Source organism: Choloepus didactylus, chromosome 25 (assembly GCF_015220235.1).
Source record: "Choloepus didactylus isolate mChoDid1 chromosome 25, mChoDid1.pri, whole genome shotgun sequence".
NCBI lineage: Eukaryota > Metazoa > Chordata > Mammalia > Pilosa > Megalonychidae > Choloepus > Choloepus didactylus.
Window position 1 is genome coordinate 3,423,301 of NC_051331.1, and position 276,424 is coordinate 3,699,724.

The 276,424-nt window shown below is 55.5% G+C and overlaps 12 protein-coding genes across 16 annotated transcripts; 10 read left to right on the forward strand and 2 right to left on the reverse strand.

Annotated features, from left to right (window-relative positions):
- The first annotated feature begins 5,855 nt into the window (after window positions 1-5,855).
- PGLYRP2 (peptidoglycan recognition protein 2) lies at window positions 5,856-10,860 on the forward strand. 2 transcript variants are annotated; one of them, XM_037818381.1, is made up of 5 exons: window positions 5,856-6,010; window positions 7,533-8,459; window positions 9,249-9,459; window positions 9,914-10,211; window positions 10,691-10,860. In XM_037818381.1, the coding sequence occupies exons 1-5, from the start codon at window positions 5,947-5,949 to the stop codon at window positions 10,775-10,777; spliced, it is 1,587 nt and encodes a 528-aa protein (XP_037674309.1). In that variant the 5' UTR covers window positions 5,856-5,946; the 3' UTR covers window positions 10,778-10,860. The 2 variants fall into 2 exon arrangements, with proteins under 2 accessions (XP_037674309.1, XP_037674310.1); XM_037818382.1 differs by lacking the exon at window positions 10,691-10,860 and having other exon boundaries at window positions 9,914-10,599.
- A 1,919-nt stretch (window positions 10,861-12,779) lies between these two features.
- On the forward strand, window positions 12,780-22,697 carry RASAL3 (RAS protein activator like 3). Of its 2 annotated transcripts, XM_037818537.1 has the most exons (18): window positions 12,780-12,931; window positions 13,071-13,414; window positions 15,071-15,201; window positions 15,355-15,433; window positions 15,531-15,592; window positions 15,899-15,969; window positions 16,578-16,704; window positions 16,800-16,898; window positions 17,368-17,910; window positions 18,354-18,498; window positions 18,740-18,884; window positions 19,642-19,878; window positions 19,957-20,158; window positions 20,265-20,383; window positions 20,986-21,370; window positions 21,657-21,826; window positions 22,256-22,319; window positions 22,423-22,697. In XM_037818537.1, exons 1-18 carry the CDS (start codon window positions 12,813-12,815, stop codon window positions 22,564-22,566), a joined length of 3,186 nt encoding a protein of 1,061 aa, XP_037674465.1. In that variant the 5' UTR covers window positions 12,780-12,812; the 3' UTR covers window positions 22,567-22,697. The 2 variants fall into 2 exon arrangements, with proteins under 2 accessions (XP_037674465.1, XP_037674466.1); XM_037818538.1 differs by lacking the exons at window positions 12,780-12,931; window positions 13,071-13,414 and having other exon boundaries at window positions 15,187-15,201; window positions 15,330-15,433.
- A 2,061-nt stretch (window positions 22,698-24,758) lies between these two features.
- On the forward strand, window positions 24,759-48,553 carry WIZ (WIZ zinc finger). Its single transcript, XM_037818356.1, is given in 14 exon segments — window positions 24,759-25,209; window positions 25,964-26,227; window positions 30,885-30,957; window positions 32,498-33,065; window positions 33,067-34,663; window positions 35,729-36,052; window positions 40,038-40,208; window positions 41,070-41,573; window positions 42,520-42,900; window positions 43,455-44,006; window positions 45,082-45,609; window positions 45,791-46,210; window positions 46,448-46,643; window positions 47,409-48,553. Coding segments are annotated over 13 exon segments (5,679 nt in total). The 5' UTR covers window positions 24,759-25,209; window positions 25,964-26,022; the 3' UTR covers window positions 47,569-48,553.
- Window positions 48,554-51,179: 2,626 nt separating this feature from the next.
- On the forward strand, window positions 51,180-80,558 carry AKAP8L (A-kinase anchoring protein 8 like). Its single transcript, XM_037818676.1, is given in 17 exon segments — window positions 51,180-51,304; window positions 55,795-55,869; window positions 59,857-59,889; window positions 60,161-60,401; window positions 62,177-62,630; window positions 62,712-62,808; window positions 62,887-62,948; window positions 63,036-63,096; window positions 63,876-63,984; window positions 65,288-65,429; window positions 65,547-65,652; window positions 65,769-65,899; window positions 80,055-80,150; window positions 80,222-80,242; window positions 80,244-80,343; window positions 80,346-80,396; window positions 80,399-80,558. Coding segments are annotated over 17 exon segments (1,893 nt in total). The 5' UTR covers window positions 51,180-51,291; the 3' UTR covers window positions 80,500-80,558.
- A 281-nt stretch (window positions 80,559-80,839) lies between these two features.
- On the forward strand, window positions 80,840-94,738 carry AKAP8 (A-kinase anchoring protein 8). Its single transcript, XM_037818675.1, has 14 exons — window positions 80,840-80,947; window positions 82,647-82,685; window positions 83,798-83,830; window positions 84,245-84,521; window positions 84,688-85,156; window positions 85,320-85,449; window positions 85,661-85,707; window positions 86,743-86,776; window positions 88,443-88,530; window positions 89,839-89,980; window positions 90,210-90,303; window positions 90,699-90,829; window positions 91,786-91,881; window positions 93,051-94,738. Exons 1-14 carry the CDS (start codon window positions 80,929-80,931, stop codon window positions 93,684-93,686), a joined length of 2,235 nt encoding a protein of 744 aa, XP_037674603.1. The 5' UTR covers window positions 80,840-80,928; the 3' UTR covers window positions 93,687-94,738.
- Window positions 94,739-104,713: 9,975 nt separating this feature from the next.
- On the forward strand, window positions 104,714-163,347 carry BRD4 (bromodomain containing 4). The gene is given in 24 exon segments (XM_037818634.1): window positions 104,714-104,897; window positions 131,173-131,263; window positions 139,262-139,578; window positions 142,108-142,245; window positions 143,356-143,491; window positions 144,252-144,541; window positions 144,783-145,145; window positions 145,380-145,508; window positions 149,243-149,452; window positions 149,764-149,957; window positions 150,057-150,352; window positions 150,733-150,843; window positions 157,146-157,171; window positions 157,173-157,199; window positions 157,305-157,638; window positions 157,971-158,191; window positions 158,193-158,240; window positions 158,242-158,524; window positions 160,533-160,645; window positions 160,734-160,896; window positions 160,974-161,104; window positions 161,314-161,519; window positions 161,592-161,829; window positions 161,936-163,347. Coding segments are annotated over 22 exon segments (4,011 nt in total). The 5' UTR covers window positions 104,714-104,897; window positions 131,173-131,263; window positions 139,262-139,293; the 3' UTR covers window positions 162,005-163,347.
- A 3,214-nt stretch (window positions 163,348-166,561) lies between these two features.
- EPHX3 (epoxide hydrolase 3) lies at window positions 166,562-170,033 on the forward strand. The gene is made up of 7 exons (XM_037818635.1): window positions 166,562-167,215; window positions 167,389-167,474; window positions 167,754-167,911; window positions 168,012-168,140; window positions 168,938-169,041; window positions 169,161-169,297; window positions 169,398-170,033. The coding sequence occupies exons 1-7, from the start codon at window positions 166,973-166,975 to the stop codon at window positions 169,621-169,623; spliced, it is 1,083 nt and encodes a 360-aa protein (XP_037674563.1). The 5' UTR covers window positions 166,562-166,972; the 3' UTR covers window positions 169,624-170,033.
- An 8,157-nt stretch (window positions 170,034-178,190) lies between these two features.
- On the forward strand, window positions 178,191-212,023 carry NOTCH3 (notch receptor 3). Its single transcript, XM_037818178.1, has 33 exons — window positions 178,191-178,305; window positions 181,149-181,227; window positions 185,423-185,565; window positions 185,652-185,999; window positions 186,098-186,220; window positions 186,318-186,551; window positions 187,043-187,198; window positions 187,298-187,483; window positions 187,738-187,851; window positions 188,085-188,198; window positions 188,659-188,892; window positions 189,012-189,122; window positions 191,002-191,194; window positions 191,278-191,429; window positions 191,606-191,719; window positions 192,046-192,201; window positions 193,761-193,986; window positions 194,277-194,478; window positions 194,775-194,928; window positions 195,041-195,225; window positions 196,447-196,579; window positions 196,664-196,921; window positions 197,005-197,123; window positions 197,387-197,952; window positions 199,860-200,186; window positions 201,835-201,989; window positions 202,083-202,305; window positions 202,684-202,768; window positions 205,574-205,736; window positions 207,123-207,427; window positions 207,593-207,740; window positions 208,909-209,006; window positions 209,932-212,023. Exons 1-33 carry the CDS (start codon window positions 178,191-178,193, stop codon window positions 210,979-210,981), a joined length of 6,969 nt encoding a protein of 2,322 aa, XP_037674106.1. The 3' UTR covers window positions 210,982-212,023.
- A 19,519-nt stretch (window positions 212,024-231,542) lies between these two features.
- Window positions 231,543-232,971, forward strand: LOC119520215 (olfactory receptor 10T2-like). Its single transcript, XM_037817915.1, has 2 exons — window positions 231,543-231,554; window positions 232,004-232,971. Exons 1-2 carry the CDS (start codon window positions 231,543-231,545, stop codon window positions 232,961-232,963), a joined length of 972 nt encoding a protein of 323 aa, XP_037673843.1. The 3' UTR covers window positions 232,964-232,971.
- Window positions 232,972-238,370: 5,399 nt separating this feature from the next.
- ILVBL (ilvB acetolactate synthase like) lies at window positions 238,371-245,961 on the forward strand. Of its 3 annotated transcripts, none has more exons than XM_037818216.1 (15): window positions 238,371-238,485; window positions 239,060-239,211; window positions 240,236-240,437; window positions 240,524-240,651; window positions 240,748-241,088; window positions 242,564-242,663; window positions 242,797-242,894; window positions 243,013-243,149; window positions 243,879-244,013; window positions 244,627-244,741; window positions 244,827-244,996; window positions 245,073-245,143; window positions 245,222-245,293; window positions 245,443-245,548; window positions 245,635-245,961. In XM_037818216.1, the coding sequence occupies exons 2-15, from the start codon at window positions 239,071-239,073 to the stop codon at window positions 245,811-245,813; spliced, it is 1,995 nt and encodes a 664-aa protein (XP_037674144.1). In that variant the 5' UTR covers window positions 238,371-238,485; window positions 239,060-239,070; the 3' UTR covers window positions 245,814-245,961. The 3 variants fall into 3 exon arrangements, with proteins under 3 accessions (XP_037674144.1, XP_037674143.1, XP_037674145.1); XM_037818217.1 differs by lacking the exon at window positions 238,371-238,485 and having other exon boundaries at window positions 238,517-239,211; window positions 240,748-240,886; window positions 240,977-241,088; XM_037818215.1 differs by lacking the exon at window positions 238,371-238,485 and having other exon boundaries at window positions 238,514-239,211.
- A 470-nt stretch (window positions 245,962-246,431) lies between these two features.
- On the reverse strand, window positions 246,432-253,366 carry SYDE1 (synapse defective Rho GTPase homolog 1). Its single transcript, XM_037818214.1, has 8 exons — window positions 253,231-253,366; window positions 251,395-251,730; window positions 250,666-251,316; window positions 250,342-250,556; window positions 249,538-249,664; window positions 249,170-249,330; window positions 247,783-248,008; window positions 246,432-247,467 (listed from the first exon to the last, which is right to left on the reverse strand). Exons 1-8 carry the CDS (start codon window positions 253,316-253,318, stop codon window positions 247,061-247,063), a joined length of 2,211 nt encoding a protein of 736 aa, XP_037674142.1. The 5' UTR covers window positions 253,319-253,366; the 3' UTR covers window positions 246,432-247,060.
- A 10,279-nt stretch (window positions 253,367-263,645) lies between these two features.
- LOC119520640 (olfactory receptor 1I1) lies at window positions 263,646-264,587 on the reverse strand. The gene has a single exon (XM_037818636.1). The coding sequence runs from the start codon at window positions 264,585-264,587 to the stop codon at window positions 263,646-263,648; it is 942 nt and encodes a 313-aa protein (XP_037674564.1).
- Window positions 264,588-276,424: the final 11,837 nt, after the last annotated feature.

A 276,424-nucleotide genomic window follows, 5' to 3' on the forward strand; every position in this document is an offset into this window, starting at 1 on the left:
GATGGGTGGATGGACAGACAGATGGATAGGTAGGTAGGTATATAGGTAGGTAGGTAGATAGATAGAAAGATAGGTAGATAGATAGATAGATAGATAGAATGATGGTAAATGTGGCAAAATGTTAAAATTGGTGGATGTGGGTATCTGGATGGAGGTATGTTGGAGTTCTCTATATGGGTTTTGTATTAATTTTGCAACAGTCTTGTAAGTTTGAAATTATTTCACAGTATAACATTGAAAACATCATGAGGATTTCGTGGCTCTGTTTTCCGAAAAGATCTAGAGACAATAATCAAGCAAACAGCAGTGAGCACTCTTAACCCCAGCTTGTGGTCTCTAAGTACCAATTTCCAATCAAAGGAAGAAGAGCTCCCCGTGGAAATCACTGGTCGCAGACCTGGGGCAGGCACTGCTCAAGGTGAGCCTGGAGCATCTCCTGACACCACAAAGTTAAAAAGCTACCAAATTCCTTGGTGTGATGTCAACAGGACTTAGGCGTTGACTTGACAAGGTTCCCACTGGCCGAAGAAGAGAGAAAATTTGAATATCAGTAGCTATTGAAATACTATACTATATTGATACATTTTGATAGTTTAAATACTTGGGTTCACAGATATATAGGGGGAAATGCAAATTTGTTACCTTTGGAGGATGCTAATGAACTAACAATTATTTTGCAAACTGCGAAAGGGAAAAAAAAATCAAGTATTTGTCTTTACTCTCCTATTCCTTCCGTGTGACTAGTATTACTGGGTGCCCAAAGAGCAGATAAGAGGACGTTTCTCCTTATAAATGTATATTCCAGCTAATAAAGGAAGAAGGGATAACATCATTCAGATATTGCTATTTTGTATCTGCTAATGAATTCATGGGTCTAGGCAATGAGCGTCAGTAGCAGAAAAAAAATCAATAGACCATGAGTGCATCCGTATCATTAGCTGAGTGATAGGTACACAGGGGCTTGTTCTACAATTCTCTCTGCTTTTGTATATGTCTGAACTTTTCTATTTAAAGAAATGTTGAAAGCCCTTTGCCCTGTGTTATTGTCTCGGAGAAAGATGATGACAGCTAGGAGCTCGTGGATGCTGGGTCAATATCCCCCAGGGTTGCCAGCATTTGGCCTTTCACCCACTCAAGAATGGGGTGAGTGCTCCCTTTTCAACAAACCCTTCAGTCCTTGGTTATGAAACATCTTTCTTCCAGGTCAGAGGTGCTCAGGAGATGCAATCTCACTTCTACTCTCTCCCAGGAAGGCACAATGGATCTCCACTGTCACCTGCCCTCTGGAGACTGCAGAAAAACCCACGGGCTGGAGGCTAGAGGGCAAGGCAGGAGGCGGTGCCAAGGCTCACGCTGACACTTGTTTTCCTCTTTGAAAAACTGAGTTAATTCTTGAGCTGGCCTGGGCTGGCTTGAAGGATTTGGCTGCAGTTCTAGCCTGGCTGGAGGCCCAGTTCTAAGACCCAGCTGGCTGCTGGGGAGGGGCTGGGGAGGGGTGGGGAGTGTGTGTAAATGGCAGGAAAGCCCTGGATTTGGACGAAAGTAATCCACGATGCCAGGACTTGGGGATTGGGCCATCATCATAGATTATCCAGTGGACTGGACGGAACTTCTGCAGGGGAGGCTGGGCAGGTAGGTGGGTCAGCAGGAATGAGGTTGGGGGGCCCTGGCCTGCCCCTGACCCCGACCCCTAAAAACAAAGGCTTTCTGTATGCTAGGTGCTGTTCCAAGCAGTTTACACCACCTCCTTCAACACTCTCACCAACGTATAAGGTTGGCACCCTTGTCCCATTTTAGAGATGGAGAAAAGGAAGACTGGAGTTGAAACCACTTGCTCGAGCTAGTAAGAGGCAGATAGGGCCACATAGTAGAATTACCCTGTGACCCGGCAATTCCATTTCTAGGTATAAGTAGAAAGCAGGGAAATCCTTGTACAACAACCCTCATTGCGGCACGCTCACAATTGCCTAAAGATGGAAGCAACCCAAGGTCCATCAGCAGACGAAGGGATAAACAAAATGTGGTACATTCATACAACGGACTATTATTCAGCCACAAAAAGGAATGAAACTGGTACATGCTACAACATGGATGAACCTCAAAAACATGCTGGGTGAAAAAAGTCAGACACAGAAGGATAAATATTGTATGACTCTACTCATACGAAATATCTAGAATAAGCAAATTCACAGAGACAGAGGGAAAATTAGACGTTACCAGGGGGCAGGGGATAGAAATTGGGGAGTTAAGGCTTAATAGGTGCAGAGTTCCTGTTTGGGGTGATGAAAAAGTTTTGGTAATGGAAGGTGGTGATATAAATGTAATGAATGCCATGAATGCCACTAAACTGTACGCTTAAACTGGCTAAATGGGCAGATTTCATGTCTTATGTCACTGCAATTTTAAAACAATGGGGTCTCGTAGTAAATATTTTCAGCTATGCTGGCTGGAGAGTCTGTGTTGCAACAAGTCAACTCTGTCCTTGGAGCTCAAAATCAGCCAAAGATGAGATGTGAGCCAATAGGCACAGATGTGTTCCCATAAAACTTCATTTATAAAAACAACGGCCCACAGGCTGTTGTTTGCCAACCCCTGATCTATGACATCTCTGGATAAAACTCAGGGTGGAATTAAAAATCAAGGCTCCAAGAGGTGTAAATCTCCCTGGCAACGTGGGACATGACTCCCAGGGATGAGCCTGGACCCGGCATAGTAGGATTGAGAACATCTTCTTGACCAAAAGGGGAAGCGAAATGAAACAAAATAAAGATTCGGCGGCTGAGAGATTTCAAATGGAGTCGAGAGGTCACTCTGGAGGGCATTCTTATGCACTATATAGATGTCCATATTTAGTTTTTAGTGTATTGGAATAGCTAGAAGGAAATACCTGAAACTGTGGAGTTGTAACCCTGTAGCCTTGATTCTTGAAGACAATTGTGTAACTATGTAGCTTACATGGTGTGACTATGTGATTGTGAAAATCTTGTGGCTCCCACTTCCATTATCCAGTGTATGGATGGATGTGTTAGAAAACTGGGGACAAAATTTAAATGAAAAAATAGGGTGGGATGGGGGGGGTGTTCTTTTTTACTTTTATTTTTATTCATATTTTTATTTATTTATTTTGGAGTAATGAAAATGTTCAAAAATTGATTGTGGTGATGAATGCACAACTACGTGACGGTGCTGTGAGCCATCGATTGCACACTGTGGATGATTGTAGGGTATGTGAATATATCTTAATAAAACTGAATTTGAAAAAAAAAATTGAGGCACATACCGTCTTAGCCTGGAGTCCCGACCAACCTGCTTTCTGGGTCTGCGTTGTTATTATCACTTCTGGTATCAAGGTGAAGAGTGTGGACTCTGACCTTGTCCCCCAGCCCCGAGCCCCTTCTCCCCTGCCTGGGTCAATATTCCCACCATCAGAGCCAGCTCCAGGCCCTGCCTGGAGACCCCCAGTTTCTCTGCGGCCTTGGGGTGGCCTCTGAGGTGGGAAGGAAGTGGGGAGTGATTCATGATGGAGTTCCCCAGCCTCGGCTGCCTCCCAGGAACAGCCCAGAGCAGGTGACGCATGGGTGTCTCTGTGTGTGTGTGCATGTGTTTCACACTCCAACCTCAGTCAGACCTTCCGTGCACTCGGCAACCCCTCCCAGCCACCCCCTTGGAGTCTGAGCCTGCACCAAGAACTTCTGGACACCCTGAAAGGACTCAGCTTCCGCCTCCTGGTCTGGGTGAGACAGAGTCGGACACAGACACCCCCAGCCCTGCAAGGAGAGACCTGGGTCAAAGGGAGGAAATGGGGCCGGGGAGTTGGGATGGGGAATGGGGAGCGAGGGGTTAATCAGGGAGGCTTCCTGGAGGAGGGGCCATGGCCCAGAAGACCACAAGGTCCTAGACTACCACCTGTGACCTGCCCGTGGCTCAATCTCAACCCAGCCTCTGCCCCCAACTCCAAGCTCTTGAAAAGGGAATCAATTTCGCCCATGTGGCTGACCCAGGATTTCCCAGGTGTGAGGTGGCCCTTCAGCCACTCTGCAAACATCTCCCCATTCTGGAGGATCAGAATTACCCTGACCCTGAACTTGGCCTCAGCAGGGGCCTTGGAAGCACCAAGGAGAAATGAAATCACACACACCAGGCTTGGGATTCCAGCCTCACTCCCCACTGGGTTCTGGCTGTGTGACCTTGGACAAGTTACCTAACCTCTCTGATCTCTGCATCCTGCTGGGTAAAGATAAACAGGTGGTTAAACCAAACCGTGAGGGTTTCCCACCATGAGGGTTTCCCACAGCCCCAGTGGGTATGAGGGAGCAGGGGGAGGCAATCCCCAGGGCTCACTGTGTGGAGTCAAGGTGATTTCCAAACCAGGTGGGTTCTGATGGGACAGCCATCCCTCAGCTACCCTCATGGAGACACGGGACTGGGACTAGGGTGAGGTGAGTGAAATGCAAAAACTGGATCAGAACTCTCGAATTTTCCTCTGCCTCCGCTTCCACTCTATCTCGACCCAGCCCTGTCCCTGATCCCGCCTTTCTTTAAATTTGTGATATTTTTTTCATCACGGATTGTTTGCATTGATTTTTTTTTCTTCCCTTTCTCTTTCTTTTTTAAATTTCCGCACAGTCAAATGCTCAATTCTCGGTGAGTTCTTTCCTTTTCATTGTTACTCTAGCCACGTACATTCGACATATTTCCCGTATTTAACCCTTTTCAAGTTTACAATTCGGCGGCGTTAATGACATTCGCACTGTTCTGTTCCCATCACCACCACGTTTGCATTAATACTGACTTTTTTAAATATTGCATTTAAATGTTGTAGATTCACATGCGCCGCCTTAAATTTTGCACCTGAGACGAGAGCCTTGCTCTGCTCACCCTAATCTCGTGTGACTCCAAATCCTTGGAAACTCGGGCTCGGAGAAGGGTGTTCATCCCCTCCCTCAGCTTCCCCGCTCCCTGAGTGCTCCCCACTGTGTGCTCCACCCTGCACTGGGCCATGCTGGTCCCCAAAGACAGGACACCCCTTCTGGGAGCAGGCCCTGGCGGTGGCCCCCGGGGAATCCCAGGGCCTGCCCGGGGCCCGCCCTGTGTCTAATTCCAAGTCTGGTGGGTGCCCTGGAAACTCCCTGGGCTGGTTTCCGGGTGGGAGACCCGGGATGAAGCAACTCGCACCGCAGCCTGGGCCGGCCCACCTGACGCTAAAATAAAGGTGAGCTCGCTCCTGCGGGGACTTGGCTGCAGACGCCCGGGAAAGACAAAGGCCCCAGGTGAGCCCGGGAAGCCAGCCCTCTCCCTGCCCTCCATCACCCTCTGTGGGCTTGGGGACAGGGCCTGAACCAGATGGATTACACCGTGTCCCAGTCCCCATGGGCTGGAACAGGCCTTCGGGAGATCTCGTTGCTTGGCGCCTGCTCCCCTCCTCTGTCCGAGCCTGTAGAGCTGGCAGCAAGGGAACCGGGAGAAGGTGCCAAGCCCAGGGCCTTGCCCCTCTCTCCTTCTCCCTAGCACGGCCGGTCTTACCAGTCGGTCAGGGACCTGAGAGTCCCCTGTGGTGGTCACCAATAGCCGCAGAGCTGTCACTGTGAGGAGGGGCAGGGTTTGCCGGATTAGCCTCAGTCTACCTCTCCTGGGAATGGGCAGAGTTTGCTGGTGTCTGAGCTACCCGGTCTCTGGGCCTCTCCTGGGATGGGCCTGGTTTAATGACCCTTGGTCTCGGCCTGGGAGGGACAGGATAGGATGGGGCAACCCCCGAGGTGCCATTGAGCTTGACTCAGGGCAATCTGCTCACCCACACCCCAACCCCCCATGCTCCGCCTCCCACCCGCAGCTCGGCGAGGGGCAGCCCGCCATCCACCGCTGAACTTTGACCGTGGCCGTCCAGCGCCGTGGCCCGTGTCCTTCCTGTGACGTCTACATCTGCTCCCCGGGTGCTGGAGCCGCACAATGGCGGCCTGGGGTGTCCTTTGGATCCTGCTCGGATTCCTCCTGTGGTTGGAGCCAGGGACAGGTGGGTCAGCGGGCAGGGGCCTGCTGCCAGGGCTCACGGTATTGCAGGATTGTACTGCCGTCCACTGTGTGTCCGGCCCTGGGCCCAGCTCTCAAGGAATCTCCAGTCTGGAGACACAGATGCTCTCCGCCTTGTAGGGGCAGGGCAGGGCTAGAGGGACCTGGGCCCAGAGCAGCAAAGCCAGGAAGGCTTCCTGGAGGAGGGGGCCTCAAGAGAGGACAGGAAGAAGGAGAATTTTGCTTGGCGGGAAAGCAGGACAGGGAGTCCCAGGCAGAAAGAGAGAAGAACGGTGTTAGAGAGTTATGGCAAGGAAGCGTGTGAACCGGAAACTCGGATGCTAGAAAGTAGAGTGTGGGGATCAAGACTTCCTGGGCAATGTTCTTCCTGGCTGAATGACGTCAGGCAGGTTGCTTAACCTCTCTGTGCTTCAGGTGCCTCCTCCATAAAGGGAGGCTGTCTGGACCCACCTCATATGCTGCTGGGGAGACGAAGTGAGCTCAGTTACGTGAATTGCTTAGAAAGGGGCGGCTGGCAGGGGGGTAGTTAGGAGTCCTCTCAGACCCCCCAATCCCACACATCACCAAGAACCGTCTGTCTTCCCAGAGGGACTCGGCCCCTTCCCCCCACCTGGCTGCGGCACCTCCACCACTCACCTCCACACGGTCTCCCCTTCTCTACCCTTCCCTCCCCACCCCACCCAGCCTGCCCAAACCCACTCTCCACACGGCAGTGAAGGGACACACGCCGGCCCGGCCCTGGCCCCCTCCTGCTCCTAAACTTGCCGTGACTCCCCGGTGTCCCCAGGTGGTCTCAGCTCCTCGGCCCAGGGTCTGGTGCATCGGGAACCCCTGTGGTCCGAGGGCCACAGTTTCCTCAACTCCACAAGGACAGTGTTGGGGGTCACAAGGGCATCAGATGCCAGAGACGGACCGCTGAGGGCATTGAGGGGATGTGGAATCAGGGGGGACTGGAGGCATGGAGAAGGTGTGGAACTGGGGGGCTCGGGGCATTGTGAAGGTGTGGAACTGGGGGGCTGGGGACATAGACAAGGGGTGAATTGGGGGGCTGGGAGCATTGAGAAGGTGTGGAATTGGGGGACCAGGGACATTGAGGAGGTGTGGAATTGAGGGGGCTGAGGGCATAGAGAAGATGTGAAATGGGGGGGGCTGGTGGCATTGTGGAGGTGTGGAACTGGGGGGGCTGGGGGCATAGAGAAGATGTGGAATTTGGGGGGCTGGGGGCATAGAGAAGGTGTGGAATTGGGGGGCTGGGGGCATTGAGGAGGTGTGGAACTGGGGGGCTGGGGACATAGAGAAGGTGTGGAATTTGGGGAGCTGGGGGCATTGAGGAGGTATGGAATTGGGGGGCTGGGAGCATTGAGAAGGTGTGGAATTGGGGGGCTGGGGGCATTGAGGAGGTGTGGAATTGGGGGGCTGGGAGCTTTGAGAAGGTGTGGAATTGGGGGCGCTGCTTAGGGGCAGGTGGGGCTGGGCCCTGGCTAACGCCCTCCCTGTCCCCGCAGCCGCCCTGCCTCTGCTGATGGACTCTTTCATCCAGGCCCTGGCTGAGCTCGAGCAGAAGGCACTGGCAACCAAGGCCCCCCACACCTTGGCGTGGCTGCTGTCAGCCCAGGACTCCGGCCCCCAAGATCCCCTCCGTGACTTCCTGCTGCAGGTACGGAGCCTCAAGGCCGCCGAGCCGGATGCCCAGCCCCTGAGCCCAGAGCTGCAAGGCCTGATGGAGGAGGTGGCCCGACACCGCATTGAGGATGGGCAGGAATATGGGGTGATGCTGGCACCCGACGGCTCAACCGTGGCCATGGAACCTCTGATGGCAGGGCTGGAGGCAGGGCTGCAGGGGCACCGGGTCATAGACTTGCCTTTGGAGAGCACGAGCTCCCCTGGGGAGGTTGAAGGCACCTCTCCGGATGTGGAAGCTGCCTTGCTGGACGCCAAAGCCAAGTCCCCAACCAGTGTGGACAGCCTCCTGGCAGTCACCCTGGCCAAAGACCTGGGCCTGGCCTTCCTCCAGAGCCACCCAGGACTGGGGGCTGAGGGCTGCTGGGACCAGCTCTCTGCACCCCAGATCTTCACCCTCCTGGACCCCAAGTCATCAGCTCTCACCACGGCCTTCCTCAATGGCGCCATGGACGGGGTGCTCCTTGGAGACTATGTGAGCCAGAGCCCCAATCCCCAGCCACCCCTCAGCCACCTGCTGAGCCAGTACTATGGAGCTGGGGTGACTGGGAAGCCGGGGTTTCGCAGCAATTTCCGACGGCAGAATGGGGCTGCCCTGATCTTGGCCCCCACGCTGACCCAGCAAGTCTGGGGGACCCTCACCTTGCTACAGAGGCTGGAGCCAATGCACCCCCAGCTGCAAGGCATGAGCCAAGAACAGCTGGCTCGAGTGGCCACCAATGCCAGCAAGGCATTCACTGAGGCTTTCCTGGGTGAGAAGGACCCCCACCCTTGACCCTCCCTGAGACAGAGACACCCAGTTCCATGAGCTCAGGGGCAACTGGGACCTGGGACGCTCTGAGAGGGCAATGAAGGGGTGTCATGCCTGGGGTGCATCAGGGAAGCTGCACAGGTGGGAAATGCTGAAGTCGGGTATTGAAGGATGAATAGGAGTTCGTGTGCACACACACACACATGCACACATAAAGTGAGGAAGAGGGCATTCCCAGTGATGGACTTAGTCTACGCAAAGGACAGAGATGTGAGAGTCAAAGAGAAAATTCAGCACTGTGGTTAAGAGATTGAGCTTGGGACCTGGGTTCTAGAGGAAGTTCGATCTGTTACCCCTTGTGCAACTTTAGATGAGTTGCTTCACGTCTCTGAACCTCACTTTCTTCAGTGAACTGAGGGTACATTGTCACTATCTCTTGGATTTGTTGGATGCTTTAATAAGATGAAGTATGGAGCTCAATAAACCGGAGCTAGGGCCCCTCCTAGGGTTCAGGGCAGGGCCCAGAGCCTGGGTCCCTGGGTTGTACAGGACATTGAAGAGTGAGTGAAAATTCCAAACGTTATCCTGAAAGTGGTGGGTGTTAGGGACATGTTACACTTGGTTAAGTTAGATCGCAGGAGAGACCAGTGTGGGGTGAGACTGGACACCACCACCCCCCAAATCTGAGAGGAGGCTGGAGAGAGGGTCCATGTGTGCACCCCAGTGGGGGTGCAAGCGGCAGGCGGAGGAGCGCATGCCGACCCCAGCCCTTCACCCCCCTTCCCCACAGGGTGTCCGGCCATCCACCCACGGTGTCGCTGGGGCGCGAGGCCGTACCGGGGCAGCCCGACTCCGCTGCGCCTGCCGCTCGGCTTCCTGTACGTGCATCACACGTACGTGCCCGCGCCCCCCTGCACCGAGTTCTCAGGCTGCGCCGCCAACATGCGCTCAATGCAGCGCTTCCACCAGGACACGAATGGCTGGGACGACATAGGCTACAGGTGGGCGGGGCATGGGTGGGCGGAGCCAGGGACTAGGCGGGGCGTGGGTGGAGGAGGAGCTTGGGTGGGGTGGGACCAGGGTGGGATGGGGCGGGGCCTGTGGGACAATTGGGTTGGGGAGGGAACTAGGGCAGGGGGCGGGGCCTGGACGAGGGGCGGGGTCTGGGATAGGGTATGGGGCGGGGCAGTGCTGGGGCTTGGCCCAAGGCCCAAGTGGGCTCTGAACTGCGCAGAAACTAGACTTGAGACAAAGTGGGGGGGGTGGGGGGGGGCAGAAAGAGGGCGTGGCCAGAGAGAAAGGGGCCGTTCCTGGGGGGTAAGTACTTGGTGGGAGGAATTTGGCGCGGGGCTGGTCCTCGGCATAGGAAGGCGAGATCTTGGGGTGAGGGGGGTCCAGGGGCGGGGCGGGGCCTCCGTCATGACGCAAGGTGCCCCGGCTCCCTCCCCTCTGCAGCTTCGTGGTGGGCTCCGACGGCTACGTGTACCAGGGCCGCGGCTGGCACTGGGTGGGCGCGCACACGCGCGGCCACAACTCCCGCGGCTACGGCGTGGCCATCGTGGGCAACTACACGGCGGCGCTGCCCACCGAGGCCGCGCTGCGCACCGTGCGCGAGGAGCTCCCGCGCTGCGCGCTGCGCGCCGGCTTCCTGCAGCCGAACTACTCGGTGCTCGGCCACCGCCAGCTCGTGCGCACCGACTGCCCCGGCGACGCGCTCTTCGGCGTGCTGAGCACCTGGCCGCACTTCGCCGCCGTGAGTCCGCAGCCCCTCTGGCCCTTGCCTCTAACCCGCTGAGCCCGCACAGCCTCAGCCAGGGGCCCTGAGCCCCCTTGCACCCTGCTTCACCGGCCACCTGGACCCTGTTGGCAACTCCCTCTTCCCCTGATCTCTGCCCACACGGCCCCATCCTGGCCTGCATGACCTATACCCAAGTCATAGCCCTTCTGCCTGCACAATCTCATCCCAGCCCACTCAACCTTGGTCTCATCCCTGCCCCCTGACTCCCACAATCATGCCTGGACCCAGCCAGCACAACCTCATGCTGCCTGCACACTGTCAGTCTGTTCCATGATGCTACAGATCTGCAACGCTGGCCTGAATCTGCTTCATACCCACCCCCTGGCATTGGGGGCCCCCATCCCACCCACCCTCCCCCAGCCAGGGTCCCACCCTGGGGAGGGCATGCCCACAGCCTCCCCACCCCAGCCTCACACACACTTGTTTTTTTCAAGAATGTGAAGCCAAGAACTACCAGAAGGGCCCCTTGGAGACCCAGGAGGCAGCCACCCCCAATCCTGCCAGCCGCAGACCTCCAATAAAGAGACCTCAGACGGAAAACCTGGGTGCATGTGTCATTTGCATCTTTGGGTGCCCTCAGAGGCAGAACCTAACACAAGAATTCCAGTGCAAGGAGTTTATTAGGGAGGCGATCCCAGGAAATAGCAGGTGGGGGGTGAGGAAGTGAGCCTGGGAAGGGAAGGCATGTGTTATCAAGCAAGTCCCCACCGTGGGCCACTGGAGTTCAGTCCTGCGGGGGGCCTCCAAGAGATGGTGTAGAACACACACCTCAGAGTCATCCCACTGGAGGGAGAGGGGTTGGGGACTGATCCATGAGCTCCGGTCAGTCATTGGCCACTCTCAGGGAAGTGTTTGCACTTTGGAGCTGCTTCACTCAGGCAGCCTGCACCCCAGTTGCCAGACGAAGGCAAAATTGCTGGTTCTGGGAGTTGCAAGTGGGGCTAGTGTGCAGTGAAGCAGTACAGCTGGGGGGACATAGCAGAACCCTGAGAGGCTCTATGCATGTGTGCAATAGGTGACCTGGACGGGATTGAATGCAATAGGTGTTCTCAGGTGTGTGTGTGTACCTGTCTGCACACAGACTGCTCCAGGGCAAGGGTCTTTGGCCCTTGGTAAAGACCCCTCCTCCTCAGGACGCACTATGGAATGCACAGTGCCCATTGCAAAATGAAAATGTGAGGCTACAGTTTCCAAAATTAAGAATTCCATGACGATGACAGCAGAGCTGTAAACCGAGCGTGGATACTTTGGAGCCTGACACCCTGAGCCTGCACAGTTCACCAGCTGGTGAGGCTGGCCCTATCCCTCCCCAGACCCCACCCATTCTGGTCATCCCTGCCTTTGCATAAATTTTTCCCTCTACTTGGAATGAACCTTCTGTGGCCAGCTCCTTCAGGTTGCAAATATCACTGCCTCAGGGAAGCCCTCCCTGATTTTTCCCATGCAAAAAGCATCACTTCTGCTCCAGCCTCCACTCAACCTGTTTAGTTCCCCCTTTGCTTCTCCAGCACCCAGCACAGAGTAGGCTCAGAAAGCACTTGTTAAATAAACAGAGGATCACATCATGAACCTTTTGAAACTGACATTATATCCTGTTGTATAAATGAGGAAACCGAGGCTCAGAGAGAGGAAGTGACATGCCTGAGGTCATAAAGAAAGGGGCCAGCTGGCACTCAAACCCACACCTGTCCGGCTGCTGGGACAGAATCCTGCTCACACTGACTCATTTGTTTCTCAGAACTGCATTTGCCCACTTCTTTTTTCAAGTAAACAGTCATCGAGGTATAACAGACCCAGAAAAGGACACGACAAGTGTACAGCTCAATGAATTTTCACAACAAAACACACCCATGTAACCAGCCCCCAGCTGAAGAAATAGAAAATTTAAATATATCTTGTGTGCATTTCACCTCGAGGAAAAACAAAAAAACAGAAATAAAACATGATCAGTTCTCAGAATTCCCCCTCAGGCTTCCTCCCCAATCACTAGCCCCTCCAAAGGAAGCTGCTCCCCTTTGTAATCCATAATTTTGCCTGCTTTTGAACTTTATATAAATGGAACCATGCAATTGTGTGGTCTTCATCGTCTGACTCTTTTTTTTTTTCGCCAGCACTGTGTTTGTGATTCATTCAAGTTCAATCATTCACTTATTTGTTCCTTTTCATTGCTGTATAATATTCCCTTACCATGAAGAGACCACAATGCATCCGTTCTACTGTGCATGGGTACTTGGGTTGTTTCCTGTCTGGAGCTATTACAAAGCCTGCTAGTAGGCATGTCTGTTGGGTGAACACCTAGCAAGAGCTGCATGTGAAATTTTAGTAGATCATGCCTAACAGACTTCCAATAATGGTGACTCAGTCTACACTCCATCCAGCCGTGGATGAGAGTTCCAGATCCTCGAGCTTCTCTCCAGCATCTGGTCAGCATGTGCCCACTTTGCAGAGAAGGCAACTGAGGCTCTGAAGGGGCATGTGCTGGCCGGGAAGGGGTTCTGGGTTTCCGGCCAGCAGTCTGCTCTCCACCGCCTCTCCCCTCCGCATCCTGCACCCACTATGCCCTCCCAGCTGGCTGCGGGGTGGGACAGACAGGGTCACGTGGATTTGGGTTCAGTGGGAGGAAGCCAGGCAGGGCGCAGACGACTGCTGATTCCGGGGCTGGTCAGGAAATCCAGGTAAGGGCGCATTTGTGGGGAGGGAGTGCGTGTGTCCCCTCAGGGGTGTCCCTGGAGCAGGGCTGAGTGGGGAGGAGGCCAAGATGAGGCCGACATGTGGGCAGACACCAGGTAGAAACGACACCCTCTTGTCCCCCAGGAGCACCCTCATCATGGACCCAACATCGCCGAGCCAGACCTCCCAACCCCAGCCCGCGGTCCCCTCCTCCTCTCTGAGCTCCTACCGCTGGCATACAGGGGGTAGTGGAGAGAAGGGGGCTGGAGGGTTCCGTTGGGGCCGCTTTGCGGGCTGGGGAAGGGCACTAAGCCAGCCGGAATCCACAGTCAGCAGCCAGCCAGCCCCACGCTCGCTGTTCCGCCGTGTCCTTTCTGCGCCCCCAAAGGAGCCACGGATCAACCGCCTCCGGCTATCCAAAACCCTCTGGGGGAGGCAGAAGAGCCCACTGCTGGAGCCAGAGCCGGAGCCAGAGCCGGAGGCCCCAGGTACATAGCTACCCTGCCCCAAGCTCGGCTCGGCCGGGCTGGGAGGCCGGATGCTTAGGTTCTGTCTGCCTCCTGAGCATCAGCCCTACAGACACAGGAAGTTGTGGGGAGTGCAAAAGCTCGGCAGGAAGCGGCTGGGGCCCGGCTGCCCTCTTCCCTCTTTCCACCTTAAACCAAGCCTGGGGGTTTGGTGGGCAGGGGTGGGCGAGGGAGGGAGTAGCCAGGGAGCTGTGAGCCAGGGGCCCAGCCTGCGGAAGGGAGAGGGAATAGAACTACAGTGGTCATGTCCAGATGCCAAATGGCTCTCAGCCCTGTTGGGTCTGTCCTAACTAATGGCCCAGGTTCAGCCCATGCTGCCTGGATATCCATCTCAGCTGCTTCCTGCTCTCCTGCCCTCCAGGCTCTGTTTACCTCAAGCCTCAGTTTACCAGTCAGTTAAAAGGGATCTCTACTTTGAGGGGTATATTATTTCATTCATTCATATGCTCTCATGCATTCAAGCAGAAGTTTGTTGAGCATCTACTGTGTGCCAGGCCCTGATGTGGGTCCTGAGGACACTCAGGGAACAAGAGAGGAGAAGCTCCCTGCCCTGAGAAGTGGATCATGTAGTGGAATGACAGAGAACAAACAAGTGAACAGGACCATGAGAGAAGGGGCTAAAGTGACACGGAGAGATCAAGGAGGGTGAGGGAAGTCTTCAGGATTATAACTCATGAATGTAGCACAAGCCCAGGGCCAGAGTATTTTAAGTAACCACTCAAGAAATAGGAGTTGGCATTTTTTGCCCCTTTGTTATAAAACAGGCAAGACAGTAATCTATGAGGGTAGATTCAACCCTTTAATTTCCTGGAAGCTTGTTTAAATCCTCACCACTCATGTTTCCACTTTGCAATTCAACCTCCTCCAGGGTATGGGGTATCCCCTACTTGTAGGAGCCAGGGAGAGCTCTCTAGCAAGCACTGCTGCTTCCTCCCTGTTCATACACCTACCATGGTTCCCCACTGCTCCCGAGATTACAACTCCAGCTCCTCCAACTGGCCTCCCCAGCACCAAACTTCTCCCAGACCTTCCCCTCCAGCCTCTGAGCCCTCCTTGCCCGTCACTTTATCTTCCTGGACTTTGTCATCTCCCAGCCTCTGCTCAGGCTGATCCTGCCACCTTCCCCTCCGTCTCTGCTTGTCAGAATGCCAGCGGCAAACTCACTCCCTTACCCCTTGCTCCATCACCTCCTCCTGCCTTGAACTCTTCTGTTCCTATATCACAACTTTGGACACTTCCTGCCTTAGATTATTTATTTATGTAAGGGACACAGGCTGCTGGCTTGTGTTTTAACCTCAGACCTACCCACTGTCTTGGTTAAGAGACAGAATGCTTGTGCCTGATGACGGGATCAACCACTTAGGAGCTGTGTGACTCTGGACAAGTCACTCAGCCTCTCTGGGCCTTGATTTCCCCCTCAGTAAAATGAGGGTTTTAACAGCCCTTCCCTTTTGGGCTGCTGGAGGATCCCATGAAAGAACACATGTGGGCACTGAGTAGGTGGGCAGGATCAGTGGGTCAGTGGGGATCCCTGGACAGTGGGTGCCAGGCCTGAGAGGGTGGCCCGAGGGAGAAGAAAGGGTTCCCAGTTTCCCCAGTACCTCCTCCTCTGCCCAGCACCGGAGCCGGAACCAGAGCCCCCCGCCCCACAGATCCCCGAAGCCCCCGCACCTGATGTTCCCGTCTGGGACATTGGGGGCTTCACCTTCCTCGACGGGAGGCTGGTACTGCTGGGAGGTGATGAGGAGGTGAGGCGGGGCACTGGGGCAAGGGAAGAGGGGAAGGGAGGGGGATGGGACAGCGGCAGGGGTAGGAGGGAGGGCAATGGGAAGCTGTTTGCCCCTCCCTCTGGCTGCCTACCTGCCTCCCCTCTCTGACTGTCCACTCCAATGGAGGAGTAGTGTCCTCGCCGGCCCCGGGTGGGGAGTGCCAGCTCCGAGGGTAGTATCCAGGTAGCCATGGGGAACTTCAGAGATCCAGGTAAGCTTGAGGGGTGGGGAGGGCTAGGGCATTTGGGAGTCTTTTAAAGGGGCAGAATATAAGATGATGCTGACCTCCCATCCCTGGTCCCCTGCAGATCGGACCCCTGGAAGGACCGAAGCGGAGGTGACCGGTCCCAACCAGGTCCACAACGTTCGGGTGAGGCAGCCAGTGGGGGTAGGGGAGGTTGGGGGGAAGAACAAAGACTCCCAGACCCTCAGAGCTGAAAGGGGACTCTTACCCTGTGACTTGGGCAGATCATGGAGCTAATTAGAGAAACTCTCAATGGAGAATGCAAGGAAGCATCTAGTAGTTGCTTTAGAAATGGGAGCTGTTGGTTGCCCTTATTATTCCTGTTAATGCAACCTGAGCTTGTGGTCCTCTAAGACCTGCAGATCCTACCGAGACCCTTGAGGGAGGGAGGGAGCACAGGGTTCTGCCCAGCTGACATCCCCTTCTCCACAGGGGCTGCTCAAGAGGCTGAAAGAGAAGAAAAAGGCCAGGACAGAGCTGGGGGCCAATGCCTCCCGAGATGGGTAAGGGTCTATGGTGCCTTGTCTCCCTCCCCCTCCTCTGAGTGCCTTTCCTTCTGACCTTCACCCAAAGCTCCCTGCTGCCACTGAGAGACCCTAGCACACCACCCCCCCCGCCTTCAGTTGAGGGGTGGGGGTGGGGGGGCAGAGCCTGATCTGATCATTCTAAAACAGGAGCTAAATCAACACCCTAGAAGAAACGACCCTTGAGCGGATATTTGAAGGCTGAGTGGAAGTTAACCAAGCCAAGAGGGGTGGGAAAAGCATTCCAGGCAGAGGGAACAGAAAGTGCAAAGGCCCAGAGGCAGGAGGGATCTTCGTATATTCAAGGGACAGAAAGAAGGACAGCTTGTGCCTGGAACTCAGAAAGTGAGGGACTGAGTGGAAGGAGATGAGGTCAAAAGGTGATAGGGGCCGGACCACTCAAGGTCAAGTAAGACACTGTCAGGAGTCCCGGGTTTATCCTGAGAGCTGGGGCAGCCATGGTGGGGCCAAGGCAGCGGAAGGGAGGAATCCAATTTCCGTTCAAGTCCCTCCTGACCTCTCTCCCACCCTTCAGGCTTGGGGTGGGGGGTGGGGAGAATGGCCTCACTCACTCCCATCCTCCTCAGCCCCCCCAGTGCTCTGGGCTCCAGGGAATCGCTGGCCACACTCTCTGAGCTGGACCTCGGCGCCGAGACGGATGTGCGCGTCTGGCCGCTGCACCCCAGCCTGCTGGGGGAGCCTCACTGCTTCCAGGTCAGCGCTGGCAACCCCCCACCTCGGCAACACCCCAGACCCTTTGGCTCGATCCCTGGCCTCAACCCCAGCCGGGGGATCCCCCGCCCCAACAGGTAACATGGGCGGGCGGGAGCCGCTGCTTCTCCTGCCGCTCGGCCGCGGAGAGAGACCGCTGGATCGAGGACCTTCGCCGGCACTTCCAGCCAAGTCAGGTTAGTGTCCCGCAAAAGCTGGACGCGCGGGGGCCCCGCCCACACCCAGGGCCCCGCCCTCTCCAAACCCCGCCTGCGCCCTAACCACGCCCCCGAGGCGCGCCTGTCCTGCCCACCCGTCTGGCAGCAGCTCCCGTACCAATCCCTCCGCTTCTCCCCCATTACCCGTCCCTTCTTCTCAGACCCAGCCCCATTCGCACCCAAAGACCCAAACGCTCCCACTGCGCGGCTGTTTCTCCAGAACCTGGAGCCCCATATCTCAGGAAGGCCCCAGAAAAGCTGGAGGGCTGTCATGGAGTCACATCGGGACCCCCGTGGCCCCACCCTCTTCCCCCAGCGGCCCCCGGATCTCTCTGGGGACAGGGCGCTCAGGATTCGAGGCCTCCTCTCTGCGCCCGCGGCGCCCTGCCGTTGAGCGCTGGCGCCCCCCCAAAACGCTACCCCACTCGCGACCCCATCCCGTCCCCAGGACAACGCGGAGCGGGAAGAGACGTGGCTGAGCGTGTGGGTGCACGAGGCGAAGGGGCTGCCCCGAGCGGCGGCGGGGACGCCCGGCGTGCACGCCGAGCTGTGGCTGGACGGGGCGCTCCTGGCGCGCACGGCGCCGCGGGCCGGCCCGGGCCAGCTCTTCTGGGCCGAGCGCTTCCACTTCGAGGCGCTGCCGCCCGCGCGGCGCCTGTCGCTGCGGCTGCGCGGCGCGGGCGGGGGGGGCGCTGCGCTGGGCCGCGTGACGCTGGCCCTGGAGGAGCTGGACGCCCCCCGGGGCCCCGCCGCTGGCCTGGAGCGCTGGTTCCCGCTGCAGGGGGCGCCGGCGGGTGCGGCGCTGCGGGCGCGGGCCCGGGCGCGGCGCCTGCGAGTGCTGCCGTCCGAGCGCTACAAGGAGCTGGCCGAGTTCCTCACCTTCCACTACGCGCGCCTCTGCGGGGCACTGGAGCCCGCGCTGCCCGCACAGGCAAAGGAGGAGCTGGCCGCCGCCATGGTGCGCGTGCTGCGGGCCACCGGCCGGGCGCAGGTGAGGGGCCGCGACGGCGCGGACACGAGTGACCTGGGACCCGCTGACCGCGCGCTCCTGGCGGGGTCTGGGGAGGCTGTTGGCTCCGGGCCGGAGAGATCCAAGTGTGAGAGCTGGGTCTGAGCATCACCTTGAGGGGCGGGGCAGCTTCGAGGGGCGGGGCCTGAACGTCACCTGTGAGGGGCGGAGCCTGAGCTCCAGCTGCTAGGGGCGGGGCTTGAGGGCGGGCAGTTTTCAGGGCGGGGCCTGAGCTGGGCGTCAGCTCTCAAAGGCTGAAGTTTCCACTGTGAGGGGTACGAAGGGGGTCGATTCTCAGTTAAGAGCCCCAGCTATGAGGGCGGGACCTGATTCCCAGCTGTAAGGGGAAGGCCCAGGGCCGGAAGTCCCCCTGGTTCAGTCTCCATCCCGCACAACCGTGACTGTCATCCTTCCCCCTTGCCCAGGCATTGGTAACAGACCTGGGCACCGCCGAATTGGCACGCTGTGGGGGCCGTGAGGCACTGCTGTTCAGGGAAAACACGCTGGCCACCAAGGCCATCGATGAGTACATGAAGCTGGTGGCACAGGATTACCTCCAGGAGACCCTAGGTGAGCTGGGGCAGGGGGTGTCAGAGGCCTGCTGGGTGGGAGATCTAGGGGCCCCTGGGTAGCCTGAAACTCTGGTGGTGTGGTCACCCTGGGAGGCACCGGGATCCTGGGGGAGGGAATTGGGGGCTCTCCGAGATGATAGGTGTCTCTGCGGTGAGTTGGCAGTAGAGTTGGAGAGCTGAGGGTGGTGGGTTTGGGTAGTCACAGGCCCCGGCCCCTGTCCAACTGTGCTGGGCTGCAGGGCAGGTCGTTCGCTGTCTCTGTGCTGGCACCGAGGACTGCGAGGTGGACCCCAGCAAGTGCCCAGCCCCGGAGCTGCCCCAGCACCAGGCCAGGCTGCGAGCTGGCTGCGAGGAGGTCTTCCAGAATATCATCCATTCCTATGAGTGAGAAGTAGGGCCCCAGCACCCAAGCTCACCCCCACCTCTCTGCTGCTGTGCTGACCTTGACCCCTGATCAGGGTTGCCAGATAAAATACTGGATGCCCAGTTCAAGTTGATGCAATATTTGGAACATTTGTATACTAAAAAACTACTCATTGTTTATCAGAAATTCAAGTTTAACTGGGAATTCCAAATTTTCATCTGTTAAATCTGGCAACGCTACCCCAGTGCTACACCACCTGAACCCCGGTTAACATGGCACCCTCAATTCCAGATGTTGCCAAACCCCCAGTCCCATGACTCCTGGCCTAAAATGACCCCATACCCTAAATTCCATGCCAATTGATCACAGGAAACCTAGAACTCCAATCCCTTGACCTCTGGCCCTAAGTGAACCTGTATCCCTAATCTCATTTCACCCTGAATGTGGATCCCAGACTTCTGACTCTAGAGGCCCCTGTACCCCCAGTCACACCCCACTACATACAGATCATGTGTTCTTGTGTCTGATTGTAGCTACAACCCAAGCTCATGATCTCTGTCCCCGTACGACCCTATACCCCCAACTGCAAGATTTTGACACTGGGGTTCTTCATTACTACACCATAAACCCTGATGCCAAGTGAACCCAAGAACCCAAGCCTCATTATCTCATTGTCTCAGATGCCCCCAATTCAGGAACCCAGACCTTATGACCTTGACCGCGCCTGACACTTTGGCCCCTACTTTCTCCCGCTGACCAGTGTCTCTTTCGCCCCAGCTGGTTCCCAGCAGAGCTGGGCACCGTGTTTGCAGGCTGGCGGGAAGCATGCAAGGCCCGCGGCTCCGAGGCGCTGGGCCCGCGGCTGGTGTGCGCCTCCCTCTTCCTGCGGCTCCTGTGTCCCGCCATCCTAGCACCCAGCCTCTTTGGCCTGGCACCAGAGCACCCGGCACCCGGCCCAGCCCGCACCCTCACGCTGATCGCCAAGGTCATCCAGAACCTCGCCAACCGTGCCCCGTAGGTGCTGGGAGGCTGTGGGGAGGGACGTGCTGGGGGAGTGTGGGCGCCAGGTGTCTGACCTGGCCCCCACCCCAGGTTTGGGGAGAAGGAGGCGTACATGAGCTTCATGAACAGCTTTCTGGAGGATCATGGGCCTGCCATGCAACGCTTCCTGGACCAGGTGGCCAGGGTGGACGGGGACTCGGCACCCCAGGGTTACCACGGCAGCAGCGACCTGGCTCACCAACTGGCGGTCCTGCATGCCCAGCTCTGCACCATCTTTGCTGAACTTGACCAGGTAGGGCCTGAGCCCCAAGCCCCGGGCGGCAGGTGGGGAGGCAGGAAGGTGGGGAGCCTCTGGCCCCCCAGAGCCTGCTTGGCATCCTCCCTGAATGCCTGGCCAGATGACCCGCGACAGCCTGGAACCGCTGCCCACTATCCTGCGTGCCATCGAGGAGGGCCGGCCTGTACCTGTGTCTGTGCCAATGCGTCTCCCACCACCCCCCACCCAGGTCCACTCCAGGTAACCTGGCCTCCCTCCACTCAGCTCAGGGTCAGACAGAGGTCAGAGGTGGGGATCGGGTCATGTCAGAGGTCACAGAGAGGTCACATCTAGGATCAAAGAGAGAAAGTGACCCCACATGGCCAGAGGCCGGGTTTCTGTCAGAGGTTGAAGATGGGGTCAAATCAGGGGTCAGACTGGGGTTAGATGTAAAGATGCAGCCATCAGTGGTCCAAGACAGGCTTATATGGTAAACTGAGGTCAGGGCCAGTGTCAGTTTGGGTCAGGGATCATGGGTGGGGTCAGAGGTCAGACACCATGTTCTCTCAGGGATCAGACAGTAATCAGAGGTTAAGGAGTGGGTCGGATCAAAGGTCACATTGTGTCAGAGAATGGGTGAGGTTAGATAGGGGTCACAGGTTAGCTTGGGATCACGACAAGGGTCACAGAGAGGATGGTCAGCAGTCAAAGACCTGGCCACATCAGGATCAAAAGGTGTTCCCCTTGGGGACAGGATCAAACAGAAGTAAAAGGTCAGGGGTGGGGTCATTTCTGGTCCGAGGTCGGGATGGGGGTCAGCTCAGGGCCCCGTTGAGAGTCTGAGCCCCCCACCCCCACCCCAGCTTCTCTGTAGGGGAGAAGCCCGGCTTCCTGGCCCCCCGGGACTTGCCCAAGCACACCCCGCTCATCTCCAAGAGCCAGTCCCTGCGCAGCATCCACGGCGCGGGGAGTTGGGCCCGGCCGCGGCCCGACGAGGAGCGGCCCCCGCGGCGGCCCCGGCCCGTGCAGCGCACGCAGAGCGTCCCCGCCGGCCGCCCCGCCCGCCGCCGCGCGTCCGCAGGGTCCCGGCCGCGGCCCAAGGGCTCCGTGCGCAGCGGCCCCGCTCCCCGCTGCGGGCCCGGCGCCTCTGCCTCGCTGCCCCGGAAGCCGTCGGTGCCCTGGCAGCGCCACCTGGACCAGCCGCGGGACGGGGACCAGGCGCCCGGCACGCACCGTCCCGTGGGCAAGGTGAGGTCCGGCCCAGGTCCGCGCGAGGTGGCGCGGGCGGAGAGGCGCAATGGGGACAGTGCTGGGGAAGAGGCTGAAGTCTGGGTTCAAATACTCAGCTCCCCGTGCTGGCTGATCCCGGGCCGAGCCCGGGCCTCTCTGAGCCTCAGTTTCCCCTCTGTACAGCGCAGGTGAGGCCCCCCTACCGAGGAGGGAGGGCCTGGGACAGAGTGGTCAAGGTCTCCGGAAGGAAAAAGAAGGGGCGGGCGGGATGGTGGGTCAGGTTCCGGCTGCCCCATCCCCACAGCTGGCGGAGCTGCAGAGCGAGGTGGCCGCGCTGCGCGAGGAGCACAAGGCGCTGTTCGGCCTCGTGCAGTCGCTGGGCGCCCACGTCCGGGCCTTGGCGGAGCAGCAGGAGCAGCTGCGGGACCAGCTGCGGGACCAGCTGCAGGCCCTGGACGCCCGGCTCGGGGCTGGGTGAGCCCCGTCCCCTCGGGCAGCCCCGCCCCGCCCCCGACAGCCTTCCGGGCCCCGCCCCTCGCTCAGTCCCGCCCCTAGATGGCCCGGCTCTAAATGTGTCCGGGCCCCGCCCCCTAGGGCTGGTTAGGCCTCTCAGGCGCTGCCCTTCAGCCTGGCCACGCCCCCTCTGTCAGCCCCGCCTCCAGGTGGGCTGGGCCAGGCCCCGCTCCCCAAGGCTCCTCTCAGGCCCTGTTACTGGTCCCAGGACTCGCCGAGCCACTCCTCCAAGGGTTGTAGGGGCCGCATTCCAGGGTCTGGTCCCGCCCCTTCATCCGGCTTATTTAGGCCCCGCCCCTACTCTAAGACCCGCCCCCTGGATCCCCGGCTCTCCGCCACCGAGTTGGGGGGGGGGTGCCCTCAGCCTCTGACCTCCCCTGTCCCCCATAGGACCTCGGAGTTGAATCCAGACCTCAGCCCTCCAAGCAGGGAGAGTCACAGGCTGAAGAAGCTGGTGAGACCCCTGCCCAGGCCCCGGGCAGGTCTGGGCGGTGGGGGAGCGAGGGGCGCGGTGCAGCCCTCCCCGGGCTCTGAGCCCACCGCCACTGCCTCCCCAGGAGCGCCCCCTGACTGAGATGGAGAGTACTCAGGTACAGCGGAGGGACGTGGTGCAGTGCCTGCAGTTTCGGCCCAGGGCGGCGGGGTCCGGAAGTCAATCCCTGCCCCTCGAAGCGCCCTGCGCCAATGGAGACACCACCTGAGCCGCCCACCTCGCCCCACGTGGTCCGGGAGCAGAGAGATGGCAGCCCAAGTAGGGTGCGGACACCCCTGCTTCAACCCAATCAACCTGGCACTATGAGGTTGCCCAGTAAAATCTTGATTTCAGTAAAAATCAGTGGTTTCTTTGCCCCTTGGTGTCACCAATAAGAAAGCAAGCCCCCTCCCCCCATTCAGCTCTCCCAGATTCTGCTCTAATTGGGGGTCTCATGGATGGAGCGGTCAATGTAAGCAGATTCTCACCAGCTGTGTGCTCTTTAGGCCTCCATTCTCTCAGAACCTCAGTTTCCTCATCTGTGAAATGGGTCTAAATTTCACTCCATAGTGGAGGACCTGTAGTTAAAGGTGTTCCACAAAAGGCATGTGTCACTGTTCTGGGAAATGCCCACTTCTCAAGGAAGCCCCCACACCTGCTGCCCACCCAGGCCCTGGATGGGAGAATCTTCTTCAGCCCCCACAATCTAAGCTGGCAGGGACTGTGAGCTCCCTCAATGCAGATGGGGTCTGCCAGGTGAGGTGTCTGGGCAGCATATGAAGGGAGGGTGGGTAGGTGTGCATATGGTTGAGCTCTGCGGTGAAGGGATCAGTAAATGAGTGTGGCATTTGAATCATGGCTGGGTGGATGGGTGGGTGAATGGGTGAAGAGTAGGGTGGACAGGACAATAGTCGATAAATGGGTTAGCATGTCCTGGACGTTTGACCTAGTGGGTGAGTGGTTGGATAGGTTAAGTTAGAACAGATGGGTATGTCTGCCTAGAAAAGATCCTCCTCATAGTAGGAAATAAGTGTTTGAATTCACTGAGTAAGTGGTTATGCATATTCTACATACATTTGTTGAGACTCTGAGCAGGGCAGAGGGGAAGCAGTAATGAACCACATATGACCCCATGGAGTTTACCCTCTAGTGGAGGAGACAGGCAAATACATGCAGTTGATGGGTGGGTGGATGGATGGATGGATGGATGGATGGAATTTTGGGTGTTTGGGTGTTAGGGTGGCATGGAAGAGTTGATATAGGCATGGTGCTTGGTTGTATGGATAAATAGGTGTTTGCTGGATGGATGGGCAGGTAGATGGAAGGTGGATGGGATGTTGAGTGGGTATTTGGATGGATGCATAGATAGTTGGAGGGGTAGATGGGTGGTTAGTTGACTGGATGGGTAGATGAGTGGTTGACTGATGGAGCATGTGGATGGATGGGTGATTAGTTGACTGGATGGGTAGATGAGTGGTTGACTGATGGAGCATGTGGATGAATGGGTGGGGAACTGGGCAGGTGGTTGGACAGGTGAGTGGGAGAAGGCCTCAAGGCTTATGATATGTGCATGATGGGGTCGACCTGGAGGCTGTGATCCTGGGGGCTGGGTGGAGAAGGGGGCCTCAGCACTGGGACCTAAGGCTGCTATAAGGCATGGAGGTGCTGAAGTGCATCGTGGAAAAGGGGAGAGATGGGAGTGAACCTTGATGGAAGGCAGCTGATTGGGGCCAGGAGACTGGAGGCTGGGAATGACCCATGACCCACCCCACCCCCACTCATCTGGTCTCTAAGCGGGCCAAGCATTGGAAGACCCAGTGGGGTGACGGGGAACCACTGGGGGCCGGAGGACCAGGCTGTTGTCATGGTAACAGGGCCGCTCCCTGGTCTCCCAGGCCGCGCGGGCCCTTTAAGGGTGACCCGCCTGGCCACTCCCAACATGGCGGCGCGCCCGCTGTTTTCCCCCCGCCCCCCGGGGCGGCGCAGGGGGGGCGCCCCGGACCTCCCCATCATGGCGGCGCGGCGGGGCTGTCGCGCTGAGGTCACGGCGGCGCGCCGGGGGGGCGGGGCGGCGGGGGGAGCGATTTAAAGGGACAATGTCCCCCGAGCGGTGGAGGCGGCGGCGGCTGCGGAGGCCGCGGCACCGGCACCGGGAGCGGCGGCGGCGGTAGCGGGCAGCGACGGCCGCGCCGAGGAGCGGCGCCCCGAGCCCCGGCGCCCGGTCGGCGCCGCCGCCTCCCCGGTGAGGCCCGGCCCGGCCTGGGGCGCCCGCGGGCGGGGGCGGAGCCGGCGCGGCGCGGGGAGGGGGAGGCCCGGGCCGGGCCGGGCCGGGCGGGACCCCCCGGGGCGGGGGGCGGGGCGGGGCCTGCAGGGGCGGGGCCTGGCCGGGGGCGGGGCCGCGCAGGTTGGGGAGAGGAGCGGGGGTCTCCGGGCAGGTGTCCCCCTACCTCGGCGCGTCCCGCGGGGTCTCCCGCCCCGAGGTGCACGGGCGGAGGGCGCCTCCCCCGGACCCTGGCCCCGCGAGGGGGGCGCCGGCGCGGCGCAGCCCCCACCCCTGCGACCCCCGGGGGGCGCCCGGGAGGGAGCCCCCTCCCCGGCGCTGCCAAAGTGTCCCGAAGTTGCGGTCCCGCCCGTCCTCGGCGGGCAGTGCCCGGCCGGTGGGCACTCGCAGGTGCTTCCTCCGGGCCTGGACCCCCGCCACGACTGCCAGCCCACGGACGGGCCCCCGGGGAGCCCCCAGGCCCCCAGGGCAGCGCCTGCAGCCAGGCCCGGAGACCCGGCCCCGCCCCGGTTGCCTGGGCCCGGCCTCCCCACTCTCTCCCTGGGGAAGGCGCCTCATTCCTGCCCTTCACTTTCCGCCGTTACCTTGAAGGTATTTATAGGTGTAGAGCACAGCCCCCTTCCTCCCAGCCTCCCCAGGGTCCTCGTTTCTGGACCACGGAGCCCCATGGTTCCCTTTCGCCCCTGGGATGAGAGCGATTTTGGAGGGGGGGGTGGGGGGGTGGCTGGAGGAACCTCAGGGTGGGTATGCATGAGGGTGATGTTGGGGAGAAGCGAAGGAGTTAATGCTGGGGTCACTCGAGGCCGTAGGGATGAAGGGGTTAATGCCAGAGGCCCCTAAGGTGGTGTGGGGGGAGGGGTCAGAGTGTGGCAAAAGTCCCAGCTAATGGAGGTGGGAAGCAGAGTGACCGAGTGACCAGAGGTGGGAATTGTGCAAAAAAAGTGAAGGGGCAACGATGGGAGGACTCAAGGAAGAGTGTAGAATGTAAGTGTGGAAGTGGCTGGGATTCTGGTGGGGGGGTCAGAGTCCTGGCACCAGTGCATGGAAGTGAGGGTACATCGAGCAAAGTGCAGCCGTGTGCACGAGTGAAGGCAGGCCTCCTCAAGATGTGATTGGGCTGATGCTGGAAGAAAAGGAGGTGGCTGAGTGTGCCTGTGTAAAAATGGGGTAAACTGAGGCAGTGTCGGAGCTGAGCACAGCGTGCATGGATGGGTCTTCTATGCCATTTATTTAGCTCATCTGGGCTGGGAGGTAAACTGAGGCACTAAGCAGCCCTTAGTGGGCTTCGTGGGAGGGGAAACTGAGGCAGAGCCCCTCTACTAAGCTCCTCTTTCTCTGTCCCCAGATCCACAATGCCCCACTGAGCCAGCCTGGCAGCTGAGTGGAAGCAAGCAAGAAGCATCCATGGAGGGTCCCCTGGCAGGGGGCCTGGCCGCCCCGGATCGTCCCCGTGGCCCAGAGAGACTGCCCGGTCCGGCGCCCAAGGAAGACATCAAGGGTGGGACTGAGGCCGCCGAGGGGGAAGGTGGCATCTTCCGGTCCACCCATTACCTGCCCATCACCAAGGAGGGCTCCCGAGACATTCTGGACGGCAGAGGTGGCCTTTCCGGTAAGAGGGTGGACTACGCCTGAGGGAGCATCCGGCCCAGTCCCCAAGGCTGAGAGAGGGCCCGTCATCCAGCCCAGCAGGGGCTGCTTTGGGATTCCAATTCAGGGCATCGGAAATGGCACATTGCATGGCACATTGCATAGCTTCTTTGCACATTGCATAGCTTCCCATTTTACAGTTGTGAACACAGAGACCATGTGTGCCCAGTGACCTGACCAGTGTCCCCGCAGTGTATCACAGGAGCTGGCACTTGAACCCTGGTCTATCTGGCTCCGTCCTCTGAACACACCAAGTAGGTTCAGATGCTCAGTTCAGCACCCCGCATTCTCCCGACTCCCAGTAGTCTATCCCAGCTCCCTCTTGCTGCACGCTCTTGAAGATGAGCCATGCTCCCGAGCTGTGCTGCCATCAGGGATTGGACAGGGATGCTGGCTACCCCTTTGAGCCTCAGTTTCCCCAATAGAAGAGGCTCTCCTGCTGACTATCCCCACCTAAGGATTCATTATGCAGTCATTAAATGCTGAGCACCTACTGTGTACCAGGCTCTCTTCTAGGCAGTGGAGACAGCTGTGAAAACAAAAGAGGCTGAAGTCCCTGTCCCCAAGGGGCTGACATTCTAGCAGGGGAGAGGAACAGCGAGCAACTGAACAAATGAGAGTGGTAGTAGGTGGAGGGCACGAGGGAATTAAACAGAGCGTGGGATTGTGCCTGGGGGATTGACGAAGGCCTCCCTGAGGGGGTGGCCTGTAAGTGGACCTTGGAAAGAATGATGGGAAGGGCACAGGGGTGAGGGGCTTGCAGGGAGAGAGCAGCGAGTGCAAGGGCCCTGTGGTCGGCAGGAGTCTGGCATGTTCTGGTGAGGCTGGAGATTTAGCCGGGGGAGTGCAGGCTGCTGCTTCGGGGGTCTACAAGCAGACTTGTCCCTTGATCAACTCCACCTTCTCCAGGACACTCTGTCCCTGGGACACTCTCGCAGCGGAGGTTTCCCACACGCCAAGCACTTCACGGGGTTCTCTTATAATTCTTGTGGAGTGGCCTCTGTGATCTCCACATTAGGGATGGGGGAGCCAAGGCCCTGAGGGGTTAAGGAAATTGCCCCAGGTTACCCAGCCAGCAGCCCTGGTCCTTAACTACCACACTGCATCCGAGGCCTGGGACACCCTTAGTGCCACTTGGTGACACTCAGATATCCCCAGAAGCATCTTCTCCAGGCCAGGCAGAGCAGTGTCCAAGCCCACCCCATCCCCGCCTGGCGGGGCAGACGAAAATAGTGACACAGACATTGGGGCCACGATGGGGGGAGCACAAGGGTGCCCCGCTGAGGCGTCTGACCCAGCATGGGGGGAATATGGGAGGCCCGGAGGAAGGGCAGGGGGTGGGTGGGATGAGTGACCGTGAGCCAGACAAGGAGGGCAGTTGGCAGGGGACACAGCCTGCTGCATAAAGGCTTGGTGGAAACACATGGCATTTGAAGGTGTCAGGCAGCGGGGTGACAAGGTGAGACCCTGGAAAGCAAGGGACCTCACGATCCCCTCCTCTAAATCACTGAGTCACAGTCTCAACTGGGGCCCCTGAGAGAAGCAGGACTTTGTCCCCAGTCACAGGGCCAGCCAGCCAGGGCAGGGCAGGGACCCCTCAGCTTTGGGGGGGCCTGAGGGAGCAGGCTTTGGGGGCCTCTTGGGGTCTGGTTCTGATGGAACGGGTGTTTCTCCTCTACCTGGAGACTCCCCAGATCCAGGGAGTGGGGAAAAGATATGTCAGTGCATCCTCACTCTTTACAGCCTGGAAGGAGGAGGGTAAGGTGGCATGGGGGCCCCGGCGTTTCCCCTGACAGATGAGGGGCATGGGGCGGGCAGGGGGCTTGGCTCGGAGTGGGCCACGGCCTGGCTGCGGATGGGCGCCACCCCTCTCCCGCTGCCTTCCAGGCCGTCTCGACCCCCCTTCCCCTGCCCTGGGAGTCTTGTGATGTCTATAAATAGGAGCAGTCTCTGGGGCTGCCATTCCCTCCCAAAGCCTGGGTTCTCCCTCGTCCCCACTCAGCTCCTGGAGCCCCCAAGGGCACCCCTGGAGTGGCAACCTGCAAACATCTCTGCCTGTACATGGATGCATCCATCCGCCATCCATTCTGTCCTCTACAGGGGCTGTTGGCTGGAGCCCCCCACAGCCTGTTGTGCCTCCCTGTCAGCCTCCTGTGTGCAGCGAAGGCTCCTTGGGCTTGGGGGGGCAGGGAGCAGAGCTGAGATAGCCCACAAGGATCCATGAAGGGTCTGCTGTGTGTCTGGCATTGTGGGGGGAGCTGGGGACCCCAGGGGGTGACCCATGCATTATATCCATCTCCATGGGACTCTGGGCTGGGGAATGAGCAAGCCTGGGGCTCTTGGGGTAGCATCCAGCTTCCACCTGGGACAGTGCTGGCCTAGCCTCAGACCCTCCAAGCACCGTTGCTTTCCTCTGTGCCCCCGGATGGAGCATTCGCTGTGAGCGCCCGGCATCATGGGGTTGGGTTGGTGACTGCTCCCGGCTTACAAAGGGGGAAACCGAGGCTTGGAGAGCAAAGGCAAGCTCTCCAGCCCACTACTTGGACCTGAGCCTGGCTGACTGGCTCCGAAGGCTAGCTGCTTGGCCATGCCACAGAGATGGCCAGCTCGCCATTCAAGCTGCTCACGGACCTCCCTCTCTCATATTCAAATCCTCTGGGGGACCCCGAATGGCAGAGGCCAGCAGGGACCCTGCACCTCCTCGGTCGCCCCGTCGGAACTTCTGGATCCTCCTCCACGCCCCCCGAGGTGTCTCAGAGACAGGGACCCACACGGCCTGCTTCCTCCAAAGTCACCACCACTAAAAATAGGAGCCTCGCTGGAACCGCTCAAACAAAGAGGCCAACCCGGCCCCCTGGAATTCTTCAGACTCCAGCAATGGCAGGATCCTCAAATCTGGGGCGCCCGGAATCTCGGCAGCTTGGGGTCCCAGAGTTTCAGACCTGCATCTCCGGCTGCCCACGAGCCAGCCACCCACTCTGTGATCCCCCTGCCTTGCCCAGGCCCTCCCGACCCTCCCCTCCATCCTCTCCGGCATCCCATCCTCCCACCCCAAACCCGGCCCCCTGCACCCAAGCACCACCCCTGGCCTGGCCCGGTCTGACCCTGGTTAGTCTAGTCCAGAGGTTCTCAACCAAGGACAGTTTTGCTCTCCGGGGGACACTTGGCGATGCCTGGAGACATTTTCATCGTCACAGCTTGGTGGTGGTGATGGTGGGGGGGTTATACTACTGACATGTTCAGTGCCCAGGACAGCCCCCCAAAATGTCAGGAGTGAGTGCTCAGGTCCAGAAGCTACTCCGGCCAATGCAAATCCTTGTCCTCCGCCCCCAACTCCCACCAATCTCACTTTCCAGGGCCCCACTCAGCCATCACAGCGTTTGTCACAGGCTCGACAGGGAGACCCACAAGCAGTGACCTCCCCTTTCTGACCGCTGACCCCCTTTTATTCCTTGGCTCCTGACCGTCAGCTCTCCATTTCTGGGGCAAATTGGATGGTGGGGGATCGGTTATAAAACAAAACAAAACAAAACAAAAAGAGTAGCTGCAGCCTTAGCCCTCTTTCTGGACTGTCCTCAAATTGAGGACCATTCAGCAGTTGCATCTGTCAGGCTCTGCTCGGGGCACAAGTCTCTCCCCGCCTCCTGCCCCCCGCCCGGCCCCCGCAGGCGTGTGTCAGCCTTGGCACGGGCAGTTGGCTCGGTCCCCGATTGGCACGCTTGTCCACAGCGGGCAGAGGCCGGGATTCCTGCGGTCACCCCAGGCGTGGGCGCCACAGGCAGATAATGGAGAGTTGGCTCTATCTGTGTGCGGGGGGCGGAGGGGGGGACGGGGTATGTCCCAGAAGGGGATTCGATTCCAGGGCTTAAGCCCCGAAGGGGGCCCCAGAAGGCAGCTCAGGCTGCATGGGCTCCTCCGCCATCACCTGGCAAGGGTTAGATAAGTACCCACTTGTGCCGGTGACTGAGTGCTGGGGCGAAACAGGAGAAAGGACCCCTGCTGTGATGGGGTGTCCCTTCTATCCAGGGAGAGAGACATCAGCCATGCACATGAGAGAACCATTTCAGAGAGTGCTAAGAAACAAGTGAACCAGGCAGTGTGAGAGAGAATCGTGGGGGCCTCAGTCTAGGGCCCTGTGTGCAGACGTGACCTTTGGGCCAGCAATTCAAGGAAAGAGGGCAGCAGCGAGTGCAAATGTCCTGTGGCAGGAAGGAGCTGGGTGGAGTTGAGCCGTGTAGCTCGGGCAGAGTGAGTGAGGGGCAAGCAGATGGAGGTGAGCTTGGAGAAAGCCCTTGTAAGTGGCAAGTGGGAAGCCCACATTTTACTGTAGGTGTAATGAGAAGCCAGGTGTGTTTCTGCCAGGGTTGGGACAGGGTGTGACTTTAAAAAACCACCCTGGCTGCTGAACTGGGGGAAAGAGAGGCGGGTCGGAAGGTAGCAAGCCCCTGGGGTCCCCCAGGAGAGCTAAGAGTTCTCTTCCAAAGAGAAAGGAAAGCAGAGGCCAAAGGCCTCTTGGGGAGACGAGCCAGGAGCCAGCCAGGTGGGGTTCCCGGAGCTGGGGTGTGGAGGGTCCCAGCCAGGGGGACCCCAGCCCCTCAGGGTCTCCCTCTCTGTTGCAGGCGGGCAGTCCCATCCCGGCCTCCGCGAAGCCCTCCCCCACACCACCTCCGCCACCCATCGGATCAGCAGCTGGTGAGTGCTGGCCCTGAACTCAGGGAGGGCCGTGAGGCCAGGGGGCCGTGCCCAGGCCCGAGAGAAGCCCCGAGGCCGAGAAGGGAAGAGGAGGGAATCAAGAGGCCAGGCAGGAGGAGGTGACTCCCGGCAGGCAAGCCCCTGGGCCCCGGGATGGGGATGATGGGGTTCCGGGGTGAACACAGACAGTCAACTCTCTCTCATTATCCCTGCCATGGCCAGGGCCCATCTGGAGGGCTAAGAGCCTGGAGGTTGCACCCCTGGAGTCTGGTCTCTCCCAGTAGGGCCTCTCTGAGCCTCAGTTTCCTCATTTTTAAACAGAGTCTGTAAGATCAGCTCACGATTGCTGCTAGTGGAAAAAAAAACAAGAACAGACAGGAAAGCCGATGGCAGCTCCCATGTATCAAATGGCTCGGCAGGCGCTAATTTTTAATAACAATCATGTCAGGGTCAGTGATAGCGATCCGCCAGCGAGTGTTGCCATGTGCCGGCACTGGCCCGGGTCCTCAGCACATGTTTCACAGCGGGGGCTTAGGGAGGCGAGCCCCCTTGGCAGAGCCCGTGTCTCCAACCTGCTTCATGGGTGTGACACATCTGTGCTTCTGGAGGTGGGTTCTTGAAACGGAGAGGAGATGGCTCTCGTGCAGCACCATCCTAAGACCCCACACTGGTCAGTCGGTGCTCCCCAAGCACGGCCAGGCCACGCTTACCCCACGGCATGGAGCTGTGTTCCCCTGTCTGCAAGGAGCAGGACCCTGCTTGGTGACAGGGCCGTGCATTAGGTTTTCTCTGAATTGCCAGGTCTGAGAAAGTGACCTAAACGTTGCATAAGGACGTGGAGGTTCCCAGCTCTTATTTTCCCCATTTTTAGGGTTGGAAAACTGAGGCCCAGAGAGGGTACCTGGTTGCACGGAGGAGCTCAGGGTCCCTGGGGCCAGCGGCTGGGTAGGGACCTCCCCCTCTCCTGACTGTGCCCTTCCAACCTCCAGGATGGGAGCCGTGAGGAAAGGGCATGCCCCCTCAGACTTTTAATACCAAGCAGATTTGCTGGAGAGTTGGGGTGGAGGTAGGGGGAGTAAAATGCAGTCACCCCAATTTGGGGACAACCAAGGCAGAGCAGCTCAGAGCCCAAGTCAGAGGCTTTGACCCTCCTGGGGGAGAAATGAGAGTTGACTGGACCACCAGACTCTTGAAGTCTGGAAACTTCTTGGAGGCAGCCCCAGCCCCACATGGTCCCCAGTGTGGTCTCCTACCTTCTCTCCCTGACCCCCTCTACCCCCAACAAGATGCAATGGCGCTGGCCTAAGTGGAGAGGTACATCCCAAGAGTTGTACCAAACTTTTGACCAAAGATTCTGAAAGGCTCCATAACCTGCTACTCCCCTCCCCCTCCCCATATTCACACAGCCCAGCTCCTCGGAGCTACTCTTGGGCTGGGGTCCCCCGGGGCCTGCCTCAGACTGCCTGAGAGGACCCTTCCTCCCCAAGGAAGGGAAACCGAGGCCCCCGGCTAACCTGTCCCCATTGGCACTTCCTTGCAGCTGCTGGGATGGAGGCGGCCTGGACCTCCGGCCAGGTTCCCCACCACCCCATCTCCTGGGCCACTTCCCCGGCCCCCATGATGGCAGGGGGCCCTGGGAGCCTGCCCTGGTCCAGGAGGCTGGGGAGGGCCTCCCCTCAGAGCGGATGTTCGAGGACTCGGTCATTGTGAGAACTGTGAAACCCCACGCCGAGCTCGAGGCTTCTACAAGGTTCTTGCACCACCAGGGCGAAACCAAGCTCACAGAGAAGGGCCCCCGAGGCCACTCCAGGTTCAACTGGCTCCAAGATGTGGATGAGCAGACCCCCCGCCAGGACCCCGGGCTGCCCCTGGACCTGCCGCCCCAGCCACCGCCCCTCGCCTCCTATAGGAGGGTTCTCTTGCCAATGGAAGACATCCCCAAGACGACGGACGTGGCGGCGCTGGCAGGCACCCAAGAGGACCCGGAAGACCCCGAGATGCTGGCCCAGCCATCTGAGTGGGGCCTGCCTGGGTCGGCCACGGCAGTGGCCACACAGACGTGGACGGTGAACTCAGAGGCGTCAGTGGAGCGGCTGCAGCCGCTGCTGCCCCCCCGTGCGGCCCGGCGCCTACCTGTGTGAGCTGCTGGAGGAGGTGACTGAGGCGGGAGTCAGCCTGCACGAGGACGAGGACGAAGACGAGGAGCCGGCCGTGTTCCCGTGCATCGAGTGCAGCATCTACTTCAGGCAGAAGGAGCACCTTCTAGAACACATGAGCCAGCACAGCCGGGCCCCCAGCCAGGAGCCCCCCGCCGACCTGACCCCACTGGCCTGCGGTGAGTGCGGCTGGGCCTTTGCCGACCCCGGCGCCCTCGAGCGGCACCGGCAGCTGCACCAGGCCTCTCGGGAGAAGATCATCGAGGAGATCCAGAAGCTGAAGCAGGCCCCAGGTGACGAGGGCCGGGAGGCACAGCTGCAGTGTTCCCAGTGTGTCTTCGGCACCAACTCGTCCAAGATCTTCACACAGCACGCCAAGCTGCACGTGCGCACGCGGCGGAGCCAGGCAGCCAGGGAGCCCTTTGGGGGTGGCGGTGGCAGCACAGCCGCCGGCAGCCCGGGCCCTGAAGCCATCCTCGCCTACCAGCCCTTCAGATCCGCAGCAGGGCTCAGCGCCTGCATCTTCTGCGGGTTCCCTGCGCCCAGTGAGAGGCTGCTCCAGGAGCACATGAGGTTTTTGCATGCCCGTCCCCACTGGGACGACGGCGAGGCATTCGAAGAGGACCCTGCAGGCCAACCAGGCACGAGCCATGACATGAATGCCCACTTCCCCGACGTGGCCGTGGACTACTTTGGCAAAGCTGAGCCGCTGGCAGCCCCCATGTGGCGGGAGAGCCCCGTCGGATTCGACGCCAGCCTGGCCTTCAGCCCAGCCTGCCAGCAGCTGGGCGTGCGGGATCTCCCACTGGCAAAGTTGCTTCCGTACGGTGCAACCCAGAGGCCTCTGGGAAAGCCAGCTTTCCCTTCACCATTAGCGTCCGCCCCTTACTCCTTGCTGCCTGGTAGAAATACGAGCTCCATCCACCTGCACGAGCTGGAGGGCGCCACAGGCTGCGAGCTCCCAGCCCCCCTGGCGGACGCCAGGCACCCTTGGAGCGGAGCGGCTGAGGATCTGCTGCTGACCTCCGAAATGGACTTCTCCCTGGAGAACGGGCTCTTTCCATCCCCGGCCGCCACCACCCCCATCCCCGAGCCGGCCCTGGAGCTCAAGCGGACCTTCCGTGAAGCCCTGAGGGCAGCTGAGGCCTCATGTGCCCAGTGGCAACAGCTCCGCCAGATGGTGCCCATTGTCATGGTGGCAAGGCTGGGGCCACAGGTCCTGGCGGCGGCCCGGGCACCCCCAAGGCTGCAGCCCGAGGAGCTGGGGCTGGCAGGCGCCCACCCCCTGGACTTCCTGCTGCTGGACGGACCGCTGAGTGGGTCCCTGGGGCTGGGCACGCTGCTGGACGGGGACCCGGCAGCGCTGAAGCACGAGGAGCGTAAGTGCCCCTACTGCCCCGATCGCTTCCACAATGGCATCGGCCTGGCCAACCACGTCCGGGGCCACCTGAACCGCGTGGGCGTCAGCTACAACGTGCGCCACTTCATCTCTGCCGAGGAGGTGAAGGCCATCGAGCGTAGGTTCTCCTTCCAGAAGAAGAAGAAGAAAGGTAGGGGCGGGGGGCTTCATTCCGGCACCCACCGCCTCCCTCCACGGCCCGGGAGACCCCCGGCGGGACACCCGAGCAGACCACCGGGCAGGGTGGAGCCAGGGTCTCCCCTCCTGAAAGACCCCACAGGCCACCACATCGGCGGTCAGTCCAGCAGCTGGAGAAAGGCGTGCGGGCAGAGGGGAGACAGGTCCGGGCAGGGAGTTTTCCTTTATTCCTTCACTCGACGCGTATCGATTGAGCAGGGTCCCTTCTGTTCTGGGCACTTGGGGACGAAATGTGAGCACAAAGTGATCCCTGTGCTCCAGGGGTTCGAGGCCTTAGTCCAGGACAGGTAGGAGCTCTGGCTGGCTTCAGAACCCTCCGGGCTGGTGTGGCTGCCTGTGAGATACGCAGATTCCCAGGCACCAGGATTCTGATTCCGGAGGTCTGTCTCCAATACAAGTTCCGGGGGTGGTTCTGAGGCTAGTAGGCACGGAGCTCGTTTGGGGAGATGCTGCTGTGGGATGTGAGTGTGCATATGTGTGGATAGTGGGGCTGGGGGGTGGATGACCATGAAACTGGGCAGCGTGACAGAGGAAGGGTCACATTGGCAGTGGGGGAAGGACAGGGGGCCAAGGAAGCTGCAAGAAGGTCCCTGACATAGCCTTGGGGGGTTCCAAGGAGGCTCCCAGAGAGCGGTGTCATGTCCATTCATCCAACATCTATTTAATCATTTATAGCACTGGGGTCACCCCAGCGAGCAAAATTAGACATGAGCTGTAGACAGGAGAAAACATTTCATCTCTTCATCACCTAAGTGATTGCAAATTCACAACTAGGGAAGCGTTTCTAAGGGAGTGGTCCCTGATGCTGTGAGATTTGGTGGGGGCGGGGCGGGGGGAGACAAGGTCGGGAAGTCAGGGAAGGCTTCCTGGAGGAGGCATGACCCACAAGCTGAGAGCTGCAGGCAGGAGCGTGAATGGTGAAGAGGGAAGGAAGGCTGTCTGGGGTGAGAGGCCCCAGGAACGGGGTGGGAGCTGGAGAGACGCCTCCTCCAGGTAGCCTACGTCCTCTCTCCTGCAGTGGCCAACTTCGACCCGGGCACCTTCAGCTTGATGCGCTGTGATTTCTGCGGGGCGGGCTTCGACACACGGGCCGGCCTCTCCAGCCACGCCCGGGCCCACCTGCGGGACTTTGGCATCACCAACTGGGAGCTCACCATCTCGCCCATCAATATCCTGCAGGAGCTGCTAGCCACCTCGGCTGCCGAGCGGCCCCCCAGCCCCCTGGGCCTTGAGCCCGGGGGGGCTCCTGGCAGCTTCCTCGCCTCCCGCCGGCCCCGCTTAGCTCTTACAGTGCCCTTCCCTCCCACTTGGGCTGAGGACCCTGGGCCAGCCTACGGAGATGGTGAGAGCAGGGGATGCTGGGAGGAGGGGTGGGGGCTGGTTGGGTGGTGGAGGGAGGCCTGGGCTGGGGGTGGTGGTGGGGGGAGTTGGGGAGAGCAGTCACTCTGCTTTCCCGGATGGACATGAGACACTTTACAAAGCCTTCTGACAACTGTCCTTCCAACGGCTCTGCCATCTAAGGCTCATATCTGTTTTGTTCAGGGGCTGGGCCGGGTCCCTTTCATGATCAAAATTCTCCCTCCTCTTCCTGACGCTATAGCAGACACCATTCTAAGCACGTTAGGACCATGAACCCATCCACATCCTCACAAGGCGGGAATTATTATTGTCCCCATTTTACAAATGAGGAAACAAGCAGAGAGAGCTTAATTATTTTGCCCAAGGCCACACAGCTATAAGTAGTGGCTCCAGAATTTGAATCCAGGCGATGGGGCTCCAGAAGCCTGGTTCTTAATGAAATCTTCTATCCAGAGCAGCAACATTCGGTGGAACTTTCCGGGTGACGGAAGTGGTCTCTATCTGTGCTGTCTGAGACAGCCGCCGCTAGGCACATCAGGCTGCCAAGTGGCTGAAATAGGGCTGGTTCAAGGTTAGCGGCGACCCTATGGGACAGCGCAGATCTCGAATCTAGATTCTAGGTTTCCTGCCGTGCCGACTTTCTCTTGGCAGCACTGATAACCCCTCCGATTGTTCGAGCACTTGCTGCGTGCTGAGATTTCAATCTAGAGAATCTTATGCCTCCAAACAATTCTGTGGTGGTGAGGAGTGTTGGGTTCCCATTTTACGGATGAGCAAACTGGCTCAGCTGCTTTGCCAGGGCCGCTCGGCAGCAGGGTTTGAGGCACCCTCTTTGGGGGTCTCCCCAGAGAAGGATGGCTTGGGAAATCTGGCAGGGATATCTGCTGAAGGTTGGAAAGGGTGAAGGATCCAGCCTTGCCAAGCCTGACTTTGCAGGAGCTTTTACTGAACCTAAAGGCAGAGAGCTTGGCTGTGAGGAGTAGGTGGGCTGCGGGGTGTGGAGAAAGTGCTGGAACAGGGGGGATCATCCAGGGGTTGCTGGGGGCTGGGGCTTCCCCCTCTGCTTCTCCCACCTGGGGCTACCAGGGTTCTTCCTAGATCTGTTCTCTGGGCTCGGCTGGACCCATCCGCAAGCCGCCTTAACTCTGAAGAGAATCTGCAAAGGGGAGGGTCGTGGACAAGGAGGAGACTAGAGCACAGAGAGGGGAGTGGCTGGCTGAGGTCACACCCCTGGGAGAAGCAGCGTGGGGACGCAGCCGCGGGCTTCTCATCCCCGCCAAAGGCTGCCCCGTGGGTATTCAGCTCACATACCTGGCCAGGTTGGCAGTGTCTCGGAGAAGGCGCAGGGCCCCGGGAAGCCATTGGTAGGTTCAAGCCCTGCCCCCATCTTTCTCTGTCACCCCGCAGAGACCTGCATGTCAGGATCTCATCCCGGACCGGGCACCTGGGGGAGTGGGATAGTGTGCCTGGCAGCACGGTTCAGCTCTGGCTAAGCCTGTTTCCAGCGGGAGACCTCAGTTATTGTGCGGGAGCCGGTGGAGCCATGGGGGTGAGGGGTCGGTCTACAGATGGGAGGAGGCCAGTTTGGCTCTGTCCTGGGCTTTTCCTTGGGAAGGAGGGGTATGCCTGCTCTTTTCCGTGAACGCCTGGGAAAGGGGGTGGAAAGAGGATTAGGAAGCTCCTGGAAGCGCTGCCTCCAGGGAGGATGAGGGAGATTAGGGACCCGGTCTGGGTACCGACCCTGCACCGGCTGTCCCTAACCCGATAAGCTGTGGGCGGCTCCCTCTCTCCCAAGGTGGGCCCGGTTGGGGGCGGGGCTTAGGTCAGGTTCTGGCCCCACCCAGCTGTCAAGGAACAGCTGGGAGCTGCCTGTGGTGTTGGCTGTGGGGGGCGGGGAATGTTTGAAACGTGCCGGCCTGTAAGGACTGGGGGACGGCGCCGTCGGGGGACAGCTGGATACCAGGATGATGATGGAGGGGATGCCTCGTGGCTAGGGCTCAGGTGTCTTCCAGAATCCCCGATGCAGAGGGAGAGACTTTCAGGAAAGGGCGTGGAGCCGGGGCCCGGCCGGTCGGGGCTCCTGGAAGCCGGATGCTGCTGGGGGGATGCGTGTGGCGGGAAGATTCCCATCCCAGCCGGAGGGATGCAGGCGGGGAGGGCGAGGCCCGGGCCGAGGCAGCGGCTGGAGGCCGTTCTGGGCGCGGCAAGGTTGCACCCAAGAGCCGGGGCGCGAGCGGGCCTGCGGGGCTACACCGCCCGCTCGCGGCGCTCGGCGCTCGGCCGGCCGCCCTGGGCGCGTCCCGAAGGGCGGGGCGGCGCGGACTCGGCGGCAGCGGTGCTCGGCGCTCGGCTGCTCCCGCCTGGGGCGGCCGCCCCGCGTGCGCCGGAGCCAAGATGGCCGCCTCCACCGCCCAGTGCCGAGTGACAAAAGCCGAGAGCAAGGCGGCGGCGGGGCCGCGCGCGGGGGGCGCCCGGGAGCGCGCGCCCGCGGGGGCGCCCCCGCCCGGCCCCCCGAGCCCGGGCCCCGCCGCGGCCCCCCGCGCCGCCGCCGCTGCCCCCACCCCCGCCGCCGCCGCCGCCGCCGCCGCCACCGCCACCGCCACCGCCGCGGGACGGGCCCAAGGCCGAGCCGGGACCCGGGCCCGCGCCCACGCCGGGTAAGAGCCGCTCCGGGGAGGGAGCGGGGAGGGCAGAGTGCATGCCCCGTCGCCGCCGTCTCCGCCGCCGCCGCCAGTCACCGGAACCCTTGCCCAGGCCCGCCGGGCGCGCGGGCCCCGGGCCTCCTGCCGCCGCTCGCGGGCTCCCCGGCCGCGGAAACACTCCCCGCCGCCCCTCCGCGGGACCCTCGGCCCGGCTGACAGACACCCCTGGCCCTCCTCGGAGCCCCGAGAGCGCCCCCCGCCCGGCCTCCCCTGGCCGCGGAAACTCACCCCCGGCCTCCTGGGCCCTGACAGGGCCCCGGCTGACAGACGCGCCCACCCCAGACTTTGACAGAGTCCCCGGAGTCCCGGGTCGCGATGTCCCCCCACCCCCGGGCGCCTCTTCTCTTGCTCCTGTGCGACTCAAACTGAGCAGCTGACCCGCCTGCCCCCCGTGCCCCGTGTATTCCCACTGGACGTCTCTGCCGCCCCTTCTGAGCACAGTCTCTTTCTGCTCAGAGCACTCTGTTCTCGGAACTCTCATTCTGGGGCTCAACAGGCTTCCCAGACCCCTTTCTCTGAAAAATTAGAACGCAAAAACTCACCCTTGACTCTCCCTGCGCTCACACACCTCACCCCAGGAAGCTTTATGGCCTGACAGATGCTCTAAAACTTCCCACAGAGTGCTGTGATTCCTGCGCTTCCTGTCCCCAGCCACATGCCTGCTGGTCCAGGCTCTCTGTTCTCACCAAACCCCCACTTAGGGCTCAGCTGGCCAGAAGATCAACCCAGACTCCCCACCCACTCTGCAGAGATGGCCCCCAGCTGCCTTGTGGAGTGGAAATTCCCTTGGAGCACCCCCCCGCCCCGGGCCTGGCCTCCCTGCTGCTCTGTTTCTTCTTTGGTCTCTGACCTTGGTCTTACCTTGTCGCCCTCTCCTTCTGACCATCCCCCTAACCCCAAGACTGACAGATGCCTTCTCTACTAAGTTCTGCCTGGAGAGATGTTTTCCCTGAGGCTCCCTGGGAGGGTAGTCTTGATTCAGACTAGCACCGTTTCTCCTGACCCGTCGATGTTTTGGTGGGGGGAAGCTGTTCCTGGCCTCTGCTGTCGGTGGGCAGCCCCATGTCCCTGCCCCACACAGGCGCCGGGGGATGCAAGTGGAGACCCAGCTTCCATCGGGGGCGAGGCGCCTCCCAGAGTGAGAGTACGAGTCAAGGATGTGGAAAAGTCCCTCTCCCCCACCCAGTCCTCCTGGGATCCAGGCTGGCCCTGGGGGTGGACAGCCCGAGGCTTCCCGGGGCTGAGCCTGTCTCCCCGACCCCACAGGCCTGGGTCCTGAAGAGAACACAATGGTGGCCGTGGACCTGGGTTCCCCCCCACTCCTCAAGAAGAGCCTGCCTGTCCCCGGGCCCCTGGAGCAGGTGGCCTGTCGGCTGAGCAGCAAAGTGGCTGCCGAGGTTTCTCATGGCAGCAAGCAGGAGCTGCCAGACCTCAAGGGTGAGTGGCCACAGAGGGCAGGGCAGGGTGGGGGTGCTGGCCATGCCGGCCCTACTCCCGGGGCAGCTCTCTGGCAGGTATGGAGCCTTCAGTGCCTCAGGGGACAGCACGGCTTCCCTGCGTTTCTGCAGCCGGTGGGGGTGCATGGCCCTGAGCATGGCCAGGGTGGGACACCACAGACGCAGTGGGGCATGATGGCCCAGAGCTTGCAGTCATCCCTGGTTCAGCTGTCGCCTCTGCCCCTTGTTCACTGTGGGACCTTTCAGGAGACCCTGATGTGTGCCTCTGCTGGTCCTTTAGTCGCTGCTGAGTAGCGATCGGTACTGTGCCAGGTCCCCAGGGTAGAGGATGAGCAAGACAAACCTGGTCCTCGGCCGTGGGGTCATCAGAGCTGGGGACTGGGGTGTGGGGGAGCAGACAGAAGAGGTGCAGGGGCCACAGGCCGTGGCTGCGGCCTCCTACCCAGCACTGGGGCCAGAATTGAACTGCAGAGGGTGGTTAGGACGCAGCTCAGCGAGGGGTGTGGCTGGCGGATCAGGGTTTGAGTGAAAACTGTGGCCAGGCCACCCAGCTGCATGTCTGAAAGGAGCTCCCGGCCTGGATGTGGGATGGCACTGCTTCTTGCTGAGTGTCTGTGGGCACAGCTCTCTCCCTCTCTGAGACTCGGTTTCCCTGTTTGCAAATGGGACAGGCCAGTTCCTGCCTTGTTAGGGTCATTGTCAGGATCGGGGCAGGGGGTAGGGCTTGACTGAAGCAAACACCCACCTGGAGGGGGTCCAGGCCAGGGGGTGGGGGCCGGGGAGCGGAGAGGTGGGTGCTGGGGCCCTGGCAGCCTCATGGCCTGCTCATCTCGCCCTTCAGCCCAGAGCCTGACAACCTGCGAGGTCTGTGGCGCCTGCTTCGAGACGCGCAAGGGGCTGTCGAGCCACGCGCGCTCCCACCTGCGGCAGCTGGGGGTGGCTGAGTCGGAGAGCAGCGGCGCCCCCATCGACCTCCTCTATGAGCTCGTCAAGCAGCAGGGCCTGCCCGACGCGCCCCTCGGGCTGCCCCCGGGCCTGGCCAAGAAGTCCAACTCTCCAAAGGAGGTGGTCGCCGGGGCCCCCCGGCCTGGCCTGCTCGCCCTGGCCAAGCCCCTGGACGCTCCCTCTGTGAACAAGGCCATCAAGTCGCCCCCTGGCTTCTCGGCCAAGGGCCTGGCCCACCCACCCAGCTCCCCGCTCCTCAAGAAGGCACCGCTGGCCCTCGCGGGCTCCCCCACCCCCAAGAATCCCGAGGACAAGAGCCCCCAGCTGTCCCTGAGCCCCCGGCCGGCTTCCCCAAAGGCACAGTGGCCCCAGTCTGAGGACGAGGGGCCCCTGAACCTCAGTGAGTGTGGGTCCCAGGAGCCAAGGGAGGTCCCGGCACCGGGAGGGGCAAGGCCCTCAAATTGGGTGGCAGGGCCGGGGGTGGGGGCAGCAGGGATGACAGCTCGGCGACCTGGGAGTCCCCTGTCAGAGCGTCTGTTGAGGCAGTGGAGGCTCCTGTCGGGCCATGCTGCGTGTCATCGTCCATCTCCCACTGTCCCTCTCCATCCTTGCCACCTCGGGGCAGCCCTCAGCCTTCCCTGGGCAGTGAGCGTGGCCAGGTGGTCCAGCCAACAGGAGGGCCCCCGGGTGGCCCTGCCTCCCCAGCCCTCTGCCTCATCACCAACCCCCTTGCCGCCTTGTTCTGTGAGCTGGAGCTGAACTCCTGGGCTGCCTGTGGGCGCAGTGAGCAGGGTCTGGGCAGAAAGCCCCCTTATGCAGAGAGCAGGGTTAAATGTGGGCATCCCTGAGGATGCCAGGCCTTCCCACCTGTTTGCGGGCGTTAGAATCTGGGAGTGCCAGTGGGGCATTTGAATCTGTGCCTTATGCTCCATTGAGGCTGCTTCTGCCCAGTCTGCAGGGCCCCAGGCAGGGGTGCCCTTGGCCATGTGATGCTCAGCAGCCAGGCGGGGCCCTGGCTTTGCCCTTGCCACCTGCCCCATGTGACTCCCTCAGCTGGGGTCCCAGGGCAGAAGGGCCTGGCAGCCTCGGGTTTTGCCTCTAGAATTTGCCCATGTCCTCTCCACCCCAAATCCTCAAGCTCCCCATCGCTCACCTTGATGCCAGAGGGATATGCAGGGAACAGGGCCTCCCGCTTCTCAAAGCCTCTTAAAAGTCAGCCGGCGGCACGAACCCCAGACCCCGAAGTGCCTGCGTGGCCAAAAGTCTCACGGGCCCTCCCATCTCCGCCCCCCAGGGCCGGCCCGAGGGTGGGCGGCCGTGAACGCCCCTGTGTTTTGTCTCCGCAGCTTTAGATAGTGACGGGGGCAGAGAGCTGGACTGCCAGCTGTGCGGTGCCTGGTTTGAGACCCGCAAGGGCCTGTCCAGCCACGCCCGTGCCCACCTGCGCCACCTGGGCGTCAGCGACCCGGACGCCAAGGGATCCCCCATAGACGTGCTGCACGGGCTCATCAGGAGGGACGTCCGCCTCCCGCCCGGGCGCGGCGCCCTGGCCCAGCTGGCGCGGCCTCCTCCCACCTGCGGGGCCCTCTCCTTGCTCCCCTCCCCACCGCCGGCCAAGAAGGCCAAGCTGAAGGCCGCGGGTCCGGCCAGCCCCTGGGGGAAGCAGGACCTCTCGGCCGCCGGCATTTTCTGGGCCTCTGATGTGGAGCCGTCTCCTCTCAACCTCTGTAGGTTCTCGCTTCAGCCGCCCCCTCCTCCCCACGGGCCCTGGAGCCCCTCCCGGGGGGGTCGCGGCCCCTTCCCCGCTGGGGCAGGGAGTAGACAGGGGCCCTTGGCAGTGGACTGGTTCTGCCCCGAGGTCTCGTTGGTGGTCAGCTGCCAGGCCTGCCCTCTCGGCCCCTGGCCTCCACGACCGGGACCCTCCCCGAGACTGAAGGCCACAGGGGGCCCTGCCTTTTGGTGCGGATGACACGTGGGGCCGCGATGGCTGCTTCCTGCCCTCCTGCCCCGTCCTTGCTGGCACCCGCAGAGCCGTGGTGACTTGGTTCCGCCCGCCTCTGCCTGGTCCGAGGGCCCATGCGCTCTCGGGGGGCCTCCCCTCACCCCCGCTGGGTGGCTGGCCCCCACCCCGCTCCTTGGCTCCCCGCCTTGCACCTGCCCTCCACTGCCACCCCCTCCCCGACACGGGCACGCTGCTGCCCACGCCCGGCTGGCCAGGACTCCCGCTGCCCCCAGATGCCCTGCCGGTGACACTGACGGCCCCTTTCTCCTCCCGCTGCAGCCTCGAGCTCTGAGCCGACGCGCGACATCCGCTGCGAGTTCTGCGGCGAGTTCTTCGAGAACCGCAAGGGCCTGTCCAGCCACGCGCGCTCCCACCTGCGGCAGATGGGTGTGACCGAGTGGTATGTCAACGGCTCGCCCATCGACACGCTGCGGGAGATCCTGAAGAGACGGACCCAGTCCCGGCCTGGCGGACCCCCGACCCTGCCTGGGCCAAGCCCGAAAGCCGTGGCCAAGATGGTGGGCGGCGGGGGGCCTGGCAGCTCCCTGGAAGCCCGCAGCCCTACCGACCTTCACATCTCGCCCCTGGCCAAGAAATTGCCGCCGCCACCAGGCAGCCCCCTGGGCCACTCACCCACCACCTCTCCTCCTCCCACGGCACGGAAAATGTTCCCGGGCCTGGCCACGTCCTCCCTGCCCCGGAAGCTGAAGCCTGAACACATGCGGGTGGAGATCAAGCGGGAGCTGCTGCCCGGGGCCTTGCACGGGGAGCCACACCCCTCTGAGGGTCCCTGGGCGGCCCCACGGGAAGACATGACGCCCCTGAACCTGTGTAAGTGTGACCCTGGCAGGGCAGGGAGAGCAGTTGGAGGAGCCTCCTCTCCGCCTCCCAGAACTGGAATTGAACGGGGACCCACACAGATCCAGGGCATGAGGGCTTGGCTAGGAGTTCCTGCCACTCAGACCCTGGCTGGGGCTGCCTCCCGATCCTCCTGTTTATCCGTGGAGGCAGAGTTGGTCACGCAGCAATGGCTGAGAGATCATCGCCCTGTGCCATCTTCATTCGGTTGGTAGAGCCTGCCGGCCAGAGAGAGAAGCTTGTGGGATCAATTAGTGATGTCTGCCTTGGGCAGGGCTTGGAGGGAATGGACGTGGGTGTCCAAAATGGTTTTCCTGATAATTAAGCTCTTGAAACATGCAGTGGGGCGCAAGTCTGTTCCCGTCCCCTCCACCATCTAGCAGGGCGTGACCTTGAGCTAGTTAAGTTGTTTGGGAGAAGGAGGTGAGCATGGTCCCAGCTCTTCCTGGTTTTCTGGACGGTTAAACAGGATAAGGCATTTAGCACAGCCCAGTCTGTGCAGGCCATGGTTGTAAAGCGATCATCGCTCGCCTTCCCTCGGATTTACCGAGTTCCGACTGTGTGCTGAGGGGGTGAGAATGCTCCGAGACATGGCCTTGGAAGTGACACCACACGAGTGTTCCATGCCTGTTGTTGCTGTGCCCTCGGGGCTCCGCTCACTTTCAACCCTCCTGGTGATGCTGCGCGGTGGGGGTTTTCGTCTCCGTTTAACATAAGTGGAAACAGGCTTAGAGAGGGAAGGTGGTTTGCCCGGCTTCCCACAGGGGTCGGCAGCAAGGCACCTGGAGCCAGGTCTGCTCTCCCTCTGTCACACTTCCTGGGGTCCCAGGGAGGCAGCTAGAATTTGCAGTGACCAGGACGAGCGGAAGGGCCCCCTATGAACCAGGGCTGTGGAGGCACAGATGACAAAGCGGGCCGTGCAGGCCTGGGGGTGCCTGCACAGGGGGGCATCCAGGCAGCTGGCTCTCTCGCGGGCCCCGGGCTCAGAGGCTTCCTGCCCACAGCCACCTCCTCCTTCTCCTCCTCCCACCCCCTGGACCCTCTGCAGCGTCCCGGGCCGAGCCAGCGCGTGACATCCGCTGCGAGTTCTGCGGTGAGTTCTTTGAGAACCGCAAGGGCCTGTCGAGCCACGCGCGCTCCCACCTGCGGCAGATGGGCGTAACCGAGTGGTCTGTCAACGGCTCGCCCATCGACACGCTGCGGGAGATCCTCAAGAAGAAGACCAAGCCGTGCCTCATCAAGAAGGAGCCCCCGGCCGGAGACCTGGCCCCTGCCTTGGCCGAGGACGGGTCCCCCACCGCGGCTCCTGGGTCCGTGCAAGCCCCCCTGCCGCTGGTGCCTCTGGCTGGCCGGCCCAGCAAGCTGGGAGCTGGGCCTGGCCAGATTCCCCGGGAGCTCAGCTTGACACCCATCGCCGGAGCCAAGCCCTCAGCCACGGGTTACCTGGGCTCGGTGGCAGCCAAGCGGCCCCTGCAGGAGGACCGCCTCCTGCCGGCAGAGGTCAAGGCCAAGACCTACATCCAGACTGAACTGCCCTTCAAGGCAAAGACCCTCCATGAGAAGGCCTCCCACTCCTGTAAGCGGTGGGCGGCAGGGTCCTGGGAGGGCATGCGCTGGACCCCCCTGGGCTGGGCGCTGCACTGGCACCCGACCCCACGCAGGGCTGGGGCGAGGCCGTGGCGGGGGGGCCGTCAGCCCCAGGCCCAGGGCAGGGCTTCCGGCTTCTCCCGGCTCAGCGGTGCCCACTCCGCCCGCAGCCACCGAGGCCTGCTGTGAGCTGTGCGGCCTCTACTTTGAGAACCGCAAGGCCCTGGCCAGCCACGCACGGGCACACCTGCGGCAGTTCGGCGTGACTGAGTGGTGCGTCAATGGCTCACCCATCGAGACGCTGAGCGAGTGGATCAAGCACCGGCCCCAGAAGGTGGGCGCCTACCGCAGCTACATCCAGGGCGGGCGCCCCTTCACCAAGAAGTTCCGCAGTGCGGGCCATGGCCGCGACACGGACAAGCGGCCATCCCTGGGGCTGGTGCCCGGGGCCCTGGCCGTGGTGGGCCGCAGTGCCGGGGGTGAGCTGGGGCCCGAGGCTGGCCGGGCGGCCGACGGTGGCGAGCGGCCCCTGGCAGCCAGCCCACCGGGCACAGTGAAGGCCGAGGAGCACCAGCGGCAGAATATCAACAGTGAGTGCGGTGGTGAGGGGAGCAGAGGGAAGGGGTGCCCTTGGTCACCTGTGGCATGCTGATCCCTCTGCACGCTCACTCAGCGGCCTGACCGCTCGCCCCTGCACCCTGTCCACTCCCCTCCATTGCCCCGAGGTCCAGGCCTGGTGCCGTCACCAGTCGCCCCGTTACCCGTGCCCACTGTGTCCGGCCAGTGTCCCACCCTCTGGCTCACGGCCCGACCAATCCCCTCCCTAGAATTTGAGCGCCGACAAGCCCGGCCCCCCGACGTCCCTGCAGCCCGGGGGGATGAGGAGGCCCATGACCTGCAGCAGAAGCTGGAGGAGGTGCGGCAGCCCCCACCCCGCGTCCGGCCAGTTCCCTCCCTGGTGCCCCGGCCCCCCCAGACATCACTCGTCAAGTTCGTTGGCAACATCTACACCCTCAAGTGCAGGTACGTGGGCCCGGTGGGGGAAGCGGGAGACCCCTGGGTGGGGACGTGCCTCTGAAGGGGCAGGTGGGTGGGGGTTCGGAGGTGTCCTGAGCTGTAGGATATGGCCGGTCTGGGCCACGGGCTCCTCACAGTCAGCAGTGCCTTGGTGCATCGTGAGCTTCGAAGCCATGAGGCTTGGGTTCCAGTCCTGCCTGTGACACTAGCCTACTGGCTCCGTGCCTCAATTTCCCTGTCTATCAAATGGGGTTAACAGCAGGCCCACCTAACAGATCCGCATGAGGACTGAAGGAGTTTGACGTTTACTGCGTGCCACATCTCCTGGTTAATTTTTACCAGAGCCCATGTGACAGTCTGTATGTCAAAAACGAGGACAGTGGGGCCCTGACACAGGGTGACACGCCCAAGTCAGGATGGGGGATTCGAACCCGGGTCTCCAGAGCCTCAGAGCTTGGGCTTCGGCCCCTGTGCCAAGGCCTTGCTCGGAGCCGTGAGGGCAGGGTGGGGGTTCTGGGCCAGTGTCCCCGTCTTCCCCGCTCCTGCCCCTCTTTTGTCCTGGAGCCCGCTGGGCTGGATCTGCCCCCATCTTCTTGGATTCCACACAGAGACTTGGGTCTCCTGGAGACCATCACTCCAGGGCCGTCCCCCTTCCTTGCTCTGTCCACACTGAGTGGTGGCAGGTGAGCCAAGGCGTGGGGGCGCTGGTCAGGCCACGCGGCCGCCCCTCCTCACGGCAGTGGCCGCCCCCCTCTCTGTTCCCTCATGTAGGTTCTGTGAGGTGGAATTCCAGGGCCCCCTCTCCATCCAGGAGGAGTGGGTACGGCACTTACAGCGGCACATCCTGGACATGAATTTCTCCAAAGCGGATCCCCCACCCGAGGAGCTTCAGGCCCCACAGCCACAGACACCGGCAGCAGAGGCACCCTAACACAGAAGCATTCCGGACCCCTCCTGTGCCCCCTCTGCCCCTCTCCCTCTGCCTCCAAGTCCTCCTCCTCTCCTCCTCTCTCTTCCGTTTCCAAAGGAGCAAGCCAAAACCTCACACCGGTGCCCCTCAGGGGCCGGGTACACTACAGATGGGGTGCTGGGAGCCAGCCAGCCGCCCTTCCCCAGCCAGAGGATGTGGGGCCGCAGGGCGTCTTCCTCTAGCCCACCAGGGACAGCAGCTGGGGCTCGGGGTCCAGCAGATCCGGCCCCAGGGCAGGACAGGGCTCCCCCGCCCTGCCTGCCGTCCAGCAGCCAGGCAAGGCCTTGTCTGCTCTCCGCGGCCATCCGCAGAGACCCCAAAGACCCCTATTCTGGTTCCTTCTTGCCCCCACGAGTGTCCTCTCGTGCACGCGCACACACACGCACCTCGTGAGACCTGGGGTCTGCCCCAGCCCCCCAACCCACAGTCCCCGAGTCACGCAACCACGTCATGCCACGGTGCTTGCTCAGGGGAAGCCACGCTCCCTCTGCTGGGTCCCCCGGGGCCCAGGAGCCCCCCACTGAGCCCACGATGCCACGGAAATCCTCGCTGGCCGCCCCCTCCGGAGGGGCCTTCCCCGTCGGGAAACCCTCAGAGCTCACAGCTGCCCCCTGCCAGGTCACGGCCCCCCAGAGCCTCGGGGGCTCCGGGGCCCTGGGGGGTGGGAGTCTTCCCCCCACCCCTGAACCCCTCCCTGCCCCCCTTTTCACTGTTGCTTTCTATGTATAGCTCCCTAGTTCTCTCACTTTTTTAAAAACTCGTTTTGTGTAGAGAATAAGGAACGTCGATCTTTTTATTTTGCAATCCTGGGCCAGGTTAAAAAAAAGCAAAACAAACAAAAAAACAGGAGGCGATTGACCTTTTAACTTTTTTCAGTGGCCATGTTTTGGTTATTGATGTACCTAGAAGTATGTAAATTAGATTAAATTTCTCTTCTGGAAACACACCGGGGCAGGCAGCCAGCGTGCGTTTTTCCGCAGAGTGGGCAGGCTGGCTGGTGCTGGCCGGCGTCCGGGGCTGGGATCCAGCCTCCTTTGCCCAGCCCCAGCTGTTGGCCCTTCATGCCAGGGGTTGTGGGGGGGCTCTGGCCGGCCGGAGGGCTGGAGAAGCGACTTGGGTGATCGGAGGAGAGGAAGCACGGCTCTGGAAAGCTGGTCTGGGAGGGAAGCCAGGATTGAGAGAGGTGCTTGAAGCTAGAAGGGCCTTCTGAGGACAGCGGCTGTCTGTGAGGGTGTTGGGGGGCTGCCAGGAGAGGGAGAAGCACACAGCTACTGGGGGTGCTGGGGGAGGGGGGGGTGCCTTCAGTACACGTGCCTTCCATGGAGCCCTGAGTAACACCCAAGAGAAGGGGAGCCGCTGTTTCCTTTGCCATGGTTATTTATTTTCTGCCCATGTTTATTGAATATTTCTGAGATTTGAAGAGATAATTGTTGGCTGCTCCTTCTTGTTTATTGCATGTGGTTTTTCAGTTCATCGTTTTCCTTCAACAGCCAAGGGCTGGGAAGTTGGGAATGAGCTCACAGGGTGTGGACTGCAGGGGCTTCCTGCACCCCCAGCCCTGCTCTCCCAGCCCCCTTCTCACACATCTGCCTGCAGGGGGTGGGCAGGGGGTTACGAGGCCGCCATGGTGTGCCCCCAAGGGTGGTCTAGGACCACATACTTGTCTTTTATGCCCCTGTGGGGCCACTTGCTTCCATCCAGCCTAGTGGCTGGGCACATCTGAGACTTAGGAAACAGGGAGGCATCTCCCAGGGTAAAAGCTGGCCCATGGGTGCTTCCCCTGCCATCATTCCTCTTTCAAATAGAAACATGACATAGGCTGGATGTGGAAAGAAGTTCAAGTGATAGAAGCGCTCATGAAGTAGGAAGAGAGGCCCCTCCCCGTCCGCGGTCATGGACTAGAGACCCCCCGGGGTGAGAGCTGTGCCCTGTGGCCTTCTGGCCCTCATGCTTTTCAGTTTTGGAAGGTGTCATGCACACGTCTTACCTAAAAACAATTTGGAGCAGGAGCACACCCCTTGTCCACCTAAGCCACTCCACTCTCAAAGGCGGTGCAGACTTGGCCTTTGAGATGCTCTCGGTCCATGCGGGAAGGGGCAGTAAGGGAATCCTCCACACATCTGGGTGGAGTGGGGGCGGAGGCAGGTGCTGGGAAGGAGACTGGCTGGGGCCTGCCTTGGTTTGGAGGATCAGGCGGGCATACCTGAGGGATCCCCAAAGCCTGAGCCACCGCCATCAGACTTTGCTGTGTAGGCTGTCATCGCATCACCAGCCAGGAGGGATGGCTTTGTGAAAACATTTTATCACGGAGAATCCCAACCCTCCAAAAGTAGACTGGCAAATGAAGTCTCATCTCACTGATTACCAACCCATGACCAAGTTCTTTTCTGCCGTATCCCATCTCCCCACCTCCTCAGTTACAGAATTAGGCTGAAGCACATCCTGGCCTTGAGCTCAATCCATGAGTATTTCTGTATGGTTCTCTGAAGGGCTTAAATACAATGCCATCATTACAACTAAAACATCGACACTAATTCTTCAATTTCAACAGCAAATCAGCAACAGCATATTCTCTAGAAAAGTTTTTGAGTACAACGTACAAAAAAGTGTACTGGGCATAACCACACACCTTGATGGGTTTTCTAGAACATACCCATTAAATACCACGTTTCAGTGCCTGCCTTCCTGACTCGTCATCTCGGAACTGATGAGCTGTCCCTGACAGTGGTTTCGTCGCCCTGCAGGGAGGGCCCCAGAACAAGGGCTGTGCTATTGCAGTCTCTGAAGTCCAGAAGGCACCCAAAGGGTTTTAAAGGAGGAGTCACAGCTTTCCCACTAATCCTGGAGGACTTTGAGCAAGTCCTGCGTTCTAAGCCTCCGTTTTCTTATCTTTTAAACGAAGATTTAAAAGGATGGTGGCGGTGGGGGTGTGTGTGTGTTAAGCTGGGTTGGAGCGAGCACTTGAGATAAACAATCGAATTTTTTTACATATGTATATCATATAAACGTGTACCGTGTAAATGCACACGTATTTCTGATAGTTACAGAAAGATTAATAAGAAAACACTTATTTGGGGCGCCAGGCACTGGACGGGTTTCCGGACGCACGCGTTCTCATCGAGCGTTTGAACGTGCGTCCAGCCTCTCGGGTAGCGCCGAGCTGTAACTTGCTCACTCCAGCACGGCTCTACCGTCGTCATTTGGAAGCTGATGGGCGGAGGAGGGAGGAACCTCCTCCAGGTTTGCCCGGCGGAGCTGGCATTCCAACTGGCTCCTTTCCCGCAGCCCTGGCTCCCTCTGGCGGGCCTCCAGGGCGTACGCGCCTCCTTCCCGGCCGCGCTTGGCCCTCGGGCCTTTCCGTACAGCACGGCTCCGCCCCTCGGTCGCCCCAGCCCCCCCCCATCTCCCAATCACCGCGGGTCCGGGATAGACGGGAGGCGGGGACAAGGCGGGGCCGCTCACTAGATTGGCAACAGCGTCCGCCCCTGGCGTGAGGCCGCGCCGAGACAGACACCGCGATCGTCCAATAGGCGAGAGACCCGAGGCCAGCGTGCGCCAATACGGTCGGGAGGCGGGGCTCGGGTGTGTGTGTGTAGCAGGGGCCGGGGGACTGTCGCCGCTATTGCGGCGTCGGACGTGCGGAGCAGCTGCCGGGGGTGCCGGGGCGCCGCGTTCGTCGCCGCCATGAGCTACACAGGTGCGGCCCGGCGGGACGCGGGCGGCGGGGGGACGCGGCGCGGCTCGCTCTCTTCTTCCGAGGCCCTCTCACAGCCCTCGGTGCGGCCACAAAATGGCGCCGCGGGTCAGAGCCCCGCACGCCTGCTCGCCGCAGGCCGCCCGAGACCGCCGCGGGCCCCGGCCTAACGGGTCGGTCGGCGGCCCGGCTGTCGTCGTTTTCGCGGGACGCTCCCCTCGCAGATTTGCTGTGAAAGCCCCCAGCGGCCGCCCCAGGGCTACGAGGGGCGCCTCCGAGGGACCAGGAATCGATCCTTGGGGCTTTGGGGCCGCGTCGGGGGCCCTGGGCCCTTAGCGGCCGGACCTGAGCCTTGGGGGAGGGGGCCTAGCTCTCCCGCGAATCCGCTCTGCAGCTGTCAAATTCCTCATGTCGAGGGCCCCGCAGGCCCGGGGAGGACGGACAGAAAAGTGTGTGGCCTCGTGGATGAATATAGGCGCCGTCTCGGGGCGGCCGGCACCCCCGGGGGCTTGCTCCGGCCCGCAGGTGGCTGGAGACTGCTGTAAAGAGGCGACGTTTGAGCTGAATGCTGAGAGTCGAGAACCATGACATTATCTGGTCCTGGGAGCTTCTGATGCAAAGGCCCAGGAGCAGGACCGTGCCTGGCTTGCTTGAAGATGAGCCAAGAGGGGCAGTAGGATTTAGAGCTGAGTGAGCAAAAGGGAAGGTGGGCAGGTGGGCGAGGTCAGAGAGAGAGGCACTGGGCCGAAGATATGTCTGGGCGGTTGTAACTGATACCGGGTGAAGCTCCAAGGCCTCCTGGATTTGCTTTGGCAGCAGCAGGTGCCGACTTCTCAGCCAGCAGTCAGGGGCCAGGCCTTTCAGTGATGGGGGGTGGGGTGGGGGCTGTTTTACAAACTTGAGAGTGTGGGGTTGCCGGGTAACTGGCATTATATTCAGAATGTCTGCGGTTGAGAAGGGACCTGAGCCTCCTGGGCTCTTTTACAGCCGGTTTTGTGTTGGTTTCGGCAAGCTTCTCCAGGTCAGGAGCTTGGCAGGAGCCCCAGTTTTTTTCTGGCAGCCCTCCCCAGCCCAGCAGTTCTAAACTAGGGGCGATTTTGTCCCCCTCCCCGCCCCCTGGAATATTTGGCTACATCTGGTGTCATTTTTGTTTTCATAAATGGGGGGTGGGGCTGCTACTGGCATCTAGTGGACAGAAATCAGGGATGATGCTAAACACCTGCAGTGTACAGGACAGCCCCCCACAACAAAGAACAATCCAGGCCCCAAATGTCAGCCGAGCTGAGGCTGGGCAACCAAGCCTCTTCTTGACCAAGTCTGGTTCTGTGGTTTCTAGGGGTAGGATGGCTGAAGAAGCCTGAAGATGAGTGGTTGGGTGCCGTGGGGTAGCCTAATAATGGAGCTATTCATTTTTACAGCTGAGGAAACTGAGTCACAGGGGCCCGGACATTCAAGAGGAAGCTCACGTGGCCACCAGTGGCTAAGCCTGGATTTCAGCTCCAGAGCTTGTAGGCTGTAATTCCAGGTTTGGGTGGGCTCTGAAGCAGCCAAGCTAATGATAAAATGATTAGTTTTTCCTTGATCTTGACAAACAGAAAACCACAGTAGCTTTGTAATGAAGTAGACCCTAAAAGTCAAAGGAACTTTAAGTCACTTTCCAGACAACAGTCCGCCTTTAAGGGTAATTTCTGGTGGGCTTGAGGCAAATGTTATCTTTACTAAATATAGAAGGTGATGAAAATAATGCATCTTTCTGTTAACCCAGCCAGCTTTTTGAACCCAGCTGCTACTTTTATGCTTGGGAGAAGAGGATCCCTCCTAAGCACCAAAGGGGATGGTGGGAGCAATGGGAAAACAGGGCAGAAAAATCCAGAATCAGGCTTTCAAACAAAGGTCTGAAATGCTGTCATCTTCTCACGGAAACATTTAAACACAAAATGCACACTGATGGCAAAAAGGAGATAGTTTGGTATAGCAGTTACTAAATACTGTATAATGAATTGCACCCAAACACAGTAGCTTCACGGATCGATAAGAGTTTTATTATCTGATGTGGTTTTTCTGGGTCAGGAATGGGGCGGGGGATCTTGCTGGAGGTTCTGGCTTGGGGTCTTTCAGGAAGTTGCATTTAGCATGTCCGTCGGGTCTGCAGTCATCTGAAGGCTTGGCGAGGGCTGGAGCCTCAGCATGTGGGCCTCCCGGGCCATAGGAATATTTCAAGAGAGCAAGGCGGGCGCCTGGCAAGTCACAGGGTCCTTTCTGCAATGTTCTGTTGGCCACACCGGCAGCCCTGTTAGTTTGAGAGCGGATGACATGATGTCAGGAAACAAGAATTGTTGGAGGCCATCTTGGAGTCTGGTTACCACCCTGCTCTTCACCCCAATAACAGAGGTTGGAGATAACCTAATTCCAGTTGTTCCATTTTGGCAAGTAATCCCCTTCAAAATAAATAAAAGGAAGAAAGAGAAACTGAGAAGCTTTGTGCATCGAGTTAAAAAGATGCCAGGGAGTCGGGTCCAAAAGGGTGAGCTCTGGTGCTGAATCACCAAGATTCTGACATGGGCTCTATAGGTTAAGAAACTTGCTGGTTTTATCATCTCACCAAAAACTGACAATGCTGGTAAACTGAACCAAGAAGAGACAATTGGGGAACCAGACAGCGACGACTTCTTTCCTAGGGGAGCCATGCCCGCTGAAGGCGGCCAGCCTTGGCCATAGTGTTGCGGAGCAGAAGTTAGCGTGGAAATGGAGCAAAGCCTGCCACAGCTCTGAAGGGTGCATGGTTTGTCTTCGCATTTTTCCAGAGGAGCATCTGGGTCCTGCTGCTGTGAAAAGACACAAAAATCCTTCACTTACCATATCCCAGTATGCATTTCTGTCTGGGCAGGTGGGCTGCAATACTTGGAAACCAGCTTGCCTCAATTCTGGGGTCATTTTGCTGGTAGCCCTCTTGCCGATCCAGTAGGTTTCCAGGTGCTGGTTGAACAAACAGTAAAGAAGACAAGTGCGTACGTAAGATTCTTGTTACCTGATGAAGCTTCTCACAAAGCTGAGCTCTCAGAAGGATGCCCTCGGCCTTCTTGTGGACCCTTGGTCATCGTCCATGCGGGAATTCAGGCATGTCTGGAAGGTCCAGGCTCTCCAGAGAGAATCTATTCTAAGTGCTCTCTTTAGTTAGGGAGGGTGAAAACAGAAAAGCCGTATTTGTATGCTTCCAGAGTGCCCTCCCCTGGGAAGTCAAGCTAGCCTGGATCCACTGTCCCTTACTTGGGACTCTTGGAGCTGGGTATGGCTTGGAGAACATTCCACGGTAGCCACCTGGGGTCTGGCAGCACCCTGCAGTCACGCTCGGGATTTCCAAGGCACATCGTGTGAGCGTTTGCAGCAAGTGGAATAAATAAGGATTGGGAATGTCCGCGCAGGTTGCTGTTGCCGCCAACGTACCTCATTTGTGGGAGGCACTTGGTTTTCAGACCACTTGGACTTTGGGATGGTGGGTGGCCCCAGCCTGGCTCAGGCCGAGGGGAGGATGCACTGATGTGGTGCCCATGTGGCCCTGTCATCCCTATTGCTTGGGTCCTAGACCACCGACCCTAGGGGAAGGCCCTGGAGTGTGCCTAGAGAACGTCTTGTATTTAAACGATTTGTGAATAAGTCATAGGAGGCTCTGGCTTCCGTTTTCAGGCTGTGGATTGACTCTGATGGAAACAGGTACCTACTGCCTCCCATGGGTCTCTGAGTTGACCTAACTTCAGTGCTAAGGGTAAATCATTTCAACAATGGATTTTCAAAGGAAGTTTTAAGCAAGTGTCAATGATGGAAGGAAATTGCTTGAGCAAGTGGATTCATCATAGTTTGTTCTTAGTCAGCATTTAAAATTAGTAACTTTCTGCTAAAGTTGCAAGGTTTTCTTACTTGATATTAACTTGAGAAATCATTTGGGAGTTGAGAAAATAGGAAATAACATTTTTATGTTATGTGTGATATTTATTATTTACATATGAGCTACTAATCGAAATAATTGCTTTTAGGAGGTAATTGTAACACACTTTGTTAATAGGAAAGCTCCAAAAACTCCACTTCAGATTTGGCGGAGGGGAGAGAAGTATTATTTACCTTAAATAGCATAGTTGCCAATAGAACCCGTTTCTTGTTTGAATCCGAGGCGGTTCGCCTCTCACTGGTTTCATGGATGAAGTATTTCCCTTACTTAACAGAATGATAATTTGAGTATTTGTTTTATCAGCACAGATTACTGGTTTGAAGCGTTTGAACATTTTTTACCCAGTTCCTGTGGTGTAGCAAGCTAAACATAGCTGTCTTTCCATTGGTTGATGTATTTTGGAGGTGTAATTAAAGTGTTCCAATTTGAGAGATTTGGTGGCTTCCCATGGAGGGGAGGGCCCGCCAGCCTGTCTACACGGAAGGGTGGTTTTGGGTTCATTTTCATGTCACTTGTTGGGGGAAAATTAACCACACTCTGCTGTGTCTAGGCTTTGTCCAGGGATCTGAAACCACTCTGCAGTCGACGTACTCAGACACCAGCTCGCAGCCCACTTGTGACTATGGTAAGTGGAGAGGGGACGGGCCCTGCCTTCTCCTGGGGGCGGGGCAGCCTGCTGTCCTCTGGTCGCCTTCGGCTGTGCCGTCACCCTGGCTTTTCTAAATCCGCTCTTCTGCAGTTGGCATTGGTGGCTGTTAGAAGAGCTGGTGCTTCCCTCTGGGGCAATTACGGGAAAGACCCTGAGTGATTACTTGCTGTTACTAAGTAACAGTCGCTGAGGATCACTGAATAAGCCCAAGTTCTTGGAGCTGGGAGTGAGTGATCCCTTGAACACTTTGTAGATGCATGTGGAGTCTTTGACAAAACTCTCTGGAGGAGCTGGGAAGGAGAGTGGCCAGGCGGAGCCCAGAAGAGGGGTCTGAACAGAAACTTACCCGGGGATGGTGCCTTTGGCCTCTGTGTGGCAGCCACATTTCCAGAGGCCTCCAGGCATCTCAACCCAGCTGGAGGACATAGGGTTGGGTGAACATCTCCGATCAAGTTCTCAAGTTTGGGGACACACATTAATCCCATAATTCAGAAGTCAGAGCCATAGGCCTCATCCATCCTGAACTCTGAGAAAGCTGCTCTTTGGATGGTTGGTGACTTGAGGGCACTGTCAGAAAGGAGCATCTTTGGAATTAGCAAGGATAGCGTCACAGCCGAGGTCTGGGGAACCACTGGGCCTACACAGCTGGCATTCATTCTGGAGTCAGGGAATAAATGGATTACATGAGCTCCCTGGAGTCCTGGCAGCCAGCCCCAGGGGAAGGGGGAGAGGTAACACCTGGAAATTCAGGCACATGGGCCTTTGCTACTTAGCTCAACGCCCAGAGTAAGGAGATAATGGGTGTTTCATAAATGGGGAGACACTTGATTTCCACACCTCCTGCCCTCCTCCCCTGCTTGAGTCAGACTCAGTCTTAAATGACTTTTTTTTTTATTTTACTTCCCCTCTGATTTCATTTTCTGGATACAAGCCCTTTATCAGATAGGCAATTTGCAGATGTTTTTCTCCAGACCATGGCTTGTCTTTTGGTTCTCTTGCTGGTGTCTCTTGGTGAATGGAAGTCCCTGATTTCCTTGAAGTCCAGCTCACCTTTTCTTCACCCGATGGTGGCTGTGGTTTTGCAGCTAGGAGATCTTTTCCTAACCCAAGGTCACAGAGATTTTCTTCTGAGGTTTCTTTCAGTGCTCTGTCATTTTAGGACTTGCATTTTGCCGGTGGTCCAGTTTGAGTTAACTTTTTTTTTTTTTTAATTAAATTCAGTTTTATTGAAATACATTCACACACCATACAGTCATCCATGGTATACAATCCACTGTCCACAGTATGATAACATAGTTATGCGTTCATCACCACAATCTATCTCTGAACATTTTCCTTACATCAGAAAGAACCAGAACAAGAATAAAAAGTAAAAGTGAAAAAAGAACACCCAAATCATCCCCCCATCCCACCCCATTTGTCCTTCAGTTTTTATCCCCATTCCTCCACTCATCCATACACTAGATAAAGGGGGTGTGATCCACAAGGTCTTCAGTTTGAGCTAACTTTTAAGGGAGGGGAGCCGTCTTGGTTGAAGTTTGTTGTGTTGCCTGGGGGTCTGCGGTTGTTGCGGCACCGTCTCTTGAGAAGACTTTTCTTTCTCTGTTAGCTCTTCCCAATATTGAGTCTTCCCAATTCACGAACATGGACTGTCAGGCCATTTACGTACAGCTTTGATTACATTCATCATTGCTGGGTAGTTTTCAACATCCAGATCTTGCATGTATTTTCTTAGACTTTTGCATAAGAATTTCATGTTTTTACTGCTCTTGTAAATGTTACCTTAAAAAATTTCAATTTCTTGTTATTCAGTGCTAATATATAGAAATGTAATTGGCTTTTATATATTGATCTTGTAACAAACATTGCCAAAATCACTTATCCCAGTTGTTCTTTTGTAGACTCTTTGAGATTTCCTACTTAGGCAATCACGCTCTCAGAGACTAAGGATGGTTTTATTTTTCCTCCTGGCTTAAACTGCATGTGTTTAAGGGACAACATTTAAGGAACATTTTGAAAAATGGAGGGAAAGAGTAAACCAAGATCCTGCCACATCAGTGGTTAATCTTTGTCAGCCTACCTCGTTTAGGAGTTGTAGTTGTAGATGGGTGGGACTGTGTATCTTGCTTTACTTTGATTGATGTTAGCAGCATGTCCTTGTGCTATGTACATTCATCAGTTCCCGTTCGGTCCCTCCGAGTGGGAAGGCTGGAATCTGACTCACCATTACCTTAAAGTAGAACAGTTAGGTGGTTTTCTCTTTTTGCTCTCAGTATTGCTATAGTGAACATCTCCTTTCTGTCCTCTTCTCTTCTGTTTTTTTTAAAATATGTTCTTAAAATTCCATCTCCTCTAGGGATAGGAGTGAGTTCAGATGTTCTCCTGGAAGGGGCAAGTCTCAGGGAGCCCACGTGTCCTGGGCTGGAGAAGGGCTCCCTCCTGAAGGGGCCTGGCTGGCCTGTCCCCCAGTGAGGCCAGTCCCTGCTAAGGGACTGCGGAGGCCCTGTCTGAGGAGCCACCTGCCTGTCCTTGAGGCATAACATCCTCATGGGCAGAGCCAGAGCCCACTCCTGCATCCTTCCTCTGCCGCTCTTTGGCCCCCTTCTGCGGACCCTCGACCACTGAGCCCAGGGGATCGTTTTCCAGCCTCCTGAGCAGAGCCTGGGGGTCTGGCTTTGCCTCCCATCCTGTCTCCTTTCAAAGAGCTGGCGACTGCTGTCCTTGGTGTGGATGGCCCTACGGGCAGGCTCTTGTGAGTGGCAGAGCTAACTGCACTCTTCCGCCGGGGGCCCTGCTGTCTGTTTTCTTGCCTGCGGGAGTCCCTTCCCCACCTTCTCTGCACAGGAGCCCCCGTTCCAGCTGCCCATGCTGCCTTCTGGGTGCTGGTGTCCCCTGAAGCAGTGCTCTGGGCCCGTGTGGGGCCCGGGACTGCCAGCCTCCACTCTGCACTCAGAGGATGGTGGGTGTTGGGAGAACAGACGAGAAGCGTCTGCTCTGCTTTCCCCAGCTCTTTGGCTCTGTGAGTGCTCTCAGGCCCACGGCTCATTAAGCACAGCAGTTGGCAGGCATGAGAGTTGTCTGGTGTTTGCTGATGCCTTCCAGTTCTGTTTGTGCCTTGGGCTGCACTGGCGTGTCTTCTCAGCCTGAGCACGCTTGCTTTTCCCTGGCCTGGACCCTGTCATTCCTCACTCTGTCCCCTGCCCCGGAGGGGCCTGCTCTGCCTGTCTGCAAGGCAGAGACCGCATGGATGAAGGAGGCAGACAGTGATGTCCCATCGGAGCCACCAGGAAATTAGGGGAGGGAACCGTGTCCAGCTGAGAATTCATTCCCACTGGGCTTGGGCCTTAGTCGGTCCTCAGGAGCTTCATGTTCCTGAAGGAACGAATTGTTTTTAATCATGTGTTGTAATGAAACTGAGAGGATATTCAGTTTACCAGCCCCCCTGCTGCTTGTTCCAGCCCGATGATTCCAGGCCGCCTTGGTCGTCTGGGAGGCGGGTGCTTGGGGCACTGGGGCTGTGGATTCCCTGCTCCGATGAGTTGGGTAACTCCATCTGAGGGTGGACGTGGGCTCTGTTTTAAGCCCTTGTACCACACAGAATCCATCCGAGAAGCAGTGAGCTCTGGTTTCCTTCCCCGGTTCGTGTCTAGCTGGGGGAGGGTATCTTCCTGTCCAAGGTCTCCGAGGGAGGAGTCTGGGAATGTTGGGAACTGGAAGCTCCTTAAGCAGCAGAGCGTGGCCAGAGCTGCAGAAGGCCATGACCCGTGGATGCGGGCAGCCAGGGTGCCGGGGCAGTGGGGGACACAGGCCATTTTCCTGGTGTTCTTGTGCTCGGGCTGCTGGGTTAGGGGTGGCTCAGTCTGCTGCAGCCAGCCAGAGACTGGGAGTAATTGTCTCCATTTATGTCTTAAACTCTTGTGTTGTCATCAGTCTTAAGTGCAGTTGCCTTTTTACTTTTTGTAGGCTATGGAACGTGGAGCTCTGGGGCAAACAGAGGCAAGTGTCCCTCCTGCGATGTCTCCCCTGCCCCTGGGATCATTCTGGTTGTGTCTCTGCCCTGCAGGGCCACTGGATGGGGGGGTGCTCCTGGGTGGCCTTGGGGCTCTCACTTGGCATGTTTAGGGCCCACCCAGATGTGGGGGCCCCGGGCCCTGACAGGTCTCTGTGACAGAAGGTGTCCCTTATCTCTGTTTTATCTGCCTCTCTTCTCCCTGCCCCCACCCTCCCTGTCTGTCTGTGTGTCTGTCTCTCCCCTCCCTTGTTGCAGGCTATGAGAACTATGGCTATGGCTATGGCTATGGCCAGGATAACACCAGCAGCTATGGGTACAGTATGGCTGCATCCCACTCTTGGGAAATGCCTGGCTCTGAAACAAACGCCAACCCCAGTGCCATGGGTAGCGCCGGTGCCGAGTCTGTTTTATCCAAAATTAACCAGCGCTTGGACATGGTGTCACACTTGGAAACGGACATGATGCCAGGAGGCATGTACAGCTCAGGTGGAGAGAGGTGAGTCGGCCCTGGCCCAGCGCCCGCTGCCCTGTGGCTCCTCCCACTCCACTCCTCCCGGGCCTGCTTCCTCCTGCGGCTCTTGGGGCCACCATTCCCCTGGGAGTCTAGGGCTTTCCTCTCCTGATCCGTGTCCCCCCTGTCCCCCCTGACTCTGCCCCTGACTGCCTGGTGGTCAGCGCCTCCCCAGGGCCGGGCAGGTTGCATTCACTGCAGGTGGAGGACAGAGCCAGATTGGGCTGCCTGGGAATGAGGACTCCCCCAGGCAAACCATGGTTGCTCTCAGCACCCACTCTGGGCTGGCCCTTCAGGCCCTTGTCTCTCAAGCTGAGCGGTCAAGACAGCCGCATGGAATTCTCTGGAGTCTTTGCCCCCTGTACGGGGTCAAGGTGGAACAAACATGGCTTGGTGTGAAGGGTGGGACAGGGCCCTGGAGAGAGCCTTTGGGGCTGTTCCGGGAGCTGGGCTGCCCCTTGTGAGAGGACAATTGGGGCCAGTGTGGGCACCAGCCCCTCTTGGTGCCCAGCTGCCACAAGTCATTGAGCCATTGCCAGCAGCTTGGCGAGGAGAGATAGTCATCCCGTCTGCAGGGTGGGCACAGAAGGGCAGGGAGACCCTGCTGCCCAGAGGCTCCCCCGAGTGAGGGCTGGAACTGGCCTCATGCCCAGAGCCGCCCGGCACCCAGCATTGTGCCAGGTGTGTGTATGTGTGGCCCCAGGAGTACTTTTGTCATAGCGAGGGGCTTAGGCGAGGGGGGCACGTATATTTCTAGGACAGGCCAGAGTGGAATAGCCCGACGGGCTCCGGCCGAGGGTGGGGTACGTTGAAAGCAAGCGGGGCCTGGCTGGGCTGTGGGGGGCGAACTGAGGCCCTAAGAGCCACTGTGGGGAGTGTCCGTGGCACTCGGAGCCAAGGCTGCTGAAGGCAGGGGGCGTCACTCAGCCGCTTGGCTCCGTGTTGACGTGGGCTCAGCCCAGTTGAGGTTCTGCATTTGGGAGTCTGGGGTCTGGGCTCCTGGAGCTGGCTGCCATGGCTGAGGACCAAGGCCAGGGGAGCTGTGGTGGCTGGGCAGGGGTGGCAGCTTCTCCCATGGCTGCTGCTGCCTGCTGCGTCTCCCAGCTGCCCACGTTTGGGGATCAGCGTGCAAGGCGAGGCCCCTCAGGGGTGGGGCCATCGTTGCCTTTTGACACCCTCTTCTGTGCCCGTGGGGGATCCTTCCCAGCAGCTGCATGGGTTCACGCCCTGCCCTGGCCCTGGGTTTGTGATGCAGCCCTTTTCTTGTTCCTGAGCAGGTTCATGGGGTCTTCCCTGTTGGGATAGTGAGGGGCTTTGAAGGGTTTGGGGGTGGCCTCAGGTTCTTGTTTCCCCACATGTTTCTTGTGGGCCTTTTTGGCCTTGGCCCTGCATTCCTTGTGCTGGGCTGCCCAGGAGCTCCTGGACTCCATGGCAGGGGCAGCCTGGGCTTGTGCGGGTCTGCGGAGGGCAGAGGGGAGCAGCTCTTGCCTGTTCGAGGCTGGCTGGTCTGGAGCCTCCAGCCTGGGTTTCAGTCCTCCCGGGGCCCCCTGAGCTGGTGCCTGGCCAGATTCCGGCTTGGGGCAGTAGGTCCCCGGGAGGATGTCAGCTGAGGGACCCTTCTTACTTCTGGAACTCTGCTCCTGGGGGGCGGGACCTTTTATCTGGCATTTCTGACCCTGGACCCTGCCCTCCGGTGGGTGGGGACTGGAGCAGGAGGCCGAGAGCCAGCCCCTCTGATGCCTGCCCCGCTCCACTCGCAGGTATGACGCCTACGAGGCCTGCGACTCAAGGGCCGTCCTGGGCGGGCGTGACCTGTACCGCTCAGGCTATGACTATGGCGAGCTTGACCCTGAGATGGAGATGGCCTACGAGGGCCAGTACGACGCCTACCGTGACCAATTCCGCCTGCGTGGCAGCGAGGCTCTGGGCCCGCGGGTGCAGGGCTGGGCCCGGGATGCCCGGAGCGGCCGGCCAATGGCCTCGGGCTATGGGCGTGTGTGGGAAGACCCCATGGGGGCCCGGGGCCAGTGCCTGCCCGGGTCCTCCCGGCTGCCCTCCCTCTTCTCCCAGAACATCATCCCCGAGTACGGCATGTTCCAGGGCATGCGCGGCGGGGGCGCCTTCCCTGGAGGCTCCCGCTTTGGCTTTGGCTTTGGCAACGGCATGAAGCAGATGCGGCGCACCTGGAAGACCTGGACCACGGCCGACTTCCGGGTGAGCGGGGGAGGCCTTCCCTCCGGGCCCCCTGCCTGACCCGGGCCCCCCGCCCTGACCCTGCTCCCTCTGCTGACCCAGACCAAGAAGAAGAAGAGAAAGCAGCCCGGCAGCCCGGACGAGCCCGACAGCAAAGCCAGCAGGACGGACTGCTCGGACAACAGCGACTCAGACGTCGGTGAGCTGGGGGGCTGGGGCTGCTGCCACCTGCTCCCGGGGGGCTCCCATGCTGAGCTGCCGTCCTCTCGTCCTCCAGATGAGGGCACTGAGGGGGAAGGCGCCGAGGGCCCTGAGGCTGTGGAGAAGAGCTCCAGAGTGGTAAGTGGCCCTAGGGGGCCAGCATGGGGGCAGGGCTGTGCCTAGAACCGTTTACCCTGTGACGCTGTGTTTGGAATTATGCGTCAGGAAGAAGATGAGGAGGGCAAAGAGGATGGGAAAGAAGAAGGCAGAGAGGATGCAGAGAAGGGTGAGTCTTCTGGGGTCCCCAGGGGCTCCAGGTGGGAAGGTCCCAGCTGAGAGCAGGGGTTATGGGGGGCACACAGCCCTGGGGCCCTCCCCGTGGACCCAGGCTGCTCCTCCCCCTCCTTTCCGCCCCTGTTCGTCTCAGGCGGCGGCCTTGTGTGGTGATGGTCCCTCCCTGGCATGCAGGTTGTTGCCTCCAGGTGGGGGCAGCAGGCAAAAGTGTAGGTACCTGCCCAAGCCTTGCCAGCCCTCCTCTTCCTCCTCGATCCCCCCATAACTTGCTGTTACGAGTCCTTGGTGCCTGCTGTCCGAGCCCGGACGCTGGGTGCGGCTTTTACAGCTCTGGTTTGCGTCCTTTCCCTGAGCGCCTCTCCGGCCCCTGCTGGGAGTCCGTGTCCCCCCAGGTGAGGGATGAGCGCCAGCAGGTACCTGACAAGTCAGTCCAGCCTCAGCCCACTGAGGCCATGTTCCCCGGGGGTGGGGAGGGCAGGGCCCAGTGAGTCCGGGGCCTGTGCCCCGGGGGCAGCACTGCGGCCCCCCGTCTCCTCTGGATGGAACCCGGGTCCCCACTGAGACTGCCTCTATATGGCCCCCCTGGCTGAGCCTGGGGATCAGTCAAGCGGCAGGGTCAGCGCCCGTCCTGCCCCCCTCCTTTAGTGCCGAGGCCACGCTTGTGGGCAGCTGCCCCCAGAATGGACCCTCTGGAGCGGACATCGGGGCTCCACCCAGAGGCTGCAGGGCTTGGCAGAGCTGTGGCTGTGACCGTGCACTCTGTTCCCACAGGGGGCCTCAGCGTCCAGGACGAGAGTGGCCAGAACAAGCGCCAGCTGCTGGCCAGCAGGAGGAGCCAGGACAAGCAGAAGAGGCGGCAGCGAGACCGCATGGTGGAAAGGTAACCGGGGCCACAGCTCCACCATCTCGCCGCCCTCTGGCCTCCCACGGGAGCCGCCACCTGCTCAGCCGTGCATGGACCCTGCTTCCCGCCAGGCCCAGCTCCCCAGGCCTGGCTCGTCCCTGCCCTTCTGTGGCCGCCGGGCAACCGCTCGCCTGTTTGGCCCAAGACCCAGCGCTGCTCGGCACCGTTGCCCAGAAGCTCCGGTGCTAGGTCGCTCGGCACCCGAGCCCCGAGGTGCACAGGGGGCCCGGTGCCCCCGAGGGAGGGGCCAGCTCAGCAGAGACTCGAGGCCCAGGCGCCCGTGCCGCCCCAGCTGGCTGCCAGGAGGCCGCCACCGAGCCCAGGAGAGACGGCAGCACCTGGGGCCATGGCCGCCTCGGGCCTGCCCTTGGCCCTGCCCGCCGGCCGTCAGACCGGCCCGTCCGCGGCTGAGCCCTTCACGCCCCTTGGTCGGGTCTGTCTGCCCTCAGGGCCCCCGCACTGGCGCTTGCCTCCTCCTCCTCCGCCTCAGACTCTTGCTCTTGCTGGACCTTCTCGGCCTCGCCGGCGCCTGGCCCCTGGGCTCTCCGGACAAAGCTGACCCCGTGGCCCAGATAAGGACGTCCGGCAGAGGTAGGGACCCGCCCCGAGGCCCTGGTGGCGGCTGGCCTCTCCGCCCCTTGCCACGGCGGCCTGCTGCAGCCCAGGGCCCGACAGGGCGCTGCACCCAGGTGGCTCCAGGCCGCCCTTGGGCAGGCCGGGCGGGCGTTCTGCTTCCAGCTCAGACTGGGCTCTTCTCACAAGAGGAAGACGAGGCAGCAGCAGCTGCGCAGGCCTGCTTGCCTCCCGTCCCTCCCGGCACCACCCCCAGGCACTCTGAACAGAGGATGGGCCAGGCCTCTGGGTCCCCCAGGCCCCAGAAGGAAGATGCGGCACCTTCTTGGGCCCTGCCTCGGGACTGCGTACTCCACTCTGCACCTCGGGCCCACCTGGCTCGAGCCGGGGCGTCCTTCCTTCGGTCCCCACGGGGCCGTGTGCACATACTCTGGCCCGGCCTGGTAGCGAGGCCCTCCGGCAACCTTGCAGCGACGCCTGCCTGGGAAGGAAGAGCTCTTCCCCTGCCCCCCCGTGCTGCAGGCGCTGCAGCCTGCAGCCCTCCTGTCCCTGCTCCTCCCGACCCCACGGTCCCCCTGTGGGGACGACACTGCAGAGGCCCGTGAGCAAGGCCCGAGCCAGGGCTGGCAGCTGGGTTGGGTGAGGCGGCAGCGCTGTTCCCGGGGTCCCCCACAGCCTCAGCCTCTCTTCTCCCTCCTTGCGGCAGGATCCAGTTTGTGTGCTCTCTCTGCAAATACCGCACATTCTACGAGGACGAGATGGCTGACCACTTGGATAGCAGGTTCCACAAGGAGCACTTCAAGTACATGGGCACCAAGCTCCCCAAGCAGACAGCTGACTTCCTGCAGGTGAGCCCTGGCCGCACATTCACTCGCGCGCACGCACACGCACGCACACGCCCCTGCTGCTTTTCGGGCCTCTTGGGCTCAGAAAGCAGCCCACGCGAGTCTCCGTGTTCCCGGCAGGAGTACGTCACCAACAAGACCAAGAAGACAGAAGAGCTCCGGAAAACCGTAGAAGACCTTGACGGCCTGATTCAGCAGATCTACAGAGACCAGGACCTGACCCAAGGTGAGAAGCCCCCATCTCCTCCAGCTGGCAGGACGGAGCTGGTCCGGTGTTTTCCCCAAATCCCTGGGCCTGTCTTTGGCACCTGGTATCAGCGGTGACCCCTTTCCTCCCCACAGACATTGCCATGGAGCATTTTGTTAGGAAGGTGGAGGCAGTGCACTGCGCAGCCTGCGACCTCTTCATTCCCATGCAGTTTGGGATCATCCAGAAGCACCTCAAGACCGTGGATCACAACCGTAACCGCAGGGTGAGTGGGTGCAGGTGCCCCCCCACCCTCCTGTGAGCTGAGCGGGGCAAGGTCTCGGGGTGGTGGGTGGGTCCTGGGTGTAACCCTCCTGCCCATGAGGAGCTTTATTCGGAGGCCGGGCCAGGCAGATGGGGCCTCCCCAGCCCAATGTCCTCGGCTGGCCTGCGGAAGCATTGGGGGTGGGATGGGGAACCTCCGTGTCCATCGGGGGTCAACAGCCGGGTTAGGGTCAGAAACTGCATGGGGAGATGTATAACTGTGGACGTGGGTGGAGGCGGCCTTAAGAGGTTGGTGGCTGCTGACCAAGGGGTTGGGGCTCGCTCCCATGGGTGGGGGAGGAGCAGGGTCAGAGTGTGCATGGAAACCCAGACTTCAGGCCCTGGTATGCAGGAAGGCAGGGGTCCAACGGGAGGCTGCCAGGGTGATGGGGTGAGAGAGGTGCCCCCATCTTGGGGGCTGCTGAGGTTGTGGCCGTCCCCATGTTCAGGAGTCTGGGTGACCCTCAGCATCCTGGCTGGGGCAGCTGGATGGACAGTGGGGCTGCTGACCGGTAGCTAGATGACAGCTTGTCAGTTTCTACGAAGAAGCTGGCTGGGATTCTGATAGGGTCGGGGTGCAGAGATGGGGCTGGGTTTGGCAGGAAAGTGGGCACATCCTGTCCTGTTTTCCAGCCTGTCACTGTGTCTAGGCAGAGCCATGTGGGTATGTTTTGGTGGAGTCGAGGAAGGTGGGTTGAAGATGGCTGTGAGGCCCCTGGTCCAGGGGTGGAGAGCTGAGGAGCCTGGGACCAGGTCAGGCAGTGGGGAGCTCTGAGACCACCTCCCGGAGGAGGCAGAGGGGGGTTCAGAGCAGGCAGTCTCACCTGAGATGAGAGCAGGAAGGAGCAGTTCCCAGCCTTTTTCCTAACCCTTCACAGTTCATCTTTGGCCTTCCTCAGGGCCCTGCTGCCCAGCTGAGGGGCAGGGTGGGCTCTCGCCGAGATCAGGTCGTCGGGAGGTCAGGAGGCCAAGGGGAGTGTCGGCTGTTGTTGGCAGCAAACTGGGTGGGTTGCATCCTGCCGGGACTGGAGTCTTCTTTTTCTTTTTCTAAAATTCCTTTGTTTTTAGTTGATCCTGAAAACCTGAGCAGAGTCCCTTAGAAAGACTGTAAACTAAGGAAAGCGTAAAAGATTTTAAAATGCAGTAACGGATTCTTGGGTCCCGGAGCTGGAGGGGGGTGGGGGGTGGGAGGAAGAGGAGCAGATGGCCAGAGGATGGAGAGCGAATGGCATTAAAACTTCGGGAAAATCTAGGGGAAGTGGGCGATGGCCCAACAACATCTAAACTCAAAAGCGATCCTAAGAGAAGTAAAGAAAAAGCAGCTGAAACAACCAGTTAACTCGAATGTGGTTGGGAAGGTTGATGAAAGATACTTAGAAGGACCAGAAGTAGTTTAAACCAGACTCGAGAAATAGATGGAGAGCTTCAAATTTTTTTTTTTTTTTTTTTTTGGTAGCAACTTTATTAAGATAAGGCTCAGATACCATACAACTTGCACATTTAAGGCATATAGTTCAGTGTGTAGTAGTCACAGACTTGAGTGACCATCACCACAGCCAACTAGACAATATTTCATCTCTTCCAAAAGAGGCCCTGTACTGTTTAGCTATCACCCCTTAAGTCCCCATCCTCCTCCAGCCCAGGCAACCAGCAGTGTGTTTTCCTTATATATATATGTTTATATGTTTACTTATATTGGAGACTCCATATAAATAGTCATATTTGATATGGTCTTTAGTGGTTAGTATTTTTTAATTTTTCAGTTTTATTGAAACTGAAATGTGGGTTTACAGAAGAACCCTGCAGCACTCCAAATAGAAGGTCTGTGCTTATTGAGCAGTAACGTCCACCTCCCCCCTCCCCTTTCCCTCCCCCCCCACCCTGTTCCCTGTAATTTGCAATCTACTCTCTGTCTTTGTGGATGTGCACGTTCTAGGTTCTTCATGTAAGTGGAATCAGACAATATTGGTCCTTTAGCACACTTTTTTTTTCAACTTGATAAAGTCCAATTTCTCTATTTTTTTTTGTTTCTTGTGCTTATGGTGTCATGTTGAAGAATCCATGGCTAAATCCAGTGTCACGAGGATTTTTACCCATGCGTTTTCCTCTACAAATTTTATAGTTTTGGCTTTTACATTTGCATTTTGAGTTAATTTTTGTAGATGTTGTGGGTTACAGGTCCTCCTTTCACCTGTAGCTAGATGACAGTGGGTACATGGCTTTGTTTCTGGATTCAAGTGTATTCCACTGGTCTCGGTACCACACTCTTGATTAGTGTGGCTTTGTAATAAATTTTGAAATTGGGAAGCGTGAGTCCTCCAGATTTTGTGGTTTGTTTTCAAGATTGTTTTGACTATTCTGGGTGCCTTGAGTTTCCTTGTGAGTTTAAGGATCAGCTTGTCAGTTTCTACAAAGAAGCTAGCTGGGATTCTGAGGGATTGTGCGCAATCTGTAGCTCAACCTGGGGAGTATTGCCATCTGTAAACTATTAAATCTTCCAGTTGGTGAACAGGGGAGTCTATCTGTTTAGTTAGTCCTTTAATTTTGTTCAAATGTGTTTGTAGTTCTCAATGGATACCTTTTGCACTTTTTTTGTTAAGTTTGTCCCTAAGTATTTTTTTTTTGTTTTGTTTTGTTTTGTTTTGTTTTGTTTTTTTAAATCTTCATTTTATTGAGATATATTCACATACTACTCAGTCATACAAAACAAATCGTACATTCGATTGTTCACAGTACCATTACATAGTTGTACATTCATCACCTGAATCAATCCCTGGCACCTTCATTAGAGGACTGGGTTTTGACCTGGTGCCCTCCATGTGCATCTGGCCCAGGCCGTGACCTGGAAAAGAAGTCGTCTCCACGGCCTGCGACGGGCTGTGGGCTGGCTGCAGCGGTGGCTGGGAAATTGTCCCTAAGTATTTTATCCTTTTTGATGCTATTGCAAATGGAATTTTCTTAATTTTATTTTCACATTGTGCATGGCAGGTGTAAAGAAATACAATTTATTTTTGTATGTTGATCTTGTTTCCTGCACCTTGCTGAATGTGTTTGTTAGTTGTAACAGATTTTTAGTGGATTCCTTAGGATTTTGTATGTACAAGAGTAGGTCCATATCTGTGAATGGACCCAGTTTTACTTTTTCGCTTCTAATCTGGATGCCTTTTATTTCTTTTTCTTGCCTAATTGCTTTGACTGGAACTTCCAGGACAATAGTGAATAGAAGTGGTCATGTTCTTCATCTTGGGGGAAAGCATCAAGTCTTTCACCATTGAGTGTGATGTTAGCTGTGGTTTTTTTCATAAATGGCCTTTATCATGTTGAGGAAGTGTCTTTCTATTCCTTCATTGAGTGTTTTTATCATGAAAGAGTTGAATTTTTGTCAAGTGCTTTTTCTGGTTCAGTTGAGATGACCGTGTATTTTTCTTTTTTTTTCACTGTATTAATGAGGTGTATTACACTTGACTTTTTTTTGGATGTTGAACCATCCTTGCATTCCTGGAGTAAATCCCAGTTGGTCGTAGTGTGTAATTCTTTTAATATGTTGTTGAATTCAGTTTGCTAGGATCTTTTTGAGGATGTCTGCATCTGTATTCTTAAAAGTTATTGTAATTTTCATCTCTTGTGGTGCCTTTGGTTTTGGTACCAGGATGATAATCACCTCAATTAATGCATTTGAAGGTGTTCCCACATCTGCTGTTTGGAAGAGTTTGTGAAGAATGCATTAATTCTTCTTTAAATGTTTGATAGAATTTACTGATATAGCCACCTGGGCCTGGGCTTTTCTTTGTATTTTTAAAAAATTACTAATTTAATGTTTTTGTTGCAAGTCTGTTCAAATTTTCTGTTTCTTCAGTTCGTTTCAGTAGTTTGCATCTATTTCATCTAAGTTATGTGATTTATTGGCATTCAGTTATTCATATAATTCTTTCATAATCTTTTTTATTTTGATGAGGGCAGTAGTCATGTCTCTTTTGTTTCTGATTCTAATTGAGTCCTTTTTATTTCTTGGTCAGTTTAGCTAAAGGTTTGTCAATTTAGTTGATTTTTGCAAAGAACAAGGTTTCACTGATTTTTCTTTATTGTTTTTCTTTATTTTATTAATTTCTGTTCTAATCATTATTTCCTTCCATCTGATTGCTTTAGGTTTGGTTTGCACTTTTTTTCTGGTTTCTCAAGGTGAAAGGGTAGGTTATATTGATTTGAAACCACCTTGTTTAACATAGGTGTGTATACAGTTACCAGTTTTCTTCTGAGGGTTGCTTTCATGCATCCCGTATGTACATTGGTATGTTGTATCTTCATTTTCATTCATCTCAAGGTATTTTTTGTTTCTCCTTGTCAGTTCTTTTTTGATGTATTGGTTATTCAGGAGTGTATTGTTGATTTCCACATTCGTGAGTTTCCTGAATTTCTTTCTGGTTATTGATTTCCAGTTTCATTTCATTGTATTGAGAGAAGATACTTTGTATGATTTCAGCCTTCAAAGTTAGAGACTTGTTTTGGGTTAACATATGGCCTATTCTGGAGAATGTTCCACGTGCACTTGAGAATTTATACTCTACTGTTGTCAGGTGGTCTGTTCTATAGATATACCCGTGAGTCTTCTCTTTCCTTGTTGATCTTCTACCTCTATCAGTATCCATATTGAATATGGGATGTTGAAGTCTCTAACTGGTATTATTGAATCGTCTATTGCACCCTTCAATTTTGTCAGTGTTTGCTTCACGTACTTTGGAGCTGTCATTAGGTGCATATGTATTTATCATTGTTTTATTTTCCTGATGGATTGACAGTTTTATCATTACAAAAGGTCACTCTTTATCTCCACTATCATGTTTTGTTTTAAAGTCTTTTCTGTCTGAGATTAGTGTAGCCATGCTGTCTGTCTTATAGTTGCTGTTTTCACAATCTATCATTGTCCATCCTTTTACTTTTGATACATTTGTATCTTTGAATCTAAAGTGTAGCTCCTGCAGACAGATCAAGTTATTTTATTCAGTCTGACAGTCTCTGCCTTTTGTCTCATCCATTGACATTTAATGTTATTGTTGATACATATAGTTGGATTTACATCTGCCATTTTACTTTTTATTTCCTAAATGTGTCATGCCTTTTATTCCCATATTCCTCCTTTACTACTTTCTTTTATTCTTTTTTAATGCAGTTTTACTGAGATATATTCATATACTATACAATGCATTCAGAATATACAGTCAGTGTACTGCTTTCTTTTGCATTAAGTATTTTTTCAGGTAACCATTTTAGTTTGCTAAAGCTGCTGAAATGCAATACACCAGAAATGGGCCGGCTTTTAACAGTGGGGATTTATCAGCTTTACAAGCTTACAGTTCTGAGGCTGGGAAAATGTCCAACTCAAGGCATCAACAGACAGTGCTTTCTCCCTGAAGACCAGCTGCTGGTGATCCCAGGCTCCTCCGTCACATGGCCAGGCACATGGTGGCATCCGCCTGTCCCCCTTCTCTCCTGGGTTTTGTTGCTTTCAGTTTCTGGCTGCTCCATCTGTGGCTTTCTTTCTCAGTTTCTGTCTGTCTGTCTTTCTCTCTCTCTCTCTCTGTCTCACTCTCACTTTCCCTCTCTCTCTCTCTCTCTCTATCAAAGGACTAAGACACACCTGGGACACGCCTCAACTGAAATAACTCAAATCAAACAGTCCCACCCACAACAGGTTTACACTGCAGGAATGGATTAGTTTTAAGTACAGGATCTTCTGGGGCCCATTCCGCTTCAAACTACCACAGTAACATTTTAATTTCTTTGGTGAGGTTCTGACCATATTCTATGGAATTATTTTCCTGGCAGTTGCTCTAGAACTTACCTTATACATTCATGTCTCATACTTCTTATACAGTGTGAAAGAATGTACGTATCTTAGCTTATCAGAGTCAGCTTCAGATTTATACTAGTTTAGTTCTTGTGAGTTACAGAAACATTACTACCGTGTGGCTCTGTTCCCTTCTCTCTTCCCCCCTCATTTTGGTGGCGGTGTTACACATATCACATCTATACAGGTTACAAACCCAATAGCACAATACTATAATTATGAGTTTCTAATTGTGTATCTATTAAAGAAGAAAAGGACAGTGATGTGTTTATAGCTTTTGTTATATTAGCTGTCTTCCATTTCTGGTTCTCTTCATTTGTGCTTGGGGATTCCAGTTACCATCTGGAGGCTTATCCTTGGCTCAGTACAGCTTTGCTCCCACCCACCTCCTTTATGGTGTCACTGGAAACATTTCTATGTGGTATAGACAAAATAGTACAATTATATGCATATTGCTTTATACAGTTGTCTTTTAAATTAAGAGAAAAAAGGAAAATAAACATTTGTATTTTTTATTATTACATAATTACCTTTACTAGTGCTCTGTCTTTTTTCATGTGGATTTGCATTACTATCTGGGGTCACTTGCCTTTTTGCCTGAAGAACTTTATTGTTTCTTGTAAGGCAGGTCTTCTAGCAGCACATGTCTCTTGGTTTTTGTTTTCTGGGGATGTCTTTATTTTGCCTTCATTTTTGCAGGCTAGCTTTGTTGCGGTAGAAGGTTTTTGTTTGACAGTTTTTTTCCTTTGAGCATTTTGAACATCCCTCTCCCTTCTGAACTCCGTTTCTGCTGAGACATCAGCTGTTAATCGTATTGGGGTTCCCTTGTGTTGTGGATTGAATGACGTCCCCCACAAAAGACATGATCACTCCCCATCCCCCAGGCCTGTGGCTGTGAACATATTTTTAAATAGGACCTTTGAAAATGTTCCTAGTTAAGGTGGCCAAACTTGAATGAGGGTGGACCTTCATCCAGTAGGGCTGACATACTTATAAGCAAAGGAAATTGGACCCGGAAGGAGATGCCAAGGGCAGCCAGAAGCTGGAAGTCAATGAAACAGGGTTCTAAGGATGCCACCAGGTGTGTTTCCCCTGTGACAGAAAAGCCGAGGAACCCTATGGATGGTGTTCTAGTTCGCTAATGCTGCCAGAATGCAAAACACCAGAAATGGACTGGCTTTTATAAAAGGAGGTTTATTTGGTTACACAGTTGCAGTCTTAAGGCCGTAAAGTGTCCAAGGTAACGCATCAACAATTGGGTACCTTCACTGGAGGATGGCCAAAGGGTGTCTGGAAGACCTCTGTTAGCTGGGAAGGCATGTGGCTGGCGTCCGCTCCAAAGTTCTGGTTTCAAAATGGCTTTCTCCCAGGAGTTCCTCTCTAGGCTGAAAAGGGTTTATTTGGTTACACAGTTACAGTCTTAAGGCCATAAAGTGCCCAGGGTAACACATCAACAATCGGGTACCTTCACTGAAGGATGGCCAAAGGTGTCCGGAAAACCTCTGTTAGCTGGGAAGGCACGTGGCTGTCGTCTGCTCCAAAGTTCTGGTTTCAAAATGGCTTTCTCCCAAGACATTCCTCTGTAGGCTGCAGTTCCTCAAAAATGTCACTCTTAGTTGCTCTTGGGTTGTTTGTCCTCTCTCAGCTTCTCCGGAGTAAGAGTCTGCTTTCAACAGCCGTCTTCAAACTATGCTTTCTTCAAAGTGTCTCTCTTGGCTGTAGCTCCTCTTCAAAACATCACTCACAGCTGCACTGAGTTCCTTCTGTTTGTCAGCACATTTACATGGCTCCACTGATCAAGGCCCACCCTGAATGGGTGGGGCCACGCCTCCATGGAGATATCTCATCAGTTATCACCTACAGTTGGGTGGGGTGCATTTCCATGCAAACAACCTAATCTAAACGTTCCAACTTAATCCCCACTAATATGTCTGCCCCACAAGATTGCATCAAAGAATATGGCTTTTTCTGGGGGACATAATACATTCAAACCAGCACAGATGGCTTGTCAGCCAGAAGATACTAGCCTTCTGGCCTCCGAAACCGTGAGCCAGTAGAAGAAATAATGGCAGAAAACTTCTCAAATTTACTGAAAAACAATAACCTACACATCCAGGAAGTTCAGTGAACTCCAAACAGCATAAATATCAAAAGGTCCACAAGCAGATACATCACAGTACAAATGCTGAAAGTGTCAAAGACAAGGAGAAAACTGTGAAAGGAGCATGAGGGAAAAAAAAGTCTCATCCCTTACAAGGTGTTTTACTTTCCTGGCTGCTAAAACAAATGCCATACAATGGGTTGTTTACCAATAGGAATTTATGGGCTTGCAGTTTCAGAGGGCAGAAGGCGTGCTTCCTCCTGGGGTTGGCTGGGTATTTTCACGGCCTCAGAACTGTAAGCTTGTAAAGCTGATAAATCCCCATTGTTAAAAGCCGGCCCCATTTCTGACATATTGCATTTAAGCAGCTTTAGCAAACTAAAACGGTTACTTTAGCCAGCCCATTGTGTATGGTGTTTGTGTTAGCAGCTGAGAAACTAAAATGGTTTTTGGTACCGGAAAGTGGGATGCTGCTGTTACAAACACCTAAAAATGGAAATGGCTTTGAATTGTTGAGTAATGGGTAGAGGCTGGAAGAATTGTGAGGACTCAAAATTGAGAGAGAGCTGTGGAGAAACTTTGTACCATCTTAAAGAATGTATAATTTGGTATGAATGGAATGTTGGTAGAAAGGTGGATGTTAACGTTGGCTCCCTGGAAGCCTGACACGGAAATGAATGTGTTACTAGAAACTGGAAGACAGGCGATCCTTGTTAAAAGTGACAGAGAACTTGGTGAAATTGTGTTGTGACATTGGGTGGAAGGCAGAACTTCAGAGTGGTGGACTTGGATATTTAGCTGAGGAGATTCCCAGGCTAGATATGGAAGGTTTGGCCTGGTTTCCTTGTAGCTTTTAGTGAAACATGAGAGGAAAGGGATAAGCTGAGAACTGAAATCTTAGGCACAAGGGAACCAGCAGTTGATGATTTGGAAATTTTTACTGTTTAGAAAATTCTTAGCCTATGCAGATAGTGTAATCTAGTTAACATGCCCAAACTGAGTGAGGGTGGGCCCTAATCCAATATGGTGAAGGCCCTGTAAGCGAAGGCAATTGAACACGGGGAGCAGCTGAAACTGAAGTCTGTGGAACCTGGAAGACAAAGGAGAAGATGCCACCACATGCATTGCTTGTGACAGAAAAGCCCAGGAGCCCCAAAGATTGTGGCCAGCTAGAAGATAACGACCCCAGGAAGAAGCACGCCTTCTGCCCTCTGAAACTGCAAGCCTGTAAATTCCTATTGGTAAACAACCCATTGTACGGCATTTGTTTTAGCAGCCAGGAAAGTAAAACACCTTGTAAGGGAAGTGACTTTTTTTCCCTCATACTCCTTTCATGGTTTTCTCCTTGTCTTTGACACTTCCAGCATTTTTGCTGTGAGGTATCTGCTTGTGGACCTTTTTGTATTTATGATATTGGGAGTTTGTTGAACTTCTTTGATGTGTAGGTTATTGTTTTTCAATAAATTTGAGAAGTTTTCTGGCATTATTTCTTCCAGTAATTTTCCTGCTTCTTTCTCTCCTCCTTTGGTAGTCCCGTTAGGAATATGCTGGTGCATCTGATAGTGTCCCACATTCTATGAAGCTCTGTTTGTTTTTCTCTTCTTCAGAGTGCATAATCACTATTGGTCTGTCTTCAGGTTCGCTAAATTCTTTCTTCTGCCATTTCAAGTCTGCCAGGCCACTCTAATGAATTTTTCATTTCAGTTATTGTACTTTTCAGTTCCAGGATTTCTGTTTGATTTTTTGAATAATCTGTTTCTCTTTATTAATATTCTCTATTTGATGAGATATTGTCATCCGGTCCCCTTTACTTATTTAAACATGGTTTCCTTCAATTCTTTGAATATATTTATTTTGGCTGCTTTGATGTCTTTGTTAAGTCTGACACGTGATTGTATTCTCAGGCAGTTTCTGTTGCTTCCTCTTTTTCCCCTGTGTATGGTCAGAGTTTCCTGCTTATTTTCATGCCTTGTAATTTTTGTTGGAAACTGGACATTCTAGATAATGTATTGCCAAAACTCTGAATACTGCTGCTTGTCTACTACCCCAGGGCTTGTAATTGTATGTCTGTCTGTTTAGTGACTAGCTGAACTATTTTAGTGACGTTTTCTTTACTCCCATAGTGTGAGGCCTCCGATGTTGCTCCTTGGATGAAGTCTTGGGCACACGGCCACCCTGGGTGGTGGTGGTTTTGCCAGGACTCCCTTTGCCTCTTTCCTGACCACACCCAGGAGTCGCCAGCTCGTTGTTCCACTCTGTCCAGCAATGCTCTGGGGGATAGATTGCTCCACAGACTGATCCAGTTGAAACAAAACCTACAGGAATAGTTTTTGAAGTTACTGTTTGAGGTTAGTTCTGACCCTAGGAAGGCTCTTCTTAGCTATTTCCTTGGTTCTTTCTGGCAAGCTAATTGGCCTAAAGTTTATCTTTATCTTTAAGGAATCTGCCAAACTCCGTTTTAATTATTTTTCACAACATGCTTGTTATTTGGGGAGCCACTCCCATGCTTGTACTTATTACAAATGAAGTCAGTTCTTTAGGGAAGAGATTGGAGCGTTCTTGTTTTAAGGCCTACCTGTCCCCTGGGCAAAATCTCTGGCCTCAGGCTCTGGAGCTGGGGGTGGTTCAATGGCAAGCTGTCCTCTGAGTGACACCCCTGCTTTAGGAATTGGGCACTCGGCAGAGGGGATGGGGAGGCTGTAGCCTGCCACTTCCAGGGTGGGCCTTCTGCTTTGGAAACAGCTAGGGAAGGGCTAATCTGGGCCCCAGATGCTCACCATCCAGCACCCAAGACAGATTTTCAGCTCCCACCTGTTGTCTGAACTGGCCCAGAACTCGCCCCGTAGAACACGTAGCTGGGAGTGGAGAAATGGTGGTGCGTGTCCCTGTCCTGGGCAGAGACCACGACCCTCTGACCGGGAGCTCAGACTTTGTGTCCTGCTTGGCAGACCCCATGTTGTGTAGGGTGTTTTAGTAGATTTTCTTGATTAAATGTTTATTCATTTGCTGTGCGCCCCCAGGACCATTTCCAGCGACTTTAAAGTGTTTTTTGTATTTTTAAATAGCTTTCTGCACTGGGGAGGCTGGTCCATGGGGCTCCTTGGGCTGCTGTGCTATGCTACACTCAAATCTCTAACTCATGTTTTGGGTGCCTTTTTTTTTTTTTTTTTTTTTAATCTTCATTTTATTGAGAGATATTCACATACCACGCAGTCATACAAAACAAATCGTACATTTGATTGTTCACAGTAGCATCACATAGTTGTACATTCACCTAAATCAATCCCTGACACCTTCATTAGCGCACACACAAAAATAACAAGAATAATAATTAAAGTGAAAAGAGCAATTGAAGTAAAAAAGAACACTGGGTACCTTTGTCTGTTTGTTTGTTTCCTTCCCCTATTTTTCTACTCATCCATCCATAAACTAGACAAAGTGGAGTGTGGTCCTTATGGCTTTCCCAATCCCATTGTCACCCCTTATAAGCTACATTTTTATACAATTGTCTTTGAGATTCATGGGTTCTGGGTTGTAGTTTGATAGTTTCAGGTATCCACTACCAGCTACCCTCATTGGGAGCCTTTTAACCTCAATTCCAAAAATATGATAAAGATAATACCAAAAAGAAAGCAGTAGCCTTAGTGATATTAGTAAGATAAAACGGGGCTCAAGAGAGTATTAGCAATTGTAAATCTAGTGGCGATTCAAATCTGTTGTGTAGTATAAGTAGGGTGTTTTCTGGAATGCAAGGATGGTTCAGTAACAAATCTATCGTTATCGGTATAGATACTGGAAAAGAAGACTGTGCAAATAACCTGGTTATATTCTTAGAAAAGCGGAACGATTCTGGCAAGATATTCTTAAAATTAATAGACTTTGATAAGGGGATAGGATTTTATACCAAGAGTAGTTTTTTCCGCTCTAGTAATAACCAGTTAGAAATGCAAAGGAAAAAAAAAATCTCAATAAATGCAAAATGTGGGGAACAACTAAGAATAAGAATTTAAGGAAAGGGATGGGATCTTTAGGAAGAACTACAAACACTCCAAGGACATGAAACAAGTCCTCACCAAGTGAAGTGACTTACTGTCTAAGAGATGGGAAGAATTAATGGCAAAAATAAAACAAAACGAAAACCAAGTCTCCCAAAATTCATGCCCATGTTTAGTGCAGTTCCAACTCAAATATCATTGTGGGGCAGGGGAGGCAGAGAAGACTGGATAAAATTTATTTTATATAAAAAAGTTTTACATTATAGAATTAAGTTGAACAGTAGCGGAGAAAATTATAGAAGGGGTGGCAGTGAGTTCAGGAACTTACTCAGCAGATAGAAAAACTTATCACAAAGCCACATTGTTCAAAACAAGGACCGTGCTATTGGCACAGTAATAAACAGTGGAGCCAGAATAGGGAGTTTAGCAACAGATCCCAGCGTGTTTTGGAACTCAGTGTATTTGTCCAAGTTGGTGCAGATCCCTTCTCTGAGACCCTGGGCCAGATGTCCTGAAGTGGTTTTTGATATCAGGACAACCACGTGGCATGAGCACCTGCGTCCTCAGAGCCTCGGGGCAGGTGCCTTGTAGTTGAACTAGCAACAGATAACTTCCAAGTGATGTTTTTAAGTGGGATAAGTAAAGACCATAGAATACCTCACATCAACTCATGCTTTGCCACCAAATGCGTTTTCGGGGAAGTCTCTTGGTTTCCTTTGGCATTTATCATCTCTGGGTAAGAGATTATGGACCTCTACATCAATCAAGTTGGGGAAATAATGATTTATTAGATAGATTTCTGGAAATAAACTTGGAGCCTTACCTCACAGCATGTCCTAAAGTAAATTCCAGAAGATTTAAAGGTGAAAAATAAAACAAAAGGTCAAATAAATTTAGCAGATTCTTTGTGGATGCCAAGGAGTCAGTCCCCCTGGAAAGGATGGGTGGGCAGTGGCCCATGTCAGAGCACTGACTTGCTGCCGGGCCTGGCTGGGCCACGTGGCTAGGGGCTGTGTCCACCCTCTCCTCTTTGCTAAGACAACAAAAATGTAGGAGTAGAAACATCCAGCACTGACCAGGGCAGTGTTTGCCTGCTGGGGTAGGAAGCTGACTGCCACTTTTTTGCAAAGTAACCCATCACTTGTTCATGCTTTGGGGAACCTGATAGAAATAAAGGCACCAGCATGGATGGATTTAAGTTTATTCTGGTATGTTTTATTTACTGTGGCAGAAATCCAGAAACAACTTAAACAGCCATCAGTAGGGAGGAGTTGTGAGAGCATCCACCTGCCCCGGGGGAGTGGCAGAGTAAGAAATCTAGTAGTGCCCTCAAGGTGTGCCTCAACTTATTCCACGATGAGTCTGCCTGGGGTCTGTTATCCCCCTCTGCCTCCCCAAGGGGCTTTCTTATTTTCTCTCTGTGTAGGGCCCTATACATGCGCCTGGGCCCACCCCAGAGGCAAGCCCCCAGCATGGCAGAAGGGCTCCTGCTCTAGGCTGTCCTGTTTCCTCCTGTGCAGTCCTGACAGGGCCAGTTTTGAGGGCTTCGCTTACTTAACCCCTTCTCTGCTGACCCGCATTTAGGGGGCCTCCAGTTTTCCCCACTATAAAGTGTGTGCCCACGCTTCGGGATTGCTGAGCTAAAATAGGTTCCGGGAAGGGATTACTGAGGCAGATCTTTACTTTTGATACATTCTATCAAAGTGTTTGCCCAGAAAATGTGAGCGGTGGACCCTGCCATCAGCAGAGTAGAGGCCTGCCTGCCTTTGTCTTCGGCGGGGCGTAACTCCTCTTGGCAGTACTCCGCCATTTGGAAAAGCGGTTTGGCATTTGTGTCCCAGCTGTTCTGTCTCCCCTGTTGATCCTCAAGATCTTTAGGCTTTAAGGCAGTCAGCACTTTGTCACTGGTTGCACATGGTTTTTAGGTTTCTTAGTTTGTCCAGTGCTTGCAGCTCTTAGGTAGGCAGATCACTGCCTGCAGTACAGCCATGAGCATGTGCCATGGCATGTCCAGTGAGGCGTAGCAACACAGGGCACCTCAGCGGAGACAGGATCAGGTGGTCCCTGCGCCTGCACCAAGGCTGAGCACAGGGGCTGGGTGTTAAGGGGCGGGGGCGGGGGTGGCGGGGCTTCCGGGCCGCAGGCAGCCTCCCCAGCCGCCCCTCTCTGCCCCCAGCTCATGATGGAGCAGTCCAAGAAGTCCTCGCTCATGGTGGCCCGCAGCATCCTCAACAACAAGCTCATCAGCAAGAAGCTGGAGCGCTACCTGAAGGTGAGGTGGGCCCGCCGGGGCGCGGGGTGCAGGGCCGGCCTTCCTGCCCTCACCGCCTCCCACCCCTGCAGGGCGAGAACCCCTTCACCGACGGCCCCGAGGAGGAGCGCGAGCAGGAGGAGGCCGAGGGCGGCTCGGCGGACGAGCCCGCAGAGGGGGCACCGGCGCAGCCCCCCGTGCCCCCGGAGCCAGCCCCTGAGGCCGCGCCGCCGCCGCCCCCCCGCGGAGGAGGAGGGGGAGGAGGCCGTGCCCCTGCTGGGCGGCGCGCTGCAGCGCCGGGTCCGCGGCATCCCGGGCCTCGACGTGGAGGCCGACGTACGACGAGGAGGGCAGGCGGGGCGTCCCGTGACCCGGGCCCGGCGGGCGGGCGGGGCCGCAGCCGCCGCAATAAAGTTTCTCGCAGCCGCCGCCTACTGTGTGTCGGTGTGTCCGTGCGTCGGCGCGCTGTTGAGGCGGGCGGGGAGGGGGGGAGGGGGACCCGGCGGGTTCGGGGAGGGCGGGGTGGGGGAGGAGGTGCGCCTGCGCACCAGGCTCGGCTCGCGAACACCATCCCACCACAACCCCCCCCCCCGGCTGTTATTGACGCGGATCCAGGCCAACCCGGGGTCGGATCGGAACCCTGGGGGAGGCGCGTCCGCCGCTCAAGGAGCCAATGCGAGTGCTTCGACGCGGTGACGTTGCTCCTGGTCGTCCAGTAGCTGGCGGCGTGAAGGGTGCTGAGCGCGTGCGTGCTGGGGCAGCCTAGAAAAAGGAGCTGCCGGCGGGCTGAAGTGAAGACATGGAGCAGGGTTACGGAGGTAGGTGCTGCGGCGCTGCGCTGGGGGCGGGCGCCCGTCGGTCGGATGCTGCCGTCGAGAGGGCCGCGGGCCAGGGCCCAGCGCTCGACCGCGTTACCGCGGCCCGAGCCTGCCGAGAGGCGGACGGGGAGCGCGCGCTGCTCACTGGGCCGCACCGCCGCCGCTCCAGGGGCGCTGGGTGCGGATTGGCCGGCGCGGCGGGGTGGGGGTTGCGGGCCGGGCCGGGGGCCTGCTACCCCCCGGGTCCCCACCCGGCCGCTGCGGCGCCGACCCCGGCGCCGCGGTTCCGGAGTCGCCACAAGATGGCGGCGGGGAACGGGGCCTCGGCGGGGGGGCGGGGCGGCGGGGGCCAGAGGTCGGGTCTGGGTCCTAGGCCCGGGGGGCGGGGGGCGGGGGCGGGGACCGGGGTGGCCGGGGGCGGGCCCGTGGGTGTCCCGGCGCGGCGCACGTGGACCCGGGGCGCTCCGGGAGGGGCCTCGCCGAGCGCCCGCTGTGTACCCCGCGCGGTGGTGCGGCCGAGGGGGCAGAGGCCGGCCCAGGCCGTCGAGGGGCAAGCCGCTGGGGTCTGGTGCAGAGCCAGGACCCCCTGGCTTTGACTGGGACAGCCGCAGCCGGAGCGGGCGGGAAGCCCAAAAGCGTGGCAGGAGGCTGGATCCCGGCGGCAGGATTGCCGAAGCCCGAGGCTGGGTCTCCCCATTGGTTGCTTTCCTTTCCTGGCATCCAGGATCCCGCCATCGTGTGGGGTTTTCCTCACTCTAGCTTGGGGAAGTTTTCCTTTCTGCTGAAATTTGTAGCTGTCCACAGTGCTGCTGAAGTCTCCCTGAATACTTCTGCAGGTTTCCAGCTCAGGATTAAACTTTTTCCGGGACTTTTGGAGCTTGGCAGGGGCACCCTTTCCTTGGGGGCTGAACCTCAGTTCCGTGACTCTGGGGCAAAGAGCAGGTCCTGCAGTTAGTCACATGGGCACCGTTAGGTCACTCCTGTGCCTACCTGGTGCTAGGACATGGGTCATGGCTCCTAATGTCTGATCCTTAGCTCCCCGGTCTCTGGAGATTGCTGTTGCCACCCAAGGTTTGAGCGCTTGTCACGTGCTGTGTCATAGGTGCTCTGTGTCTGGGGCTTGGTCTGGGAAAGGCCACTCAGATTCCATCTTGCTTGGTGAGAAAGAAGTCAGGAGGCAGGCGCTGAGCTGAAACAAAGAGAACCCTCCTGCTTAGTGGGGGGCCAGATGTCATCGGGGTTTGGTCGTCAGGGGCCAGGGGAGGCCTCAGAAGAGGGCTGGTGGGATGGCTTGGCTCCCAGCTGAGGCCCTGGGACTTGAGGGCCCAGGGGTGTGCTGTAAGGCTCAGAGACCAGTGCAGCCCCATGTTCTCAGAGCTTGCATGCTTGCACTGTAATGCTGAGTTTGCTGGCCTCGTCCTGTGAGGTCCTTGGCCCAGGCCCAAGCAAGCAAGTGAGAGAACTGACCTCAAAGCCTATCGGTCCCCGTTATTTTTCCTGCTTTGGCCCCAGGCCTCTGGAGTGATGATGAAATCAGCCAGCGGCCGTGACTCTCAGGGGTGGATGGGGCAGCAAAATTGGAATCCGCTGCCTACTTGTAAGGCTCATGTGCAACTCAGGCAAAGAGACCACACCGCAAAGCCACCCGCTCCCTGGAGTGACAAATAGGATCCTAACTTGCTGTGTCTTCCGTTTGCAGGCTATGGGGCATGGGGCGCTGGGCCCTCCAACACCCAGGGTAAGTGGGTCCTTCTTCGGGGGGCGGTGTGCGAGCCTGTCCCCAAGCTGTCCTCCCACCCTGAGGCCCCAGCATGGCGGGGCCTGGCGGGTGCAGCAGCACTTTGCAGCTGAAGTTATGTAAACAGATGCACGTGGCTGGGTTCCAGTCTCAGTCAGGGACGCTGAGCTCTAAATGTCATAATTTCCATGGGTCAGGAGATAATTTTCAGGGTTTTTATGGCAGTTTCCGTTACTGTACTTTAAATAACTATGTACGCGTGTAGTAAACATCTGATAATGGATAGACTTTTTTAGTAGTTTTAGGTGTATAGGATTGAGTGGGTGCTACACAGAGTTGGAAACTTTCCCATCCCCATTTCCACTAATTTTGACATTTTGCGTTCTTATGGTGCATTTGTTGTAATTGATGGACTAGTGTTAACGCGCTATTATTAGCTAAAGTCGGTGTGCATGGGGTTCGTGTTTTGCCTTGTACGGTTCGCAGTTCCATGGGTTTTGATAGATGCATGAATGATGTGTATCATGTCAAAACTTGTATGCTGTGAAACATTCCTTCAATTTTCCTTTTCCCCGCCGCTTGAAAATGATGAAACCGTCCTTAGCTCGCAGGCTGTGCGGACAGTGGGGGGCCGACTTTGGCTTTGGGCCTCCTTGCTTGTTCCGCTCTATGGTTTAGATCACGATCCTTGGTTTGAAACAAGGTCCAGAATGAGCTCCAGCGGCATGGCTGCTGGCTTTCTCCTTTTTCCCTACTTCCCCTTGTTTTGTGAGCTTGTAGGGGTGTCGGGCTGAATGCCCCAGGAGGAGGCCTTCTATTTGCTCATGTCCTGCAACGGTGGTTGAGTTAGGGACCCGACCTGGAGAACTGGCACCTCAGAAGGCCTCTTACCCGCTTTCGGGGAAGCCCACAGCCTCCTTTCCGCTGCTCTGGTGGGAATTGGGCACGCTTAGGAGAGAGCGCCCAGCTTGGCTCAGCTAGGGGTTCTGTGATAGACCCTTTGCCCACGGCCCAGCCTTTTCTGGCCGTATCGGGCTCTCGAGGGCAGCAGCTGGGGGCCCAAGTGTTTTTGTCTGCAAACAAAGCCCTTGTGTGTGTTTCCTTCCTCTCAGGTGCCTATGGACCTGGTGTGACCAGCTGGCAAGGTAGGCCCTGCGAGGGTCCGCGGGTGGGCTGCGGGGGGCAGGCCTCCTGCCAGCTCACCGTGTGGTAGGCCTTTCTGGGCGGGGGGGTGGGTGCTATGGTGCAGGGACCCTGGCTCTGTCTCCTGCCCTTGCTGGCCTCAGCTCCCCTGCAAGCCGCTGGGTTAGGCCATGAGGGGGTTTGATGTGGATTTCCTGGCCAGAGGCAGAGGGGGGTGGGGCGGGGACAGGGCCAGCCTCAGCAGAACTTGGGGTTCTGGTTGTGCTCGTGGTTCACAGGCCCCTGTGGCTTTGGCTAAGGAGCAGTTCCCAGGCTCTGGGCCTGGCCTCCCCCTCATTACTCTTTTTTGACATGCCCCCCACAGGCCGGTTCTCTGGCTGCTGGGCTCTGACGTGCTCCTCTCCTCATTTTGCCAGGTTATGAAAACTACAGTTATTACGGAGCCCAGAACTCTGGTGCCCCCACGGGAGCAGCGTACAACTACGGCCCGGCCTCCTGGGAGGCCAAGGCCAGCGATGGGGGCCTGGGGGCTGGGGGCCCCGCCTCCCACATGGCCTCCTACGGCCCGGAGAGCTGTGCCGACAGCTCAGACTCCCTCATCGCCAAGATCAACCAGCGGCTGGACATGCTGTCCAAGGAAGGCAGCCGGGGCGGGAGCGGCAGCAGTGGGGAGGGCATGCCAGACCGGGAGAGGTGACCACGGCCTCCGCTTTCCCCGGGGACCCTGCAGCACCTGGCTCTGGGCAGGGGGTGGGAGGGAGGCATCTCTGCAGGCGGCATGGCTGGTCCCCCAGGCGGTAGGGCAGAGCTGGGGGCGGGGAGCCCCGAGCTGCCCCTGACCATGTCTCCTTTCCTGCAGCTCTTTCCGCTTTCAGCCCTTTGACTCCTACAACTCGAGGACTTGCCTGCCGGACCACAACCCCTACCGCTCGGGCTACAACTACGACTATGACTACGGCTCCAGCCGGGACGGCGGCTTTGGCACTCAGTACGGCGACAGCCGGGACCTGGCCCGTGACCGGGGCCCCCTTGAGGGCTTCGCGCGGGGCCGGGGCCGCTTCCAGGACCGGGGCAGCCCTGGTGCCTTCCTGCGCGGCGACCCCTTCCTGCCGCCCGCGGGCCCCGAGCCCCTGCCAGCCCCCTGGAGCGAGCTCAGCTATGTGGGCGGCCGGGGCCTGAGTGGGCCCTCGCAGAGCAGGCCGCTGCCGCCCCTCTTCTCCCAGGCCCCGGCCCCAGACTTCGGCCCTGGGGGTCTGCAGGGCGCTGGCAGCTTCGACGGCCCTGGGCCCTATGGGTGCGGCCGATCCCAGGCCCGGATGCGGGAGCTGGTAAGCCCAAGGGAGCTCCCTGCCTCCTCCGCCCTCTCCAAAGCCCGAGTCATCAAGGGGAACCATCTGGCGACTTGTGGCAAACTCAGGGTCTGTGCGCTGCTGTGATCAGCCTGGTCTTTGGCTCCTTGGTCACTACACGTGGGTGTGCTTGTGTTTGCAGCCCAGGCGGAGGAGCTTCGACCGCTGCTGGCCAGATACCATGGGCAGGAAGCGGAAGCAGCTGCTAATTTACGAGGAGCCAGACGCCAAGCAGCCCAGGGCTGACAGCGAGGGAGGCTTTTCTGACAACGGTAGGCCCCCGAGGCCGTGGGCGGCGCACAGGTGCCCCCAGAGGAGGTGGGGTGAGGGGACCGGCTGGGGCTTCCCCTGCCCTGCGCACGCAGTGGGCACGCGGGGACGGCGTGTGGCCCCGTGGTCGTCAGGACAGGTGCTGCCGCTCTGGACAGCGGGCCCGGGCCGTCCCCGAGGGGCTGACTTCGCATGTTCTTCTGTGCCTGGCAGATGACGCAGCTGGGGACTTCCGGTCGGTAGATGAAGATTTCAGGGGTGTAAGTTGGAGGCCTTTCCGGTCAACCCTCGCTCTCTCCGGGGCAGGCTCTCCTCACTTTGATGTCCTTCCGGAGAGAGGCAGGACGCTACCTCTTGAGCAGATCGGCTCAGCTACAGCTTGTTTCTGGGAGCTATCAGCCCGCAGCGCTCACTACCTTCCTGACAAGCTCCCCAGCTGCTTCCGTGGGCTGGGCGAGGGCAGGGCTGTGTGCACAGGGGCTGCCTGTGCTGTCCGTGCCCTGAAAACAGGTGCTGATGGCTGGCCCCTGGCTGGGACCTCACAGAAGCTCCCGGAGGCCTGGGTCTGAAAGCGTCACCTGAGACATATCTGGTGGGGGGAAGGGTAGGGATGGGAGAGAAAGCCCAGAACTTGGAGCTCTTTCGAGTCTTAATTGTTCCCCATTCGCCTTGCGTAGGTCTTGAATCTGGGAATTATTGTGTTTCCGCTTAACGGCTGATTTGTTATTAATAAGAAATTTGTTATGAAATAATTCAAACTTATAGGACAGTTGCAGAAATAAGACAAGACGCGTTTAGAAAGCTCTAACACTCGCACTCAGAGTCAACAACTCTTAATGTCTTATTACGTCTGTTTGCCGCCGAGGGGTCTGCTCTGCGTAGCTGTTCAGTTAGCCCTCACGTGCGATCAGCAGGGCGAGCCTGGTAGAACGGGTCTTTCTGTAAAAGCCTCTGGAACTGGTGTCCTGCAAACCAGGTTTCTTAAGGACCCTCTGAGGGTGGGTTCCTGGATTCTCCAGCACCATTTGCAGACTTGTGCGTATGCTGGGGGCAGTTCTTTAAATTTTAGATAACAGGTTGGTGGCATTGTTTTTTAATAATTTTTAAAAATAGACATTATCCGTTGTCCCAGAATTGGGGGCCCTGGGCCGGTCCTGGCCTGTGTGGCTCCTTGCGTGCTTCTTGCCTGGTGGCCCAGCCTCCCAGGCCTGCTGTGAGCCTGCTGGTGGTCTCGCCGCCAGGGGTGGAGAGTTCTGGAAGCGTCGCTCACAGCTGCCTCTGTGCCTCTCTTTCAGGAGGACGAGCTGTGTGACCCCGGGCAGCAGAGAGGTAGGCGCTGCCCTCCCCGCCCCTCACCCTGTGTCTGCCTGCACACACTCCCAGCTCCCCCCGGGCTGGGCTCCTGGGCAGGCCTGGACCTGTGTCCAGGCACTGGCGGCTCGGGCTGTGGGTGCTCACGCCGTGGCCCTGCACCCGTGGCTGTGGAGTAGCACCTGCTACGGTGGGCCTGCCCTGCTCACCACAGCGGCAAATAAAGGGTAACTGTCATGGGCACCTGCAGCAGCTCGTGATAGGAGGGGGCTTCTGCCACCATCTGCTCGTTTTTCTTGTTGGCCAGTGCAGCCCCGTGCCGGTTTTCTCCGGCCTTCTGCCGTCCACGGTTCCCTTGGCGGCCAGCCCAGCACCGTGCTCTCAGCCTCCACTGGGGATGCTGGCACCTGCGGTGGAAGTTGCCACCCGCTGTGGGTTTCAGCCACCCAGGTTGGGGACTTGGGAGGGAACCTGCCAGGAACGTTCCCCTCCTGAGGGCCAAGGGCAGTCATGGTGCAGCGGCCTGGCCTGGGAGGCCTCAGACCAGAGCCAGCCCCTGGGGGACTCGGAGGAGCAGCCTGGGCGTCAGCGCGGTCACCCTGAGCTGCAGGCCGGCTCCTCCCTGCTTAGGACACAGTCCCGCTTCAAGACCTCCATCCTTAGGTTTTCAGGCCTGGCCGACCCCAAGGCCCCCCGCCCCGTCTGCTGGCGCGGTTGCGTCCGCCGTGTGGGGCTCGCAGAGCGTTCAGCCGCTCGTGCGTCGGGGCAGATGCTAAAGCAAAGGTGACATGTCTATTGTGCGCAGGTCCTGCTGCCTCCCCGGGAGGACTCTGCTCTTAGCAGCAGTCATAGTTTCAGGCAGTGGCCTCTTGCCAAAAACCCCACACGCCCTCTTGAGAGGCTTCTGAGCAGCGCACGCCGGTCGCCATCTTCGTGGGACAGCCTCAGGCCTGGCATCAGGGGTAGGGGTTCCCGCTCAGCTGCTTCTCAACCGGTTTGCAGCGTCTGGCCCGGCTCTGTGCCGAGGTGCCCTGGCCCGGCCTCCTGCGCCGGCCCCAGGGGCGGACGGGAGGACCTCTCGGTCTCTTCCCACTCTCGTTTCCAGGCTTGCTCCCCCCGGCCCGGGGAAAGCCGCAGAGCACCAGTGCTTGTGAACGCAGGTGGAGGTCGGGCCAGCAGGGAGCGTGAACCTGCTGAGGCCCTAGCGCAGGACGAGGCCGCCCGGGGGCCACCGAGGCCCACCGCGAGGTGGGACGGAGGGCGTGGAGCAGCGGGCTCTGCTTTCCGAGGCCTGCCAGCTGCCGCCACTCTACTGGAGAGAGCTGCGATTGCTTGTCTCTCCTTGAGAGCCCCGGGAAGCAGCGGTGTTGGAGCGTTAGGTTTGCACAGCAGGAGGGAAGGACAGAGCAGGTGGACACAGAGTGACAGGCAGGCAGGGCTGTGTCCCTGGCCCGTCAAGGCCTTACCAGGCTGTGGGGGTGAGTCGACCCCCTGGGAACTCCTGAGGGCGCCTCCTCCGAGGCTTGGGGCCTCTGGAAGCCCCTCAGGGTCTCGGGGGCATCCTGTCTGTGCTGCACGTGGCAGCGGTGGCTTCAGGGCTCGGGGACATGGTGGCCCTGCACGGCCCCTGTGCTCGGCTCTCTGGGTCCCTCAGGGCGTCTCGAAGGGACTTTCTCTATTACAGGAGACAAGGACGATGAGGATGAAGACACAAAAAAGAGGAGGGAGAAGCAAAGGAGGAGAGACAGGACGCGGGACCGGGCCGCAGACAGGTGAGAGGGGACCCCGTCAGGTTGGCGAGGGGAAGGCTTTGGGAACGTCCTGGGCGTATAGGGAAGCTGGGAAGTTGGGTTTCTGCTGCACTCGGGGAAGGAGGGAAAAGAGGCTTCCAGGGCCACCTGCCCATCTCTAATCGTAGCATAGCAAGGGCCCCGGAGCCCCTCGTGTGCCCAGCAGGAGGCCCTGCCCCTGGCCGGGTGTCCGGCAAAGCCACACCTTCGGGTGTCTGGGCCTTGTCCAGCCTGGGCTGACTTCGGAGTGTGACGGAGCAAGCCCTGCCCTCAACAGTTTGTGATTAGACCTAAGAAACTCACAGCCCGAGGGTACTGAGGTGCCCAGACCACTTCTCTCTCCTGCTCAGAAGTTAGGGACTTTGGGCTAGAAACTGCACCACTCATGGCCACCTGGGCCCTGGCTGCTCCTCCCGGGGTCTGCATCGGTGTCCCACCACTGCGGTGGGAATTCCGACCCCGAGGCCCGAGCGGGGCGTGTGTTTCGCATGTCACAAACAGCGCAGCAGCACCGTGAGCTAAGGAGCTGAGTGGAGGCTGGGAAGCCGGGAACCAAAAGCACAGCTTACAGGTTTTACAGGCCTATAGAAACCCTTGGTTTTAAACCATTGACTGGCAGGTAGATGGAAAACCAAGATGATGGTTTTTTTTTTAAAGGAGTTTTTATGGGCAACTGCAGATCTCAGAGATTTGCGGGAGTTTTTCCTGTTGCTTCCTGAAAGCTTCACACCTGCCGTCCGGGAGAGTTCTGCTTCACTTCCCGTCGGTGTCTGTGAGACCAGGAGGCAGGGGCTGGGGCGCTGGCGGAGGAGCTCCTGGGGGGGCGGGTGGGTGCAGCAGGCCCCAAGGCTAGTGCAGTTGCATTTGGGGAGTGGTTGGAAGTTCAGAAGATGAAAAAAGCCTTTTCACCCGAGTGCTTTTATGTGTTGTGTGTCTACATTTATTCCTGCGGCAATGCAGACCATGGGTTATGCTAGGTAGTTCGAAGTCTTTTAATTTCTCTGGTGCCTAAAATGGGGCGACCTGGGTCATCACGGAGGGTGCAGATTCTCAGCACCAGGCTGGAGTCGTGGGGGTTCCAGAATACCGTTTGAAAGTCACCTCCTCGGGCTAAAGAGAGGCCGTTGGGATAACAAGTTGCATGAATTGTTTTCTTGTGAGGTTTTCCCACTCTGTTCTTCCGATTTCCTGTGAGATGCCAGAGCCTCAATATAGAAACTTCTGTTCCTTTTGGCTCTGGGCAGAGGTGAGTCGGTGGTCCCCCAGCACTGCTCTCTTTTCATCCTGCAGGATTCAGTTTGCCTGTTCCGTGTGCAAGTTTCGTAGCTTTGAGGATGAAGAAATCCAGAAACATCTGCAAAGCAAGTTTCACAAAGAGACGCTGCGGTTTATAAGCACCAAGCTGCCCGACAAGACGGTGGAGTTCCTGCAGGTGCGTGGCTGCTGCCATAGCATTCCTTTCTGGATCTAGGAGGAGGAGGGAGCGGGAGGCCCCAGAAAACAGTTGTCTGAGCCCCCGGTCCTGAGAATGAGCAGGAACTCGGGCTGTCCAGCTCCCACAGAGATGCTCTGCCCCACCTGCAGCCCTAGCGCCAAACCGTGCCCAGGGCATGTCTGCCCAGGCACCCTGCCCATCTCAGGCGATGCTCTTACCCTCCTAGGAATACATCGTCAACAGGAACAAGAAAATCGAGAAGCGGCGTCAGGAGCTGATGGAGAAGGAAACCACAAAACCAAAGCCAGATCCCTTCAAAGGTGAGTTGCCCAAGGTGGCCTGAAGGCGTGACGTCTTGGACTCGTGCAAAGTGGGTACCAGCTCTGCCACACGAGGCCGAGATGTGGGGGGCAGTGCTTTGCCGTGGAGGGAAGCCCTGGAGGGCGGCAGGCATGGTGACGCTGAGTGACACTGATCCCCACGGGTACGAAGAGGGTGGCCTAGAAGGATTGGAACATGTAGGGGGCCAAGTTCACGCTGCCTCAGTTGGCTGCTCCAACCCCATGTCCACACACACACCTGCAGCATCAGGCTGAGCCCACCAGGGTCTAAACTGCACAGGGCTGCCGGGGGCCTGTGGGCCTGTCAGCGCATGGTGGTGGGAAAGCACCCAGCTGTGCTTCCCAGTCCCCCAGAATGTACATCCGGCCCGCAGGCATCGGCCAGGAGCACTTCTTCCGGAGGATCGAGGCGGCACACTGCCTGGCCTGCGACATGCTGATCCCCGCCCAGCCCCAGCTGCTGCAGCGGCACCTGCACTCGGCCGACCACAACCACAACCGTCGGGTGAGGCCCTGCCGGCTTTGCGCCTCCGTCTGACCCCCAGCTCTAGCGCTCGGGGGCCCAGCTCCTTCTTGGGGACCCTCGTCGTGTTCCATTGAGTCTTCTCACACCGCCAGTTGGCCGTAAGATGCCCCCAACTCCTGAGCTGTTAGAGCGTGAGGACTCGTTTAGGGTTGGTTTCAGGAGTAGCTGAAATACGCCTGGAGACCACACGGGTGGATTTCCCAGCTGCCGAGGAAACACAGACGGCCCGTGAGCTGGGGGACTCGCCAGCTGGGGGACTTGGGCCGATCGGTCAGCCCAGGCTGGCAGGCTGTCTGCAGAGGGCCGGAGTGTCGGCCCTTGGGGATCTTGCACTAGCACCTTGGCCCCGCTGCTGTAGCACAGAGGCAGCTGTGGGCACGCGGAGGGCAGCACCAGGGCCCCATGGGGTCTGTGGGCTGAGTTTGGGGTCCCTGGCTTAGCCACTCCACTCTGGTCTACTCACCTGCTCACTGGGGCCGTAACACCTGCCCGCCCTCCTCATGGGAATGTTGAAGAGGGAGGGGAGGTGACGGCGCCAGTGGACAAGCTCGAGACAGTGGGTGGAACCCTGGGGTAAAGTCAGCGTGACGGAGGGGCTGACAGGTCAGAAGGGCTGGCCGTTTCCCCCTACCTGGCCTCAACTTTTTTGGTGTGTGTCCCTGTTTCTGCCTTGCTGGTGCAGTGCTGAGAGCAGTGTGTCTGTGCTCTCGTCTTTCCAGGTTCCTGGGCTTTTGCACGTTGTTTTGCAGTCCTCTGAGGCTCCCCTGGCCCTTTGCTTGTGCAGGAACACACTGGGTGCCTTCTCCAGCCATTCTGAGGCTGGTGGGTTGAGATTTGACTCAGTCAAGGCAGGCAGGGTTGTTGCTCTGCGTTGGCTACCCAACACGCTTGCCCCTACGCCATTCTAAGAGGCCCATGTTTGGTTCCCTTGACAGCTGGCTGCTGAGCAGTTCAAGAAAACGAGTCTCCACGTGGCCAAGAGTGTCCTGAACAACAGGCACATAGTGAAGATGCTGGAAAAGTACCTCAAGGTCTGTGCTGGGGGCCTGTGGATGGGACAGGGGCTGGTACTTGGCATTTCCGAGTCTTCTGAAGGGCTGAAGGGCTGAGGAACGGATTGACTTGGGAATGTGGCAGCTGGGCGTTCCCTGAGCCGGCTCCACGCTCGCTGGGGGCGTCCCAGGACGTAGCAGCTCTGTGACCGAGCCGAGCGCAAGCCATGAAAGATGCTGTCTGTCTGCACAATACTGAACAGACGAAGGGGAGAGGCTTTAACAAGAATTCAAGGGGGTGCTGAGTGCTCGGGAAGGAGGCTCAGGAGAGATTTCTGTGGCAGAGCAGCTGATGGTTGGGGAGTAGCCGGAGAGGCCAGCGTGAGGGCACCCGGGGAGCTGGCAGCTCAAGGCGGGGCCTGCAGCCTCAGCACCGGGGCCCTGGCCTGGCTTTCGCTCCCAGCCACCCTCTTCTCAGTTATCAAATGCTTTAGTATCTGACAATTCGTTCTACCTGCTAAAGGCACAGAATACAGGCAGCTCAAGAACAGTGATTCATTGGTGATTTTCTCTGTCACCTTTGTGCCTTTAAGAAACAAAAGCTTCTGGGCTGCAGTACAGACTTAAACTTCTCAACGGCATATTTCTAAACACATTTCCTCACCCAGTAGCAGTCATGATTTCTTTTTGCTAAGGTAGAGATGGTTTTAGTGAGTGCTGTCGTGAAGTCTGGCTCCTGGGTGACAGACCTGAGTTTGAAGCGGGCTCTGTTGTGCAGAAGCTTTGTGGCTTCAAGAGGGTCCCTGAAGTCTGAGCTCAGCTCCTTTCTGTAAAGTGGGGCGACCCTCAGGGCAAGGCCAGGGAGGATGTGGGATGGCAATTTAAAATGTCCAAAATGTCCAAACTTTCTGTCATGGCGGGGTAGAGAGGTTTGTTTTAGTTTTTAATTTTTTTATCAGTCGAGTCAAGGGTTCCTACATCGTTTTGAACTTAAGTGAGAAGTGCAGTGTTGTCCTGGTGCTGCTTTTCTGCACCATCGTCTCCGAGTCTGTGGGCTCTGCGAGCTGGCAGGGCCCGTGCACCAGGGTGTCCCCAGTTGATCCTGCCCCAGGAAGATAGGTGCTCCCGCCTCCTGGGCCCGGCTGGAGTCCCATAACGTCTGATGCTCTCCAGTCCGCACTGACCTCGTGTTTCCTCCCTCTGGCCAGGGTGAGGACCCTTTCACCAGTGAAGCTGTCGACGCAGATGTCGAAGGGGATGACACCTTGGGAGGTGACGAGAAGGAGGAGACACCTGAAGAGGTGGCTGCCGAGGTCTTGGCTGAGGTGATCACAGCAGCTGTGAAGGCCGTGGATGGGGAAGGGGCGCCGGCTCCAGAGAGCAGCGAGGCACTGGCCCAGGGGAACGGCCCCGCACAGCTGCTGGCAGAGGAGACAGTGGCCTGTGGAATGGCATCACAGCAGGAGAGTGCCGACGCAGGGGCCAGGGGTGAAGGGGAAGATGCAGGGGCCGGATGTGAAGGTGAAGATGAAGATGCAGCGACTGGAAGCGAAGGTGAAGGTGCAGTTGCTAGAGAAGATGCAGGGGCTGGAACTGAAGGTGAAGATGCAGCGGCCAGAAGTGAAGGTGAAGGTGCAGGGGCTGGAGAAGATGCAGGGGTTGGAGGTGAAGGTGAAGAAGGTGCAGGGGCCAGAGGTGAAGGCACAGACACCAGGAGTGAGCTGGAGGCACCAGCAGCTGAGGCTGAAAGCTCCGAAACAGTCACAGCAGCCACCCAAGCTGCCGCGGAATCTGAAGCAGAACAAACAGACGCCAAGTCCCAAGACGTCCCTGCCCCAGAATGAGCTTCGTGGCCGTGTTTTGGGGACGGGTCACGTGCCGCCTTGCTCCCTCCTTTGTTGAGTCAGGACTAGGGTGTGTGTTGATGGACATGCTGTCGACTCACCTCGGGAAGGGCTCCGGCTGGGTCCTTGGGGCATGTGCGCCTCGGCCCGTCATCCCAAGGGGCTGCATTACCCTGTGGCTGGAACCATCCAAGTTGGGCAGTTTGATCTTGGCAGGGCACTGCTGCTTCCACACAGCCACTGGCTGGATGCCCTGTTCTTCCTTTACATGTTTTGTCCGGGAGCAGCTCAATACCGAGAACGTATCTTGCTTTATAAAGGATTTTTTTTTCTTTTGTTTCCAGAATTTGCTTTGGCTTCAGTTTTTAGCAACCCCCTCTTTGTGCCTCTGTGCGAGGCGCCCTGCCCGATGTGCTGCGTGGGGTCTCGTTCACCTCATGAACCCCCGAGGCCTGTGGGCCGTGACCCCCCAGCACCCACCCCACTCTGAGGACACAGGTGCGTGGCGGAAACAGCTTCGTTAGTGTCTCCCAGTCTTCAGTCCTCAGCGAATCGCATCTACAGTTTTACCTCATCCACATTCCGGTCTCCGTGATTTTTTTTCTTTTAAATTGAATTATTTCCATTTCAGAGTATTTACAGAGAAAACCCAAGATCACTACCATAAATGGAAAACCAGTAATTGCCGTAGGTAGAAGCTATCAGGAAAAAGTGACTACAATGAAATAAAAATGTCCCGTGAAAAAGGGAGGCTGACACGTGCTGGGGGGCACACACGGGGGCTTCTGGAAGATGGCCTTTCCCCTGTGAGAAAGCCCCCATTTCACATTGCGGTAAAATGCTGGTGAGTGGTAAATTGCTAGAAAAGAGGCAAGTATTTCATGAGAATCTACTGTGTACCAGGTGCTAATTCATGATCAAAATGTTTTAAGATATAGACCCTGCCCTCACGTTCATCAGAGCTGTGAGCAGAACCTCTATGAAAAAATCAACATTAGAACTAAAAAGTGAAATAAACTGCTGTAGAGCCAAGGCAGCGGTGCCTCCGAGTTTCTGCTTGTTGCTCCTTCGTGCTCTGGGTGTGTTGTCATCATGGGCAAAACAGTTTTCCCTAAGACAAAATGTCAGTGGCATTGAACACTGATCAGTGGGGAAAAAAATGACGAGACTGGGACTGCCAAAGATTATCCAAAACCCAGCTGTGAAATGTTTAGATTTTGAGAGGCTCTTCCCACCACCCTGTGTGAAACTGTATTTTATTCCTATACTTAGGTTATAAATAAGATGGAGAAGAAGAACTTGGGGTGCCGTAGTGGGAGGACATGGCACACCTGCTTGTGTGAGGATGGGAACTGGTTATTTCCTCAAAGGTAACAGGGACACCCAGTGAGCGCCCAGGCTTGGGGGCCACCATCGGCCAGAGCTCTCCCCGAGCTGCCTCTTACTATTTAAAAACAGCTTTGAGGAACGTGGCTGCCCTTGCCTTTATGCCAAAGCAGAAAGCCCCAGCAGCCTCGTTTCAACCCTGGGCTTGTTTTGCAGACTCGCACGACCCCGTCAGGTTTTTATGGAATCTAGTAGCTCATACCCCGAGCTAAGTGGTCACTAAGTGCACCTACTCCTAAGTCTTAAACCCTCCAAGTAGACTTTGGGAAGGCCAGAAGGAAGGGATGTTCTTGGCCTGATAGCTGAGCTGTGGGAGGTCCTGGCTCGGGCATGGGTGGTGCTGGTGTTGGCACCGTGGAGTTTCAGAAGAGCCTTCCAGAATTTTCTTTTTCTTTCCTGGTACCGGGAAGGCTCAATAAGATCATGGACACAGCTTTGCACGGTTTCACTGGAGAGTATCGACCCTCTTGGTCCTATGGCCTAGGAGAGGGAGGGGTTTTCTGCACTCATTTCTAGTCCAACTCACTCCTCAAATTCCTCTGGGCTGGATGGGTGTTTGGCCTAGAAACGAGACTGAGGCCAGTCGGGGTGTGTGTGTGTGTGTGTGTGTGGAGGGACCCCTCCCTGCCTCTGGGGCTGCTCGGCTCCCTGAGTAAGGAGCAGTAGAGGTGACGAGTCCACCAGCAGCTCCCAGCCCTGTGATGGCCGGGGTGCATCCTTTCAGGCCCGTCAGCCACAGGAGAGCCATGTCATCCTCACGGGGTGGTTTGTAGGGGAAAAGGATGTAATCGGTCACGCACCTGGCACTATGGAAGAAGGGTTTGCAAGGCTCACTGTTTCTCAAGTCCACTGGGTGTATGTGGGAGGCTGGCCGCCTGCCTACCGCACTTACGCAGGACTCTGGGGGTGAGGGCTGAGTCAGGGGTAACAGGCTGGCATTGAGGGCCCATGGGGCCTAGGCATGTATGTCCATCGCTGTCTCCGCTTGGTAACCCGCCTGTTGTACCCACTTGGGGCAAATCCTCCACCTGCCCCCTGGGGAATGCCTGGGAACTGGGTTCAGAAATGCTTTGCTGATTTCCCTTACTGGCTGTTATCAAAGTGTCTGGAAGAAGTGATTACCTCCTTAGGGGTAGCTCCTCAGGGCTCAGGGAAACAATGTATGGCAGTGAGGGCTCCACTACCACAGTTCTGAAAAGGAAACCGTGGCTTCCAGAGGTTGAGTCCCTAATTCCCCTCAGAGAATGACAATACTGATTGTATTAAATGAACTAAGACCGGTATTTGAAGTACACTGCCTAACTCGGTGATGCACAACTGGAGAAAGCTAAGGGAATATAATGGGAAGGAAGGATTTGCTCATCGCTATAGGTCCTCACTAGGGAGAGGGGATATTTGATCCCAGGGTGTGTGCATCACCTGTTGTCACACAACAAATTATTTCAGAAGCCAGTGACTGAAAACATGTTTATTATCTCATGGTTTCTATGGGTCGGGAATTTGGGTGCAGCTTAGCTGGCTCTTTGGTGGTGGTTGCCGGGCTGCTGTCTCATCTGAAGGCTCAACGGGAGGAATCTGCTTCTAAGGTCACACATGTGGCTGTGGCAGAACTAAGCTCCTCACAGCTGTCAGACTGAGGGTTTTAGCTCCTTGCTGGCAGTGGGCTGGAGGCTGCTCTCACCTCACCCCATGGGCCTCTCCTACGTGCCAGCTGAGGAGGCGAAATGGAGTCCAGAAAGTGGGATGTCCCAGCCTTCTGACTCCTGAAAGTGACATCCCATCGCTCTTGCCCTTTTCTGTGCATTAGAAGCAGGTAACTACGTTTGGCCCACACTCAAAGAGGGGATTGCCCGAGGACATGAAGACTAGGAGGTGGAGATTGTCGGGGCCATCTTTGAAAGAAGCCTACCACCCAGTGGGGTATTAATCTAGAAACTGATGTTCTTATAATAAAGAGATTAGATTACGAAAGCTTTGTCAGCCAGTTTGTCCTGGAGATGAAATGGACAAAAAGGATTTAAGCTTTCAGTCCCGACATGTTTTCCACTAATGAGAAGCAGGATATTCATGCAAAGTTTTGACATGCCCCGCTCATGACGTCCTTGCTGAAAAAAGTTCTGTAAGGCATATCCTTCCCCAAGATACACTACTTGAGACTACAGTGAAAATCGGCCACAGCACAAAACTTCCCTACTCACAAATGCCGTGGATGTGTCTTCTCCGCCCCACTGCTGCTCGTTTTGATGCATGAGGTTCCCCCCAGACCTTGAACCAGTGGGACCCTCAGTGGCTCATGACCACAAATTCAGCAGCACCTCCCCTGATGTGAGCCGCCAAGCTTTCAAACAGCCGGCTTCCTGCACGAGCCTGGAACCAGGAGGCCTGCAGCGGGGCTAGTCTCCTGGCCGCACATTCAGCTTCATCAGTTGCTCTTCCAGTGACGTCTGTCACGCAGGTGCAGCTCTCCTCATGTACAAGGTTCATTCTTGTTTTTCTCTTTTTTTTCTTTCAGAGGCCAGTCCGGAAAGCTACCTACTGGATGATTCTAAATGTATACTATTCTAGAAAAGGCAAACTGTAGAGACAGTAAAAAGATAAGTGGTTGGTAGGGGCTCGTGGGAGGAGGGAGAGATGAGTAAGTGGAGCATGGAGGACTTCTAGGGCAGGGAAACTATTTTTGTACGATACTGTAATGGTAGCTACGTCCCCTGCTGTATTTGTCAAAACCCATAAACCCGTGCAACACAGAGTGAGCCCCAAGGTAAAGAATGGGCTTTGGTTAATTAAAAAAAATAAAAATAAATAAATAAATATATATATATATATATATATATATATATATATATAAATAGAAAAAGATGCCTAAAACTAATGTTTAGTAGAATAATTACAGTGCCCACAGTTGAGAAACAGAGCCGCTCCTCTCCACTTAACCTTCCCGTCATACCTCAGAGATGCTGACGTCTAACGGGAATCACTAGCTTGTTTCCTTAGGGTTTTTTACTCCCTGCAAATCTGAGTTTGTGTTGCCTGTCTCAGAAATCCCCGTAGAAATGGAATCTGAACATCCGCACCATGTGCCTTGCATGTGACTCCACATCACAACTGTGAGAACCACTGTGTTGCTGAGCGAGGCTGGGCTCCGCTCCTCTCCGCCATAGCAGTTTGTCCACACCGCTTGAGGGGTGTCCTCTGTTTCCAGGGCGGGGCTCTCTGAATGTCAAGTCTGGGTCCTGAGTGTGTGTGTGAGTTTCTGTGGACCTGGAGTGCTGGGCTGTGCGGTGGGCACAGCTGCAGATCCCCCAGAGGAGGCCAAGCAGCTTTCTCAAGTTGATGAGCTTCGGAACTCCCAGTGAAGACACATCCTGCTCCCGGGACATTCTCCAGGATAGACCCTCGGCTAAGTCACAAAAGGAGTTGTGATACATTTTAAAATACTGAAATCATACAGTGTATCTTCTCCGACCACAATGGAATGAATCGAGAAATCAATAACAGGCAGAACTGGAAAATTCACAAATATGTGGAAATTAAACAAGTTTTAAACAACCTATGTGTCATAGAAGAAAACACAATGGAAATTAGGAAGTATCTTGAGGCAGATTAAAAAAAAAAAAAAAAACCCACAACATACCAGAATTTAATGAGATGCAGCAAAAGCAGTGCTGAGAGGGAAATTTTTAGTTCTAAATGCGTACATTAAAAAAGAAGAAAGATGTCTAATCAAAGACCTATCCTCACAACTGGAGGATCTAGAAAAAAGAGCAAACTGATTCCCAACCCAAACAAGCGGAAGGAAATAAAGATTAGAGCAGTGATAAATGAAATAGAGAATTTTAAAAAATAGAATTAAAGAACCCAAAGTTGGTTCTATAAATCAATAAGCCTTTAGCTAGACTGATAAAGAAAAAAAGAGGACACACACAACTGAAATCAGAAACGAAAGGGGAGACATTACTACTGACCCCACATAAATAAAAAGGACAATAACACAAAACTGAACAACCATATGCCAATAAATGAGATAACCTGGATGAAAGGGACAAATTCCTATAAACACTAACAGCCTACACTGGCTCGAGAAGAAATAGAAGATCTCAACAGACCACTAACTACTAAAGAAATTGAATCAGTATCAAAACCCCCCCAACAAAGAAAGGCCGACAGCCAGATGGCTTCACAGGGAAGTCTACCAGTCATTCTGAGAAAAGCCAACATAACTCATACCAAAGCCAGATAAAGATACCACAAGAAAAGAAAATTACAGACCAATAACCCTTATGAATATAGATGCAATAATCCTCAACAAACTATGAGCAAACCAAATCCAACAGCACGAGAAGAATTATATACCATGATCAAATGGGATTTATCCCAGCCCAGATGTGCAATGGATAAGAAAATCAATTAATGTAATATACCACATCAATAGAATAGAATCATCTAGAATGACACAGAAAAGGCATCTGACAAAATTCAGCATCCCTTCTTGATCAAAATACTTAGGAAACTAGGAATAAAAGGAAACGGCCTCAACACAGTAAAAAGTATATTTGAAAAACCCACAGCTAAGATCATACTCAATGGTGAAAGACTGAAAGCCTTCCCTCTAAGTTCAGGCACAGGACAAGGATGCCCACTGTCACCACTGTCATTCAACATTGTGCTGGAGGTTTTAGCTGGAGCAATTAGGCAAGAAAAAGAAATAAAAGTCATCAAAATTGCAAAGGAAGAACTACTTCCACTATTTGCAGATGGCATGATCCCATATTTAGAAAATCCTGAAAAAAACACTTCAAAGCTATTGAAGCTAATAAATGAATTCAGCAACATGGTAATATAGAATATCAGCATGCAAAAATCAGTGGTGTTTTTATACACTAGCAATGAACACTTTGAAGAGGAATTGAGACAAAAATGCCACTCAGTAAAACTAGAATTCAAATATCTAGGAATAAATCTAATCAAAGATGTAAAGGACTTGTATACAGAGAAGTACAAAACACTGCTAACAGAAATCAAAGACCTAAATAAATGTAAAGACATTCCATGTTCATGGATTGGAACACTAAATATTGTCAATTCTACCCAAAGCGATTTAGATTCACCACAATCCCAATCAAAATCGCAACAGCCTTTGCAGAAGGGGAAAAGCCAATCATCATATTTATATGCAAGGGCAAGGGGTCCTGCATAGTCAAAACCATCTTGAGAAAGAACAGCAGTGCTGGAGGACTCACACTTCCCAATCTTAAAACTTACTACAAAGCTACAGTAATCAAAACAGCATGGTACTGGCTCAAGGACAGACACGTAGACCAAAGGAATCAAATTGAAAGTCCAGAAATAAACCCTCACACCTATGGCCGAGTTTTGACAAGGGTGCCAAGTCCAATCAATGGGAAAGAACAATCTCTACAACACATGGTGCAGAGAAAATTGAATATCCATATGGAAACAAATGGATACCTCACACCATATACAAAAATTTACTCAAAATGGATCAAAGACCTAAATATAAGAACCAGGAAGACAAAACTCCTAGAAGAAAACATAGGGAAGCATCTTCAGGACTTTGTGTTAGACAGTGGTTTCTTAGACTTTACACCAAATGCAAGAGCAACAAAAGAAAAGTAGATAAATGGGACTTGGTGAAAATTAAAACCTTTATGCATCAAAGGACTTCATCATGAAAATAAAAAGACAACATAAAGAGTGGGAGAAAATATTTGGAAAGCACATATCTGATAAGGGTTTAATATCCAGAACATATAAAGAAATCCCACAACTTAACAAAAAGAAAAACAACCTGATTAAGAAATGGGCAAAACGCTTGATAGACATTCTGCCAGTGAAGATACACAAATGGCCAAAAAGCACATGAAAAGAGGCTCAACATCATTAGCCATTAGGAAAACGCAGATCTAAATCATGAGATACCATTTCACGCCCACAAGAACGGATACTATTTAAAACAAAACCAAACAAAATAGGTGTTGGAGAGAATGTGGAGAAATAGGAACACCCGTTCATTGTTGATAGGGATGTAAAATGGTGCAGCTGCTGTGGAGAAATTTGGCGGTTCCTCAGAAGGTCTAGAATTACCTTATGACCTGGTAATCCACTTATAGGTATATACCCCAAGGAGTTGAAAGCAGGGACTCGAACAGATACTTGCACACTGATGTTCATAGCGGCATTATTCATAATTGGCAAAAGATAGAATCAACCCAAGTGTCCATCAACTGACGAATGGATAAACAAAATGTGATATATACATATATAATATATATATTATTCAGCCATAAAAAGGAATGAGGCCCTGATGCATGTGACAACATGGATGAACCCTGAAGACATCATGTTGAGTGGAATAAGCCAGACACGAGAGGACAAATATTGTATGATCTCATTGATATGACATAATTAGAATAAGCATATTCATAGAATCAGAAACTAGAATACAGGTGACCAGGGGCTGTGGTGGCGGTGGGGGTGGGGAATGGGGAGTTAGTACTTAATTGATAGAGTTTCAGTTTGGGACAATGGAAAAGTTTTGGTAATGAATGGTGGTGATGGTGGCACAACATTGTGAACATAAATACCACCACTGAAGTATAAATCTGAATGTGGTTAAAAGCAGAAATTTAGGTTATGTTACTAGAATAAAAATTTAAAAAAAGAATAAAACCGTGGGACTGTACAACACAGTGAACCCTAATGTAAACCAGGACTATAGTTAATAGCATAATTATAGTAATATCATTTCATCATTGTAACAATGTACCACACTAAGGCAAATTGTTAATAATAGGGAAAACTGTGTGTCAGGGGTTGGTATATGGGATCTCTGTGTTTTCTACATGATTTTTCTGTAAACCTACAACTTCTCTAAAATAAAATAAATAAAATAAAATAAAATAAATAAAATGAAAAACTGGCCTTTAGAATTATATTATGTACTTCATGTTTCATTCCTTAATATCTTTCTTAACCTCTTCTGGGTTTCAGTATGGCAAACAGTGGTATCAGGAGAAAGTAAAAATTGCTTATTCAAAATGCAATCTGTTAAGTAACAAGACTCATTCAACTGACACAAATGGATAAATATTTTTTGAGTTTGAGCTATCTGCTAGGCACTTTGAAGTCAGACGGATGAGATATTGTCGTGCTGAAATATTTTGGGAATAGTTATGGAATTGCTTTTAGGAGCTTACATATTTTCTTAAGGTTGGATCTGATGTCTAGCAATAGCCAAAAGGCCTCCAGTCAGGTCCCATAAATCAAGCCAGATACTATCTAAAACGAAGTGTGCCTCTAGAGTTAAATGACAGATTTTATCATGTGTCTTGCAAACTGGCAGTTCCAAATGATTTCCACAATTTACTGCCAGCCACAACAATAAATTAAGCGGACAATGCAATAAGACAAGACAATGATGAGAGAAGGAAAGCCTAAAATGGATGTATTCTGGTTTCCTTAAAAAAACAGTTATTATTCCACATTCACACAGCCCTTGCACCTTATTATTTTTCCATTTCTGATCATCTTCCACAAATTGCTGAGTGTGCAAAATTAGAAGCCAGAAGATATTCACGTTTCAATATTCTGCAATGAGAAAGAAAGAGAATAATTAATGAGTCATAAAATGGAACTAGAAGAAGGCTTGACGAAGCCGTTACAATTACCTCTTTCACTTCTTGCAACTAATAACTTATCCCACGTTTCATTAAATGGTAAAATTTAGTTTTTACTTTGTCCAGGATCCATCAACGATTGATTACTGCCCTCGGTGAGTTGCGAACAATCACAGTGAAATAAGGGGATGTCACAAAGATGCTTGATGACCTAGAATTTTTTGAATAACTGAGTCTGCGTTCTATTTTTAAAAGATGGGACTGAAAATGCACAGAGTGAAAATAAGGGCTAAAGAGAGAAAAGGTGGTTATCCCCTGACCCCCGAATGAAAAATTTCAGAGAATCATCATTTTAAGCTACAAGAGACCCAAGCCTGACCTCCTTTGATGGATCATCAAAGTCTCCAACATTGATAAAGAGCCGCTCGCTGTCTGTGCCGTGACTGCTCTGCAAGCCCCAGAAGAAACGGGGTGATTTTCTGTCACACATCCAGGTGCCAGGGACATGGAGCTGACCGGTCTTCAGGCTGGGGAGGAGTCAGCCAGGAGCCGGCTGGACAGAGGGCACCCTAGGCCAGGGTCCAGAACCTTCCAGTCAGGAAGCCCGCCTCCCCAGCCTTGCTGACAGCTGAGCCCCTCGCACCCCTTTTCCTTCTCCCGGGCCCCCATGTCAGCCTTCCCACCTGGGCAGCCGGGCTGAAGGGGCTCTCTCAGACAGGAGAACCCCCCCCCCACTTCCATCAGTCTTAGGGGGTCTCTCCTGACTGTCCTCCCCTCTCCCTGAAGGTCTATCATCAGACTCTTCCCCAATTTTGGGATGTCTCCCTCAGCCTTGGCCCTGAGTCTGTGGGGTTCCCTCTTGAGGTCTGCAGGTTGCCCCTCAGCCCTCATGACACCCCTGTAGGCCCCTCCTTCAGTCTGTAGGTTCCCTCTCCAGGCCTCCCCCTCTCTGGGGTCCCCACCTGGCTTCTCCCTCTGATCTGTGAACCCCGTCTTCAGTCTGTGGGTTCCCCCAGTAAGCATCCCCCACGGCCTCTGGGTTCCTCGCTCAGCCTCTCCCTCCGTCTGTGGTGCCCGTCCTCAGTCTGTGGGGTCCCCCAGCCTCCCCCTCGGTCTCTGGGGCCCCCCTCAAACCTCCCCCTCGGTCTCTGGGGCCCCCCTTAAACCTCCCCCTCGGTCTCTGGGGTCCCCCCATAAGCCTCCCCCTCGGTCTCTGGGGCCCCCCCCAAGCCTCCCCCTCGGTCTCTGGGGCCCCCCTTAAACCTCCCCCTCGGTCTCTGGGGCCCCCCCTTAACCCCCCCTCGGTCTCTAGGATCCTCCCCCAAGCCTCCCCCTCGGTCTCTGGGGTCCACCCCCCAGCCTCTCCCTCAGCCTGTGAGGGGCCCCCCCAGTCTTTGCGGTCCCCCAGGAGGACCTCCTTTGGCACCCCCCCTCCCACCCCCGCGCCGGCTCCCGGCTCCGGGCTTACCTCCGACGGCGCGGGACTCCGCGGCAAGCTCGCGCCAGGCGCCGGGCGGAGCGCGCACGTCGGGCGGCGGGGGCCGCGGGGCCGCGCGCGGCGTGCGCGGTGACGTCAGCGCGCTGGCGGCGGCGGCGGCGGCGGCAGGGCTGTTTGTTCTGCTCTCCCGCAGCCCAGGAGCCGAGGCGGCGGCAGGCGGCGGCTGCTGACGGCGGGGCCCGCGGGCGAGAGCGGACCGTGAGCGGGCGGGCGGAGCGGGCGGACGCGGACCCGCGCGGGCGGCCCGGAGGCGGCGGCGGCGGCAGAGCGGGCCTGCCGGCGGGGCGGCGTGCGGCCCTAGTCGCGCAGGTGAGCGCGGGTGCCCTTCGCGGGGCCGGGCCCGGGGCGGCGGGGCGCGGCGGGGCCCGCGGGCAGCCGCGCACCCGCATTTGCGTAGCGGGGCCGGGGCACCCGCACCGACGCCATCGGCGCGGCGGGGGCGGGAGTCGGGAGAGGGCCGGGCCTCCGGCCGCCGCCCGGGCCCGCCCTGCGCGCCCCCCGCCGTTGGCCCGCGCGGCCGCCGCCCCCCGGGCTGGGCCCGGCGCGCCGAGCGGGGGGCGGACGGGCCCGGGGGCGCCGCGGCGGGCGGGCCGGGGGCGGGCGGGGGGCGGGCCGAGCGCGGCACTTCCTGCCGCCGCCATTTTGTCCAGGAGGAGGAGGAGGAAGCGCCGTCGCGGGGCCCGGGCCCCGGTGAGTGCCGGCCCGGCGTGGGGGCGCCCCCGGCCCCCTCGGCCCGCCCGTCCGCGCGCCCCGCGAGCCCCGCGGAGCAGGGGCCCGGCCCCGGCTGCAGGGAGGGGGCTGCCGCGGCGCGCCGGCCCGGAGACGGGCCCCGGGGGGCGGGGAGGAAGGAGCCCTGGGGGGCGCGCCCGGCCCCCTCGGCCCGCCGGCCCCGCCGCCCCGGGCCGAGCGCTTTGTTTTGCCTGGCGGGTGCTGCCTCTCGGCCTTGCCACCCGCCTCGTCGATGCGCCGGGCCGGGTGCGTGCGGCGGCTGGGGTTGGGGAGGGATAGGGATGGGAGGTGGGGGGAGAGTTGTGATTCAGCGAAATGAAAAGAGCCCCCACCCCCCTGCCCTCGGGAACGGAAATAGCCCGACTTCAGCCGGCTGCGATGCGCCCGAGGCCCGGCCTCGCTAAAGATGGGGAATCCCGCGCGGCGGGCGGTGTGGGCCGTGCGGACACTGGGGGCCGCGGCCCGCGCGTGAGTCGTGTGCTTCCTCCGGGAGGAGGCTGACCTCGGTTTGACTCGGGGCCACGCTTTGTTTTTTGGAGAGTGCATTGAATACACACACACACACACACACACACATTGCTTGTGTTTCGAGCTGCCTGGTGGGGAGTTGGTGGTGTCTTGGTCGCTGGGTTCGGTTTTTGGTTTTTTGTTTGTTTGTTTGTTTTGTTTTTTTTACGCGTGTGTTGGATTCGAGAAGTGACCTCTCGGAGTCCGCTGCCTCCGGCGTTCGAGAGCGCTCCACCAAGTCCAAGTCCGTCCTTCCAAAAATAAAATTTAAACAAAAACACAAACACCAAGTCGCGGCGTACCTCCAAGCCCGCGGGTCTTTGGCGCTGTAATCGTGGTCGGGAGGTATTTATGAATGGAGCTGTCAGGTTCCCTAAATTGGTAGTCCTTGGAATGTGTGGTGCTTGGAAAGTTGTAAAGGAAGGGATACCAGGAAGGCTTCATAAATGTGTTTTCACTTTCAAGAAGGTTTTGGATGGTGCAGTCCGTTTTATGACCTTGCCAGTGTTTTAATAAAACGTGCCTTTCGGTTTGACTTGGATGGGGGTTACCTTCCCCCCAAAACTTCACCCAGGGAAAGATAAACCTCGCATATGGTTTCCACTGACCAAACGGGGGGAGGGTAGAGCCTGATGTGAGAAGAAATGCAGCTTGCCCAGATATCCACCAAACCCCTTACCTAGCGAAGAAACATAGTATCTAAGGGTCCCAGCTGTGCAGTAAATTAGTTTTTCTGGATGGGCTTGTTGACCTTATAACTGAAAGTAGCCAGTCCCTCTCTGTCTCCTACAATTCAACCACAGCAGAATTGTTGAAGACAAGGAACTTTGCTACAGAGGAAAGTTAAAGCATTGGATGTGGCTGCTGTTTTAAGGATTGTTTGGCTCTTCCAGGGTGTCCGTATCTCTAGCTTCCCTAGCTTGGTGGGTGAGGAGAAAGTTGAGTGGCAAGAAAATCGTTGGCCATTTAATAAAAATTCCATTAAATTATTGGTTTGTTTAAAGAGATTTAGACTTTGCTTGCAAAACTTATCTTTTTGAGCCAGTCGTGATCTTTGTACTAAATTGCATTTTTGCTTTGGTGTGTGGGGGGGATGGTTTTACAATATTTTCATCTTACACAATTCTGGTTATTGAATGACCTGCAAGTCACAGATTCCAGAGGATTGGAGAGGTTTTTGGTTGTTTGTTTTTTAATAAATGCAAAAAGCCATTTGGTATCTCAGGGACTTGGAGACACCAGCCTGTTAAATCTGCTTCTGACAACCCCCTGTCCTCGTGTGTCATGATTGTGTGTTTAGAGTTCTGGTTTTGAGTAAACTTCTAAAGTAGACCATGTTTGTCTTTGTGCCCCTGACAAATCTGTAAAAGGAAAAGAAAAGTTTGTCACTGGCAGCTGCTACTAATGTTACCAAAGTCTTCGTAGAAAATGTTGGGAATTTGCAAGGTAAGATTCCTTGCTGATGCTGAGGTTTCATTAAGAAGATGGACTGAAAGTTAAGATGCTTAACATAAGGCATGAATTTGTAAAAAAATTCTTTAAATTGTTATTTTTTACTAATTGAAGTTCCAAGAGGACCGAGTGTGTTTGGCTTTGCTTATTCTATTATGTATTGTATCTCAATTCCTGGGAGAGTACCTTAAATATTTGTGGAATGAATAAACTGTAGAAATAATTGAGCAAGAATTTGGCCTTTTTTTTTTTTTTTTTTGAGCAAGAATTGCACATCCATAATCCCCCTTGCAAAGGACTCATCACCATCTTCATTTAATAAAATATTGTTAGCAATGGACATAATTGGTCTTTAGTGACATAAAAGGAAAGTAAATTTTGGCCAGGGGAACACTAAGGTCCCTAGAAATTGCAGTCAACTTGTTCATAGTCCAAGCAGTCGGGCATGTGATTGCTTCTGGCATCATCTACTATTTGAAATGTGGTGAGCGGGTTTGAGCTATGGTTCAACCCTGACCTGGGAAAAGTATTTTTAAGGGAAATGACGTGTATAGCAAACACATATGGGTAGCATTTCATAATGTGAATCTCATGTTGTTGATCAGCACATGACCGCTTTTTTTTGAGCAGTGAGCACATTTGAATATTTTGATTGTGTGTGTGTATGTGTATGTGTGTGATCAGCCAGTCTGCCCCAACAGTCAGTACCTGGGCAGGCAGAAATCTCTGAGCACGACTGTTCTTTTGGTATGTGTTAATGGATTAACTCCCCACACCAGTTTGTTGAACACCAGTTTTGTATAATTTGAGCATCGCAATGTCGTAATATCCTAGCAAATAATGGGTTTTTTTTCTTTATAAAAACCTGATTGAGAAATAATGCACTATGCAGTTCACCCATTTAGAGTGTGCAATTCAGTGGTATTTATTATATTCTCAGGATTGGGCAGCCATCAGCACAATCAATTTTAGAACATTTTCACCACCCCAGAAAGAAACCATTAGCCATTATTTCTCCATTAGCAGTCACTTTCCCATTCCCCGCCTCCGCCTCCGGCAACCATTAATCTGCTTTGTCTCTACAGATGTGACTATTCTGGACAGTTCGTATCGGTACTGTCATACAGCGCATGGTCTCGTGTGTCTGGCTGCTTTTGCTCACATAGTATCTTCAAGGCCCATCCGTGTGGTAGCATGGATCAGAACGCTGTCCCTTTTCATGGCTGAATACTATTCCATTGTGGGAGTGGCCCTCACTTTGCTTCACCGTTCATCAGCTGATGGACATTGAATTGCTTCCGTTTTTTAGCTATTGTGATTCTCATGCTGCCATGGACACTCGTACACACCTCTCTGTGGGGATGAATGTTTTCATTTCTCTGGGATGGAATTGCTGGGTCATAGGGTAGCTACATGTGATCCTTTGAGGAGGCACGGTGATTTTTTTGACTGCAGTGATTCTTCGAATCCTTTCACAGAGGGCTTAAAAGAAAAGTCCAGTGGCGTGTGATACAGCCACCCAGAAGGAGGAAGTGCCGTGCCCCGTGTCAGCATGCCGGCATGTTGTGTGGTCCGCGTGGTTTGAGCCCCTGCTGGCTTTGAGAAGGTGCGCGTGCCTCCAGAACAGGAGGCTGGTTAGATAGAAAACAGTTTGGCAGAGGCACCCCAAACTTTCATTGCTGTTAGTGTAAAGGGCGGTTTTAAAAACACTTTGTTTTCATTTTTTCTAGTCTACACGGGCTCCAAACTTTTAAGTGATGTCACTGTGTCATGGTATAAATCACGGGCCGTTTTCCAATCTGAAGACACAGATGAAAGTCCAGTGTCAGGGACTGGGCAAGGCAGCCACCTGCCGTCTTCTTGACTGAGCCCAAAGGGAGATGGAGTGCTGGCTGGGCCGCGTCGTTTGAAACTGAGATTGTAAGGATGTGTTGTGTTTTTTTAATTCAGTTTTATTGAAATATATTCATGTATTATACGATCATCCATGGGGTACAATCAACTGTTCGCAGTACCATCATATAGTTGTGCATTCATCACCCCAATCTATTTTTGAACATTTTCCTTGTACCAGAAAAAGTAAAAATAAAAATATAAAATAAAAGTAAAAAAGAACACCCAAATCATCCCCCCTTCCCACCCTATTTTTCATTTAGTTTTTGTCCCCATTTTTCTACCCATCCATCCATACACTGGATAAAGGGAGTGTGATCCACAAGGTTTTCACAATCACACTGTCACCCCTTGTAAGCTACATTGTTATACAATCGTCTTCAAGAGTCAAGGCTACTGGGTTGCAGTTTGACAGTTTCAGATATTTCCTTCTAGCTATTCCAATGCATTAAAACCTAAAAAGGGGTATTTATATGGTGCTTTGGAGTGCCTACCCGAGTGACCTCTCGACTCCATTTGGAATCTCTCAATCACTGAAACTTTGTTTCATTTCGCATCCCCCTTTTGGTCAAGATGTTGTCAATGTAAGAATATGTTTTTTAAATAAAAGCCGTAGTGATCATTTTGAAGAATTTGGAAAATACAGAGTGATAGATATTATAACAGGAAATGTTATGTTCTATGTGTTATCTCAATAAAACGTTTTAAAGGTATTAAATGTTAAAAATTCTTTTAATCCCTTTTTTATTTCCTTCCAGTCTTTTTTCCTATGTATGACTAACAAGATTGGATTGTACTTTTAAGGTTTTTTAAAAATGTTACATTGTGTCCATTTCCAACATGTTCCATCTTAAATGGCTGCTTACTGTTCTGTCATATGACTGTCCCTAATTTATTTGTATTTGGAATGCTTTTCTTTTACTCTTAACGTTGAATTCTTTTACAAGTTTTTTTCTTTTTTAATATCAAGAAAGGGGATTACTGGATCAAAGAGTATCTATTTTTGAAAACTTGATACATATTGTGCTTCTAGAAAGCTTGCATGAATTTCCATTTCTACAGTCAGGCCTTGACAATGTCTTATTTATTAAGAGTGAGGTTTAAAAAAAGTTTCCCACTGGTGGTAGTTGTGTAAGAGCATGTTTTGAAGGACTTCTGAGAAGCAGAAGTGGCTCCGAGATCTTGCTCTTTGATCTCTACCTCCTGTTGTCCAGAGTTGGACTTTGGTTTTTCTGAAACCAAGCCTTGGAATTCCTGAGCTTGCGACGGGAACCTGGAATGTTCTGGAAAGGTGACTGTGAAGGTCCTCCAGCAGCCTCTTGCGGCCAGTCCTGATTGGTTTTTGCTGTCTCCCTCCAGGGACTGGGATGCCACCTGGAGAGCGGGCTCAGGTGGGGCGAGCCTGGCCCTGCTGCCCGCGGTGTACCCTGCAGCCTGGCACCTCACTTGCCCATCTTCCTGGCAGGGGTGAAAGAAGGCGGTACCTCCCAGTGGCCACGTACACTCATTGATCAGAGACGAGTGGAAGCGGGAGGAAACGCGAGCACATGGCCGATTCCGGCGCTCCACAAGGTCCCACCAGGGACATAGCAGAACCCCTCCTCACTGTGCCTTCCCAGTGAGCTGTGGGTGGAGACTGGTGTAGGAGGCAGTGTGTGGGGGGGGGGGCGGTGCAGTTGCTTTTATGATAGATTAGGAGTGGTGGTAATGGGCTTAGTGGAAGTGTCACCTTCTCTGGGGGCATCTGCCCTGGATTGTTTGCTGCAGAATGTGGGGATGTGATCCAAGGGAATGGCAGCCGTAGGTGTCTGCAGGACTCAAGTGTAATCACTGCCTTTTTAAAACCTGGTTATCCGAACAGAGTGGTAAGGTGGCCTGATGGGCTGATTTTTCCAGAGCTTGGGCCAAGCACCCACCAAACCTCCCCTGCCTCTCTCGGCCTTGGTGTACCTTCCGTGGTTCCATGGTTCTGTGGTTGACTGGTCTTGGTGATGCGATTCTGGTCCCCAGGAGGGTTTGTGCCACAACTCAGGGTCTCCCTGGAGGGCTTCGTGAGGTGAATCAGGCAGCTGGGTAGCCGAGGGAGTGGTGTTCTGACTAACCACAGCCCTGTCGCTGTCCCCCAGTGGATGTGTGGCCTTTTGGCCAAGAAGGACTGGATGACGCCAGTCACCGTTACTGGGGCCATCACAGTGGAGAGCCACGTGCGATGCCCTCTGTCTGTGTTAGATACAGTTGGAGCACGTGTTTCTTTCAGAGAAGGGATTGGCCGGAGACTCTGAGCATTTAACCTCAGGTTAAGGGTGCTTGAGTAGGTTTGCCATTGGTTCTTCTCGAGCTGGGGCACACTTAGAAATAGAGGCTTCCCACGGTATAGGCTATTTGGTGATCTTTTCCTTGGCAAGCATTTGCGTGTTATGCCTGGAGTTTGTTTCGGAACCTTGGGCTGCGGGAACTAGCTTAGGTGGGCTTTGGTGGAGCCATGTGCCCAAGAGGGCAGAGCTGTGGGGTTCGTGGCCAGGTGGTTCCAGCCCTGCCCCTTTCTACTTTGCTCTCTCCCTAAGCCTCGGTGTCCCCTTTGTGGAGTGGGTCAGTATGCCCGAGCAGTGGGGGGTCAGCACTAGGTGGGATCCTGGGCACGTGGGAGGAAGGGGCGGCTTTTCCACTCCCACGCGGGGAGATGGAAAAGGCCGCGGGTCGGTGTGTGTTCAGGTGCCCGGGGCTGATAAAGGTGGTGCCAGCCCTTGCTGATGGCCGGGGTCCCCTTCCCAGGCCTGGGTCTCCACTCAGGGCTCCTGCTCTGCCTGGAGCTGTGCCAGAGGGCAGGTGTTGGGTTTGGCCCTTCACAGTTTCCAGAAACACATGGCGGTTGTTCCTTTGTCCGTGTGTTGCCTGGTGTCCTAGTGTCCCACCCCAGGCAGTGACACACACCTGCGGGCGGCTTGGCCTTTGAGGTTGTTTTGTTTAAAAGACAAGAGTATATAAGAGAATGGGGTGAAATAAGTTCAGGGATATCACCCTTAAAACATGTTTCATGCCATTTGAGGAAACACATCTCATGGGAGCTGATGGTTGCGATAAGGGTTGAAACCGTGAGTGAAGCACAGACACTGCCAAAGACCGGGCAGCCGTGGACCCTCCATGGCCCCAGTGGCGACGAGCCCGGGACCCACAGGTGAGCTGGCTGCAGGCCTGGCTGGCTGCTGGCTAGTTGCGTGTCCTTGGACGGGCGCACAGCCTCTTGCCTCAGTTTCTCCTAAGGGCCCCAGAGAGCTTGGGCTGGAATCTGAGTTAAGAGCAAAAGTAATTATTTCTCTCTGGGTTTTTCAAACCATGGGCCATGAAATGGATTTTAGTGGGTTGGAGTTAGTGTTGGGGGTTGGGGGTGGGATGTCCAGGGGTGGGGCACACTTTAAGAGCTGTTCATAAAACTTCTATTTTGATTGTATGTTGTGTACAATGTATTTCTTACTGGGGCTTGTGGTCACAAAAGTGTGAATAACATTGTTTCAGATGCTACTTAATGGCAATGTGTGGGTATCTCGATTTTTACATTTTGGCCACTTGGCAATCTGTGTTTTCGTTAGTTACCCCAAGGTGACTGTCTTGGGTGTGCTTTCGGGTAGCAGTTGAACTTCATAGGTCGTTTGTTTTTCTCCCTGCCACTCCGTGGTAACCTCCGTAGGGGTGCGCTGGGGGGCTGGGGATGTACGAACAGTGAACGCCAAGTCAGTCGTCTGCAGGGGGCAGAGGGAGAGGTGTGTGGTGCTCTGTATGTGTGTAAGGTGAGCTGCTTGTCTTGTCATCTCGGATACTGTCATCCCCCAATTTTTTTGTTTTTAATTAAGATTTCTTTTAGGAAATGACTGGTGTGACTTAAGGTACTTCTTAGGAATAAATAATAAATGTAAAACTAGTTAGAACAAAAGGGAATTTGTTGGGTGGTGTAATGTGGACATCTGGGGTGGGGCTCAGGCCCAGAGCTTGCTCTCTCCTGGCCTGACTGCAGGGTCTCCCTGCTCGTGCCCTCGGACGGGTGGCAGAGGGCTCTGATGGTGCGTGGGGGGCATGCCAGGCGCCCTGCTTGACACCATTGTGCTGTCTCTGCCCCTGCACTGGCTCACCCCGAGGACAGTTCAGCAGCGCCCTGCCCGTTAGTACAGGCTGTACAGATGGGCGCTTTGTTGAACAAAGCCTCTGGTGCTAGGACTCGGGGGTCGCCCACCCACCCCCCACTCAAAGCAGGAGATTTTGGATGGCTGAAAGAGAAGCTAATTTTCCAGACTGGGTGGTAGGCTACAATTAGTTGAAAACATTCAATTAGTTAGAATGAATTATTTGAGAAGAGAGTATGAAATGAGTTCAGTGACTACAGTTAAGGATGTCCGTGTCCCACATCCTCTGGTGGAGGATGAAATGACGGACGTTGGGGGCTCTGGCATGATCTGGAGGGCTCTAGGGGGAGCGTCTGCTGAGCAGGTGGGAGGGCACAGGCGCTGGGGTGAGGCTGTTTTGGAAGGGGAACCTTAAGGAAGCACGAGGAAAGCCTTGGAGAAGAGGCCAGGGAAATGCGTTTCGGTCAGAATCTGAGTGAAATTGCAATGGCGAAGTCATTGGGTGTCCGAGCCTGCACAGTCTACAGTTGTGATTTTGTGGTTCGCTGTTTATGTACTTAAATTCCCAGAAAGTCTGCTTCTCAGTGTTCCTCTAGTATCACAAAAAGCCTGCTCTGGTTTCCATCATCAAAATCAGAGTGTCCGGCCCTTCTGCACTAGGGGTCCTCGCTGTCGGGGACTGTCCTTTCAGGGCCCCGCAGTGACTGCGAGTCTGCGGCTGAGGACAGGTCTCTCTGCACAGCCTGCAGGGGTGCCTGGGGAAGTTGGAGGGGCCTTTGGGAGTGGGCTGGGGGCCTTCCCTCGAGAAAGGTGCAGATGTGCAAGAGCCCCGGGCAGTCAGGGTGTCCCCGGAACCCAAAACACTACCTGAGAAGCAGGAAGTAGAGGTGAATTTCCTAGGTTAGACGTTGAAGATGGTGAATTTATTGTTGGATTAATGAAAGCCTCTGGTGGAATTGACGGCTTTTGCAGACATTTACAGGTTCCCGGTGCTTCACGACCCATTTTGATTTGTCCTTGTGAAGACCCCGCTGAGCCCTTCGTGCTGTCACTGATCACCTGGGTGTCCTCAGGGCGCAGGCCTGCCCGGGCCCCTGCACTTCCCACTTGCATGCTCCTTCCTGGGGCTGGCGCGTCAGGTGTGCTGGGGTTGGCTCCCGCCACCTCTGCAGATGAAGAAAGGTCTTTGTTCTGGGGCTCTTTGCCTAAGCAGCTGCTGCATTTGGGGTGAGCCTTGGAGCCCTTGCTGCAGAAGGTGACCTGGTGGACAGCAGGCGGCCCGACCACTCGGTGGTGGTGCAGGCAGGCACGGGGGGTTTGTGGCTGTGGTCCCCCAGGCGTGTGCTCAGTGTGCCCTTCTCCCCTCCTGCCCTCCTTACCTGATGGAAGGAATTGGAGGTTCTGCTTCTGTGACCGGGACACAGTTGAGTCAGAGCATGGAGAAGAGACTCCGATTTCTTCTAAGGATAGTGCTGGCCACAAACTCCTGTGCCCTCGTGGAGATTCCCCTGCCATTCTCTCAGCGTCAGCCTGGTGGGTGCCGTTTCTCTGCTCACCTGAATTGCAGTCTTGTCGTGTGGACCTGGCCTGTGTGGTTTCAGCAGTTGCCCCTTTTCTGCGACAGAGAAACACATGACTGTGTACGCAAGTTTTGTAAAAGGGTGCTGTCCATGTGGGGGGCTGTTTTCATTTATAATCTTGAGTGGTAAGGTGGTGAGTGCATGTGTGTGTTCCTGTGGATAGGTGAGCTGTCTGGAAATGACACTGCCTTCATGTGTGTCCACGTCAGGATGGTGACTGTGAGTCCTGGGTCTCTGGCTGGGACAGGAGTGCGCTCTGAGTCTGCCGGGCGCCCACAGCGCACCTGCCATGGTGACGGCCGGAGCACCCTCCCAGGCTGCAGTCCTTCCCGCCAGCCTCCAGACCCCCGCTCCCTGCAGCTCTCGGCAGACCGCTGCCCAGTGAGGCGGAGTGCTGCGCTTTCTGGATCCGGACTTGACGTGCCCCCTCGCCTTTCTCTGTCACATATTGCATGCCTGCTCTGAACCCACTGCAGCCAACCCTCAGTCGCTTACCAACATGCGGAGCCGCAGAGCCGGCCCTCGCCGCCCCCACTGACCTCCCTGCGGCTGCCGGCCAGTGCACCATGTGGCCGCCATCTGATGGGCCCGCGGGCCTCTGTGGGCTTCTGCGCCTCTGTGCCTCACGCACCGGGTGCTGACGTCAGCCCCAGTTACAAGGAGGAGGCCGGGGCTCCATCCCCTGGTCGGGGGCCCGCTGCGAGAGCACGCGTCCAGGCGTCTGTCTGGTCTGTGAAGCAGTACCACCCTCTCGAGGAGTCTCGGGCGACACTCACCCTAGTGTCATTTACCCTCAGCCTGAGAAAGTTTCCGCTTGAGCTCCTGCCAGCCTTGGTTCAGTTTCACTTTTGTTTTCATTCTGCCGCGGGAAAGTCTATGGAGAGGAGGTTTGGGGAGGCAGGTGAGCCGGCCCGTGCAGGTGAGATCAGGGTGCCCAGAGGCCTCCAGAACAAGGTGAGCCCCTGACTGGTGTGGCACTGGGCTTGCGTCCACGTTGGGGTGGGGGCTCTCACTGGAAGGGGATCTCCTGTCCAAGACGGACATGCTGGGCTGGGCTGACTTGGCTGGGGTTGCCTCCAGCTGCCAGGGCGTGGGGCCCTGGGGCACATTTTGCACACGTCTTTGCCCCTTGTCCAGGGCAGATGTGGAGCCCTGTGCCAGAAAAGGTGGCAGTTCATCTTAGCACCCGTGTCCCCAAGGGAGTCGATTTTCAGCTTACATTTAAAACTATTCTCTGACATCATAAAATGACAGATGATCTCATCAAATGTGAGTTTGACTCTGACTGGCTAAGAGCAAAATCCAGGCAAGACAGAATGGTAGAAACAGTTAAACCGGCTCTGGACTAAACGGCCTCTCTGAAAGCTAGTCTGAAAATGCACAAACACTCATAAACTTGCCACAGTGTAATTCCTTTCAGATACCCACTGCCACTGGGGCCCCTGGGCTCTGAGGGTCTGTAACAGGTGGCTACCTTCTCTGCTGCTTGAACCACACTCCCTCACACCCTCAACTTTCAGGGTCCAGTTTGGGCCTGACTTACCTCACAGTGAATGACCTGTCCCATTTCTAAGGTCATCCTAGATCGGGGGTGCCTGGCCTGGCTGTCACTGCCCCGTGGGGTGCTTGGTGGCAGCCGCTTTGGCAGGCTTGGGCCCCGCAGGCAGCTGGCTGTGCATCAGGCGTGCAGGGGGCTGGGGCCAGAGCCTGCTGTGTGGTGGGAAGTGTCCGCAACCCCAGGAGGTTGGAAACGGGGTCACAGTGTGGTCCCGGGTGGAGAGGGAGCCTTGATCCCTCTTGGAGCCAGCAGTTGCCCAGACAAGCATCCTGTTCCCTTACTTCCCCCTGCTGCTCTTGAGCCCAGAGCATCCCCACCTGCTCTGAAATTGGCTGTGTCTGACATCTTTCCTGTCCTTCTTCCATGTGTGGGCTTACCCCAGCCTCCCTTTTGTGCAGGGGCTGGTCCCTTCAGCCGTGTGTCTTTGGGCAGGTTCCACCAGGCGCCTGGGCAAGGAGGAGCCATCTGTGGTGGGCATGTCCCCCGCAAGTGGGCTCTGCGGGGTGCAGTGGCCCCTGAGGGCTCCGGAGGCTGAGGTTACGGAATTTGGCCCATGGGTTATTGGGATTTCAGCTGTGAGCAGGCCGGCCTTCCTCCCGCTTGGCAGTGGCTGGTGCTGGGGGCCACCCGGTGTGCGTGTCCTGCTGGTGAAGTGGAGCTGTCTGAAAGTGGTGACCTAGTGCTGACCCTCGTTCTCTTTGATGTGACTGGCTGTGGCTGTTTCTTGAGCACTTGTGTGTGCAGCGGCCTGCCAGGGTCTTGCTTCCATTTTCATGTCAAGGGATTGGCGGTGAAGCCACCGGCCTCCCTGAACGTGGGTTGGAATGTGGACCTTGGGCATGGAAGCCGGTTTGGGAGCCAAGCCGAGTGGGGGCAAGGGTACCCCAGTGTCCCGCCGCTGGGACGGGGCACCCTCCAGGGAAGCAGACCCCTTCCTCAGCCCCCTGGCTTCTCACTCCAACCCCGTGGCCCAGCTTTGCCTAGGACTTAGTGGCTTGAGTTGTATCAGGATTTCAGTGGCTCTAAAACCTCACAAGGCCCGCAGGCTCAGTGTCACTTACCCGCCTCTCTTCTGCGTCACCTAAAAATGCTGCCAGAGCTGCAGAATTTTTGAAATGCTTGAAGTGGACAGGGCCTTTGGTCGCCCGTGGTTGGCGAGGAGGCAGGGGCCAACTTTGGGTTTCCCTGCGCTCTGTGGTCTGTGAATTAATGGTCGCCACCCTGGGCAGTCCCCCCCAGAAAGGATTTTCTCTTTCATTTTCAGAAAGTCTGGTCGGACTGTCCCTCGGCTGAGGGGCGGCTGGATTGTTTCTGCCTCTGGCCCATCATGAGCAGCGGGGCTGTGAGTGCGTGTGAGGACAAGGATTTTCCTTTGTCTTGGCTGTGTACCTGGGAGTGGAGGTTCTGGGTCGTGTGGTGACTGTAGACCCTTCTGGGGAGCCGCCAGGCCCTTTCCTTAAGTGGCTGCACGGTTCTGTGTCCACATCCGCGGCAGCGTACAAGGCCGTGTCTCCCACGTCCGCGCCAACTCTCGTTACCGTCTGTCTTCTTGATTACGGTACACATTGCTTTTAAACCTGGCAGAAGTTAAGTCATTTTTGCTTCTGCCGCTCCCCTCCCTTGCGATCTTCCTTTTCAGTAGCAGCTGCGATGCTCCTGGAGTACACTCCCAGCCTGGTGAGTCGTGTCACTGTCACGGCAGGCTCAGGGTGGCCCTTATGCAGCTCTGACTGTCGAGTGAGGGCAAGAGGCTGGCTCTTCAGTCCGTGGGGGAGCTGCTTTGCTGCGCACTTGTGGTCCCGGGGCGCTGGAATGCCCCTTCCGGGCCGTGCAGTGCTGCCATCTCGGGGGGCAGGGGCTGTTTCCAGCTCACGGTCTCCTCCTGATCTTCTTGCAAGCCTGCTGCGTGCCCTGGGCCGAAATGCTCCTGGGCACCCCTCTTCCTCAGTGCACCTGGTGCTGAATGGGTCGTGGTCACAGTTGTGGGGGAGACTCCGGATCCAGGGCTCGGGTTGGGGAAACGGCCCCAACTTGGAAGTCGCGTTCTTCCTGTGAAGCCACCGCTGCACTTCCCTGGTCCCTGAGGGGGAGGCTGGCACTCAGCCTGCATTTCTCCTCCCCTCGGGTGCTCCTTCTTGGGCGGCCAGAGGCAGAGCGAGCTGAGGGTGGACTGTGCTCCCCATGGCCGAGCAGATGGGCCGGGGCTGACTGGGGAGACCCTGACACCAGGTGGGGTGCCCCTGCCTGTGGCCACAGGAGCCGTGCACAGTGCCCTCGTTTCTGCTGGAGGCTCAGGGCACAGGAGGCAGTGGTTGGTGCTATAAATGTGAGTGATTCTGAGACTCGTGGGGTGCACATTTAAAGAAACCGGTTAACCCTTTGTCCATATCAGAGCCTGTGTGCCTTGGGCCTGCTGAGACGACTCCTGGTGACCTGAAGGGGTGCACTCCGCGCCTGGGGAGCCACAGCGCAGCCAGCTCGGTTGCCTCCACTCCCCCACTCGTTTCCTTGCCCATCCGGAATTGAGTTCACTGTCCTGTTTGGAGTTTTGTCTCAGTTGCGCAGAGCCCTAAACAGTGCGTCGTCAAGTTTCTTCGTCCCCAAGTTCCATCTGAAGGCAGCTTACCGCAGGCCGGCCGCGTCCAGGGCTGACCTGAAGCCCCCCACTGCACCCTGTTGGAGGGGCTGGGAGGTGGCACGAGCACCCGTGTCCCTGGGGCATGGGGGGACTCTTGGCCTTCGCGGGTGCGTCGTCCCAGATGGCTTTCAGAAGCAGTGGCATGAGTTTCCCTTTTCACAACATTTGCCATTTGTGGACTTGCTTTTTGCCAGTTCTGGTGGGTATGAAACGTTATCGGGGAGATGCAGATGAACGAGGCTGCACATCTTGTTTAAAATGCCTGGTCCTCTTGCTTACCCATGTTCTTCGGGGTTGTTTGTCCTTTTAAGTTGACTTTCGGGAGTTCCCTGTAGAATCTAGGCATCAGATCACTGCAGATAATACATTTTGCAACTAACTTCTAATTTGTATCTCTTTTTTTTCTTTTCTTTTCTTTTTTTTTTTTTTTTTTTTTTTTTTGTAGTATATTATGGTGAACAGAAGCTCTTAATTTAATGTAGGTGAATTTGTATTTGTTTCATGTCGGGTGCTTTTTATGTTCTGTTTGAGAATTCTCCCCTGTCCTGAGGTTAAGGAGAGTGTCTGTTATCATCTAAAAGTTGCGAACTTTTGCCTTTTTGATTCCTGCCCTTCATTTGGGGGTGTGGGGTGAGGACAGGGTCTAACTGCTCTCCATGTGGACAGCACGTGGTCTCAGCGTCTTCTCTGAGCAGCCCTCCTTCCTACGTATGCCCGCTGCAAAGCCCCTACGAACAGTCCCGAGATTTTGGTTGAGATTGACTTGCGTCCTTAGATGGAGACGTGTGTGACATCTTTCTTACTCTGAGCCCTCCTTTACATGGAAGTGGTGTCCCTCTGCTTATTTGCATGTTCTTTACCTTTCTAGAAGTTCTTTAACTGTCTCTGTACGGGGACCTGCCCAACTTAAGGGATATTAGGGTATATTTGTACCTGGGTATCTTTATTTTTCTTTTCCGGATGTCAATATTTTGATATGTTAAGGTTTCATTCTTGCTCCGTCTTGGAGGGTGTCTGCCTGGCACTGGGGATCCAGCGCGGGTGATGATCCAGACAGATGGAGACAAACCTCTGCCCTCACGGGCTTGTTACATTCCAGAGAATTAGATAATATGCACGATAATCCCGGAGTGGAGCCAGGCTGGGGGTGGAGTGGGCCTGGGGGCACTGTGAACAGAAGGCTCTGCGGGACTCGGGGCGAGCCTGCTAGGGTTGGGGTTTCCTCACTGACCCTTTGCTCTGGAGGCTTTTCCCTCTCACCCAGGATGAGGGAGCATCACCGGCCGCCGCTCCAACACCATGCGCTGGGTCGGTCCCTGGGTCCTGGGCAGCAACACTGAAATTTTCCAGAAGTTACGTCTTGGTAGGTTTGTTTCTCTTGGGCTTATGAAGGTGTGACCACCTGTGTATGGGGTCTGTCCTGCAAACACAGAGAAGATTCTGGGAATTGGGGTGGGCACACTTTGGTGTAGATGTGCACACATTGAGGTGTCCCAGAGACATGTATTGAGCCAGGCACCATACTGAATGCATGGAGCGCCCTGCCTGTCCTCTTCTAAAAACTCTGTGCCAGCATATGAATATATGCACCGTAAGATTCGCTGCTGTAGCCATTTTGAGTGCGTGATTCACTGGCATTAATACACTCGCCGTGCTCTGCTGCTGTCACCACCACCATCTCCAAGACCAAAATGTTACCATCCCCCCCAAGCAGAAATTACACCATTGAGCTGTTGCTCCCCCAGCTCCCCCAACTCCGTCTATTTCTGGGTCTGTGAATTTGTTTATTTTGGGTATTCCATATAAGTAGGGTCATAAAACATCTATCCTGTGTCTGTGTTCTGTCACTCAACAGTGTTTTCAAGTTCGAGCATGTTGTAACACATATCAGAGCTTCATTCTTTTTTGTGGTGGACTAATACCCGACTGTGTGGACAGGCCCTGTTTTGTTTATCCATTCCTCAGCGGACGGGTTGCTTCCATGATCTGGCAATTGTGAACAGTGCTGCTGTAAACACTGTATCTGCCTGAGTCCCTGCTTTCACTTATTCTGGGACCATACCTAGAAGTGGGATTGCTGGGTCAGAGGGTAAGTCTGCATGTCACTTTCTGAGGAACCAGAAGCTGTTTCCCACGGCAGCTGCCCAGTTCTGCATGCCCAGGAACAGACAGTGCCCAAGGGCTCCTGCTCCTCTGCGTCCTCGCAGGTGGGGATGGTCCAGGCCCCGCTGTGAGCACCGGCTGCCATCTCCCTCGGGTCTGGGAAGCAGCAGCTTTCCCTCCAGAGCGGAACGGTGTTCTCACGGGCCAGGGGGTGTGCCCTGCGCCCACACTTCCGCCCGCCACCACTGCCAGTTGCCTCATGCATTTTTACTGTGTCAACACCTCTACCGTTTTGACTTGTAAATTGCCTGGGTTTTATTCAGCTTCTAGTTTTCAGCACAGCCGTGTGCTGGAACTGAGCTCCAGGACTGCACTCCGGAGGGCAGGGTTAAATCCATGCTGGCCCCAAGCTGGCCCTCATTAGTGCAGGGGCCATGGGGAGGCCCTGGGCTGCAAACCTGACATCCCTGCTGTGTACAGGACTCTCACGGGATCTGAGGGCTGAAACAGGGCCCTTGTGTATTGGTCCAAGTCCTGCTGCATTCTCTGAGAACATGGACACTGGGGAAGGCTGGCACTTCCTTGGGGGAATCCTTGCTGGCTCGTTGCCTGCCAGCTACCCAGGCATCCCAGATAGTCCAAGAAAAGGGTCAGTGCACGTGAGCTTCCTGGTGCAACAGGGACTCAGTCGGTCTTGCAGATAATTCGCCCAACGTCTGCTGCCCTCTAAAGTGAGCCTCGGGTCACTTGGAAGCCCCTAGCCGCTGGACAGGGCCCCCACTGTGAGCTCAGCTCGTTCGGGAAGCCAGCTGCGTATGTTTTCCTGCCCCTAGCCCCCAGGTCGGTCATTGGGCTGAGTTGGGACCCAGCTTGCTTGCTGGGCACGTCACTCAGCCACCTCAGGCAGTGCCTGCTTGTGACCGCGCTTGCCGACATGTGGTGGGCATGCCCTTGAGCAGATGGGCACTGGGCATCTGCTTGTCACCTTTGTGTCCTGTGCAGTGTGCCTTCTCCAGGTGGCTCGTGGGGGTTAGGGCAGGCCAGGTGGGACAGTATGGTTCAGGGCCTTGGCGATCAGAGAGGCTTGACTTTATCCCTGGATTGGGGTTGGTGGCCGTGACCATGAGGGGCTGGCTGTGGGCCCAGTCTTCCCTCGCCCTCCTGGGCTTCTGCCACCCGAAGGGCTGCGGGCTGGCCGGGCGTCCGTCTGCTGCCCTGGCTAACGTCCCGCTGTCTGCAGGCCTTTTCCAGCCGCTCTCTCCTGAGGCACTGCTGGCTTCCCCATCCCAGGGCCATTGCTGCGGAGCTGGGCAGGCAGAAGCCAGGTGACGTCCACACTTGAAAAACTGGCAGCGTCCCAGACCTCAGTGGCTGGGGGTGTTTTGCACCCCATGGCCCTTCGTGATGGATAGTGGCTGTCACATCCTGGTTTGAGGTGACGGACAGGCTCAGTGCACACAGTCCCCTCGAACCCGAACCCAGAGTCTGAAGTTGGTAGTCAGTGACCAGGAACTTGCCGTGGGAGGGGCGCCGGGCGGGGCCGCCTCTCCCTGCCCGTTGCTTTGTTGCTTTTGACTGTAGTGAAGGGTTACACGTTTTGACCGGAAGATCTCAGCGAACAAGGCGAAGCTTAAGATTTTAAGTTGAAACTTAAAAATTGGGCCTCGGTCGTCTAGAAGAGAATTGGTGTGAGACGCGTTTGTAGGAACGATGACTCAGTGGCAGCTTTGCTCAGCACAGGCTGTTTTTCTGGCGAGGTCAGCCACCCTGTCCACGGCCCGCTGCCCCGCGTCTGCCTGTGGCCTTGCTGCTTGGCTTCCGCCACGGAGGAGGGGCTGGATCCTTCAGAAAGGAGAGGCCTTTGGGCTGGTCTTCCCCAGCTGGGCCAGGGGAGTGGTGATCAGGAGTAAAGCTGTGGTAACTGTTTACACTGGGTCGCTCTGAAAACGTGTGGTTTTCTTTCTGTGGGCGGGAGAGCTGGTCATTAGGGCGAATGTGTTGAGCCTCATGAGAAATGGCCAAATAATTATTGTGGTGCCGTCCGGGGTGAGGGCATTTACTGCTGGGGAGTCCCAGAATGAGCTTGCAGATTCCAAGGACCCCCACCCCCAGCCTGGGTGCAGGCATGCCTTTCTCATACCACCCTGCCCAGGGGCCCCACGGGGATCACGGTGGAGAATGAGCACACAGGCAGGGAACTGCAGGATCCTCACGGAAGTCACGGACTCTCCACAACCCCGTTCCTCTGAATCAGGGGAGCGTTCTTTGTAGAATAGCCTGGGTTGGGGCTGGGGGGGGTCCACTCGTGCGTGTGATCCACGTTGACGGCGAGTGGAAGGCAGCGTCTGCTTCCTCCTGGTGAGGTTCCTGGATGTCTGGTTGCTGCCCGGAGTGGCAGGTTGCGTCTGCTCCCAGGAGTCCACTTCCCCGGGCCTTTGTGGTGTCAGCATGAGGCCCGTGAGGGTGACCTTGTGACGTGCCCGCAATTCCATAGGCTGCGTGGAGATCTCAGGGTGGGACCCATCTGCTTTCTCGGAGCCTCGGAGGAGTTGGCGCAGATGTGTGCTTAACTGGGGGTGAATGACTTCCTTCTGGTGGCTGTGGGAAGTAGATGGTTTTGGTTTTGCTCACACGTTGGGGAAGCGGCACAGAAGAGCTCTTCGTCTCCTTTACGGGGTGCGTGGGCAGAGGGGCTCAGGACTGCAGCACCTTTCTCGAAAGCCACTTGTGTTCATCACAGGCTTGTTCAGAGTCAGTCAAGACTCAGGCAAAACCAAACTGAGTGTTCTGGCAGTGCTTATGGTAAAGGTTTGCACTTGGGGGCCTTGCGCGTATGTGTGCCCTTCCCAGAGCCCCCAGGAGACCCTTGCTCAGGAACGAGGCCTGGATTGGGCTGGGGGTCCTGAGCACGTGGGGGATGGGCCAGAGGAGCCTCTCGCCATTGTTGGCAGCCTGGCCCGAGGTAGTCTGGTTGGGGCTGCCCAGCTGGTTAAGGCTCTCCCCTGGGGATCCCAGGGCCGTAGTGGAACTTCAGCCACTCTGGAGCCGGGGCCGGGGCACACCCAGGATGCCTGGGGCCGGGCGGGGTCCTTGCTCTGCGCTCCCAAGTGAGCCGGCTGCTTTCTGCCTCTTGCATCATCCCCTGGGCTGTGGGCTGGCCTCACAGGGGAAAGGAGTCTCTCCCAGCTGGAGCCCCCTTCCGTGTTCCCCGTCAGCAGGGGGCCTCTCCCACTGGACCCAGGCCCCTCGCCAAGGCAGATCCAAAAGCAGATGGTATGTCAGCATGCTCCAAGAGAGACTAGTAACTGCAGATCTGAGGCTCGTTGTACCTGTGCAGTAGACAGAAAGTACCACGTTCATCCGACTGTGATGAGTAAACGACCAGAAAAGCGCTGAAGCCCCCAGGGCTACATGAGGGCAGAGTCAAGGGCCGCGGGTCCTTCTCTCTGTCGTGTCTGTGTCTTCCTTAAGGTAAGGGAGTGAAAAATTCCCCATGATGTTCTCTTAGCAAAGGAAAAGAGAAAAGCTCTGGAGACAGTTTAGATCGAGGAAGGAGCTCCTTGGAAGGACTCTCCAGTCCTGGCAGCAGGGAACGTGGGGCTCCCCGGCCCTCCTGATACCTGAAGGTGTCCCGAGGGAGACGCTAGCCCGTCCTCTGTCAGGGCCAGAGCGGCCCCCTGCGCGGATCTCTGGGTGTGGGAGGGGCAGAACCGCATTTTTTATTGATGCCTTGCTCGGCACTGTGTCCGCCACTCTCACACACATTCACCCACAAGGTGAGTGTTCTCAGACCCTGGAGGCAGGAGCGCTGCAGCCTGTGTGGCTTGCCCAGGAGTCCTCACCTCCAGAAGCTCCCTGCAGCGGGGGGCGAGGGGCGATGCGCCCAGAGGACCGGGCTGGGCCCACTGCCCCCCCCCCCCAGGTGTGAGGCCGCCCACTCTTCTCCTTCCTCCAGCTGGATTTTCAGATTTCCAGCTTAAAACTCTGCCCTCAGGCCGAGTGAGGCTTGGGAGGTTGGGAGGGTAGTGGGCTTCGCCATTCAGGGCCAGCTTGAGGTGGAGGGGGCTTCAGGAAAGGCTCCTGAAAGAGAGGGCTTTGCCAGCACGGGTACAGTGGAGGACGGCGTGTTCCAGGCAGGGAGGGCCTGGTCTGTTGGTGGCTGTGGCGGCTGTGGGTGCCTGCCACCTGCCAGGTTCCCTGAGGCGCCAGGGGGGCAGGAAGACCAGGTCACCCCCTTGGGGCTTGCGATGTGCCAGAGGCACCAGGCACCTGACCATGGCACCCACGGGTGATGGGGCAGCTTCCTTTGGTGAGCCTGAGCTGTGGCCCCCACGTGGGACCACTCGCTGGTGGCTGGCGTGGACAGTCTAAGAGCACAAGGTGGAGCGTGTGGTTGGGTGTTGTGTCTATACCTGAGAAGAGCCTCATCTCCTCTCTCTTTGGGGGTGGGTGCATTCATTCTTTGCCCCCTGGGCGGCCTTCGGGCACACAGCCTTGCCATGGCCTGGCCTTGCCCCGCACTGGCTCTGCATCCTGGGAATCTTGGGCAGCCGCCAGGCCCCAGAGCCCCAGGCTCTGAGGAGATCAGCCTTTCTGTTCATTTCGGATTAGCCCTGGCACCCAGCCATCCTTGACAGCATTCTTCCCTGGGAACCCGACTGAGGGAACCTTTGGAACACGGGCCGGTCCTAGGTTGCTGGCTGCCCGTGGTCATCAAGGAGACATTGCTGCAAAAACAGTGGGAACAAGGACACATCTGTACCTGGGCTTTGGTGCCCCCACCCCAGGTGACGGGAGAACCGGGTTTTGGGGTTGCTGTGTGCTAGGCACAGAGCCCTGGCTTCTGGTCTGCAGAGGGAGTGAGGGGCCCAAGAAACTGCTCAGCGGGAGGGTGTCCCATCTGGCTGGCGGGAGCACTGCGGAGACTGGGTGTCTGTCTGCCAGATGTGCACGGAGCTGGCGAGCTGCCTGCACAAGCCTCTGCTGGAAGCCGGCTGCCCCTCCGTCAGCTACAGCCGGCCGCAGGAAGGCAAGAGAAGGAGAACATTCCAGTGCCTTGGTGTTTTCGTTTATGTTTTACCCGACACAGAATGTTTAGCTTCAGATTACGAGGAAACTGCTGTGTTACGGTTGTGAACACTCGCAGGCTCCTGGCATCTCCTGCCGTTGCGCCCGTTTCCGACTGTTCTTGACTGTCCAGCAGTTCACGTGTGTGGCCTGAATGTGGGAGTCACCTGGGGAGCTTTCAGAAACCCCAGCACTTAGGCCGCATTCCAGACCCTTTTCGTGGACGTCTCCAGGGAGGGACTTGGCATCCGTGTGTACATGGCTATATGGATGTATTTTAAGGTTTTGAGGTGCTGTCAGCTGGCTTATTCTAGAAGCTGGCATTTGTGCCCAGGTCCCACGTGGGTCAGCCGCTGTGTGCTGAGAGCAGACGCCACAGGGTCTCACCAAGAGACGAGGTACTACTCCTCAGGACGTGCTTGGCTGAGTGGTTTTGTTCCTGCTTGCTCCTGGGTTTGTCCTCCACCCTCTGGGTGACAGAGCACCTCCTGGCGGTCGGAGGATGGGGAATGACGGTCTGGTGCCTGGAGGTAAGCCCCGGGTGAAGCATTTGGCAACATCGGGCCCTGGTGAAATTTGGGAAGTGCGGCCCTGGCTGTCCTAGCTGCTGACCCGGTTTTCCGAGTCACCTGAGATGGAAATACCTGAAGTGAGCTTCCAGCATCTTTGCCCTGGGAAGGCAGGCAAAAGCGGGTGGTCTTAACTGTTCTGGGGAGCTGGGAACCCTTTGCCGATTTGGGGGGCGGGATTCCCCAAAGGTGGTAGCCAGCGGTGCCTGCACAGGTCAGCTGGGGCTGCTGCCCTCTGCCGCGTCAGTTGAGTTTTTGGCTGTTTTTTTTTCCTTAGGCAGACGGTGTGGCCGGCTCCTGGCCTGCTATCGGATTGCCAGCTGTCACTCCCCACTCCCGCCCTTAACTGCCCCCCCTGCTCTCCTCATGGGCCCAGCGCATGGGGACCAAGATAAGCCCCCGCCCCGGGCGTGTGGGGTGCTGTGCGGCTCGTGACCACCTTCCCTGGTGCCACTCGCCTGGCACTTCTGGTTTGGGAGTGTACCATGAGCCTCAAAGCAGCCCGTCTGTCGTAGTTAGCAGTCTAAACTATGTAGCTTCAGATTTGTTCTTCAGCTAGCATTTTCACTGACACCTGAGGTTCAGCTACTCTTGTTTGGAGTTAAAGGGGGGTTACCATCCACTGGTGTTTCAGTCTGGATGTCACTGTTCCGAGAAGGCCTCCCCATGGCCCCTTGAACTGTTGTCTCAACAGAAGACGCCCCAGGAGGTACCCTTTTGCGGGGGGTGGACTTCGAGAGGCAGCACTGCTCTTCCCAGGGATGCACCCAGGGCCGCTGGCCTGCCTCTGCCAGAAACCTCTTGGGTCTGAAATTGTGAAACCCAAGAGCAAGGCCACGTTCAGTTTGGGGGTGTTTGGGCCTTTGAGAGAAGCCCCCGTAGCTGCTTTCCCATTTGCTGGCAGTGCTTTCAGGCAGGCGGTTGTCTCCAGCAGCCCGTCGTGTGGTCCGGATCAGGCTAAGGGCTTCTGGTGCCCGCATTTCCACACCTTGGGGTGTGGGAGTGTATCCGAGTCTGCAGCCAGAGGAGCCGTGGATCCCTGGTCTGCTTTCCCAGTGAAGGTGGAACGTTTTGGGAAGGGAGCCCACTTGGGAGAGCCAGGCTCTGGTCCCCAAGAGGCCATCCTTCAGCCCTTCTTGGTATCCAGCAGCCCACCCTGAGGAGTCACGTCCTTCTGAGAGTGTAAACTTAGGGCGGCTGTCTTTACAACCAGCCCAGGCTGGGGTTGTCCTTGAGGCCAGAGAGCAAAGCATCATAAACTGCCAAGTGGCAGGATGGAGGTGGCTTAACAAGCAGGCTCAGCTCACGTGCAGATTAATTCTAAAAGGTAGATGAGCTTGGTTCTTTTTTGTTCTTTTTGAAGGTGGTATCATGAAGAGGGCATTGCCATATGCAAACTGCAGTTCAAGGTGAGCCACGGGCCCCCATGTTCAAAAGAGCCGTGTATCTGGGGAACCGTCTTCAGGGTGATGAACACACAAATGAGATTGTCCAGCGGGGAAGTTTGTTCTCTGGGTGGACTGATTTCCTGTTTAAAGGATATTCAGGAGGGAAGGAGAAGTGGTCGGGAGCCCCAGAGCCCTGCTTGTGAAAGCCACAGGGCAGGGACTGAAGAAACCCCTCGTCCTGACCCTCAGCACCCCCCGGTGTGTCACGGGCTTTTAGTGCTCGATTTTGTCCTTCGTTATCTGTCTGTCCCTGACTTCCACCTCAGGGCCAGGATGTGAGGCCCCCAAGGACAGGACCCAAGAGCCTGCCTGAGGGGCCATTTGTGACATGAATGAGAAATCTGAAGTGTCAGCTGAACCAGGGACGCCTCAAGTGACAGGGGCCGCAGAGTCGTCCCCAGCCCGGTGCTTACCAGCAAGGGGACGGGGTGGGCGGCAGGTCAGGAGCTTCGCTGGCCTGGGGACCCTGAGCCCCCGCTGGCCAATGCCCCCCACGTGGGCTCCTCCGGGCTCTGAAGGCCATGGGGCCGGCCTCTTCTGTTCCTGTCCTGTCCGGCAGGGACCCGTCCAACCTACCACCTCCTCCTCGGCCACACAGCCGGCATATCTTTATTTAATAAACCTTGTAAAGCCTCTCAGATCCTTCCTTGGGTTAAACTCCCGTCTGTACTAGCCTGTGTCTCTGGCGTGAGTTACCAGAGACGCCGGCCCCAGCCCCAGGGACCTTGTGTCTCTGGGGAAAGGCTTACATTTCTGAGTGTGGGTCAGTAGGAAGATGGAGCAGCCGTGAGCCCTGCTGGCCTCTGGGGGCAGTGGGGCAGTGGGGCTCCGGTTGGGGGGTCCCGCAGGAGCTGGCACCCCATGCTCTGTGGGGCTCCTCTGGGCCCCTGGACCCGCCGCCCGCCTGTTCTGGGGGGTCTGGCTGTGCTCGCATCCCTTCCTCAGGAAAGGCACTGGTTCCTGCCTGCATTTCTTCACCTGGAAGTGAGATGCATTTTGATGCCATTTCTATGGCAACCAGTGAACTCCTAGGAAACAAATTCTATTTTTGTGTTCCAACCTGGTAACGGGAGCGGTGGAGGCACATCACACATTCTGTCGTAAGTCAGTGTTGTGATTTGAGGAGCACTGAAATGGTCCGTGCCGAGTGTTTGACCCTGTTGCTGTTTGAGAACGTCTCTAATAACCTGCGTGTTGCTGGTCTTAGTGTGTTTTAAACATGGGGTGTGTGTTTAATCCCAGATGGATCCTCAGTCGTCTTTGGAGGCTCCCTTCTCTGGGTTTCAGAGGTGCCTTGCTCACGTGCCTCTGTCATGGGGGCCTGCCCTCCTTGGAGCCTGGAAGTTGGGGTGTTTCTGTTGCCTTTCTGTCCCCCGAACCTCCCGGCTCTGAGCTGAGTGTTGCTTCCTCGGGGTGCGCTCCGTGACCTGACCCCCTGCTGAGGCCCTGGGGCCCCTGGCCCACATCACCTCCAGCCGAGTCTCCCACATCCTGTCTCCTGCCTTCACCAGCTTTAGCTCACTACCCTTACAGGGGTTGGGGTTGCGGGAAATGATGTCCTCCTGTCTTCTGGCTTCTGCTGTTGGGATCACGTCAAGAAGCATGGGGGCTCCGGGTTTGGAGCTGTGGGGGGGCAGCCCAAGGTGGGTGGCGGTGACTGTCCCACACATGCTGGGGTCACTTTGCCCAGCACCTCCTTTGTGCCGCTCGGGCTCTGCGGCCCTGTTGGTCCTGCCTGGATCCCTGTGCATGGGGGCCCTCGGGCTGACGTGTGGAGCCCCCTGAGGTTGTGGGGGGCTTCTGGGCACCCTCAGGATTTTCTGTGGCCATCCCCAGACAACTGATTTTTGGTGTGGGGCAAGTCAGTGCCCCCTTAGTTTGTAGCCAGTTCCTGCCTGCTAGTCCTCTTCTACTGGTCAGGAAACTGGTCCTCGCAAGGCAATTGTCTCGTCTCAGCCCATCTCACCACGCGTTGGTGTTCTCGCCTCGGTCCAAAACCTTCCTTGTACCGCGTCCAATGCGGTGTCCCCATCCTCCCCTCGCATGGCAGTCACTGGGCTTTTCACGGCATATCGTTTCTCCCAGGCCTGAGATGACACTGCCGGCAGCGGATTGAAACCTTGAGCGGGCACGTGGCCGGCACCTGCCCCTGCCCACAGGCACCAAGACCAGGTGGCCTGTCCTGGGTTTGCCCCACAGCAGGGCTTCCTTGTGCACACTTGGGGCAGTACAGACACGGCAGACCCGACGGCACACCCTCTCCGTGCTGGGCTGGGGTCCATCCTGGGCCCCTCAGCCTCTGCAGCTGCGAGCCCACTCAAATCGGCCTACTCCCCGTGTGGACGTCTCCACGCTGGCAGGCGAGGCCCTGAGCGCACGGGGCAAGAGGGCTGGGTCTGGAGAAGGCTGGGGGGCACAGCCCCTGGGGCTGGCACCTTAGTGACTTTGTTCCTTTTTCTAGCCTTTAGCTTAGAAATTTTCAAATCTACAGCAAAAGTAGATTCAATGACAAGCATTTTTCTACCTCTGCTTTATTTCTTTTAACTGCAAAGTGGGTGTTTTTGCTAAATCCTGTGAAAGTGCGTTATAGATACAGTATTTCACCGCAGCGTGTTCTGTAAGCAGCTCTGTAAGAGTAAATGTGTTTCCCTGTAAAACCCCAGGGAATGTTGTTACAGAAGACGGGCGACAGTAACTCCCTCTCCTAGTGAGATCCCCCATGTGGTCTCCAGAAATGGCTGATAGCTCTGCCCCCGCCCACAGTATGTGCCTGTTTTCCTTTAAGTAAAGATATTAGGTGTTAAAAAGCAAGTCGATTTAAAGCACAGTTGGACATGCAGATGAATTTTAATTTTAAAGCTGGCACCCAATTTAGCAACTGCAGAAGTGAAAAGAAGTATGTTTGGAACAACTTGAGTAGGTGAATCGGCTGTTTCAGTTGTAAATTTCACAGCCCGAGGCTGCCTCGGTAGTCACAGGTGTTTCTGAAGGTGGAGGAAAGGCCTCTTCTATGCTTTTGGGGGTGGTGGCTCAGGCACCATTGGCTCTCACTGCCCTGTGGGCCTCGGGTAAGCCTTCGGTGAGTGTTTCTCCCAGTTCCCTCTCTGTAAACGGGGACTTGGGGTCTTTCCAGCTCCCATATTAATTTTGTGTCACTTTCTCGGTTCCCTTTTCTCTGAGATGGAAGCGGTTGCCCTCGTGCCCCTCCATGGAGTGGGTGGGCAAGGCGGAGGAAAAGCCGCCTCTCCTGAACCATGTCTAGAGAGCACCTGGGTACTGACGGATACAACCTTTTCTTTCTTCCAGATCTTCCCTTTAAACTCACCTTCACGATGAAGGTCAGAGGGTAACGCCGCGGGAGAAAAGGTCACCTGCTAAGCGTCAGCTCGTCATCAAGGTAACCCGGCGGGGGTTGGCCTGGACCCTCACGCAGTTGGTGTCTGCCCCTCCGCGCTCTCCTCCTCGCTGTTGGAGCCCTGGTCTGGCGCTCTCCCTCTGTGGAGGCTTTCAGGGCTCCTGGCGGCTGCAGCTGCGGATCAGGGATGTGGCGTCCCCAGACCCTCAGGCCGACAGCTCCCTGGGCTCCCCCTTTGTCCCTAGACTGCACAGGTGTGGCCGGGGGGGGGTGCTCTGCTCTCTGCCCCAAGGTCTGAGGAGAGCTGGGGGCACCGTGTTCTCCTGGCGGGGTTACCCACCCACGCTACCCCGGCTTTTGGCCCTGCTTCCTCATCGAGGCTGCCTCCCCTCCCAGTGGAGAGTTTCCCATCCTTGACTATTTCCACTTAAGCACGTGTGGGAGGGCTGCACTCGGCAGCGCCTCAGCCATAGGCAGCTGAAGGCCCCGTGAGACGACACCCCAGAGATGCTGCCTTGTTAGCAGCCGAGCTTGACTGGACCAAGGTGTCACACACTCGGGCTTTTTCCCAGTTCTGTTCTTTCTGTGTCCCCCAGGCACTGTGCCCCACTCCTGCTGCCTTGTAGGTTCTTGTCTTCCCCAGTGCACCCCGCGTGTCCTTCTCATCAGGACCCCCTCTCGGCGGAGAGGTGCTCAGCACGTGGCCTCATTGCTCCTGGCTCTTTCCAGATACACCTCTGGGCAGGGCTTCCCGCACAAATCGACAGCCCCGTAAAGCTGCATTTCCTGTTAGGATGTTGGGTTCCTCTTGGGGGCCACAGACGACGTGCCAGCTCTGTTGGGAAAGCAGAGGCTCAAAATGAAAGGTGCAAAGTCCTGACAAGTGGAGGAGATGGGGCACCGGCTCCAGAGAGGCAGCCCAGGGGAAGTGCCGCTCTCTCCTCACCTGGGAAGGACACAGCCTGCGGCCTGGCTCTGTGGGGACGTGCAGTTGGAGCTGGTGACATCAAGCTTCCATCGCAATCTTCCGGCCTCCAAAAACGGACCTGGGAGCATTTGGAGATGTGGCTGGGTTGGGGCTGCTTGGTGGGGCTGTGCCTTGGGAAGGCAGACGGACGGACACTCTCACACAAGGGGTCAGTGGGGGTCTGAGGAGGGGGAGACTGCACGGCAGCCAGCTTGCTCTCGCATACGTGTTGGTTGTTGCTTTTCACTGTAAATAGGCCCAGCCACTCCTCCCGCCACTGTGTCCCGCTTCACTGGGGTCCACATGCCCACCCATACACACACCTCCCCCGACTACATCCAGATTGTCACATTCTGCTCCTCTGACTGCACATTCCAGCATATGCTTTTCCCTCACCTCGCCACAAAGCCTGAGGTCTGTGAACAGGCTGCCCATGTGGTCGGCAGGCCACCTGGGGACTTACAGCACAGAGCCCGCTCCCTTGTTTCCAGGGTGTGTGCAGCTGCTTCCCCCCAGCATCAGGGGTCCCACGGAGGCATGGAGACTGGGTGACCCTCAGGGCCTCACAAACTTCCTCTCCGGCCTTTCCCAGAAAAGATTTGCTGACACCTGCCAGAGTATGCCTTAGCCCCAGCAGTTCTGATCTTGTCCACATCGGAGCTTTGCTTTTCCACAGAAACAAATTTTAAGTTCACCAATCCATCCACTCAGATTTAACCATCAATACCATGATACAAGCCTGCATGTAGTACTGGATACCTTTCACTAAACCTGCATCACCACTCCAGCTGCTGGCAAAACGGGGAGCAGAATTCTCCAGCCCCTGAGGGAACAGGTCTGCTGGTTGGCTTCTGTAGTTAAGGAGCTGGAATTCTGGTTGGTGGGGTTGGGGCTGCCCAGGCCTGGCTCCCAGTCCTCCTGACTGCAGGGTCCTCCTTGCAAGCTTGTGTGTGCCGCCCGCTCCCCCGGCAGGAGGGTGGGCAGAGCCGTCTGAGGTCAGGGGCCCTGCAGAAGGGGTGTCAGGGTGTGTCCGAGCCCCCACGGAGGGCTCCAAGGCCACCAAGAGCAGCCTTGCATGTGATCACTGGGTTCCGGAAGGTGCCATCTGGCAGGTGATGCGAGCTCCACTCTCAGTAGCAGCCCTGCCGGCCAATGGAAAAGTGATCCTGTGTGTGCTTCTCCTGGGCACAGATTGCACAATTAAGACAGGACCGACTGCCACGAGCACAGGTCAGCTGCCGCCCGAGGACTGGGAGGCGGGCGGACTTTCCAATAGCAGCGTCATGTGGCAGCGGGACCGACATTCCAGCAGGGGCGTTCCTGGGACAGGAGGAGGGTTGCTGCCCGGTGGCTGTTCCTGAGAAACTTGCAGGTTTTTGCCAAAGTCAGGACACCCCCCCCCCCATCCTCTTCTTTTTGTCCCTGGGTGGAAGCTCATGTTTCCCCAACTGATTATTTATCCAGGAGCCTTGCAGAATGGAGGTAATTTCGTCTGTTTGCAGCGTGTGCTGCTGGAAGTGTGTGATCAACTTGCTCATGGGACACAGCCCAGCTCGATTGGCATTTTGCTTGGCATGAAACAAAGTCACGCCACGTTCCCCTGAGGCCCTTGCCTGTTTGTGACGCATGAATGACAGCCTGGGTTCCGCTGCCCTCTGACTGGTGCCCCACAGTTCCACAGGGAAGTGGGCCTCAGCCTCCACCCAGGACCTGGTCGCGGCTCTTTGCAGACAGGTAGCCGGGTGCTGTGAGAGATGTCGCGGCTCTCGTTTGTTTGAAATTCTTTGGAAATGTCAAAGTAGAAATTTCACTTTGGGACCCAGCCTGGGGGCCACGTGGTGCTCAGCTGCTTCTGCAGAGGGGGCCCTGGCCGCATGGGTGCTGGCACTCTGCCCCGGCTGTGGAGCAGAGCGGCTGGAGGACCTCAGAGCTGCAGCTGCCCTTGGGCAGGCCGGGTTCTGGCCCACTTTCAGAGTGTCCCATGGGGAGGGAGGTGGTGGTGATTGATGGAGGTGATGGTGGCAGTGACATTGATGGTGGTGGTGGTTGATGGAGGTGATGGTGGTGATGGTGGTGATGTTCATGGGTAGTGGTAGTTGATGATGAGGGAGGTGGTGGTTGATGATGGAGGTGGTGCTGGTGATGGTGGTGATGTTCATGGGTGGTGGTGGTTGATGATGATGGAGGTGGTGGTGGTGATGATGTTTGTGGGTGATGGTCATTGATGATGTGATGCCTCCAGTGCTGCCACCTGCCTAGTAGGATCGCTGTGAGGGTCGACTGAGCTGACCCAGGTCACTTGCTGAGTGCACAGTGCTGGCCGGCGCACGAGTGACAGGCACTTGGAGCTTTGCGGGGCCACGTAGAGCTCTGCTAGGTGTGTGACCACACGTCACGTGCGCATCCCTGAAGCCTTCTTGTTGACCCAGCACACCCCTTGTGGCTGCTCCTGCCTTCCCTGATGCTTTGCTGTCTCCGTGCTCTGTCCCTTTGAGAGGAAGTTGGATCTGAACAGACAGGACGGAGTTGAGGTGGGGTCTCTGGGTATCAGGGGCCCGGTGGGGGACCAGGAGCTTAGATGGGGCTAAAAGCACAAAAGGCGTAGCTGCCCGCGGCCCCTCCAGCCTGCTGGCCTCGCACAGGCTCCTAGCAGTTGTGGTGAGGTCCCCTGTCCATGCTTGCCCCCCTGCTTCTCCTCCTGGTCTGTGCTCCTTTGCAGCAGTGTCACCCAGACACCCCAAAGCCCTGTGGGGAGAGGAGGATGGGGGCAGGGGCTGGCTCCAGGGAGGGCCCGTGGGAGCTGCTTGTGCTGCTGACCTCACAGGTAGAAAGCCTGTCACTGGGGAACAGCGTGAGCTTCCAGAATGTGTTTCTGATTCATTTGTGTGAAGTAAATTTTTCTGTCTTTTTAGATTTCTCATTCATCTGGACTACAAGCTAGATTATAAATAAGATTAAGGGTGTTGAAATGGAAATAAAGTATTTTCTTTCTGTTGAAAACTGAAAAACATTTACGGGTGTGTCATCTGGTAAATGCTGTCTGTCCTTAAAATTCTCTTGAATCACTCAGATGAGTTGGGATTGTAGGAGAGAATGTCTTTCAGAGCAGGAGTGCTTAGTCAGGGGTCTGTGAACCTGAAGAGGAAAAAGAAAAAGCCAGTTTTATTTTCGTTAACCCTGAAGTTCCCAGGCCTTGCTCCCCGGCATCCTTGGTGTCTCAATTTTTTCATGGCACTCCTAGGCTAAAAGGAGTAATAATGTTGTTTACTAGGCAGCTGTTTAAAGCTATGAAACTCTTACACTGAAAGAAAAAGCATTCTTGTCTCACCCTTAACTGACCACTGTTGTGTCCTGAGACATGTACCTGTTGGGCCTGCACAGCTTCTCAGACCTGGGCACCGGCTCGACACTGGCCGCCTCCTCTCCTGTTGATGGCCGGTGTTGGGTGGTATTTGCGTCTCACGGACTGCCAGGCCCCGAGCTTTGCAAGATGCGTGTTGTGAGGGCGGGTGCGAGTGTGGCCTCGACACTGTGCCTGCCTCGTGCCTGTGGTCCCTTGGGCACTGTGGCCCCTGGTTTGGGAACCAGGGCGCCGTTTGCTGTTTCTTTTTCTTCCCCTTAAACTGGAAGCAGGCTGCGGGCTTTCTGTTGGGAGTAGATCCAGGAACAGGCCTCCCAGTTGAATGGTGCCGCCTGTTCTGGGTTGGAAACAGCACAGTAGGGGAAATTCTCTTCCTGGCCCCTGACCTTCAGCTCACCTTTACACGGCGCATGGCAGCTCCTGCCTCTTGGCCTCAGGTCTGCATCAAAAGCAGGGGCCCTGCGTTTCCAGACCTTACAGACGTAAGACTTTGGTTGGACGGTGTCTGCTCTGTCCCCAGAACCAAGCAGCCCGTGGGCAGATGGGCGAGTGGGAACTTCCAGCAGGTTCCCCTCGCTGAGCGGGGCCCTGGGAGCCCCCCGAACACGCACCCCGTCCGGGTCCCTGGCCCGGCCTCACACCCAGTGCTTCTCGCTCAGCAGCACCACGTGGACTGTCGAGAGCTGGGTCTACAGGCGGCACAGGGGGGCCGCAGGCGGCTGGGACGGCCCCCAAAACCCCAGGGCACGGCCCTGTGAGGGCCTTCCCTGAGCACTTGCTGGGGGCTGGGGTGCGTCGGGGCGACTGCCCCAGCCCTGGTCAGGGGGCGCGTCGGGCTGCGTGCTGTTGCAGGGGGGTTGGCGAGCGATGAGGTGACCCGGGTAAGTGCAGGGCCAGAGCTGGGGGTGGCTGTGGAGGGGTTGCCCCGGGGCTGGCCTGCTGGTCTAGGCCAGGGGTCAGGTTCATTGTGAAGGGACAAGGTCACCGGCTGAGCAGGCGCACAAGCTCCTCTGTCCCCTTGGCTCTGCCCTGTGTCCATTTGGGAAGGAAAAGGCCCAGCCCAGCCCAGCAGCTCCAAGGGGCCATTTCCAAAATGCCTGTACTTAAGAGGAAGTTCACCGGGGCTGCTGCTTGACCCGGCCCCTGGCGGCCCTATATCCTTGGTGCCCGACAGGGCCCCCCGCGCTGACAGCAGACATGTCCCCTCCTGGGGGGGCCTCCCCGTGCATGGCCCTGCCTGGCGCCCTGGGCCTCGGCCCCTGGGTGCTCACCCCGCCCTGCACCTGCCTTCCCTCCCCAGCTTGTGCTTCATGGGTCCCACCAGCATCCATCGAGGAAAGATCTAGTGTCGTGCCCTCCGTCCCTCCCAGGCGCAGGGCATTTGCTCCCTCTGTCCCCTTGGAGAGGGTCATCCTGCAGCCTGGAAACCTGCCCCCAGCCAGCTCCAGGCCTGCCCATGCCGAGGGCCCGTTTCCTCCCATGGCCACCTGTGTGCCAGCCCCTCACACGTTCCGGTCAGTTCTCTGGGCTGCTGGCTCTGGTCGGCCTCAGGCACCTGCCCCCCCAGCCCCCTGTTCTGTCCTTACCCCATCAGTGGCCGCCTCCCTCCGCCTGCCCGTGGAGTCGAGGGGGCCCTGGCTGCCTTTGCTGTCCTCTGACCACCTTCCCTTCTGGCAGGGGCCCCAGCTCCCCTTGGCTGTGCCCCGACACTCTCGACCCTCACCCTGCTTTTGGCGCACATTTCGTTTAGTCTGCGGTGTTGCTATTTTGTTTCCGAAACTTTTCTTTTTGAAGGAAACTAAGTGTCACCTGCCAAGGTCTCTGAGCACCTTTTCCAGTGGTGCCAAACCGGGACTTTCTCGTTAGCACTGGGTTGAGAACAGGAAGAAATGAAAGGGGGACACAGGCAGAGGGCTGGGGACGGTTCAGCACACTGCAGGGGGCTGGGGATTCCTTCAGCCCCTCCTCAGCACCTCAGTCTCAGTGCCCCCACACCCCAGCACGGCTGGTGCTGCTGCCTCCTGGCCCAGGGCAGCCCGCTCATTCTGATGGCCCCGGATCCGTCAGGGCCACCCGCTCCCGTTTGTTGCCGTGAGTTCCCTGGAGCTCCTGGGCACCAGCCGTCCTCTCTGGGCCTCCAGGTGACCTCCACTGCCCTTGTGCCGCCGGCCTTGGTTTGCGCCCTTTGGGGCCAGACTTCTACCAGAAACACTGCGATGGGAGGGCGCATCCTCCGTCTGTCTGTGGAAGCGGTTGTGGTCTGTGGCATTTTTCGCGGGTCTCGGTCCTGGGCTCCCAGCTCGCTGCCTGCCCCGCTGGCTGCTCCGGCCGCCCCTTCCCCGGCCCTGTCCCGCTCAGGCAGTGGCCTCTCCTGGCTGCCCTGACGTGGGCGGTTCCCAGCGCCTCCCGCAGCCCCTACTGCAAGGGGAGAGTGTGGGTGCTCGCTGGGTAGAGACCCTGGTCGAGGAGGGGCCCCTGGAGGGCCTGGCACCGGGACGCCGTGCAGCAGCAGGTGCCAGGTCGCCTGTGTTGCTGAGGGATGGATGGATTGTTGGTTTTTTAAGGATTTCACATCCCATCTCTGAATAGGTAGAAGGCTCTTTTAAATAGCCCGTCTACTTGGTGAAAGGAGGGAAGGAGGACTAGGCCCTCTTTTGAAGCAAAGACTAAAAGACATGGTTCTCAGAGCCGTGTGCTCCCCAGATGGGTGCTGCTCCTCGGGAGCTCCTTGAGCAAGTTGCACCCAGTGCTCCCCGGCCCACATGGGCCTCAGGGCACTGCTCCTTAGGGCGGTCCTCTCCATGCCGCCTCGGGCCGGGTGGTAGCTGCACCCTGGGGGCGAGGCCGAGCCCTGTGCCCTGGCAGAGGTGCAGCTCTCTGCAGCCCTGACACCCCCCCACCCCCACCCAGGTTGCTTTGCAGAGCAGCTGCTCCCCTTGTGCTTTAAAATGTGGGGATTCGGCAGCACTGCGTTCACAGGGGCCTTTGAGAACCGTGGTTTAAATTGCACTTGGACTGAAACGTGGTGAGTCCTAAAGTAGTTCGTCAGCCGCTGACAGGTGCCTCGTGGGTCCCGGGGCTGACACTGCTGCCCACCAGCCTGCAGCGTGTCCCAGGGTCAAAGCCAGGACAGGTCCACAAGGCGGCCCTCGGGCTCTTTCCTGGCTGGGGCCAGACCGACTGCTCTCCTGCCCAGCTGTGCTGGCCCCGGGGTCCACCCTCCTCTCAGGCTCTTCCCCAGCTTGGTCTTGGACCAGAATGGGCAGCACCCTGGCCTCGACTTCCCTCACTGCTGAGCACAGGCCACTCTCTAGGGGTGCAGACGCTCATCTCCTTGGTGGAGAGTGGGGGCTCTTGAGGCTACCTGGAAGGGGTCCGTGTGCTTTGGGGCCACTCTACTCTGCCCCAAAGAGCCCTGCACTCTGCCCTGTGCCTCTGGGAGTTGGTGCTGAGATGGGACGGGGCCCAGGGGTGCTGGGAGGCTTGGGGTGATCTCTGCAAAACTGCCGTCTCCTGTGGAGGGGGCGCACATGTCACCTCCAGGGAGACCAACAGGAATTTTACCTTCCACGCCAGACTCAGGGCTTGCGCTCTCACCCCCTCACCTGTGGGCTGCGTGCCCTGGGAGCTGGCAGCTGGGAGCCGGCGGGCCTGAGAGCTGCTGTGCCAGGGCTGCCGAGGCCGGCCTGACGGTGGCGTTTCTCTCCTGCAGCGTGCCTGGGAGAATGTGATGGGACCGGTAGCATGTCTGCAGAGAGCGGCCCTGGGACAAGACTGAGGAATCTGCCCGGGATGGGGGATGGCCTGGAGACGACCCCGATGTCCACCGCGCAGGCCCAGGCCCAGCCCCAGCCTGTCCACACGGCCAGCAGCAACCCCCCGCCCCCGGAGACCTCCAACCCCAACAAGCCCAAGCGGCAGACCAACCAGCTGCAGTACCTGCTCAAGGTGGTGCTCAAGACACTATGGAAGCACCAGTTTGCGTGGCCTTTCCAGCAGCCCGTGGATGCTGTCAAGCTGAACCTCCCTGTGAGTGGTCGGGTGGGCGCATGGGGGGGTGGTGGGGGTGTCCTGGCAGGCAGCACGGCACCCAGCTCGAGCTGCCAGCCTCTCTGTCCCGTGTGGTTTCCACCGCAATAGGGCAAGGTCTTCCACGTTGGGCCCAGGAGAAGTTGTGTGGAGGTGGAAATGGGGTGAAGGGCTGCTTGCGGATTTCCTTCTGGTTCTTTCTGGCCAGGCACAGGCAGCTGGGCCCAGGAGAGGCAAGTGCAGCCCCAGGGGCTGGTCGCTGGCAGCGTTGTCAGCACCCAGAGCACTGATGGGGCAAGGGGAAGGCCCTGCCCAGGAGCAGGTGCCTGGGCAGAGGCTGCAGCCCACGGGGGTCATGGTGGCTGCCCCCGGGCCGTGCTCAAGTGCCTGCATCCCTCTCCACTCCTGGAAACTTCCCTCTCTGCCCACCTCCCCAGCACCAGCTCTGGAAGCCCACTGTCTCCATCCTAAAGTTTGGGTGGCTTTAGGTTCTTCCAGTTTCTCAGAGAAGACGGAAGGACCAGATGTCTCTGTGGTGCGCTCTGCTCATGGCAGGCTCACTGAAGGGCTGTCTCGGCACTCCGGGTGGGCTGGGGGACCGGCTGAGCTCTGGGCCCGTGAGTGGAGCTGTTGCGGGGCCTGCTTATGCTGATCCCATCCGCGGCACGGGCACCGGGAGGGAGTCTGGGGGCCGCAGCACTGGCCGTGCCGAGGGGAGGGGCAGAGAGAGCACATCTCAGCATCGGAGGCCATGGAGGCCAGGGCCAGGCCGTCCCGTGGGCCTCTGGGAGAGCAAGGTGCAGACATAGAGCCAGTGCTGTCAGGACTTGGCTCAGAGGGAGAGGACGTCAGGGTGGACTAGGTGAGGGCTGGCGTGTCACGTGGGGACCAGCTCGGGACCAGAGACCCCTGGGGAGGCCGGCTCCCGGCTGGGTGCAGGGGGTGGCCTCTGCGGTCAGGTGGTGAGGGGTTGGGAGTGGGTCGGGATCTCTGGAGCGGAGACCAGGCCCCCACAAGTGGCCAAGAGCCCTCTCTTGGATACAAGCATGGGACCCCCCCCATCCCTGCAGGGGTCACCATCCTCTCAGCCAGCCTGACAACGAGGGGCCGATGGCCAGGGGCAGTGGGAGACCAGAGGGACCCCCTGGGAGAGGTCAGGCCCCCGAGCTCCTTCTCTGTTGTCTGATGCCTCCCGGATCTTCAGTCGCTTTTCCTTCCGTCCTGCTGGACTTTTCACTGGAGAGAGCCCAACTGCAGCCCCTGCCACCCCCTTCCCCACACACTAACTCTCTGTCCCCTACCCTGTCCTGTGCACCCTTGAACATTCAGCACCCCAGGGCCAGTGGGAGCGTTGGAAGGACCCAGTTCCTAGGGCGGGGGGGTGGGGTCAGGACACAGCACCACTCGGGCCCCCATGCTGTCCACGCAGGCTCCTGGCAGCTCCTCAGCACTTGCTGCCGGCCTCAGCACCGCCACATGGGCTCCGCTCATCCTCATGGGGTCTTTCCCTGGCAGTGTCTGACTTGCAGACACTCCTGGGTATGCTGCGGGGCCAGTACAGGGAGTCGGCTAGCGGGGCACAGGGGGTCCAGCCCCACGGGCTTGGCAGAGTCTCTGGTCATTCAGCACCGTGGGGAGGCTTCCAGCCATCCGGCTCTGCGTTCTCGGCCTTCCCATCCACTTGGGCTCTGATGGGGTTGGAGTTTGTTTCTTGCCACCTTGCTTCAGGCAGGCTTTCTTTAAGGGTGAGGTGCCACAGCTCCTCTGGCTCATCATTGTCCGTGTTTCTCTTTCACGGAGATAGAAGGTTCTGGAGAGTCATGTTTGTCCGGGTCCCTCTCAGTGACTCGTATTCCCCCATTGACCTCTACAACCTGTGAGACCAGCAGCTTTTCTTGGGGTCGAGGGTTGGGGAAATGCCAGCCTCGGCGTGTCCTGCAGGGTGCACCTGCTCCGTCTCTGGTCTCCCACCCTCGCTGCCCACAGCAACCACCACTGGTGGCGCCGCGTCTCCTCGCTCAGGTCGCCTCCTCAGCCCCTCGGGTGCCCTGCTGACACTTCCTCTCCAGAAAGCCGCCTCTGCCCCTGCACACAGCTGTCACTGCAGCCACACCAGGAGCTCCCGTGCCCCGTGGGGGCCGAGGACGTGCACGTGCACACGGCACAGAGGTGCCAGCTCGGGTTGTCCTCCGCGGCGGGAAGCTAAGACCTGTAAACGCTAAGACGGGGATGGTAGGACCTGCCCCTGGTGACAGTTCTAGACCAGATTCGTTCTTGAGAAGGCTTTGAATTAAAAGCAAAACAGTGTCCTAAGTCCAAAAAAGAACTTTCAACAAAGATGACTTGTTCCAAGACAGGACAGTTTGCAAATGAGGTGTTTCCATTAGAAGGGCTAAGAGCTGGGGTCCCCCCACCCCGCCCCCAGCATCGAGTAGTCCCTGCTTGTCTTTGGGGTTCCTGGAGGGCTGGGCGGTGGGTCCCGGCTTGACAGCGTGAGAGGAGCCAACCCGTCACGTTTTCTGTCCTCAGGATTACTACAAGATCATCAAGACGCCCATGGATATGGGGACGATAAAGAAGCGCCTGGAGAACAACTATTACTGGAACGCTCAGGAATGTATCCAGGACTTCAACACCATGTTTACAAACTGCTACATCTACAACAAGGTGCGGGCGGGCGGCCCAGCCTTCTGGAGAGAGGGCCCGGGCAGGGATGCCGGCCACAGGCAAGGCCGGGGCTGACAGGAAGACGCCCGGGGAACGGCTGCAGTCTGCCTGGGGCGGTGGGGGCGGCCGCGTTGCACCTCCAAGCTGTCCTTGTTCACCTAAAGCTCGTGCTTCTGATGCCCTTGGACCGAGGGTGGCCGAGTGTGTCTGGTAGGGAGGGTGTGAGGGGGACAGTGAGCGCTCATGAGAAGCACGTCTGGAGGGTGGAACTTCCTGTCAGGAAGGGGCCACCTGCAGTGCCCTGTACCCAGGTGCACAGGCAGGGTGAGAGGAGGGGTCTGCTGCAGAGCTCAGCTGCCCGGGGCGGGCGTCCCTGGAGTGGCACATGTGGCTGTTGTCAACTCTCGGCCATGGGCATGAGCGTCCCCTTGGTCTCCCATGCAGACCTGAAGGTCACCTCCTAAACCCGTAGCCAGATAGTGTGCCCGGCTGCGCTGCGAAGCCAGATCATGTGTTTACAGTTCAGACCACAGACGCGATTAGAATCAACCCTTTCAAATAGAAGGGCCCTGGAGGGAGACACTGTACAAAGCTCAGCTTTTGGCCTCTGCTGGTGTGGTGGGTAGATGGCCTAGAAGAGATGGGTAGGCGAGTTTCTCAAGGCTTGCCAGGTTCTTTACAGTCTCCGCTCATCACTAGGCTTAGGTGGCCATTGTGCAGACCAGGAGGTTGTCAGTGCGGAGCTGGGTGGGACCAGCATGCTACAGAGGGGAAAGCAGGTGGGGCCACAGGGAACTGTGCCCCTGTTGGGGTATTTCCAGTAAAGGGGGTTTAAGGTGCCACGAGAGGGCTCCTGCCTCTGACTGGCTGAAGGTGTTTGATGCTTAAAGCCCCTGAAGGTTCCTTGGACAGGCCGTAACTCGAGGAGCTGCGAGGGGTTGTGAGGTGCCAGTGCCAGCACAGCACTCCTGAGGGAAAGGAGCCCCCCTGCCCTTGGGTAGCCTGGCCGGTCATGCTCTTTGAGATTCGGATTGGGAAAGGACCCAGACACCATGATCCCACTTTAGGGGGGCCATTTTCCGACTTTGACTCGTGTGTCTCCTCGTCCAGCCTGGAGATGACATCGTCTTAATGGCAGAAGCTCTGGAGAAGCTCTTCTTGCAAAAAATCAATGAACTACCCACAGAAGAAACTGAGATCATGATCGTCCAGGCCAAAGGAAGAGGACGTGGGAGGAAGGAAGCAGGTAGAGCACCCCCGGCGGCCCCACACTGAAGAGCCAGGGAGCCCTTGGTGTCCCAGGCCTTGGCCCCTTCCGCAGTCAGCTGAGGACTGGGCGTCGGGGGAAGACGGCTGCCATGGGGCACAGCTATAGAGAGGAGCAGCCCCTCTTAAGTTACTAGAATCTCCACACGTACACACACCCAGGGCCACAGTTGGCCTTAGCTTTCTCATGTTTGAGTAACTAACCTGACCAAATGCAATTTCAGTTCATCTCCCGGCCCTGGAGCCTTGAGGTCAGTTGATTTGAAACGTCTTCCTGGGCTGGTGTCAGAACCACACCAGCTTTTTGGTGCTCGGTCTCCTGGAGCCACGTTTTAGCCCTGGCCTGGCTCTGGCTTCGTGGCTCTGCTTAGCCCAGGGGCGGCTCTGTAGCAGGCAGCCTCGAGGGAGGGTTCCCTGAGGACCCGGGGGCAGCAGCCCAGGAGAAGTCGGCTCTGCTGACCACGGCTGCTGGGTCCTCCGTGCCTGGGGTGAGGGGTCTGCAGCCCAAGAGGTGGGGGTCTGTGGTGCCAGAAGCCCCAGGAGGGCCCAGTGCCCATGGAGGGTCATGGCTGGGGCACCCTGGGAAGCCAGGAGGGCAAGGCCTGCCTGGGAGCACGAGCTGCTCGAAGGCTTTCATCTCTCCAGTTAATGACTGACGGTGTGTTCCGTCCACCTCGGGCCCACAGGGACCGGCTCCTGTTCCCCAGGGTCTGACTTCCCTTTCTGTTTGCATCCGGCAGGGGCGGCGAAGCCTGGGTTGTCTGCAGTTCCCAACACGACACAGGCAGTGACCCCCCCGCAGACCCAGACCCCTCAGCCGAACCCGCCACCCATGCCAGCTGCCCCCCATGCCTTCCCCACCGTCACCCCAGACCTCATCGTGCAGACCTCCGTTGTGACGGTGGTGCCCCCCCAGCCCCTGCAGACACCCCCGCCAGTGCCCCCCCAGCCACTGCCGCCTCCTGTGCCGGCCCCCCAGCCTGTGCAGACCCACCCACCTGTCATCGCGGCCACCTCCCAGCCTGTGAAGGTGAGTGCTGTGACTGCAGGGGTGCATGGGTGCTTTCTATAGGGCCTCCCAGTACCCCGGGGGCTCCGGTTGCTTTCAGCTCTGTTCTGGAGCCTGAGTGGGGCCTGGCCCTGAGTCACGCTGTTTCCAAAGGGGCCTCTGGGTGAGCAGTCCTGGGAGAGGGTCCCCTGTGTTTGGACCTCCGCCCGGGGTCCGGCCTGGGGGGCTCTGACTGCACTGGCCCTGCCTGTGCTCCCCGCAGACCAAGAAGGGGGTGAAGAGGAAAGCAGACACCACCACGCCCACCACCATGGACCCCATTCACGAGCCGCCCTCGCTGCCCCCGGAGCCCAAGGTCACCAAGGTGGGCCCCCGGCGCGAGAGCAGCCGGCCCCTGAAGCCTCTGAAGAAGGACGCGCCCGACTCCCAGCAGCACCCGGTGCCAGACAAGAGTAGCAAGGTGTCCGAGCAGCTGCGGTGCTGCGGCGGCATCCTCAGGGAGATGTTCGCCAAGAAGCACGCGGCCTACGCCTGGCCTTTCTACAAGCCCGTGGACGTGGAGGCGCTGGGCCTGCACGACTACTGTGACATCATCAAGCACCCCATGGACATGAGCACCATCAAGGCAAGGGCCGGGGCCGGGGTGGGAGATTCTGGAACTGGGTGGGCCTGCCGTTCTGGGCCTGGCTTGCGCACGGCGTGTGCTCGAGTGAAGGCAGCAGCAGGTGCTCTCCGGCCCGGGCTTGCTCCTGCAGGTCCCCTTGTCCACCCACTGCTGAGAACTGGGCTGCCGGGTTGAACCCAGAGCCCCCCGGAGCTGCACGCCACCAGGCTCACGGAGCCTCTCTCATCTTTCCAGTCTAAGCTGGAGGCCCGGGAGTACCGTGACGCCCAGGAGTTTGGTGCTGACGTCCGACTCATGTTCTCCAACTGCTACAAGTACAACCCTCCCGACCACGAGGTGGTGGCCATGGCACGGAAGCTCCAGGTGAGGGCTTGGGGGGCGTGGAACGTTCCGGAGGTGCTGGGCTGGCAGGCTGTAGCCTGTCGCTCGCCTTGGTAAAAGGCCCGACTTGGGGTGGCTTGGGAATTTCACACTGGGCTCGTCAGCTGGCGGAGGCTGGAAGCCAGGGTCCCTACGTTTTTTGCCTCTGGCAAGAAGAGTGGGTGCCCTGGGCCAGTCTCGTGTGTCCTGCCCGGCAGATGCTGTCCCCCGGGCGTCTGCCCTGGAGCCTGCACCTCCTCCATTGGCCCCGGGCGGGGCGGCAGTCCTGGGTGGTCCCGGCCTTGTGCCCGAGCGCCTGGGGGTCAGAGCCCCAGTCTCCGCGTGGGAGGTGGGCAGTGGGTCACAGCGTCACGTCAGCCGACTCCCCTTGTATACTTAGAGAAAAAGAAAGTTAAATACGTCCTTGGCAGTGATTAGCTTTGACTAGTAAGGTGGGGCACGAAAACTCTGGAGAATCAAGTCAACACTTACTACTTCCTATAGTTATTCTTTTTCCCAGCTTTTAAAAATTGTACGTGTAAGGTAATAAATAACCCCGCTTGGCGCTTTTCTCCCAGGGGCGCTGGCTGCTCCTGCACTTGGGGCAGCCCACCCCCGCAGCATCCCGGGCCCTGTGCCACCCGCCCCCTCTCGTGGGCACTCAGGCACCAGCTCCTTGTTCTCTCGGGCTGCCTGCGGGGCTGGAGGGGGCACCTCCCCTGCTCCTGTGGCCTGCGTCCTGGTTGTCTAGGGGCACACTCCTACGTGAAGGTTTCAGGTTTCTGCTTGTTTGTTAGGTTTATTTTCTTGAGTGTTTTAGGAGGAGAGAGGCTCTCTCTTCGGCATGGCGCTGTCTTGATGCTTTCCTCACAAAGCTGTCCCTTCACCATTTGCTTCTCCATTTCCCACCCTTGCAACAGGTCGAACTGTGTGATTTTATTGCAATTTCCATGAGTTGCCGCCAGGTGGCAGTGGTGCCCTCCGATTGCCTGAGGTGGGCCCTCTGCCGGTGGAGATGGAGAGATGGGCAGGTGTAGACGACGGGTGGACAGACAGGCAGGTGGATGATGCTACATGGATGATGGTGGAGGGGCGGGTGGATGACGGGATAGAGCTGTCGTCGGTAGACAGGCGATAGGCGGGTAGTGGAGGCCCTGCCCTCCCCTGCCTCAGAAAGCCAGGGCTGGCCTTGCCCGGCCCCCCAGCCCCCCAGCCCTGCTCTCCGTCTTTCCTCGAGAGGACAGTTCCAGCGGCTCTTTTGAGTCAGAAAGAAAGAAGCGTCTTCCAGCATCTTCGGTGCCCTGTCTTCCTGATTCCTTAGTTTGGTTTTTCCAGGCCTCTGCTGGTCCCTTGTTCCATCTTCTCAACGGCTTCCTTTTCCAGCCGAGGCTTTGGGGTTTGGACGATTTGTGTTCTCCTCCTTCCGGGAGGAGGATGTATGTGCCCAGACTCGGGACCACTTAGGCGTTTGCACACGGCAGCCTCTTTGGCAGAAGGATTCACTTGAGATGTTTACTCCAGGCGTCAGGCTGGATGACACAAGGTCCTGGCCCCTCCAGAGGGTTCAGACAAGTGGCTGAAGCTACAGGCAGCTGTTGCCCGGGGCCCGCAGGGCTGGGCTCGGGGCCATGATGGGCAGGGAGGTCTGCTGTCAGCGGCCTTGGGGGCCCAGGGAGGCGGCTGTGTCCCTGTCCACACTGGGAGGGGCAAAGGTTATCAGCCTTAGCGGCAGGGTGGCCCGAGAGGGGTCGTAAGGGCTGCCCCTCCGGGAGGCCCTTGTTGTGTTGGGGGACGTGGGGCCCCCATGTTGTCCTGCTGAGGTGCCCGAGTACCGGCTATGGGCAGACGGACCTGCTGGCATGGACCTGCTGGCTCTTCCTCTGCCCCAGGATGGGGTCCTCCTGGAAAGCCTCCACCCGGTTTCCCCCCAGCCTCTGAATTCTGGGCTTGCAGAGAGCCCACATCCTACGGCCTGGCAGCCGTGGTCACTGAGACGGCGAGAAGCTTCCGCAGGGGCTCGGGGCAGAGGCCGGAGGCGGCCATGGCGGCACTGTCCTCCTCGTGTTTCTCTGGGAGTGAAGGCATTTAGGGAGTTGGCGAGCACCAGCAATCTATTCGGCTCCCAAGTCTGACTTTCAGAAACTTTTGCAGGTCTGGGGCAGCCTGCTGTCACGTTTACAGCAGGGAGAGAGAAACTGGGAAGTACGGGGCATCCTGCATGAGGCAGGCAGCTTTCAGGGGGTGCATGTGTGAGAACATGGCTGTGGGGGGGAGACCCACGGAGGGGGCTTTCCCTGTACCCCCTGCACCCCCCACGGGTGGCCAAGGATGAGCTGAGGTGGGGGTCTCCTTGGAGGGTGGCAGGTCTGCCTGCGGGTCTTTGGTTCCTATGGGCCCCCAGCCCCTGGGCACTTCTCTTTCATTAGATAGGGGCTTCGCCCCATGAAACTGATGGAGCCTGGGAGAGACAAGCTTCTCAAGGGCAGGGCTCACAGCTGTGGTCTGGAGTGCATTCCCCAGACACCCCCTCAGCTGAGCAGGGTACCCCAGCCCCTGGGCTGACACTCCCTCCCCACCAGCTGCCTCAGCCTGACTGGCTTCCTGTCTTGACCTGACAAGGGTCACAGCCCTTAGAGCATGGAAGGGGGCCTGTGAGGCTGCCCACATGGCCCAGGACCCCAGGGGGGTTGGCAGAGGCCAGGGACCCTCCGGGGCCAGGGCAGCGCCCACGGCCTCATCTCCATCCCATCCTCCTGTCATGGTGTCCAGGTGGCACTCCTTGGCCACTTCTTCCCCAGTGGCCTCCCGCTTCTCACCAACCGGTTCCCAGCACCTGCTTGCTTCCTCGGGGCTGCGCTGCTGCATGAGCCTGGGTTGTGCAGGGCTAGGGTCCTGCCCCCTGCCCCAGGGGGCCTCCGCACCACTGTGCACCCCCTTCCTGCTGGGCCCTCCCTGTGTGTGGCCTCCTCGTGCTCAGACCTGCCCAGGACTTGCTCCCAAGCTGGTCAGAAAGTTATGCAGCGACACCCGTAGACACCACTCGTCCTGCTGGCCGGGATGCAGTGCCACACTCGCAGGGGCCCCTGGGAGAGGCCGCCCCTTCTCCCTCACCTGCCAGCGAATGGGGAAATGGAGACTGTCTCCCGAGCCCCTGGCCCGATCCCACAGCCCTCCTCAGCTCCTCTCTGGAGCACCGGCACGCTCAGTGGAGGGCTCTTTCCGTTGTGCATGTTGCCATGAGGACCAGGTCACGCCAGGCTTTAGCGGGTCCTGAAATCCTTCCGGGACTCGGCCCCTGTCCTCCGTCCTCTGGGGCAGCCCCGGGTTGGTGTGGGGCCCCCAGGGGTAGGAAGTGACCTGGCAGCTGTGGGGAGGCAGTGCAGCCTGGTGGGAAGGGCTTGCCGCTCCCCGATTCCACGCTCCCACCGGCACCTATTCCCCTTTTCCACTGGGCTTGTGACTTCTTCAGTGGGAAGGAAGCTGTGGTCCTCCTGGTGTGAGACTGGGGTGCAGTGACCTGCCATGGAGCTTCTCCAGGTCCAGCCCTCCCCACTGTACCGGCACATGCACAGATATGCTCCACACGGCTCTGGCCCCCCGAGGGCTCCCCGAGACTGGGTCATGTGTCCCCTCACCTGGGCTTTCTGCAGGGCTGCACACTGGGCCTCCTGGGGGGGGGGTCCTGCCCTCTGACCCCCCAGGGCTCAGCAGCCCTTGGGGCCTGACTCCCTCCTCAGGACGTGTTCGAGATGCGCTTTGCCAAGATGCCTGATGAGCCCGAGGAGCCTATGGTGGCCGTCTCCTCCCCGGCTGTGCCGCCCCCTACCAAGGTGGCGGCCCCGCTCTCATCCAGCGACAGCAGCAGTGACAGCTCCTCGGACAGTGACAGCTCCACCGATGACTCCGAGGAGGAGCGGGCACAGCGCCTGGCCGAGCTGCAGGAGCAGGTGAGGGCGTGGGCTGGCGCTGCCCTGGTGCCCAGGTCTCCTCCAGGCTCAGCGCCAGCATTCCATCCCTCCAATCCCATGGGCCGGGTCTTCTGGAGAACTCCTCCCTCCTGGGCTGCGTGGCCCAGGCACTCCTGGCGGCCCTGGGAGCAAGCACAGTGGGCAGGGGTCGGGGGGGGGGGTGGGGGGCGCGTCGCAGCGGCTCCAGTCTCTTCCCACGCCCGGGGCTTCCTGGGTGTCCGTGTGCCCGGAGCAGGCCCGGGCAGCGGGAAAGGTGGCCCCAGCCCAAGCCCATCTCGTCTCGCCCGCAGCTGAAAGCCGTGCATGAGCAGCTCGCAGCCCTCTCGCAGCCCCAGCAGAACAAACCAAAGAAGAAGGAGAAAGACAAGAAGGAGAAGAAGAAGGAGAAGCACAAAAGGAAGGAGGAAGTGGAGGACAATAAGAAGAACAAAGCCAAGGAGCCTCCTCCCAAGAGGGCCAAGAAGAGCAGCAGCGGCAGCGCCAGGTCGGCCCCCCGTGCCCCCTCCCGCGCCCCCCCGCGCTGCATGATGGCCCCGGGCGGGGACGCCCCCCCTGACAGGCCCCGTCCGTCCCCCCCCCGCAGCAAGAAGGAGCCGGCGCCTGTGAAGAGCAAGCCGCCCCCCGCGGACGAGTCGGACGAGGAGGACAGGTGCAAGCCCATGTCCTACGAGGAGAAGCGACAGCTGAGCCTGGACATCAACAAGCTGCCGGGCGAGAAGCTGGGCCGCGTGGTGCACATCATCCAGTCCCGTGAGCCCTCCCTCAAGAACTCCAACCCCGACGAGATCGAGATCGACTTCGAGACCCTGAAGCCGTCCACGCTGCGGGAGCTGGAGCGCTACGTCACGTCCTGTCTGCGCAAGAAGCGGAGGCCGCAAGGTGCGGGGGCGGCCAGGGGGTGGGCGGCGTCCATGTCCCGATGTGGCCACTCTCTCGGGGTCCTGAGCCGGGTGCCGAGCAGCAGCTTGTCTCGCTCCCGGCTGCCTGCCACTCAGCGTCCCCCAGGGCCACCTCGGCCTCTGGGGCGGGGCCAGGAGGCAGGATCGCCGGCCCGGGCATGTGCTCAGAATGACGCATAGGGACAGGGCTGGGGCACTGGTCCTGCTCTGTTGCCCAGGGAGTCACATCTCTGCTTTCTCGGGTCCTCAGTAAATCCCGGTCGAGAGAGAAGTGGGGGCCCTGCGCGGGCTCGGGTGGGTGCGTGTGGCCAGCTGCCCCCTCCAGGCCCTCCTGACGCTGCCCCGTGGCTCTGCTTGCAGCAGAGAAGGTTGACGTGACCGCCGGCTCCTCCAAGGTCAAGGGCTTCTCGTCCTCCGAGTCAGAGAGCACCAGCGAGTCCAGCTCCTCGGATAGCGATGACTCCGAAACAGGTCAGGCTCTCACCCAGAGCACCCCTACGCCCCTCTCCTTCCGCACAGGCTGTGCGCCAGGCGCCAGCTCAGTCCCAGCGCCAGAGACGTGGCCGTGGCAGCTAGCTGTGCCCTTCGTCCATCCGTCCATCCACAGCGTTTGCTCTCACCAGGGTTGGCAGGTAGCGTTGCCTGTCCTCTAACGGGCCTGGGCCGGGAGGGCAGAACCGCAGGCTTTGAGGACAAGTCTGTGGTGTTCTGGGTAGGCCTGGGGGGAGGCGTCCACCGGACATGGCCCGGCCTCTTGGCCCAGAGGCTGCCCTGCACCCCGCAGCCTCCGAGTTGCGGGGCCCTAGTTGGTCCCAGTGCAGGTGCTCCTGGTTCTGTCTGCTGTGGACATGATCCTGGTCCGTGCATGGTCCTCTCTCTTCTCCATGCCCCGTGGGCTCTGCTGGGTTGTCCTGAGCCTCTCTCTGGGGCAGCAGCGTTGGTGGCAGAGATGGGGCAGGCCGGGGGCTGGGCAGCCTGGCGGCAGCCTCTGCCAGCTGTGCTAAGAGCGGGCAGGGAGCCCTGGGACATGAACCCACAGTTGGGGGGCATCTGCCGTCCACTTGGCCCGACTGTGATATTCTCTTCCTGGTAGGAACTAAGTAACAAACCCGTCTAACCCGTCAGGGAGGTGACGAGGCTTGGGCCAAGGAGGCACATGGGTCGCTTCCGTGGACAGGAGAGTGGCACCCGCTGCTGCGGGCTGTGGCCCAGGCCGTGTGGGCCTCTTCCGGATCCCTCTTCCCTGCTCCTGGGGTGGTGGCATGGAGGGCGGCTCCCCAGTGAGGGAGGGCGGGCTCCACCTGGGGTGGGCTGCACGCGTCTCCGGGATGTCTGTCTGTCCTGGGCTGCCTTGATTTTCACAGGCTGAGTGAGATGATGGCCCTGGAGGCCTCCCCCACACAGGTTGCCCCAGCAGCACCCCAAAACCATCCCGTGTTGCTCGTTTTCTCCACGGGCCAGCAGGGGGCACCGGTCACACGCCTGCCTGGGGAGCGCCGGGCTCAAGCCCCGACCACCCACCCTCCTCCGGGTGGCGGCTGGCACCTCGCGCGTGTCCCCACGGGCTGCTCCTGGAGACGGCAGGGCCCTGGAGGTTGTCGGCCCACGCCTGGCCACGGGCCGCGACTGGCATGTCACTTGTCCCAGGGTCTCTGCCGTTGCTGCGTTCGTTTTCCTTGATTTTTTCACTCTCTCCCTTTTAAAGAAAGGGGGAAGGTTGTGCAGCGAGTCTTCTGAGCCCCAGGAGGAGGCTGCCTCGCCCTTGTCCGGGGCCCCTCTCCGGCCCGTCTTCCCCATCCTGGCAGCAGGCCCTGACCGGAGGCTTCCCTTCTGCGTGGCGGGGTCCTCCGGCCAGGTGCCCCTGCTCCCGCGGGGGAGGCCTTGTGTGTGCTCCGTGCATGCAGCTCCAATGCGGGTGCTCCTAAGTTCCCTGCCTCTGTCTTGCATGGGAAATCTGGGTCCCACCCCCTGAGCAGGCAGGCCGGCCCCACAGCAGCTGCTCTGGGGTGGGCAGGCGGACGGACAGATGGAGCCGGGAGCCCGAATCCATGTCCAGTTCCAGGCAGCCCTTCCTTGGGGGGAGCGGGCGGGGGGCAGGAGGCATCGAAGATATTTCCCTTTGGTCTTTCGGGCTGAATTGTTTTGCCCTCCCTGCCTGTGTTTTCACTTGGATTGGAGCCAAAATTCTTGAATGGGCCTATTTTTGTCCCTTGTACTAAGGGTCGGCTGTGCTGACACTGCCCCAAGACAATCACCGAAAGAAACCGAACGGGCCCTGAGTTGGGGCAGGGGTTGGGGGGCACGGACATGGTTCCCAAGCCCTCCTGGGGCAGTTGCCCCCAGCTGGAGCCTCCGGTCAGATCAGGGACCAGTAGACAGGGGAGGGGGCGGCTGCCTCCCCGGCTGATCCCAGGGCCCTGGGTGCCCCCTCCCTGCAGCAGCACCCAAGCCCCACCGCCTCCTCCCGTGCAGCTCTCCCTGGCAGCGTGGCCTCTCCGTGCGCTTAGGTCTGCCCTGACCCGGGCCTGTCTGCAGCCCCACTGTGGAGTGGGCAGGGATCGGCAGGGCTGGGGCCCGGGCCCCTGGTCCCGAGTGCATCCGAGGGCTCGCCTTCCAGCTTTCACCTCATGGGGCTGGGCAGCCACTCGCAGGCTTTCCGGACTGGGGGCCCAGCTCAGATGCTCGCGGGGGCCCCTCCCCTTGCCGCCACCCCCAGCCCCCTCAGCCACCTGGTGGGGTCAGGCGGAGGGAGGATCTTGGACTCAGACCTGGCTTCTGGCTGCCACAGGACGCACTCCAGCTATTTTGGTCTCCCATTTCCCTTTCCCAGAGCTGGAGTGCATGGGTGTTTCTTCATAGCTCCAGGGGAAAGAGGAATGCTAGATGCTTGGGAAAGATTGGAGCTGGAGAGTGCAGACGGAGGCCATGGCGCGTTTCTAGCGGGCCAGCAGCCTCGGCTTCCCGGTCCCCAGGGTCCCTGGGGCTGCAGCTGGAGCGGCTCTGGGGCTCCGCGGCCCCGGCTTTCCCACGCGAGCTCTGCGCCTGCAGGGGCTGTGCCCGGCCGCCTCCCCACTGTCCACACCCTGGTCAGCTCCAGCCACGGGGTGCCCCGGAAAGGAGGGCTATTTATTTATTCTGCTTCTCTTCCTTAACAGCGTATGTAACTGAATCCCCTTTTCGTGGTTCGTGTTGTTTTGGGAGTTGCAGGAATGTGGGGATGAAGCCTTTCGGCAGGAGGTTTTGCTCTCAGAGCTTCTTTCGGTGGGGAGGTGGTTCCCCTTGCTCTGCATAGGCCAGGGTCCTGCCCCACCCCCAGCCCCCAGGGCCAGACAGCACAGAATACCCGCCCCGAAAGGAAGTGAGCTGAGCCCACCAGGGGTGCCTGGTGGGGTGAGCAGAGCAGGCTGGGTGTCCCGGACCCAGAGTGAACAGGGCAGGAGGCTGCGGAGAGCGGCTCTGGGACGGCAGAGGGAAGTGCCAGCACGCAGGGAGCCGTGGGCCGCGTTCGTGGAGGCCGTTGTTGGTCCAGAACCTTCCCGAGGCTCCGGGCGCTGGGGAAGCGGGGCCTGCCTGGGGCCGGGGCACCCTGCAGGCTCTGACCCTCGGACGGGGTGGCCTGGAGCCCGCGCGTCTCACGCTGGTTTCTCTCTCCCTCTGCGTAGGTCCCGTCTAATCCCTGGACACGGACTCTTAATAAAAACGGTCTTCAGTTCCAGATCCTTCCCAGCAAGCTATAGCTTAAGTCCCTTTCCTCCGTGAAAGGGCCAGGACTCCATCAAGTTACGAAATTCCTCAGAGCCTGGGGCCTGTCCCGGGGGTGGATTAAGTCCGTCAAGCCCTGCGCCCAGCTCCGCCTGTGGGCAGGCGCCTCCCTGGGTGGGCGATGGGAGCCCCCTCCCCGCCCCGGGCATGGCCCCCACGGGCGCTCCGTCTCCATCCTCCCTCTCCCGGGGACTCTGACCTAGCCGCTTCCCGCCGGGACCCTGCACTGACGTTAGTCCAGGGAAGATTTTATTCTGCCTTAAGGAAGAACTCTAACATCTAGAGGTTTCCCAGACGAGCACGGGGCTTTGGCGACGAGGCCCCTGGCCGCTCGGAGCCACCACACCTTCTCTCTGGTGCCCGCAAGGCTGTCCCCTGCCACAGCTGACCCGCGGCCTCCGGAGCCTTCCTTCTGTCTGGACAATCCCAGTTCTTTCCAGAAGGTTGAGTTACCTGTCGTGCGTTCTCTCAACTTCTTTGGCCTCTTCCCAGGTCACACAGGGCAGGTGCCTCCCCACCCCTCTCCCAGGCAGGTAGAAGCAGGTGCGCATTCCGCACCCCTCAGACCCAGCTTCCTGGGCAGGTGCTGCTGGGTGGTGGCGAGGGAGCCCCAGGGCACCCACACCGGCCCAGCGCCCCACCTCCTGGCAGGGCAGGGCCATCCCCCCCCAGGCTCCAGAGCTCGGCATGCTGCCAGGTGGCGGCCAGGGCACTGCAGCCCCCCACCCCGTCCCATAGAACCACTGTGGCTCGTCTCCAAGGTGGACGTCTCCCGTCCCCTCACGTGCGACAGCCACCAGAGGGGGCGGGCATGCAGGGAGGCCACACCGCCCAGTTCCCAGGGGCTTCGGACAGGCGTTTTTACTCTAAAAATCAACACCAGCCCATTTTTAGTCATGAACCCAGCATCTCAACAGAAAAACCGCCTGACGTGAGGTGTCCCTGTGGGCCAGCATCCGGGTCTCGGGGAGCTTCTCCCCAGGCGCTTGGCCGCAGCCACCCTCGGGCACTGGCCCGGCCTTGGCCTTGGGGCCGTCCACTGCCAGGCCGCTCTGTTTGCCAAACAGACTCTTTTGAGCGGCTGTTTGGCCTTTGCCTGACGTGTTCTTGGCGCGGTGCGGCCGGGGCGTGCGCAGCTTCATGCCCGGAGATTCCCAGGACTGGGGAGAGCTGCTGGCGTTGTCCCTGGGAAGACTCGCATTGTCTGGGAACTCCGGTGATGTGGGTCCCATGGTGCCGGGCGCGCACGGGTCCGACTTTGCGCCTGAGGGCTCCTCTCTGGCCCTCGGAAGGCGAGCGCTTTCTGGACTTGGTGGGAGTTGGACTCTCTGTTTCAGGCATGTCCTGTCTCCGTTCCTGTCCCCACGGCACAGCTGGGGCTGCTGCTCAGGGCCTCCCGTCCGCTCACGTGGGTCCCAGCCGCCCTCCTCCCCTGCCCTCCCGCCTCCAGCCCGTCTCCTTCACTTCCTGGGGGCCGGGGAGGGTAGCCATCAGTGTTTCTACCAGACTTCACCAAAACGTTTTGATTCTCTGTACGATTGCCATCCTGTATAAAGCTGAAATCTGTGTCGAGTTCAAGATTGTCATGGAATAAAGATGTCATAGCACTTAAGGTCATCTCTATGTAACCCTTCTTAGGGAGCTGTGGGGGGCGTCTTGGGGTTGGTGTGTTGTGAGCTGGGCACCCCGCCTCAGCCTCCCAGCGGCACCAGGGTCCAACGCGGCTGCCCAGAACAGGCGCCAGCCGCTGCCCTCCTCCAGTCGCCTCTCGGCCGCAGCCACCCTGGCACCATCTGCCCCAGTTTCTGTTTCTGGGGATCAGCGTGGGGAAAGGGCCCCATTCTGGAGAGGGGGTCCCAGGCCTTTCTCCCTCGCTCTGAGCTCGGATGACCCCTGAGGCTGGGGCCTCCGCATGCAGCTGTGCCCGGCGTCGTCTGGTCCCTTTGATTCTGGGGCCTTCTGGCATCTGTCCCCAACAACACCCTGTGGCTTTGCAAAGGCATCCCCCCACCCCCACCTCCCCCGCCGCAGTCCATGTTCCTCTCCCCAGGAGCATACGGTTACCCTCAGAGCTGCAAATCCCATCTCGGGGCACCGCTGGGGTCCGGCTTTGGGGTTAGGGCCCCCCCCCCCACAAAGTGCTGGCATTGGTGCAGGGCCACGTGCCTGTCGATGTTGGGCTGTTCCAGCATCTGGTCCCTCTCCACCCACCCCGTGGCTGCCACCCCTGGAGGGCCATGAATGTCACAGAAGCAGCCCTGAGGGGCAGCCACCCCACTTTGGTCGAAGCCTGTGCCCTCCAGCACCAGCAGCAGGGGTCGGCTCGCGGGCTCGGGGAGAGCCAGGCCGAGCGAGCCCCTGAGCGCTGGGGCTTGCAGGGCACCCATGTAGCTGAAGCCCCTTTGCATGTGCCTCTGGGGCTGGTACACCCAGGGACATGTCCACCGGCCTCCTCCCTGCAGCCCAGCTGAGCGGTGCGGGGCGGCCCGGAAGCGCCTCGCCATCCCTCAGCGAGGCAGTGGCCCCTGCTGGCAGCATGTGGGGCTTCGGCCCCCACAGCCCATCTCGGCTTCTCCTTGGGAGGTGGGGTAGGGCCTTCCAGGGCTCAGCGCAGCTGGGTCTTAGCTGCATGGCTCTGGGCACGTTCCCTCAGCCACCCTTTCTTATCCATCCAGTGGGCATCATTGTTCTCAGCGTCTCGGGTCATTCCAAGACTGAGTGTTTAGGGCATCAAATCTTGCAGGTGTGCACAGTCCGCGCCCAGAGCACAGGGCCAGGTCTCCCGGTTCTCCTTGCGGGGGGCCCAAAGCGTGCAGGGGAGGTTTGCTCAAAGTCCTAGCCCTGGTCCTCAGACCCCCCAAGCTGGGCCCCGGGAATCCCAGGCCTCACCCGCCACCTCCCTCTCGGTGCCGCCAAGCCCTCCCGAGCTTGCTGTTTTCTGCTCTCTGCACCCCCGTCCAGCCTGCATTTGTCTCCCCCAGAGCCTCACCTCCTTCTCCCTTTCTCTGCAGAGTTGGCGCCAAAGTCCAAAAAGAGGGGGGCACCCAGCAAGGGAGCAGAAGAAGGTACGTGGTGTCTGTCCTGTGTCCAGCAGTCTTTGGGGCCCCCAGGGCCCCCCAGGTTTGGCCCAGCGTGGTCTGACACCACCCTGTCTCTCTGTCCGTCTGCAGCACCATCACCACCACCATCCACAGATGCAGCAGGCCCCGGCTCCAGTGGCCCCTCCACCACCCCCGCCACCTCCGCAGCAGCAGCCCCCGCCACCCCCACCCTCCCTGCCACAGCAGGCGGCCCCCACCCTGAAGGCCTCGCCCCCTCCCTTCCTGGCCGCCCAGGTGCCTGTCCTGGAGCCGCAGCTCCCGGGCAGTGTCTTCGACCCTGTTGGCCACTTCACGCAGCCCATCTTGCACCTGCCGCCCCCCGAGCTGCCCCCGCACCTGCCCCAGCCGCCTGAGCACAGCACTCCGCCCCCCCTCAACCAGCACGCCGTGGTGTCTCCTCCAGGTGAGCTGGCAGTCAGATGGGGGGACCTGAGGCAGGCCTGCTCAGTGAGAAAGACGGGGCCCTCTGCCCTCCACAGTGCTCCACCCCAGTGGACGAGCTTCCACGGAGCCAGGGTGTGGGCGACTAGGGCGATGGCAATGGCGCGGGGGTCCGTCTGGGGCTTGGGGGAGGGGTGAGTGTTATCATCTGGCCAAGGAGAAAAGGGAGAGGGCCAGGAGAATGTGGGGTGCACGGAGCTCGGGGGGACCTGTGGGCCTGGGGTTCTGCTGGAGGGACACCCATCGGGGGTCGGGGCGGGGGGTCCTCACCGTGCACGGCTCTTGTCCTTGCAGCTTTGCACAACGCACTGCCCCAGCAGCCCTCGCGGCCCAGCAACCGAGCCGCCGCCCTGCCCCCCAAGCCCACCCGGCCGCCGGCCGTGTCGCCCGCCCTGGCCCAGCCACCCCTGCTCCCGCAGCCGCCCCAGGTGCTGCTGCAGGATGAGGAGCCGCCCGCCCCGCCCCTCACCTCCATGCAAGTGCAGCTCTACCTGCAGCAGCTGCAGAAGGCGCAGCCCCCCCACCCCACTGCTCCCTTCCGTGAAGGTGCAGTCCCAGCCCCCGCCCCCCCCTGCCGCCCCCGCCACACCCTCCCGGGCAGCAGCCCCCGCCCCCACCCCAGCCCCAGCCGCCCCCACCGCCGCAGCACCAGCCCCCACCCCGGCCCGTGCACATGCAGCCCCTGCCATTCCCGGCCCACATCCAGCAGCCCCCGCCACCCCCCGGCCAGCAGCCCCCCCACCCGCCCCCCAGCCAGCAGCCGCCCCCGCCGCCGCCGGCCAAGCCTCAGCAAGTCATCCAGCATCACCCTTCGCCCCGGCACCACAAGGCGGACCCCTACGCCACAGGTAAGTGCACACTGCCCCTGGGGTCTGGGGCGGGGGGTGCAGGGGCTTGGAGCTTTGTCCCCAGGGAGCCCCAAAGGTCAGCTTGTGCTTTGGGCTGTGGCGGGCACAGAGCCCAGCCTTGACGGCCTGGGGTGGCTGGGGGTTGGCAGCTGCAAAGTGTGGCTTCCCCAGGCATTGGTTCTGCTTGCAAACTGGGGTCAGGGCCCAGAATGAGGTTCCTGTGAGCCCTTTTTCCGAGTCCACAGTCGTGAGTTACATGCAGGCTAGGATGGAGGGCTCAGGAGCCCGGAGGAGGTACCCAACCCACCTCTTGGGGGTGGGGGGAGCAGTCAGGGTGGGCTTCCTGGAGAAATAGACCAGTGTGGGGAGTGAGGTTCCACCTGAGGGCTGCCCCAGGCTGTTGCTGCCGTTTAGGAACAGGTGGGCTCTGCTCATGGGGTGGTGAGGCCCCCTGCAGAGCCAGGCCTATGTCAGAGAGGGTAGAGGCTGCAGTTCGAGGAAGATGCTGGGGCACCCTGCCGGGCTCTCAGTGTCCAAGCACAGGGTGGCAGTGGGCCCTGGACTGGTGCTGCGTGTGATAGCCAGGCAGGGACCCGGCTGCGGCATGCCAGGGGTACTGTGGCAAGCAGGGAGCCGAGAGCAGCTGTCCATCCTCCCTGGGAAAGCTGGCCTGGGTGTCGGCCAGCTGCACAGCTGCCCTGGTTCCCACTCTCGAGCAAGGGCTGGGGGCTTCAAGACCCCTGGTCTCCCTGTTCTGAACCGAGGTGAGCGTGTCATGGGGTGCTGGCAGCGGAGCGAGCCCTGGCCTGAGGGGCCCACAGCAGGACTGGGGCCGAGGCACAGGTGGCAGGGACGCAGGGAGGCCCCTCGCAGGGGTCCCGGTGGTGGGGTCGACAAGGATGAGACCTGGCTAGCCGGCCCAGCACCCAGCACCTGTACAGTGCCAGTGAAGCTGGGGCGAGAGGCCTGCATGCTGGGCCCTTCCTTCCTGGGGAAGGGGCCGCCAGGTGGGTGAGCCGGCCCACTTCCCACAGAGGCTGGGCGAGCTCCCCGACCCATTCTACCAGCCCTGCCCTGGGGGGAGCAGGCGCCTGGGCAGGGGCTGCCACAGGGAAGGCCTCCTCCAGCCTGTCCCCACCGGGGATCGGGGCCTGGGCCCTAGGGGAGCACCAGGGAGCCGCCCCCAGGCAGGCCAAGGGCGTGGTTTCACTGATGCCAGGCTCTTACCCCGGGCTGCTTGATAGAAACATCTAGAGAGCTTCACAGAACCCCAGTGCCACCACCCCATTCTCTGCCAGAGGGATCGGGAGCTACGTGGGTTTTAACAGGCTCTGATTCTTAGAGCACTCTGAGGGTTTACAGAAAGTGGAGCAGATGGTACGAGGAATTCTCAGCGGGCCCCCTCGCGCAGTTCCCATTGGCCTTGCCTTTGCGTGGGTCATGTTTTGTTGAGACGTTGTTGCTAACCCCAGCACAGGCCGCCGCAGGGCTCCCTGCGTGACAGGCCCATAGGCTTTTGCAAGTGCGTCCTGCCTCATGTCCCCCTCGCAGTGCTGCGCAGAAGCCTCTCACTGCCCTGAGCCCGAGACTGCTCGCGCCCCATCCTCTCCTCCCGGCGCCCACCCACCCCTGAGCCCCAGCAGCCTCTGCCCTGTTTCCCATCTCTAGTCTCCCCTTTTCAGAAGGGGGGTTAGGCCGTGCGTGGCCTTCTCAGGCGCCTCCCTCCTGGGGCTCAAGGGAGCTTGCCTCTCTTGATGGCTGAGGGACGTCACATTGTGGGGACATGCCGCCCCTGCTCCTCCGTCCGCCATCAGAGGGGGCCGTGGTGCTTCCCGCCCTGGCAGGAGAAGCCGCCTTTTCAGAAGTTCCCAGGCATGAGCACGTGAGCTGCAAAGAGCCAGCAATGATGAGTCCTGCTTCCGCCCCCAGGCAGTGTGCAGCTGGAACAGGGCTCGAGGCCGGGGCTGCCAGGGGCCTTCCATGCTGACCCTTTCCTCCCCTCTCCCAGGTCACCTCCGGGAAGCCCCCTCCCCGCTTATGATACATTCCCCCCAGATGCCACAGTTCCCAAGCCTGACCCACCAGTCTCCACCCCAGCAAACCATCCAGCCCAAGAAGCAGGTAAAGGGAGGGATGAGGCCGCGGCCCCAGGCCCAGGCCCAGGCCCAGTCACCTGCCCCTCACCGCCCGTGCCTCTGTGCCCTCCCAGGAGCTGCGCGCCGCCTCCGTGGTCCAGTCCCAGCCCCTGGTGGTGGTAAAGGAAGAGAAGATCCACTCGCCCATCATCCGCAGCGAGACCTTCAGCCCCTCGCTGCGGCCCGAGCCCCCCAAGCACCCAGAGAACGTCAAGGCCCCCGTCCACCTGCCCCAGCGTGAGTGCCCCCCTGCCCACCAAAGCCCCATCCTTGGGAGACGGGACAGCTGGGCCCATGGGCGCCTTGTGTTCCAGGGCCGGACTTGAAGCCAGTGGACGTGGGGAGGCCTGTGATCCGGCCCCCTGAGCAGAATGCACCCCCACCCGGGGCCCCCGACAAGGACAAACAGAAACAGGAGCCCAAGACGCCTGTTGCTCCCAAAAAGGTAGGGGAGGCGGGGCCGAGCATGCCCAGGGCGGCACCTGGGAGGGAACCTCTGCAGCCCCTTCCCACCCGGGGCTCCTCGAAGGCCTGGAGGACTCAGCTAGGCCTCCAGAAGGCCTGCCGGACAGACGGTAGTCTGTCCTCACAGCCCCAGCGGGCCAGAGCCCGTGCCGCCCACCCCATGCCCACCCTGGTCCCCCCGCCCCACAGGACCTGAAAATCAAGAACATGGGCTCCTGGGCCAGCCTGGTGCAGAAGCACCCAACCACCCCGTCCTCCACCGCCAAGGCGTCCAGCGACAGCTTCGAGCAGTTCCGCCGGGCGGCGCGGGAGAAGGAGGAGCGGGAGAAGGCGCTGAAGGCGCAGGCCGAGCTCGCCGAGAAGGAGAAGGAGCGGCTGCGGCAGGAGCGCATGAGGTGGGCCGGGCTCCGCGGGGCCCCGGGTGTCGGGGGCGGCCCTGGGCCCCGCTGATGGCCCGCTCTGCGCAGGAGCCGTGAGGATGAGGACGCGCTGGAGCAGGCCCGGCGGGCCCACGAGGAGGCGCGCAGGCGCCAGGAGCAGCAGCAGCAACGGCAGGAGCAGCAGCAGCAGCAGCAGCAGCAGCAGCAGGCCGTGGCCGTGGCCGCCGCTGCCCCCCAGGCCCAGAGCTCCCAGCCCCAGTCCATGCTGGACCAGCAGAGAGAGCTGGCGCGCAAGCGGGAGCAGGAGCGGAGGCGCCGGGAGGCGGTGAGGGCTGGGGCGCCCCCTGGGGGCTGTGGGGGGCCCGGCGGGGCGAGGGGCAGCGTGCTGGAGGGCCACAGGCACACCTGACCGTCCTCTCTCCTCCCTGCAGATGGCAGCTACCATTGACATGAATTTCCAGAGTGACCTCTTGTCAATATTTGAAGAAAACCTTTTCTGAGAGCGCCTGCGTGACTTCTGACTTTGATTTTCCGGCGCAAACATGGACTCTCCATAGTGTTAGGCGGCGGTGGCGGCGGGAGCAGCGGCCGGGGCGCCTCCAGGCCTGGCCCCCCTGCATGCGACGCCCAGGGCAGGCCCAGTGGGAGCTGAGATCGCGGAGCCCGTCTGCCTTACAGCCAGCCGGACGTCAGCCAGGGACAGCCCCCCGCGGGCGGCCGGGGCCGAGGCCACCCTCCGCCAAATGTCCACACAGTATCACAGGCCTGGGCGCCGCCGCCGTGACTGGCTTCCGGCCGTGAGAACATGACGCACGCGGCGCCCTGCCCGCCAGGAGCCCTTCCCAGCCCAGCCCGAGCCGCCCACTCCCAGGAGTCTGGGGCAGCCCGCGGGCAAGGGCAGCGCCCCCAGCTCGCACTGACTTTGCCTTGAACAGACCCCCCACCCCACCCCCCACAAGCCTTTAATCGAGAGCCACTCTCCATAAGTGTTCGCTTGTGCAGAAGGGATCGTGCCGTGGAGGTGTGTGTGTCCCGTGTGGTGCAGGGCGGGCGGTGGGCACGCACGGTGGCGGGCCTTGCTGGGGAGTGAGGCCACCAACCAAAGTCAGTCCCTTCCCACCTGGGTTTCTGTGTTGTTTTTTTTTTTTGTTTTTTGTTTTTTCTATATATATTTTTTGTTGAGTTCTATTTTATTTTTAATTCTCCTCTTCTCCAGACACAATGGCACTACTAATCTCAAAATGGTGTGAGCGGCCCCGCACTGTGGGTAGTGTGTGACGTGGCTGTATCGTGTAGTGGACATAGCTGGCCTGTTTTTGTTTGAAGTTTGTTGGTGACTCCACCAAACTTGGTGTAAAAACAAACCTCCCAAAAAATCCACACACCCAAAAAAGGCAAAACAGAACACACAAAATCTGCTTATACCTTACTCCGTTTCAAACTTTTATTAGTCTGTTTTTTAATTATAAAAGCAGAAAGCTGCGTTTTGGGTTTTCTTTTCCCTCTCCCTGCCCCCTTCATCCGTTGGCTTGTTTTTTAACGTCAGATCCGTTGGAGTTTTTACTGGGAAGGGCCGGCCCAGGGCTGGGATGGGCACCTGGGAGCCACGTCCGGAGGCCCCTGCCCCGCCCCGGCGACTTCTCCCACCCCACCTCCTCTGTCCCCCCTTTTGATTTTTGTAATGGGAGCCCTCGGCGAGGTTAAGCCCTGAGATTCCCCCACCCCAGCGCTGGTGCCCCGGTGCCGCCCGCGCTGTGCAGTCACCGACTGGCCCAACTCGGATGCGGTGGAGATGCACCTGGCTCTGTACTGGTCGTGGAATAAACACATCTCTCTTTTTTAACGCTGGTGTCTTCCTGACATTTCTTTGTGACCCACCCGCTGCCGAGGCCTCCTGTCAGAGCCGGACCCCCGGGGCAGCCCCTCTCCTAGGGCCAGCCCCCACCTTCCCTGGCATGGCCCCATCCAGGGCTGGGGCGGGGCCAGGGGAGCCCCAGCAGGCCCCAGCCAAACCCCAGACAGTATTCTGCACTCCCCGCCCGCCTCCCCTCCCCTCTGCCTGACGACTCCTTTCATTTAAGCTCAGGGTTAAGCAGATCTTAGGTAAGTGTCCACCCCCCCGCCCCCAGACTGGATCCTCACTCCCACGTGCACACATTTCTGCTGAGGGAGCGCACCAGGCGGCTGCCCCAGATCTGCCTGCATCCGTGCACACCACAGCCCCAGGCTGCCAGATACGAGGGTGTGACACACACACACACACACACACACACACACACACACACACACACACACACACAGAGCAACAAGCCAGTAGAAACTTCCAGTACTGTTAGCACGCATTCTCTTCTCAGCCAGAAAGGGCCTATAGCCTCCTGTGTTTGGGGCCTGCTGGACTTGGAAGGTGGCTCAGGCACCCAGCCGGACACCCCGCTTCCTCACCGTCCCCACCCCACCCCAGGCACTTGCCAGTGATACCACTGTGCCGGTTCCAGTGTGACTTAGGTTCTGGTTCTCTGGGGTTGCTTCCATCTCATCTCACCCCTCTTTTGCTCTGTTTTGTTCGGAAACCCCCAGGCCAGGTCCTACTGTTGAGCTGGAAAGATGGTTTTGTCTGTACCTTCCCACTGAAGATTTAACTCTGCCAAGGCCCCTCCACGCTGACTGACGGGTGTCTCTAACCGGGTTGTAATTAGAACTAGGATCTACTATTTAATTTCTCTGGCCATCCCCCAGCCCCTCCCGCAGCACTAGAAATCTCCATCCTGTACAAAAGCCTAAGAGGCGTCTACCAGCCCCCACTGTACTGTATGCACGGATCGCTTGGCCAATACTTACTATGTCCGTGAATCTGAGACATGTATTAAACACTTTGGACATTTGTAGATGGGAATTCGTAGACTTTTCACTTACATACTAAAGGTTTTTTGTTTTTGTTTTTTGTTTTTTTTTTTTTTGTTTTTTTTTTGTGCAGTTCTCATTGCAAAAATAAACATTTGTACTGAATATAAAGTTAACGGCTTGTGGCTACTGCTGACTTTTTGTTTGAGTGTCAAGTCGGTCTGGGGGCGAGGGGCAGTGTTCTATGTAGCCCAAGAAGCGAGGTCCCCAGATTGGATTTGAAGTGTGTGGCCAGATTAGAAACTTGAGATCCCAGAGCATCATTGAGTGTGTTGGAGACGTGATCAGATGCAAACTGTAAAAGAAACCAAAGCCACTGTACAGACCAATCGGGCAAGAAGAAGGAAGGTAACAAGTCCTGGGACAACAGAAGTTTGTGTGCAGAGATGCAGCGTTTGCACACATTTCAGCCACTGCTCCCAGGGCAGCATAATGGTGGCACTGGGGGGATGCAAAGGTCCGGTGGCCAGTGGGAGGTGGAAGGAGGGGGCGCGGGGAGGGAAAGAGGTGAGGGTTTAGTTAAAGGAAACGAACATAAAACACGTGGTGCCAGTGGTGGCAATGGGAGCACAAAAAGCTGCAGCCAGAAGCGAACAGACAACTCCCCATAAAAGCGCATCTAGAACTCTCCAGCTGGAACCAGGAAAGATGCTGAAGAAGGTGGTTCTGGCTGTGCAGAAACCCTTAAAAAGCCGACTGAAGGTCAAGTGCTTGAGAAAGACGTTTGCCTAAAAGTTGCTTCAAAAGACAGGGAGCTTATCTATGAAAAAACTATGCACTATCACAAGGAACACAGGCAGATGTACAGAGCCAAGATTCGAATGGCAAGAAAAGCAGGCAACTTCTATATGACTGTGGAACCCCAAAGGGCATTTGTCATCAGGATCAGAGATGGTGTGAGCCTAAAGGTCCAAGAAGTGTTGGTTGCAGCCTTCACCTTCCTGGAATCTTCCGTGGCAGCTTTGCTAAGCTTAACATGCTGAGAATTGTGGACCCACATATTGCATGGAGATAGCCGAACTTGAATGATCTGATCTATAAGCGTGGTTATGACAAAATCAGTAAGTGGATTGCCTTGACAGAGAACTCTTCGATTGCATGACCTCTTGCCTGGAGGATCCGATTCATGAGATCTATAGTATTGGAAAATGCGAACATCCTGTGGCCCTTCAAATTATCTCCCACATGTGGATTGAAGAAAAATGCCACCCATTTTGTAGAAGGGGGAGATGCCAGCAACAGGGAAGACCAAAGCAATAGGCTTTTCAGGAGGCTGAACTGAGGTGTCCACCACGATTATTTTTGTAATCTGGTCTGTTAATAGAGTGACTGCTTTCAAACTGAAAAAGGAAGGAAAAAAAGCACATGCAGGGAGCCCTCCGGGGTGGGGTGGAAGGGCGAGCCCCCCACCCCACCCCATCCCCCAGGAGCTCCTGGACTGCGTCCGGCCAGCTGTGGGGGCCACTGCCTTGGCACCCGAATGTCAGGTCCGCGGTCTGTAATCTGAGGATGTGAAAACAGTATCTGCATTTAATAAGGTTGAATGACGGGTGGCCCTAAAGTGCTTACGAAATGCTGCCTCGTCACCCCGAGGATGTTGACAGGACCTTGCGAAAGCGTCGGAAGGAGAAGCTGGGTCTTCCAACTGCACGGATGGTGGGGTGGGGCTGGGACCCCGCCCCCAGAGGGCAGGCTCCGCCCCCACGCTCCAGTGGCCGCTGCGGGGGGCGCCCCGCCTCCCGAGGCCCGCCTATTGGCGCCTGGGCCGGGACCAGCCGCCGGCACGTCAACCGCACGCCGCTGCCCAATCACATTCGCGGAGGGGCGGGCCGACGGGCCTGCCTGGGCCAACTGGAGCTCGCGCGGGCCGAGGCCGCTGGACCCGCCGTTGGAGTCAGGTCCGGCAGAAGGTGTTGCGGACCCCTCGGAGCCAGGCCGAGGGAAGGGCCGCGCGCTCCGGGACGGGGACTCACGGGGGGGCGGTGGCGGCGACACTCGAAGCCGCCTCGGGCCGCAGCGGCCGCCTGCGCCTTCCTTCCTAGTGTCGGCTTTGGCGCTACCCGTCCCGCTCCTTCCGCTTCCGGTCCCGCCATATTAGGTCTTGGCCCCACCCCCTGTCTCATTGGTCCGGCTCCTGAACAGACCCCGCTCATTGGCCCAGCCCCTGCGCCCCTCCTAGGTCGCCCCGTCTAGGCCACGCCCCTAGCCCCTCCATCTCCTTAGGCCGGGGAGGGTTCACCTTTCCGGCCTCCTTCTCCTCGTTGCCGCCCCCGTCGGTGTCCACAGCTCCGGCTCTTGAGACCCCACCCACCTGCTCTGGCCCCGTCCCTGTCCAAGCCCCGCCCCCGCCCGCCCGGCCCGTCCAGCGCCGGGTTCCCGTCGCGCCCAGGTGCGTGCACCTGGCACTCCCGCGAATCGAGCGCGCTGGCGCTTTCGGTCCCAGCCCTCCCCGCCTCCCCTCGCCGCGTCCCGCCCGCCTCGACGGCACGGAGGCGTCCCAGAGCAAGGGCGGTGGGCTTCCCGGCCCCGACGGCAGCGCCGCCGTGGTGGTCCAGCCGCGCCCCGACATGCCCGAGCTGGTGGTGACCGCGCTCCTGGCGCCGTCGCGCCTCACGCTGAAGCTGCTGCGCGCCTTCATGTGGAGCCTCGTGTACTCGGCGGCGCTGCTGGCCGCGGCCGCCTACGGCTGCGTGGCGCTCACGTCCGTGCTGTGTCGGCCCCGGCGCGGCTGCTGCGGGCGCCCCCGGCGCGCCGCCCCCGCCTGCCTGAGCGACCCCGCGCTGGGCGAGCACGGCTTCCTCAGCCTCAAGGTGGGCGCGCGCCGGCGGGGCCGTGGGGGCTCAGGGGCCCGGGGCGGGTGTCCTGGGGCTGGGGCCAGCGGGGCGAGAGGCAGTGGGCCCCAGATCTCGGGTGCCCGGGAGGTGAAGCCTAGACAGAAGGGGTCCCCAGGCCTGAGACCTCGCCCCTCCCCTCCGCTCCCCAGAGCTCAGGCCTGTGTCTCCACTACGTCTCCGCGGGGTGCGGCCATGGCCCCCTCATGCTGTTTCTGCACGGCTTCCCCGAGAACTGGTACATGGGGGAACGAGGGTTCTGGGCCACGCACGCAGCGGGGGAGGTGGGCGCGGACCGCTGGGATCACCCGGCACAGAGAGCTCAGCTGGGGACGCACGGGGACAGGGGCACCGCGGAGGCAGTGTTGAATCTGGGGCCTGATGGTCGCGGCCTGGGGGGAACTCCTCCTTCCTTCTGGGAAGTCCAGGGCCAGAAGGTGGGGTCAACCAAAGGCCTGGGTGGTGCCACTTGAATGGCCCTGACTCAACTTGCCTCCTCCGCCCGGCTGCCCGGCAGGTTCTCCTGGCGCTACCAGCTCCGGGAGTTCCAGAGCCACTTCCACGTCGTGGCTGTGGACCTGCGTGGGTATGGCCCCTCGGATGTGCCATTAGAGGTGGACTGCTACACCACCGACCTGCTGATGGTGGACATCCAGGACGTCATCCTGGGCCTTGGTGTGTGGGAGTGGGCCCCAGACCCCGCCTCCCTGATCCCACACCACCCCGTCCGCCCAGCCCACCCAGCGCCACTCACGCCAGCTCCTCTGGCCCCCAGGTTACTCCAAGTGCATCCTGGTGGGCCACGACTGGGGTGGGATCCTGGCCTGGAACTTCTCCATCTACTATCCTTCCTTGGTCGACCGGCTGATTGTGGCCAGCGCTTCCCCCATGTCGGTGTACCAAGGTGGGTTGGGGAGTTGGGGATCTCTGGGATGCACCTGCATGAAGGGCTCGTGTCTGTGTCGGCACCTGTCTGTCCACCAGGGAACCTGCCCGGGGCTGGTCTCAGTGGGGTCCCTTCCCCGCCGTGGGAATGACAGTTCACTTGGGACTTGCCGACATGTTGAGCACTTACAGGTAAACCTACTGCTCTGACAAGGATGTTAACCTTCCCAAGCCACCCGGGCTTCCGCAAGTATTATTATTCCCATGTCCTGATTAGGGAAACTGAGGCACTGAGAGGTTCAATGCCCTTCTTCGGGTAGCACAGACGGATAGCTGAACAGCTGCAGTAGCGTGAGATGCCGTCTCTGGGGACCCCCTTTACCCGATTTTAATTCCGATCACTGAGGTCATGGCCACGTACTATCTTTTTCTCTCTCTTTTGGCTGCTGTTGTTTCCTGTCTGCCTCCCCCTTCACACTGTCCACTCCACGAGGGCGGGGATTTGTTTGCCTGTCTGGTACCTCACTCTGTTCCCAGAGTCTAGACCAGGCCCCGGCACACAGTAGGTGCTCAGTAAGTGTTTGCTGAATGAAGACAGAAGGAATGCATCCAGGCGTGGGCTGGGGAAGCCCCCCTGGTGACTGTCGGGGGTCCCCATGTGTGGGTTCCACTGGACAGGGAGGGGAGCCAGCTGAGTGTCCCAGCTGGGATGGACATTGCATGTCTTTGCAAGCTCAGGCAAGGGTTCAGTGGGCCCCCCCAGGCCCGGGCCACACAAGGTCTACCTCCCCTCCACCTCCCCAACCCCCCCTGCAGACTACTCACTGCGCCATATCAGCCAGCTCTTCCGTTCCAACTACATGTTCCTGTTCCAGCTTCCCTGGCTGCCTGAGAAGCTTCTGTCCATGTCGGACTTCCAGGTCCAGTGAGCCGAGGGCCTGGCGTGGGGGTGGAGGCCTGGGGGGGTGGGGTAGGGGGCTGTGGAGGAGCCTAGTGGGCAGGGCCCTGAAGCCCGGCTCCTTCCTGCCCATATACCCAGATCCTGAAGTCCATCTTCACCCACCGCAAAACGGGTATCCCGCGTCTGTCCCCCAACGAGCTCGAGGCCTTCCTCTATGGCTTCTCGCAGCCCAATGGCCTCGTCGGGCCCCTCAACTACTACCGAAATCTCTTCAGGTGAGAGAGACCAGGCTCAGGGCAGGAGCTGGGGGAGGTTCCCGGGGGGCGGGACAGCCATCCTCCCACCTCTCTTCTGTCCGTCTGTCTGGGCCTGCAGGAACTTACCCCTGGAGCCGCAGGAGCTGGCCATGCCCACACTGCTTCTCTGGGGCGAGAAGGACCCGTACCTGGAGCTGGGCCTGGTGGAGGCCATCAGTGGCCGCTTTGTGCCCGGCCGGCTGGAGGCCCACATCCTGCCCGGTGTCGGGCACTGGATCCCCCAGAGCAACCCTGAGGAGATGCACCAGTACATGTGGGCCTTCTTGCAAGACCTGCTGGGCTAGAGGCCTCCACCCTCCAGCCTGCTCAAACACACAGGCACACAGGCGCCCAGGAACTCACACCCGCTGCGTGCAAGCACCCGGGAGTGCACGCAACGCATGCCCGTGGAAGCATGCCAGGATGGTGTGCACTTGGGCCTGCCTGCAAGCCCTTTGGGTCCCAGGCACCGAGTGTCCCCTCTCTCCCCTCCCTGGGGCCCCACCCTTCTCCTGGCCAAAGTCATCTTCGTCATTGTCCCCTGACCACACAAACCATAACCTCTGACCTTCCAGGTCTCTCTTCCTGGATTCCATCTCCAGTCTGGATCTTCTGCCAATCTCTGCACTGGCCAAAACAGTGGCCGCCAGCTGCACCTGGCTACTTCGACTGAAATGTGAATTGACTAAAATTAAATGAAGTTTAACGTCCAGTTCCTCGGTCATGCCAGCCATAGTCCAAGGGCTCAAGTGGCCCCATTTCCATCAGCGCGGAAAGTTGTATCAGACGTTCCTAACGTAAGGGGAGAGGGCCTCCCCAACCAGCTCCAATGTGGGGGATCCCCAGATGCTTTTCCAGCCAGGCCTGGGGGGCAGATCCAGGATCCCCCGGCCCCATCGCAACTCCAGGCATTGGAAGGTGGAGTTCTCTCGGCCCAGCCGGGGCGGCCCATCTTGGCTGTATTAAGACATGTGGGATTCTGGGGGAGCCATCTGGGCCTTCTGGAATCTTCCACTCCAAATTAGCCCACATTTCCGCCGTCCCTCTGGAGACCTCTGGCTCCAGCCTCTAGGCAAGAGCAGGACACAGGGGGGACTCTGAGTCGGGGTTGGACCACCCTGGGCCAGGGGGCCGGACTTTCCCAGCCTGGGCAGCAGTGAAATAAGGAGGTTGGAGGCGAGAAGGGGCTGGGGCCCTGGGAGGAGCAGGGGCACGTGGGAGCCACCGAGGCCCGGGCCAGGCCGCCGGGGGTGGGGGGAGCTGGGATTGGATTCCCAAGGGGAGCCCAGGGAGGGCTTTCAGCAGCGGACGGACATGGTTTGCATCCTGAAAAGCTCCCGGCGGCGACTGCACGGTCCCACGCAAGCCTGTGAGCCCGGGGACCGGCTGGGGGCGTCCGCTGGTGCGCAGGGGCTGACCCCTCCCAGGGACCCCTGGGGACGGGGAGAGGGGGTGGCAGCCGAGACCTGCGCCCCCGCGGGGAGCCCCGGGTGCAGGTTTGGGGCGCGGAGGCTTGAAAGGGGGACGGGGGCGCTGGGCCTGGAGGCGGTCGCCAGGGTGACGGGGGAAGGGTTGATGGGTGACCGGAACGGGTATTGGTTGTCAGGGTGACAGGAGGGGCCCGGGCGCAGGCTGACGGGAGGCCTCGGGCGGTTGCCGGGCAACGGGGTCCGCGGACGGTTGCCAGGGGTAACGAGTGGGCACCGCCCTCCGCGGGAGGGAGGCGGGGTCTCCGGGAGGCGGGAAGCGGCCGTGCTGATTGGACCGAGCCCTGGCGACTGAGCCAATAGCGGCCCGCGGCTCGGCCGAGCCGGCCGGTCCTCCACCCTGAGCCAATCAGGACGCACCTCTCTTTCGGCCGAGGGTCCGGGCGCGCCCCACCACTTCGGGCGGGAGCGGGATTCAGCGGGCTCCGAGGGCGTCGGCCCGGGCCGGGACCCCTCCCAGGCTCCCAGGCTCGGCATCGCCATCTCGTTGCTCTGCAGCCCCGCTTCCAGACCGCCCTCCATCATTCCTTCATTCATTCACTTCTTCGCGCACCCATTCATTCATTCATTCATTACTTCTCTTGTCCCTGCCGCCCGCTGTGTGCCCAGAGGAGGCGCGGGGGAGACGGAGCCGGGCCCGGGCACCCCCAGCCCCATGGGGGTGGAATGAGCAACCGGGGATGGGGCACTAGCCTGGGGGAGGGAGGGAAGGCTGCCTGGAGGAGGCGGCCTTGGAGTTGAACCGTGCAATGACTCGCTCCAATCCACGGAAACCTGTCACGCTAGGCGGCTTCGGCATTTCCGTCCGCCGGGAAGGCTGGGGATGGGAAACGAGGCAGAAGATGGGGGGTTCTCAAGACCGTCAAAGGCAGGGCTAGGAGCCCAGCGTGATGGGGGGCTGGTGAGAGCGCCCACCGGAAGGGGGAGACTGCAGGCCGCGGGGCCTGGAAAGAGGCAGGGTGGGGTCCAGGCTGTGGGGGAGGAAGCCCAGCTCCAGGCCAAGGCAGGTTGGGGGAGTGAGGGGTGCCCTGGGGTGGGGGTGGGGGGCTGGACCCCAGCGGTGAGGGGGCAAGGACCTAGGAGCCTCTTAGGGGCTGGGGGGGCGGGGACAAGGAAGCTGGGAAAGAGGGTGAGGTCTCCCCAGAACAGAATGCAGAACAAGACTCAAGGCCGAGTCCTGGGGGCCCCCAACATTTAAGGGACAAGCCAAGGAGAGAGAGCAGAGATGTAGGAGCAGATCCAAACGAGGGTGGTAGCCCAGCAATGCAGGAGGGGGAGTCAAGGGGCAGCTGAGCCATCAGCTCAGAGCACACCCAGCCCTGCAGACCCTGGGGGACCAAGGAAAGCCCCTGTTTCCCCAAAGATGGGAGGGAGGAGCCTGGGGGGCCAGGGGGAGGTGCTGTGGGCAGAAGGCTTGGATGCTGAAGGGCCCGTGAGTGAAGTCAAGCAGAGGCGCGGAGAGGACACTCTCAAACTGAAAAATTAGAGGAAAGTCTGCGACAGGGACCCTTTAATTCAGGGGTGGGTGGGCAGGGTTTGGGAAAAACTAAGGAGAGTTAGGACGGCCTCCTGGGGCAAGCACCTCTGGAGAGCTGTCACCACCCCTCGGTGCCCCCAACCAGGCCAGGGGGAGGCAGGATGTTGGCACAGCCCTGAGGACACACCCTGTGGCAGCCCCCCAGGGCGGGGGGAAGGGACCCCAGAGAACTCACTCACAGCCCGTCCGCACCCTTCTCTGGCTGCTCCCTCCTATTGGCAGAACCCACCTGGAAGCCAGAGGACAAGAAGGCCCATTGATGCCCTTCTCAGGGGTCAGCCTCTCGGCCCAGATCAAGTGGAGAAGGGGGACCGTGGGGCTGGAGGGGGCAGATGGGCGATGCAGGGCAGGAGACAAGAAAGGAGCCCAGGTGGGGGTTGCAGTGCAGGGAAAGGGGACAGGAGCCTGGGGGAGGGGATGCTCCGCCTTTGGGGTGCAACTTCACTGTGCATTTTTGCTTCCTCTCATGAGAGACTTGAATCTGTGGATGGACTATGGGCTAATGAAAAGTGGGGGGAGAGAAGGGGAGGAGGATGGGTGCCCCACCCACTGAAAGGTCAAATTTCAGGGACCAGGAAGTCCAGGATGTGCACTTGGGGGGGGGGAGTCAGAGGGTCAGGGCTCAGAGCAGGGGTAGATGGGGTCCAAGGTGAGGCCATGGGCATGGAAGACCAGGGTGGCTTGGAGCCCAGGGCCTGAGAGGCCAGACTGAGGGCAGGGGATGCACAGGGAACAGGAAATCAAAAACCACTGCCCCCAGATGGAGTAGTGGGGAGGCTCCCCCTGCCCTGCTGCCCAAAGCTCAACTCAGACGGGTCCTGTCTCCTCCACTCCCTTTTCCTCCTCACTGACCCGTCAAATCCAGCTCTCACCCGCCCTCCTCTGGGAAGCTCCCCACCCCCACCAACCCCATCCCACCCTCTGGTCCAGCCAGGACCCCCACAAGACTGGTCATGCCTGTGCCCAGACAGGGTCCCAGCTCCTGGATCCGGCTCTGCCCCAAGCCAGGCTGGGCACAGCCATCCGTCCAGCAGACAAGAATTCATCCTTCTGTGCGACAAGCTCGACGCTGGCCATGGGCGATCTGGCAGCAAGCGAGAGATGTGTCCACGGCACTCGGAAGCTGATGGAGAAGCCAGGCCGGATCATGTGCAAGGATTGGAGCTGTGTTGGAACAAACCAGGCAAGCTCAGAGGAGGTGGACAGGCAGCCTCAGGGATAGCTTCCTGGAACAAGAGACAGCAGGGCTTCCAGAATGATCTTTCCCCCCCCCCACCGAGAAAACCTTCCAGTGGCTTCCACCATGCTTGGAATAGAATCCCATTCCACTGACCCCTTGGGACTTGCCCCCATCAACTTCCCTGACCACAATCTCCCTCCCTCCCTTGTCTCACACCTAACCATCTCAAAGGTTCCTATTGTTTTGCCTTTTTGTTTATGATCTGTCTTCCCTATCAGAGCAGGAACTAAGTCTGTTGCCCTCTCCTCTATGTAGAACAGGGCCTGCCCCCACTTAGTTCCTCGATACATGTTTGTTGAATGACTGAATGAAGCAGAGAAGAGCTGGAGGGTCAGAGTGGACCACCAGGCAGAAGGAGTCATTGGGAACTGGAAGGGTGCTTCCAGCAGTGGGAACAGCCTGTGCAAAGGCTGGGGGGGTTGCTGAGACAGGGAGATGAACCTGGTGTGGCGGGCAGAAGCCATGTGGCTATGGGCAGGGGCGAGCCACAGGGAGTTTGAACCCGAGAGGGCCCCCCAGGAGGCAGTAACCGCGGCCCACAGCCCCAGGGGTCCAGCCTCAGCCCCCAAGCTTGCTGGTGCCTGTTCAGCTCCCACAGCCCACTGCCTGGTTCCCCCGCTTCTTTGCCCAGAGGGTGGGGCTGTGGTCCTGGGGGGGGGGGCGAGAGGCTGGGAGCATATTCTCAGGTTCCCGGACAGCGGACCCAGCAGCTGTGTCTTGGCCTGGCCCCAGGTCCCAGGTCCCTGGGGACTGAGCTCATGGAGGAGAAATGCGAGCCTTGGCCAAGGCGGCCGGCGGGAGAGGGGGCTCCAGCCCACCCCCACCACCACGGGGTTGGGAACTGTGCGGCCGCCGGCTCCAAGGCCGTGGGAACTTTCAGTTCAACTGTCCGGACACCCAGACACCGGACACCTAAGGCCAGCCTGGCCACGGGAGCTGGAGGGGAGCAGCAGGGAAGTCCAGCCAGGACCCCCAGCATCTGCATGGGGGGCTGCTCTCGGAGATATGGGGGGAGGAGGTCAGAAAGCAGCTGGCACGCAGCGGGGGCTCTTTAGATGTGTGTTTCTTCCTTCTGCCCCCTCTTCCCCGTGCCCCTCAGCCTGAGGCTCCCACCGTTACTGCACCCTTGCCGGCCGTCTGCCACAGACCTGGGTCCAGATCAGCCCAGAGACATGGATTCTGGGCTCCCCATCTGGTAAAATGTGTGTCCAAGTCCCTTGGTTGCTCCTTGTAATGGGGAGCTCAGCATCTACTAGGACTTCCATTCCAGAAGAAATGATTTCGCAAAGGGGCTGGGGGAGGGGCTGACCCTGAACCCCCAGACCCTCTCTGGATCCCTAGACTCTCAGGATGGTCTTGAAGAGAGTGGTCCGAGCCTCCTGTGACAGCTCTTCTGGCTGGTTGTCCCAACTCCTCTGTCAGCCACCTCCGGAGTCACCAAACCCTCCCAGGTCACCCCCTTTGTGGGCGATGCTGGGTCTCCCCGAGAAACCTTACCCCACTGCCTGACCCTTGAGGAGCCTCCAGTCTGGAGGATACAGACACCCCAGCCATATATGGACATGGCTGAGGCAGAGGGAAGCGGGGAGCTCTGCCTGGGGATGTCAGGGAGGGGGCATACGGCATGGGACCCGTGAAGGATGAATAGGAGTTCACCAGTTACAGGACTCGGGGGAGGGAAGACATGCTAGAAAGAGGACCCAGGCTGTCTGTGGGAAATGGCAGAGCATTCCCTCTAGCCAGAAGAGAATGCAGTTTTGTGGGCTGTGAGTTCCCTGCTTGGGGAGGAAGCAGAAAAGTCTTTCCGTCCAGCTGGGACTCTGGGGCAGAGAGAAGTGAAGTGGGGAGATGAAGTCTGGGCTCGGGGTGAGAGAGCAAGGCCTACGGGGCTGAAGAGCGGGTTTGGCCCAGTGGGCTGGTGAGGGGAGGGCAAGACAGGGCCAGGCCGGCTTGGGGGTGCTTGGGTTTCGTCCCGGGGTGGGGCACCGGGGTGCGCCTTGAGCCCTGCCTGCCCCGGGGCCCGTTGACTCGGCATCCTGGCTGTGAGTCAGTCTGTGCCCCTGCTGACGCAGCTTGTGTCCTTTTCCCTGCCCCCACTTGTGGCTTGGGGTCACTCAGGCATGGGTTCAAATCCTGGCTCTTCCGGTGAGCGGCCTCTGGAAGTCACTGCTCCTCTCTCCCTCGAGATGGAGGAAGAGCCCTCCCAGATGGGCAGAGAGCCCCCATCACACTGGACAGATGAGGGTCCCGTGAAGTGGGAGCGGCAGGGCATCCCTGGCCCCTGTCATCTGGGACCGGGCGGCCTGCCAGGCCTGGCAGGGGGTGGGAAGGGGGCATCCTCAGTGCCAAGCCCTCCTCGGTCATTCAACTTCCACCCTGGCTCCTCAAGCTTCTCCTTTCTCCCTGCCTCCACCTCCACCCCTTCCCTCCAAAAAAATCATCAATAAAGGCCAAAACCAGTGGGTGGAATCTGATGACTGGAAGGATCTTTCCACAGTCTCAAGACATCTCCCTACCAGACACCCATTAATTATGAAGTGGGTGGGAGTCAAGGGGGAATGGCATCTTTACAGAAGGGTAATGGGGTGGGCTTCACCCAGGCGATCAGCCTTAGCATCCTCAGAATCAGGAGCCTACAGCAGGTGCCTCCGGAATCGAGGTACAGGGAAGGACACGGTGTCGATTCTGTGGTTTCCTAATGAAGATGCACACCCCAAATCTGGAGACCAGAAAATAGCAGAGAACCCCCCAGAGGGTGGGACACCCCTGCCTGGGCTCCCCCAAAATGTCACCGTCGTGAAAGACACAGAAAGGCCAAGAAATATGGAGTCAGACTAATGATCTGAGAGACGTGACAATGAAATGCAACAAACCATCTGGGATCAGATCCTGCACCAGTAAAGAAACATGTCATAAAGGATATTATTGGGGAAACTGGCAGAACTTGAATGTGGACTGAAGCCAAAAACTGAACCATGTTTATGTACGAGAATGCCCTTGCTCATAGAAAACATGCGGTGAAGTGTTTGGGGTCAAAGCAGTTTCATGTCCAACACTTACTCCCAGCTAAAAAAAAAAATGTATATATATGTGGACAACTATAAAGCAAATGTGGCAAAGTGTGAACAGGTGGCGAATCTGAGCTAAGGGCCTATGGCAGTTGTTGGCACAATTCTGCAACTTTTGGCAAGTTTAAAATTATAAAATATGGTCCCACGATCTCTGAGGCCCCTAAATGACTATCTCCCACTCCAATAGCTCCCTCATACTCGGTCCAGGTTCTCAGCCGCCTTGCAGGTGATCCTCTGGCTCCTCGGACTAACACCCCACACCCCCATCCCCCACCATTCTTTCTTCCAGCAGCCATGGCCACCAGGGGGGTCAGCTTGACCTCTTTCTCCTCCTCCCCATCCTGCCTGGCAGGACCCCTGCCTGCCACCCTCCCTCCCCACTCTGACCCCTCCTCTGGGTGTACAGACCATATGTGTGCTGGGGTACTTTCCTTTCTAGCCCATTCTTCATGATCAAGCCCCAGTGGAAGCTTCCTCCATTGCAGGCAGCCAGCTGTTACACCCCCAGCCCCTAGAACAGAGCTGGACAGGGAGTTTGGAGCTTTAGAAATGCTTCAAACATGCTTGTGGAATGAATGAATGAGCAAAAAAATAACAACCCCCACCCCTGCCCCGAGGCAGGAAGCTCAGCATCGCCTCTGTGTGTCCCCCAGCTACCCATCCCTGACCCCTAACAACTGGGGGCTTGGGGCCTCTCCGGGACCCCCCACCCCCCACCCCGCCCTCACCACTAGGCACAAAGGGGGCAGCAGGGAGGTTTTGCAGCACCACTGATTTGGGTAAAAGGCCATTGATCAAAATGAACAGGATTGGAGGGGCAGCAGAGCTGCGTGGGGTACCGGGTGCCGGGTGGGTGGCCTTTTGAGGTTCACACAGGGTCGTGAGGAGGAGGGGGTGCTCTCTGGGAGGGCTGAGAGTCAGAAGGCCCACGCCGCCGGGGACTGGAGGGTGTGTCAAGTCTGAGGCTGCCGGGGAGGCCCCAGACCCATGGCCTGGCTGGGCCCCAAGTTTTGGATCCGTTGAGTGTTTCCGATTTCCGAGCCCCCACGAAGCTCTGTGCTGGGGGTCTGGATCTGTGTGTTCCTGGCTGTGTGTTGGTGGCTTCTCAGGACGTGGCTGGCCTGGGTTTGGGGTTTCCGGGGGCCTGTGTTTGTGTGCTCCTTGCTCTGCGTGTGTGTGTGTGTGTGTGTGTGTGTGTGTGTGTGTGTGTGTGTGTTCGCGTGTCCGGGGGTGTTCATGAGCCAGGGCGTGGGCGCGTGCCGCTGCCTCACCGCGTGGCTGCCCTGAGTTCCGGGGTTCCCGAGGATCTGCGGGTCCCAGGCTGGGCGGGTGGGGGGTGGGGTGGGCAGGGACCCCGGGAGGCCGGGCGGGGGGCGGGGGCGCGCAGGGCCGGCCCCGGGGCGGGGCGAGCGGCGGAGGGCGGGGGGCGGGGCGGCCCGGCGGCCTCACTCGGGCGAGGTTGGCGGCGCGGAGGCTGCCCCGGGACGCGCCCCGAGCCCGGGGAAGGAGGGAGGAGGGAGGGTCGCGGCCGGCCGCCATGGGGCCGGGGGCCCGGGGCCGCCGCGGCCGCCCGATGTCTTCGCCGCTGCCGCCGGTGCGGGCGCTGCCCCTGCTGCTGCTGCCGCTGCTGCTGGGGGGGCCGGGGGCTGCAGGTGAGGGGCCGGAACCTGGCGGGCAGAACGGGTGGGGTGAGGTTGGGGGGGGAAGTGCGAGGACCCCCGAGCCCGGGGCCGGGGCAGGGGTCTGGGAGGCAGGGAACCAGAGCCGGGCCAGGGGGCGCAGGGGCGCAGGAGCCTGGGGGCTGCGTGCCAGCCAGTCCCTGAGGTTGCAGGGGCCGGGGGTCGGGGTGCGGGGAGGAAAGTTTCCAGAGATCCGAGGACCAGGGGCCCTGGGGAGACTGGGGTTGGAGATGAAGGGACTCGCGGGGAGGGGAACCGGGACTCAAGATTGGGGGGGAGCTAGAGGGGAGTCCGGCCTCGCCCCCATTCCGCTTCTGCTTGGAGTCCTGGGAAGGTCACGATCGGGGCCCCCAGATCCCCCCAGGCAGCTCCCCCCTCCACGCCCCGCACAAAGGCACCCCCTCCCCACCCTAGGCGGGCCGGGGGCTGGGGGCGGGGAGGGGGCGCGAAGTTCTCGGAGCTCTGAACTCCGAGAAAACTTCCCAGGCCGGAGCGCCGCAAGACCCGGAGCCGGAGCCGGAGCCGGAGCCGCAGCGGCGCCCGCGCCCCGCTCCCTCCCCAGGCCGAGGGGACCCGGCGGCCCCGGGACCCCGCCCCCCGCCTCCCGCGCGGGGACGGAGCGGGGAAGCGGACCCACGTGTCCCCCAACGGCTCCGGTGCCCCCTCCCCGCGGCCCGAGCCCCCTCCTCAGCCGGCCCGGGGTCCCCCGCCCCTCCCCCGCCCCGCGCTCCCCTCCCCCGCCCGGGACAATGGCCGCGCCGTCTAGACACCCCCTCCCCCCGGCCGGCCTCGCGCTTTCTTTGCCAGACAAAGCGGGACCAGCGGCGGGGCTGGGGAGGGGGCTGCGGGGGCGAACCCCACAACCATCCACTGCCCCCATCCCCGCCGCGGGAGGCCTGGCTGGCAGGGGCGGGGCGCGGGCCGCAGGGTCCCGGCCCGAGGGTCCCGGGGCGCGGCAGGGGGCTCCGCGCCGGGCGGGGCGGGGGTCGCGGGAGCGAACGGGGCTCCCCAGCCCAGCCCCGGGGCCCCGACCGGGCAGGACCCGGCAAGAGCGGCCGCCTCCGCCGTCCGAGCGCGCACATGGCCTGTCACACACAGCCCCCGGTCACACACACACACACGCACACGCACACGCACACGCACACATACGCACAGATGCCAACGTGCACACACACACGCCGCATCCGCAGACGTGCGTGCCCGGACAGGCGCGCGCACACACCCAAGACACACCCAGCTCACCCACTGACCACTGAGCACACGCGAGCGAGCACACCTGCAGAAACCCACGTGTGCACATATCCAGTGTATCAGCAGCGGTACACACACCCAGCGGTAAAGGACATGCCCACACCCAGCTCACACCAGTATACCTACCTATAGGTACCTCCAACACACTTTGGCCACACGTGTACACATCCAGCTCACACACGTGACACACCAGATCCACGAGTCACACATGAACACGCATCAGGCTCAGCCTGCACTCACAGCACACATACATACACCCATGCATGGATGTGTGTTTCTTACACAGATACAGACATGCACGGCTGGATACGCTTTTCACAGCTCAGGGAGGCAGTGGGGGCACATTGTGCCCAGGCACAGTTCACACGTGAGCCTGCACACACACAAATGCACACACACGTGGCTCAAACCACTTGTAGCCAGTGTCATGGGCCCCAGTGTTCACACTCCCTGTCAGCTTGTCCTCTGACGAAGGGGACACACACACCACTGTGGCCCATTCTCGTGGCCAGGTCCACCCACTTTGCCTCTCCCTGTTTCTCTCTCTCTCTCTCTCTGTCTCTCTCCGTCCCTGTCTCTCTGTCTGCTGCTTCCTGCCTCCAGTTCCCACACCTTGTCTGCCAAATCCCACACGGACTGGCTGGCACTGGAACCCTTTAAACCTCAGTGTCTTGGTCTGAAAAGTGGGCAGGATTCCCAGCCTCACAGAAGTCTCCAGAGTCCGAGGTCACGTGGCTGTCTGTTTTTCTTTGTCTCCTTCCCTCTCCTTCTCTCTCTCTTTCTCTGACACACACACACACATGCACACACGCACGCACAGCGGTTCACACCTGCCCCTACCCGGCACTCTCCTGGCTCGCGTCACCTCCCGCCACACCCCTGACCCGCCCGGCAGGACAGTTAGACTCTGCCACACCCCACAGGGACACAGCCCCCGGGCGTGGGGACGCTGGACAGGGCAGCACACACTGGTGCCAGGTGCCCCGCCCTTCAGCCATGCCCCATCCCAGCAGCACCGATGCTGGGTGTCCCTGGGAGAGCCCACTCTCCCCTAAGCTGCCATCCAGGCCTGCCCAGCTGGGACAGGTGCCCCAGTTCAGGGGAAGCGAGGCCACCGGGCCCCCAGAATTCACTGCTCCGGCCCCAGCTCCCCTCTGTGATCCCAAGAGGCAGGCAGGGAGCCCCAGCCTCACCTTTCACGCTGAGGTGCCCTCACTTCCTGCCTCGGTAGCCCCCCATCCCCTCTTCTGCATGACCCAGCTCTGGCAGCTTCCTGAGCCCCCACATCTGGCACAAGTCGGCCCCACCCCCTGCCCGCCCCTGCCTTGTGGGTTCCCAGAGCTCGAGTTGGCAGGGACAGCTGCAGCCCAAACAGCTGGGGCTGGGGCAGGGGGGCCGTGGGAACTGTGTGGGGGGACTCCCTGCACCCGCAGAGAACCTCCCACCCCCCATCCCCACCGGGTGCAGCTGTTGCCTGAAGGAGGCAGGGAGGGGGGTCTGTCACTCTGGGTTGGGGCTCCCAGGCGCCTGGCTGACCCCCCAACTTCCTTCACCCCCTCCCACAGCTCCCCCTTGCCTGGATGGAAACCCGTGTGTGAATGGGGGTCGCTGCACCCAGCTGCCCACCCGGGAGGCTGCCTGCTTGTGAGTACCTGACTTGGGGCCATCAGTGGCCTGGGTCCCCCGCTTCTGCCTGTAGGTCCCCTCGGCCACTGCCCACGTGTGTGTGGCCGCGTGGAAGGGCGACGCAGCCTGGCCTGGGTTCAAATCTCACACCGACTGGCTTGGACTAAAACCCTTTCGGCCTCAGTGTTCCTGGTCTGAAAAGTGGGCCCAGTGATCCCAACTTCAGGGAGTTCTCAGGGGGCCTGAGGTCACGTGTAAAGCCCCTGATGGAGGTGGTTATTATTCAATCAACAAACCGTCCTTATTTCTCAGGAATCCCTGGGGGGAGGGGGGCACAGGAGACCCTGCAGCTCTCTTGCTGTGTGACTTTGGGCTGGACACGTCCCCTCCCTGAATCTCCCCGCATCTGTGAAAATAGGGATGCTTCTCCCCACTTTGTGGACGGGGAGGGAGCCCAGGAATCCAGCTGTTGGATAAAACAAGGAAAGGTGCAAGGTTGGGGGGCAGTTGGGAGGGGACTGGGAAAGAGCCGAGCAGAGGCAGACGGAGCTGAGTTGGAATTCTGGGTTCTGGGACACCCCAAGCAAGGTGCTTTGGGCTTTCTGGGCCTCAGTTTTTGCATCTGGAAAATGGAGCAATGACTGCTCCTCCTTGATTGTGTTGGCTGTGACGATTTAAAAACCCTCCAGATGCTGTCCCCGGCATAGCCCTAGGCATAAAGTAAGCCTTCAATAAATAGGTGATATTATTATAAATAATCCTAACGGTACCGATATGGAAAATAGATGCTTTAAGGAAATTGGTGCTTACAGTTTGGGGGAAGTGCTTGGCTGTGTCTGTAATGTTATTATCAAGAATGCCATTATCACCCAGTAGCTATTAATTGATTAATTCATTGGTGTATTAATTTATTCAACGATAAATGGGTTTGGCCCCGGCTGGGTGGGCCGGTCTGACGTAGACCCAGGAACCCCCCCCCTTTTTTTTTTTTTTTTTTTTTTACATTTTTAAAAACCTTTTATTTTAAAATAACTTCAAACTTACAGAAGCATTTCAAAAATTATACAAAACCAATACCTAGAACTCCAACATACCTAGATACCCAAATTTACGAACTACTAGCAATTTGCCACATTTGTTATATCATTTATATCTGTCTATAATCTATTTTCTAAACATTTGAGAATAGGTTGTATACATAATGCTCCTTTATAACACAATACTTCCACGTAAATTTCCTGAGAACAAGGACACTCGTGTAATTACCTTAAGTACAGCTATCACGTTCAAGAAATTTAACGCTGGTATAAAGCAGATAGTCCATATTCCAATTTTTTAAATTGTCCCAAATAATTCCCTTTTGGGCCTTTGTCTTCCATTATTAGTTTTGAAGTTACACACGCGTCTCACCTGGGCTCACCTGGGTGGGTAGAGGGACTGAGCCTCGCTGAGGGGTGGGTCCTGGGGCCGGAGGGGAGGGGCTGCGTGAGTGGAGATGGGACGAAGTGTGACCTTACCTGGAGCCCTTCTACCTGGGAGGTGGAACCGCGGGGCCGGGCGGGGCGCCTGCGCGGTGGGACTCTGCGCCTGGAATACAGCCGACAGGTGAATGCGCCCGCGGCTGCCCCGCCCCCCGACAGGTGAATCACCGGTGCGCGCGGCCGCCCGGAGCCCGGATCTCCCGGAGCGGAGCGGGCTGGGTCCCCAGAACTGCGCCGTGGGAACCGCTCCCCAAAGGGGCCCCCAAGATCTCCTGAAAGGCCCCAAATACTCACGTCGTTTCAGGGACGCCTCAAGTTGTCATCGCGCCCCCCTACTCCGTGAAGCCCTCAAGACTATCCCCCGCAAAGGAGGCTCCCAAACTCTTGTCCTCTTAGTCCTCTCCTCCTCCGCGGCCCCCCCCCCCCACATCAGCCGCCCCCCCACAACCTCGGTCTCTCCCAAAGCGCAGGCCGCGGGGCGGGGCGCGGGCGGGGGCTGGAACCGGCCCGACCGGTCGGCGGGGGCGCAGGGCGCAGAGCGTGGGAACCGGCCCGGGGCGAAGGGGCCGCGCCCTGCTTGGCGGTGGGACGCACCGCCCTCGGCGCCCGAGAGCAGCGCGCCCCCTCCCGGCGCACAGGCGTGGCGCGGCCGTCGTCCTGCTGCCCTTTGGGGGAGGGGGCTGGGAGCTGCTCCCCCCCCCACACACACACCCCCAACGCCACCCGTACCCCTCCTGGCCTTGCCCGGACCTGCTCCCCTGGAGGCCGGGGCGGGGGACTTTTGGAGGTGACGTTGAGGACCTGAGTCAGCCGCTGGAGCTCAGCCCGGGGGCGAGGGGAGGGAGGGGCCGGCTGCGGCGGGGGGAGGGGGGAGGGGCGGCAGGGGCGGAGCCTGCCGGGACCCTCCCTCGCTGCAAGCCCCTCCCTCTGGCCCCGCCCCCAGGAGGTCTCCAGCCTTAAGATCACCCCCCCTCCTGCTCATTCTCACCTTTCCCCCAAACTCAAGGCCACCTTGGTGGGCTTGGGGAGAGCGCTGCGGGCTGAAGGGCCTCCCACCCACCAACATGAGGGGCACCCCGAGGGCGCCAACACTGACGCCCACCCCCACCCTCGTGGGAAAAAGCATGGTGTGCGCTCCCAAGGAAGACGCTGGGGGTCCCTGCGCCTGTGCAGATGGGATTGATTGCTCGTGGGTCGGCGTGTTTCGCTGTGTGTGTGTGTGTGTTTCTGTGTGTGTGTCTGTGTCTGTGTCTGTGTCCTTGTCTGCGTGGTTGTCCCCTGGAATCTGAGACTTGGCATTGGCTGTTCTCTCTGCCTGGAACGCTGTTTTCCTTGGCCCCTTTCCGCCCCTCTAAGTCTATAATCAAATGTCCCAGTATCAGAAAGGCTTTCCCTGACTCTACTCACCCCCTCGCCCCACAAGTGAACCTCGTGCGCTTTGAGACCCTCACCACGTCCGGCGGTCATGTTATGAACTAACGCATTATTTGTATATATATGCCACCACCACCCCACCCCACCCCCGCCTGGCCTTGAACCTCAAGAGGGGATTGGTCACTTGGATTTTATTGTTTCCATTATTTTTTATTTTGCTTAAACATATAGAGCATAAAATGAATCACTCTGACCATTTTTTTAAAATTCAGTTTTTTTTGATATATTCACATACCATACAGTCATCCATAGTGTACAATCAACTGTTCACAGTACCATCATATAGTTATGCCTTCATCACCCCAATCTATTTTTGAACATTTTTCATGCACCAGAAAGAATCAGAATCAGAATAAAAAATAAAAATAAAACAAGAACATCCAAATCACCCCCACCATCCCACCCTATTTTTCATTTGGGTTTTGTCCCCATTTTTCTGCTCATCCATCCATACACTAGATAAAGGGAGTATGATCCACAAGGTTTTCACAATCACACTGTCACCCCTTGTAAGCTACAGTGTTATACAATTGTCTTCAAGAGTCAAGGTTACTGGGTTGGAGTTTGGTAGATTCAGGTATTTACTTCTAGCTATTCCAATATATTAAAACCTAAAAGGTGTTGTCTATATAATGCATAAGAATGTCCCCCAGAGTGATCTCTTGACTCCATTTGATCTCTCTGCCACTGAAACTTTATTTCTGGCCATTTTTTAAGAGTACAGTTCTGTAGCATTAAGTACAGTCAAAATGTGTAACCATCACCATTATCTACTTCCAAAACTTTCTCATCATCCCAGACAGATACTCTGGGTACCTTAAGCAGTCACCCCCCCATTCCTTCTCACTGCCTGACACCGTCACCCCCAGCCCCTGGTAATGTCATGTCTGATCTACTTTCTATCTCTGTGAATTTGGTCTAGCTATTTCGTATAAGTGGAATCACACCATATTTGTCATTTTGCATCTGGCTTCTTTCGCTCAGCATCATGTTTTTGAGGTCCCCGCATGTTATGGCATGGCCCAGAACTTCATTCCTTTTTATAGCTGAGTAATATTCCACTGCATGGAGGGGCTGCTTGGGTTTCTCCATTCATCTGCTGGAGCACACCTGGGTTGCTTTCCTCTTTTGGCCACCCTGGCACTTTTACCTTGTTTGCTGCAGAGTTCCTATTGGGCTCAGTGCATATTTGCTGCCTGCGTGAGCGAGTGGGCCTCCTTGTTGGGGTGCCTGCCTTGTGTGTGCCCTGTGCCTGGCACTGCCCCTGCTGCCCCCTCCGAGCCTGTCTCTGTCCACAGGTGCCCTCCAGGTTGGGTGGGTGACCGGTGCCAGCTAGAAGACCCCTGCCACTCGGGCCCCTGTGCTGGCCGTGGCGTCTGCCAGAGCTCGGTGGTGGCGGGCTCTGCCCAGTTCTCCTGCCGCTGCCCCCGGGGCTTCCGAGGTGAGGAGGGGGTGGGTGCGGAGGGGTGTGCAGGACAGGTGAGGGTGTGGTTGGCCCCAGGCTCACCCCCCACCTGGTTTGCCCAGGTCCCGACTGCTCCCTGCCAGACCCCTGCCTCAGCAGCCCCTGTGCCCACGGGGCCCGCTGCTCAGTGGCACCCGATGGCCGCTACCTCTGCGCCTGCCCACCGGGCTACCAGGGCCGCAGCTGCCGCAGCGACGTGGACGAGTGCCGGGCGGGTGGCGTGGCTGGGCCCTGCCGCCACGGGGGCACGTGCCTCAACACACCTGGCTCCTTCCACTGCCAGTGCCCAGCTGGCTACACAGGGCCGCTGTGCGATGACGCGGCTGTGCCCTGCGCCCCCTCACCGTGCCGCAACGGGGGCACCTGCAGCCAGAGTGGTGACCTCACCTACGATTGCACCTGCCTCTCCGGTGAGTGAGCTGCCTTCAGGGAGGCATTGGCAGGTGAAGTGGGGGGGGCCACAGGCTGGCTCGGCTGTGACCGTCCTGTCTCATCTGACCCATGCCAGGGTTCCAGGGCCACAACTGTGAGATCAACGTGGACGACTGCCCAGGGCACCGATGTCTAAACGGGGGCACCTGTGTAGATGGCGTCAACACTTACAACTGCCAGTGCCCTCCCGAGTGGACAGGTGGGTGCCTGGGCTGAAGGGAAGCTGCCGGGGGTGGGGTGGGGGGCCCTGGGTGACCGTGAGCCAGGCGGCTGCAAGGGGCCTCTCCGTGCCACAGGCCAGTTCTGCACGGAGGATGTGGACGAGTGTCAGCTGCAGCCCAATGCCTGCCACAATGGCGGCACCTGCTTCAACACATTGGGCGGCCACAGCTGCGTGTGCGTCAATGGCTGGACGGGTGAGAGCTGCAGTCAGAACATCGACGACTGCGCCACTGCCGTGTGCTTCCACGGGGCCACCTGCCACGACCGCGTGGCCTCCTTCTACTGCGCCTGCCCCATGGGCAAGACTGGTGAGCAGCCCTTTGCCCTGCGGGCAGTAGGGAGCCATCGATGGTTCTTGAGCCGTGCAGGGGTGGAATCTGACTTAGGTGTTAGAAAGATGGTGCTGGAGGCTGGATTTGGGGCACGATGAAGCGGAGGCCTGGGAGGAGGGTTAGGGTAGGACCCTTTATAACCAGGAAAAGAGTCAAGAGATTTGCAAACAATACCTGGATATTTGCACCTTATTTTCAAACGGTTGGGTGGGGAGATAAATTGATGATAGGTGACAGATAGATAAAGCTAACAATAGTTGAATCTCCCTTGGTGGGTATAGAAAGATCAATTTTTCTGCATGATTGAAATTGTTCATAATCAATGGTCAGATTTTGTTTTGTTTTGTTTTGTTTTGATAAAAAGCAACTAAACACACTGCAGGTTAATAAAAACACAAACCAAGCTAAAACCGCTATGTGGGTTTGGGACTTTGGGGTTCCCCTGACTCGGCTTGCCCCCTGCCCAGGGCTTCTGTGTCATCTGGACGACGCCTGCGTCAGCAACCCCTGCCACGAGGACGCCATCTGCGACACGAACCCCGTCAACGGCCGGGCGATCTGCACCTGCCCCCCGGGCTTCACGGGCGGGGCGTGTGACCAGGACGTGGACGAGTGCTCCATCGGTGAGGGGGTCTCTCTGGGGAGGGGGGTTGGGGGTGCGGGAGCAGAGAGGGGTGGGGCCTCCGCCGGCCACGCCCACACCGGCTCGCCCCGCCCCTCAGGCGCCAACCCCTGCGAGCACATGGGCCGCTGCATGAACACGCAGGGCTCGTTCCTGTGCCAGTGTGGCCGCGGCTACACCGGCCCGCGCTGCGAGACCGACGTCAATGAGTGCCTGTCGGGGCCCTGCCGCAACCAGGCCACGTGCCTCGACCGCATTGGCCAGTTCACCTGCATCTGCATGGCAGGTGTGCGGGGGGCGGGGCCTGAGGCCTGGGCGGGGCCGAGGGCGGGGTCCAGGCGGAGCTGCGGGGCAGTCTTGGACTGAGAGCTTGGGGTGGTACTTGGGGGTGGGCCCGGGGACAGGGCTTGGGTTTGGGGAGGGGTCTTGGACCACCTGGAGGCCGAAGACGAGTCTCGGGTTGGGGCTGGGGGCTGGGGCCACGTTTTTGAGTGCGAGGGGGTGTGCCTTAGACCAAGGGGTCGTCGCCACCACCCCCAGGCTTCACGGGCACCTTTTGCGAGGTGGACATTGACGAGTGTCAGAGCAGTCCGTGCGTCAACGGCGGGGTCTGCAAGGACCGAGTCAACGGCTTCAGCTGCACCTGCCCCTCAGGTGAGCGACCGGGGCCCAGGGGACCCTGCGGGGGGCAGAGGCTGGAGGGTGGGACGCTCACTGTGCAAGGCCGCCTCAGCCGCTAACGCGCCATGGAAACCACGTGTTAGGGAAAACACTGAAATTAATTTAAAACCAACTTACCCGGCTGCCTACCCAAACGGGGCAGGGCTGGCCAGGGGGGCGTGCCCGGGTCCCCCGCCGGACCTCCCCTCACCCCCACTCCACCCCAGGCTTCAGCGGGGCCACGTGTCAGCTGGATGTGGACGAGTGTGCAAGCACGCCCTGCAGAAACGGCGCCAAGTGCGTGGACCAGCCCGACGGCTACGAGTGTCGCTGCGCGGAGGGTGAGCGCAGGGGGTGGGCCTGATGGGGGTTGGGGAGGTGGCGGTGCTGATGAGAGACTGGCCAGACCTCGGAGGGCTGGGGGCAGAGCCAATGATGGACAGAGGCGCAGGTAAGGCCAGATCAGGGCTTAAGGGGCCGGTAGGGGCTCCTCTGTCCGCCCCCCAGTGGCCCCCCAGGCACCTCCCATGAGCCCCCACCTCCAATCTTGGATGGGGAGGAACAGGTTAGACCAGGGACAATCTGGAGGCGGGGCCTAATTCATTGTGGGGTGGGGCCTAATTCATTGTGAGAGGGTCTTGGCCCCGGGTGAGTGCTGGCGCGCACGTACCTGGACGCAGCGGAGGCAGGCTAGGGGAGGAGCCTGAAGTGATTCCCCGCCCCTGCCAGCTTGATAGACAGGTCCCGAGGGAGGGGGGCTGGACACTGGCACGGCCCTCTGACCCCACCCCACCCCCGCAGGCTTCGAGGGCGCGCTGTGCGACCGCAACATCGACGACTGCTCGCCCGACCCGTGTCACCATGGGCGCTGCGTGGACCGCATCGCCAGCTTCTGGTGTGCCTGCGCCCCGGGCTACACCGGCACGCGCTGCGAGAGCCAGGTGGACGAGTGTCGCAGCCAGCCTTGCCGCCACGGGGGCAAGTGCCTCGACCTGGTGGACAAATACCTCTGCCGCTGCCCTCCCGGCACCACAGGTGGGTCCCCGGGGGGTGGGGCTGGGGCCAGGGGTCACCCACCCGGAGGGGCGCAGGGGGCCTGGGGACGGTGCCCCAACTTGGTGGTGGCTACTGTCTGCTGCGGTCCCCTCCCCCAGGCGTGAACTGTGAGGTCAACATCGACGACTGTGCCAGCGACCCCTGCGTCTTTGGGGTCTGCCGTGACGGCCTCAACCGCTACGACTGCGTCTGCCAACCTGGCTTCACAGGTGGGCAAACGGATACCTGGGAAGGGGGGTCCTTAGAGAGGGAGAGGAAGGCACCCAGGTATGGGGTGGGGGGTGGGGGGCTTAAAGCAACAGACATTTGCTGTCACCCAGATCTGGAAGCCAGACGTCCAAAATCTAGGTGGGAGGGTCTTGGCCCCAGGTGAGTCGTACCTGGAAGCCCTGGAGGGCAGGGCTGAGCTCCCCCTGGGACCTGTAAGGAATGGTCTGTCCCCTGCCTCTCTCCTGGCTTCTGGAGGTGGCCAGCCATCCCTGGTGTTCTCTGCCAGGTTGTCACATGGTGTTCTCCCTCTCCGTCTGTCTCTTCTGGTTTGCTAATGCTGCCAGGATGGAAAACACCAGAAATGGACTGGCTTTTATAAAGGGGGTTTATTTGGTTACACAGTTACAGTCTTAAGGCCATGAAGTGTCCAAGGTAAGGCATCAACAATCAGCTACCTTCACTGGAGGATGGCCAATGGCCAATGGCATCCGGAAAACCTCTGTTGGCTGGGAAGGCACATGGCTGGCATCTGCTCCAGAGTTCTGGTTTCAAAATGGCTTTCTCCCAGGACATTCCTCTCTAGGCTGCAGTTCCTCAAAATTGTCACTCTCAGTTGCTCTCGGGGTGTTTGTCCTCTCTTAGCTTCACCAGAGCAAAAGTCTGCTTTCAAAGGCCATCTCCAAAATGTTGCTCTGTAAGCTGCAGCTCCTCTCTCAGCTCCTGTGTGTTCTTCAAAGTGTCCCTGTTGGCTGTAGCAAGCTCCCTCCTTCTGTCTGAGCTTATATAGGGCTCCAGTGAACTAACCAAGGCCCATGCTGAATGGGTGGTGCCACAGCTCCATGGAAATTATCCAATGAAAGATCTTGCCCACAGTTGAGCTATCACATCTCCACGGAAACATCCAATAAAAAGTCTCCAACCCAATCAACGCCAATACATTTCCTGCCCACACAAGACTGCATCAAAGAAAATGGCATTTTTCTGGGGGACATAATATATACAAACGCACTGTCCATGTCCCAAGTTTCCTCTTAAAAGGACACCAGTCATATTGGATTAGGACTACCATACTCCAGTGTGACCTCACTTTAGCCCACCTCATTCCATCCCTATTTTCAAAGAAGGTCACATTTGGAGGTACTGGGGGGGGGGGAGGAGGGGGTAAAACTCCACCATATCTTTTGGGGACCCAAGGCAACTCTTAATACCAGGTTCTGCCCTCTCATTTGCAATATTTGTATTGAGGTGCAATTCGCATCCCACACAATCAATCTTTTCACGTGGATAATCCAGCAGTGTTTCATATGTTCACGATGACATGCAGCCACCACCTCTATCTGGTTCCAGAACATTCTTGTCACCCCCGAAAGGAGAGCCTGGGTCCACGTGCAGTCCCTCCCCATCCACCCTCCCCCAGCCTCTGGCAACCACCGATCTGCTTTCCGTCTCTCTGGTTTTGCTCGCTCCAGACATTTCATGTCATTGGAATCGTGCCACATGTGACTTTTTGTGTGTGGCTTTCCCCCAGCGTCCTGTCTCGAAGCTCTTCCATGTTTCGTCCTTCCCTTGATTCTTGTCCAGTGGGATTGTCCACTGGCATGAGGTTGTCCCCATGTGGGGTCTGGTGATCCTTTGTGGAAATGAAAGCGATGTGTAAGTTTGGGGGTGAGGACCCCAGAGAAGGCTGCTCTGATGTGGGGGTAAGAACTTAGGAAGTGGCGGCTGTGGCCCTCCTGGCTTGAAAAACAGCTTCCTTAGGATGCGAGTGAAGTGATCCTTGATCCAGGGTGCAGCCGAGCTGAATGGGACGAGCTTGTCCCTCCATGGGAGATGCTGGCTGTCCTTGTCCTGGGACGGAGTGCCCTGTCTGCTCCCCAGGGCCCCTGTGCAACGTGGAGATCAATGAGTGTGCGTCCAGCCCGTGCAGCGAGGCAGGCACCTGCCAGGATGGGGAAAACGGCTTCCGCTGCCTCTGCCCGCCCGGCTCCCTGCCCCCGCTGTGCCTGCCACCCAGCCACCCCTGTGCCCAGGAACCCTGCAGTCACGGCATCTGCCATGATGCCCCTGGCGGGTGAGGCTGCTCCCCAAGCCCCGATCCCCCCTTATCCCCCCTCTGCTGCCTCCCCCAGCCCTCCTGACCACCTCCCCCCCCAGGTTCCGCTGTGTCTGTGAGCCTGGCTGGAGTGGTCCACGCTGCGGACAGAGTCTCGCCCGGGATGCCTGTGACTCCCAGCCCTGCCGGGCAGGTGGCACCTGTACCAGCGATGGAGCCAGCTTCCGCTGCACCTGTCCCCCCGGTGTCCAGGGTGTGTGTCCCCCCTTCCCTCCCCAGCAGCCCCCCAATGCCTTCTTCCCTCTTCCTTCTCTATAGTCATCTTTTTTAGGTCTCACCTCTTTTTCTCCAGGAACTTGGGAGGTGGGTATCGCAGCTGGAGGGACCTGGGGGCGGGCAAGACCATCTCATTTCGCCTGCCCCCCACAGGCCGCCAGTGTGAACTGCTGACCCCCTGCACCCCGAACCCCTGTGAACATGGGGGCCACTGCGAGTCTGCCCCGGGCCAGCCAGCTGTCTGCTCCTGTCCCCCCGGCTGGCAAGGTACACCAGCTGCCTCTTCCCCATCCTCTGCTTCACATCCCCTGCACCCCACCAGGACCTGGATGATGCTGGGGTGCCAGAGGGGCCTCACCCCAACTCTGCCTTGGAGGGGGGCTTCCTTCTGGGGAAGGACAGGGCTGGGACTCCAGCCAAGGGTTTCGGGCAGCTGGAGGAGTACTGCTCAGCGAGGCTGGGAGAAGGAAGTTCTGGAAGAGCTTGTGCAAACACCCAGAGCCCCTTGCCTTGGGCCATCTCAGCCTTCAGCTTCTCCCTGAGCCCCCAGTACCCTAAGACCCCCTCCCTGCCCCCTCTTATCCCCCATCCAGGTCCACGGTGCCAGCAGGATGTGGATGAGTGTGTCGGCCCTTCTCCCTGCGGCCCGCATGGGACCTGCACCAACCTGGCTGGGAGTTTTAGCTGCACCTGCCATGGGGGGTTTGGTGGCCCTTCCTGTGATGAGAATATTGATGATTGCAACCCCAGTGAGTGCAGAGGGGCCCCCAGGCATGGGGTGGGGGCTGGATGGTGACCCAGGGGGCAGGCTCACCAAGCCCATACGGTGTGTGTGCCCAGCACTGGGCTTCCATTTCACCTTCAAATCCTCTTACTTTCCTTGTTTTATGGATATGGGTGTTAAGGGGGCCCAGAGAGGTTAAGTGACTTGCCCAAGGTCACACAGCACCAAGAGGAATAGCTGGGATTGGAGCACAGGTCTGTCTGACTCTGAAGCCTGCAAGCTGGTAGCAAGCACATTAGTGTTGTGTGCAAAATTGATAATAGGCCCCTAGAGAATTCTCGAGCAGAGCTGTCCGATAGACATGTAAAGCAAGACACGTGCCATTTAAAAATGTCTGGAAGCCACGTTGGAAAAGTTAAAAAGGTGAAAATAATTCAAATAGCACAGTTGATCCTCATTATTTGCAGATTCCATGCTTGCGGATTTGCCTACTCCCTAGAATTTATTTGTGACCCTTAAATCAGTCATTGGGGGCTTTTGGGATCCCTTGCAGATGTGCACTGAGCAGCCAAAAATCTGAGTGTCCCGAGATGTGTGTTCCCAGCTAAGTTGGAACAAGGCAGTACCCTGCTTTCTTGTTTCAACTCTCAAACTGTAAATGAGCATCCTTTTCACAGTCTATTTGGTGCCAACTTTTTCACATTTCTGTGCTATTTGCTGGTGATTTTGCTTCCTAAAATGTTCCCCGAGTGTAGTGCCGAAGTGCTGTCCAGTGTTCCTAAAAGCAAGAAGGCTGGGGCGGGGCCTTATGGAGAAAATATGAGTGCTGGATCAGCTTCATTTAGATGTGAGTTACAGCACTGCTGTCTGGGAGTTCAAAATGTTAACCAATCCATAATCTGAATTAAATAAGTTGTCTTTAAAACAGAAGCCCACCTTAAAACAAGGTTGTGGATGTGGAGGAAAATGGGACCTGAGGCTGGTAGGTAACTAACCCTGTGTTTTCCCTGGGAGCCATGGTTCAATATTTGCTAGTTCAGTGCTTGTGGTGCCTTTTATAAACCACATCTACTGCGAATAATGAGAATCGACTGTTGTATTTGATTTAGCACAATATATTAAAAATATGATCATTTCAACATCTAATCAATATAAAAAATCTTTAATGAAATATTTTGCCTTTATTTATTTTTGGTACTAACTCTTTGAAAGCCAGTGTGTGCTGTATACTTAGGGCACATTTCCATCTGAACCACCCATGTTTTCAATAATGGCTAATAGCCACCTGCATGCTTAGCAGTAGAATTCTAACAGGTACAAGAATCCCCTTTGCTTGGCAGCTGGGAGAACTTTGTGGCTCCCCGCAGCCCTTCCCCGTTCCATATAGGTGAGGTTTCCAGATCAGGGAAGGGATGGGGCCACAGGAGGGGGCCAAATTTGATCCCTCTGATCAAATGTGCCCCCTCCGGAACGTGCTGGTTTCCTCCTGCATTCCCCTCTCTGCAAAGCAGGGCCGGGGAGACAGGCTGGGCTGGTGAAGGGCCAGGGCAGGCGAGTGACCAGACCGTGCCCCTCCCACCACAGACCCCTGCCTGAACGGGGGCTCCTGCCAGGACGGCGTGGGGTCCTTCTCCTGCTCCTGCCTCCCCGGCTTTGCTGGCCAGCGCTGTGCCCGCGACGTGGACGAGTGTCTGAGCAGCCCCTGCGGCCTGGGGACCTGCAGCGACCACGTGGCCTCCTTCAGCTGCACCTGCCCGCCTGGCTATGGGGGCTCCCAGTGCCAGCGGGACCTGCCCGACTGCAGCCCCAGGTGGGTGGGGCCGGGGAAGGAAGGGAGGGACTGGTGGGGGGCTCAGCTCAGCACCCTCCTCTGGGACTTTGATGCTTGATGGGGTAAGGGCAGATACCCTGCTTGGGGTTGGGGGTGGGGAGTCACCTTGAGAGGGTGGGGTTCCACCAGGCTCCCACCTGAGCGCTGAAATACCTGTTGAGTTGGGGGTAAGGGACCGGCTGCGAGGGGCGGGACCTCTCCCCAGCGGTGTCAGTGGGGGGTGGAGCCCGGAAGGGGGCGGGGCCTGACAGCCCCGCGCCCGCCCCCAGCTCTTGTTTCAACGGCGGCACCTGCGTGGATGGCGTGAACTCCTTTAGCTGCCTCTGCAGGCCGGGCTACACCGGCGCCCACTGCCAACACGAGGCCGACCCCTGCCTCTCGCGGCCCTGTCTGCACGGGGGTGTCTGCAGCCCCACCCACCCCGGCTTCCGCTGCGCCTGCCCGGAGGGCTTCACTGGTACCCAGTGCCAGGTGGGCGGGGTCATCGGGGGTCTTGGGGGGGACCGTGGGATGGAATCTGGGAAGTTCTTCTGGGGGCGGGGCCTGACTAGGACACTGGGGGAGGAGTCTGCTGGGACCCTGGGGGAGGAGCCTGCTGGGTCCTAGGGGAGGGGCCTGCAGGGGACCCGGGAATAGAATCTGGAACGTTCTTCTGGGGGAGGGACCTGACTAAGACACCGGGGGAGGAGCCTGAGGGTCTTGGGGAAGGGACGAGGCTTGGTTTCTCAGGGGTTCCCCGAGTGCTGACGCCGAGGGGTCCCCTCCAGACGCTGGTTGACTGGTGCAGCCGTGCACCTTGTCAGAACGGGGGTCACTGTACCCAGACCGGGTCCTCCTTCTACTGCCTCTGCCCCCCGGCGTGGGGCGGTCGCCTCTGTGACATCCGGAGCCTGCCCTGCAGGGAGGCGGCGGCCCAGAAGGGTGAGGAGCGCTCCCGGCTCGGGATGCGGGGCCCGCGGGGGCTGTGGCACGGCCCCGAGGGCGTGGGGGTGGGAGGCCGCCCCTGTGCCTGACTCCCCCGTCGTCTGCTCAGGGGTGCGGCTGCAGCAGCTGTGCCAGGCGGGCGGGCACTGCGTGGACGATGGCGGCTCCCACTACTGCGTGTGCCCAGAGGGCCGCACGGGCAGCCACTGCGAACGGGAGGTGGACGCCTGCTCCGCCCAGCCCTGCCAGCACGGGGGCACCTGCCGCGGCCGCATGGGGGGCTACGTGTGCGAGGTAGGGGGCACCCCGGGGAGGCGGGGGATGGGTGGGTCTCCCCGCGTCCCTGTCCCGGTTTGGGTGGACCTGGGTTTTGGCTTTTCCAAATTTGGGAATAGCTTTGTGGGTGTCACTTCGCGTGGATCTGGGAGTGTCTCTCGCGGGTTGTTTCCAGGTGGATCCGTGCGTTTTTGTGCCTGGCCTCTTTTTGGATGTGTCTGGCTTGGATATTTGTCCTTCTGTGTGTGTGTCCCTGGGTGTCTTTCCATGTTGGGTGCATTTTTTTCTACTGTGTGTCTGTGTGTCAGATATCTGTGTGTCTTTAAAAAAACCTAATCCTTTTATTATGGCCACATATATACATAACATAACATTTGCCACTTTAACCACTTTCATGTGTTGATTTCAGTAGCATTCATTATATTCAAAATGTTGTGCAAACATGGGGAACTTAATAATAGCACCAGATTATATATTTGAATGTGGTTGAAAGGGAAAACTGTAGGTTGTATACATTACTAGAATAAAAGTTAAAAAAAAAGACTGTACAACATAATCTGTGAACCCTACTGTAAACAAAGGACTGTAGTTACTAGTACAATTATAAAAATGTTCTTTCATGAAATTGGAACAAACGTACCACACTAAAAGGTGTTACTAGGGTGGGTAAGTGGGAACTTGGTCTATTATGCACGTTTTTTTCTCTAAACCTATAACTTCTCTAATTAGAAAAGATAAGAAAGAAAACAGAAACAAAGTTGTGCCTCCATCCTCACCATCCATTACCAACCCTTTTTCATCACCCCAAACAGAAACTCTGCATCCACTCAGACACCACACCCCATAGTAACCCCCATTCTACTATCTGTCCTTATGACTCTGCTTACCTAGAGACTTCTTTTAAGGGGAATCAGACAATGTGTGACATTTGGGGTCTGGCTTCTTTCACTCAGCATGTTTTTGAGATGCTCTGTGGTTGTAGAATGTGGCAGAACTACTTTTCTATGGCCGAATAAAAATCCTGTTGTCAGGATGGACCACATGCTCATCGATTCATGTGTTGGTGTGTGCTCCTTCCATTCCTTGGGTCGTGTGTGTGTGTGTGTGTGTGTGTGTGTGTGTGTGTGTGTCCTTTTGAGCTGGGGTCCTTTGTGTCTCTGCATGCGTGTCTGGATGTGTGTGTGTGTCCCTCTGGGCTCAGTGGGTCTGTATCTCACACTGCCCCCCACTCTCCCCCAGTGTCCCTCGGGCTACACTGGCAGTGACTGTGAGGATGACGTGGACGAGTGCGCCTCCCAGCCCTGCCAGCACGGGGGCTCCTGTGTGGACCTGGTGGCCGGCTATCTGTGCTCATGTCCCCCGGGAACGCTGGGTATGTCAGCCCCCGGGGTTGGGGGCCCGGGATGGGAAGCTGCGCCCCCGTCCCCCCACCCCTGACTGCTCCACCTCGCCCCAGGCGTGCTCTGTGAAATCAATGAGGACGACTGTGGCCCAGGCCCAGCCCAGGAGCCGGGGCCCCCGTGTCTGCACAATGGCACCTGTTTGGACCTGGTTGGGGGCTTCCGCTGCGTCTGTCCCCGGGGCTACACCGGCCTGCGCTGTGAGGCGGACATCAATGAGTGTCGCCCCGGGGCCTGCCACGCTGCGCACACCCGGGATTGCCTGCAGGACCCAGGCGGAGCCTTCCGCTGCCTCTGCCGGGCGGGCTTCACCGGTGAGCGCGGGATACGGAGTGGGGGGACCCTGCCTGACCTCCCCCCTCAGTGGCTGACCCACCATCCCCCCAACTTGGCCCAGGTCCCCGCTGTGAGGCTGTCCTGTCTCCCTGCGAGTCCCAGCCGTGCCAGCATGGGGGCCAGTGTCGCCCCAGCTCGGGCCCCGGGGGTGCGCTAACCTTCTCCTGCCACTGCATCCCGGTAGGTGGGGGGGGGCTCACCCTTCGAGTCGGGGGAGGGGGGAGCTGGAAGGGGCGGAGCTTACTGGGGAAAGGCTGGGGTTTGGGAGGAGGCGGGGCTTACCTGCAAAGTTGGGGCTCCAGAGGAGGGGGGAGAGGTTGCACCGGGGCTTTGGCGGTGCAACCTCTCCTGAGCCCTGACCTCGCCCCCACCCTCTCTCCTCTCCCTCCCCTCCTCCTTCCCCCCACTCTTTGCTCTCTCCCCACTGCACCCCCGCCCCCCAGCCTTTTTGGGGTCCGTTCTGCGAGCGGGTGGCGCGCTCCTGCCGGGAGCTGCAGTGCCCGGCGGGCGTCCCGTGCCAGCAGACCGGCCGCAGCCCGCGCTGCGCCTGTCCCCCGGGGCTGTCGGACCCCGCGTGCCGGGGCTCCCGGGGGTCCCCGCCGGGCTTCGCCAACGCCAGCTGCGCGGCCGCCCCCTGCCTGCACGGGGGCTCCTGCCGCCCCGCGCCGCTCGCGCCCTTCTTCCGCTGCGCCTGCGCGCCGGGCTGGGCCGGGCCGCGCTGCGAGGCCCCGGAGGCGGCCGCCGAGGCCCCCGAGGAGCCGCGGTGCCCGCGCGCCAACTGCCTGGCCAAGCGCGGGGACGGGCGCTGCGACCGCGAGTGCAACAGCCCCGGCTGCGGCTGGGACGGCGGCGACTGCTCGCTGAGCGTGGGCGACCCCTGGCGGCAGTGCGCGGCGCTGCAGTGCTGGCGCCTCTTCAACAACAGCCGCTGCGACCCGGCCTGCAGCTCGCCCGCCTGCCTCTACGACAACTTCGACTGCCGCGCCGGCGGCCGCCAGCGCGCCTGCAAGTGAGCGCGTCCGTGCGTCTGTCCGCCCGCGGGCCCCGCCCCTCTGTCCGCCCGCCCCGGCGGGTCGGAACAACCGCTGTCACGCTCTGTCCAGTCTGTCCATCCCCGTGCCACGCCTGACCGTCCCTGGCACCCCCCCCCTCTGACTGTCTGTCTGTCCACCCATTTGCCTTGGTCTATCTGCTTGCCCTGTCTGTCTGACTGTCCACCCGTTTGCCGGGTCTGCTCATCTGTGTGCCATATCTGACTAATCAAGTGTGCCCCCTTTCTGTCTCATCAGTCCTACAGTTTATTCTAGTCTATCTGTCAGTCCATCTGTCCAGGGGCCTTGTCTCTTGGGCTGCCCGTTCATTTGCCCTGTCTGAATCCCCGAGCACCCTGTCTGTCCATCCAAGTGCTCCTGTCTGTTCTGTGCGCCCCACCTGCCCAGCCATTGGCCACTTCTGTCTGTCCTTCCGGCCATCCAGATACCCCTTTTGCACTCTCTGTACTCGATCTTTGGCCCATGCTCCTGCTGCCCATCCCTGCCCCTCTTCTGTCTTTCCATCTGTCCTTTTGCTCACCCATGCATTCCATCTGTCCATCCCTGCACCCTGCCCCTCTGTCCCTCTCTGAGCCTGCCTGTCTACCTGGAGGCCTCCCCTCCCTTTCCTCTTGCCCTCCTCATTGTCCCCCACTGCCCCTCTGGCTCACTCCACTCCAGCCACCCTGGCCTCTCTGCTGTCCCTCAGGTCCCCACCTCAGGGCCTTTGCACTGGCCGGTCACTGCCTGGCACTTCCAGGAGGCCATACGGGTCCTTCCCCACCTCCTTCAAGTCGCTGCTCAAACGGGGCACGTTTCCAGCCAGCTCCTTCCTGCCACCGTCAGCACTTCCCCCTGCCTTTTTTTTTTTAACTTTTAATTTCTAATTAATTTCAAACTTACAGGAAAGTTGCAAAAATAATACAAACTCCATTCAGAGAATTCCCACAACCCCCATCCCACCAGATACCCAGATCCACCAGTTTTAACATTTTGCCACCATTGCATATCATCCTATCTATCCATCTATTCATGCATCTATCATTTATCTATCCATCCATCTATATCTATGTATCTTTCTGTCCATCCATCCATCCATCCATCATCCCTATTTGCCCATCTATCATCCATATGTATCTATTCATCTACCCGTCATCTCTATCATCCATATCTATCTATCCATCTACCTATTAATCCATCCATCCATCTATCATTTATCTATCATTCATCATCTATATCTATTCATCCATCTGTATATCTATGTATCCATCCATCCATCCATCTGTCATCTATTCATCTATCATCTATCATCCATGTCTGTCTGTCCATCTACCTGTCCATCCATCCATCCATCATTTATTGATCCATCCATCATCTATATCTATCCATCCATCTATATATCTATCTATGTATCCATCCATCCATCCATCCATCCATCTATCCAGCTTTACTTTTCCTCCTAAGCAGTAATACCATCCAGTGCAGCATTCTGTGAATTCGTGCACATGCTCATTTTATTGACCTAAAACTGGAATGCTGTATGTCTTGCTTACTCATCTCCTCTCCTGTCTGCACTCACCTGCTGGAAAATCACCTCCCCGTGGGCAAGGGTCGGTGCTTTGGCCCTATCCTCAGTGCCTCCGCGGTGCCCAGCCCGTATTGGGCGACCCATCAATTATCGACTGGCTCAGAGTCACGGAGGGACTGGCTGGGTTGACCCAAGGCCTGCCGTGCGCCTGTACCTCCCAGTCCCCGGTGCACGTGCTGTCCGTCTGTCCTCCCTCTCCGCCGTCGCGTCGCGGGACTCTGATGCGTGGGCGCGCGGGGAAGATGTGCGCAGCCGCTCCCAGGCGCCCCTGACCCCCCCACCCGGCTCTGCCCCCAGCCCCGTGTACGAGAAGTACTGCGCGGACCACTTCGCCGACGGCCGCTGCGACCAGGGCTGCAACACGGAGGAGTGCGGCTGGGACGGGCTGGACTGCGCGGCCGAGGTGCCAGCGCTGCTGGCGCGCGGCGTGCTGGTGCTCACGGTGCTGCTGCCGCCGGCCGAGCTGCTGCGCTCGGGCGCCGACTTCCTGCAGCGCCTCAGCGCCATCCTGCGCACCTCGCTGCGCTTCCGCGTCGACGCGCACGGCCAGGCCATGGTCTTCCCCTACCACCGGCCCGGCCCGGAGCCCCGCGCGCGGCGGGAGCTGGCCCCCGAGGTGATCGGGTGAGTGGCTCCCAGCCGATGGGGTCCCTCGGGGCAGGAGAGGCACCGCGGGGGCCGGGCCGCTGTGCGCGCGGGGGGTGGGGGGGTCGCTGCGCTTCCCAGCTTGGAGAGCCTTCCCCGGAAACGAGGGCGAAGTCTCGGGGTTCTCCGCCTCCCTGCTGCTGATGTTTGGGGCCGGGGCCTCCTGGGCATGGCGGGATTTTGAGCCGCTTCCCTGGCCTCTGGTGGCGACGACTAAGCTTGTCTCCAGACGTGGCCAGTGGGCTCTGGTGGATAGAACCAGCCCTGGTTGAGAATCACCGTCTTTGATGCATGGTCAATTCTTTCTGCAACATCCCTCACCTCCACCCACTGGATTCCAGGAGCCCCCCTTTTCCTGTTGTGACACCCCAAAATGCCTCCAGACATTGCCAGTGTCCCCCCACCTCGGGGGTTGGGTCTGAAGAGTTCGGATCACCCTGGGTTGAGACCCGTCCCCTGCCCTAGAGCTCCCTCATTCTGGGGAGGCAGGTGGTACCCCAGAGTGGTTAGGGGCCTATGGAGGTTTTTTCCTAGAAATAGACAATGTGGCACTCTTCTGCTGCTGAGGCCAGAAGGGAAGTGGAGGCGATGTTGAGGAGGCCTGAGGGGGTGGGGGTGGGGGGGACAGAGAGGCCGGCTGGATTGTAGAGACAGGAGGAGAGGGTGGTGGTGGATGGATCTGGGGAAGCCACTGCACCAGTCCCCAGCTGGGTGACTGGGGGGCTGGAGGACTGTCATCAAAGTGGGGTCCCAGGGTGAAAAAAAGGGGTCACTTTGGGGCTTGCAAAGTCTGAGGGGTGTGGGGGTGTTGGGGGAGAGGTCCAGAGGTGGCTGGGGACCAGAGAAAGAGAAAAAGGACATGGGTTATCATTGAGGCTGCAGGAGGGGCTCATATGTCCCCAGGAGTGTCAAGTGGGGAGAGAGGAGAGTGACTATCCTGGGGATAATGAGGTCTTAGGATTGATTCAGGGAAACTAGCTCAGAAACGGGAAGGAGAAAGAATAGATGGAGAAATAGGGGGTGCCCTGGGAGTGTGGAGCAACTGGGGATCCCCACATAGGAGGGAGTTTGGAGGAAGTGAGTGTCTTAGTGGGGTTCAGACGCAGGCTTTAAATTGAGGGGGTGGATGAAGGCTTAAGGGAAGCTGGGAGAGAGCCTCAGCAGGAGTCCAGCTCCTGCCCAAGCTCCTGGGGGTTTCTGGAATGTGGACAGCCCCCCAGAGTTGTCCCCCCTTTGAGGGAGGACAGCTGCCCTGGGGGTGTATATCCTCCCAGCTGAGGTGATTCCCATTTTGCTGGGGACAGTTCCTTAGGGACAAGGTGGCTGTGAGCTGTCAGAACTAGTTGGTTGCAGCCGGGTGGGGGGTGCCCCAGCCCGATAAAGCAGGTCTGGCTGTGCATTAGGGTGAGTGGGGAAAGTTACAGAAGTGTTGATGTGAAGAAAACATTCATTAGATTCAGTGGCTTGGGGGGTGCTAGTGGCCAGAGCGATACCTTTTTTGGGGGTGCAATGTGGGATGGCAGCTCTTGGGAGCCTGGCCCTGGGGTGGATGGGTGGGGCTTGGTTTTGGGCTTGCAGTGGGTGCTGGTGAAGCTGCTCTGTACCCCCATTCTCCATCCCCCCGCAGCTCCGTGGTGATGCTGGAGATCGACAACCGGCTCTGCCTGCAACTGCCCGAAAACGATCACTGCTTCTTAGATGCCCAGAGTGCAGCGGACTACCTGGGCGCCTTGTCGGCCGTGGAGCGCCTCGACTTCCCTTACCCACTGCAGGCTGTGCGGGGTGAGGCCCGGCCCTGGGTGGGGCTGGGGGCCCCATGGGGTGTTTGGGGTGGGGAGCCCCTAGCTCCTGGGTGACCCCGCTTCCCTCCGGCAGGGGAGCCGCTGGAGCCGCCGGAGCCAAGCGTGTCGCTGCTGCCGCTGCTGGCGGCGGGGGCCGTCTTCCTGCTGGTCATCCTCGTCCTGGGTGTCATGGTGGCCCGGCGCAAGCGCGAGCACAGCACCCTGTGGTTCCCCGAAGGCTTCGCGCTGCACAAGGACACGGCCGCTGCCCACAAGGGCCGGCGGGAGCCCGTGGGCCAAGACGCGCTGGGCATGAGGTGACTACCCTGGCGCTGACCTCTGACCCCAACCTGACCCCGACTTCAGACTTCACCTGGGACTCCAGTGTTTGTCAACTGACTCCATGATCCCTGGGGGGTGGGGGGGTGGGATCACTCCTGACCTTTGACCCCACTCCTGCCCCTTCCTCAATTCCACCTTGGGACCCCGGCTGTCACCCATAAAACCCCTGACCGTACCCCCCGCACCCCCTCATTGGAACCTATGTCTCTGCCCCGTCTCCTGTGTTTTCTGGCCCGAGACCCCCAATTCCATCTCCAGTAACCCCAGCCTTGCCTCTGTGACCTCTGCTTGGGCCCCACCCCCAAAGCCCTCCAGTGTCCCCTCTCACACCCCTCCCCTCTTCGTCCCCACAGGAACATGGCCAAGGGTGAGAGTCTGATGGGGGAGATGGCCTCAGACTGGATGGACACAGAGTGCCCGGAGTCCAAGAGATTGAAGGTGCAACCCCTTCCCCAGCCCCAGCCCCCAGGGTCCCGGAGGCCCCCGATGGTCAGCAGGACAGCTCAGGGCTGTCGGCTCTCCCACCTCCCAGTTCTGGAGACCGATCAGTCACTGCCCCTTGAGCGTGTGTTTTCCTGGTGTCGCTTTGTGGCTTCTCGGGGAGGGAGGGGATTTGCCTTCTGGGCCCCCAGGGTCTCCCCAGGTGGGTGGAATGTCTCCTGCCATGTCCTGCCTTCCTCATCCCCAAGCAGGCTCCTGGTCCCAGGCCAGCCTGGGTCTTCCCAGGGACTCTGCTTTCTCTCTGCCTCATCTTATCTTGGGGCCACAGCCAGGGGCTCCTAGTGGCATTAATTGAGTACTTGCTCAGCGTATCGAGCTTGAATGCATGCAAAATAATCAGGATTCTCCAGAAAAACAGAACCCACCGGATATATGTATGTGTATATATATTGAGACATTTTTTAAGGAATTGGCTCACCCGATCATGGGGACTGACATATCCAAAATCTTTAGGGAAGCAAGCAGGCTGGAAATTCCGGTAAGAGTTGATATCGCAATCCTGAGTTCAAATTCCGTCAGGGAGCTCGGCAGGCTGGAAACTCAGAGAGAAGCAGATGGTGTTGTCTTGAGATGGAATTTTTGGAAACCTCGGGCCTTTCTTTGCTCTTAAGGCTTCCAGCTGATGGGAGGAAGCCCACATGATCGAGGGTCATCTTTACTTAAAGTCAACAGATTGTAGATGCTAATCCCTTCTACAAAGTACCTTCATGGCCATGGCTAGGTCAGTGTTTTTTACCGAACAATTGGACACCCTCCTTAGCCAAGCAGATACATGAAATTAACCATCATGGCATCTTATTTATCTTGGCAACACTCAGAGTATCTCATTTTGCCATTGCAAGATGATGCTATAAATTAGCTGTTGACAAGACTCCTTCATTCTCCAGTCTCTTCCCTGCTGTATTTTAACATTTGTTAAATCTGTTACGATTGACAGCTAAAGAAATCTGCCCACTTCAAGGCTCCCCCCTCCCTTTTCCCATCCCCAAATGGTTGTTCTATGGGTGGTGCAATGGGCATTTGGCCACATCTTAGAATCAAGGAATCACACCGATCCTAGTTTTGCCAATGAGTAACTCAGAACTGTAAAGTGATTTGCCCAGAGTTCCAGTTTGCTAGAGCTGCTGTTATGCAAAATACCAGAAATGGATTGGCTTTATAAAGGAGGTTTATTTGTTTACAAATTTACAGTCCTGAGGCCATAAAAGGGTCCATCAACAAGAGGATACCTTCACTGAAGAAAAGCTAATAACGTTCAGAAACCTCTGTCAGTTGGGAAGGCATATGGCTGGCATCTGCTGGTCCTTTGCTTCCAGGCTCTGGTTTCAAATGGTTTTGTCCAAAATGTCTCTGGGTTTCTGTCTCTCTTAGCATCTCTCTCTCAGCTCCTGTGCATCCTTGCTTGTTTTGCAGGATGTTTCTCTCTAAGCATCTGGAGGTCCTCTCTTAGATTCTCTGGGGCACACTCTGGATTTCATCTCTTAGCTCAGCATCTCCCAATGTCTTTCTGTCTGCATCTCCAAGTGGCTCCAAGCATCAGCATCTATGTCAACGCTCAGCTTCTCTTGGGGGGCAAACTCTGGATTATATATCCTAGCTTCTCTCCAAAATATTGCTCTCAGCTGCTCTCTTAAGTACTCCAGTGAACTAATCAAGACCCACCCTGAATGGGTGAGGTAACATCTCCATGGAAATAATTTAATCAAATATCTCACCCCTAGTTGGTTGAGTCACATCTCCATGGAAACACTCAATCAAAAGGTTCCACCCAACGAGATTGAATTAAAAGATCATGGGTCTTCTGGGGTCCATAACAGTCTCAAACCCTCACACCCCATGTGGCACTAACTGCCGACACCAGGACACGAGTGCTTTCTTATCTTCATTTGACCCTTTCTGTTTAGCCGATCATCACCTGGCTCTCTTGTTCATGAAGCTCACCTAACTCCATGTGGGTCCTTAAACTCACTCAGGTCTGGCTTGATCAAGCTCTGTGGTTGGAACCCAATGGCACTCAAGTCCCTGGGTGGGCTGGTTAAGAATATTCCATCCTGTTTCTGTAAAGCCTTCCAGACTGTGAATCTGAAATTCCTCGAGTCCCTACAAGGGGCCCAGAGACTGGACTTGAGATGGTAAATTGATACACCTTGTGTGACTTTTTGGTCCTGATGCCTCATGTTTGCAGTACCAGGGTGGGGTGGGGGGCATGGTGGAGGACAGAGCCCCTCCATGACTGGGGTCCTAGACATTATTTACCCTTCCCCCCAACCTGTTCACCCCTTCCCCAGAAGCCACTCCCCACATTCCATTTCTTTAATCAATGACTTGTTTCTAGAGCACAAATTTTGCCCTTCTTTTGTTAGGTTTAATTCTAAACATCTTAATGTTTTTGCTGCTGTTGTAAATGGCATAGTCTTTTGAGTTTCATTTTCGGCTCATTGATGTCTCGTGCATACAGTGCTGACAGGTGCTTGCTCTGTCCCTCTGACACCTGCCTTGGGTTCTCAGCAAATCCCTCCTTCCAAATCCCCTTCCTCCTTTTCTAAGCCCTCTGCCCTCTGGCGCATCAAATCCCCCAGTTTCCATCCCTTTGAAAGGGGCAGGATGGTCATTGTTTCCCAGGGCCGTGTGTGCCTCTCCACGAGAGAAGCCCTGTACCAGTGTCCAGCCCCTTGCCTGCTAGTGTTTCTCGCCCACCTCCAAAGGGTGGGGTCTGAAGATCCAGGGTCCTGGTGCTTCCAGGTTGAGGAGCCCAGCATGGGGGCTGAGGATGCTGTGGATTGCCGCCAGTGGACTCAGCACCACCTGGTTGCTGCCGACATCCGTGTGGCACCAGCCATGGCACTGACCCCACCGCAGGGCGACGCGGAAGCCGATGGCATGGATGTCAATGTGCGAGGCCCAGGTCAGTGACGGCGCCCCTCCCCACTTGGAATGCCCCATCCCAAGTCCTGCTGGGTCTGTGTTCAGGAGAGAGCTGGGTGGTATCCAGGCTTCACTTGATGTGCATGTTAGGACTGCTGGTTGTGCATGTTAGGACTGCTGGTTGCAACCAACAGAAGCCGAACTCACACTAGCTTAAGTGAAAAAAGGGATTGACTAGCTCACGTAACTGGAAGTGTCAGATGCACATTTGGATCAGGACTCAGTCCTCCTCTCTCTGCCTTGCCTCTTGGCTTAGCTCTTGGCCACGGGGCTTCCAGGCCTGGCAGAATTCTCATCTTCTGGGGCAGACTACAGCTGCCAGCTGTGCCAGCCTTTTAAAAACCCTTCTTTCTGCAAAAGTCCCAGGATAAGTTCTGATTGGATGGACTAAAGTCACATGCCTGTCCCTGAACCAATCAGTGATGCCAGAGGGCTGGGATAGGCAGATTGACCAGGCCTGGGTCACATGACTGTCCTTGAGCTGGGGGGAGGGGTTTCAGCTCTCCCCAAGCCTTGATGGAGAATGGGGTGCAAGTGGTCCCTTAAGGGCAACCAGGGCAGATGCTGTGCAGAGAATAACAGATCCACTCCGATCCCTCTTTACCATATTTTAGGGGACCTCCCCCCAATTTCATTCCTTTTTATGGCCAAATAATATTCCATCATGTGGGTGGACCTTTTTTCCTTTTTTTCCTCCTGAATCCCCTTGGGATACCAGAGCCCGAAGTGGCTGGGATTTTATGTCTCAGCAGACAGCTCTTCACCAGTGAGTGCAGAAATATAAAAGTCACAGCTCCTTTTTCTTGGGCTGGATTGCAGTCCTGAGATGCAGCTCACATTTCAGGGTTCCCCCTGCAGGATCAGGTGGAAATAACCCTTGGGGAGGTTGCCCAAGGTCCCACTCTTGCTTGGTATCTTAGTTTCTTGGGCTTCCGGAACAACAAACCTCAAACCGGGTGGCAAGGACACCCACATTGGAACAGGGCCCCCCAAATCCAGTATGGCCTCATCTGAAGTTGCTTACATTTGCAAAGGCTTTCTCTCCAAATAAGGTCACGTTCATAGGTTCTGGGGGACTTGAGTTTTGGGGGGGTGCTATTCAACCCAGCCCACTTGGCTTTCTCCCTCCCTCATCCTGTGTCCTCCACTCCCCAGGAGCCTCCTTTAACAAATCACATGTGTACAGAACCCTCACCCCGGATCAGTCTCTGTGGTGCCTAACCCAGGCGTGTGTGTGGACATTTGGGACATCCTGCCACCCCTGTCCCATCTCTCACCCATCCCACGAACGCAGGGCTCTTGGGTCCCATTCCCCAGAAAGGCTCCTGTTCTCACCTCCCTTGTCATGTGTCCTGGGTCCCCACAGATGGCTTCACCCCTCTGATGCTGGCTTCCTTCTGCGGGGGGGCCCTGGAGCCCATGCCCACCGAGGACGACGAGGTGGACGACACGTCAGCCAGCATCATCTCCGACCTCATCTGCCAGGGGGCCCAGCTCGGGGCACGGACCGACCGCACTGGGGAGACTGCCCTGCACCTGGCCGCCCGCTATGCCCGGGCCGATGCCGCCAAGCGGCTGCTGGATGCTGGGGCGGACACCAACGCCCAGGACCATTCAGGCCGGACTCCACTGCACACGGCCGTCACCGCTGATGCCCAGGGCGTCTTCCAGGTGGCTGCTTCTCATTTATGAAATGGGGATAGATGGGAACACAGCGTGCTGCAAGTGACAGCTCCCATCCTGGGGCGGGTGGGAGTTGGGGACCTCAGGGGCTTGGGAGGGCCTCCAAGCCTCCTGGTCCTGCCCTGACGCCCCCTGCTGCCCCCCATTCCCTAGATTCTCATCCGGAGCCGCTCCACGGACCTGGACGCCCGCATGGCGGATGGGTCCACGGCGCTCATCCTGGCGGCCCGCCTGGCGGTGGAGGGCATGGTGGAAGAGCTCATCGCCAGCCATGCAGATGTCAACGCTGTGGACGAGCTTGGTAGGCTGGGTGGGGGGGATGGCAGGGGTGGGTGGGCATGGAGAGGGTGCCCCTGGGATCTGTCTGTCCCGTGTGTGCAAACTCATGCCCATATCTAGGGCCTGCCCCTGAAACCCAGGCACACATAACCCACCTGCCACGTGAGTGGGTTTCCACTCTGACAGGGCGGCTGCTAGCCTATAGGGCTGCCCCCTGATTTGGAAAAGGGCCTCCTTCCCAAGCTACTTTGTTTCCACCTGTTTGATTATAACTCATTCCACTGCCACCTGCTGGACAGCTGTTGTCGTAAACCCGCAAATCTGCCAAATTTGCGGGGGCTGGCACCCCCCTGAGGGCAGCTTGCTGGCACCGAGGCTGCCTTTTGCAGACGCACAGCACATGGCTGTAAACACCCTTGGATGCTAGCACATGTCCCCTGGGGCAGGATCTCCCCGCCATGGCCCTGTGGACATTTGAGTCTGACAGCTCTCCCGGGTGGGGGCTGCCCCAAACACCCGCTCCCAGTTGTGGTATTCAAAAATGTCTCCAGAAATGACCAAATTCTCCCCGGGGGTCACAGCCCTCCTGGTGGGAAACCTGGGCTCTAGAGCAGGGCTTTCCAGTAGAACCTTCCGCAGAAAAGGAGGTTCTGTCTGTCCCGGCCGTGCACTGTGTTCACTGTGTCTACTCAGCTCTAGAAACGTGGCGGGGGCCACCGAAGGACTAAATGTTTTACTTTATTTAATTTTAATTAATTTGCATTTGAAGAGCCATGAGTGAGTGTTGGTACTTTGTTAGGGGGCGCAGCTGTAGGAACTAGTGGGGGCCACGGAGTGCCCTGTCAGCACGGTCCCTGGCACGGGGGGTGGGGGTGAGGGCATTCCCATTTATGCAGACACCCCAGCATGGCGGCGTGCACGCATACACGGCCCCCGTGTACACAGGGTCCCTAGCACCCGGGCGTCCCTGGTTACGCAGCGCTTCTGTCACGGGGGCGCGCGCACGCACGGTCCCCTTGTACACGGAATCCCTCTCACGGGTGCGCGTGCGCACACGGAGACCCAGACCCAGGAGCTCGTATCCTCCAAGCCCGCCCGCCCTCGGTCTCCCCCTCACCGCCCCTCCATTTGGTCTGGTGACATGAGCGTGGTCTAACCCCTGACCCCTGACCTCTCCCCTCTGCCTCCAGGGAAATCAGCCTTACACTGGGCGGCGGCCGTCAACAACGTGGAGGCCACCTTGGCTCTGTTGAAGAACGGAGCCAACAAGGACATGCAGGATAGCAAGGTGGGCTGGGCCCGCCCCCGCCTGCCCGTCAGCCCGGGCACAGCCCCCGCGGCAGCACAGAGCAGGGTGGGGGCGGTGGGGTGGGGGGCGCATTCACCCTGCTTGCCCCCAGCTCTCAGGGGTTGCTTCGGGGCCAAGAGGGGACATGGCGGATCAGGGAGGGAAGGAGGTGGCAGTTGCTGTGTGGCCTCAGGCAAGTCGCTTCACCTCTCTGACCCTCAGTTTCCTTTTCTACAAAGTGGGGAAGCAGAACTACCCACCTCATTGTGTCTTGGGAGGACTGTGTGAGCCAATGGGCTCATAACCAGGCTTAGGAGCCTTAAAAACAGGCAATGTTGTGATGGTTTAGTACCCCCTCAGGTGGCATTGCCATCAGTGTTTTTAAGGTGGGCAGGGGGAGGCTCAGAGGGCTGCAGGGGTGGCCCCTGTAGGTATTTGAAATTTCGGATTTTTTGCCTTAATCCTAATTTTTTAAACACTGAATTAAAATTGTTTATTTCGATGACTGAGGTTTGGGGTACCCCCTTTGAATTTTGTATCTAAGGTGAGTACCTGGCTGGCCTGACCCTAGTCCTGGCCCCAGGGGCCTGGCGCTTAGTAGGTGTTCAATGAGTACGGCATAAAGGAATGAACTTGGCGCTTAGTAGGTGTTTAATGAATACGGCATAAAGGAATGAACTTGGTGCTTAGTAGGTGTTCAATGAATATGGCATAAAGGAATGAACTTGGCACTTAGTAGGTGTTCAATGAATATGGCATAAAGGAATGAACTTGCCCCAGAGTGCTCCAGCAGAGCTGGGAATCAAACCCAGGTCCATCAGGATCAAAGAGTTCAAGCTCTTAGCTCTCAGGCCCCACGAGTCTGGAGACACTGCTGAGCTTGTGGCTCTCGTGGTCCTGACACCCTGGCTTCTGGTTCCCCCAGGAGGAGACCCCCCTGTTCCTCGCCGCCCGCGAGGGCAGCTATGAGGCCGCCAAGCTGCTGCTGGACCACTTTGCCAACCGTGAGATCACCGATCACCTGGATAGGCTGCCACGGGATGTGGCCCAGGAACGGCTGCACCAGGACATCGTGCGGCTGCTGGACCAGCCCAGCGGGACCCGCGGCTCCCCCGGCCCCCATGGCCTGGGGCCCCTGCTCTGTCCACCCGGGGCCTTCCTCCCTGGTCTCAAGGTGGCACAGTCGGGGGTCAAGAAGAGCCGGAGACCCCCTGGGAAGGTGGGGCAGGGGTCGCAGGGGTCCCGGGGCAGGGGCAAGAAGCTGACGCTGGCCTGCCCAGGACCCCTGGTGGAGAGCTCGGTCACCCTCTCGCCCGTGGACTCGCTGGACTCCCCGAGGCCCTTCGGTGGGAATCCCACCTCCCCCGGCGGCTTCCCACTTGAGGTGCCCTATGCGGCTGCTGCGGCCACGGCGGTGTCTTTCGCGCAGCTCGGTGGCACAGGCCGGGTGGGTCTGGGGCACCAGCCTTCGGGGGGCTGTGTGCTCAGCCTGGGCCTGTTGAATCCTGTGGCCCTTGACTGGGCCCGGCTGCCCCCACCTGCCCCACCAGGCCCCTCATTCCTGCTGCCGCTGGCTCCGGGCCCCCAGCTGCTGAACCCCGGGACCCCCATCTCCCCACAGGAGCGGCCTCCAACATACCTGGCAGCCTCGGGACACAGTGAGGAGTACCCAGCAGCTGGGGCCCACAGCAGCCCCCCTAAGGCCCGCTTCCTGCGGGTCCCCAATGAGCACCCCTACCTGACCCCATCCCCTGAGTCCCCCGAACACTGGGCCAGCCCTTCACCCCCCTCTCTCTCGGACTGGTCCGACTCCACACCCAGCCCAGCCACCATCACCACTGGGGTCGCTGCCACGGCCACTGGGGTCCTGCCTGCCCAGACCCTCTCGCTGTCTGTCCCTGGCCCCCTTGCCCAGCCCCAGACCCAGCTGGGGCCTCACCCCGAAGTTGCTCCCAAGAGGCAGGCATTGGCCTGAGATGGTCCTCATTGCCTGGACCTTGGTGGGGGGCTGATGAGACACTCCAGTCTTATTCTTTGCTCCCTCTTCTTTCTTTTTGTCTTTTTCATTCTCTTCCCTTGGCCAACCCTCCAGCACCCCCTGCCTTGCAGTGTGACTAGGGCAGGTCACCAGCCCGGGGCCTCAGTCTTCCTTTATTTATAATGGGCGGGAGCCTACTGGCCCTGCCCTCTCAGCCTTGCTGTGAGTCAGAGACCTTCTCCTCTCCTCGCCTACACCCCCTCTCACCTTCTCTCCTGTCTCCTTCCTTTCTTACCTTCTCTGCCCTCATCCCACACTCTCTGACATGAGTGGATTTTCTTTCTTTTCTTTTTTTTTACATTTTGTATAGAAACAAATTCATTTAAGCAAACGTATTATTATTATTTTTTACTATATATATATATATATATATATATGGAGATGCTCCCTCCTTGCTGCAAACCCCCCGAGTGCCCCCGTGGGGCTGAGTCTGTGGGCCCATTCGGCCAAGCTGGATCCTGTGTACTGAGTACACAGGCACGACCAGGGTCCCGTGTACCGAGTATGCGGCCCTGGTGGGTACCAGGTAGACACCCTTGGGTACACCCTCTGGGGTCAGGAGTTGGGCGAGACTTGGGAGCCTCCTCCCCCACCCTGCCTCCTTCACTTCGTTGCATTCCAGATCTGATTTGCTCTGTAGCCTTGTTGGGAGAAGGGTTGTTCTGGCCCAGATGCCCACCCCTAGACTCCCCTCCCCCCCCTAGACTCCCCTCCCCAGAGCCCTGCTGCACCCTGAGCTACCTCCCTTTGGTGGGGGTGACTGGAGGGTACGTAGAGGCCAGGGAGAGTGTGCATTCCACTTTGCTTCCCTGTAAATATGGAACTGTGCCCCTGGCTCCACCTCATAATAGAATAGAAGTATTTTTAGGCTATTTTTATAATATGGCTTTTTGTCACAACCCCCATGTAGCTGAATCCCAGCCTTTGCATTGTACAGCGCCACCTCCTCATGGCCTAATAAAGGAATGGTTAACCCTTAGTGTCATTGGTCTGTGTCTAGGTAAGGAGGGGAGCAGTGGTGTCATGGTCTCTTCTGTACCCAACCCCCTCCAGGACTTACTTGAGCTCCCTTCTTGGGAGAAATCTATTTGGCTTGCCTGCCCACTCATGCTCCCTGCTTTCTCAGGTGGCTCACCTGATTGGACCAGGAGTGGTCACCTGATTTAAGGTGAGTCAATCAGATTCCCTTGCTAGAGAACTTTCTTATATCGAGAGGCTAAGAATGTCCTCGGTTGGTGGAGCTTTTAAGGCCACAGACAGATTAACACGTACGTATCCATTTTGGGGTTGTGGGTTCTGATGAGCAAACAGAAAGCAGGAGAGTGGAGCAAATATGCATAGAGAATAGGAAATAAGAGGTGGAGGGAGTTTGTCAGTTTGGAAAGGAGTGTCGTTTCTAGTTAACTGAGCATTCATTCTGGTGATATCAACAGGTATTTACAGACTGCATTCTAAGTACCTGATGCTGGTTATGTGTGAATCTCACCTTTACTTCATGTCCCTTGGGTTCTGAAGATAAGCTGGCATCTAGGCAATAAATATTCCATTGAATATTAGTTTCTTGCAACAAAATCTGTCCTAAGACAAGGTTGTCTTTTCACTGGGGCTTTCCAGGAAAGGAGGATAGGATTTAATGTCCACTGATTTCCCATGTCAGTTGGAGCACCCTTAATTGCAAGTGACAAAAACATCACATCAGTTCAACTGGCTTAAACAGAAAAAAGGAGTTTATTTATTAGTGCACATAACTAAAGATCAGCTTCAGGGGAGATTTGATGTAGTGGCTCAAATTAGGTCAACAAGGACCAGTTTTCTCTTCCTCTCAACAGATTTTTTTTTTCTGGACATTGTTTTCACCCTCGGGCTTCACATGGTAACCAATCTGACCTCCATTTTCCATTCCTCAGAGCTCCAGCCTTCCCTCTGGGTTAGAAAAATGTATGCAAATGTTGTAGACCCTACATGACCACATTCAACCTTCCAGAGAAGAGAAAGCTTGTAGCAGCTTTTGTACGAGTCTTGGGGATGATTTTCTATTGACTCCATTTGGTCATGTATCTGTCCTCTTACATTTGGGGCCAGCACATTCTTTGCAGTGTGGGAGCTATCTTGTGTATTGCAGGATGTTGAGCAGCATCTCTGGACTCTGCCCAACAGATGCCAGCAGCACCTTCCCCAAGTTGTGACAACTAAAAATGTCTTCAGACATTGCCAGCTATCCCCCGGGAGACAAAATTGCCCCAGTTGAGACTCCCTGCTCTAACCAATCACTATGGCTGTGAGATATGGGATGTGCCAATTTCTTTTTTTTTTTTTTAATAGTCTTATTCATAGTTGATTTATTAAAGCAAAAAGATACAAAACAAAGCCAATAAAAGGAAAAAGCAGTGGAGGAAACTAGAGGCAAGCTTCCAAAAGTCCTCTCCTGATGCAGTAATACAGGTTATGTTTAGTTCCTCTAGAAACAAGTTGTGGCAACACATGTAAAATGTCTCCAGGGAAGCTCTCTTGAATTGGTTGTCCAGCATTTTTATTGGAAGTCAGTCACTTATGTGCTGATTTCTTAAACCAATCAGTCTCTGTTATGGAACTTGTGATGGGGTGGATTTGGGGGCACAAGGTTGATAGAACAAGAATGCTGCAGAAAAAAATTAGTAAGTGTTTACTATGCCCCCTCTCCTCTTGCTAAGTCTTTGGAAATGTCGCAGTTATTCTCTTTTTGTTTCAAGTTTAATTTTCTTGAGTTGAAATTCCCATAACCCTAACCATTTTAAAGTGAGCACTTCAGTGGTACAATCTTGTGCACCATCACCTCTGTCCAGTTCCAAAACATTCTCATCACTCCAAAATAAAGCCCCATCCCCATTAAACAGTTGTTCCCTGTTCTCCCTTCCTTGAAGCCCCTGGCAAGCCCTAATCTACTTTCTGTCTCTATGGATTTGCCTACTATGGACACTTTATATAAATGGAGTCCTACAGTATGTGACCTTTTGTGTTTGGACTCCTTCACTCAACCTAATATTTTTGAGGTTCTGTTTCAAGTTTATTTATGTTCATGTATTTATCCTTCTAACATTTATTGGGCACCTTCTGTGTGTCAAGTCTTGGGCAAATTGTTGGGTGTAGAATGAATTGTAAATACCTAGGCTATGCCCTTATGGAATTTCTTACTAGTTAGGGGGCATATAGGGGGTACCCCCACATCCCTTTCGAATGCACCACTACAGTACTTGCTGGCAGTGTCTGACCAAAACTACCTGTGACTTTCCTTGTGTGGGGGCAGGAACACAGTAAATGAGGGATGGGAGTTAGTGGATAAATACCCCAGCTCCCTCACCCATCTAGGGAACAATTCCATGTGTTGCACACAGTTTCTGAGGATTCCCAGTGGGGTTGAGCCCCAATTCTCCTGCTTGATAAGGCTATGCTGTTTTACTTCCCCACTCTCCTACTCAAACTTTCTGGAATAATCTCCCAAATAAATTCCTTGTACTTGAATCCTTGGTCCAAGAGAAATCCATCTTTTCTTTGTGAAAGGGTAGACTCTTGCATTGAACTGTCATGTTGGGGCTCAAGGAAGCTTGGGGAACCTTCTTCCTGAGAGTTACATGAAGGAGGAGAAAGTCATTCTCCTTGTCCACTTTGTCCACTTTCTCATTTAACTCCAGCTTCATGAAAACAGGGAATTGGAAGTGGTTGCTCCACAGTGGGAGACCCACTTTTGTATCTGGTGGGGCCAACTTATTTATAAGTACATGTGAGACCCCCCCCCCCATTTCTGGGGCTCCCTGGGATGGTTTGGGGAGGGGTGGAAGGTGGGAGACAGAAAGCCTGCATCAGTGGTTGGGGAGATGAGCTAGCAGAATTCAAGGATTCATGTGAAGGTGATTTCATCAGTACCCTCAATTCAGGAAGGTTTGGGGATACGGTATCAAGCATCTGAGTTGTTTTTTTCCCCAAGAGGAAAGTGACAAAACAGCTATGCATCTGTTGTTTGTACCTCCAGACCCATCCTCACCATTTCCCACCCTGCTCTGTGCTCTGGAGGCACTCTAGTCCTCTGGTTCCACTTGGGTTTGGTACATTGGAGGCATCTGTGGGAGATTAGAGACCAGAATGTATTTATTTTCCTGGCTCTCTGCCTGCAGGGGAGCTGTGGCTCTTTATGCAGCATACCTCTGTGAGTTAGGTAATTGTTCCTTTACCTTGTGGCCTAGAGATGGTAATGCCCCCCCCCAATTGTGAACCCCAAGGAATGGCACCATCCTTTGCTGGTTTCCCCACATCCTGCTCACACCTTAACTATCTAGCACTTCTTTCCTCCCATCTCTCTACCGTCTTTCTTTATCTTTCTTTTCCTTCCTTCCTTCCCTCTTTCCCTCCTTTCTTCTTTCCTTCCTTCCATCTATCCATCCATCTCTGTATCTCTATCTCTCCATCCATTATCTATCATCTAATCTATCTATCTATCTGTCTGTCTGTCTGTCTCATCTATTTCAATCTTTTTATCAATAATCTATGCATCCATTATCTGTCATCTATATCTACCCATCCATCTGTCCATCCATACATCTATCAACTTTGTAAGTTTCATCTATCTTTGTATATCCTTCCATCAACCATCTGTCAATCATCTACATCTATCATCTATATCTATCTATCTATCTATCTGTATCTATCTATCTTTCTACCATCTACGTATCTATCATCTATCTCTATCCACATGTCATCTCTATCTACATCTACCATCGATCACCTAGACTTCCATCCATTATCTATCCATCATCTATATCTATCCATACACACATACGTCATTTATTATCTACTTACCTTTCATCTATCTGTCCATCTAACATCTATTATCATTGATATTAATTTATATATGTCTGTATCTATCATCTATCTTTATCTACCTATTATCTTTCTATATCTGTGTTCATTCATTTATTCTTTTATTCATTTTAAATTCAGCTTTATGAGATACAATTAACATATGATAAAAATAATCAATTTAAAGTGTACAACCTTGTGACTTTTGACAAATGTGTACAGTCATGTAACTACTATCACAATCAAGTTTCCCCATGCCCCTTCAAAGTCAGTCACCAACTACACCCCTGGTCCTGGCAATCATGGATCTGCTGTCACGGTAGTTTCGCCTTCCTTAGAATTTCATATAAGTGGAGCCTTTTGAGTCTGTCTTCTTTCACTTAGCATAATGCTGAGATTTATCCGTGACATCATTCATGAGATGCATCCACATATTTCTTCCTTTTTCATTACTGAGTAGTATTCTGTTGCATGGATATACTACAATTTGTTTATCCGTTTGTCATTTGAGGGACATTTGGGTTATTTCCAGTTTTTGGATTTATGAATAAAGTTGCTATAAACATTTATGCAAGTTGTGTGAACACATTTTCATTTTTCTTGTTATTTCTTTTTTTCTTTTTCTCTTAGAGATGGCTGGTTTTCATGATAAGTATATGTTAACTTTATAAGCAAACGTCAAACTGGTTTCCCAAGTGGCTGCACCATTTTTCATTCTCTCTGGCAATGTATGAGTTCCAGTTACTCCATGACTTCATTAACACTTGGTGTTGTCAGTCTTTTAGAATTTTAGCCATTCTAGTGAGTGCAAAGTTGTATTTCATTGTGTTTTTAATTTGAATTTCCCTGATGACTAATGATGTTGAGCATCTTCTCATGTGCTCATTTGCCAACCATATCTTTCTCATTAAGCATCTTCCAACTTCTATTGGCCATTTAAATGCATTTTATTTTTAAATGAAAATATAGCAAAATTGGATATTTTGTGTATACAGACCTATGAGGTTTTTTCAAGTTTTATTATTAGCCAGAAAAATGAACCTCCCCAACCTCTAGCCCCACATACCTATCTCCTGCTTCAAAAATCAGCAGTCTTCTTTCATCTGTTCCCCTCCTCCCAATTATTCTAAAGTAAATCCAGATATCACATCACTTTCACCTGTAAATACTTCAGTATGCATCTCTGAAAAAGGCTTTTACAAAACATAACCACAATACCATTATTATACCTTAAAACAAAAATTCCTCAATCACAGCAAAGATGCAGTACATGTTCAGATTTCCTTGACTGATTCCTTTTTGTTAATATTTATTTTAGTAACATCATATATACAAACTAATATTTCCCCTTTTATCCACATTCAGATATATAATTCAGTGGTGTTAATTACATTCACAATATTGGGTTACCATCACCACCACCCATTACCAAAACTTTTTGTCATCCCAAAGAGAAATTCTGTATGAATTAAGTATTAACTCCCCATTCTCTACCTCCTCCTTGGCCTTGGTAACAATATTCTAGTTTCTGATTCTATGAATTTGCTTTTTCTAATTTTTTTCATATCAGTGAGATCTTATAATATTTGTCTTCTTGTGCCTGGCTTATTTCACACAACATGATGTCTTCAAGGTTCATCCATGTTGTTGCATGTGTCAGACTTCATTCCTTTTCATGCTTGCATAATATTCCATCGTGTGTGTATACCACATTTTGTTTCACCATTCCTCCATTGATGGACATTTGCATTTCCACCTTTTGGCTATTATGAATATTGATTCTATGAATATTTTTTAACACATATAGATTTGTATAAGAACTAGCACAACCAGGATCCAGAACAGAACAGCTACCACCCTCCAAACAAATCCCTCATGCTGCCCCTGTGTAGTCACAGATTCCCTGCAATCCTAATCTTTGGAAGCCATTAAACTATTCTCTATCATTTTAGTTTTGCCTTTCCCCAAAAAGTCATATAAATGGATTCATACAGTATGTAATCTTTTTTAATGTAACTTTATTGTGATATATTCACATACCATACAATCTATTCAAAATATACAATCAATGGCTCACAGTTTCATCACATAGCTGTGCAATCATCACCACAATCAATTTTAGGACATTTTCATTATTCCAAGAAAAAAAAAAAAAGGAGAAAACCCCAAACATCCCACTCCCCTTATCCCTCCATCATTGATCTCTAGCATTGGTGTGATACATTTGTTACTGTTGATGAAAGACATTAAGATATTACTGTTAACTATAGTTCATAGTTTGCAATAGATGCCTTTTCCCCTTTATACCACTCTATTAACTCCTTGTAATAGTTTCATACATTGGTTCTAGTTCATGAAAGAAATTTTTTATATTTGTACTGTTAATCTCAGTCATCATCAACCACCAGATTTACTGGGTTATACAGTCTTATGTTTTAACCTCTAGCTTTCCTTCTGGTGACATATATGACTTTAAATTTCCCCTGTCAACTACATTCATTCACAGTTCAGCACTGTTAATTATACTCACAATAATGTGCTAGCATCACCTCCATCCATTTCCACTCATTTAAATTCAACCTACTTAAAAATTCTGCACATCTTAAGCAACCACTCCCCATTCTCTAGCCTCATTCTATCTCCTGGTAATCTATATTCTAGTTGCTATGTCTATGAGTTTACATAATATAATTAGTTTATGTTAGTGAGATCATACAATATTTGTCCTTTTGTATCTGACTTATTTCACTCAACATAATGTCCTAAAGGTTCATCCATGTTGTTGAGTGCTTCAGGATCTCATTCCTTCTTACTGCTAGATAATATTCCATCATATGTATATAGCACATATTATTTATCCATTTGTTGGTTGATAGACACTTGGATTGTTTCCATCTTTTGGCAATTGTGAATAATGCTGCTCTGAACATCAGTGTGCAAAAGTCTGTTTGTGTCCCTGCTTTCAGATCTTCTGGGTATATGTTGAGTAGCAGGATTGTGAGATAGTAGGGTAACTCTATATTTAGCTTCCTGAGGAACCACCAAACCATCTTCCACAGCAGCTGTACCATTTTACATTCCCACCAGCAGTGAATAAGTGTCCCTATTCCTCCATATCTTCTCCAACACTTCCTGTTTTTTTAGTGACCATTCTAATAGGTGTCTGATGATGTCCTATTGTGGTTTTGATTTGCATTTCCCTAATAGTGAAGAGGAGCATCTTTTCATGTGCTTTGTAGCCATTTGTATTTCCTCTTTGGAAAAATGTCTATTCATGTCCTTTGCCCATTTTCAGTGGCAAATAAGAAGAAAAAGTTTTTGTTTTTACTGTTGAGTTGTAGGATTTCTTTATATATTCTGGATATCAAACCCTTATCAGATATGTGGTTTCCAAATATTTTCTCCCTTTGAGTCAGCTGCCTTTTCACCCTTTTGACAAAGTCCTTTGAACCAGAGAAACATTCAGTTTTGAGGAAGTCCTATTTATCTGTTTTGCTTTTTCTTCATTGTGCTTTGGGTGTAAGGTCTAGGAAACTAACGCCTAACACTAGATCTTGAAGATGTTTCCCTACATTTTCTTCCAGGAGTTTTATATTATCAGCTCTTATATTTATTTAGGTCTTTGATCCATTTTGAGTTAATTTTTGTGTAAGGTGTGAGATAGAGGTCCTCTTTCATTCTTTTGGATATGGATAGCCAGTTCTCCCAGCACCATTTTATTGAAGAGGCTACCCTGACCCAGTTGAGTGGGCTTGGGAAACTTGTAAAACATCAGTTGACCAGAGGGTCTATTTCTGAACTCCCAATTCAATTCCATTGATCAATATCTATCTTTATGCCAGTACCATGCTGTTTTGACAACTGTGGCTTTATACTGTGCTTTATAGTCAGAATGTATGAGTCCTCCCACTTCTTTTCAAGATAATTTTGGCTATTTGAGGCCCCTTTCCCTTCCAAATAGATTTTATATTTATCTTTTCCATTTCAGGAAAGTAGGCTGTTGTGATTTTGATTGGGATTTCATTGAATCTGTAGATCAATTTGGGCAGAATTGACACCTTAACAACATTTAGCCTCCAATCCATGAACATGGAATGTCTTTCCATTTGTTTGGATCTTCTTTGATTACTTTTAGCAATGTTTTTAGTTTTCTGTGTACTGATCCTTTACATCCTTGGGTTAAGCTTATTCCTAGATATTTGATTCTTTTAGTTGCTATTGTGAATGGAATTTTTTCTTGATTATCTCCTTGGATGGCTCATTACTCATGTAGAGAAAAACTTGATTTTTCCATGTTGATCTTGTATCCCATCACTTTGCTGGTCTCGTTCGTTAGCTTTAGTATCTTTGTTGTCATTTTTGGGGGGAACTTTCTAAATATGCAATCATGTCGTCTGCAAATGGTAAAAGTTTTGCTTATTCCTTTCCAATTTGGGTGCATTTTATTTTATTTTGTTTTACTTTTTTTGCCTAATTGCTCTAGCCAGAACTTCTGGCACGATGTTGAATAACAGTGGTGACAGTGGGCATCCCTATCTTGTTCCTGAGCTTAGAGGTAAGGATTTCAGTCTCTCACCATTGAGTACAGTGCTAGCTGTGGGTTTTTCACCTATGCCCTTTATCATGTTGAGGAATTCTCCTTCTTTTCCTATCTTCTTAAGCATTTTTTATCAATAAAGGGTACTGGATTTTGTCTAATGCCTTTTCTGCATCAATCAAGATGATCATGTGGTTTCTTCTTTTTGATTTGTTAATGTTACATTAATTGATTTTCTTGTGTGGAACCGTCTTTACATGTGTAGGATAAAAGCCACTTGGTCATGGTGTATAATTCTTTTAATGTTCTGTTGGTTGGATTCGATTTGCAAGTATTTTGTTGAGTAAGTATGTAATCTTTTGAGACTCACTTCTTTCACTCAGCATAATGCTTTGAGATTCACCCATGTTGTGTGCTCCAATAGTTTGTCTGTCTATTGCTTAGTAGTATTCCACGATATGGGTATGACACAGTTTCTTTAAGCATTCACCCATTGAAGACATTTGGGTTGTTTCCAATTTTTGGCAACTATGAATAAAGCTGCTACAAACATTTCATATACTGGTTTTTGCATGGATGTATGTTTTCATTTTCCAGGATAAAAACCTAAGAATGAAATTACTGGGTCATATGGTAAGTGTATGTTTAACTTCATAAAAACTGCCAAATTGCTTTCCAGAATGCCTGTACCATTTTGTACTTTCCCCCAAAATTTATGAGGCTGCTAGTTGTTCCAATCCTCACCAGCATTTGGTATTGGCAGTTTTTTTTCTTTTGTTGGTTTGTTTCTTTGTTTTTGGCTTTTCACCATTCTAATAGATGTGCAGAGGTATCTCATTGTCGTTTTTTTTTTTTTTTTTTTTTTTTTCATTCTTAAATTTGAAAATGTTTTATTACATTACATCAAATAAAGTTTATTTGTAGCTGTAAAAAAAAATCATGTTCCTTGAATACTTAATACTGCCATGTATATTTCCTAAGGACAAGGATATTCACTTATGTTACCAATCTTAAGCGTAGTTATCAGGTTTAAGAACTTTAACATTGACATAAAGCTTACTATATTGCAATTTTTCATATGTCCCAATTTTGTTCATTTAAGCCTTTTCTCCCCTTGTAAGATCTCATCCAGGATCAAGTATTGCATTTAATTGTCACTGTCTCTTTAATTTCATAAAAAAAAAAATGTGGAAACATAATGTGGTACATTACATTCATTTTCTTATGTTGAACCATCCTTCCATTCCTGGGATAAATTCCACTGAATTATAGTGTATAATCATTTTAATATAATGCTGTATTCAGTTTGACAATAGTTTGTTGACAATTTTTGCATCTGTATTCATTAGGAATATTAGTCTATTATTTTCTTTTCTTGTGCTGTTTTTATCTGGCTTTGAAATTAGGGTAATACTGTCCTCCTTGAATGAGTTAGGAAGCTATCCCTCTTCTACTTTTTAGAAGACCCTGAGAAGGATTGGCTTTAAATCTTCCTAGAATATGTGGCAAAATGCACCTGTGTGAAGCTTTTCTGTGTTGGGAGGTTTTTGATGACTGAGTCAATCTCTTTACTTGTCATAGATCTGTTGAAAGTTTCTATTTTTTCTTGGGTCAGATTAGGTAAATTCTATGTCTCTAAGAATCTGTCCATGTCATATAGGTTTACTAATTTGTTGGCATATAGTTTTTCATAATACCTCTTTTATTTCTGTAATTTTGCTAATAATATCTAATAATCTCCTGTCATTCCTTATTTTAGTTATTTGTGTCCTCTCTCTGTTTCTTTCAATTTGGTAAAGGTTTTTTCATTTTATTAATCTTTCCAAAAAATTAACTTTTGTTTTTGTTGTTTTTCTGTTCTCTATTTTATGTCTGCTCTAATCTTTGCTATTTCCTTCCTTCTACTCTCAGTTTAGTTTGCACTTCTTGTTCTCATTTCTTTAAGTGTGAAGTTAGTTTATTGATTTGTGATCTTTCTTCTTTTTTAATATAAGCATTTAGTGCTATAAATTTCCCTCTGAGCACTGCCTTTGCTCTTCCCATTAGTTTTCTTATGTTGTATTTTCTCTTTCTTTCTTCCCAAGAGATTTCCAGATTTCTCTTGTGATTGATTTCTTCTTTGGCACATTAGTTGTGTGTTGTTTAATTTCCACGTATTTATAAAATTTCCAGTTTCCTTCTGTTATTTATTTCCACCCCCATTATATATTTATTACAATATCGAATGCAAAGACCAAGGAGAGTTGGTCTAGCGTCCTTTCCAAACTCCTTGGCTGTGTGGTTCCCCAGGACTGCAGCCCCAAATTTGCCCTGCTTCACATACTGACCATTTGTGTATCGATATGCATGGACTGCTGTTGCAACCAGTACAGAGGAAGTACTTGCGGTGTTTGGTGCTGGTTTCAGTGTTGTCTGATTTCTTTCAAAATCCCTCGATTGATTTGGGTTTTTTTTTCTTTTTTGCATGGACAGCATTTCTTCCTGTTGCTGCTGTTGCCTGGCCTTTCTTAGGCTGCTTTGGGGCTGTATACTGGAAGAATTCATTTCCGTGGCCAGCAGCTGCTTGATCTGGTCCAAAGAGAGAGGCCAATCTGGCACCGCCGCTGGGCGAGAGGAAGTCGGTGTCGTCTTCCTCGCCCGCACCAAACATCGCGCCGCCTTTCCCCAGGTGCCTCATTGTCGTTTTGATATGTATTTCCCTAATGGCTAATAACGTTGACCATCTTTTCATGTGCTTATTTGCCATTTTTATATCCTCTTTGGTGAAGTATCTGTTCACGTGTTTTGCACATTTAAAAAATTGCTTATTTTCTTACTGTTGATATTTTTCCTTTATAATCTTTGATCTTGTGGTGCAACAGTGATGCACATCTTATCATTCTGCATTTCTGAATGATTGGCTATAGTAATAAATATTTAGCTTTCTTTCCTTTTGCATTTCTATACCCCCTTACTGGTGTTTTGCTAGGATCACCTGCAAATTAAGCCTCTCTGCACACAAATACTTGTCTCAGGGTCTGTTTCTGGGGCAACCAAGCTATGACTGGCATTGCCGGCATGTAGAGTAGGTACATAAAATCACGAGGCTGTACTCATCAGCTAGGGAGGGAGATGAGGTCCAGGACTGAGCCCTTAAGACTTCTAACCTTAGGGGTTGGAGAGGGGACTGAGAAAGAGTGGACAGGCAGGAGGGAAAGCAGGCACAAAGAAAGGCAAGAGAGGAAGCTTTTGAGAGGAGGGAAATCTTCATCTGGATTTAATGCTGGAAGGTAGGATAGGATGAGGACAGGTCCACAAAAGGACATAGCCCATTGAAGGGGAAACCCAGGGGGCTCTGGGAGCACAGAGACTACACATGGCTAGCCTAGGGCAATCAGGAAGGCTTCTTGGAGGAGGTGATGCTAGAGATGTACCTTTGAGGATGTCCCTTGAGGAAGAGAGTTGTTTTCCAGGAGGACAGCAGGAGCGGAAAAGCATTTCTACCCTAGGGAAGAGCATGGGAGAGGCAAAATGGTTTTGAAACAGCTTGGACATTTCAGCCATTCGGCAACTGGGGTGGCTGGACCTGGACCTCATTTCCTTACTTCTCATTGGTTTAATAAAAGGATGAGATTTAATAAATGGAACTAGGAAGGTGGCAGGGGCCAGATCATTAAGGGTCTTGAATGCAAAGATGGGGAATTTAAAACTTTGCTTTGAGGGCGATGGGGAGCCATGGAATGTTCTTGAGGAAGGGCAGAACACAGAGTCTCCTGTTCTAGCAGCCATTGCAGAGGATGGACTGAAGGGAGGTCCAAAGGGTGAGAACTAAGGATACTTGGGGTAGGGTGGGGCTGAGGCCATGGGGAGATGCTGGAGAGAATGGAGAGGATTTGGTGACTGACTAAATCTGGGGAAGGTGGGGAGAGGGAGAGAGGAGGCACCTGGAGGGCAGGCCTGGGGGCTGCATTCTCCTTGGGGCAGCAGCCTTGCCCAGCATGAGGTACACATGAGGGTTGCTTTGTGACAGCCATCCACAAAGAGAAATCATAATTGGTCCTTCCCCCACTCTTTGCCTTCAGGGCGTGGGGACCAGGGAAGCTGGCTGGGGTCTCCAACTTCCAGGAGGGGAAAAAAACACCACAGGGTGCCATTAGCCTGAGTCCTGGGGGACTCGTTAGTGGCTGAGGATCCCCTGGGACGGTGGCTCCAGGGACCCTCCTGTACAACAGGACTTGGGCCCTCAGCCCTCCCCTCTTAGGGGTGAGGAGAGCGTGATGCTCACAGATGTCCCCAGAACCTCCTTCCCTCCTCCATGGTGAGTGTGAATTTGGGGGCCTTTGCCCAGTTGGAGAGGCCACCCTGGACCCTTCCCAGCCCTCGGAGTGAAATCTGGAAATGAGGGGGAAGCCAGAAATTTCAGAGTAATTTCCAGAAATTAGGACTCGGATGGAGTTTGGCTGATCACTATTCACTTCTTTTTTCTGCAGACTACAGGATATGGGGTGCAGGAGTATAGGGGAATTGGGCAGGAAGGGAAGGAGGGGACTATGGGGAAAACTCAAGGAGATCCCCTCCAACCCCGTCCGCTCTCACCCCCACACAGAACCTGGCATGCACAGGTGTGTGAGCAGACAGGGGGGATGTGAGGTGCTCATTTGTAGTCTGGGAATTTGAGGTGCAAATAGCACACGTGTGTGTTCTGCAAGCAACAGGCACACACATGCACACACACGTACCCCGGAGCTCCACGGGGACAAATGTGCACACACACACAGGATCATTTAGAGCTGAGTGCTCAAAGATGATGGGGAAGGGGCTTCTGCTTTTGCACCAACTCCAGACCCTTCAGTCCTATGAGTTCCTCACTCTCTGAGCTCCTGGCAGCTCGCAAGAGGGACAGCCAGCCCCTCTCGCCCCCTCCTTGGAGGCGGCATCGGCCCTGGCCACTGAACTCAGCCCCCTAGTGGGGTCTCTCAGTGGGTACAACTTTTGGGTTCCAGTTGTGCAAAGAAGGAACTTTCTTGTCCTGTGCTTTGACTTCCTTTTGACCCAGCACCTCACCTGTCAGATTCAGAAAACAGAATCTGGACATGTTAAGGCAAACCCAAAGTCACAGATTCTCCGCTGCTGCAGGGTTAAATTTCTGCCACATTCAGAGTTTCCCCCATCTTCATTCCCTGGGGCTGCTGGAACAAAATACCCCAAAGTGTGTGGCTTAAAACCCAGGTTATGGTCTGTTAAAATAGAAATGTATTGTCTCAATCAAGGTGTCGGCAGAGCCCGGCTAAGGGTTGTTCCTTCAGTGCCTCTTCCAGCTTCTTTCTGGAGGCGGCTGGCCGTCCTCAGCTTGTAGATACAGTGCCTTCTCCCCTGAGTATCTGCTGGTCCTTTTTTACTTTAAATTCAGTTTTATTGAGATATATTCACATACCGTAAATCATCCGTGGTGTACAACTAACTTCACAGCACCATCATATAGTTGTGCATTCATCATCCCAATTTGTTTTTGAACATTTTCCTTACACCAGAAAGAATAAAAAATAAAAGTAAAAAAGAACACCCAAATCTTCCCCCCCGTCTCACCCTATTTTTCCATTTAGTTTTTGTCCTCATTTTTCTACTCATCCATCCATACACTGGATAAAGGGAGTGTCATCCACAAGTTTTTCACAATTGCACTGTCACCCCTTGTAAGCTACTTTGTTAAACAATCGTCTTCAAGAGTCAAGGCTACTGGGTTGCAGTTTGATAGTTTCAGGTATTTACTTCTAGCTATTCCAATAAACTAAAACCTAAAAAACGGTATCTATATAGTGCATAAGAATGCCCACCAGAGTGACCTCTTGACTCTATTTGAAATTGCTCAGCCACTGAAACTTTATTTTGTTTCATTTCGTGTCCCTTTTTGGTCAAGAAGATGTTCTCAATCCCACGATGCCGGGTCCAGGTTCATCCTGGGGAGTCATTTCCCATGTTGCCAGGGAGATTTACACCCCTGGGAGTCAGGTCCCACATAGTGGGGATGGCAGTGAGTTCACCTGCCGAGTTGGCTTAGCTAGAGAGAGAGGCCACATCTGAGTAACAAAGAGGTTCTCTGGAGGAGACTCTTAGGCACAATTATAAGCAGGTTTAGCCTCTCTTTTGCAGCAACGAGATTCATAAGCGCAATCCCCAAGATAGAGGGCTCTGCACATCTCAATGTTTGTGAGAACATCTCTGCTGGTCCTTTTCAAAATAAGGCTGTCAGCCATATGGGATTAGGATCACCCTACTCCAGGATAGCCTCATCTTAATTTAACAGTTCCACCTGCGAAGACCCAATTTCCAAACAAGTTCACAATCTGAGGTACCGGGGTGGGGGTGGGGGTAGGTTAGAACTTCAACATTATCTTTTTGGGAGCGGCACAAGTCAACTAATAAAATCCCTTTCTCCTTTCTTTTCTCTGGGTTGGATGCTGTGTCCAGGGGCTGAAGTGCAGGTCACCTCTACGGTGGCGATGGAGAAGGGCAGGGCTGCCCAGAGCGAAGCTTGGGGGGTGCCCCCCGCCCCCAGCACGCTCTGAGGGGGCGTATCCTTCTCCGACCCCTTGCTGAACCTACCGTGCTGCACCTTCCTCAGGCAGCCTGCCTCCTCCACTCTTTCCCTTACACCCTAATCTAGATGTCAGGACATTGTGTGGGTGCCACCTTCAGATTCCATTTGGAATCGAGCAGTTCGCACCCCCTTCCCGGCCCCCACCTGGTCCGCCCGGTCATCTCCCACCTGGACCGGCGCAATCGCCTCCTCCCAGGGCGCCCGGACCCCTCCCTCGGGCCCCCCAACAATTTTCCACCAGTCGCCAGAGGGCGCCCGTGAGCAGAGGAGTCAGGACCCGCCCTTCTGCTGGGGCGCAGAAGCCAGATTCCTCCAGGCAGCCCACAAGGCCCTGCACGACCCGTCCCATCCCCTCCCTTTACCCTCATTTCCCCCACTCTCCCCGTGCCCCTCACTCCCCTCCACGGCGCCAGCACAGTTCTGCCTCAGGACCTTTGCACGGCCAGTGCCCTCCCCGTCACAGCTGCCTGGTTATAATTTCCTCATCTCCTTCAAGTGTGAATTCGGGGCGGCTGCAAAAGCCAACCAGGAGCCAGAGCTGAAAATGAGCAGGGAAATGAAAAATTCCCGAGTGACAGCGTTAAACCTCAACGAAGTCTTAACTGTTTAAAATTGCAGCCCTCTTCACATGCCCTTTAAGTACTCTGCTTTTTCTTTTTTCTGTAGCACTTACTTTCTAAGATACAGTATCACTGAGTTATCATGTTTGTTCTTTATTGCCTGACTCCTGCCAGAACTGTCTGCTACTCCGGGGCAGGTATCTTTGTTTAGTTCCCTGATGGGTCCTTGTGTGAGGCAATGGACAGAGGTGCAACAGATAAAAGTGTGGAATGAAAGATGAACCTGCAAAAATCACTGCCTTTAGTGCAAAGGCGCCAGGCACGGACTCCTGGGCTTGAATCCTGGCACCACAACTTGCTAGCTGGGACAATGTGAGCACATTATTTCCTCCATATGCTGCTTCCACTCTGATGCAAAGCAGAGTCATAATTACGGTTGCAGAGGTTTGTCAGAAGGTGTCAGAGACAAAGGATACGTTGCAGTGTTCAGGGAATGTTTGACTATTATCGGTGAGCTCCCAGGGATCAATCTCAGCTTCCACAGATGAGGCTCAAAGGGTCAAGGCAGCTGCCCCAGATGACTTCCTCCCCTACCTGCCCAGTAAGGGAAGGTCCCAGCATCCAAACCCAGGCTTGCCTGATTCCAGAGCTCCTGGGCTCAATCTTAGTGCCCCGGCTGATTGCCAAAGAGCTGTCCTGGGGCAAAATATTTCTGCCTTATGTACTGGGGTTTTCTTCCTAGGTAGTGACCTCCCTGTCACTGGAGACATGCAAGTGGAGGTGGAATAATTGCAGCAGAGGGAAAATATTGAGGGTTTGTTTCTCTGTTTGTTTCTAAACCCCCACTTTAAGATACCTGAGAGGTCCTGTCTTATTTCTGGAGGAAGCTGCGCTAATACCAGGTCCCTTCCTACATCACAACTAAAGACTGGGGGCCATCGACCCGGACATTTCGGTTATTTCCACTTTTTGGCTATTATGAATAGTGCTTCTATGAATATTTGTGTACAAGCTTCTATGTGGAAGTGTGCTTTCATTTCTCTTGGGTTTATGCCTAGAAGTGGAATTGCTGTGTCAGAGGGTAACTGTTTAAATTTTGAGGAATCAGACTATCTTGTTTAAACTTGCATTTCTTTGATTACTGTGAGATTGAAACAAACACACATATCTCCATATGGGTATTGGGCATTCACATTTTCCCTTTGCTTTAGTTTTCTACTGGGGTGTTAGAGGATCACCATTAGCCTTGGGCAAGAGGGGCCACTGCTTTGGGGTTGATGGTTCTGAGATCCAGGAATGGTTGCTTGTTGGGTTGGGGGTAGGATGTAGTTGCAGCTTCAAAGTGCATGGTTGGGGTATCTATACACGTACACATGAGGTTCCTTGTGGGGCTGGATTAGCCAAGGGTGGGAAAAGAAGAAACTTTCTCATGTGGAACTCTGAAGAGGCCACAAATTTTAAATTCGAATCTCTCTTTTCAGGTCATTCAGAAGGTAGGGGAAAGGATGTATTTCACTTAACTGTTTGTTAGCTTTATCATTTTACTTTCAATATTCAGTCATATGATATGTGGTTTTCCATTTGAAGTCCACAAATGTTGGACGTGGACCTGAGTGTGCATATTTTTCTTAACGATTTGTAAGAGTCCAACATTTTTTAGAAGGACAGCCACTTTTTGCCCCTACTTTGTGATTTGTAAGTTTGTTTCACTTTAAAATGTTTTGTGATGCTCTGAGTTTATGTTTTTAAATGGTCACATTCCATTACTTTTTTTCCTCTGTGATGTCTTCTATCTAATTGAGTTTCTGTCATTCTCTCTATATAAGGGCACTGATGTTTTCTCTGATGTAGTTTAATTTACAGTAAAAATACTTCTTTCAGACAAAAGCTCTGGGCACGTCAGCATGCTGTGCTTTATCATAGACTTGGATTTCTAAGTATGGGCTGAGATTCTTGGAATTGGGGTTTCATTTTGTTTTAGTTTCTGAGGATTTTAAGTCAGGCTTTGCTCTTTTTTTTCACAGTTTGAATCTCTCAGCAGACCTCATTGCACTTTCTCCTAAATTGAATGGTCTTATACTTTTATTTTTTTTGCTCAGTCAGGGGTTGGAAAACTCAGCCCACAGGAAAATCTGGCCCCCTGTCTATTTTTATAAATGAAGTTTTACTGGAACATGGCCATGCCTGTTCATTTATGTATTGTCTATCTGTTTTCAAACTACAAGGATTGGGTTGAATGACAGTGATTGGAGATACAAAGCCTAAAATATTTACTATATTTTAATGTTTGCTGACCCCCAGGCTAGCCCAACATAGCTGCCTGCTTCCTGATTTTCTTTTCTTTATGAAAAATGGGCATCCTTCCTGCACTGCTTTAAAAATTTTTATTGAGTTCAACTCACTTAACCTAAAATAACCACTTTAATGTGTACAATTCAGTAGCACTGAGTATATTCATCTCTATCTAGTTCCAAAACATTATCATCACCCCAAAAGGAAACCCACTAAACTGTTGTGCCTTCTAGCTCCTGGAAACCATGAATCTGCATTGTGCATCTATGGATTTACCTGTTCTGGATATTTCATATAAATGGAATCCTATAATATGTGGGTTTTTATGGCTAGTTTCTTTCTCTTAGCACAATGTTTTCAAGGTTCATCCACATCATAGCCTGCATCCCAACTTCATTCCTTTTTGTGGCTGAATAATAGGCCCCTCACCACCTTTTTGCTCCTGTTATCTTCAATTGGTCCTTACCTGTCTTTTCTTTAAATCTGGAATACCTCTGAACTCGAGCAAGCACATTTTTGTTGTTTTTCTCTATATAGCTTCAGAACTAAAATTTAAATTTAATTTTCCAAAATTAACATCTCTACAAGTTTCCCTGATGGTGTACTGACCATTCTCAATTTCTAGCATCCCACTGCTGTATTTTCAGAGTTGAGGATTTTTCCCAGGAAGTGTTAATTTTCAGTCATTTATTTTTTTTTCTCTCTTCATAAGGGTCACTGACTTGCAAGTTACCCAAATGGTCACTAGGTGGTGATCTTATTCCTTGGTTACGTAAATCAGAACTGACCCCCTAGGGTCTGAGGAGGTATTTGCATAATGCAAGACCAGACTACACTTAGCTAAGCCAATTAACTATTTTTGTTTAAACAGTTTTATTCACACACCATACAATCCATCCCAAGTGTGTAACTGATGGCTCTGGGTATAATCAGAGTTTTGCATTTGTCACCACAATCAATTTGAGAACATTCTCATTACTTCCCCCCTCCCCCCCAAAATTCCATGCCCTTTATATCCCATTATTGACACTTAGCATTGGTATTATACCTTTGTTACAATTGATGCATGAGTATTACAATGTTACTGTTAACCATAGTCCATAGTTGGCATGAGGTGTATTTTCCCCCATATACCACCCTATTATTAACACCTTGTAATAGTGGCATACATTTGTTCTAGTTCATATAAGAGCATACTTATATTTGTACAATTAACAAGTCATCGTTCACCACCAAATTCTCTATGTTATACAGTCCCAGGTTTTATCCTCTAGCTTTCCTTCTGGTGACATACATGACCCTAAACTACCCCTTTCAAACATAATTGCACCCATGATTCAACACTGTTAATTACCCTCACCATCACCCTTATCCATTTCCAAACATTTACAATCAACCTCATCAAAAGTTCTGAACGAATTAAGCATCTGCTCCCCATTCTCTACTGTCTTTCTATCTCATGGTAATCTGTACCCTAGATTTTAGCTCCAAGAGTTTGCTCATTATAATTAGTTCACATTAGTGAGACCATACACGATGTGTTCAAGGTTCATCCATGTTGTAGCCTGCTTCAGTGCTTCGTTCATTTTGATGGCTGAATAATATTCCATTGTGTTGTATATACCACATGTTGTTTATCCATTTATCAGTAGATGGACACTTGGGGTGGCTTCCTCTTTCGGCTCTTCTGGATAGTACCGCCATGAACATTGGTGTACAAATGTCGTTTGAGTCCCTGATTTCAGTTCTTTTGGGAATATAACTAAGACTGGAATTGCTGGGTCATATGGTCCTTCTATGTTTAACTTTTTGAGGAACTGCCAGGTGCACCATTCTACATTTTCACCAATGAGGCACAAGCGCCAACACTTCTTGTTGCTGTTTTGTTTTTTATTTTTATTTTTTGATCATAGCCATCTTAGTGTGTGTGACGTGACATCTCATTGTGGTTTTGATTTGCATTTCCCTGATGACTCATGGGTTGGGTAGCTTTTCACGTGTTGATCGGCCATGTGTATATCTTCTTTGGAGACATTGCATCATTTCTGAATCTTTCCTTTTTTTTTTTTTTTTTTTGGTAAAACAGCAGTGATTAGCCTACCCCACGCCTAGCAGCCCCTCAATGCAGTGCTCTTTTCCTTTCACTCTGTCACCTCATTTCAGGCTCCTGAGAGGCAGCAGGGAAATGAAACCTGTCTGGTGCTGGAGTTTTTGCTGGTGGGATTCTCCAACCTCCCACACCTGAGAACTACACTCTTCACTTCGTTCTTCCTTGCGTACCTGGTCACCCTCAGTGGTAACGTCACCATCATCACCATCATCCACAGGGAGCGTGCCCTCCACACTCCCATGTACTGCTTCCTTGCGGTGCTGTCCCTCTCCGAGACCTGCTACACGCTGGTCACCATCCCCAATATGCTGGCTCATCTGCTGACGGGGAGCCAGGCCATCTCCATCGCAGGCTGTCGGGCTCAGATGTTCTTTTTCCTAGGCCTGGGGTGCAGCCACTGCTTCCTTCTGGCGCTGATGGGCTACGATCGGTACGTGGCCATCTGCCGTCCCCTCCGCTACTCGGTCATCATGAGACCCACCGTTTGCCTCTGCCTGGGGGCCCTCGTTTTCTGCTCTGGGTTCTTGGTGGCTTTGATCGAGACCGGCCTGATCTTCTCCTCACCCTTCTGCCGCAGCAACCGCGTGGAGCACTTCTTCTGTGACATTGCCCCTGTGCTGAAGCTGAGCTGTGCCGAGGGAGCCCGCAAAACACTGGGCATCTTCTTCCTCAGCGTCCTCGTGGTGCTGGTCTCCTTTGTCCTCATCCTCTTGTCCTATGCCTTCATTGTGGTGGCCATCGTGAGGATCCCCTCGGCAGCCGGCCGCTGGAAGGCCTTCTCCACCTGCGCGGCCCACCTCACGGTGGTCATTGTGCATTTTGGCTGCGCCTCCGTCGTCTACCTGCGGCCCGAGTCAGTGGGAAGCCCTGAGCAGGACCGCCTGGTGGCTGTGTTCTACACGGTGGTGACTCCGTTGCTGAACCCGGTGGTGTACACTCTGAGGAACAAAGAGGTGAGGGTGGCCCTGAGTCGGACGCTGCCATGCAGCCGCAGGTCTCAGGGTTTTCAATGAAGGACTCGGTCCACATTTCATTTTAGCTTTTGTGGACACTTGGGTCTCTCCTGGGACTCAGTTTCCCCATCTGGAAATAGCGGCCACTCTCAAGCTTTAAATGAAATTGCATACGTGAGGCAATTAATGATCAGTGCCTGAAACCTAGCGTAAACTCAATAAGGCCTGCTTTCTACCTTTGTCTTAAATTCCTTAATCTTGTGGGGTTGCAGTGTGGTCTTCAGTGCACGAAGAGCCCCTGACTCCAGCCGGTGTATGCCAACAGCAGGGTGCAGTGCTCAGGCAGCTGTATGTGGCACCCCATCCAGCATTCCTCTACTTTGTCTCACTGAGAAGTAGTTCACTTTAAGTAAACACTGGTGATGGATTGAAATCATACAAAGTATCTTCTCTGAACAAACCAGAATGAAATGAGCAATCAACAACAGAAGGAAACCTGGAAAATTCACAAGTACATGGACATTAAACCACACACTCTGACACAACTAATGGGTCAAAGAAGAAATTACAAGTGAAATTGGAAAAAACTTTGAGATGAAGGAAAATGAAAACTCAACTCACCAAAACTTATGGGATGCAGCAAAAGCAGTGCTCAGAGGGAAATTCATAGCAGTAAACACCTGCATTAAAAGAGAAGAAAGATCCCAAGTCAATAAATTAACTTTACAGTGTTAGGAACTAGAAAAAGAAGAGTAAGCTCAGCACTGGTGATGGAGCTTTCACCATGAGGTTCTCCAGGAAAATATGGTCTTGTATTCAATGTTCTGTATCTTCCATTTGTCCATCTGGATCCACTCTGCTCTGTGCCCCAGGAGGCCAACTTGTACTCATAGAGTTTGAAGGGCTCTGGGTCCTCTGTCTCCTGGCTGGGCTTGGCCAAAGGGAGGCACTGGCAGGAGAAGGAGGGTGGAAGGAGAGAAAGGTTGGGGTGTTTCTTTCCCAGCTCCCTCTCCACCTGGTGACCATGGGTGGGGCTCCCCCTCTCCACAGTCATTGTAACCCCTGCAGCTGTAATCCCTCTGTCCTTTGCACATGCTGGTAGGAGTTAACAGCTCTTCACTGTTGCTAGCTCTGAGGTGCTGCACCACCCCCTAACCCTGCCCACACCTTTTCTAAATCATCCCCTTAATAAAACTTTCCCTGAATGACCCAGCAGGAGTGGGCTGTCCATTTCCCATTGGATTCCAGTTGATATACGTAAAGATGGAATTGCTTGGAAAGGAAGGTGGCAGGCCCAAGGGAAACTGTCCCCAGCCACACTCCTTGGGTTGTGTTGAGGAAACTAAGCCATCACCCTCTCTGACAGCAGTGAGCTCTCAGGCAGACAGCATGTTCTGCCATGTCTCCCCTCACTTCTGCTGCTCATTCTGTTTATTTACATGTGTACTTGATTATATGACTCTCAAGAGGATACAATTTTGAAAATGCTGAACAGATTTTTTAGTCCTTTTGTTTTATTCAAATGCCAAACTATAAGTTCCAAGATACAAATTGTTATAATCAGTTTTGTTTGATTTAAAAGCATCGATTACACTGTTAACAACTTTCAAAACCAAATGTAAGTTGTTGCAACTAAAATATCTCCCAGTCCATTTCTGCAGGATTAATCTTAATATATTTAGAAGCAACTCCAATGTTCACTGTACAAAAAGGAAAATGATGGTGCTATAAGAGAAAAATAATGAACAAAATTATAATATGAAAGACTTCCTGGAAAGAACTTTAACCATTACTAGGGAGACTTAAAAAAAAAAAAAAAAAAAAAAGGCTGTGTATTTCATTCCATACTATAATTACAGGCTTAAATAGTCTGCAAAAGTATACTTCTGATCCTATCCCAGCTAGAAATAAGATGTCTCACATCACTTTTATCACATCAAAGAAAGGCCAACTCTTCATCAACAGAGTTAGAATTTGCTAATATGTTAAGGTTCTTTTTCTAAGAAAAATGGGGTAAGGAAAATGCAAGAGTCTATAAATCAAAAGATGAAAACAAACATTTAAATGTACTCTGATTTAAGCAATTTCAAATGCAGTTTACCTGAATGAATAATAAAGAAACTTGTATCAACATTATAGGAGGAAAGATAAAACTTAAAAGGCATTGGTTTTTTTTAATACTTATGGACTCAAATGATATGATTTTCATGTTTAAGTCCAAATTTTTCCCCACCTTTTAGTTCTGCTAAATATAATGATGGCCAATAACTTATATTTTAGTTATTCATATTCACTTCTGCCAATAGGAAAACACTTCTCAATGTTCTAAAACAAATATCCAGCATCAAACAAAACAAAACAAAAAATGAATACACATTAGCTCAGTATTTTAGGTAAGTGCACAATATTAGGATGCTGCATGCTACTTACAGAATTATATGTATAGTGTTTTCCTGAAGATTTAAGCCAGACTTCAGGTCAATCTGCTTACTCATGGTAGTGAAATGGATCAAAGATGGCAAATAAATTGGACAAGTCAGCAAGAGAATGACATTTTTTATGGGACCAATTGGTAAGTCAATTTATGCATTAGCAGATAAGACTAGAAATACAGCTAAGCAAACCATCAAAATGTGGTTCTTCATGGCACATTTTTCATGGAATTTTTAATTGCTTGGAAACTACCTGTTCAATTCAAAAAATGAATACAATTGTAATGTTTTCAGGAAATAAGTGTGGATGGAAAAAAGGTTAAGCTAAAGAATGTTAGCTCAATCTTTAATTTTAAGGAATTTATTTTCCCTTTTGTAGAGTAACATTATTGTAAAATCCATAGTTATTGCAACAGCTGTGTTGCTTAAAAAAACGCCAAAGAATATTGTTAAAGCAGGTTTTAAAAAAATAGAACCAAGATAATGTACACTATATCTCTGAACATTGTGTCATTAAAGTCCATATAATGTCCCTTTTTAAATCAATGTGATGTTACAATAATATACATGATCTGATTCTTAATCATCCTGAAGTTTCCTGGCCATGTGTGATACCCAGGATAGATACAAAGCCTTTAATGTCAGACTGTAGAGACAGTTATGATCCTAAACAAAAGAAGGAAAAGCTTTATATACAGGACAGGAATCTGACGGCTTAGCTGTTTGCCACATCTGCTTGGCAAGGCCATCCTTCCTTTTCAACTTTCTGTCTAAACCACTGAAGGCAACAAATGCAACAAATAACATGCTTGTTGCTTGCTGTATCAGTTTGTACTTGTGCTGTTTCTCCATAAAGCTTGTGAGACTTCTTTTCTGGAACATTGACTAAGGTACCTTCTAGGATTTTTTTTTTTTAAAGTGTCCTGCTTATTTATTGTTTTGCAGCAGAATGCCCAACATAAAACATAATTGCCAATATCCAGCTGTGCAAAAGGAGCTAGAGCTTAAGTGCAATTGAGAGACATGATTTCTTTTTAAATAAATAATTAAACACAACTGAGAGTCCTATATGCATTTGGACTCGAGGGTTTCTAGGTCTGCACAGCCGAGCTGCCTCAGTGGGCCCACGATGATGGTCATGGTTCCCCCTCCCAATAATCAATACATGGAATCAGTGATGCCAATGGTCAACTGTGATCACAGTGATTCCCTTTTCTAGAACTTTCCCTAGCCCTCTACAGACTTGATCTGCCTGGGTAAAAACAACAGGAATTTCTTGAAGGTCAATGGCCCATAATGGTTAAGTAAGGATTCTACATGATCCTCTTGGTTCCCATTTCTACTAAGACAGACACACTTAGATGACTTTCTTCAATTTGTCATACAGGACCAGCACAAAAAGGCTCTGTTACCAGACCAAGGGGTTTCAAAGAGAAAAAGAGTTTTATTGCTAGGCGCAAAGCAGGAGAACAGATGGCCTATTGGTCCCAAATCTGTCTCCATGAACTGCAGTAATTCTCATAGTTTCATAGAATCAAAAGATGGGCAGGTTTTAGGAAAATGAGTACAGTGGCCCCAGATGATGTAATTAGAGGTGATTTAATTGTTGAGCATGCGCAGATTGACTACATGCTTAGTCACAGAACATATGTAAGAAAATGGCAGCCTAATATGATGATGGGCGTGATTTTTAGTATTATAATGAGGTATAGTGACTTGTAGGTTAAAGTCTAAGCTACTGCGCATGTCGGGCAAGCTCATTTTGGTTAGATTCAGCTTCCGTTATCAAGATAACTTTGGACTTGGAGTGGATTAGTTCTGGGCTGACCAAAGATCCTTCATTAATAAACATTAGAGGCTGTCTTTAGTGATCATAAGACTTGAAAGTGGAAAAACCGGATAAATGGGTAGAAGTAAAGGTCAGTCACAAGGTTTTACAACCACAATGGCACAAAGTAAAGGCTAAACAATCATTATCAGAGATGAAGACAGCTGGGATTACAGCTCAGGTCAGGTATTTCCCTCTGTCTACTCTAACATACCAGAAAGTAAAAAGGAATAGCTATGTAATGATTCAGTAATCATCATCAGTCCTTAAATCCTAAGTTCTCGGTTACACCAGTACAACTTGGTGACCTGAGGGGATTGTTTTCAAAGTTAAACGGTCACTGGATTTTGCAAACTATGCATCTGATTACTTTGATAATGCAGTTAATCTCAAGACTTAAATACACTTTCCATCTTCTTGCCTTCAGGCAGCACCACAGTGAAAGATCTCCTTTGGGACAGTTCTTGCACGTGAAAACTGTCCTCTTTTATTAAGTGGCCTCTACTTTTGGACCTTTCTTATCTTATCAGTGGCTGCCCTGAGCCTTCCTGAAAAGTAGGCTTGGGTGGGAAGTTCACAACGTTTAGTCCCAGCATTCAATATTAGTATTCAGTATTGGTATTCTAGTATTCAGTATTTTCATACTTAGCATGAGTATAGCGTTTAACATTTAGAATTAGTCTTTAGTACTTTAGTGTTAGTATTAAATACATTTTTAAAAAGTAGCATTTGGGTCTCCTGGCTGAGAACACTTAGGTTTCCCATTGCCGGAGCCTACAGCGGAGGCGGGCTTGCCCCTGAGGGCGGGGCCAGGCGCCAGGGCAGGGGCGGGGTTTGCCCCTGGGGGCGGGGCCAGACGCCAGGGCGGGGGCGGGGCTCTGGGGAGCAGTCCCTTGACCTTGACGGTCCAGGCCCCGCGTATGGCGCAGCCTGTGCTGAACGCGGACTGCGGCTCGGAAGGCCCGGAACCTGCGCGCCTCCAATGCGGCGCCAAAGAAAAGCTGCCGACTTAGGCCCGGGAGGGTCGTGTCTGGGGGGCGGGATCATAAAAGCGCAGAGGGGCGTGGCCTCCAGGCAAGCGGGCGAGCGTGAAGCCTAGAGTGGAGCCAATGAAAGGCGAGGAAAGGCGGGGCCTGTGCGGAAGGCGGCCAATAGAGCCAGGGCTGGTGCGGGAGGGGCCTGCGGCTCCACGCTGCGCACGCGCGTCGGGGCGAACTACGGAGCGCCGCTGGTCCAAGCAGCCGAGGGGCTCTAGACGCACGGCGAAGGGCTCACGTGACGCTGAGGGCGCCGAATTCCGCCGGAGACAGTCCTCATTTCCTGTAGGTGAAGCTTGAAGGGCCCCGGAGGCCGGGCCTGTGTAGGAGAGGCATCCTGATGCGATGTGACCTCGACCCGGGACCTGGGGTTGGGGCTCGGGCTCGGGCGCTCGCTAGGGCGGGGGCCGTGGTTTGAGGAGAGGGTCGCGCGTCCTAATCTAGGGGTGTGGCCTCGTCGCTCTTGGTGACGTCATGAGGGCGGGCTCCTCGCTGGGGCCGAGATGAGAGGTTCTGAAGTAAAAGAGAGATACAGATAAGATACAGATCTTCCCATAGATATAAGTGGGAAAATGACCATTTTGGGGCCGTTGTCGCCGCATGGGCCTGAGGGACGCGGAGGACAGTGGCCTAGGTTACTCGGGGGGGTGGCTGGTGACCTAAGGGGCTAGGGCTGGCGTCCTGAGGGGCGTGGCCTGGGCCCCGGGAGGCGTGGCTTGGCGGCACGCCTGGCAGCGTAAGGGGCGTGGCCTTGCAGGGTCGGGGGCGTGGCCCGGGGTGGGGTAGACGAGGGGGCGTGCCTGCTCCCGAATGCCGGATCTGTCGCGTCCCGGGGCTGGCTTTGACCTTTCCCGCTTAGGTGCCACCGCCATGGAGACCCCCGCGGCCGCCGCCCCTGCCCCTGCCGGGAGCTTCTTCCCCTCCCTTTTGCTCCTGGCCTCCGGGACTCTGGTGGTCGTCCTGCTGGGCGCCGCGCACCGTCTGGGACTCTTGTACCAGCTCAGGCACAAGGTGCGGGTGGCCTGGGCGGGAGGCGGGCTGGGGGCAGCCAGAGAAGGGGGTAGGGGGCTCCCGGTGCTCCGTCCAGCTCGTCCAGTTTACCGGAGGGAAAAAAGACCCGATGAGGCTTCGGGAGGTTGTCCAGGGCCTAGCCCCATTGCCAAGCTGCCTGCTGGGAACCCTGGACTTTGCAGCTTCTAAGAGATAATCGGGGCGCTCCGGCTGCCAGGGCGCTCACACCCATCCTCTTCCTTCCCCACAGTCTCCTGAGCCCTTTTCAGGGAGCCGGCGGACTCTGGAGCATCCTGCTCCCCAAACCTGATGGGTGGGAGTGGGTACCAGACGGCCGGCAGCATAGGGGCCGGTGGGCACAGTTTCTGACACTTGCCCTCTGCCGTCCCAATGCTTATGTTATTTTCCGTTTCTCAAGTGGGGAAACTGAGGCTCAGGGAGGTTGTGGGTAGTTTGCCCCAGGTGATGTGTTTGGAAAGAGGTGACCCCTAAGTTCTCGTTTTTAACCACTTGGCTCCTCTTGGCAGAAATTTGTCCTCCCTGGTCCCCTCACGGACCCCCTCCTCTTTCCCAGATCCTTCCCAGCCCTTCCTCGGGAGCAGTGTCACCAGCCTTGAGGACTTGTCATTAAAGACACTGGCCCCTGGTGTGTGTGGGGTGTTGGGGGAGCCCTTGTCCAGGCTGCTGTGTCAGGGAGCTGGCAGCTAATCAGCTGGGCCTGCTGAGCAGTGAGCCACTGGCAGAATGGGGTCAGGGGTCAGGAGTCAGGGCAGCGGGTCCTGGAGGGCAGAGTGTACTGGGGTCATGGGAGGATGGGTAGGTCCCTGGCCTAGGGTAAGTCTCCTTGGCTGTGAAAGGGATCTAGTGGCAGTCCCTCCCTCCAGGGACCTGGGTTGGGCCTGGTGTGCAGTACAGCATGTGCCCAAGCACCCCCATGCTCCCCGGCCTTCCCCTGCTCCCCTGCCAACAAGCCCAGGTGCCCTGGTCTGGGTCCTGACAGCCATGCTGCTTCTCCCTGGCCCAGGTGGACAAGACAAGTGTCCGGCATGGCGGGGAGAGCGTGGCCGCGGTGCTGCGGGCACACGGCGTGCGCTTCGTCTTCACGCTGGTCGGCGGGCACATCTCCCCGCTGCTGGTGGCCTGTGAGAAGCTGGGCATCCGTGTGGTGGACACGCGCCACGAGGTCACAGCGGTGTTTGCCGCTGACGCTGTGGCCCGCCTGACTGGTGAGGGCAGTGGGGGGCTGGCCGGGGACCGGCGGGGTGGTGGGTCAAGGTGTCCATGTGTGGCTGAGCCCGGGTCTGTGTTTCAGGGACGGTGGGTGTGGCGGCAGTGACAGCGGGGCCCGGCCTCACCAACACGGTGACCGCGATGAAGAACGCGCAGATGGCCCAGTCGCCGGTCCTGCTCCTCGGGGGAGCTGCCGGCACTCTGCTGCAGGTGCCCAGCCTGGGAGTGGGTGGGTGGGCAGCGGGGAGTCCCCCGGGAGGCTGGCAGGGCTCCCGTGGTCACTCCCCCGATCCCCATCTCTGCCAGAAACGGGGCGCGCTCCAGGCCATTGACCAGATTTCCCTGTTCCGGCCACTCTGCAAGTTCTGCGCGTCCGTGCGGAGGGTGCGGGATATCGTGCCCACCTTGAGGGCTGCAATGGCTGCCGCCCAGTCGGGCACCCCGGGTAGGTGGGGGGCCCTGCAGCCCTTGGGGCCTGGGGCTGGGGGCCAGGGGTGGTTCCCCATGCTCAGCATCCTCCTGGCTCCCCCTGCAGGTCCGGTGTTTGTGGAACTGCCCATTGACGTGCTGTACCCCTACTTCATGGTCCAGAGGGAGATGGTGCTGGCCAAGCCAGCCAAGAGCCTCAGGGCTCGAGGGGTCTCTTGGTGAGTACTCCAGCCCCCTGGCCTCTCCTTCAGGCTCCTACCTCTATCACGAGTGCCCCGTCTCTCTGTCAATGCCTTCCTGAGCAACACATTGACCAAGAGGGGCCAGCGGTGGGCAGAGCATTCCAGAGGCTGTGAGGCAGGAGTGACCGTGGTGGGTTAAAAAGCAAGCAGGCGGATTTGGGGGGGCACAGGGGTGCAGAGGGGAGAGGGGCGGGGGCCGCTGTGAGGATCTGGGGTTTAGCTTGCTCTTTTGAAACACACTGAGAAGCGTCGGAGGGCTTTCGGCAGAGGCACGGGACACCCTCATTTGGGTTTTCATAACGTCCCCTCTGGCTGCGAATGTGCTCTGCGGAGGGCTGGGAATCTGGGGTGGGGGGCGTTGGTGGCCTCCGGTGGCTGTGGGATGGAGAAGAGCCAACGGATTGGATGTAAATGCCTGTGACATGGGCTACTGGCTTCAAGTGGCCAGGAGCTGGGAGGGAGTGGGGCAGCAGGGCTGGCCTGGGACAGGCGTGACCATCTTCCTGGATGAGCTGAACATTTGAGGGGTCTGCTTTCATCTGAGAGGAGAAAAATGGGTTCCAGTTAGGGGACATAGATCGAGCAGACATGCCATCAGAAGGCATGGAGAGAGAGGTGCCACTTCTGTTTTTATAAACACTTACTTAGCATGTGCAGCTGTGCCAGGGATTGGGACAGACGTGGGGGTGCCATTGGCGAGCAGGATGCATAGGCCCTGCCACTAGTGGCATGTACGAGGTGTTTTGAAACGGGCCGGCTGCAAAGCGTGTGACTCTGCTCTGTGGCTATGGCAGCCTCGTTTTAAACACTCTTTGCCCCCGGCGCCCTGGTCATCCCCGTCCTTTGTTCTCCTCCTTCTTGGGCTTGCCCCTCCTCGTCTCAGCCCCACTTTTCCTGTGCCTTTTTAAATGTCGGGGTTTCCCACCATTCTGTCCTCAGCCTGGATCATTCTTGACAGTCTCGACTCGAGTTAACAGAGGCCCCTGACTTCGAACTCGCCAGCTTCCTGCTGCTGCCTGCTGTCTGTTTTCAGACGGAGTTTTGTGCTCCTTGAGGGCAGGGGCTGGGCTGATTTATCTTTGTGCTTCTTTGTGGGGAGCCTGGTGCAAGGGGCTTTGTGTCCTAAATGGATAAAGAGCTCTGCTGTTTCCCAGGTGCTTGCTGGGAAGTGGCAGAGCTGGGGCGTGAACCCACGTGTTTGTGACCCCGCAGCCCATGACCCCAACCTGGCTCCACCCTGTGTTCCATGTTTCTGGGGAGCAGAGTCAAGGGGTGTGGTCACCAGAGGCTGCCCAGGAGACGTAGGCAGCTGAAGACTTGGCTGCTGGGGTTTGTCTGTCCCTGGGCCGCTGACCGTCCACCCCTGCCCCCTGCCTTGCTTTGCTGCTGGCCCCTCGGCTTCTGGAATCTCAGCAGTCCGGCTACACTGCCCCTTTCTCCACCTTGCACAGGTTCTTAGAGAATCACTTGGCCAACCTCTTTGCGGGAGCCTGGGAGCCCCAGCCCGAGGGGCCCCTGCCTCTGGACATCCCCCAGGCGCCCCCCAAGCAGGTGACTCCCCCTCTTCCCCAGCCCAGGACCCCCACCCGGCCAGACGGCCGCTCCCTTAGTCACTACTGGAGCCTTGGCCTCGGGGGCTGATGGTAAGTTGGGGACGGCCCCTTGACTCCTGCTCTTGCCCCAGATTCAGCGCTGCGTGGAGCTCTTGAGCCGGGCCAAGAAGCCCCTGTTGGTACTGGGGAGCCAGGCCCTGCTGCCCCCCACGCCCGCTGACAAACTTCGGTGAGAAGCCCCCCAGCCCTGCCCTCATTACTGCTCTCCCGGTCCCTGACCGGTTGGGGCGCTGTGGGGAGGAACAGGCCCGTGGCCATGCTGACCCCTACTCTGCCTGGATCCCCAGGGCCGCCGTGGACACCCTGGGTGTCCCCTGCTTCCTGGGGGGGATGGCGCGGGGGCTGCTGGGCCGCAACCACCCCCTCCACATCCGGCAGAACCGCAGCGCCGCCCTGAAGAAGGCGGATGTTGTCATCTTGGCAGGTGGGCCTCGGCCTCTTCCCTGTCTCCCTTCCCGCTCACCCCGGGACCCCATAATCACCCACCCACTTACCTCTGGCTCCACCCCTTCCCCTTTCGAGGGCTTTGTTTTTGAAAAAGCGTGACTCCGAAGCAGCAGGTTGCGGTTGTGTGCTGTGGCTGGGATTTAAGGAAAGGAGAACAAACGCATGTTGTGCACATAAAGTGCTTTGAACCCTGGCCAGCACGTAACAGATGTGTCAGCTAGCTATGCTGTGTAACAACCAGCCCCAAATTCAAGAATGCATTTACCAGTTGTTGCCTGGTTGCAGCAGGGCCCCTGCATGTGTCTGTGGTCAGCTTTGGGGCAGGTGGGCAGCTTTGCCATCCCAGGCTCCGCTCTCCCGTACGTTTGGGGGTCGGCTGGCTGTGGGCTTGTCTAGGACGGCCTGGGCCGTGACACCTGAGTTCTCTCCTTTGTCCTGTGTTTCTTATCACCCAGCAGGCCAGCCTGGGCCTGTTCACTGGGTGGAGGATGAGAAGCATGTGGGTGGCAGGAGGGTCAGTTATAAAAGGGGTGGGGAGAAAAGTCCTGGGACTGGCCCAGATCCCGGGGAGCTGTGGAGTCACGGGGGGAGGTGAAGAACAGGGACCGCTTTGCCTTCAGGGCACCCCAGCGGGTTAGGTCAGGCAGCAAGCTCACTCCAAGAGCGCCAGCCTGCCGTCTGCTGAGACGTCCCCCCTCGCTCCCAGGCACTGTGTGTGACTTCCGCCTCTCCTACGGCCGTGTCCTCAGCCGCAGCAGCAAGATTGTCATTATCAACCGCAACCGGGAGGAGATGTTACTCAACTCGGACATCTTGTGGAAGCCCCAGGAGGCTGTGCAGGGTGAGCCTCCCTGCTCTCCCCACCCAGGGGGGCTCTCCCGGGCCCACTGGCTTGAGCTGGCGCTGGCGAGTGAGGCCCAGTCCTGCCCAGGGGCCCCCGTGGGCTCTCAGGCTGAGGGGTGCTTTTTGGTGAGCAGAGGGCACTGTGTGCAGCCACAGGTGCCGAGCAGGGGTGAGGAGGCAGTTCCCATTCCCAGGATGGAGATTTGAGGCCTGGTGGGGTGGACGGGGCCGGGAAACTAGCTTCTCTGAGCTGCCATAGACACTGGGTCTCTGTGGGTCTGGGTTGTAGACATGTGCTGGGTGCAGGGGCCGTTTTTATGGGTGACCTTCAAGCCAGCACTGACGGGCTGGGGTGACCTGGGGTGTGAGGGAGGCAGGCCCCGAGGGGGAGCCCTGCCCTCTCTCTCATCAGGGTTCACCTGGTTTGGGCAGGCCCTGGGGTGCCTCTCACCCATTTTGCACTATTGGGAAACTCCTCCCTGGGGAGATCCCTGGTCTGCTTTCATGTCTCCTGCTTGGAAGCCGCTGTCAGCTTCTTGCTGTCTTGGACCTCCGGTGGTGAGGGTAGGAGGAGGCCCCCTCCCTGCAGCCGCACCCTCTTCCTTCCCCAGGGGATGTGGGCTCTTTCATGTTGAAGCTGGTGGAAGGCCTTCGGGGCCAGACGTGGGCTCCAGACTGGGCGGAGGAGCTGCGAGAAGCTGATCGGCAGAAAGAGCAGAACTTTCGGTAGGGGCTGGTGGGTGCCCCTGGCAGGCAGCGGTAGTGGTGGGGTGTCCCGCTCATCTTGCCAACTGGTGCCGCCCCATCACAGGGAGAAGGCAGCCATGCCCGTCGCCCAGCACCTGAACCCCGTGCGGGTGCTGCAGCTGGTGGAGGAGAGCTTGCCAGATGACTCCATCCTGGTGGTGGACGGTGGGGACTTCGTGGGCACAGCTGCCCACCTGGTGCAGCCCCGTGGGCCCCTGAGCTGGCTCGACCCCGGTAAGGAAAGGCCCTTGTCCACACCGGCCCACAGCTGCCAGACCCCTTCCCTCCCACCTGCTCTCTGTCCTCCTAGGGGCCTTTGGGACTCTGGGAGTTGGTGGAGGATTTGCACTCGGGGCCAAGCTGTGCAGGCCGGATGCTGAGGTGAGGCGGGGGCCCCAGGGGCAGGGGGCCGTGGCTGGCTGGGCCGAGAGCCACCCTAACTGCCCTCTGCACCCCCAGGTCTGGTGCCTGTTTGGCGATGGAGCCTTTGGCTACAGCCTCATTGAGTTTGATACCTTTGTCAGACACAAGGTGACCGGGCTGGGGGCTCCCCGCCTCAAGAGCAGCTCAGGGCCTGGGGCTCGGGGCTGGGCTGAGGAAGCAAGGGGGTCTCTTCCTGTCCTCCAGCTGGCCAAACCCCAGGCTCAGGACTGCGGCCTCGCCCCGTTTTCTCCCTGCAGGTCCCGGTGATGGCCTTGGTAGGAAATGATGCTGGCTGGACACAGATTGCCCGGGAGCAGGTGCCTTGCTTCGGCAGCAATGTGGCCTGTGGCCTGGCCTACACCGGTGAGGGGCTCTGGGGTGGGGAAGGATGGGATGGTTGCAGGGAGGGCTGGGGCCCCAGCGCCCTCCGACGTGGCCTCTCCTTTCAGAATATCACAAGGCGGCTATGGGTCTGGGGGCCCGCGGCCTGCTGCTCTCGCGGGAGAATGAGGATCAGGTGGTCGAGGTGCTACAGGATGCCCAGTGGCAGTGCCAGGAGGGCCACCCGGTCGTCGTCAACATCCTCATTGGAAAGACGGACTTCCGCGATGGCTCCATTGCCGTGTAGGGCCTCGTGGTCAGTACCCAGCACCCTCCCTGCCCCGGGCTCTGCCTGGCTGGCTTGGGGTTTTCTCCTTGCCTGCCCGGGGCCCATCTCAGGAGTCCCCAGGACTTCACAACCCTCCCTGTGGACGAAAGGGAGGGGATGGAGGGCTCACGGCTCTCAGGGAGACCCCCTGGCCTTTTTCTTTGTGGATCCAACTGTGTCCTTTCTCCTGTCCTCCTTCAGCCTGAATAAACCACCTCCATCCCAGGTGGGCCCAGGTACTCAGCCCCAGAACCTGTGCATATTGATTTATTGTCCACCAAGATGGAGGTGAGGGAAAGAAGGGGAGACAGGTGGGGACTCTCCTCTCCCGCTGGGACTCTAGGGCCCACCGAGGCACCAGGGTGCCTGGGCAGACCACACTCTCTCTCCCCTGCCTGTGGTCCCTGGAAGAGCCCTACACGCCCACTCCACACCCACGCCAGACACACACGAGTCCTCACACACAGACACACACATGCACAGAGGCAATAAATATGTTCCGTACCGAAGTGTCCCCAGCCTGATGCTTCAGGTAGGGGTCCCTCTGAAAGAGAGGGGTTAAGTGCTCAGAATGTTTTGGGGGTTGGGGAGGGGGAGGGCCAGACTCTGCTGGCTCCGTTTGCTGGTCTGAGGCAGTGATGGGGGTGGGGTGGTCGTGGTGGGGGTGGGGTGGTGGGGTGTCTTTCCCTGGGACACAGGGTGGGAAAGCCAGCTGGTGTCTCCCCCTGCCCCCAGCAGCTCCTCAGGATAGTCCTTGGGCCCTCCAGAGGAGGGAGAAGCAGAGTGCAGCGTTCAAAGCTAATACTGATTTGGTTGGCAGCAGCAAGAGGGTTGAGGGGTGTAGACCATCGTGGGGTGTTGTTGGCAGTAACCGCTGTTTTCCCTGGCCCAGGGGAGGCAACAGAGGCCAGCCTGGCAAGCGGGAGAACAGCCTTTTGGCTGAAGGAGGAGAAACCCTTGGAATTCTGTAAAGATGGCCCCAAGAACCGGTCCCTAAAATCACAGCACCGGCCTTCCTGACCAGTGCCCGCGTCCCAGCAGCTGGCAACCGGGCATCAAAAACAGGGAATGATTCAGCAACGGACGGCAGGTCCCTCGGCGGTCCCTCGGCGGCCCCCCAGCAGCCCCCCAGCAGCCGGGAGCTAGGCCTCAGCAACGGGTCTGCTCCTCGGTGCCCCCCACCTCCACCCCGGACCCCCAGGAACCCGGGGCCCGCCCCGCCCGGCTCAGAGGCACACGTTGATCTGCTTGGAGAGCTCCCGCTCCAGGTCCAGGATGAGGGCGTCGAAGTCTTTGAGGTTCAGGTGCGGGTTGAAGGGAGCGTCGAAGTCGTCATCGTCGAAGTCGGCGGCGCCCCGGGGCCCGCCCGCCTCATCCTCGTCCTCCTCGCTGTCGCTGCCCGTCACGTGGTCGTAGTCGGGCCCGGACAGGAAGTCCCGCCCACAGGGCAGGAAGTCCCGCCCGCAGACGCTCCAGTCGCCGGCGTAGCGGTTGCTAGGGGGGCTCTCGGGACCGTCCCGGCCGCGGGGTCGGGTCACCACTTCGGGGGCCGCGAGTGGCAAGTGCAGCGGCGGCTGTCGCTTGGGCCGCAGGTACGGGGCGCACTCCAGAGCCTCGGGGGGCCGGTGGGGATCTGCGGGGTAGAGGGCGTGCTGTGACGGCGTCACGATCAGTCAAGGCGAACTGGCCTGTGATTGGCCCGTCTAAGGGCCAGGCCTTCGACCGGATCAGCGTCTCATTAGCTGGGCCGAAACTGATTTAGGCCCGCCCCCCCCAGGCCTCCTATTGGCACGCCAGGAGGCGGGGCTTCTCACCGTATCCAGGAGGGATTGGCCAATTAGGTATGGTTGCTGAGGCAACCAGGTACCGGCTGACCCCTCCGCAAGGGGACGTGGCCTGCCTCCAATCCGAGACTCGGATTGGCGGCGCGGTCCAGGGGCGGGCTCACCTGGCCAGGCCTGCAGCAGGTAGTGCAGCACCTCGATGTGGTGCTTGAAGTCCACCGCGCTGGAGAGGCCCGGGCCCGAGCCGCGGACGCGGGACCGGGAGGGTGCCTGGCGCGCCGGCAGCAGCACGGGCCCGAAGCACACGGCCAGGTTCTGCGGGGTCATGCGGTTGTGGGCGTGGAAGGAGGAGACGAGGCGCAGGTGGTCCAAGAGAAGCGTCAGCGTGGCCTGGGGAGAAGGGGTGGGGGGCAGTCCAAGACTAAGGCTCAGAGCAAGGAAACTGAGGCTCAAGAACGGCCCCCTCCTGACCCTGGCATCGAGGGATTGAGAATGCCTTCTTGACCAAAAGGGGGAAAAGAAAGATAACAAAATAAGGCTGAAATAGAGTCGAGAGGCTATCCTGGAGGTTACTCGTATGCAAGCTCCAGCTAGATATCCCAAATGGCCACAGTATGCCCGGCCCTAACCAACATTAGTCCCGAAATACCTATAGGTCCCTATCTGAAACTTTCATAAAGTATCACTCACTAAGTATATTTTTCACAAACTTAAATCCACCAGAGTGTTCCTATGCCAGTCAAGTCCTAAAACCCAGAGGCAACAGCCTCTTTAAGAACATCAATCTTATTCAGCCCCCTTCACCATAATATCAACACCCCTTTTCAATATGAACAAGTTAGGGTGGTCACTGCCTAGACATCCCTGAATGTCGAGAAAGTGATTAAACGAGAGGAAGGGTTAGCAACAGACAAGATAGGATTTAACAAAGGATTACGAATACTCAATGTTTATAAATTTTTTTTCTTAGTTGTTAGGAATTGGAATATCTAGAAGGAAAGAACTCAAATGGTGGAACTGTAACCCATAATATTCTTTGAAATTTGCTCTACAACTACTTGTTAAATTGCCCTTTGAAAGTTATGACTTTTATGTATATGTGCTATATTCCACAATTTAAAAAAAAATGAAAAAAAAGCCGAGCCTGGAATCCTATTGCCCATGAACTATTAATACTAGGATTCTTCTCTACCGAGAGGGGAGACTGAGGCAGACAGTAACTTAGCTTTGGAATTGGCAGAGCTTGGGCTCGAACCCACTGCTCTGTGAGTGAGGCAGGGCTGGCATTGACCCCCTTTTACAGCTGAGGGCACTGAGGCACAGAAGGGGATTGCCATTTGTCCAGGGCCCCATGGCCAGGAACCTCCCTGGGGTAGGTTGACAGACAGGCCCAGAGTCTTTGGCTCACTCAACTCTCCTGGACCTCGGTTTCCCCATCTGTGAATTGAGGGTCTTAGCAGCATCTACCTCCTGAGCCCCCGGTATGGGTGAAGCCTTCTGCAGCTGGCAGCCCACTCCATGTCCCACCCACTCCCCCAAGGCCCAACTCACCCTCTCCACATCTGGCAGGCAGCTGAGGAGCCCGCGGGTTCCCTCAGGGTTGGGGGGAGCCCTGCCTGGGGGCCCCCGGGCCATGGCCTCCAGCACAACCTGATAGAGAGGCTGGGTGATGAGTGGGGTGGGCAGCTCCCGAAGATAATCCTTGAGGATGCCTGTGGACACAGCACCCCCTCTAGTCAGGGTCCCTCTGGCTTCTGAGGCTGGGGAGGGTGGGAGGGAGGGACATGGGGTGCTGGGAGGGGGGCAGGAAGGGAAGACAGGCTCAAGGCCAGACGGAAGAGGTGGGGGGTCAGAGGGCCCCCTGGGACAGCCTTGAGGTGAGGGTTGAAGCAGGCAAGGGAGCGGAGAAGCATGCTGACCAGTGATGACATTGATATCGGGGTACAGGTCCTCGGAGAGGCAGACCGCTGCACTGTCCTGCTCAAAGGCGTCCCGCAGCTCCTTCTTCACTGCTGCCGAGCCACACAGACGGTACAGCCCCACTACCTGGGGGCAGGAGCAAAGAGAGGATGTCCTCTTCCCGGGGCCACAGTCTGATCAGGGCCCAGTGGGGTGGGGGCTGGAGGTCTGACCAGGATGGCAGTGACATTGGAGCCTGGGGGGGGGGGGTGTTGGGGACTGAGACACAGCCCCACTGGCTGTCCTCCTGCTCCTGACACTTGAAAAAGGGTCCCTGCCTCTCAGTCGGACAACCCGGCCTCTGCTTGGCTCCCTTGTCCCCATTTCTACCTCTTTTGTCCTGGGAAATGCAGACTTCTTCAGCTCATTTGTCACCTCCTCCAGGAAGCCTTCCATGACTACCCCAACCAGATCAGGTCCTGTTTTAAGTTCTCAGAGGTGAACCCCCAGCCACTCCCTTTCTTAATTGTTGTCCCAGCTGCAGTTTTTCATTTGTGAGTTATCAAATTCATGCCTTTCTCCCTATCACACTCGGAGCTCCAGGAGGGTGGGGATCCTGTGTTATTAAAAGATAGATGACACAGAAGGTTCTGGGCTGGGTGCTGTGGTCTGGCAGGGGTGGGGCAGGGCTGCCCTAGGCCAGACTGGGGTGGGAGCTTGGAGTAGCCCAGGCTGGGGGGTCCCCTGGCCTCTGAGCACTAGGTGTCCCTGGGATTTGCTTCAGGTCTGAGGGCAAGTGGGGGTGGGGTGGGGCAGGGCCTCACCCGTAGCCCTCGTCGCTCGATCTGCGCAACACACTTCTGGATGATGAGGGGCACCTGTCCGGGGGGCTGCTCGCGCTCCACCAGCAGCGGCAGGGGCAGTCCGAAGACCCGGGGCTCAGCTGTGCTGGGTGCTTCCTGCTGCTCCGCTAGGGTCAGCTTCGCGTACAGCAGCCCCTGCGGCTCCAGACGCACGGCCAGCTGCTGAGCCTGGCACCCTAGGGATGCAAGGGGGACTTTGATGGGGTGGGGGAGCCCTGAGCCAGGTCTGTCCCTGCAGGCTCCTATCCCCTGCCCCAGCCCCCACCCCCCAGCCGCACACTCTACCTCGGAACACCGTGGGCAGCAGCACGGTGCCCTGGGCGCAGGGCCGGTGGCGCCGCACCCCGGGGTCCCACGCCAGCACCAGCGCCCGCAGGAGCCGGGCGGCTTCGAGTTCTAGGTGGAAAGTGTGGTCCAGCTGGAGGAAGTCGGGGCCCCAGCGCAGCGGCCCCGTCCGCGCCCGGGCCACTCCATCCACCTGCAGCAGGCAGCAGAGGTCGCGCGTGCTAGCCCCGGGCGCAGGCCGCAGCCCCCCGAGCCCGTACAGGTGCAGACTGAGGCGGCCCCAGAGCGCAGGCGGGGGCGCCCTGGCCGTCGGGGCCGCCTTGTAGGGCCGGAAGGCGGTGGGCGACGGGGGCCCTGCGGGGCGCTCGGGCGAGTCCCCGTCGCTGAGGTAACCGGCCCGGGGACCCCGCGCGCCCCTGGCCACCGCCGCCCGCCCGGGGGCCCCCACGCTGCTGTCCAGGTGGTAGCGGCTGATGACCGAGCCGGAGCCGGCGGGGGTGGCCCTCTCGCGCTCGCGGCCGCCCCGGGGACCCCGCAGGCTCAGGCGGCGCCGCAGCTCGGGCAGCTTCTTCATCTTCATGGAGAGGCGCCTGGCCGGGCCCGGGGACTTGGTGCGGGATGCCTTGATCGGGGGGCTGGCGGGGGCCGCGCCTGTGGGGACAGCAGATCTCAGGGTCCCGCAGGCTGGGTTTCGGGGCTCAGGGCCCGTGCTGTGCGGCCGGCACTCACCTTGGGGGGCCGGGCCATCGGGTCCAGCAGTGCTGGGCTGTGGCCCCGGGGGTCCGGGCGACGGGAGCCTGGGCTCTTCCTCAGGGATGGGGTTGTACCAGATCTCGCCTGCCGGCTCCCCGCCGCCGGGACCCCCAGACGTCAAAGCGGCCTCTTCCGACGGCTTGGCCCCGCCCAGCACCCATCGGCGGCTGCTGGGCTCCAGGCTCTGCAGGTAGGCGCCCCGCGCGGGGCTGCGCGGTGCCTCGGGACTGGGGGGCCCCTCGGCCTGCGCCCCTTCGGGGGCTTGGGGCTCGGGCTCCGGGGGGCTGGGCTCCGTGTGCTGGGCCGGGCGGCCTGGTGGAGAGCGATTGGAATTTCAGCCCCCATCTCACCCCGACGCCCCCAGAGCAGCCCCAGCCCAGTAGGGCCGTCAGGTCACGCTGGTTGGACAGCTGACCGTCCAGCCCTGGCCTTGGCCCAGCTCCTGACCCGGGGTGTCCGTCCTGGAAGGGACGCCGCAGGCCAACCCAATTCACAGCAGCCGTGGTGGCCGATCCCACCCCCTCCCAGGCCCCGGGCGTCGCAAACAGGGACCCTGACACTCTCCCCTCCAGCCCCCCGGGTCTGTTTTCTCCTGCGTTCCCATGTCCACTTCCCGCTCCTCTCTTTAGCCCTGCCCCCTCGCAGTGGGAGGCCTTGGACAAGTCACTTCCCCTTTGCAAGCCTCAGGGTCTTCCTGGGCCTTGGGGTGTTGCAATGCCCACCCCCAGGGCGCGCGAGGCTTCCGCGAGCTCCTGCGTGGGCAGCGCTCACTAGGACCCCGACTCAGGCTCCGGGCGGGGCGCCCTCAGGGGCCAGTTTAACAAACTCTGTCCCCATCCTGGGGCGGGCCCTCGATCCAGGCCAGACCCCACCGCCAAGGCCTCGGGCCGCCCCTCAGCTCCATCCGCCCCTCTGGGACGCCCGGGCTATTTCCTGTGTGCGTGGGCACCCCGTCCCCTCTCCCAGCCTGAAACCCTGGGAATATCTGGGAAGGGCTGGGGGCGGGGGGGGGGAAGGGAGGGCGATGTGTCAGACCCAGGGAATGGTCTGGCCTCCCTCCTTTAACTCGTTCCTTCCCGGGATCCCCTGTCCTTCTCAGCTCCCGGTTCTCTGAGGTCTCGTCTGGCTTCTCTGCCGACCCTTCCTCTCTTCACTCCGATTTCCACCCCCTGCCTCCCAGGGGGTGGGATCCTGGCTAGTGGTATAGTCCAAATAACTGTCGAAATCACTTCACCGGCTCTGGGCAAGTTAACCAATGGCGCCGTGCCTCAGTTTCCCCGTCTGCATAAAGGGGATCATTTCCTGGGGCGAGTCTACCACTGGTTGGTAGACGTGAGGGGCCAAGATGGGGAGTGGAGGGGATGTGGGCTTTGCACTGATGGAAGCACTGCCTCCCTCACTCCTCAGGGTTACCGCCTCTCCGTCTCCCATCCCGGGTCTCCGGAGCGCCCTGCCCGGCCTGCCCGAGCCCCAGTGTTCCGGTCCCCCGGCTCCCCCCCCATTTCCTGTCAGGGGCGAGGCCCCCTCCCGGGCCTCCCAAGGAGCCCGCGGCGCTGGCATCCCGGGCCCGCTGCACATAACGGTCTGCGTCACCCCACCTTCCCCCCCGACACCCCAGTCCCTTCCTTCCAGGACCCCTGCCCCTGGCCCCCAGACCCAGACCCCGGATCCCCCCACCCACCACGCCCAGCCCGCAGCGGGTCTCCGCAGGGCTCCCCGCTTCCCCGCAGCCGCCCCTCCTCGGCGCCCCAGGCTCCCTTCCCAGGACGGGCGGGTCTCGGCGCCCCCTGCTCCGCCCGCTGCCCGGCTCACCGCGCTCCTTCGCGTCCGACTTTTTCCGGGGAAGTTTCTCCCGGCCCCGCAGGCGGGAGAAGGTTTTCCTCAGCAGCGGCTCGGCCATGCTGGGGCCCCGGCCGGGCCGAGTGCGCGCCCCCGGGTCCGGCCGCGCCGCCCCCCCCCACCCCCGCCCTCCCCACCCCTCGCCCGCAGGAAGCGCATTCCGGGAATGCTTGGCCCAAACTTTTTATTTTTTTATTTTTTCCTTCCCCTTCCCGCGGCCCGAGCGGGCGATGCTGGGAGATGTAGTCGCTGGGGCCGAGACGGGAAGGGGGGTGCCCCTGGGCTGCCCTCCTGGGCTCAGCTCCGAATGTGGTGGCTCAGCCCTCGCCTTGGCGCGCCTTCCTTGGAGATCGCATGCGCAGGCTCTCTGGGGTCTAAATCCCAAACGCATCCTGCATGCGCGTTATCCACTGCCGCGGCCTGGTCCAAGCCTGGCGTCGCTCCGTGCAAGGAGCCCCCCACTCCCACGTCCTCCCAGCCTCTTCTTTGGTCTCCCGGATGCCACTCCTGCGTCTCCCATTCCCCTACAGCTGTGTTACCAGCCATAGTGATGCAAAACTGCCATTTTATTATGCTGGCAGACGCTGGGGTCTGGAATTTGGAGGGAACACAGCTGGCCTTGTTAGTCTCTGCTCCATGACTTCCTTGCCTCAGTTGGGACGACTGTGGCTAGGGTGGACTTAACACATGGGGGTCCGGAATCATCTGGAGGGTCTTCAGTCAGACATCTGGAGGTTGATACTGGCTGTTGGCAGTGACACCGGCTGGGGAGTGGACTAAAGCACCTACCCCCCCGGTCCACATCCGGCCTCCCCAGGTGGCCTGGGCTTCCTCCCAATATGGCGGCCTGGGGGTAGTTGGACTTCTCCTGCAGCCACCTGGGGCTCCAAAAGTGAGCAAGGCAGGAGGTGCATTACCTTTTGTGACCCAGCCTTGGAGTAGTGCTGTGTTATTTTCCAGCTCCAGGTTCAAGGGGAGGGCACCTGCCCCCCACCTCTCAAGGTGACATTGGGTGAGCTGATGAACAGGTGATCTCGTTGTTGGCCACCATTGTGGGCCTTGGTCCTTAAGCTCCATTCTCCATGTACCATCCAGAGTGGGCTTAAAAAGCCGAAATCAGATTGTGACACTCCCCTGCTGAACAGTCTCCCCACCGCCGCTCAAGCCACATAGAACAAGAGCCAAATTCTCATGATGACCGCCAAGACCTCCGGCCTCCTCTCCTTCTCTCTCAGCGAACTCTTTTCCATTCCTCCTTCCTTTGCATAGGCTGTTCTCCCTGCCTGGGAGCCCCTGGATTTTCTGAGGCTGCCTCTTTCCCATCCTCCAGGTGGAACAACTTCTGAGAAGTGCCCTGGTGACCATGAATCTTTCTCATAGCACTGTTTTCTTACTGATAATCCTTGCCACAGCTCAGAACAAACAGTGTCAGTTTGTCCTAGCTTATCTGTTTCCTGGTCTGGACAGGTTCCACCAGTCTTGTTGCCTGCCCAGTGTTCAGGCAGGAAGCCAGGATCCAGGTGCCAGACACCTGGACAGAAGAGGTGTGGCTATATTATGTCTCGGTGCAGATCTCTTTGCATTTATCCTCCTTGCCGTCTGTTGAGTTTCTTGAAGGTGCAAATCCATGTCTTTCATTACATTTGGGAAGTTTTCAGCCAATATTTCTTCAAATTTTTTTCTGCCTCCCTCTCTCTCTCTCCCATCTACTGAGACTCCCATTATGCATATGTTGGAATGCTTAACTTTTCTTGGCTGTATGTGTTGGGGAGACTGGAGACGGGGTGGGGGCACTCCCCTCTTCTCCAACAGATCTGCCCAGAAGCCTTAGAGCTTCCTGGGGAGAGAGATGGGAGGTCAAGAAAAGATCTCTTCACAAGTCCAGGGAAAGAGTTCTGTTCAGGCTGCAGGACTGGGGTCCCATTAGGGGTACAGAGCCTCAGATAGTTGGGGGGTTGGGGCAGAGAGGGAGAACAGCTTTTGGCCCTACCCATATCACATTAAATATCTCAAAACATTGGACAAATGGATATGGTTCAAAAACACCCACCTGCCACATAAATCCTATTATTATTAATTTTTGTAAAACACTTCTGAAAGGGTCTGTACTTTTCCTTTTGCATTTATGTACTCACCTGTAGCTCATTTAATCCAGAGGTGGCTTTTATTCTTTCTCAGGAATCAGCACTTCTTGATACATGAGAGCAAACATCTACAAGTTGTGTATCACGAAATGGCTGTGAATGCTAAATTTTTTTTAAATAATTCAATTTTATTGAGATATATTCACATACCATGCAGTCATACAAAGTGTACAATCAGTCATTCACAGTACCAGTATATAGTTGTGCGTTCATCACCAAAATTAATTTTTGAACATTTTCATTACCACACACACAAAAGTAATAATAATAAAAAATAAAGTGAAAAAGAACAATTAAACTGAAAAAGAACACTGGGTGCTTTTTTTTTTTTTTGCCCCCATTTTTCTACTCATCCGTCCATGCACTGGGCAAAGGGGAGTGTGGTCCGTATGGCTTTCCCATCACATTGTCACACCTCATAAGCTACATTGTTATACAATCGTCTTGTGAATGCTAAATTTAACACTTAATGGTGTTTGTACAATTATTCACTTAGATTTTGCTATTTGCTGTTCTGGTTTCAGAGCTTCTGTGTGTAATTTTCCCCTGCAAACATTCTTATTGGCTGCTGAAAAGCTGTAGGCTTGACATGCTATTTTCGTGGTGCCTGATGGCTAAACCAGCCCCTAGCAAATACAGGGATTTGTGGAAAGCACAAATATGCAGGGACAGGGGGCTGGCCAGGTCTGAGCAAAGCTCTTCACCTCCGCAGCTGGCAATGGCAGATCAATATCCCGATACCCTGCCCCACCTTGCCCCTCGCCTGGGCTAGCTCCGAGAGGTGAGTTCTAAGCTCATCCCCAGGGATCCCCATGGGACTGAGCTCCAGCTGCCTGCAGTGGAAATTTGCTTATTAACATACTCTCAACTGACTTCCTTCCCTTCCTGCCTCACTTTCCCACCTCCCTTCCAGCATTTTCTGAGATCACTCCCCTAATAAAGGACTCCCACTTGACTCAGCTTCTGACCTTCTCTTCTCCCTCTCCTTTCCCTACATCCACGATGACCTCATCTCATGACCTGATTTCCAAACAGGGTCAGATTCACAGGTCCTGGGGTTAGGGTGTGGACATCTTTTTTTTTGGGGGGGGGTGACTATTCATTGCACTACAGAAGATTATGGGGTGCATGCCCCCAGCTTCTCCCACCCTCTGTTGTCATTCCCAGTTCCCCCCACACCTGGGGCTCACCTGCATCCAGAAACTTCCAGAATGAGGTGGCGGGTGCCCCAGCCTGGGCAGTGCCCCTTGGCCAGGAGTCAGATGTCAGAGGTGCTGGGAGGAGGTGACTGCCAGAGCTGCCCATGGGGGTGGCCTGGGGAGCTGGAGGGAGGTGGCCGTGTCCCCTGAGGCAGCTTCCTGGGGCAGGGGTGGGGCCTCACCTGGGTTGTCTTCTCCTGATCTCATGTGCAGCAGCTGGAAAGCCGCTCTTCCTCTCTGAGTCTCATTGTTTAAATCTCTGACATTACTTCGAATTGCCCAATATAATCCCACATGGAGAGCAAGAAGAGTTGTGTAATGTGGTAGTTTGAAGTTGCTTGTGCCCCAAAGAAGGCCAGTTTCTTTTAATCCATTCCTGTGGGTGTAGATCTGTTGTAGGTGGAACCTTTTGGTTAGGTTATTTCAATTGAGATGTGACCCACTTCATTCAAGGTGGATCTTAATTCTCTTACTGGGGTCCTTTATTAGAGGATAAAACACATACAGAAGCTAAGAGATGAAACTAAGAGAAGCTCACGGAAAAAGCCCCAGAGAAGCTGAGAGAAACATCCAGAGAAGTTGAGAGAAAAAGCCACAAATGGAGAAGTCAGAAACCAAAGCAGCAAAATCCAGGAGAGAAGGACTAGTAGACATCGCCATGTGCCTCAGATTGACAGAGCAGCCCAAGCTTGCTGGTAACTGGTCTTCAGAGAAGGTATCATCCTGTTGACGCCTTAATCAGGACATTTTCACAGCATTAGAACTATAAATTTGTAAGTGAATAAATCCCCATCATTAAAAACCAGTCCATTTCTGGCATATTGCATTCCGGCAGCTTTAGCAAACTGAGACATGTACTTTCTCCTGGCCAGAACCCTTCAGATCTTCAGACCTAGATCAGATGGGCTCAAACCCCTTCAAGACCTTTGCAGAGATTTTGGAGACTTTCTAGATTACATTCTCATGGTCTCCTGTTTTTGCTGAGTTAAATAGTTCCACAGACAGCTCAGCATTCCTGCTTCTTGAGATGGAGGACTTTGGCCTCTCTCCTTGATTCCAGCAGCAACACCTCCCCCTAAAAGGCACCTGGGTGTGGGGCAGGCTTTACTGCAGTTGGGGAGTCAGAGGGGGGCAGGGATTTATATCACAAATGGCAGCAAGTTAACCTCGACTGTTAGACATCTCCGTTTCAACCCAACTTACTCCGACCATCCCTTCTGGCCTCCTGGAGTCTCATCATCAGGCTGCTGCTCCCATTCATTCATTCATTCATTCACTCAACAAATGCATTTCAAGTGGTTTCTGTGTGTCAGGTACTGTACTAAGGATGGGTGTATGGAGTTGGCCAAGAGAAACAAGATAATGTGGTTGGTTTCCATCCTCCAGCTCTCAAGTCATGGCCAAGTGGGTGACGCAGACATTAATCACAGAATCACACAAATGAATTTAAAGTATTGCTCTGAGGAGGAGAAGAATGAGGGGTTAGTGCAAGTGTCTCAGAGGACAGGGGGTAAGTGTAGCTGGGGCAGGGGGTTGGGGAGCTAGGGGAGGCTTTCCTGAGGAAGTGGGCTTTGGGTTGAAATCTGGACATTCAGGAGGCATTAACTCTGGGAGAGGATGAGAGAAAAGAAGGGCATGTGCAAAGGTCCTGGGGGCACCGTCTCTGCCCCTTCCTTTCCTACCTGCTGGGGTTCAGACCCCCTCACCTCTCACTTTTTGGTCCTTTGTGGTCTCCCTGCCCCTTGTCACTACCCTCTATCCATCCAGAGCCAGAAAGCTACAGCCCATGGGCCAAATCCAGCCTGCCGCCTCTTTTTATACTGCCCTCGAACTAAGAATGGCTTTTAAATTTTTAAATGGTTGAGAGCAAATCAAAAGAATACCTTTCGTGACATGTAAAATGACAAGAAATCCAAAGTTCAGCACCCATAAATAAAGTTTCATTTGCACACAGACTTACCCACACGTTCATATGACAGCTTTTGTGCTATGACAGCAGAGCTGAATTCTTTTTTTTCTAAAATTCAGTTTTATTGAAATATATTCACATACCATACAATCAATCATCCATGGTATACAATCAACTTTTCACAGTACCATCATATAGTTGTACATTCATCACCACAATCTATTTCTGAACATTTTCCTTACATCAGAAAGAATCAGAATAAGAATAAAAAATAAAAGTAAAAAAAGAACACCCAAACTATCCCCCCATCCCACCCTATTTATCATTTAGTTTTTGTCCCCATTTTTCTACCCACCCATCCACACACTAGACAAAGGGAGTGTCATCTATAAGGTTTTCACAATCACACTGTTCACCCCTTGTAATCTACATTGTTGTACAATCGTCTTCAGGAGTCCAGACTACTGGGTTGGAGTTTGGTAGATTCAGGTATTTACTTCTAGCTATTCCAATACATTAAAACCTAAGAGGTGTTATCTATATAGTGCATAAGAATGTCCACCAGAGTGACCTCTCGACTCCACGTGAAATCTCTCAGCCACTGAAAGTATTGTAAGCTCTTACAGCAGTCAACTCTATTCCAGAGCTGAATTCTTGCAAGAAACCAAATGACCCATAAATCTCAAAATATTGACTATCTATCTGGGCCTCTACAGAAACAGTTTTCTGACCCCTAATCTACAGCCCAGCTCACCAGAGCCTTCTGTTTCCTCCCAGGGACAGATTACAGAGGAGGCAGGTAGACCTGGGATAGTTGAGACCGGGAAGCTGTCCATTTATTTTGTGAAATGGCGCCATCGCCCCCTGGTGGCCATGTCCTCTAACTGTGGCTTTGATTCGTTCAAACCTTTCAGAACTTTCAAGTGGGACAGTCTTCTACCACATCCGGAGAAGTGAACCAGGTATAGTTCTATGTCGCTCTGGTGGAAGGTCTACAGGAACCCCTCTTCTAGCCCAATGGTTTTTTCAAACTCTAAGGGGGATGTAAAAATTTATAATTCAGCATCTGGGATGGATCCTGAGTCTTCATTTCTAAGAGGCTCCTGTTGATGTGATATTGCTGGTTCATGGACCACACTTTGAGTAATGAGGTTCTGCTTTTTCTGCAGAAAGGGGATCAGTAAATATTCTATAATTATTCCAGCCTTCGCAGGTTGTACGGTCTCTATCAAGATCACTCAATTCTGCTGTTGTAGCGTGAAAGCAGTCATAGACGATTTGTAAATGGTGTTCCAACAAAACTTTATTTATGGATGCTAAAATTTGAATTTCCTATTGTTTTCATGTGTCATGAATATTGTTCTTTTGAAATTTTTCCACCATTTAAAAACGTAAATCCATTCATAGCTCACTGCAGGCCCTACAAAAAAAAGGCTTTGGGCTGGATTTGGCCCTCAGGCTGTAGTTTGCAGAACCCTGGTCTAGACATCGTCATTCTAGACAATGTGGTGTGTGGTTAAGATGTGGGGCTTTCCTGAGGAACTGGAGAAAAATGCAGAAATGTTGGATGTCCCCCCCTGGGGAATTACTGATATTCTCACAAACATTGAGGCCTACTAATTTAGTAGGCCGAGCCCTCAGTCTTGGGGCTTGCCCTTATGAAGCTTGTTACTGCAAAGGAGAGGCTAAGCCTACTTATATTTGTGCCTAAGAGTCTCTACCAGAGAACCTCTTTGTTGCTCAGATGTGGTGTCTCTCTCTCTCTAGCTAAGCCAACTCAGCAGGTGAACTCACTGCCGTCCCCTCTACAAGGGACATTAATCCCAGGGGTGTAAATACCCCTGGCAACGTGGGATATGACTCCCACAGATGAGTGTGGACCCAGCATCGTGGGACTGAGAAAGTCTTCTTGACCAAAAAGGGGGAGAGAAATGAAACAAAATAAAGGTTCAGTGGCTGAGAGATTTCAAACGGAGTTGAGGGTCACTCTGGAGGGTATTGTTATGTGCTACATGGATATCCAGTTTTAGTTTTTAGTGTGTTAGAATGGCTAGAGGGAAATACCTGAAGCTGTCAAACTGCAACCCAGTGGCCTTGATTCTTGAAGATGACTGTATAACTATGTAGCTTACACTGTGTGACTGTGTGATTGTGAAAACTTTGTGGCTCACACTCCATTTATCCAAGGTATGGACAGACGAGTAGAAAAATGGTGACAAAAATTAAATGAAAAATAGGGTGGGATGGGGGGATGGAATGTTCTGGGTGTTTTTTTGTTTTGTTTTATTTATTTTTTGTAATAAGTAAAATTGATAGTGGTGATGAATGCACAGCTATATAATGGTATGTGAACAATTGATTATAGACTGTGGATGACTGTAGGGCATGTAATTATATCTCAATAAAACTGTATTAAACAAACAAACAAATAAAACAAAACAACAACAAAAGGTCTGGGGCTCTGAGCCAGGTCCTCTGTTTGAAACTTTGCTAGGACTTATTAATAACTTCCCTTTTGAAGCTTTATCTTCCTTACCTGTAACAAAAGGGGATTATATTGTCTACTTTGTAGGGTTGTTTGAAATTTAATGAGATATTAGAGACAGTTGATTACAGGTTATCAGGAGCCCAGGGGCGAGGGGAGTGGGGCGTTCCTGCTTAATGGGTGCAGAGTTTCTTTTTGAGGTGATGAAGAAGTTTGGGTAACGGATATTGGTGATGATAGCACAATATTGTGACTATAATTAATACCACTGAATTGTATGCTTGAAAGTGGATAAAGGGGGAAATTTTAGGTTGTATATACATTACCAGAATAAAATTAATTAAAAAATCCCATAGAACTGTACAACACAAAGAATGAAACTTGATGTGAACTGTGGACTATAGTTACTAACATAATAACAGTAATATTGGCTAGTCAGTTGTAACAAAGTAACCACATAGATGGAAAGTGCTAATAATAAAGAAAACTGGGTATGTAGGGGGTATGGGAACTTGGTACTTTCTGCATGAGTTTTCTGTAAGCTTACTACTGCTTTAATTAAAAAAAGAAGATAAAAATAAAATGGGAAAATTTCAGTTGCATAAGTGTTACTACAATAAAAATTGTAAAGGCTCTAGTGAGATAACATATACAAAGGGCTTAGCTTCCTTCCAGGCACATGGTAAATTTCAGCTGTCACCATCACTGTTGTCATCGTGTTGATACTCAGCAAAATGAATCGAGGCAGGTTAAATCCCCCATCTTTTCCCCATTTGTAGCCCAGGACACATGAATGTGAGCGGATGTAGCTGAGCGTGGCCTTTGCATGACGCTGTGAACGTCCTCACTCCCTCCTAAACTAACTTCCTGTGCGTTGCCGGCCATGCCGCTGGCTGCTGATCACGTCCGTACAATCGTGTTAGGTTCAGAGTCAGGTGTCGACTGTGGGGGACACAGAGACGTTGGATCTGGTTCTCCAGTTGTGGTCCATGGACTCCCTGCATCAAAGCCTCCAGGAGACCTCATTAGAAGACAGAGTCCAAGGGCCCCACACCAGACCCAGGGAAGGAGAATCCAAGAGAACCAAGTTCCAGAGTCTTTCATGACCCGAGGGGAGGCTGTGGGAGGTCTGGTAATGACAGCGATAGGAACCCAAAGCCGCAAGAGGAGGCCTCCAAAGCAATAGCGAGTGAGCTGCTCTTAGCAGATGCTTTTGAGTCCCTTCCCAGCTCCCCTTGGAAGCTTGGTGAGGTAACTGGTGAATATGTAACCTTCACATATCTTTATCAATATTAGAATGAGAGTAGCCATATAGCCATATATCCCAATGGACTAGTAGTATATACATAGCAATCCTTTAAGCCTGATGCCCCCAGAGAGGGGTAATTTGAAGTCTGCACTGTTACTCTGATCCTCGTGGGGATGATAAATCATGGGCTCCCATAACCACTCCTTCCTTCCTTGTTGCATTGTACTGTAACGATTTATTTAGGTTCTGCTATTCCCCATTAGACTCAACTCCTTTAGGGTAGGGACAGGTGGCATCTCCATGTCCCTAGCAGCCAACAGTGGCCCTGGGATGTGGTAGGTATCTGTCATGGGTGAAAGACATGTTCAAGTGAATATGACCCTGTTCTGGTTTGCTAATGCTGCCATTATGCAAAATACCAGAAATGGATTGGCTTTTATAAAGGGGGTTTATTTGGTTACAAAGTTACAGTTTTAAGGCCATAAAAGTGTCCAAGCTAAGGCATCAGCAATAGGGTACCTTCACAGAAGAATGGCCAATGGCTCATAGCTGGCATCTTTTTCCTTTGCTCCCAGGTTGTGTTTCAAAATGGCTTTCTCCCAGGATGTTTCTCTCTAGGCATCTGGGGATATTCTCTTAGTTTCTTGCAGGCAAACTCTGGAGTAGCAAAAGTCTACTTTCAACAGCTGTCTTCAAAATGTCTCTCTTGGCTGCAGCGAACATCAGGGGTTCATGACTCCAAGCATCTCTGAGCTAAGTCAGCTAGTGTCTGGGTCTGTGCCAGCATTTTTAAAGGACTCTAATGATTAAATCAAGACCCATGCTGAATGGGCAGGGCTGCACTTCCATGGAAATGATCTAATCAGAGTTGTCACCTACAGTTGGGTGGGTCACATCTCCATGGAAACAACTTAATCCAATATTCCAACCTAATCAACACTAATATGTCTGCCCCCACAAGATTGCATTGAAGAACATGGAGTTTTGGGGGACATAACACATCCAAACCAACACAGACCCTATGTTGAAATAATGTCTTTGGAGATGTGATTAATTGAGATGAAACCAAATTGGAGCAGGATGAGTCCTAAATCCAACACCACTGGTGTCCTTATAGGAAGAGGAAATTTGGACACAAGGACAGACAGGGGAGAAGGCTACGTGGTGAAAAGGGGGCAGAAATTGGGGTGACATGCCTATAAGCCAAGGAAGGCCAAAGATGGTGGCAAGCAAACACTGGAAGAGGGAAGGAAGGAGCCCGGCCCCACTGAGACCTTGGTGTTGTACTTCTGGCCTCCAGAATGGTGAGAGAATAAATTTCTGTTGTTTGAAGCCACCCAGTTTGTGGTGTTTTGTTACCACAGCCCCAGGGAATAAGGCAGCACCCAGTGACTTTCCTGGTCTAGGACCGAGAGGAAGCCACTCTGCTGAAGAGCTTCCCCAGGGCCATCTTCATATCCTCGTTCCTTAGGCTATAGATAAAGGGGTTCAGCATGGGGATGACCACCCCACACATCAGGGCAGCTGCTTTGTCTTTCTGAGAAGAGGTGGGAGATGCGGGCTGCAAGTACACGGCAAAGATGGTCCCGTAGAAGAGTGACACCACGGTGAGGTGTGAGCCACAAGTGGAGAAGGCTTTCCACTTCCCCCGAACAGAGGGAATCTTCAAGATAGCCCAGAAAATGCAGACATAAGAGAGGAGGATGCATGACAGTGGGCTGATACCCAGGACGACACTAAAAGCAAAGATGACCAACTCGTTGATGTGCGTGTCTGAGCAGGAGATTTTCAGCAGGGGCATGAGGTCACAGAAGAAGTGGGGGATTTCAGAGCCAGCTCCGAAGGTGAGTTGAGCCATGAGACAGGTGTGTACCAGCGACTGGAGGTTGGTGACCACCCACGGCCCCACCACCAGCAGCCCACACACACGGGGGCTCATGATGACCGAGTAGCGCAGTGGGTGGACAATGGCCATGAACCGGTCAATGGCCATCATGGCAAGGAGGAAGCTGTCCATGGTGCCAAACAGGTGGAAGGCGTACATCTGGGCAAGGCAGCCCGCAAAGGGGATGGCTCTGTTCTGGGTCTGGATGTTGACCAGCATTTTGGGGACGGTGGTGGAGGAGAGGAAGATGTCAATGAGGGACAGGTTGGAGAGGAAGAAGTACATGGGCATGTGAAGGTGGGAGTCTGTGATATTGGCCAGGATGATGAGAAGGTTCCCAAAGACGGTGACCAGGTACATGGACAGGAAGAGACCAAACAGGAATGTGTGATGCTCTGGCTTTTCTGAGAGCCCCAGGAGGAGGAATTCCAAGACTGCTGTTTGGTTTTCTGGTTCCATGTCCAACCGTGTCTACTGGGAAAAATGAGAATAAAATGAAGGAGGTGTTAGAGATGAGATTCTGGTACGAGTTTTCCACTGAGCCCTGCAGGGTTTTGTGAAAATACATGGAATCCTTTTTCTTAAGCCTTCTTCATTGGGTGTCTTTCCCCCAAACCAAGCCATCCATGCCTGAGAGAGTATCTCAAAGACCCAACTTAGTTGTTTATAGCTAACCTGGATGTGGTTTATAAACACTGTTGTTCCACTTTGGTGGAGAAAAGCTTCACAGAAAACCAAATCAAGCCTGATATGGTAAATGAGAACTTGGTCATCTATTTTTTTCCCCTTCCCTCTTTCCATTTTAACTTCCCTCTTTTCTTTCCTCCCTCCCTCCCTCCCTTTCATCCTTCCATCAATATCATACAATTTTAGCATCAATTTTGTGTTAAGGACTAGGGATATAGAGATGATAAACACTCTATCTCTGCTTTCAGTGAATCCCCAATTTATCGGAGGCACCTCATGGTCATTGTCGGAGACACCCTCTGGCTCGTAATTGCAACCGGTATTGAAAAAGCATTTTTCAATTTGCACGGGAACATAAGTGTGATACAAACACACTTCTCACATTTTAGTTTATGTTACTTATGTGAATTTATTCACCAAGCTTTGATGAGGACATTGACTTCTGAGTATGGACCCATTGATGGGGAATCAGCATTGGCTTTCCTGCCTGGGTCATATGCACAAATCACGAGTTCCAGTTTGTTTTATTAATGTGGAACAAAAATTAAGACTCTTTGCAAAACAATCTGGGCACAGGGTCCTCTTACAATTTTACACCCAAATTGTTTTCAATTTTCTTGCTCACATATGACAGCAATTTTTTTGCAGGGATTCCTCTCTATTAAGTCTTTCCAAAGAATTCAAGTTGGATTTCATAAAACCATATTTGTCCCCCTCCCTCCACCCATCCCTTCCTTCCTTCCTTCCTTCCTTCCTTCCTTCCTTCCTTCCTTCCTTCCTTCCTTCCTTCTTCCCTCTCTCCTTCCTTCCCTCCCTCCCTCCTTCTTTCTCCTCCACCTTCTCCACCTCCTTCTTTCTCTCCCCCCCGCCCCTTGCTGTCTCTTGCAGTTCCTTAGTTTGCATATTACTCGATTAAATGATATAAATTGCAGCAGCTACTACAACCAGCATGATATCACAATCAGGCTTGGGATCACTTAAAATGACTCAACTCCACCGGTAAGAGCAGAGATGATTGGGCGAGCTAGCGAGAAACCTGCTGGCTGAATGTTCAGCAGGCTGTGGAGGGCAGTCGATACATTTTCAGAGGAAATGGAGATCAGGGATGAAACCAACAAGTTGGTTAGGTGGAGGATTTAAATAGAGCTTTTATGGTAAAAACATGAAAATCTGGAGCTTTATAGCTAATGGCATTTTGGAAGCATATTTTGCCACCAGCAGTGCCTTGCAGGAAAACATTTTAATGTTCTAGACAAGCCATCGATGTCAATTGAAACAGTTAAACAGTAAAAGATACATTGTTATATTATACCAAACAGTTGTTTAAAAAGGCTTGTTCAAAATAAAAATCTGATTTTTCTGTAAATTTACAACTACTCTAATTTTAAAAAAAGAGTGTGTGTGTGTGTGTGTGTGTGGAATCTGAGACACAGCCCAGACTGTTTAAACACAAGTTGTTTCCATAAACATGACAAAAATGTGCTTAAATGCCTACTTGGTGGAAAGCAGAGTCTGCTATATTCTTATTTCTGCAGTTGATATGATGACAAGAAAAGCAAGCTTATAAAATAACATTCTGATATGAACTACTAGAAAAAATTGCAACTCAACGTGATGTAGACTTAAGAGCGAGGTTCAAAGAAATACAAGCCCTTAGGCAGGTTCTGATAATATTCTCATTTACCCATTTTAAAGCTAATTTGTTGACTGTGGTTTTATTTCTCCATCTATTTAAAAATAAATCTTTAGTTTATCCTAAGCCATTTGGAATCAGGGGCTGCTGTTGGACTTTTCTCTGCATTTGATACGGCACTTTGGGACTTAGGGACCACTTGGAGTCAAAAGCTTTTTATTGCATTCATATAAAACCAACGAAAGCCTAGCTGCATTTGCCCTTCTAAGTGTGTGTATTCAGTCTCCATTTCACTTAATGAGCATTTATGAAGAACTTACAGGTGCCAGACACTATCAATTTCTTTTTTTTTTAACTTTTGATTTGAAATAATTTCAAACTTACAGGACAGTGACAAAAATAGTGCAAATCCCACACGGAGAACTCCAACATATCCTGCCACCAACATCCAAATCAACAAATTTTAGCATTTTGCCATCTTTACCATATTATTCTTTCATCCGTCTATCATCTATCTATCTATCTATCTATCTATCTATCTATCTATCTATCTATCTATCTAAACATCTATCATCTGTATCTATTTTATCTACCTACCTACCCACCTGCCATCTTTCTACATCTCACTATCATCTATTTCTCTATCCATCCTCCATCCATCCATCCATCCATCCAACCATTTTCTGAACATTTGGAGTAGGTTGAAAGCATCACACTCCTACTATTAATTTCTTGCATGATAAATAGATGGTAGAGAAAGAAAGGAACACCATGGCTCAACACACCAAATCTTCATAAAACCTTCGTTTTATCTCTTTCCAGCTAAGAGAGGACTTTTCTTTGCTTAGCTCATTTCTTACCTGGCTTGCTCCCCATCTTTAAGACCAATGGCTGACACGAACATCCAGAGAAATTTAATGACATTATCTGTAATGTGTTGAGCCGCTTGGGAGTCCATTTCTTTATGTATCATTCTCATTAGACGGGGTATGAGAGATTCCAGGGGCACCTGGCTATATTTTAACTTTCTTGTACTCCATCGCCCAAATGTGCAACTTACCCTCATTTATGGGTAAGGCATTTCAAAGCTCAACTTTGTGCTGTTAACATTTGATTGCAAGTATTTAATATTCTTACCTCCCTGTCTTCTACAGAACTCTGGTCTCCAGAAAGATTTCGGGGGGTGAGGGGTGGAGTGGGAAGAAAATGGGAGGAGGAAGGAGAACCTATGGACAGATCTGTGTAAGAAAGGATAGGGGTGACCCTAAGGTGTTGCGCGTATGGGGAAGAGATTTGAATGGCTGCTGTGAGGAATTGGACACTCAGAGGCAGGAGAGGGGGTGGAAAGGGGGCTTTTAGGAAGATTCACAATATAATCTCCTTCTTGGTAACCTCAGAATGCCTTCATCAAAGCCCCATTATACTTTGCAAGGCATTTTAGAGCTGGATTTGAGATTTTTGAAACATGACACTTGGTTTCCCTGGGCTGCACATACTACTGTGGTTTCCTTTCTGGCAACAAATTTGCAACAGCTCTCAGTTGTTGCCAAGAAGTCTTCCAGTTGCTTCAAAGCAAGGTTCCTAACCTTGAATGTGAAGCTGAGTCACCTGGAAGACTCTTTAAAACACAGATAGCGGGGCTCCACCTCCAGTGCCTCAAGATGGTTGGGGTGGGGTCTGAGAATCTGCATTTCCTGAAAGCTCTCAGGGGATGTTGATACATTGGTCTGGGGACCCATGCTTGGGGAACCCCTGCAGTGCAGAAACCTGCTTTTCAGTATCTCTTCCATTTTCTCAGGTGTCCTTTAACCATAGACCCTCCACCCTACCCTGCCTCAGGGTTTGTCTGTATACCCCACTGAGGCTACTGTGGCCAGAGATCCCACTTTGTTCACCTGGGCTAGAATTGGTCTCAGATCTTTCCTGCCCCCTTCCAGCAAAGAAGCTCCTCTCCCTCAGTCACTCCAGCTCACTCTCCATCCCAATCCCTCACGAGCTCACCAGGATGGTATCACCAAGACTCCTTCTCCACTGGCCACCAGAGGATGCTGAAGTCAGCCACTAAGCCCCAGGAAGGGCATGTGGAGACCACCTACCCATGATGGCTGGCTGGCTGAAGAAATCTGATGTCAAGAGTCCCCCAAACAAGCCTGGGGCAGGTGAGTAGGGTACCAGGGATACAGCAAGATATTTGCAGCTTGGGGGCTCTTGGGGACTCCATTCCCAGGACTCCTTGTTAGTGAAGAGGGTGCTAATTATTTCATTTCTCCTTTTGCCCCTTGTGACCTGTTCTCTGGGGTGTGTGTGATTTGGGATGGTGGGATGGGTGAGAAGATGGAGTTTTCACTAGGGACTCATTCTCTCCAGGAAATCCCTGCATCCCCCCAACATGCTTCCCCTCCCAGCTCAGGGTGAGCCTCATGGCAATTCCTGGGCAGGTGGTCTTGTGGTCCAAATTCTAAGTAGGGCATCCAGAAGCCTGAATCTGCGATGTCCATTAATTCCACCATGATGACAACTCCAGGAGAGCAGGGGATATATACTGTTCTACTCACCTAGGGAAGCCCCTGGCAAGTAATAAACCATCAATAAGAACACACTGAAGGGAGGCGGGGCAAGATGGCAGACTGGTGAGCTGTATGTTTTAGTTACTCCTCCAGGAAAGTAGGTAGAAAGCCAGGAACTGCGTGGACTGGACACCACAGAGCAATCTGACTTTGGGCATACTTCATACAACACTCATGGAACTGCTGAGATCAGCGAAATCTGTAAGTTTTTGCGGCCAGGGGACCCGCGCCCCTCCCTGCCAGGCTCAGTCCCGGGGGAGGAGGGGCTGTCAGCTCCGGGAAGGAGAAGGGAGAACTGCAGTGGCAGCCCTTATCAGAAACTCATTCTACTGATTCAAACTCCAACCATAGATAGACTGAGACCAGACACCAGAGAATCTGAGAGCAGCCAGCCCAGCAGAGAGGAGACAGGCATTGAAAAAAAACAACACGAAAAACTCCAAAATAAAAGCGGAGGATTTTTGGAGTTCTGGTGAACATAGAAGGGGGAAGGGCAGAGCTCAGGCCTGAGCCCAGGCCCTGAGGCGCATATGCAAATCCCGAAGAAAAGCTGATCTCTCTGCCCTGTGGACCTTTCCTTAATGGCCCTGGTTGCTTTGTCTCTTAGCATTTCAATAACCCATTAGATCTCTGAGGAGGGCCCCCCTTTTTTTTTTTTTTTTTTAATCCTTTTTTCTTTTTCTAAAACATTTACTCTAAGAAGCCCAATACAGAAAGCTTCAAAGACTTGCTATTTGGGCAGGTCAAGTCAAGAGCAGAACTAGGAGAGCTCTGAGACAAAACGCAATAATCCAGTGGCTGAGAAAATTCACTAAACACCACAACTTCCCAAGAAAAGGGGGGTGTCTGCTCACAGCCATCATCCTGGTGGACAGGAAACACTCCTGCCCATCGCCAGCCCCATAGCCCAGAACTGCCCCAGACAACACAGTGTGACGGAAGTGCTTCAAATAACAGGCACACACCACAAAACTGGGCGTGGACATTAGCCTTCCCTGCAACCTCAGCTGATTGTCCCAGAGTTGGGAAGGTAGAGCAGTGTGAATTAACAAAGCCCCATTCAGCCATCATTTCAGCAGACTGGGAGCCTCCCTACACAGCCCAGCAGCCCAGAACTGCCCTGGGGGGACGGCACTCACCTGTGACATAGCACAGTCATCCCTCAACAGAGGACCCAGGGTGCACGGCCTGGAAGAGGGGCCCACCTGCAAGTCTCAGGAGCCATACGCCAATACCAAGAACTTGTGGGTCAGTGGCAGAGACAAACTGTGGCAGGACTGAACTGAAGGATTAGACTATTGCAGCAGCTTTAAAACTCTAGGATCACCAGGGAGATTTGATTGTTAGAGCCACCCCCCCCTCCCTGACTGCCCAGAAACACGCCCCATACACAGGGCAGGCAACACCAACTACACACGCAAGCTTGGTACACCAATTGGACCCCACAAGACTCACTCCCCCACTCACCAAAAAGGCTAAGCAGGGGAGAACTGGCTGTGGAGAACAGGTGGCTCGTGGACGCCACCTGCTGGTTAGTTAGAGAAAGTGTACTCCACGAAGCTGTAGATCTGATAAATTAGAGATAAGGACTTCAATTGGTCTACAAATCCTAAAAGAACCCTATCAAGTTCAGCAAATGCCACGAGGCCAAAAACAACAGAAAATTATAAAGCTTATGAAAAAACCAGATGATATGGATAACCCAAGCCCAAGCACCCAAATCAAAAGACCAGAAGAGACACAGCACCTAGAGCAGCTACTCAAAGAACTAAAGATGAACAATGAGACCATAGTACGGGAGATAAAGGAAATCAAGAAGACCCTAGAAGAGCATAAAGAAGACATTGCAAGACTAAATAAAAAAATGGATGATCTTATGGAAATTAAAGAAACTGTTGACCAAATTAAAAAGATTCTGGACACTCATAGTACAAGACTAGAGGAAGTTGAACAATGAATCAGTGACCTGGAAGATGACAGAATGGAAAATGAAAGCATAAAAGAAAGAATGGGGAAAAAAAATTGAAAAAACTCGAAATGGACCTCAGGGATATGATAGATAATATGAAACGTCCGAATATAAGACTCATTGGTGTCCCAGAAGGGGAAGAAAAGGGTAAAGGTCTAGGAAGAGTATTCAAAGAAATTGTTGGGGAAAACTTCCCAAATCTTCTAAACAACATAAACACACAAATCATAAATGCTCAGCGAACTCCAAATAGAATAAATCCAAATAAACCCACTCCGAGACTTATAGTGATCACACTATCAAACACAGAAGAGAAAGAGCAAGTTCTGAAAGCAGCAAGAGTAAAGCAATTCACCACATACAAAGGAAACAGCATAAGACTAAGTAGTGACTACTCAGCAGCCACCATGGAGGCGAGAAGGCAGTGGCACGATATATTTAAAATTCTGAGTGAGAAAAATTTCCAACCAAGAATACTTTATCCAGCAAAGCTCTCCTTCAAATTTGAGGGAGAGCTTAAATTTTTCACAGACAAACAAATGCTGAGAGAATTTGCTAACAAGAGACCTGCCCTACTGGGGATACTCAAGGGAGCCCTACAGACAGAGAAACAAAGAAAGGACAGAGAGGCTTGGAGAAAGGTTCAGTACTAAAGAGATTCGGTATGGGTACAATAAAGGATATTAATAGACAGAGGGGAAAAATATGACAAACATAAACCAAAGGGTAAGATGGCTGATTCAAGAAATGCCTTCACGGTTATAACGTTGAATGTAAATGGATTAAACTCCCCAATTAAAAGATATAGATTCGCAGAATGGATCAAAAAAAATGAACCATCAATATGGTGCATACAAGAGACTCATCTTAGACACAGGGACACAAAGAAACTGAAAGTGAAAGGATGGAAAAAAATATTTCATGCAAGCTACAGCCAAAAGAAAGCAGGTGTAGCAATATTAATCTCAGATAAAATAGACTTCAAATGCAGGGATGTTTTGAGAGACAAAGAAGGCCACTACGTACTAATAAAAGGGGCAATTCAGCAAGAAGAAATAACAATCGTAAATGTCTATGCACCCAACCAAGGTGCCACAAAATACATGAGAGAAAAACTGGCAAAACTAAAGGAAGCAATTGATGTTTCCACAATAATTGTGGGAGACTTCAACACATCACTCTCTCCTATAGATAGATCAACCAGACAGAAGACCAATAAGGAAATTGAAAACCTAAACAATCTGATAAATGAATTAGATTTAACAGACATATACAGGACATTACATCCCAAATCACCAGGATACACATACTTTTCTAGTGCTCATGGAACTTTCTCCAGAATAGATCATATGCTGGGACATAAAACAAGCCTCAATAAATTTAAAAAGATTGAAATTATTCAAAGCACACTCTCTGACCACAATGGAATACAATTAGAAGTCAATAACCATCAGAGACTTAGAAAATTCACAAATACCTGGAGGTTAAACAACACACTCCTAAACAATCAGTGGGTTAAAGAAGAAATAGCAAGAGAAATTGCTAAATATATAGAGACGAATGAAAATGAGAACACAACATACCAAAACCTATGGGATGCAGCAAAAGCAGTGCTAAGGGGGAAATTTATAGCACTAAACGCATATATTAAAAAGGAAGAAAGAGCCAAAATCAAAGAACTAATGGATCAACTGAAGAAGCTAGAAAATGAACAGCAAACCAATCCTAAACCAAGGAGAAGAAAAGAAATAACAAGGATTAAAGCAGAAATAAATGACATAGAGAACAAAAAAACAATAGAGAGGATAAATATCACCAAAAGTTGGTTCTTTGAGAAGATCAACAAGATTGACAAGCCCCTAGCTAGACTGACAAAATCAAAAAGAGAGAAGACCCATATAAACAAAATAATGAATGAAAAAGGTGACATAACTGCAGATCCTGAAGAAATTAAAAAAAATTATAAGAGGATACTATGAACAACTGTATGGCAACAAACTGGATAATGTAGAGGAAATGGACAATTTCCTGGAAACATATGAACAACCTAGACTGACCAGAGAAGAAATAGAAGACCTCAACCAACCCATCACAAGCAAAGAGATCCAATCAGTCATCAAAAATCTTCCCACAAATAAATGCCCAGGGCCAGATGGCTTCACAGGGGAATTCTACCACACTTTCCAGAAAGAACTGACACCAATCTTACTCAAACTCTTTCAAAACATTGAAGAAAATGGAACACTACCTAACTCATTTTATGAAGCTAACATCAATCTAATACCAAAACCAGGCAAAGATGCTACAAAAAAGGAAAACTACCAGCCAATCTCCCTAATGAATATAGATGCAAAAATCCTCAACAAAATACTTGCAAATCGAATCCAAAGACACATTGAAAAGATCATACACCATGACCAAGTGGGGTTTATTCCAGGCATGCAAGGATGGTTCAACATAAGAAAATCAATCAATGTATTACAACACATTAACAAGTCAAAAGGGAAAAATCAATTGATCATCTCAATAGATGCTGAAAAAGCATTTGACAAAATCCAACATCCGTTTTTGATAAAAACACTTCAAAAGGTAGGAATTGAAGGAAACTTCCTCAACATGATAAAGAGCATATATGAAAAACCCACAGCCAGCATAGTACTCAATGGTGAGAGACTGAAAGCCTTCCCTCTAAGATCAGGAACAAGACAAGGATGCCCGCTATCACCACTGTTATTCAACATTGTGCTGGAAGTGCTAGCCAGGGCAATCCGGCAAGACAAAGAAATAAAAGGCATCCAAATTGGAAAAGAAGAAGTAAAACTGTCATTGTTTGCAGATGATATGATCTTATATCTAGAAAACCCTGAGAAATCGACGATACAGCTACTAGAGCTAATAAACAAATTTAGCAAAGTAGCGGGATACAAGGTTAATACACATAAGTCAGTAATGTTTCTATATGCTAGAAATGAACAAACTGAAGAGACACTCAAGAAAAAGATACCATTTTCAATAGCAACTAAAAAAATCAAGTACCTAGGAATAAACTTAACCAAAGATGTAAAAGACCTATACAAAGAAAACTACATAACTCTACTAAAAGAAATAGAAGTGGACCTTAAAAGATGGAAAAATATTCCATGTTCATGGATAGGAAGACTAAATGTCATTAAGATGTCAATTCTACCCAAACTCATCTACAGATTCAATGCAATCCCAATCAAAATTCCAACAACCTACTTTGCAGACCTGGAAAAGCTAGTTATCAAATTTATTTGGAAAGGGAAGATGCCTCGAATTGCTAAAGACACTCTAAAAAAGAAAAACGAAGTGGGAGGACTTACACTCCCTGACTTTGAAGCTTATTATAAAGCCACAGTTGCCAAAACAGCATGGTACTGGCACAAAGATAGACATATAGATCAATGGAATCGAATTGAGAATTCGGAGACAGACCCTCAGATCTATGGCCGACTGATCTTTGATAAGGCCCCCAAAGTCACTGAACTGAGTCATAATGGTCTTTTCAACAAATGGGGCTGGGAGAGTTGGATATCCATATCCAAAAGAATGAAAGAGGACCCCTACCTCACCCCCTACACAAAAATTAACTCAAAATGGACCAAAGATCTCAATATAAAAGAAAGTACCATAAAACTCCTAGAAGATAATGTAGGAAAACATCTTCAAGACCTTGTATTAGGCGGCCACTTCCTAGACTTTACACCCAAAGCACAAGCAACAAAAGAGAAAATGGATAAATGGGAACTCCTCAAGCTTAGAAGTTTCTGCACCTCAAAGGAATTTCTCAAAAAGGTAAAGAGGCAGCCAACTCAATGGGAAAAAATTTTTGGAAACCATGTATCTGACAAAAGACTGATATCTTGCATATATAAAGAAATCCTACAACTCAATGACAATAGTACAGACGGCCCAATTATAAAATGGGCAAAAGATATGAAAATACAGTTCTCTGAAGAGGAAATACAAATGGCCAAGAAACACATGAAAAAATGTTCAGCTTCACTAGCTATTAGAGAGATGCAAATTAAGACCACAATGAGATACCATCTAACACCGGTTAGAATGGCTGCCATTAAACAAACAGGAAACTACAAATGCTGGAGGGGATGTGGAGAAATTGGAACTCTTATTCACTGTTGGTGGGACTGTATAATGGTTCAGCCACTCTGGAAGTCAGTCTGGCAGTTCCTTAGAAAACTAGATATAGAGTTACCATTCGATCCAGCGATTGCACTTCTCGGTATATACCCGGAAGATCGGAGAGCAGTGACACGAACAGATATCTGCACGCCAATGTTCATAGCAGCATTATTCACAATTGCCAAGAGATGGAAACAACCCAAATGTCCTTCAACAGATGAGTGGATAAATAAAATGTGGTATATACACACGATGGAATACTACACGGCAGTAAGAAGGAACGATCTCGTGAAACATATGACAACATGGATGAACCTTGAGGACATAATGCTAAGCGAAATAAGCCAGGCACAAAAAGAGAAATATTATATGCTACCACTAATGTGAACTTTGAAAAATGTAAAACAAATGGCTTATAATGTAGAATGTAGGGGAACTAGCAATAGAGAGCAATTAAGGAAGGGGGAACAATAATCCAAGAAGAACAGATAAGCTATTTAACGTTCTGGGGATGCCCAGGAATGACTATGGTCTGTTAATTTCTGATGGATATAGTAGGAGCAAGTTCACAGAAATGTTGCTATATTAGGTAACTTTCTTGGGGTAAAGTAGGAACATGTTGGAAGTTAAGCAGTTATCTTAGGTTAGTTGTCTTTTTCTTACTCCCTTGGTATGGTCTCTTTGAAATGTTCTTTTATTGTATGTTTGTTTTCTTTTTAACTTTTTTTTCATACAGTTGATTTAAAAAAGAAGGGAAAGTTAAAAAAAAAAACACAAGGAAAAAAAAAGATGTAGTGCCCCCTTGAGGAGCCTGTGGAGAATGCAGGGGTATTCGCCTACCCCACCTCCATGGTTGCTAACATGACCAGAGACATAGGGGACTGGTGGTTTGACGGGTTGGGCCCTCTACCACAGGTTTTACCCTTGGGAAGATGGTTGCTGCAAAGGAGAGGCTAGGCCTCCCTATGGTTGTGCCTAAGAGCCTCCTCCCGAATGCCTCTTTGTTGCTCAGATGTGGCCCTCTCTCTCTAGCTAAGCCAACTTAAAAGGTGAAATCACTGCCCTCCCCCCTACGTGGGATCAGACACCCAGGGGAGTGAATCTCCCTGGCAACGTGGAATATGACTCCCAGGGAGGAATGTAGACCTGGCATCGTGGGACGGAGAACATCTTCTTGACCAAAAGGGGGATGTGAAAGGAAATGAAATAAGCTTCAGTGGCAGAGAGACTCCAAAACGAGCCGAGAGATCACTCTGGTGGGCACTCTTATGCACAC

Bases quoted from the DNA above. Each gene is read 5' to 3' on its own strand.
- RASAL3 (XM_037818537.1), top strand. From the start codon at position 12,813: ATGCCCTCCCAGCTGGCTGCGGGGTGGGACAGACAGGGTCACGTGGAT. The intron at 15,434-15,530 runs GTAAGCTTGAGG...GGTCCCCTGCAG, and splicing joins GGGGAACTTCAGAGATCCAG to ATCGGACCCCTGGAAGGACC. The intron at 21,827-22,255 runs GTGAGCCCCGTC...TGTCCCCCATAG, and splicing joins GACGCCCGGCTCGGGGCTGG to GACCTCGGAGTTGAATCCAG.
- AKAP8 (XM_037818675.1), top strand. The intron at 83,831-84,244 runs GTAGGCCCTGCG...TCATTTTGCCAG, and splicing joins TGGTGTGACCAGCTGGCAAG to GTTATGAAAACTACAGTTAT. The intron at 86,777-88,442 runs GTAGGCGCTGCC...TCTCTATTACAG, and splicing joins TGACCCCGGGCAGCAGAGAG to GAGACAAGGACGATGAGGAT.
- LOC119520640 (XM_037818636.1), bottom strand. From the start codon at position 264,587: ATGGAACCAGAAAACCAAACAGCAGTCTTGGAATTCCTCCTCCTGGGG.
- EPHX3 (XM_037818635.1), top strand. From the start codon at position 166,973: ATGCCCGAGCTGGTGGTGACCGCGCTCCTGGCGCCGTCGCGCCTCACG. The intron at 167,216-167,388 runs GTGGGCGCGCGC...TCCGCTCCCCAG, and splicing joins ACGGCTTCCTCAGCCTCAAG to AGCTCAGGCCTGTGTCTCCA. The intron at 167,912-168,011 runs GTGTGTGGGAGT...TCTGGCCCCCAG, and splicing joins GGACGTCATCCTGGGCCTTG to GTTACTCCAAGTGCATCCTG.
- SYDE1 (XM_037818214.1), bottom strand. From the start codon at position 253,318: ATGGCCGAGCCGCTGCTGAGGAAAACCTTCTCCCGCCTGCGGGGCCGG. The intron at 249,331-249,537 runs GTCAGCATGCTT...CTGTGTCCACAG, and splicing joins CGATATCAATGTCATCACTG to GCATCCTCAAGGATTATCTT. The intron at 247,468-247,782 runs GTGAGCCCGCCC...TCTACCCCGCAG, and splicing joins CCTGCTGCAGGCCTGGCCAG to ATCCCCACCGGCCCCCCGAG.
- PGLYRP2 (XM_037818381.1), top strand. From the start codon at position 5,947: ATGGCGGCCTGGGGTGTCCTTTGGATCCTGCTCGGATTCCTCCTGTGG. The intron at 8,460-9,248 runs GTGAGAAGGACC...CCTTCCCCACAG, and splicing joins ATTCACTGAGGCTTTCCTGG to GGTGTCCGGCCATCCACCCA. The intron at 10,212-10,690 runs GTGAGTCCGCAG...GTTTTTTTCAAG, and splicing joins CCTGGCCGCACTTCGCCGCC to AATGTGAAGCCAAGAACTAC.
- NOTCH3 (XM_037818178.1), top strand. From the start codon at position 178,191: ATGGGGCCGGGGGCCCGGGGCCGCCGCGGCCGCCCGATGTCTTCGCCG. The intron at 186,000-186,097 runs GTGAGTGAGCTG...GACCCATGCCAG, and splicing joins CGATTGCACCTGCCTCTCCG to GGTTCCAGGGCCACAACTGT. The intron at 197,953-199,859 runs GTGAGCGCGTCC...CTCTGCCCCCAG, and splicing joins GGCCGCCAGCGCGCCTGCAA to CCCCGTGTACGAGAAGTACT.
- ILVBL (XM_037818215.1), top strand. From the start codon at position 239,011: ATGCCGGATCTGTCGCGTCCCGGGGCTGGCTTTGACCTTTCCCGCTTA. The intron at 240,438-240,523 runs GTGAGGGCAGTG...TCTGTGTTTCAG, and splicing joins CGCTGTGGCCCGCCTGACTG to GGACGGTGGGTGTGGCGGCA. The intron at 245,294-245,442 runs GTGACCGGGCTG...TTCTCCCTGCAG, and splicing joins ATACCTTTGTCAGACACAAG to GTCCCGGTGATGGCCTTGGT.